At 42.7% G+C, this 247960-nt stretch overlaps 6 protein-coding genes across 8 annotated transcripts; 2 read left to right on the top strand and 4 right to left on the bottom strand.

Moving 5' to 3' along the window:
* The first annotated feature begins 35331 nt into the window (after window positions 1-35331).
* On the top strand, window positions 35332-137200 carry dachd (dachshund d). Its single transcript, XM_053439356.1, has 12 exons — window positions 35332-36271; window positions 91627-91742; window positions 97957-98106; window positions 109951-110007; window positions 112469-112641; window positions 112761-112923; window positions 113043-113174; window positions 125374-125519; window positions 128534-128681; window positions 129338-129496; window positions 130589-130657; window positions 134599-137200. The coding sequence occupies exons 1-12, from the start codon at window positions 35706-35708 to the stop codon at window positions 134634-134636; spliced, it is 1917 nt and encodes a 638-aa protein (XP_053295331.1). The 5' UTR covers window positions 35332-35705; the 3' UTR covers window positions 134637-137200.
* On the bottom strand, window positions 72905-80944 carry LOC128455620 (uncharacterized). Of its 2 annotated transcripts, none has more exons than XR_008341750.1 (2): window positions 73246-80944; window positions 72905-72955 (listed from the first exon to the last, which is right to left on the bottom strand). XR_008341750.1 is itself a non-coding variant. In XM_053439323.1 (2 exons), the coding sequence occupies exon 2, from the start codon at window positions 79749-79751 to the stop codon at window positions 73641-73643; it is 6111 nt and encodes a 2036-aa protein (XP_053295298.1). In that variant the 5' UTR covers window positions 79752-80382; window positions 80673-80944; the 3' UTR covers window positions 72905-73640. The 2 variants fall into 2 exon arrangements, 1 of the variants encoding a protein (XP_053295298.1); XM_053439323.1 differs by having other exon boundaries at window positions 72905-80382; window positions 80673-80944.
* An 8994-nt stretch (window positions 137201-146194) lies between the features above and the next one.
* Window positions 146195-151269, bottom strand: gpr18 (G protein-coupled receptor 18). 2 transcript variants are annotated; one of them, XM_053440107.1, is made up of 3 exons: window positions 150821-151269; window positions 149969-150020; window positions 146195-149720 (listed from the first exon to the last, which is right to left on the bottom strand). In XM_053440107.1, the coding sequence occupies exon 3, from the start codon at window positions 149711-149713 to the stop codon at window positions 148715-148717; it is 999 nt and encodes a 332-aa protein (XP_053296082.1). In that variant the 5' UTR covers window positions 149714-149720; window positions 149969-150020; window positions 150821-151269; the 3' UTR covers window positions 146195-148714. The 2 variants fall into 2 exon arrangements, with proteins under 2 accessions (XP_053296082.1, XP_053296079.1); XM_053440104.1 differs by having other exon boundaries at window positions 146195-149714; window positions 150821-151268.
* A 1623-nt stretch (window positions 151270-152892) lies between these two features.
* On the bottom strand, window positions 152893-157792 carry gpr183a (G protein-coupled receptor 183a). Its single transcript, XM_053440393.1, has 2 exons — window positions 157540-157792; window positions 152893-155833 (listed from the first exon to the last, which is right to left on the bottom strand). Exon 2 carries the CDS (start codon window positions 155807-155809, stop codon window positions 154670-154672), a length of 1140 nt encoding a protein of 379 aa, XP_053296368.1. The 5' UTR covers window positions 155810-155833; window positions 157540-157792; the 3' UTR covers window positions 152893-154669.
* A 1340-nt stretch (window positions 157793-159132) lies between these two features.
* si:ch211-184m13.4 (uncharacterized protein LOC798560 homolog) lies at window positions 159133-165274 on the bottom strand. The gene is made up of 4 exons (XM_053440696.1): window positions 165136-165274; window positions 164683-165044; window positions 163779-164293; window positions 159133-163701 (listed from the first exon to the last, which is right to left on the bottom strand). Exons 2-4 carry the CDS (start codon window positions 165029-165031, stop codon window positions 163537-163539), a joined length of 1029 nt encoding a protein of 342 aa, XP_053296671.1. The 5' UTR covers window positions 165032-165044; window positions 165136-165274; the 3' UTR covers window positions 159133-163536.
* Window positions 165275-181203: 15929 nt separating this feature from the next.
* Window positions 181204-238373, top strand: clybl (citrate lyase beta like). The gene is made up of 8 exons (XM_053440528.1): window positions 181204-181291; window positions 209146-209359; window positions 222174-222362; window positions 226589-226690; window positions 228653-228746; window positions 229627-229794; window positions 234220-234344; window positions 235604-238373. Exons 1-8 carry the CDS (start codon window positions 181248-181250, stop codon window positions 235697-235699), a joined length of 1032 nt encoding a protein of 343 aa, XP_053296503.1. The 5' UTR covers window positions 181204-181247; the 3' UTR covers window positions 235700-238373.
* The last annotated feature ends 9587 nt before the right edge of the window (window positions 238374-247960 follow it).

Below are 247960 nucleotides of genomic sequence, written 5' to 3'. Positions count from 1 at the left end.
AACTTTTTATAAATGCAACCTCAAAACTAATTTTCATATGACGGTCTTCTCTGAGCCTGTGATGTAGTTTGTTATATTTATTCATCATGTCATTTAACTTGTTCCAATTTTAGTTTACTTTATTTTCTAATCTTATGTCGCTGTACTTTCCTTGTTTGAAAGACTGTTTTGTTTTGAAAACAGTTTAAAATCTAAAATTACCATCTCAATGATTTAGCTTTTTTTCGTAAATTTAATTTGATTGCACATTACAGTTATATTAGTATCATAACAATTGTTCTTATTATTTGTATTATTTCATTAAGGATACAACACCTTTAACATCCACTTACTTTGACTATCACAGTGACTCTGCACCAAGAAAATGTTAACATATTCATATTTTTTTTTCATTGATGTGATTAAAAAAAAATAATCTCAAACATATTCCAACGACTGCTGATCATCCAATTAGGAGCAGCCTGATTGCCTGTCATGTGCTGACCTTTCAAAGTGCAATTTAAATCCATGGATGTCTCAGCTCCAAGAGGAGCAACTGTCATTCTTGGCCGCGGCTCTTCCTGTACAGCGAATGTGAGCCGAGCCCTCCTCCATATCCCCCAGTATTAAAACCTCACAATATGCCCAACAACTGCACAGTGGAGGAGAGAGGGAATGTGTGGTATGTGCTTACTGCATCACAACTTCTCTCTCTGCTCTCACAGGGACTAATATGGCCAAGCCAGGGGGGACGACGACGACAATAAACACATGCAGCACGTTGACACTGCAAGCACCGTGGGGTTTTATTTTTGTATTTTTTTTTGAAAGGGTGACATAACTTTTCTAAGATCAGATCGAATCATTTTAGATATTTTGCCTGTGAAATGATTGTGACTAATTGTGTGTAATATTCGTGCACACGCTCTCCTGCTACTGCGAGTTAACCGGAATTCTGTGACAGTTTCCGTTACACAAGAAATACCAACAAATCTCTATATTTAGTTTGTCTTCCAGCAGGTGCTTGGCGCTCCCACCAGAGGGCAATGGTCAGCTGCAGTGGAACCTCACTTGTGCGTTTATGTACTGAGCCATCAAAGTGAGACAGTTATGCATTCCAGTTTTATATTGTGTATAATTACCTTCTATAGCCAGTGAGCAGCAACAGCAAGGGGATGTTTTCACGCAATAAACTGGCACTTTGATTTAGCGGTATTCATTTGCAAATTAAAGTGTTGGTAGTCTGAACGTGTCCTTAAAGACTCATACAAGTCGATATTAAAAACACATAACATGTTTGTTATAGATTGAAATCTTTATACGCGTGTATTTTTATACAAAGGTGATTATTTAAAAAACCCTGTTTAATACATATTTAGTTTGACTTTCTTTTATTTTCTTTAAAAGCTCAGGCAGCCTCTCAGAATTATAATGTATATGATGTCAGCTTTAAAGCCTGCCCTTGAGAAAATACAATCAATAATTCTCTTCTTTGGCTTTATTATTGTGTCTCAAGTTTGGCTGAGTTACAAGCCGGGATTGTTGACTCTGTGCAGCATTTATCTGATCTGACACAGTTTCATTAGGCATTAGTAATCATTTCCATAGCACACAACATTAGAGTACTCCTATTTGTAAAACAGCAGATGAGGCTAATGCCGTTCTCTGGGGAGAAATTCAATATAATTCGTTAATTAAATGGAATAATTTAATTACAGTAACTAAGAAGGCATTCATCAATATAATTGTTTCTGGAGCCACCATTATAATTGAGGTTTAAGTGAAAACAAGTCCGTTTCTAATGTTGGTAATGTGCTGACATAGTTCTCCCACCCTCCATTTGTTCCTCTCTCTGATCTTCCACCATGCCATTTCTCCACAGTGTTTTCGTTTGATAGCCGGCCATACCACATCAGCAAGACCAAAACATTTATTACAGCCATTTAATTTAACCTCTCTACAGGCACGGACAAGAAGACAGAGATGATAGCACAGCCGCACTGAAAGACTCTCGCTGTTCGCCTTCTAATCTGATCCTCTCTGCTGCCCTTTCATAAAGACACCAGAGTATTACCCTGACTCCAAACATACCTCTGCCATTTAAACTGTCTTGGATTTCACCACAAAGACCACCAAATAGAGTCCGATTCATTCTTCGGGGCCCAAAATAATAAAACATAATTTTAGTCTAATCTGCTTGAAGAATGTCGCCCGTTTGAAGTTGACAGTGCTCTATCTTCTGGAAGGAATAATTGCCTTTTGAGTACAGCAGGAGAGGCCACTGAGGTAAGCCTGTCGAGGGTCTGCACCTTACAGGTGTGCCCTTGGACAGACAACCTGCTCGTTGTTCTGGAGAGAGAGAGAGAGAGGGAGGGAGGGAGGGAGAGAGAGAGAGAGAGAGAGAGAAGGCGAGAGAGATGAGGGGGGGGGGGGGGAGCAGACTAAAAGAATTCATCTGCCAGTTGAAACTTTCCAAGGCTCCAGCAAAGCAGCACCGCTCCTCATCCTCATGTCACTGTGTGGCCGACGTGGGGTGAACAAAGAGACACTTGATCCCCGGTAATTCCTCCTGTCTGATAGAGCTGACAAATTCTTGTCACCAAAGTTTTATCATTTGAATGGCCAGGTTGGTGAAATTGACCCGCTTGTAATCCGTTTGATTTGTACAAACCGCATTCGGGACCAAGCCACTGACAGTTATTGTCCAGAGATGTAAACGACAGTGCTCATATAGTGGCGGCTTTGTGTGCCTCCAAGAGTAAATTCAATACATCAGCCCCCCTTGGCCCACACGGCCACATTGAAATCCTGTGCGGCTATAGATTATGAAGTTAAACAGTAATTTCCCAATCATTTCGGTTAAAGTGTAGCTATTTATCAGCCGTGTAAGATATTATTTTGCCTTCTTCCTATGACAAACCTAGTGTGTGCTTCATTTGTCGAACTTCCCCCTGATTTTTAATGGGGCCTATTAATTTAGCAGGGAAATCTGTCCTTTTCTGAACACGGCATTGAAAGCTGCCGAGCAGCTGTCCCGGCTCTGGAGAATCATATGGAAGAATGCATTATCGGCCTTGTTTGAATATTCCCTCAGATTTGGAATAATCAGGCAGCTATTCAGCAGTGAGATGGCCACGCACAGATGCCAAAGCACAGCTGAGAGGAGCACGCCGGTGTAATGCCGCTGAAACACACACAGAACCAGCGGCATGAGAAGCGTGAATAATGCAGGTGTACCTTCTTCCTGTATGCCGTGTTTATCATACATAATAGCCACGACACTTTCTTTCAGCCCTTTTATCTCCTTTTTAGCCCCCCCCCCCCCCCCTCTTCTTGCCTTGTTCAAGGTGATCCGAGCTTTGCATATGGCTGATTAATCTTATTGCACAGTGGCTAACATTGATCACAGAAATGATTAGAAATGCATTAGTCAGCAGACTGTTTGGAGTGGTCGGGTGTAAGTGCTCGTGCCAAGCCGTTTTCCATAGGTGTCCATGTTTTTAATTTTGTTATATAGAATTTTTTTGCAAATGGATGCATGCACGCCGCCCAAACACGGCATCAAAGCTTTAATGCTTACGGACATAATTTAATCTCCAAGATGGCAGGCCTGATGGACTGTGCAGAGAAGGCATCCCCGCTAAATTCATTATGCTGAAAGTTGCTAGATCTCACCAGCTGATGAGAGGGAGACAGTGGAGCAGGATGTGTGTTTGTACTCTGTGCTGCAGGAGAAGCTCTGCATGGCCACGTTGATGAAAGCAGGCCCTCACATGAAGCTGTAACTCGATACTTATTCCTTATTCTCAAGGTCTCGTTGATTTTCTTTTTGTCTCGTCATGAACAATAAGCAAATTATTCCTGCGCTCACTGACCACATGTGCTAATGTGATTTACAAAGTGACGCTGCCACCTAGTGAATCATCTTAAGATGACCTGTTGTTGCACAACCTGATGTGAACGTTCAGGAGTACAAGCAGTCAGGAGGAGCATCCACTTTCTTTTGAGAACAGTGAAGCTACTTAATCGCCCCAAAATGAAAATTAAACACAGAACATCCTGCGTTCATCTTCGTTTTTGAAGCCTCTCTTTATTTTCCCTGACCTCACTGAGTGCAGCCCCTCCTCCTCGCACGTGACACAGATGCCTCGTTTATTGACCGAACAAAGTCTTTATTTGTTTTCTTCTTTTAATTTCAAAGAAGTTCACGACTGCCTTTTAGCTTCTATATTGTGCTGAACGGTTGTATATGTTTTAGTTTAAGAACACCAAAGCAACAGATCAGGAAGTTTGCAAAAATGCTAATAATAGAGGAAGTAGAAACTAATTGTTTTTGTGTCATTTCACGAGAGTTGCAAAACAGGAAATGGTGGTCTGTACCACCGTCGACTGACATACTACAGCCTGTTAAAGTTGTCAAAATTGTACTTTAAAAAGCGTCATCAGTAATGCTGCTCGTATAAATTGGTTTGTGCATTTTTTTTAACCAGACAATAAAAATGCACTTGATTCCTTAGCGGAGGGACACCTTTACGATTAAAAAGCATGGCATCCTTTCAACAGCAGAGGTGCAACTCATAAGGGTCCCACCAAGACAACTCCTGCCACATGTTCAACACTCCCCATTAAAAACCTGGGGAAATTAATGAGCTTCCATTGGCACCCTCACAACAAAGGGATCTATAAAGCAGCCTTAATGTTCTCGGGGAAACTTTACTCTTCAGTAGTTCCCAATCAACCGGTAGCAGCAGATTTTGTTTTATTTCCCTTGTAACCTACAACAGGAGCTAAAAATGCAACTCGCTGCAACTTTACATAAATGTTATCCTTGATTGAAACTGCTTTGAGCTCATTTTAATCAAAGATTTGTCGATAATTAACTATGTCGGGTTGTCAAAATCTAATTACGTGTAAATATACGGTATACCTTTAAATAACAGCTGAGCGGTTTGCTTGCCGAAAAATCTATAAACCTGCAAATTACTGCTGAACAACATTTTATTTGTTATTTATTCATAGATCTAAAAGAGAAAAAATTGCCAATTTGTGAACACAGAGAACAAAACTCTCTCATGTTGCGCGCATCGAACACTTAGGAATCAAAGAGCGCAGAGGTTTGCAGAAAGGTATTAATTAGAACTTTATTTATGCAGATGCTTTGTAAATTTGCATAAAAAGCAATTCCACAGATGGGTTTATGGCAGTAATGACTGTTCCAGTCTGCAATAAAACATCTGCTTAATCACAACAGAGACAGTCAATGGCTGCTGTGAAAACAAGCTGTCCAAGTTACACCTCAAAGAAAAGTACCGGGGTGAAGAGGCGGTCTGGACAGGTTAGGAAAAAAATAGTTTTAGGGGAAAAAACCTGTTCAAAAGCAGACTTAGTTAAAAGAGGCACACTTCTCCCAAACATTTGCTGGTGCTACTTTGAGCGCTCTGATGTTGAGAAAAATACCCTCATCGTGTTGGCAGAACAATCCACTTACTGTGTCTAAGAGAAGAGAGCATTCTGTTCCAAGTCGAGCCAAGTCTTTGTCTCTGTGTGCCAACTATTTTGAAAATATTCTACTTTGTGTCTTTGTAATCCACGAGAGCCACACACGGACACCGAGTGGGTGCACAAGCAGCCGAACGCGCGCCCGTGCTCACACATACACATACGTGCACGCACAAGTGTGGCTGCAAGGTCACTCCAAGTATTGATAAATCACCCAGCTGTGATTCCCTCCTGACAGCTCAAACTAACATCAAGCTGGATGGGGGAGAACAAAAGACCATCAAGCGGCCCTTTTCCTGACACTTTTATTCAATCACGGCCAGATTGCTTACGACAGCACCAGCAGCTGTTTCGTCTTCATCTTTCCCCATTTGATAAAGCGTGTCAAGTCATATTTCTGTAAGTACTTCACCTCACCCCATGCTGTGCAGATCCGCAGCGATTCGGCATATGCACATTCCACATGAGGGGATCGTCAAATGGGTCAGGGAGTAATGACACCCCTCTGAAGGTCGCAGCACACACTGGCGTGAGGGTGGGAGCAGGTAGGTGGGTGGGGGGGATTTGGCGGGGGGGGGGGGGCGAGGGGCTGACGACAAAGCAACAAGCTGAAGGTCAAAGATAAGAACAGCCGCAGAGATATCTAAGATAGCCAGGAGAAATTAAACAATGAGGGAACGGCAGCACGGCTTTGATTGTGCGATTGTGTTGTTTAAGGGAGGAGCGGGGGGTGGGGGGGGGGGGTTGTTGGTGCTCGGGATTGGTTATTTTGGGATCGCCATCCCATTCGGAGCTCTTCTGTTGACCTTGCTCCTGGTGGGATGGAGGTCGGTGACAGGACGGAGAAATATTGCAGATGTCTATTGTTTGTTGGTGATCAGACGTCGGCCCCGGAAGCAGAAATGAGATTTCCATTTCGCAATTGCCTTTTTTAATGTTAACATTTAGATTACCTTAACAGGCCCCGTCTTCCTGTGCAAGTGTCTGATAACAATTCCTGGGGTTTCAGTTTATTGTAGAGAGGATGAGTGCTATATTTGAAAATACTAATTTCAAGGATGCAGTACTGTGTGTTGCTGAGCTCTGATTGTTTCCATGCAACACGCTCGGGTCATTAAATCATGTATCACAGCAAAGACACTGTGCTTTTCACCTGCTTTATTTAGTAAGAACCTGCACAAGTGTTCCCTCGCTGCCTTTAAATGTAGCCAGACATTGTCATAGAAATTAAACAACCAACTTTGTGTATAATGATATTAAAGATGTTTCTGAAACATGTCGGTCTTTTAGTCGCACCACTACTTTGGATGAACTTTTGAATTTTTGTACAAGCTTGTGTGGACCCCAGATGTGTCCTGTCGACTTTGCGATACCCTGACTATTTAAGTTGACAGTTTCTGATGATTATAACTCTATATATCAATAAAACATATTATTATCACTGTCCTATATGTATTCCTACTGTAATATATGTTCCCTTAACTATAATTGTGTCCTTCTAAAGTAAAATCAGCCTATAGTAATATCGTAACACTTTGTAAAGTTGGCCCGGGAATAGAATTGGAATTTAATTACCGGAAAAGGTGTTTGCACTAGTATACTATCAAGTATCTGACAATAAAAACCTTGAAACATTGAGATTAGTGGTTTTTAATTACTATTTAAAAGTACTGCACCGATTAACATGAAATCTAATAGAGACAATAATTTCCATCAAGGAAATGTGCAGTTATCTTTGCCTTGAAGTTTGTATCTTATCTGACAAAATTAACAAATGAGATTGCATCAGCCTGAGAAGCCTTGATGTTAATTTGCCAGTGTTGGCATTATGTATCAAACTAAGATGGTGAACATGGTTAAGAGCATATTTGCTAAATATACACACATTAGCATAGTGCACAGCATTAGCATGTTGATATTGAATGTTAGGTTCAGCAGCTGCAAGCATGACGGGAAGGTAAAAGAACAGAGTCATGTTTGTTCCATTTTTATTTCTCTTTTTGATAATCAGTTGTAAATTTGAAAATTAGATCAAAAATAAAATTTGATAAAAATATTCATTATTAAAATAGTAACTAGAGCTATTTCTGTCATCTCATTGAATGAATACCACTGACTGGACAATTTAGCATGGATCAAACTTCCATCATAAACCATTAGAGCGCGAGTCACACCACTGGAACCTGTAATGCAGCTCCTGTAAACTGTGTCACTGGGGGAGACAGTTACACAGCTGCTCAGGTCGCACGGCGAATGGCACTTAATCTAAAACACGTCTCCGGATCACCTCTTCAGCATCAACGCTGTAAGAGAAATGTGATCTTATAAGTTAGGTTCTGTTTCGGCCTGTGGGTATGGCTGCCGGTACGGTGGAAATAGAGACATGTAAATCAGGTGGAATGCAGGAGACGCTTGTATCCCAAAAATGGGGCAGCTCACTCCACTCAGACTTGGCCTGGCTCCCAGGAATGCAGTTAGCTAGCATACAATCACTGCCTATTCACGATGGCACAGCTGCTGTGGACATATGTTCCCCAACAAAGGAGGAGGACATCAACCAGGCACACCTTGAACAGGTTAGCAGATGAATGGCGTTCAGCCCTTTGACAGTCTGCCCTCGTCTCGCTGTATTTTCCCTTGCTCAACAAATAAGTTCCTCACCAGCGTGGCTTAAACTTTTTCCATCTCCTCATCTGTGACGACCCACAGCAATAAAACGTGATGGTGACAATATTGACTTTTGATCGGTGTATGCTGGATGGCGAGAATCCCTGAAAACTTGTCTTTCTGCAAATAAATATCTGAAATCAATGACATTGCTCAATTATTTGGGTGTTTTAGGAGGACAATGAATCTCAAGGAACAGTAATAAGGAATATTAATAGCAAAAGCGCACACAAAGACTTTTTTTCCTAGCCCTCAGCAAATGACCAAATTTGAGAGAAAAGATTACATTTATTCATAGCTGTCTTTCATCAAGAAGCTTAAAACCCAAACTTTGAATGTAACCCCAAATTATATGCATATTGAGCTGACCTCTTTCACCCTTTTTCTTAAAGCCGTGGAGGAGGCGTGATATGCAAAAACCCACAGATCCTCCAGCTCATCATTTAGACGATTTCAGCACTTTTGGTTTTCCTGCCGTCCAAGGGTGATCACGTTAGTTTCTAATAGATAAAGAAAGAAGCTCCTCTGTTGGCACGGAGGTCATATGTGTAATGTGTAAAAAAAGAAAATCAAATATCCCTAAAGCTGCTGTCGTTGCAGTCGGAGAAAAAAAACAACGTGACTTCAATTCACTGGATGCGATGTCAAACACTTGAAATCAGGCGGCAGAGAAAGCTCCTGATAACTGCAATCCATTCACACATTATCCATTGTTAACACTCGTGCTTCTGTCACCCGTCTCCGCAGCCGTGACCTATTAGCTCTAGTGAAGTGCTTCCGAGGCCACGGAGCCACGCGAAGGTTGTTCACCCATCCAACGGGGCCATTTACAGGAGAGGGGCCCCAGAGCCGAGCCCCGGCAGCTCTCTAATGACTCCATCAGCCGCACTGATGGGAGCAAATGGCACCCAGAGATTTCAACTCGTTCCCTGAGCATGCATTACATTTCCCCTCAATATTTCCGTTATTGTGTCGTAATGGTAATGCACAAGTATGCATGTAAGGACATTGTAAAGCACTTGACACCATATACCACAGCAATATCTGATTTCTTTTTCAAATATTCATCGCCCACCAGTTAACACACACTCACTCTATACTTTTCCTGTTAGATAAATATTATATGATGCCTGCCTCCTTTTAAGTTGCAAACACATTTTCAAATGATCCGTTGGCTCTTTAACCTAAATACAAGCTCGGTATAATTATTGTGATTTCCGAGGGAAGCAGGGTTGATCTTGCGCCTCAATCCAACAATTACAGGAAACTATGTGTAAGATAAAAACAGAGCGTGTGCCTCCCTTTGTGAGGGATGGTGCGAAGTCACAAGAGTATTCATTAAGGCCTTTGTGTCCTGTTTGAAATAGTGCTGTTAGAGGCTTTAGCTGTGGGCATCTCTCTGGAAGAGATATAATGATCCTCCAATTAGAGACGGAATCATGAGACCTGTTTATTAGTCCTAATTCATCTCCTCATTGTGCTGAGCATATCAAATACCACAGAGGAAGAGAAAAAACCAACAATTTGCCCACCGTAATTACAGATCTATTAATAGTTTCACAACAATGACAAGCAAAGCCATTCACATCATTTTCGACTGTCAAGAACAATGCCGTGGCTCCGTCCATGTATCCATTAAAGCTTACATTTATACCAGCTCAGTGACATCTTGCATTTCAAAGATGACTCAGAGCCTCTTCAGATAAATTACACTTTTTCATTAACAAGGCTGGTTTGGGTATTATTAATTCTAAATGGGTTTTTAGAGGCTGCGCTACGTTTGTACGCTTATCGTTCAATAGCAGGCTTTCATGGTAGTGAAGGTATTTCCCATTAGGGCTTGGGGAAAAAATGCAATACATTGTTGAGGTTTCTATTTGAGGAGTGTACCACATAGCAACATGATGAAGGAGAAATCTGTACAACTATAGTGTGAAACACACAACTTCGCAAATGCTGATGTTTTTAAGAAAGGATCACTCTAAACGTAGAGAGAAATTAAAAATGTTTTTCTTTGTGTGATTTATTAATTGTAAAGGACGAACATAAAAATCTCATCATCATGATGAACTAAGCCATAAATGTTACGGAAGCACAGTTCACCCAGTCCTCCCACACACATTTCCCCAGTCCAGCGAACTGAAGCAGCAACCTTACAGTAACAAGCCACTAACCTCCAGAGTCATGTGGCTCTAGACTTACTGCAGACTGAGGAAAGCTCAAATGTTTCCTCCTGATTATCAGTGAGTCTCTACCTAAACAAAGGATGTGAGAGGAACTGTGACATGTTATGGTTTTGTTTTGGACTATTCAAGCATTAGGTCAAAGTGATATTTGTAGTCATATCCTCAATGACTTGATGTGAGCTCTAGTTCAACGTGAGGTCTGTTGTTTGTCTTGGGGAAATAACAGATTAAAAAATGTGAACTCTTTTGCCAAAAATACTAATTTGTAGTTATTATTACTCTTACTGTCAATATGAAGCCAGTTTACAACAGTGTTTCATCTGAAATCATTGTACAGTTTAAGTAACTGTACCATATTACTGTCCATAATTGAGCACATTAGGCAGCTGGTGGTGTATTGATTACTATTTGTGTTCATATGAAGTGATATTTCGTTGTATTGATCATTGCATCAACTTTCCATGGTGGTTTTGTGTTTAAATAATACAATATTTGAGGTTTTATAATAATGTTAGGAATATTATTTATTAAGACATTTTAATGGGTTAATTTGTAACTGTTGGGAGCTGACCACAGCTGCCTTTAAAACCTGTAGGAGGCAAAGTTAGTGTCCAGGTATTAAACATGTATTTATTGTGCAGAAAAGTGATCCCATGGGTATATAAAATATATACAAAGAAAATATCAACAATAAGAGTTATCTCATCTTAACTGAACAAAACTCAACCCAACAAAATTAGGGTTAGGGTTAAGCTGACCTACACTGAACCAACCTTGGTAGCCACGCCTCTGCTGGAAACTGTCAGGGGAACGTTACCTGTTTTAACCAAATTTAAAAAATGCCTCTGCTGACACCCCCAGCTTACATTCTGCAACTCATTGAGAAACCCTATGCCCTGAAATAAAGCAAATAATAATTATTAAAAAAAAAAACTCCCCTAATTTCTCCCGGTGACATCACTGCTGATGTGGTCTTAAGGTATAGATACAGGAAGTGTTCCACCACTTCCTGCATTTGCTCCTGCAACATATGGTGGGAAAGGTGAGTAACAAAGAAACTTAACTAATGAAAGCTGAATCTTTAAACACTAACTAGACATATTGTCTTTTATTTATTAATTATGATGGTATGTGGACCAGCCCCTAAAATACTGCAAAACACAAACAAACCCAGGATACTATTTGTTTGTCACCTGTAAATAAGGCTGATATGTCTGAAACAAACCCTGAACAAACAAAGTTAAATTCTTAATTCTCCTGTTTGCTAACTTCTAATAAGCTTTAAAGTTGTTGTTCTTTTCTTTTCTTTTCACCACTGTGGTGATTGACATCCTGCTAACAAGCAGACCTCTCATTGAGGAACCAGCTGGCTCTGAGCAGTTCCAGCTGCACGCAAATACACAGTAAGAAAATCTCTGTTTCATTAATTAAAACAAACCATCCGTACTCTGATAGTGGCCATTAACTGTTAGTGTACAGATCTCAGCTCATGTTCATGCAAAGAGTAATGCCTTTCATTTAAAAGCTTGGTCACCGCAGCTGCCATCAAAACGCGGAGATGGCATAAAAATCAGTTCTCGCCAAAGCAGCTCAAAATGTTAGTTTAATGTTGACAAAAGGCTCAAGTTAGCTGCTAGCTTACTCTGAGACAAAAGATAATGTGTTGCAAATGTATGTTGGTGGGTGAAGCTAATCTAATCTGTTGTGACAGGGCTAATACTCCTAATACTTTATTAGGCAAGGGCACCCACACGTCTTAAAGTTCATTAAGTTGTCAAACTTGAGTAATTGAGATTATGTCAGCGAGGTGTTGATTCACCTTTATGGCTCATGATACTTTATTGGGTGATTCACCCCAATTTCCACTGCATGAGGAAACACGACTTCGCCGTCATCTTCAAAACATCCCAGGTGGGAAGTGACGGATTTCATTGTTTGGATGAACTTTGTCCACAGGAAGGTTATTGAGAGCGACAATAATCTCCATAATGTTGGTAAATTGTAATTTCATAAACAATATGAGGGTATTGTTGTATTTGGTCGTGCACTATAATGTTTCTGATACATTAACCGTCAGGGTATTTACCAAATCACCAGAGCTGCTTCTACACAATACTGTTCCGTAGCCCAGCGACAGCAGCCCTAAAAAACACAGTTAAACTGCTTCCAGAGATGAGCTGAATTCCATTTGTTTTCCAGAATTTTTCCAGGGGTATGTGAGAATGCCTAAAATGCCTGAACGATCCCATTTGAGAATACAGCAGGAGACTTTCTGTAGAATTCATGGCAAGTGAGTTGACGTGTTGAGGTTTTAACTCGTCATAGAAGCAAAACTGGAAGATATCCACCGTTGAGGTTCCGTTGCATTTGGCGAAGCCTTGGAATTGGGACAGTTTAGTCTTGCCGCTGTAACGTGATTGGTCTATAAATGCTTCAGTCTCTGGATGTGGCCCCGAAATTGAGACCCAGCGAGGGTTTATGTTTTTACAGCACTGTGGACCAAAACAGACTAACTTTATCTCAATTTCACTATGACTGTATCTTTACATAGAAAGTAGTAGTATTAATATTAAAAGTCTATTATAAAGTATATAACTTTTTACATTAGAAAGCAGATTTGATACTGTATTTAGTACAGCTATTTCACCCCTGCTCTAACTGTCATACACATTTAATGTTTCCTGAAGAATCTTTGCCACCTCTCTGAGAAATGACAGAGACCGCTGCCGGGCTTTAGGAGAGAGATGTGTGGACTGCATCAGCGCATCAGTTTCACATGGAGCTGGCTTCCTCCTGAACTCCATCATACCAGCAGCCAGAATGAGGCCACAGTGTTGGCACAGCGGAGAGAAAACCTGAGGCTGTGCTAACAGTAAAAGTGAACCTGGCCCGGCTCGTACTACAACACACTCATTTGAACAGGGGTTATTCTAAGGTTTACTCTGGGATCAAGTAGTTAAATCCATTCACACAGTATTATAAACCACTGCAGTGTTTTGGCATCTGATAAGCCTTCCAACTCATCGATCTACTGTAATACTCCAACCGGGCCTCGTGGATTGTATTTCCTGTCCCCTGGCATATTTTTTTCCGACAGTGCGGTTTACTGTCTGGACACACATCTACTCTGACACCAGATTATATTTCACAATATAGGAATAAAAAAAAACCCCACAACAACCAGGAATATTCCAGTTCATTTTGGTTCAATTATTTATTTTTATAAGTTTATATTTTCCTACAATTCGGCCCAGCCACAATCCTGGGTCTTGAGTTAGTTGATAATGTCGGATGTTTTTCTTGTCCGACCGATTATAGACACACTGACCCATAAAGATCATGGTGATAGCTCTATAACTTTTCCACAAGGCAGTGGGAACTGCATCAGCTATTGATCACGTCACCTGTAAGAACACTATGCATATAGTGTCAGCAGGAGCACATTAAACTAAAACCGCTTTATTCTAATCTTGTCAGGTTTTCATGGCATTCTACTATAGCAGAATAAATGACATATTAATATAGATAGTATAAAGTAATATATAAAATATCCAGCAATGGCCTCGTGGATTAGTTAAAGATAAGGTTTTACGAGATGCCTTAATTTCATTTTACAAAACACATTAACTTATATTTATTATTGCAGTGGTGTTTTTATACATTCATAGCATGGTTTGGCAGTAAAAGTTAATTATTAATTGTAAAGGTTGATTATCCTCACTTACTCTCACAATGTGCCCACTATAAATGTCTTCGGGTAAATAAGTCAAAATGAATGGCGCTGCGGACACACCGTGTGGTGAGCAGGCGTCTAAGTGAGACAGACTGAAGCCCGGCGCTGCGTCGGGACAGGGCAGCTCCACTCCGGACAGATTAATCTCCAGCAAAGATGACTTAGATCAACTTTGAAAAACACTAAGATGAAAACCCATAAAATGATTACGAACGGCGGCCAGAATGACAAGTATTATCAACAAAAATTAATCAGGTGCATCTTTTCATGAACTCAATTAATAATGTGCAACAACGGGGTCTTTTTTCCCTGGAATGAAAATTAATTAGCAGGGGAAGGTCACTCGGAGATGCTGACATCACTCATCAGGCCGCTGTGGCAGTTCTAATTATTTGTCTTCCAGGCTTGACTGATCAAAAATTATTGCCATACCTGAGCAACATTTAGAAAAAAAGCTTTGTTTAAAGCGCTTTTAATTAGACCTGCTATTTGATTAATGCCGTGTAAGCGCTCAGGATCGGCCCTCTTATCAGCCTTTCTGACAAGTTTGCTGGGTATTGTTGTGTGAAAGACGTTTTACTGACGCTAACCGACTGTTTAGTATCTAATTCGCTCATTTTAGTTGCAATTAAAAATCCATTTACCGGGGGGGCACTTGTTGATATTAATATAGATGTTGTAAACTTTGACAAAGCACTCTGCATCGATACTTGAAATAAACGTGTCATTAGGTGATAATAAGTAACTTGCATTATATGGATTAGAGCTAATAAATAGTCACTAACAACCTGCAGTATATCGCACACAGGCGCGGTGTTGTTGTGGATTGTGCAATGATCCCTCAAGTTGCTCCCTGCACATTCTTGGAGAGAGCGAGCGTGGCTCTAAGGTCCCACAATTTATTGCGTTTTGTCAGCCGTAATTAATTACAAAAGACAAAGGTCACAGTCAGCGACATTATTACCTAACCCCGGCCTGATAACATATCTAGCCACTACTGGGCCTCTTGGTCATATTGAGAGAAGACTTGTCACAGAGCCGTGTTATGATCAAGGCTTTATCAAGCTCTAGCAGGTTTTTCTTTTTTTTTTTCCTCCACAGAATTATTATGTTGACTTGTTGCCTGAACTATCCCCAACCCGTACTACATCAATTCATATTACCTGCAAATTAGCAAAGTTCTACTTTCAAGCTCGCAGTACGTTTGATCCAAATAGACTCTAAATGCCATTTCTGTTCCTATTAACCTACGGATCGGTGTGGCAGATATTTTCATGAGGTTGCTGGGGAAAAAACACGGGGCTAATGGCTTGGTTGTGACAGCGCTATTCATGATGATTTATGATTCTGTGTTTAAGTTGATTACTCCACTGCTGACTCGGAATACTATTTCAATTAGTGCACTGAAGGTCACTCCACGAAATCCCTCCATAATCTATTCCTATTAACACTAATGCGCGGAGTATCCATATCTGTTCACCCTTGTTGATTCAAATCATCCCCACTCCTAACGGCCGGCTTGTTTACTAGTTTACTGGTTCGGACGTATCCTAGATGGTAATTTTCTTCTCCTCCGTGTATCATTAATGTCTTCAGTCTTGACACATAGCTGGGAGGGACATCTCAATAGAGCATGGGTGCATTTATATGGCTTTTATTATTTCTAATTTGTTTTCACAGATCAAGTGATATTTATGCTGAATGAAATTGATCCTGAAAGCCCTATAGGCAAACACGGTAATATTGTGAGGTTAGAAAGCAACAACGTCCTATTACTTGTCATCATGAGAACCAAAATAGCCTAGGCGTGATAAAAATTTTAGAGGTTTAAATTAATTTTACATCCCTTTCATTCATACTCCCACTCACCCATGCAGAGGAGGAAATTAGCTACCTGTATTTAATCTAATATGTTCCCACTGTAAGCGCTGGTGGACATGATAGACTTAATCAGTTCACGCTGAATCAAAAAGCTCACCAGACAGTGCTTAGTGAGGAACAATGTATTAAGTTTCAAAGACAGGAGCTGCTACGTCGAAAGGAGACCTACTTTATCTTCCAGGATACATAACGCCCATAATATAAAAGTAGCTAAGGACGTTAATCAGAAATCGGCCACAAAAAAAAAAAGGTAGCAAAAGTTTGTTGCATATTTGCCCATTTAACCTAAAAGTTTCTAGTTTTTTGGGTTTGTGATAGTAAATTTCAAACAAGCAGACAAAAATCTGTAACGAAAAAGGTCAACACTTTAACAGCTCTTATCAGAAACAACAGGCCCGTAGGCCTGAGGACAGGGAGCATCCTGTTTTGAGTGAAGGGTAAAAGTGCTGACATTGTCACCAGTTGATGAGACTCTATCCAAGGGATAGGTGAAAACACTTGGGCACAGTGACATCAATTTTCAAGATGATTTAACTCCAATGCTCCTGTGTTGGAGGGAAGAAACTTCAGACCCCTGATTTACCTCCGATGACAGCCGCGCGGCCCCCGAAACAATGTTTCCAAGGCTACTAGCGAATGACGAGTGGTCACGTCTGTACAGCCGTCCCCATTGGTTTGATTTATGTGACCGGGATCCAATAAAAATGGCAATCAAATCAACCCAGCCACTTTACAGGTAGAGGGCTGTCTGATTGAGTTGTCGAAGGCATGGCTGAGGCTCAGAATGATTATGCCAGGAAACGGAGAAGGGTCCATCTCTCCGCACCCAACAAGGACACCATACATCTCCCCATGCAGCTTTCCCACTCCACTGTGAAATGTATCCAAAATAACTGCACACCTACTGCTTGCCTGCCTCCCCTCTCTGAAGGTTGTTTGTCGTCTGAAGGACTCTCGCTGTCAGAGTATGATGAATACCATGTACACAGACAAGAGCAGCGTCAGGTCCAGGATTAGCCGGAAAACTCACTGATCTGTGAATAACCTAAAAAAGAGGAGCCGAAGATTAGCAATGAGGCTTCTAAGAATGATCCATCAAACTCAACTACCCCAGTCACTCAAATGAATCATCTCACTTGATTCTTTAACCCGGGAGAAGTGCGAGTGACTGCCGCGCTACCCGCAGGTCACCGGGAGCATTTTGAGGATGTTTATTAAATCAGTGCTATCAATTTTCTTACTGATCATCTTTTATCTGTCCCGTCCTTGGGGACGAGTCAAGCACACAATAATGTTAAAGGTTGCGCTGTTCAACTTATGGCTTCCCCATTCAGCCCCCGTGGCTCCGCTGGCAGTATTGAATTACAGCCATTGCCAGAACATACAAATTGATACCTGTAATATACGCCCCCATATCGAGGAGGCCTGTCACTTAAGTTAACCCACTTCTGTTAACAGAGTTACAGAACAAAGCAGAAGGCAAAAAAACTATGCAAACAATAATCATGTGAACTATTTGCCTGGGCTTTGAACTAATGACAGTTTAGGCAGGCCTGTTTACTGTGCATGAGGAAGCACACATTCAGGAAGTAAATTGGATCAAAGTACAAGCAGCTGCTTAAGTACTTACTCGCTTCGATAAGCAGAGTGAAATCACCATCATTGTTGCATTAGAGTGACTTGCTTCAGTCACCGCCAGGAAAGGAGACAGGAAGAGGAGAGGGGAGCTGATAGTGCACCAGCTCCATGTGTCATGAAGGAGCCACTGGCTAACAGCCAGCCCCGAGGAGAACAATTGAACATCACTGTTGAGTCTTTTTTTGTGTTGGGAACACAATCACCTCTTTGGAGAACAGAATGCATAGGACAACAGGTACAGACACATCCTCTGAAGTCAAGCACATTAGGCTTCGCCAAATGAGTCCACACATTTCAACTGATTTCCACATTGCAAACATTAGAATTTGGCATAGAGCCATATCAGGGTGCGGATCCATGATTTATTTTCTCTTTCTCAACATTGCGAGATAAAGCGTTTGTGAACATGTTCACCTTCATCCGAGGGAATAATTAATTTTTTATTTTTTTTTTTTAAGATATAAAATCTGACTTATTTCACTGGCTGTTATTTATGACTTTGTGCAATTTGGTGTGGTTCCACTAAGTGCCATTCAGGTTTATTCTAGTCTGTTTCTTTTAATTGTAAAGTTGGCTCTTGCAAAAGTCAGAGTGTCAGACTACAAATTTCAATTAAATTCAGAACAGTGAATACCCTTGCCATTTAAATTAGATATGTAAGTAAATGTTAACACCAATGTGAAAACCAAGGTCCCTTCAACATTTTCTTTTTCAGTGTCAAGGCAGATAAAACGTCTCCGATGGGGAGAATCTGACATGATCATAAGTTTCCGCTGAACTCTCGAGACCTTTCCTCTCAAGCACCGAGGACACATGGGAAGTTCAAGGATTGAGCACGCAGTTGGACTAACATGCCATGGAACAGGAAATAGCCATTCATTGATTTTGTGTGTGTCCAGAAAAGATCAATTTTATTCTTCCTTTGTTTTCAGACTACAATGCACTAAAGCTCTTGCAGCGAGCAGGATGTGTTTCGTACAAGCACGGTGCAAATGAAGCTATAAATCACGTGTTGGAGCAGAAACACACAATGTCATCCTCCATAGACCACGTATGCTGCTCAGCGCTGCACCTCAAACTCCTGCGCTCGGCTTTCATTCTGTCTGTGCAAACAGTCTGACAATGTCCGACAAACTAATTAGTATGACTGTCAAAATAGCAAAACAAGGTCTATTGAAAAGTGCAGGGAGGATTTAGATTAACTTGATGTTGGAAAAAACGCTGTGCTCTTATTCTAAACTCTTCTAAGGGAAGTTGGTCCTGCTCAGATTACAGCGTTGCACTCACTCCTTTATGATCTTTCTGTTATGCAGTTTGCTGATTAAGTGTGCGCGCGTGCACGTGCACATTTGCGCGTGCGTGTGCATGAGCTGACACTTCTTTAATTGTATTGCTCTTGTGCTATCTGGTGCCGGAGTTAACTCGTAAAAGTGAAGTCTCAAGCAGATTCCCAGCGTCTGCCTATTTAAGATTCATAGAAAAGACCATCCACCCCAATCAATATCTACTTGAGATTTAAGTTGCATTATGTGTCCCCTTCACAGGCATGATTTAAAACATCAGCACAAAGTATTCTTAATTTTATTGCCTGCCGTAAATTAAAATTAATGATGCTGACATCCACAATTAACAATGAAAAATGCAGATTCTTATAATTACTTTAGCAGTAATATTGTTTTCAGCCCCGGCTCAAGGTGCTCCTCATGTGCTCCTCAACATTCAGTAAAACACAAAAAGACAGCTTCATTACATTTTATTTGCTATAGGAAACAAAAAAGGGGTCTAACCAAAATCCACAGCTCATTTGGGAATATCTCGCCATGCATAATTAAGCAAATTTGATTGGAATTAAGCATGACTTCTTTTGGTTGGGTTTTAATGAATGCAAATCAGGCATCTACATCCCTAAGATTAATTTCAGCCAATTAAAAAACAAAGCTTGTTGGAAAGTGTAAAAGTGTTCAAAGCAGGGCAGCAAAGCAGTTTCTCTCTCTTATCGCCTCTCTCTCTCTCTCTCTCTCTCTCTCTCTCTCTCTCTCTCTCTCTCTCTCTCTCTCTCTCTCTTTCTCTCTCCTCATCTCATCTTCATAACTTAAACTCAGGAGAATCTTTGATCATTAGCATGGAGTTACAGGCAAACTGTATGGATTCAAATGTGGCAGATATGCAGGGCCAAGATCCTTGCACCTTTTTTTTTTCTATCTCCAAGTTGTACGTCTTAATAGTTTCTTTACACAATTACTGTTTGACTTCTTCCAACAGGACAGTTTGGATATGCTTTCGTCACGAAGCGCACTCCAACACAAATCGAAATGTATTCAAATATTGACGGAGAGGGCCACTCTCCCACTTGCGATGCAGAGGCAAACTTTCGAGCGTTAAATATGTCATTGTTCTGCGTTTTGACAGGACAAACCCACGACAATTATTCTGCATTAGTTTGCCCACAGTAATGTTAGCACAACCTGAAATCAACCTTTATCAGTGTTCAAGAGCATTCCATCCATCTGACTTAAGCACTCAGGAGATCTCATCGTGGTATTTTCCATGTGAAGGCACCGTTGCACACCCGGCCAGTGACAAATAACATAGCTCACACCAATAACAAATGTCAGTGTCAGCCAGTGTCTGTGGCTTATGTAGGTGTTAGTCTCATTATGACAGACCCGCATTACCCTCCATCTTAAATGTTACGCCGCTTTTGCACCTATCAATACGGCGCAACAACAGCGCTGAGTAAATCCTGATTATTTCGAGAGTCGGACGTAAACGCTAATGATTGAGGGCGAGCAGGCACCTTCGGGCTAATGCTAATCTGCCTGCACATTGCTCGGAGAGCGCTGTGCACATCGATTTGATCTCTCACATCAAAAGACAAACAGTGGTGCAAGTCAGCACTTCCCCAGTCAATGTCATTCCTTGAAGTGATTCCCCCCGCACGTGCATCTTCACGGGCACGGGGAGGGGAGGGGCCGGGGAGGGAATAGAGAATTAGGCAATCAGATCTATTGGCATTTCTTTAAAGGAGATTCATGGGGGGAGGAATGAGGAAAAGTGAGGAAAAGTGTTCCCCCCATTGCTGCTAGCCAGAGCCAGCTCTCTGCTTCTCTTTTTTTTCTGTGTTTAGATTGCATTAATCCCTCTGTCTCTACCTGTTACTGAGCTTTCATTAATGTTGTCTTTTAACATCAAGTCTCCTGCAGAGTGGGGAATACGTTGAGGGGACTCAGAACTCTGCAGAAAGTTCAAAGCACCACAAGGAACCCTTTATGTGTTCCCTTAATCATTCAAAAGCCCATCCTAGTATGCCACTTGCGTAGCCCCTCCATATGACGGGAAGAATTAATATTTGGCCTCTGATGCATTCTTTTTGAAAGAATAAAGGAATGTGAAGGAAAAGCATTATCTATTCACGGAGCACAGGGAATACTCTGACTGTGTCTCAGTTCTGTTGTAGCTGCTGCGTCTCATTTTGTCTATCACAGATCACAGGGATGCCGACTGGTACGTTTCCGAGGGAGAACGGAGAGTGGGAAATTGTACTGTTTTATTAGAGCCCTGTGGGAGAGTTTTGTAGAGGCAAGCATGCCATTGAGCCTATTTGCATCATGCTAGTAGTGAACAGATATGATAATATTGTGGTACTTTGGAATCACAGAAGTGGTTTATTTGATGGTTTTTCTGTTGGCGAGAGCCTCTGGACCCCCTCGTGATATCAGAGATAAGCCCACGCTGCCTTTTTAAATTAATTCTTTTTTTTTCTCCCTAAAAACAGAGCTTTCACCTTTTAGACTTGAACCGACGATCGCTGCTTCACTGAGAGACTTGTCACAGGACAAACCGGAATAATCCTCATTTCACTGCTGTTCTCTATCGTTTGTTCTAGTTCCCGTCTTAGTATTTCTTGTCTGTCGGCTCTACGGTCTTAATGTATTAACTCCGACGCCTTAGGCTTTTTCATTTCATTCAGTAAAGCCCCATTGCTATAGAGTTGGCCTTATGCTTACTTTATGCACCAAGGACCACACATTCAAGTTCACTAGAGCAGACCTATGCGCCTTTTGAAACATTTGGACCGCGTTATTATGAAAGTGTAGTGTTCGTACATTTGTAGCTGCAATTGCGACTCAGCCATCGGTGTAAAATCTGCTATTCTAGGTCTCCTGAATGCAGCCAGACAGAGAGAGGGAGAGAAATGTGTGTACCCTTTATTTTCACACATAATAACACAACAGAGATTATTATTCAGGGGAGGTGAAACCACTGAAAGGCTATTCAGTACAATTGTTTCAGAGTGTCATTGTAAAAAAAAAAAAAAAACACACTGAGAACTCGGGAAATTTTGCACAAAGCCTTTAACCATCCTGTGCGTTTAGAGGTGGCTGTTAAAAAGCATTTTAATTAATTTTCATTAAATTACTTTGAACCGTTTAAAAAAGAGGTGCTGTCGAATAAGAAAAAAAGAGTGTGTCTGCTAGGTGTCGGGCTAAATCGTGTGGAGTGAAGAGATGTTACTGAGAGATGGGAAGCCCAAGGGACAAGCAGGAGGACAATGCTGTCTCTTGGGAGGATTTTGTGCTGCTGAAGTGAATTTGAAAGAAGAACTCCGGTAAAAAGAAGCGAGGGGGGCAACAGCGTAGCCTGTGTTCTCCTGGTCTCTTGTGTGAAGAAATAGGCTGACTGCTCTATGTTTTTTAGCCCTATTCTTAATCACTAATTTTGCACGTTAAGGTCTATAATTGTGCCGTGAGGACATTCACAAATTGTTTTTATATTTTACCACAACTTTAAAGTGTCAATTGTGCTGCTCCTCAATGGTAGATCATTTATTTCTCAGACAAGTCTCTGATACCACCACCTTTTAGGACTTAAAAAATATTAAATATGTTAAAATACTACGTACTAGGTGTTTAATATGATAAAAAGGTCTTGATTATGTTAACATTGATTTGATTCCTCTTCGTCATACTTGCAGAATCCATAGTTTAATATGTCTGTATTGGCAAGCTGTAATAAAACTACAAACAAGAGCAGCTTAGAACTGACAACTGATGGTGAACAAACACCCTGGTCACAATTTATCAGGTATACTGTGAGAGAGTCGATGATACCTTGTGTCTCTGCTTGTAGTTTGCGCAATAACTTGTTGTGTCAAAGGTTATTCTGTCCTCGGCTACTTCACTTCAAATTTGATTTGTAATTCCGGGACCCCGATATTCCATCATATCTGTCACACTTGACATATAGGTCTCAAATTCTATTCCTTATGGTCTTAAAAAGTATTAAATTAAACTCATTGAAACCTGCAGAAACCCAGGTTACGGATAGATTGCATTGCAGTCAATTTCTAGGATTTGTGTACAATGTCACGAGTAATTTGATGAAGGGTTAGAGGTTAGTTATCCCCTGACGTATGTCTAATAAAACTGGAATGCTTTCTGTGATTGCTTCACAACAACAAAAAAGAAAACCAACATATTTGTATCGGCACATTTTCCTGCTCAGGCAGGCAACGCCCCACACATTCTCCCTTCTTAGTTTTCCTGTTTGGTCTGCCCTCTTTACTTTGTCCCTTATCTGAGCATCATTCATTCCTCCTCTGTGATCCTGCACTTGGCTGTGGTCTGCGTGGCTTGGCACCCTCCCATTCCTCCTCTATAACACTAAAGACACTGCTCGGCACTGTTCTTTGTCTCCAGCTAAAAGCAGACAGGCTGGGATGTGTGACGGCAGTACTTTTTTTTTTTTTTTTAATATGCAGCAGCATTCACCTGTTTGCCTTACACCTTTTAATAATGTCTGTCGGCCTCTTGATCTTTTGCTATGTGCAGCTTATAGTAAAACTGTCATCTACGACATGATACTTTAATGTAAAGACATTCTGTAAAGCAATATTTAGATCATTCAATTATTGTATATTGGTCTAAACATAAACTGTTTGGACCTTTTTTTGTATTTATTGTGCAACCATTGGTGTTTTGAATGACATCCAAGGAACTCAAAATAACAATTACAATGATTGTTATTTCAAAGCATTTAAAATAAAAATAAAAATAAATAATTGAATGAATAAATACTATAAATAAATACAGATATGAGAACGACCTCCATGCTTCTGGTTGCGTGAAAACATAATAATTAAAACAAAACTCTATAATGCATAGACTAAAAGATTTTTTCCTAATTTTATAGACCAAAAATCCTGAGTGTTTCAGCAGCAGTTGATGTGTAGGGCTGTTCCTGTAGAGGTCACTGTTGTGTGCTACCTCTCTGTCTCATCAGGATACTATGAGCAGCCCTGATGCCTCCACTCATGCCGCCTGTGCTGTGACATTGAAATGGACTGAGCGAATGTGGCTAAGAGACGGATTACAAAGTTAATTTTGTTTGCCAAAGCCACGACGTCTAGTACAAACAACATCGCTTTAAAAGGGAAAAGTTGGTTGGTGCTTAATCTGCACAACGATGTGTGGTAATTATTTATTTAAGCTAGTTTTAATCATGCTGTACCAGTAGTAAGTTAATTTGGACCAAATAAAGAATCTTATGTACATATGTCTGAAGGCATCTTAGAATTGTAGGATTATTTTCCCTGTGGAAGAAACACATTATGTTAATCACCAAATCCTCATATTTGTGTATCTTGGAGATGATTGTAGTGAGCAATCATGAGCGGGCTTTATTACCGAGAACACAAATTAGCTACTCTGAATGTGTTCATCCCGAGCATTTGTATGTGCCATTTAACTCTGAAATCCTTGTTTATTAAACTCCAGTTGCACATATGAATCAACTCCTCGGCATTAATCATGAAGTACAAGGGCCCAGATGGTACATTCTTAGCCAAGCTTGAATTAATACGAAAGGTTGAATCGCTGCTGCATCGAGATCCTCTCAAGGATGTTTGAAGAATGACATGAATAATCATTGTTGTTGGATGCATAGTTTATGAAGTCACCAGAGCATAGTGACCTACTGCAAACTGTGAGATATGATGGCACGTGGCGCTGCCCTGCCAGGACTTTTTGATGTATTGCGGCTTTGATACTAAAATGAAGAATGGCTTCTTATACCAACTCCTAATATAAATTTTTACTATCATATCATGCATCATGATATCAGCATCATATGGTGATCATAATAAATAAACATTAACATGACCATGTGACACAGTATGGAATCGGTGATGTGGCGTCACACATCACTGGTCCCTTTCATTTTAACAGCCTGTTGAACTGGTGAGCAGCTTGTGTTGAGCTTGGTTTGTCTAACGGGGGAGAATTATATGAAGTTTCTTCCATGTTAATGATGCAATGATCTTATGTGCATGATGGGTAGGACCTTAACTAGACCTTAACAACCCATATTAAAGTGCTAGTGAAAAGCTGGCGAATATAGCACAAGGTATTTAGCAACTCCCTATAGATCCTAAAATATATGATATATTTCCTTCTCATTCAGGACATTTCTTTGTGTTATGGTTTTTGTGACATTTCTGCCTTAAGTTACCTTAAGTGACCTTTGTAGGGTACTGTCAGTTAGGGTTAGTGTTAGATATCAAATGGTATGACCACAGGAAAACATTAATCATTCCTAATAATTACAAAAATGACTAGTCACTTAATAAGTGACGTGATTACACAAGTGTCCATGATAATGCCTCTCAAATCTGATTTTAATTTGAAATGTCAAATGGTGTCAGGGTACAACGTTCGCCTCTATTAGGAGCCTTTTTGTCAAATATCATTAGTTCATGATGCTCATTAAAGATGATATATAAGCTAATTTATTATGTAGAACTATTAAAATGTGCATTAAATTTATTTGAATTGGTGACTAAAGATAGGACGAGATCAGGTTGCATGACTTTTGTGTTGTTGATGATTCAGCTTTAATATGATGTGTGATTCGATATATGTATGAAATGAAGTAGGAGAATGAAGTTGAACTGTTGAATCTGAACAGTGGCAACAATAAATAATAATAAATACATCAAACAGTCACTGAAAGATTCAAAAATGTCATCTGTAAAATACAATGTACTACATTTCTGCAATTATATAATTATTGTTCAAAACTGCAGATCTCCTTTTATCGAGTTAATATCTCCCTCAAAACAGTACGGAAAATGTTTACACAACCTACGTAATGTTCAGCAATAGTTAAGAAATAAATGACAACCTTGTGTTATCTTAGACACATAAGAATATTTTCAATCATTCTGTCCCACACAGAAAGGCAGCGGTGGGGGAACCTCTCCTATCAAGAGCCATTTCAATTTTTACAACATTTGTGGTCCATAGTAAATTATTGAACACATATAATACTCTACCCTCCCTAATACACCAGCTGGAGCTGTGTCTCTTTGACGAGGCGTCTGATGTCAGGTGATAATGATGCTGCTCACAGTTGCTTTTTCGCCAAAACAACTTGCTCATACTAATCCTCACCTCTGGTCATGCCTCGCATGGCTTGCAAAGACAGGAAATCCTCCCTGGTACCAAACGTGGCAGTTATCACACAGACGAAGATGGCTAGATTGTTATTTGTTATGTCTGTTGTTTTATTGCAGGCCAGGGAGAAAAAAGTGGACATTTCTTCTGGTGTTCTTTTGTGTCTTCAATATTTTGTGCAAATATGTCGAGTGTGTTCTTTCAAAGTAACACATTCACTTTGTCTGTTTATAGGTTTCCTCAGGATAACTCCTTTTTAATGAAGTTTCATCTTCTTATCTTTTAGCCAAGTCAGTGAAGACTGTCCCCACATAACATTGTCTCTATAAGAATGTCTCTATTATCCAAGTCCAAGCCTTCTGAACAACAAGTCTTTCAACCTTCACTACTAATAGGTTGTTTGTCACCTAATTTCCACCTTTGCTCCTGTCAAATCACCAGGTTGCATGAAAGAAACCTGCATGGATAGATCCGTATAAAGCACAAACAACATGTGAGCTGGATTTTTATAACGTGACAGCCTTGTTTTGAAATGTCTCATGTGTAACGTTGCCATGACCAAGTCCAAGTATGTTATACCAATATAATTCAGTCATGAGAAGAGGAAAAGGGAAATGAAGAGAACTAGTCCAAACTAACAAAAGGGTCAAATGGCAAAAAACTGATGTTTTTATTACTTAACTGTCATTACATTGCACATGGCCCAATAGAAAACTGCAGGATTCCTATTTATTACACAAATATATACTCCCAGGTAAAACTAATCCACTCTAATACAACAGGTCTGCAATAGATCCCTCCTTCATAAAGGTTTCAATGTTCAGTTTTTGTGGGTATGTGCATGTATATCCTGTCACTGCTCGTTATAAAACAATATATAATCTGTTTTATTTTGTTCTGTACCAGTAACAGTCCTCCTCCACTTGGCTTTGGCCTCACATTTAATGTATTCCAGTTTAGCAGATCTCTCGATTCCAAAGGACATTGCATCTAATTTCATGTCACTAAATTCCTAAAGGTACAATTAGCATTTTGTTTGACAAAACCCTGAAAGGTTCACAGATTGATATTTGCAAAAAAATGTAGTGGGGGGGTATTTTTGTCCAAATGCAAATTCTGACATTTATTAACTTTTATTACAGATACTCTGTTTATGGATTGTAAAGCCCTGCAAGGATTTAATGGGAATAAAAGTAAAATTACAATCTTTAAACACAATCAGTATGGCAAACCAGCGAGTGTGTAATTTAGTGTTGTGTGGCAATGAAATGTTTTACGGGCCTTGATTTATGTCCTGTGCATGGCATTTCTAATGAGAGAGACCAACATTGCAGTGCGCCTGTGTTCCAGGAAACTACATTTACAGCAGATCTTTTTTCTCAAGAGTGTTTTTCCCCTGTGAAATAATGTCAGCACTTTCCCACCTTCAAAGTCCTTTTGTTTCCAGATCTATTAAGAATTCTAATTGTACAGGAACACTTGTTAAGTCAGGCTGGTAAATAAAGCAGGAAACGCATTATTTCCTTTTAGTGCAGATTAAAGGTACAGCTATGCTGGGTTGAAACACATTAATGAGGTTTTAAATAAAAATGCTGGCAGGGAATTTACACCGCTGACTGGTTTAACTGCAGTAAGCAGTGGATTTTCCTTGATGTTAAAGGGGAACATTATTTCACCCTCTAATGAAAAATACATCTTTCCACCCTCCTATCTGTTAATTAACGTGTTTGTGTTCGGGGATTTTCAAAAAGGAATACAATCGCTTTCAATCTGATTAAAGTAAGTGATACATAATAGGGAGGTTGTTTTTCTTGGGTCCTTCTGTTAATTGAATAGCTTTGTATGACTTGGAATGTTTTTCCTAGTCACAACAATCCTCCTGGACCTCACTGCCCGGGATGCCCCTATCTTAATTGCGGATCGTTTTCCAAATGTGGTTCAATTTCCTCAGCAGGACAGTTTCTGTTAACTGCTATTTTTAAGGCCAATAACAACGTCAAAGCTTGGGATGATTAAAGCAATTAAAGTTTCCCTTTGTTTTCTAAGCACAGCGAGATAGGCCTGCCTGTTTGTACAGCATTTATTAAACATTTACCAAATGGAATTGAATCTGTCATCGATGAAGTTTTCCGAGACAATTACCTTTTAGCACGGCAAACACTGTTTCCCTCAGCTAACGTCTCGCAGCTTATGGCTGTGATTAGCCATTTGATTTCATCAAGCCAAACTGAAATCCTCCAGCAGAGAGGGCGGCTGAGTGAGTGAGAGAGAGAGAGGGGTTTAAATATAATTTTACCATCGGAATTTCTCAATTAGCATACCACATTTTCTCCATTAGATAAACTGCCTTTAGAGAGCTGCCTGGTTTAATCTGTTTAATGTCCGTGTAAACTATAATCTCCCGATTCTAAAAAGAAATCCCTTAAGGACATCATTCGCATACACTCTTCATAAGACAGTTTTTGAAAGACACCATCGAGTGCAGCTTTTAAAATGGCACTGAATGGGGATGGGTTGTTATGCCTATCATGCTTTATTCTCCTTTACTCTGGCGCATGGATCGTGTAAGTTGCGGTTTCACTCGCCCGAGTTTGGCTAATCATTAGTAATTACGGTTTTACAAGCTTGTCCTTCCCTGACTGTCACGAGAACGTACAGTATCGCCGCGTTAAAGATTGAGCAGTGTGTAGGTTTATGTGGGTTCTCTGTCTTCTGCTTAGTGATTCTACAAGTGTCGCGATAACGGTCTGTTGTCCCTGAAGTCACATGATGTTACATTAAGTCGCGTCCCTTGAAAGATGGCAGTCGGCGTTTTCTCGGAGATAACGCGCGGCATGATACGCGAATGAAACTCCGATCTCAGATTGAATCCGAAGTGTACCGGGCTGTTTGCGCACGTACATCACTGCCAATCACGGCGGAGTGCACGGGGCAGCCACGCGGACGCAGAAATGAGCAATTGTTGTTATCCTATCGAACGATGAGCAGAGAGAAATCAGAGTGTTTACATGCATATCATTGCCTTCCATCATACACTGCAGGCTGTATGAATTAGGCCTTCTGAACACAGCCTCATTCTCCTTGCATCACGCCAAGAGTCACTCCATTGATTACCCTTCCCCGCTCCCAGGAAATGGCTCATGCATCTCATGTACATTATAACAAATGTTCTCTTTGCATTACAATTGAATTGTGATTGTTATGTTCAATCAATGGGGAAAGGTCACGGGATCGCTCCTGCCAGCGCTTTAATGGAGAAGTCGATGAGGATTCATTTTAATCACTGCGGCTGTGGCAGAATGAGCACAACACTGAGAGACTGTCAATGGCCCGGTAATTACCGCTGTTTATACAGGTTTCTGCTTTTGCAATTTAGATATCCACAAATCTCTCTGTTTCGTGCTCCCCAGTTATATTGGAAGCTGCGTGGCATCAAATGAAGTACCGCAGGATGTGGGCCGTGACTGCTGTAATTGTGGGACTATCGGTGATGGGGGCTCTTTGAAAAGGGAGTGAACTCCATTTTCTCCTCTTTTGAGCAGTTATATTACCATAAAGCTGTTATTTGACAAACTCTGTGTGAAGGAGCATTTCATTAGCTGATCTGAATCCAAGTCCTTTTGCATTTGTATCAAGAGGCAGAAGATTGTTCACGTGCTTTACCCATGTTTACAGTGCACTGCCTGTAAGTTAACTTTGAGTAACTGTAAAGTGTAGAAACAAGGGTTTGTTTAAAATGAACTTATTCTATCACGGCCTTGCACTGGAAGAAATGTAGATCCATCACAAAGAATTCGATACAGCTTATGTAGATTTCCTGTCGGACAATTTCAACAACTTTTGTAAAGTTGCTTTTTGTTTTCCATTGTTAAATATGGCAATGACTTTAGGTTTTCCCCCCCTTTCAATTTGTTTGTTGGTTGGTTTGTTTGTCAGCAGTATCAAACACAAAAACTACAGAACAGACTTCCATGAAACTTAGTGGAGGGATTGGACATGGGCCAAGATAGAAGCCATTGATAGTTGGCATGGATCTGGACAAAGGGATGGACACAGGATTTTTTTGAATCACGCTCTTTAACATTGAGAGATGGGGCTTTTTTGACATTTCCACCGATCTCAAAGGGAGATATTTGTGGATCTTGATGAAAATAATTTGATATATTTAGATGACTGATATTTACGAGATCTTTTTTGACCATTCTTTTTGTATCTTTGGTTACATGATTACCTTGTTCAATATGCTTCACAGGCTTTAAGTGACTCTCCCTTTATATTGACTAGAGCTGAAACTAAAGATTATTATTATCTCTACCAAGGTGGTCACGTTTTTTTACTGGGATTTGCGACCTATTAGGATAAGACATGAACTACTGAACAGATTTCTACGAATTTTTTTGTGGAAGTGTATGGCGATAGCAAATCCATTGAAGTTTTTTTCACATGTCGAGCAAGAGCATTAGCCTTGACGCAGGTAGTTGCTCTCTGACACTGTTCTCATCGTCTTATTTGTTTGAAGGATTACACGCCTGGGTTGGGGAAGTACCATTCATATTTTGTGTGGATGCGGCTTAATGCGGAGCCAGCAATCTATTTTTAATAGTTTTTTTTAACGATATTTTTGGACATTCGTTCTTTGACAGGACATTTCAAGCGTGAAATGGGGAGAGCGGCTGAAGACGCGCAGCGAAGGGCCTGGTCGGAACCGAACCTGAACCCACTGCTCAAGGACCTTCCATATGTGGGGAGCCTGCGCTACAGGGTGAGTCTTTAACTATGTTTAAAGACAAATAAATATCTTAAGGATTTCGAATTACCAGCTTTTTCCTTCTATATTTCTACTATAAGAATGAAACAACCTTGTGTATGACTGTTTGGCTCCTACTTAGTGTCGTAGCATTCATTGTTGACTTATCTACTTGTGTTTGAATCATCGGCTGTATATTGTATCAGAAAATGATCAAAGACACCCATCAAACTTTTTCAGATTACAGGGTGGTCATTCAGATGCCTGGTTTGGCACCAAAAGTCCAAATCTATAACTATATCCGAAATATTCAATTTACAGTAAAAAAAACAGTGACTCGTCGTTTCAACTGCTAATGTGGACTGTCACAGGATCCCATTCTGACTTAAAAATCGGTAGCTCTGATAGAAAGATTACAGAAATTCATCACTGAAGTCTCGGTAAGTGAACAGCAAGAGCGCGCCTGCACTTTAATTCACAATGTGGCCGGTGCAGAATATCATCACACCCCCTCCACCGTCAGTGTGAGTGCTCCCTGACACAACCCCGTTACCCCAAGTGGCATGTTTGTGTTGGACGGTGTCTAAGGATAGATGGGGTCAAAGCAGTGTAACCTTCGAGAAGCAAATATTCATGATCAATAAGTGCTTAATTCCGAGCATCTAAATTATTCCTATGTCTGAGGCGGCCGCTCCTTCCCCCCCCCTTATTTGCCGATGCAGGGGAAAAAAATCAGTTTGAAGATTTATGCAGACTAGGTAAGAGGACATTTTTAAAAGACTACACGGTATCACTGCTTTCAAATGTCATGTAATCATAGGTTAGAGGAGAGTGCTGGGCACACGGAGCTAAGTGATGTTACAGATAATGAATTGCCTCTGAAATATAATACATCGTGAGTATGATTCTTTGTTCCCAGCTCTGTACACCAAGTCTGTACAATTAAAGTTATTTATCTCTCTCGTTTTTTAAGTTCATCAATTATATTGTGATACACTTAATGTCCATAAGAGGATGATGTATGATTGGTCTAATTATTTCTTATTCACCATGCTTTCTAAAGCATATCAATTTTGTTAATACCATGTAATTAAAACACGTCAGCGCGCTACAAGTTGCTGGCTGTATTAATGACTATGAAAATTATTTTAATTAAATAGCCAATTATAGAAAAATCCTAACCATGAGAATTGACATTTAAATGAATTCAATTTAAATTGCTTTTCAACATTGTTTTATCAAGGCTTTATGGGGTGAATAAATTATTACATCAAACAATATACTGTGTCATTGATCATACACAAGTCTTGTCCCATATCTGTACGTTTTCAAACACTTTCCTGATGCCATACATCATCCTGGGTGATTACATTTTGACATAGTCATTTGTTTACCGCAATCTTGCCGGCGTGTACTGTACTTCTGTGTACTTTGAGGGAAAATTCCTAATTGTTCGGCGACTTAGTTCAGTCACGCTGCAAACTTCATTCACGCTGCTAATTTCCAACTATTGCAAAGGACATTTTTAACTTTGTTCCACTTTGCCCGAAGGAAAGATGTGACACATTTTTCTCGCAAGTCCAGTTTTCCGAGTAAACTATTTCCTTTTCAGATAGGTTCCCATACATGACTTTTACATGTACTGCTTTTTTTTGTTGAATTATATCAACACGTATTCTTGTGTAAATTACTGCACCAATATACAGACTTACATTTTTGTGTGGTACCATGTTTTCATAACCGGGGTCAAACACATGCAGCCCACCCAGTCTGTTGAAAGGCCTTTGTATCTAAAACATCATACATATCCTGTGGTGCCTTTTAATACCTATTAGGCTCCTAATGCTCATGTATTTCCCTCTTTTCCCTTTTTCCCCCAACGTAACCTTAATGAAAATCATCTCTCAGACATTACAAGCACAATGATTTGCAGTTAACCCATGCAAACAAGACAAATAGTGGGCAAACTGTTGTGACATTCATTGTATATAATGAAATCTTAATATGGTGCATATTTAAGTGAAAGGTTAGCAACATAAAGGGCAAATGGATTGCCTGGCAATGAATTTTAAGCAGCTATTGATTTTACACTACAAGCTACCTCTTTCCCTGAATGATAATTTTGAAATGGCACACTGCTTATCTTAAAGCTGATCTGACACAACAGGACAACATAAAAGAGACAGAGAATATGAGGGAGAAGGCGACACTGCTTCATATAGGTGTCTCCAGATCGACCGGCTGATTGGACATATGAGGAAACGCAGGCGCTACAAAGTCGATGAACGGAAAGTTCAAACATTTACAATTGTGCCGACTCATGAAACATTGCTTTAATTTCTGCAAATTGTGACACAAACTCCCTGCGAATCAGAGTTGTGTAAGTGCACTTGTGGTTTTCTGCCACATCTTGAATAACTCACAAAAAACAGAAACTTAAGCCCTGATTTAAATAGGATGCATTGCTTTTACGACCTGTAGTGTTACATCAACTGTTGGATCTGGAAGAAAATGCACGGTGATGCAGCACAGGGGTTAGAGACATGTGCGAAGCTGCTGTTATACTGTACATGAACTTGACCCTTCGGCTCACTGGTGCGTTTCCTCCCTCTCCGCCTTCATCCCCCATCCCCGTACTGTCCGAAGATTGAGATTGATGGAAAGTTGGAGAGTTCACGTTCCAGCTGGGCTGAGCCTGGTTCAGTCCTCAGCGTCGTAAAACGGTACAACCCTTAAACAAGCTGCTGTTCGGAAGTATGTGAACCATGTTTAAAGTTGACAGTAGCATCTTTATTGTCTGTGTCTAAAAGTGGATTTTTTTTAGGTATTTGCCAGTTTTCTCACAACATCTCAAATTCTTAAATGTTATTGGCTCTGGCTAAATGAACGTTTTATTTTTTTTCTCTTTAACAACAGCTAATTTTTTTATTCAAGAAGAATATTGAGGACAAAGTGTTTGACATGTTCACCTGCTCATTTGCTATTATACTTATTGATACTTAAATTATCAATAATAGTTCAATCTGGATTTATTTGTTTGTTATTTAGCAGCATTAAACAAAACCACTGAATGGATGACCACACAACTTGGTGGAAGGATGTTTTATGGATCAGGGAAGAACCAATTCTTTAAACTGTGACACTGGGTGTTTTTGACATTCTCACCAATGTCCCAGGGAATACTTCATGGATCTAGATAAAAAGAATAGGCATATTTAGGGGACTTGTATATCCATTTATTTATTTTTTCATTTGGTGCGGCTTGATTGAATTTAAGGAGACTGTGAGGACTGTGAGATTTGTGCTCTTCCGAGTGCTTTTATAGTTTGAGTATTGCATTTGAAACCGAAAGTAAGAAGACAACTGCTGAGATGAAGCACTGCACATGTAGTACAATATAACTGATATGAAGATATCACTATTTCTGCTGGAGATCAGCGATTGCAGTTGTCACAGCCCGGCTCAAGGCTCCACAAAGAGGGAAGGACCACACATGAGTTTTAACTAAAAATAGGTTTATTCAAAGAAATGAAGAGGAAATTTAAATGCAGGAATCAAATTACAACTTCACTCAAATACCGTGGAAGAGTAAGGGAGAAGAAAGACGGGCTGAATCCTACAAGCTCATACAGATCAGCCAGACCAGGTGAGGTGAGTCACACTCCTCCTATCAGGCTGCTGCAGGGACAGGTCTGCTCAGGAAGGGCCGTCACACTCTCAAACTTTCATTTGTCCTCATGTGCAATATACGCTGCAATCTAAACCATTGCCTCGTGTTGTGTTATGCTTGTTACACAACATATGAACAGTCACCCTGAGGAGATGCATCCGGCAAACTCCTTATCCTCTCTCAAATCTCTCTTAAAGACACATGTTTTCAGGTGAGCTTTCTCCTAGTTCTGAGCTCACCGTCTATTTTAATCATTTTATAATGTTTTATTTAATCTTATTTTTAACTCTTTTTCTCACTTTTGACATTTGTCATTTCTCCATCTGTGCTCTATTGCTGTGTGATCCTCAGATTGCTTTTAACTTGTGTCTTATTGTTTCCAACTGATGTTTCCTTTAAATGTTTTTATTTTTAATCCGTAAAGCAACCTGCATCTTTTTTGAAAGGTGCTAAACGTTTTTTATTATTATTATTACTATTATCATTATTATTATTATTATTATTATTATTATAACAACCTTCTATGGACACTCTGTTTGTGCAAATACAAGCACCGGAGAGAGGACTAATTGAATGAGGCACATTTCCCCTCTCCCAGATACGGTGCACCTTGGACAGTGACTCATAATAACAATCAGAATCAGAAAATAGAAAAGTGTAAGTTATACAAATCTTGATGCCTGAATGAAAAGTGCAAAAAGATTCCTCTAAACACGATGGTGCTTGGAGGAACAGTGTTTGTGGAGGTGTTTGGATACTGTTGGACAGCAGGTGTATGGAGCAGGAACTGGAATTACAGGTGCGGGGGGGGGGGCATGCAGAATTTGCTTTTGCCCGGTTCTGATCCGATCCAACCGGATCCCTGACGTGTGGAATCAACGATGCCACATCTCGAGCAGACCTGGAACATTTCAGCCAGTGATCTGCTCTTCAAAGGCTCCCACTGTCCCCTAGCTCCTCCCTCTCTATACCGTGTGACAACAACAACTCATCCACAGAGCGGAGCTGCACTTTTCAGCTCATTTTCCTCCTGTCATTCCTCCTCCTATCTTTGATCATTGTCCCGCCGCTCGGCCCCCCCAAAGCCCCTCACTCAGCACGCCTTTTTCTGCGCAGCTCTTTTTCTACTTTCCCCCCCTAACTTATCCGAGGAGCGTAACTCTCGTGGATTCTTTCATTTCGGGGTGTCTCGGCAGGCTGGGTTTTTATACTTTGAACTTCGGCTACTCTCTTCCCCCTCCTGTAGGTGACCATGGCCGTACCGGCTGCTCTGATCCCACCAACTCCTCTGGTGCCGCCGCCTCCGATCTCGACTCCCTCCACCACCGGGTCCCCGCCGTCGACAACTTCATCGCCGTCTCCATCCCTGGCACCTCCGTCCGGACCCGGGCAGAACCTGTTCAGGTCGGAGCTGCTCGCCACCGGCAGCCCGGGCATCCCGGGCATCCCGAACCCGAACGCGGCGCTCCCCCCCGGCAAGCCCGTGTACTCGACCCCGTCGCCCGTTGAGAACATACCGCAAAACAACGAGTGCAAGATGGTCGAGCTGCGCGGTGCCAAGGTGGCCTCGTTCACCGTGGACGGCTGCGAGCTCATCTGCCTTCCGCAGGCGTTCGACCTGTTCCTGAAGCACCTGGTCGGGGGACTGCACACCGTCTACACCAAGCTGAAGCGGCTGGAGATCACGCCGGTGGTGTGCAATGTGGAGCAGGTCCGCATCCTCCGAGGGCTCGGCGCCATCCAGCCAGGGGTGAACCGCTGCAAACTCATCTCCAGGAAGGACTTCGAGACCCTGTACAACGACTGCACCAACGCGAGGTGAGTGCGAGAGCCGCGCGCGGCGGTTTCATTTCGGGTTGGGGTTGCGTGTCTTTCGCGGAGAGCCGTGCGTAAAGGCGCAGCAGCCAGAGAGGGGGAGACATTTTTCTCCCTGCTTTAAAACAAGTGGTTCCAGCGGCACCATGAACTTATCAATCGATCGGTTCAGTGGGTGCACGTGCGGATGTGTCAGACTGCATCCGAGCATTAAGGGAACGAGCGGGTTCGGTTCTCTGCTGGAGGAGAAGCAGGAGCCAGCGCGCGGCACCAGGGGGAAAAGTTTAGCGAAAGTTTTTTTAAACACGTGCGGTGCAGAGCTGTGCCATGATGGATAGCCTGCCTGCCTGCGAACAAATGAATCGATAATGTAGGCTACACCTCTGCTGAGTTTCACAATGCTGTGGAATAAAGTTCAGGTGTAGAGCTGCCACCGCGAAGACACTCTGAGGAACGGGGAGCCTTGTCGTGTTTTTAACGAGCCACACTTTACTGCAATTACTCTTTTATTTAAGGCAGCACCTGAAATTTAGTTAAAAATAACTGAAATAAAAGGTTTCTATCTCTCTTTGGCACCGAGTCGATATGATTTCACTTGAAGTAAGTTACATTTTTTCTTTGAGAGAGGAAACCAACTCAGATTATTTTAAATAGAATTAGATGACACCTTATATTTGTGTACTAATCATTGCCACGATAGCTACATGTCTTAAATAAGTTATAACACACTCAGACAAAAGAAAGAACATGTGCAGCAAGAAAAGGATAATATGCCTCGATATCTATAACACAAATGAATTCACAGTAATTGAGATAAACATCTACACACAAACACAAATTATTGTATAACCTCATGTTGCCAGAGAGAAATATTTTTCACTTCATATGCTTTATTATGGAGTGATTTAAGTGGGGATCAATAATTGATTAAAAGCTATTTTTACTGTTCTGCTGCTGCTGGATCTGTGATGTATCGCCTAGTCTCACAGGATGGTTCAGCCTGGTCAAATTTACCATCTTACCTGTCACCATGATTGATTCCATATTGATCTACCCACCCAGAAATGAGCTGGAAATGCAAATCTGATGAAAAAAAAGGCTCCACATCAGTTTGGAATAACAATAAACACTTTGAGACACTAATCAGTCTCATTTTTTTTTTTTTTTTTTTTTTAGTTGAAAGCACACACACACTCTTGGAAAATGATTTAAACTTTTAGATGCACATTCAAGTATCACAAGGGGAACACATTAAAGCATTAATACAGAAACACTCTGAAATTGATTCGCAAACCGAAATTCAATTTTAGTTCCATTAATATTCGTATATATGATGAGGTTGGACACACTCCCATCCTCCAGAATCACATGGTCCAAAAAATGCTAGATCAAGTAATCAAACATCGAGAGAGATGTCATCAGAATGGGACATTTAAATCAATTTATGTGTGGTATTTTTTTTCTCATGTATTTCCTGTATTTTAAATTGAATTATCCTGTAGTGCTTGCTGTCAGTAAACACACTCCCTCTTGTCTGCACTCGTTATCCTTTATGCTCCATATTTCCACTCCAGTGGCATCCATCGTCTCAACAGCTCACCTGTGCACTTAGTTGCCGGAGCAGCATTTACATAAAGCATCGAGGTGGATAGATAGAAACGTATTGTGAGGTGATCCTCCGCGAGAGCCCGGCGTGGGGGCTTCAGGTGACAAAGTATGTGGTTGAACTCTCCGGGTTGTCAATGGGGGGATGGCCGGCGATGGGGGTTAAAGGATAATGCAGTGCCTCGCGTCGCTTTAATGACGCTAAAGTGCTGGGCTATTACGGGCACATGGACAGGACTGTAATTGTCTCTGAAAGCAGCCAGGTTCTCCTGGTGCTGGGCTGAAATCAATCACTCAGACCTGGCCTGCTCGCCTGCCTGCCCCATTTGGAGAATTACATCATGGAACAGTGAGGCATCCGCTGGATAAAAGGCTTCTGTTACTTAGAATAAGTTGATTTTATTTGCTGGCGTGTGTGTCTGTGTGTGTGTGTGTGTGTGCGTGTGCGTGCGTGTGCCTCACTCTGTCTTGTCATTGAATTGCTGCTGACAGAACGATCAGCTCTGAGCAAACAGGGCCCGGTTGTACCCTGCAGGTGAAAACAAGTCGCCTCTCCAGGGTCGGTGTTCCGTTTGGTGCCGACGACTTACTGTAAAGATAACAAGCGTCCGAGCTCGCCCGGCTAGACCCGCTCTGGTTACACAACAACAGCCTGCTGCCTGAGATACTTTAGCTTTTCATCTCGCTCTGTTACCACAGTGTCAGTGCTCTCTTTGCACCGGGGCAGAGTGGTAACAATGAGGTGGATAATACTCCTGTACAATGGGTCTTACTATTTCACACGCTGTTTTCTACCCTCCCACCATCTATTGTGCTAAAACAACACAACTCTCATTTTGCAGACAGTGGGAATGTGAAAGGCATCACAGAGCAACGCTGCATCTCTTACCCTGAGTTGTTGGTCAATAAGAATTCATGATTTGAACAATTACTTTTCCACACTTTTATATTGGGTGTTTGAACAGTTTGCATTTTACCGTGACAACAGAAGCATATTTTTGCAATTACCGATAATTTTAAAATTAAAAGTAACAATCAACTCAAATTGCTTGACCCCTTCATTTTCATAAGGACTCTTGTGCCAGATTAGCAGTGTTCGCTCCTGCTCCCACACTGATCCAGGCTCAGTAATCTCCCCTACATTATGACTCTGGCCCTCCAGGAGCCCTCTGTTCCAGCTACTTGTTTTCCTTTTCATTTTCCCTGCGGTGGGATGGAAAAGGTTCTTATTGCTGTGTGACACTTGAACTCTCTGAAAGGTTATTATAACACGGGAGGGGGGGGCGGCGCAGAGATATCGCATATCTCTCATTGGTCCGCTTTGTGGAGGCAGGCTATCCGATGCTGGGGCGCAGAAATGCAGCAGTTAATTGACAATCATTGTCTACCCCTGAAGGTTAACCACACGCCCCAGACAATGTCCCACCACTGGGAATGGGACGGCTTTTCACTTACATGCCCTTCTTAAATAGATTTTCCCCGGCTCGGTTCAGTCAAACAGATCTGACTCTGAAACGTTACGAGTGACAGGTCACAGCCGAAAAGGACTTTTTCCTCCTCTTTTAATAAATATATCTAATTGATGCTGATATGACAGCGAGTGTTACGAGAGCTATCACCTCTCTTGTTCTTACTTCAAGAGTGTTTATGCCTAAACACACATATTTGCAAATGACGGTAATTGTTTTGTTTAGCGCTCAGTGTGAGCTGCCACCGAGGGTGCCAGCTTGTCTCTCTCTCTCTCCCTCCTCTCCTCCGCTGAGCTCCCTTATAATATATTTGTTTTCTACAAGGCACGGATGTGTTTACAGGTACTCAGGGGAGATTTCTGGATTCCATTCAAATCATTCCCAGTCAGAGTGGGTGCTACGATACCCGTCACCCAGCAACCACATCCAAGAGGGAGCTGGGGCGATAATAACTTCAAAAACAGAGTGACAGATGCCTGATTAGAGAGGGAGAGGGAGAGGAGGAGAGAGAGATAATGGTATACAAAGCTGTTTAAAATCCAAATCTATTCAAGTAGTTCTTCTTGAAAGTCAAATTGGCCCCTCATATTGTGTGTTGTTTCTTTATTGAAGTGAAAAAACAAACATTTAAAGTTCTCTCGCTTTTTCTTTTTTTTTCCCACATTTTTAATCCGTCAGTGGGGCTCTGCTAAATTTGATTAGGTACAGTACATGTGCTCAAGTCAACTGTGCAGTTGGCAGATGGCGGCAAAGTGTTTTTTTTTTTTTCTTCTTCTTTTTTTTTGCAAACAAATAGTCTCCTTGAAAATCAGAATTGCTTTATTGACTTGACATTCACTCGGCTGGAACGGGTGCAAATTAAAACATTTTTTAAATAAAAGAAAACAAAATCCACACACCAGCTCGACTGGCAAACCTTACATAAATTTTCCCTAAGACCTTTAAGATCGTATTTTCCTGTAGCTTATGATAAAGTACAGATTTCACTTGTTTAAAGAGGCTTTGTCTGACACTGTCTAATGCCATTTGTGGATTTAGAGGCTATTTGCATGGCCTGTATTGTTAATTTGCCTGTCGGATGCATTAGTTGTCCGAGCCCCTGTCTTATTTGCATGCCTTTACTGGATCGACAGCAGCAGCTTGAATCACCAATTAAACCCTGCACCAAAATGAAATGGTTGAAAATCGACGTCAGGTCTTTTCCTCACTGATCAGTGAATTAAAATGACCTATTTCCCCCCCCCCCCATGCTGGATAATTAGCTTTGATTTTTTTTATAGACAACAGACTTAAGCTGTTTAAAATACATCCGTCAATAGGACTTATCCCGTGTATTAAACCACATTTGTTAACAGTGATTTTTACCTTATGATTTCACCCTGGACGCTGATTGCCTGGCAGGGCAGCGATGGATTGTGGGTCACTCTGATTTCCGCTCCCCAGCCACCGCTCCACAGCTTGTCTCTACTCACGGGCTCCTTCACATTACAGCACATTTAGGGAGCGTAGCAAAAGTCAGTGACGCTCGTACCAGGATGTTAAATGCTACTGACAGAAGTTAGAGGGAGCAGATGAGATTTCCTGATTGTGGAAGGAATGCAGGATCCTTGCCTGGCTCTGTCTAATATGGTCACATAGAGAAATTGATTTTCTTCAGAAATTAATTAATTTTTCATATAGCCCAAAGCTGGAGTTTAAAAAAGAGTGCACACTTGCTAGTTTCCTATTTCCCCCCTTTTTTTAAAGAATTATTGCCTAATCATATTAATACTTTTGCCCCAAGGATGAAAAGATAATTGTACAAATGCATTTGGAAATATGTATCACTGAGTATTTATGATTAAATTATGCAAATAACTCCGCTCCCATCCTTCGTGGGCCCAGATTGTCTAATTAGGATTGATATGGCGAATAGATGTTGGGGAATCTGAATACAAGCATGTCCAAAGAGCAGAAAATTGAAAATGACAAGGCTGGAATCCTTAAAAAGTCTGAAGGTTTTTTTTTTCTCCCCTCACCCCCCTCTTCCCTCTCTGTCTAATTCAGCGTGGCTGTATCAGGAGTTAATTTTCCCTGCCTTCATTTCTCGTCTGAGCTGACAGGAAAAGGAATCCATCAGGGAAGCAATCTCAGATGGGATTCCACAAATTTCCTCCACTTGTTTTTTGTCTGCCTCTTCATTTTCACGGGGGCTATCGGGGATGAATCTTCTCCTGAGTAAACATGCAGATGTTATTTCTCCAGCGTCGATGTTTTTGGAGCTCCCCACTCAATACGCAGGACTCCTCCTTAATAATTGAAGTATATTAAGAAAGGAATGTCATCCAACAGAAAGTCCTTTGTACTTTTGGAATTTCAGCGAGGCAGCCCACCACATACATAGTATAACCTTTTTTTTTTATGTACCCAACGTTACTGTATGTGGTTACACCTGAGAATTTAAAAACGGTTCAAAAGACTTCTTGTGTCAAGTGTAATAGGACAATGTTTGGAATTAGTGGTTGTAAATGGCAGTGTGGTAAAATAAAAAACTTAAAATATTCAAATTTAGCCTATCCAATTAATTTCAAATGTCTCCAATCGATTGCGTTATATTCGTATTTAGTTACAAATCACAGCTGGACCTCCTCGCACACAGACACAGGCAGACGCGGCGCTGTACATCGTCTCCATTGAGTCAATAGTTACATGTGATTTAACAACAGCCCCGGCTCAGCGGTACATCACAGAGAAGAAAACCAGGGAGGAAATGACATCGGTTTCCACTCGTCTCTTCTTCTGTTGTTAGCTTCAGATGAATGGCACAGCACAGGAACGGCTCCAGTGCCTCCAACAGTATCTATTAAAGGGGCTGATTGTTATCTAATCTTTACCTGACGCTAGCTGGAAAAGCCCTGAAGCTAATGACACTTGAGACTAGCAGCATATTCTGTGGTGGTACAAAGCAGCCGTTCAGTCAATACCTGAACCTCTGATGGAGGGGGGGGGGAAAGAAGAAAACTAAGAAAACGGCCCCACAGCTATTTATGTGAAGTCTGAATTCACCGAGAAGCCAGAAACACTTTTTTCGCAGTCGGTTTGTTGTGTTGAATTAAAAACCAACACTGTGCGTAAAGTGAGCTCCTGCAGAGGAGATGTGGATGTTATCTCTAATGTCTGTTTTCCGTGTTTCAGACGGTCAGGTGTACAAATCCGGCAATTAAAATATAAAAATATATTCAAAATAAAATCTGAATGAGTGAATAATCACCGATGCCAAAGTTAATAGTTTTTCCCCCTCCTGGCAAATTTGTTGTAAGCTCTGTACCTTCTAACCCCACTTCCAGCCAAATTAACCCAGCCACACTCTTCTCTTATTACATTTATAGGTCATATCTTGATGACGAGTTCTGGCAACACAGCGTTTGACACTGATCGGCAGATTGTTCCAGATCTGTCGTTCAAACGCTGGTTAAAAAAAAAAAATCACTATAACCTTGCTAAACCTGCTCAATCAAAACCCACTCGTTATCCTGAGGTGATTGTCAGATGGCTGTTTCTAAAATTAGAAAATCAAGAAATGCGTTATCTCCACGGTCAATATTTTAAATATAGGGGTATATATATATATATTTTATTTGATCTCCTGTGCTGTGTGTGACTATATTTTTTGTACAGTAGCTTGATTTGTCAGAGTAATTCCGGTTGTCAGCAGTTCTAAGAGGAGCAGGCGGCTCATTCGTTGTACTGTAAAATGATAAGGTCTGCAATTCTGGCTTTTATCCATGGAGATAGTCGCCACACCCAGGGCTGCTTCCTGACGGCACCGCACACCTGTAGAGGTTATGAGTGGGGTATCAATATCACCAGGTCAACACATTTTCATCTAACACTGACATCTCTCTTTGCCTTCCGTGCTGTCTCTCTGCCTCTGTCTCTCCATCTCTAAGCCTAGTGAGAATATCAGTGGGAGGCTTTATTGGTTGCAGCGCTTGGGTTTCTCTCCTCGTAGACTCAAATGTCACCGTCTCCCTGATGTTTCTTTAAATTCGCCTGTGCCACCACTTGCTGTGGCGCCCGGCTATTATTACCCTCCTCTTAAAGAGTGACAGTTGGGTCCTCGGAGACGTGACACAAACCTCTGGTGGATGGAGCTGTATAGTGCTGTGTCAAGTCAATGCTCGCGGCCAATCGGACGGCTCGGAGCATACCTCTGTGCACCTGGTTCGCTGGTGGGTGAGCGGAGCGGTCAGGAGTCAGTGCGGTTCAGTTCAGAAACCAAACGCCGGTTTCTTCCACTTAAAGAAACCGTAGATCGTGTTGGTGGATGCAGAAAAAAAAAGAAAAACCCGTCAAACTGCGATCTCCAGTTGTCGGACTCTGACCATGCATGTGCTAATGCCTTGAAAGCAATGTGTTGTAAAAGCGACTTGTGTATGTCCCTAGCAAATCCACACTAGTGCAGAGAATACACTGAGACATGTTCTCTATGGAAATAAACATGGTTATGATAATAAACTAGCCCTTGGCTGAAATGTTCTGTCCACATACATTAATCCTGTGTAACTTTCACATTAAGAGTGTGTGAGTCTCTGCTTGTATGCAAGCGTGAGTTTGATGCTCAGTGAGAGAGGGAAAGAGAGCGAGTGAGAGAGAGAGAGAGAGAGTGCGTTTGTGAGTGTGAGAGAGAGAGAAGGAGAGGGAGAGTGTGAAAGAGAGAGAGACCCTTGCACAACTTCACATATGAATGGTCCTGTGTGAAAAGAGGGATGAATTGAGTCAAGCTGACATAGCATGCCAATAAGCTTTGTCTCATTTCCAATGCCGTATTCATTTGTGCCACAGAGAGATTTATTGCATGATTGACAATTATGAGAGGGTGACCTAGTTCTTTGTGACGGAACAAAAATGGTTTTCATCAGTTGCCTTTGCTGTCTGTTGCATTGTGTGTGTGTATGTGATGGTCCGTGCTAAAGAATAGGGATACCCTCCCTGCAATGAGATACTTTTTTTTCTTCTTCTTTTCTCCCCCCCCCCCCCCCCCTCCAACTATTGAAACTCATGCATTTTTCTAGTAATGGCTTCATATATTTTGCATAGAATCACATCATCCACTATGTCTGTTCCACAGCAGAAAAAATGAATTTCCTACCCCATTAAGCAATGTGAGCTGTCCAAATGGATCATGTTAAAGTGACATTTTTACGAATACTCTTCAATCTCTAACTGTAAAAAGAAAAGGAGGTAATTTTGCTATTTGTGAATACACGTATATATTATCTTTTTTCTGTTTTATTTTACTGTACTTCCTCAGCTCTATTATTGTTGTTACTTGATCAGCCAAATCCCACTGACTGTTAGTAAAGAGCTTCCTGTGCAACGTACATTTCCTGATACCTCTATTCCTTTATGGTTCACTCTACCTGTCTATTAGCTGTGTGTGTGTGTGTGTCTGTGTGTGCGTGTGTGTGTGTGTGTGAGAGAGAGAGAGACAGTCTGCGTGCGCTCCAGTCAAGCTTAGATTACTACGACTGTGAGGGGAAAGTCTCCGCTCCTCCTGGGACTCCTGCTTGACTGGCCCCACAAATGATACAAGCCAGGGTTTAGTTGGGAGTTAATATCCTGCAAAATTGTCCTGCACAGCCTCGGCAGAATGTGGATGATTAAATGACACAAGCATATCAAAAACATTTTTCTCAGACTAGTGGCTGTTAAGTGTCGCACTGGTGCAGCCCGTCTCCCAAGGTTACCATTAAAAAGAAAGCAATATTCAGTGGGAAGTGGGTGTCATTGAGCTTTGATTGTGTGTGTGTGTGTGTGTGCGTGCGCATGTGTGTGCGTGTCTGCTTTGGATGTTTTGTGTAATGCCCCGTTTGAGTGGTAATAATATCTCAATAGGATTTCAGGGTCTCATTGAGAGGTTTGGTAGAAGGTTGAGAGGACATATGCTAATTGTGCTTGAGAAGACTCGTCGCTCTCAGAAACATATCCCACTAGACTTTTCCTTGTACACTGGATGCCAGACTTCCCCCAGTGACAAAAAGGCTTGAGGCTCCAAAGCGATCTATTTTATCCTCTCCTTTTCAAAGGATGCGATGCTTTGTTTTAACCTCCGCAGGAAAGGAGATGAAAGGCAGTGTAATAAAGCCAAAAGGTCTTTCTGTAGTTATCAAATGGCCTTTCACTCCTGACCTTTAAGATGCCACGGTAGGAACTGGAGACAATGCTAGAAATACAGATCGGATTTCAGAGATCAAACGCGTCTTTGTGTAGTTTGCATGCATCGGAGAAGACAAAACAACCTTGTACAGCCCAACATTTGAATGTAGGGAAATAAAACCAAACATGTTTGAGGAAAGAATGAACTGCCTTGTACGCACCTGCATACATCCAACACTTAACAAAGTTAAAGTCTGGCAGTGTCGGGTGCAGCAGGATCCTGAGGCATTGCTTGATTTCTAACATATAATCTCACAGCTGTGTGTGTGTGTGTGTGTTTCCTTCAAACCCCAAGAACCAAGACATTTCAAGATATAATATGTAACAGTTCTTCATTAAAATTTCTAATAATAACTACACCAAAAACGTTTCCAACAACGTTCAAACCCAGAGAAATTCCCAATTTTATTCAAGGTAACGGGATGTTTCATTTTTCTTGTCTTATTAATGTGTCCTATCCGCTTAAGGCTACATTAAAAAAAGGCGCTCAACACATGCAATTTTAATTGAGTGTCCATGTTGCGTTCTACATCAGCAGCTGAGGCTAATGCTGGTTGATTTCTCCCGGAGCGGGGTCAGCGAAGGCTACATGATTTACGCCTGATTTGCTCCAGGTAGATTTTTTATCAGCAATGGTGGTAAATACAAAAACTCCCATGATCCCACACTGCTTCACGATGTCATTAAACTACGTCTTTTGATTGAGACCCCTAGTGGCCGAATCTACCTACGGCACGTTTGATAGAAACCTCTTTACAAACCTGTGCTATTTGCTTTTCCTGTTGCTACACGTTATGTAGATTCATATTATTTCAGCTGCTCTCTCAAAAGCCTGTCATGGTGCATAATTATAGAGAGCAAACCAAAGACTCTCAGAGCCTTAGATGAAGTGGGCCTTTGGCTATAAGGTCACAAGTCTGCTGTGCTTCTATTAGTAGCACTCGGTGAACCCATTAAGACTCAGGCACCCTTTAAAAATCCTCCCAAGACCTAAAGATTGTTTAAAGACAGCCTCAAAGGGTTTTTGGAAAACCTTCATGTTCACTTTGTTGTCTGAAACAGATAAAAACATGCATTTAAAAAATGATAAAAACAGAGACTGAACCTTTTCTTTCATTATTTTAAACTATTGATTAACATTAGTGCAAATTACATTATAAGCCAAAAGTGTAAGCTCTCAAATAGTTTTTATTTCATGTTTCTATCTGCCTCAGAGGCTGAGGAAATAAAGGGTTTAGTGACCCTGTAACTGCTGCATTGTCAAGCAGGTCAATCTTTACCTCTGGCTTGTAGTAACACTGGCTCTTACTCGCTAAAATCCTCCTCCTCCTCCCTCTACTCCTCGCCTCTCATCCACTGAACCAGCAGTCAAGGTCTGCGTCTTATAAGTCGTCCTCATTGTTGTTGTCATCCAAGTCACTTTTGAAGTCACTCGCTCAGGGTGTCAGCCCCTGTCTGAACTGCATCTTAAAAAACGGTTGTTTGTGGGATAAAAGTGCCAAAAAACGAACTAAAATGCATTTTCCATAGATTTGGGGCAGCACCATGTGTGTTGAACCCAATCACATTATATAAAACTCTACATCACATCTGACTCTGCATGGTTAATGGACTTTATTTACTGTATATGGTGTTTTCCCAGACTTATAGACAACCCAAAGGACTTTGCAGTGTACGTCACATTCACCCATTCATTCATAAAGCTCTTCCATATAGATGTGCTCCTATTATGTCACACCATTCATACGCTGTCGGTAAATTGTTGGAGCAATTTTGGCAAAAGGGCACTTTGAAATGCAGCCTGGAAGAGCCGGAAGGTGGTGGTTCGGATCCCCGGCTCCTCCAGGCTGACCTAACCTCTGAGGACGTTGCATATGACCATTGTTGTACAAGTTGTAGTTAATAGTTGAGTTATGTGAGAGGTTCGGGATCAGATTATTCAAAATGACAAACTGCTGCGCTGTAATGACAGGCCTCCAACGCCCAGCAGCCCGTTTTATCAATCACATCCATAGACGGGCTGAATAAAGACGGCTCATCATGCTCTTAGATGTAGAACGTTATCAGGGTGCATGATGGCACCAAGCATTCCTGTCATTCTCCAGATTCTGCAGAGCAGCACTTACACTTGCTGGAGCTGAGTGTTGGTGCCTGGGGACCCCGAAGGGCTCAGTGTGAGAGGCCCAGTCGAGGCCCCCGCTGGGCCGGGCCTGTTGACAGTTCCCTGGCACTGTTGTCTCAGCAGGAAGACATCAGTTGGAGCAACAGCGAGTCTCTGGATGAAGGCCGTCTGGTCAGCAGCGAGAATGGAGTTGGAGAAGATTAGGCTTCACCCGCAGGTCATTGTGTTCCCAGAGCAGGCCCGAGCCCGTCGGCCTCAGTATTGTTAAAGGGAAAGGTCAGGTCCGACAACCAGGCTAAGCCTATTAAACAACCCGCACAGCTTCTTCCTTAGAACCTGACTGTGCTTTCTCTTAACTACCGAGCAGGGGAAAAACTCTGCTTTGAACAGCTGAGGTCGGCCATATCCTGATGTGAATTGGAGACCGCAACTAATTGAAAATAATATTACTGTATGCTGGTATGAAAGCATTTGCAATCAGCCGTTCCTTATAACGCCAGGCAGCGATTTTATAATGCGCACTTCATTCTTTAAAGTGCTTCTAATTGTTTCACAGAGCCCTCCAGTTGGTATGCTGCGCAGTGTGTGTGTGTGTGTGTGCCAGGCTGCCGGAGGTTTGCTCTGACAGATCCTACCAGTGTCGAACAAATCCTCACATTTATATCCTCTCGGTACTAAATGCTTATGCGGCGCATTCATAAGGTCGTCTGAGCCCCAACACACTCCCATAAGTCTCCTTTAGCTGTAGTGATGGCTGGTGTCAGGGATGTCTGCTGAGTGAAAGGAAACACAGGAAGATAGCGTTTGATCCGTGATGGAGATGAGTCCACACAGGAGTAGAGCTAGTGATTAATAATGGTGCATCTGGGTAAAAAGGATGTCATCCGCTGGACGTCTAATGAAAGCTCTTGAACGTATCTGGGTGAGGCGATATGTTGACAGTGGATGATGCAAATGAGGCTAAATGTGAGAGGAAACCTGAAATGAATCACCCCACTGTCTCTGTGGCGTTTGCATGTGCGAGTGTGTGCACACGCCCTGTGTGTGTGTGTGTGTGTGTGTGTGTGTGTGTGCCCCGACCAGCAGCCATTTACGCTGTACAAAGCTCGGTGTGACACTCTCCCTCCTTTGTCTCAAACTGCTAACTGTATTTAATTTCACATCTTATCGGGCCGGGCTTTGTCTGTCTGTGAGTCTCAGCACAGTGGAGGCGACCCCCGGAGATAAACTCTGTCAGGCTCTGGGGTGATTTATTAAATTCTGATTTCTGTGAAGGACTTTAATGTCGAGGGGGTGGGAGTAGCGGGAGGGTGGACGGGGTGTTGGCGGCAGGGAGGGGGCGGCGGGAGAAAAATATGTCGCAGGTGTCTCTGCCAGCTCCGGGCACTGTTCTCTCTCCATTACCAGCATTGTTAGGTATAGAGAGGCAGGAGAAAAGAGAGAAGTAGGAATCTATGCTGAATTTCCTGTCTTTGTTGTGGCAGTGGGCTTGTTTTTTCCCTCTGTTCCAGGCCAGACCAGCGGTATCAAATCTCACTTGTTTGGACTGGAGATAGCGAGAGCGGAGTGCGGAACGCGGGTCAGTTTCGCCGAGGGCTCCGCCAGGCTCGGGTGAACGGTTATATTTCCACGCTAATCTTCCCTCACGACACCTGAATGTGGCTCTGACCCTCTACCCAAATCTATTAGGTAAATCCTCTGACCCCATCGGCCTCCTTATCCCCCCTCCATATTCGAATAAAGCCCGATGTCGAGACTTGTGTGACATGTTTTTTGACGGGTTCAGCAGATTTTCCGGGCAGCTATTACAGCCTACCTGGACCCGCTGCTCGGTTCTTTAAGCCACCCTCTTAAGCACATGTCAGTTGTGACTGTGCCAGAGCTCCACATGTTCAATTTAACATCATTTTATTCATCTCGAATGCATCAGTTCCACCCACCTGAAGTCTATTTTACATTTCTCTTTCATATCCCTTTTAATCTAAAATGATGCGTTATCGTGAGTGGAAATCGGAGGAGGGGATCAAATAATGACTGGTGCGTGGTGAACTGTATTTGAATGTACAGTAATTCGGTCCCATACATTATGAAACACACTGTAACGGTAAGTCACAAGGTGTTTTGCATTCGACCCTTCCCTTTTCAAGGATTATGTTTTTTTTTCACGCAGAGCTGTAGAGGTGATGCGTCGCTTCCTGTGAAGCAGTCGGATCAAAGTAAATATTGGTGAGGGGGGGGCCTCGCCGGTTCTCGTCTCCCACCCGTTACGCCGCCAAAGGAGACTTTTCTCTCTCTCCGACACCTCAATTCTGATAAAGAGTTGTGGATTCCATATATTTATTTATTGCTCATATTGAAGAAGTTAATAGACGGCCGTGGTCTGCGAAGCGTGAAGGGCTGCATGGGACGGGACTTCTTGTCTTAGATGCAGAAGTATAGAGCGCATACATCAAACCACACAGGTGTACGGCTCGCACAACTTCCCACACACAAACACACACCGACGCTCTATATCAAATAGTTTACCCCCCTGTCTTTCTCTCGCCTCCCATTTTTCTTTTCAAAACATGGCGTCTCCCACTCTCGGAGTAAATCAAACCGAGACGGCGACTTTACAATCTCTCAACATTCCAACTTTTTACAGAATTAAACACTCGGAGCCCGACCACATCATTTTAAATACACTTTCTGTCTTGCAGAGGCAGAGTTTGTTTGACCTAGTATGCAAACCCTGGTTAGCAGGTTTGATTGAGTGGGGCCACGGATCTTAGGGCCGGCTCCTCTGATACCTACGTCTCCCTGTCTCTATTGTTCTCTGCAAGTCAGCATCTTTTGTCTTTGCCACTGATTTGTCTTTTGATCTGTGCGAGTGATTTATCTGCATGGAATCGTTTTTCTCTCCGTTCCCCCTCAGGAAATTTGGAATGAGGCTGGCCTAACCTTGCCAGGGCCCAACACAAAGCCCGAGGACTGATCTCATGTATTTTGATGCTTTTTGTGAAAACGACACACAAGCTCACAGCTCAGTCTTGTATAGCTCAGAGAGGTATGATAAAAAGAGAGAGAGAGAGAGATAGGAGCATAAAAAAACACCAATTGTGTCCCTTGTTTTGTGTTTCTCTCCAACCGATGCAAGTAATTCGAGCACTATTTGCATGTGGAAGTGACATGTTTTTCAAACTCAAAATTATTAAATGGAGCAAGTGGATAGCAAGTGGATACTTTCCATGCAGGGTTATAGCCCGCTGCTTACCAAGGCCCCAGGGAGTGTTAACCCTGCTCGGTGCGGCTGAGGTCTCCAGGTAGGGCCCGACGGAACGGGGACCCTGGTGTCGTCCGACTGCAACAGTTTTTCCTCTGTTTGCCTGGTAAAAAAAAAAACGCCAGAGGTTGGGGGGATCGGAGTTGACAACCCTGAGGGGATTGGAGCTGTTTGCCTTGTGTGCGTTTTTTTCTTCTCCTCCCGCCCTCATGTGCAGCTGTTATATCCTCCTCCCTCCTCCTACCAGCTGCCAGGGAGAGAGAGACACAAACAGAAAGAAAGAAAGAGGGAAGAGGTGAGAGGGAATGGTGAGAGGGAGGTGGGGGGGGGGGGGGGGAATAAACACAACCACTCAACACCTGCTGGCCGGTGAAGAGAAAAGGTGTGTGCGAGGTAGAGGAGGGGAGGCGCAGAGATAGGTGGTTAGGGAGACAGGCGACCTGAGTACAAAAGCCTGAGAATGTGTTAATGTGGGAGTGGGGATATTGAAAAAACAAAAGATTACAGCAGACGCAGGTGTGTGTGGGGGGGGGGGGGGGTATGCAGGTAGGCCACAGTATCACACTCCACAAACCTTGGGCACTCTAAATGTTCCCTCATGCACAGAGTCCGCCTATCTGCCCTCGCAATCTTTGAGAAAACATAAATAGGCATCTTTGTTTCAAAGGCAGACGTCTCATTGCTCCAGATGTTTACATGCTTTCATCAACATTGTTTTGGGGTCGAGGCCCGGCGTGTTTGTCTGAGATCTCTGCGAGAGGAAACTTTTTTTTTTTTTTTTCTTTCTCTTTTTCCTCGGCGACGCTAATTATTTTTCCATCACCGCTCCGTCACCGGCGAGAACTCTTTATGTCCACTTTGCCTCTCAGGCAGCAAACAGAGCACGTAACACTAGGAAAAGCGTGAAGCCGTTGTGAGAGTGTTTGCACAATTAATGTTGTCGGAGATAGCTTTCTCCCTCCGACAATCTGCCCCGTGAATTTAACAAATACTGAAGCGCGATACCGTTTGAGACGCTCCCGCGATAAGATCGGCACTGAAAGTTTTTTGTTGCACGCCAAGGTATTTGATTCCTGTCCAGAATATGCATATGTATTTAAATCAAACCAAGTGAGCAATCTCTTTAATCAGCCATTTCCTCTGTATCAGAGAAGTGCAGAGTTCCCCTCCTGTTCCGTTTGGGACCGAATTGTCAATTGGCTGACATTATCTAAACAAGAAATATTAAAACTAATTAAAGAAATGTCTCTGTAAAATCTTGATAAGGCTGTGGTTATTTTTTTTCTCTCTCTCTCTCTCTCTCTCTCTCTCTCTCTCTCTCTCTCTCTGTCTGACTGCTGCTCTGTTAGGAGACTTGCCACAGGCCTGTCTGAGCACAGGAAGTTATGAAACTCCTGCTGCCATATCATTTGCACAAGGAAGTTTCAGCCTGTTCCTCTGGCTCTGTTGACTGGAGTCCATAAAACCGCTTTATTAAAAATGACACCATTCCCTGTATTTGCTCAGTGGCTGCTCATCTAGATTAGGTCACATGTTGCTGTGTAGTGCAGCCAACAATAGCCAGGGTTTTATGACAGATAGCAGCTGTCTGCGCTGACTGCGTGGTGATAATATATTGCATATTGTACATCTCTAAATCTGCAGCCGTCCCAATGAGATAATCTGCTTCTGTTTTCGGCAGAAAACTGTCTCGACCACAATTCAGAAAGCAAGTCAGCGCTGTTCCAATTTCCTGTAACCAACTGCACATGATAGTAAATCATGAAGCCGAAGTGACACGGGGAGCGCCGCACTCAAACAGCATTTGAGGCTTGTTCTGCAGAATTCGATGTAACACGGTTTACTTTGCATTGCACAAGCTGGACGCTCGAGTCGAACGCTCCGATGAGGAAACAACCCCTCGTTTCTCAACCAAAGCGCAGTTTCATCTTGATTAAAAAGGCCCAAAAATCTGTACCACCGAGATAACGCAACGCACATCGAGTGTCTGCAACGTATGTTTGCGGGCGCTTAGCGGAGTGCTTGTGTGTGCATGCCCATGGATGTATAACACAACACCACAGAGGGACACGCAGAAAGGGAGGGCTGAGCGTTCAGAATTGTGTTGCCTCCTGTTTAGCTTTTCCCAGAGCCCCAGGCGCCTGGAAAGCATCAAGGACACCTGGGTGCGACTTTATTAAAGTATGAAATGAGAGGTCAGTGACGCGGCGGTCCCACACATGACATCCTGCTGCTGGCCCTTTCTTCCCTGCCTCCTCCCCTCAACCCAGGGCTGTGATGACTCCTCTGTGAAAGCCTGTTTCATTAATCCCCCTGAGGGACCCCTCCACTGCTCTTTCTGCCGCTGATACAAATTTCATTCCTGATAGGTCTGTTAGATGGAAGCCGCGTCTATCAAGGCTTTTAATTAATGTGGCACTACTCTCGGTGTATCGCAGTGTTTATCTGAAATTCATGACCAGGGCGAGGACGGACGGGATTGTTCGAAGATGGCTTGTTTTCCATTTTTGGTTGAAATGTGAATTTTAATTAGACACGGTTGTTACTCTGAAGGGTTGTAAAAGGGGGCTCTGTGCTTGTTACAGGGAGGCGCGTGTGTGTGTGTGTGTGTCTGTTTGTGCGTGCGCCTTGCATGTGTGCAGGCTTTATCTATTCACACACTGTCACACCCTGCCCAGGTGTTTATTTTTCCTTATTAATCCTCCAGTATTTTGAAGGAAAACAATGTCGCCGGAAAGGTTCAGGAAACTACCTACCAGTGCAGGTGACTTCATTCTGTGGGCTTCACCGTAAATCCACAGGCTGACAACGTGCCTGCCCCCCGACAACTGTTTGGATTGGCCGGCTATTTCCAGCCCTTCATAGCTGTACAGTATCGTCGTCAGCCTCTTATCATGGCAGCCACAGCCCTTTGTGACACGCTGACACCTCAATGCTGCCGGTGCCTGTGTAGCCGCGGTGCATCTGTTTGCATGCTCACATCCATGTTGGCAAATCAGATTAATGCATATGCATAGTTTTTCATACATGCTTGTTTTTATGTCGAGCTGTTTATCTAAGGAAAGTGACAACGCTCATAAACCCCCTTTATTTAGTTTGCCCCTCGTTTGCAGGCTTGTACCTCAGCATGTGGGAAGTGTCACCGAGAAAGTGGAGATCGTGAAAAAAAAGCCCGTTTCCAGCCTCACTCTAATAGCGAGGACGGTGCCTTGAGATGCTTCCTGATGCAAGATTATCATTTGCCCTGCACACTTGTTAGTGCCGTCCTCATCCCCGCGAATTTCACCCGGGCCGGGGCTAATTTGTATGCTGTCCTTAATGGTTGTGTTTGGGTTGGTTCTGAGTAGCACAAAGCCTTTTAATTGTGAGGTTTAACATTTTGCAATTAAAATCTCCCCTCATTGCTCTGAGGAATGAATGCGCCGCCTTTGATGTGCTTTAATCAGCCAAGATGTATTGTAGTTCAAGATGCATAAAGATGCCAGATACATTTCTGATTTTAAATTGACACACTCCTCCACCTTTGAAGATGGTAGTTTTCTTTTTTTTCTCTCCCTCTCCCCCCGCTGGCTTAAAGCAGCGAAAGCTCAGTCCCTTGAACCCCACTGTCACATTCTGGGGCGCAGATCTCTATCTACCATTCTAAAGTGGCCAAACAGGATTAGGAAGAGGAGCGCTTCTATTTTACCAAGACCAAGGAAGCATACACAATGAATCAACAGAGCCTGACTAAAGATCTTAGGTGCTCACTGTGACTGTATCGCCTGTTATTTTCCTCACCTGTTCGAGGAGCTTTAAGAGATTCCCTCTGTAAGACATGCTGATGCGATCAAAAGAGCATTTTTATAAAAGCACGGGACCAGCGCAAATTCTTATTCAGAGGTTTCGATTTTCCACGTGTGTTTTATTTGTTTTCTTTGGTACCATTAGCAAAAGCTCCAGATAATTATGTCTCTCTCTCTCTCTCTCTCTCTCTCTCTCTCTCTCTCCAGAGGTGTCCTTGTTTTGCTCTATTGTTGCTGAACAAAAAAAACCTCATTAGGATCAGAGGGGGGAAAAAAGACAGAAAAATATATTCTTATTAGAGGAAAAGAGGTGGCAGTTTGATGAGGGCTGATTGGGAGCATCTGGAGGCTGTTTCCAGAGGACGGACCCTGAGTGAGCAACCCTGGCATTTAAGTGCGGCCCGCGCTCCTAGAAACCCAAAAATCTCCCAGCAAGCAAATTAACGGGAGCAGGGATTTGGTAATAATGGAGCTTCTCGGCTTTTGTTTCACCGTGACAGCTGGACAGTGTGTGCTCAAATTGAATTTGGCTTTAATTGCATTGTGGCGTTCATAATTTATCTGCTCCACGGATTTTGTTTACAGGTTTATGGGGGTCTTGAAATGCGTGTTTGTTCTCTTTCCCTCTCTTCCACTTTCCCCCCTCGTTTTTTCGCTGTCCTCGTTCTGTGTGCGTGCGTTCGTGTGTGTGTATGTGTGTGTGTGTGTGTGTACGGCGTCGGCCAGATCCTTTTTCATCCTCCACTACAGCAGGATAAAGGACACTGTAATTCTCTGAGAGTGTGGTGTTCATTACCGTAGCAGTTTGCCCTCCAGGGTGAATGTGTTCAATAAGCGAGATTGTCTTTTTTCCAATATACACTTAAACGGTATAAGATTGCAAATGTAAGCTCCGTAGTGCCCGTCTGCTCCAATGCTCGATGTTCAAATCACTTGGATCACTTGGATAGGTGAACACAACATAATCCAATATTTCTCCTTTTGAATAACTCCCGCACAAGCACACAAGGACACTCTGCTGGTGGCAGACGAGGGGGCACACTGGCACGCAGACTGTACATGCACACTGAAGGATCCATTTAGATGCCATGTACGGGAGAGAAGAGCCCACTTGACTAATCCATGGGTTCCTGTGTCATTCTACATATACTGTATGTTGAAGTGCTCCCATGTTCAGGTGCATGACTGGTTGCTTCCATCCTTTTAATGCACACGGAGGCAAATCCTTAAGGAGCGGACAAAAGCTTATTTGTATTTCTTCAGAGAAAAAGGACGATGTGTAATATATCCGGTCTGACATGCCAAGCTTGACATGCAACAGAGCGATTACACAAATCTCATTCTGGACACGTATAGAAAGGCAGTGCGTTGTCTCATTAATTTGTGCAGTATTTTAGCTTTCTCTCTCTCCCTCTCTCTCTTCTCCTGTGCACAGACCTCGTGCAGCATCTCGCAGTGGCGATAAAGATTATATGCTTGTCTCCTGCTCCATCTAGCTCTCCTCTCCTCTCCTTATCCTAGCCTCTGCCACCCTCTAATTGATGCACCCCTGCCAATTTACACTTCAGCCCTGGCGCTGACCCCTATTAACTACCTGGCCTCACTCTCCCAGGGAGAAGCAATGTGTTCAGGGAGAATCCTCCACCCCCAATCAACTTCTCTTAAGACCGCCGCTAAACACATTTTCGTACTCAGCCAGCGAGAGAGAAACTCCACTTCACACCCTCGCCCAACTTTTATCTGCATGAGTGAAGAGGATAAGCCGGGCCGCGCCGCTTCCCTAAACAGCGCCGCGTCCCGAACCGGGGCAGTTTATCACGGGCGAGCCTCAGGGTCGTTTGACAAAGGTTATTTATTTATTTATATATTTATTTCTCCTGTCCTCAGATTACTGTCCTAGTAACACCGCGCCAGCCACTTGTCACTGTCTGTTTTTCGCTTGTCCTAGATCGTGGGGTATTTTGAGGAATGTCCGCTGTGTTCTCTGTACCTGTCCCAGAAGTGGGCGCCACGTGGGCTGTGGGAGAAAGTGATCCAAGCGCTTCACCAGCAGTCGAGCTGAGTGTCTCCATCAGCCGTGGCTTATTTGTGGTGGGCTCAGGCTGCCATTCCTACTCCGGCTTTCACTTGACCTGATGTTATGTCATCATGAGCGTTCTCCGGGGGGGTTCCAGCCTCTGTGCTGATTAAAGGGCAACAGATAATCAAGTGTGTGTATGTGTGTGTGTGTCTGCTGATCATCTATGTTTGTGTTTAGATAACGTGGCCCAACTGGAGCGGACATATTTAGAATGGGAATGGCTGGGACGGGGGGGGGGACACTTCAGAGGGTTCAGTCACGTAGTCGCATTTTTTGCAGCAGAGCTGGTGTGTGTACACGGTAATGGAGTAGGGAATCGTTCTGTGTTCTTTATTAACAGTAATCACAAAGCAATTGAAGCGTGAAAAATGAATTTGTTTCTCGCAATGCAAAACAGTTTCAGAACACACGCAGCAAACTTGTTAATTATGCGACGCCGTTGAGCAAGCGGGGTAATATTTTTAAATGCAGCCGTGTTTTGTCTGCTTAATTGTAATATGTTGCACTCGGTTTCCTCCCCTTGAAGTTGAAAAAGAGGAAGAAAAACTCTGCTGTTGGTTTGTGCTTCCCCCCCGCCCCCCCCCACAGCTCCACTGAGTAGCATTGTGGCTGTTTAGCCACTTTTCTCTGGGCAAATTGTTTTTGTGACCCATGGAATGTTAGAGGAAATGCTTCTTTCTCATTGGCGGTCCCCCGGGTGTGGAGGCCATGGCCCCTGTCATCGGCCCCAGTGCACACGCAGACACACATATAGCACACACAGACACACACACACACACAAACACACACATACACACACACACAAGCAGGATCACTCTTTGATGGAGGAAAGCAATCCACCGCAGGAGAGGGACCTCCAGGTCTTTTTATAGCACCAATACCCCCCCCCCCACACACCTCAACTCCCAGACGTGACATCACAACAATCAGAGATAATTTTCAGTGGTATCATCATACCGACACAGTCAGAAAGACGCTCACACTCTCTCTCTCTCTCTCTCTCTCTTTCCGCTCTCCGTTAAGCTCTCACTTTGCGTTTGGAGTATCATTAATTTATCCTGGCTTTGCGGGAGTAAACAGACACCAGATCGAGTTATTTTTTACCCCCAACTCCCTAAAAGAGAAGTTAAAACGTAATCATGAACAGTCCCAATTCGAAAACGATTTCCCTAGAATGCGCAGTGAAATATGCTCCTCAGATCAATTAAGTGTTTACAGCCTGTAAGAATAAGCAACACAATAGAGAAGCTGTCTCTCCTGGACCCCGGAGCCCACCGTAGCAATGTTTCATTAAGTGCACTCACTCCTGTGGCCTCCTATAAACACACATTAATTAAGGCACACAGAAACACAGCCTCTGAGCTTGCACTATGGTAATGATGATATGACCCCAAAAGGAGAGGTGTACCAGGGGTCAGGGAATAAAAGCAGGGAGCGTTTAATGCCAGAGCTTGGCTGATCCGCAGAAACACGGTCTTAACTGGTCCAATTCAAATTAGGCCAAGATTTGCTTAATTGGCTAATTTAGATGTGCATGAATATAGATTCATTTCCAGCAGTGAGTGTGGCTCGGGTGTGTTTTTTCCTCTCCCATAAAAATAATGATGAGGGTCAAGATGACAATTTCCTCTATGTCAGCAGTCAACGCCTCATATAATAATTTATATATACTGACAAAACCACCTTATAATAGTAATAATAATACTAGAAATGTGATCACCTATGTTGTATTTTTATACAAACTAGCAGATTATTACAGATTGTTTGATTGCCACACAGAATTAATAATCCCATTTGCCAGACTCTTATGGAAACAAATGAGATTGAAGAGATTTTAAACCCTGTAGACGACTGACATCAGGTCAGCCCTCGCTCATCCCTCAATTCCAGTTTCAATAGCAGTCGCCAACATTGGCACTCTAGGTAGATTTGTCAGTGGCAAATGGGTGTCATCAATATGATTCCAAACATTGACATTTTCTTTGGTGGGCTAAGTGGAAAATCCCGTCCCATCCTCTCAAGATCTGCAGCGAGAGGCCAGGGGGCTGGTATCCATCTTCGTAACAGTGACTATGTCGGAGGAGGAGAAGAAGGAAGAGGAGGCGAGGAGACGGAGGGAGGGAGGGAGGAAGGCAGCATGTCAATGAGCCTGCCCAGTGTCACTGAGCACCACACAGAACAGCCATCTGGAGAATCAAAGACTCCTACCATCTGGCTGCCTCACCCACTCTCTACCCCCACAGAATAAGAATCAAGCAGATAGCACTTTGCCGTAACACTCGTTGGCCTCATGCGCACAGAAAAGTCAGGTAAAAGTACATTCAAGTAAAAAAAACATGTAACTTCTGACATTCATTAATGTGGTTAAAAAAATTGGCTTTTTAATTTTGGAAGTGAGAGGATAGAACTAAATATTTAGGACTTTTTAATGAACATGTTCTCGTTTCACTGCTTAACCTGATATTTAATAATATTTACTTGATAAACACATCTTCTTGAAAAACACATATTTACTTTTCAAATCTACAATATATCTTTGAATTAGGTTACCATTAATAGTTAAGCTCGTCACTAGGCTTCATAACAAATAATGACTTCAAACAATCTTAAGTTTTCATATTAAATACTAATATGCTGATGATTCACTGAATTATTTCAGTGGGGCAACACTTTCCAGATGTGCACAATTGACATGATAGAAACTTGTAAACAACTCCCAATTTATGTCGTCCAAGGATCTTTTGATTATAGATATTTTCGAGGATGCTTTTGTCCTCGATTTATTTGATGACATTTCGCTTAAGGAGCTAGAAATTGTAACAAAGAGCTCTAACCTTAGAGGAGTGCCATAACACTGAACCGTTGTTGCTGAGTTGGCCCTCAGAGTCAAGATTTAAATTATGTATGCCCTGTAAGTATGTATTTGGCAGGAAAGAGAGGCGTAAGGAGGAAGGATGAACCCTGAGAAGTCGTCAGCCATATTCCAAAATGCCATTTTTTCCCCCCGTGTTGCTGAGGTACCATTGTTTACGGGGGTTTGATGGAGAGGTGCCCTGATCGCCACTAGCTGTTTCTCTCCCGCTCTCTTTTTCTTCCCCACTCTTAGTTTGAGAGAAATCTCCTGACGCTGTAAAATGGGCAATGATGACATATGTGGATGCAGGCCTGTTCATATCTTTGTGGGGCCTTTAGGGAAATAAATATCTGAGAACATTCAGTGAAATGAAGCTCACTCAATAAATCACCATGACACAATAAACACTTCTGGCACATGAGCACCCCCCTACCCACCATCCCCTGGTGCCCAGCCCCCTCACACACACACACACTCACACACGCACACACTCACACACGCACACACACTCACACACACCACACACTCTCGTCTCAGACACCACCTACCTCTCCCCGCCTCTTCTTGTGCTACCAAATGGTGCCTCCCCACAGGCCAGTAAATCAAATCCCAGCACAAATACAGTGGGAATTTATTTGGAATGGGCTTTTGTTCTCTTTAACGCCTGATTGTTAGGCTGACTAGGTCGCATGATAAATTCTGAGCAGGTTGTTTCTGTGCAATGGCGGCGTGTTTGTTGCCCCTTGTACCTAACATGAATCATGCTGCCTTTTAAACTCCACTCCTTTGACCATTTACACCCGCTGGAGATAATAGCTATTTAACTGGAGAAACGAAAAGGAAATCCATTTTTCTTTCTCACCATTGTCAATCTGTTCATCCAGAGATAACCTAGTTTGTGCAGAGCATAAGTCATCAGGTGTCTTCATACACCTGTTTTCACATTAAGAAAATTGGGGGGAATATGCTTGAAAAAATCAAAGTTTTTGGTTTGGGGTGATTTTGTGTTTTGATAAACGCAAAAAATGCGACGGAGTGAAGTTGAAAAAGACTCACAATGTGCATGTGAGCAAAAATAGGATATTTGTATATTGTTTTCTTTTGTTAAAGTCACCGGATAAAATATATAGCGGCACCAGCTAATATCTCCTAATATTTAGATAACAGTGGATGGAAATGCATACTAAATTGATAAAAGCTAAAAGAACATTATAATACAGTACATAATGTATTGATTATATATTAGGAAAATGAGTGAATTGAAAACAGAAAAAGATTCTGCAGGTGTTGTAGTGTTAGCGAAGAGACCTGACACCTCCTGAGTCACACTGAGGGAAGGATGGAGGTCTCAGCTCTTCCCTTGGCTCATAGGCTCCCAGTCAGTCTTCCTGCCAGTCGCTGTTTATGCAGAGGTAATATAAGCAGTAATATAACGGACTAATTGGTTTATCAGTGTTTGCTATGGTAACGCGCATGGAAACACTCCCTTAAACAATTATATTTTTAAACTGCCGGCCAGGATATATTTTGCTTTATCTGTGGGCACCCTGGATACGATTGCGCACTGTTATAAATGGCACATAGTTAGTACACGGAGGGAAAGACATTGTTTACACTGGGCCTCATGCGGTGAATCTGTCCAGTGTAAGGTAATCTGCAGTAATAAGCTCCATTTGTTTTGTTTAGCTTTTAAGCTGAGGGAGGAGAGGAAGGGAGAGGGGAGAGCGCAAAAAAAAAAATCTCATTTCAAATCCTACCCACCTTCTTATCTCTATTTGTTCAGTTGTTTTTAATGCCACATACTGAAAGAATTTCAATGGCTGTTTTGCCATGAAGTCATTTGTTATCCTTCAGCGGGCTTTCGTCTCCCTATTGTGTGACAGCCCCCGAGTGCTCGAATCCTCCAGATGGAGCAGGTCAGACACACACAGGCTCGCTCACTTACATACAGAAGGACACAGACACACACACAAGGACGTGCATATGCGAGCACATACACGCACATACACACACACACACACAGACATTCACAAACAGGTTCACACACTTTCTTCTCGGTGCTTTGACATAGATCTACTTGCCTTGTGACATATACGGAAATGATAATGTCAGTTTTGGCAATTTGTCTTTCCCCCCCACTTTTCTGTTAGTGGGAAACGCGGCTGTTAAGAGCTGCCTGGCAGCCGCGCAGCTCGTGTCATGTTTACAAACAGTCCAAATGAAAATGTTTCACAACACTATTCTCATTTTACACATATTGTCAGTTGGCCTGTTATTCACTTACAGATTCTCTCTCCAAAAAATTTGGTGGACGCCTCGCGGAACAGATGCATCTGCTTTGTCTTACTTGGCAATTACGCTCGTCTTAGGAGTTATGCCCAAAAAGCGAGCCGCAAAGTGAAAGTGTTTATTCTGGAGATGAAACGCATTATGGCTGCTCTCGTTCACTTAGTAACTAAAGTTAATAAAGTTAAACTCTTTACTCTTAGAAATAGGATTTTTTTCATTGTTATTCTGACTTTTACACTTTTGTCTTCTCTCTCTTCCATGTGGCGTCCTGCTCCTCTCCTGTGTGGATCTTCTGATGTACAGGTTAGTTGTCTTGTCTGTTACCAAAATGCACCCACACTTAATTCTCTGATCTAAAAGAATCCATGTTTTTATTTTTTATGTTTTTTAGCAATTCTAATTAGTATTTTTACTTCCTCAAACATATCAATCCAATGTTTTTTTCTTATATTTATTAATCAATATGTTCCAATTCTTCATAAACTAAAGAAAACTCACATTGTAATGTAATACGTAATATTCCTGCACAAAGAATACATGGAATACATCTTAAATCCGGTATCCAGGACATTTTTCAAATTCTTACTTAAACAACAGGTGCATTCCAGTGATCATTCACTTGACAGCGATGGCTCTAAAGGTAAGAGCAGGTTCCATAACAAGTGGTCCATAATAACCCTCACAGCCATCCTTAAATGATCTGATTGACTCATGCTAGACCTCATCGCTCTATTTTAAACCTAATGGAGTCTGGCTATAATTTGACCAAGCCTTGATTGACAGCCCCTTTCTCTATCTCAACAGTAACCCCTGACTATGTACATTAGAGTCGGATTAAAGCAAGGTGCTAACGCATATTAAAAAATTAAGCCAAGCCAGTGGACTGGCAAAGCTCCCTTTTTTTCCTCTCCTCCTTTTTTTTCCTCCCCCCTGTTCCATCTAACTCCTTTCGGGTGGTCTCGTATTAAGAATTCAATGCCATCAAGTAGTGATAGGGACTTGTTAATACAGCTGCAACTTGCCCTTGTGGAGGAAATCAAATGACACAGTGCAAGCGGGGCACAGTGGAAAGACTGATAGGACATTATACTGCTTACACAGAGCCTTGCAGAAAAGGGAGGCAAGGATACAACATCAAATACAATGATGTAGCCTTCATAACTAGGTGCTTAATTTGTCAAAATGCCTCACTTTTGTCTGGGGCATATTTTACAGAGCCCCGAGCCCTTGGCATATTTAAGAGGACGCTGGTAGTTTTTCCTGCGGCAGGATACCGGGCTTATTGTACTGCTTCAGCTGCTGTAAATAGTAATAAATCTTTAGTGTTGCATTTATTCTAGCATGACACCAAAGCCTCCCACTCGGAATGATTTAACGCAACTTATTTGATTCTGCTTCCCTTCATTTGGGGATTTTGCGAAGAGCCTGGTTCCAAGACAATGTCCTCACAAAAGATTGTTTTAACAGCTGCGTGTCTTTGATTACACGCCCCTTTGAAGTATCACTTTAACTTAGCCCCTTGAACTTGGAGAGAGATCATAAATGAATCGAGCTCCTTTTTGATGTCGGAGGAGGGGATTTGATTGTTGAAATGTTCATAAACCGCTTCCAACCGTTTAGAGAACAAGCTCAGTTGTTGATTTTTAAATTGAGGCAGGAGAGAGAGAGAGAGAGAGAGGGGAGGGAAGGCGGCTCGGGACTCGAGGAGAGGAAAGGCGGGAGGTGCTGGTTCTTGTGTTTGTGTGTGCACCCAGCGACGAGGAAAAGGAAAACAAAGCCTTTATTCCCCCCCCCCTCCAGAGAGAGAGGAGCGTTCTTGGATGCTGTCCTCAAGTTGCAGCAAAGTCTCAAGCCCTGCATATGCTTGTGTGGCTCATTAGGACAATGGGCCCTCCATGTATTTTCACTAAATGGTTGTTATATCAGATCTCCCACATGTGAAAAGCATCGTACGTGCACCGAATCCGATCAACACCCCCCCCCCCCCCCCCCGTTACATTCGTACTGTACTTAATCTGCTTGATGCTTTTGACGGCAGTGATGATGTGCATTTGAGGTACTTTGTTGTTTTGCACAAAACTCAAATTGTATTAAAGGATTAAGTAATTGAACACTAATCTAAAAGACTTGAGGTTTCTGTTCTTGGGTAATGCCTTTAATCTTGGCACAGTTTTAGAAAAGGCGGCGAAGTACCGAGTCACCGAGGGAAAAGCAGATTAGTTCAATTTCATGTATTTTAGGGGAGAACTACACTAGCTTAGATGGATTACTGTCGAATCAGTGAAATGAAATGTAGTGACGCAAAAAATGTTTATTTGCATTCACACGCAGCTCTATCAACCTTGTATTTGTGTGTTACCAGGAAATTATATCGGGTGTGTGCACCGTGTCACATAAATAGTTTTATAACATGGTAATATAATGCATAATGTTTTTAAAAAAACAAATGATCTTGGATCGTGAATTCCCCAAACTCCAAATTTCACACACCACATTTAGAAGTGTAACACACCATCAGCTGTAGGCCATTGTATCATTTTTTTTCCATAATTTCCAAATTAATCATGCTCCAGATCCACTCCCATTGTTCAGTTTGACTGTTACCAGTAACAATAAAGAAACAAAAGTTGAAGGAATTGCTTGCCCTACATCTGTCATTGTCATTGAGAGACTGGTCGTAATACTTTATTCATAATCTGCTCTGGAGATATGTGGTTTCTCTTGTATAAATGCTCATTGATTCAAGGGCAGACAAATATACCCCCAGTACCCTACATGACCCACATAGAGCAGTTCACCATTCAGTAAAATAACAGAATAGACACAAATAAACTGTACTTTTACCCTTGCATGGAAATTCAAATTACATTTTGAATGTCGTCCCTTCAATCTCCTCTTGTCTTTTGTGCCTTCTTTGATATAAATAGACGGACATTCAGGGGTCTGAGGAGTGGAAGTTAGGAGAATAAAAAAAAGGAAGAGGAAATTTAGATATTTTTAAATGATGTCCTACATTTTGTCAGCTAAAATCAGGATATTGCCTGAGCGGGGAGAAGCCATGTTCTTCAGTTGTCAAAAGGCAGTAAGTAATGATTAAAATAGCAGTGTGAAACGCGGGGAGATTAAAGTGATGCTAATGATAAGTGAGAGAAGAAAAGGGCAAGCTATATTTTAATTCCTGGGAGAATGGTTAATGACTTCTATTGCCTGAGATTAAACTAAACCTGTCTCATCAGCTTTTTCTGCTCGCTGAGAAAAAAAAAAAAGCCCCCTGCACTTTAATTTATTAAACTCTTTTAAGGAAGCACATTGATCTACATAGGTTAAACTTTCAAAATTTGGGCAAAAAGACGCCCCATAAAGCTGTCATGAGGGGCAAAGCTGTTGAGTTGCTCAAGGCACACTATAAAGAATTCATTATCTCCAAACTGCCACATTTAATCAGAAAATATCAATTATTTAAGAGGGGAGGTTTGCTCCTGTTTAGAACATCAGGTTTTACTGACACACTGGATTATACTGACACACTGAATATATTCTTCTGCTGTCACCATGGTGGTGTGGTGGACTTTTTTTTCTTCTCCATTTGCCACACTTTCTTTTATATCTCTGGCTGAGTAGAGGTGCATTTGGCTACTGTCAATGGGTGCATATAATCACATCAAGAGTATAATATCGTCCAACAAGTCAAATATTTATCTCCTGTTTTCAGCCTGCTGGAACGGCCGAGACTTGTGCCGTGAACCTTTCTTTTTTTCTCGCATGGCATTAACACGAGGGCCCCGGTGACCTCTGTAATGAAATGTATGGTACTGTTGACATGGCATTACAGCGATTCAACACTCTTCATTAATCTTTGTTTTGCCGGAGCTCCGTCTGGCATGTCCTTCGCCAAGGTGCGGAGCAATGCCAGAAATTGTAAGGCTCACCACATATTTCTGATGGCAATTAGCATGCATTCCGATCCACTGAGCCCCTCGCACAACAGCCCGGTCCTCACAGCAGCCAGAGTCTTTATCAGCACCCGGGTGATAGGAGTCATTGAACATTCTGCTGACAGCAGATTATTTTTTGTTTTTATACAGATGTCAGGCTTGAGTTGGTGGTGGTTTCCACTCTTACTGTGGGACCGTGGGCCTCTTGTGACTCTGTTCATCCATAGGAGGACGGAGCAAGTGTTTTTTTCCACTTTTTCTCTCTCTTAGTCCCCCTTTACTCCCCCCCACCCCCCGCCATTCTGTATCTCCCCGTTATCTTAACCTCTGTCATTTCAGGTCTGGAAATAGTTCTGATATTTAAAGCCCTGGTAAAGAGTAAGTGTCGTCCCTTAGAGGACAAATAACAACACTCCACCAGCGCTGAGTCCTGCTTTCCTCTAAATTCTCAGTGGATCTGTCGGCAGGAAGCAGGAGTACAATTAAGAAGGCTTTTACTTCTAATACCACATTTCTGCCAAGGGGGGGGTGGGGGGAAAGTCGTACAGATGTAAAGGCAAATCCCTGCAAATGTCTGTGAGGAGAAGGAGACCGTTTTCAAAGAGTCAACTGATGCTAATACCCACGGTGTTTTCATAGTAGCCACAGCTCTGATCGATATCATCAATGGCTACTGCTGCCGTGCAGAATTTGATCCAGGAGGCTCATGCTAATGTTCACGCATATGTCAGCCACAATGTTATCTCCTCCTTTTGAATCAATGGGATTTTTTTAATGGTCTCATCGCTTTTCTACTCTAGGTGGTAACACTATTACCGAATCAAATATTCTCCTTTAGCCCTAAAAAGGGCTTTAAACGCATTGGCAGCTGAGTTAACACTTAAACGTTGATGAAGACCAGTTTTTTCAACTGTCTCTATGCATTTTAGAGCAGATCTGTGTCTCTACCCTACTCTCTGTTCGTCTCAAAGTGCATAACTGAAGCACTGGGAAAAAAACTGTATAAGTAATTATCACATTATCATTGTTATTAATAGAAAAAGTAAAATTTATCAACATGATCTTTATACATTGTGTATTCACAGTAAAGAGGTTTAACACACAGTTTTGCTGTTCATCAAGTGCTTTTTTTTATTCTCTGCACAAATCTGATTTAGATTTCAAAGAAATAATAATGTGACATTTATCGTGATTATCGATACGGACCGAACATTTTTATCTCGATATACCTGTTAGCCATATATCGCCCAGCCCTTTATGGAGCCATCAACTTTTCTTTCGCCAAATTCGAATATCTCTTTGCGATCTTAACGACTTCAATCTCCAGTTTTGCCCGGAGTCAGTTGACATTTTCGGGATGAGATGATTTTTTTTTCTTCTCCCGCACCCTTTGCTGCTTCGAGTTATATCTCCGTGTTTCTGGGGACACATTACAATAATGCATTAAGAAATCACATTAATAATGCACATATTTTGTCACATATTTATAACTATCCCCCAGACATCAACATGTCACAGTTGTTGTTAGATCCCTTTTGGTTTCAATTAAAATCTCACTGAGGCAATAAAAATAGCCAATTAAACTGGAGCAGGCTCTTCAGAGGTACAATTGGTCTGATTAGATTAACCTTGAACATCAATTAGGGTTAAAAATAAGCTTAAATGTATATTAATAACTGCTCACCATATTTGATGCTAAACTATGCTACAGTTGTATCACTCATTTTCCGTATTGTTCCGTAAGTGGCATTACTTTCCCTTGATTAGCCCGTGTTATCATTTATTTTCTCTCACAGCTTAATTATTTAGAGTATTTTTTTTTATAGCGCTCTCGTTGTGAAACATTGAGACTTCATTATCTAATTACAGGAGTGTGTTTCCGAGTTACAATCAACAATAGAGATATAATGATGTACAACAGGCATCGTTTAACATATCAATCAGCACGGGGCTCCACAGCGGGGTCACCACCCAGCTTCTACAGGTGGACCCCTTCTCTCTCTCCCTCACTCGTTCTCCTCTCTTCTCACTCTCCACACGTGCTGACACGCACTTTCTCCTCGATAGCTGTGGTGTGTCGAGCTTTTATCACCACCGCTGCCTGGCTGCCTTCACTTACAATATCCCACCTGGTAACCGAGCGCTGAAGGAGCCAGACGCTAAAAATACGCCTGACACTAATGTCACACCCCCTCGCCATTTCCAGCACCCGGCTCCCAAAGCCCAGGCTGGGTGTGAAGGGAGGGAGCAGAGCAGACATCTTTGTAATTCTTTTAATAACATGTGTAAATGGGCAAGGGGCCTATCGGTCTTTATCAGGCCTGGTGAGCGGAGCAGAGCAGCTGATACCACCTAGGGGCTGGGAAACGCCTGATTCATCTAACAACCCGTGAAGCTGATTAATTTCACTCTTCATTAAGAATGTGTTGTGGCATCTACTTCTGGACTTGAGCGTATCTCTGCAGCACCGCGACGTCTCCTGGTCGCGTTTTTACTTCTTCAGCCTCTTTCTCTCCGCTCACCAGCTCACCTTCCCTCATTCCCGGCGTTAGCAGCAGCAGCAGCAGCAGCAGCAGCAGCGGCGACAGCGTTGGCCACCCTCCTCCTCCTCTCTTTGCGCCCTTGGCAAATGAAAGGTCAAAGACGCTGCAGTGATTAATGAGCAGTAGACTCTGGGATCTCTCTGTCAACCCCCCGCCAGTCCCCCCCCCCCCACCCCCCCACCCCTCCTGCCCTGGCCCCTTCTCGCATTATTTCATCTACTAATCTCACACAACACTACTTAGTTTGTATGTTGCTGGGAGGGCGGTGTCTCGGTCGCCTTCGAGTCTGGCAGACACACACTCTCTTGGACGGAGAGGAGCAGAAGGGGGGGGGGGGGTAGCACACACAGAATGTTTCTGGGCCAAATAAAAGGTGCCGTTGTGTAAATGCTGGGCTCTCAACTCAGCTTTTCATCTCAAGATGTTGCGACCAAATCTAATGATTTTCGTAGTGTGCTCTCAGCACAAAAACTCCACTTCAGGAGCCAGGGCTGGGTTTTTTTCAGGAGCGTAATTCAATGTGAACGTCACCGCTCCTTTCACAGCATAGATGACACTTCACAGGGCTCAGACCAACTGTTTATTTGGAAAAGTAATGAAATATTTACTCTCCATTGCCGTACAGATTAACATCAGTAATTGACTGCGACAGAGGCCTGTGCACAAGTATGTGCAAGTTTTATGGCTGGAGAGAGAGAGAGAGAGAGGGAGGGCGGGAGGGAGAGAGAGAGAGAAAGAGTTTGAGGGCCCCTCGTGTTTGAATGCAGATCTTCAGCACACAATAGGCCTGTTAGCGAGGCCGAGTTTCTGCCTGTCACTTTCTCTCCACATGTTGCTTTTTCTTTCAGCGATAAGTGGGCCTAATGCTGAACAAATAGTGGAAATCAGAAGCCACTGAGAATCATTTGCCTCTCCTTTTCCCATGGCTCCCAAATAGACACCCATACTCACAGAGCGAGGGAGAGGGAAGGGAGGGAGGAGGGGTGGGAGGAGAAGAAGAAGAAGAAGAAAAAAACTCAATGAGCAAAACAATTTTGTCACCACAAGCAGATCCAATTGAAAAGTCTCCTGGACAGGGAAGAGCTGGAGTTGTCAGATCAGGCCACGGCACTGAATAGATCCAAGCAGGCTATATTGGCATCAGGTGTGGGCTTCCCCTGGCCGGTGATAGGCTCTCACATTGTGCTGGCTAGACGTTTGGCCATTTTCAAATATAATGGGAGAAATGAATGCAAATGAGTGAGTGGACTGAAATGTATTTAAATGCAGATTGAATGGGGGGCTCTGCGTAGCGCCTGATAACAAGTTGCTTTAGGAGAAGGGCCACATTGTGTTGGATCATCCCTCCAGCCCCCGCCACTCTGATCCCCTGCACCAGTGTTCCCGTTCTCTCTCTCTCTCTCTCTCTCCCTCTGTCACACTTGTGTCTCATAAGGGGCCATTGTTCCCTGGGTAAACTCTCTCAAAAAACTATTTACATTACTCATTTATTTGAATTTCAAATGTTTCGGGTTCGTTCACTTTCCCATATATAGCCGAGACACATGCAGCCCCGCCGCCCTGGGCCATCCAGTAAAACAATAATTGCAAAAGGACAGGGGGCTGGGGCAGAAAAAAAAAAGACGAGGGGGGCCGAGAACACAGAGAAAGAGCAGGAGAAGGGGGGGGGGGGGGGTTCAATCATTAATGATAATGCTGCGTATGTCCACAGCCTCATTAGGAGCGGTATAGCAGCTCGTCGCATGTGTTCCACAAACAGGTTCCCCCTGCCCACTACCGGTCGGCCGCTAGCCCACGGCGATCCATCTTCTCAAACGTCTCCTTCCCATATTTAAGGAGCTCTCGTTACAGCCTTTCCCAGACCTGTGAATTTATGGTGCACTCCAAGTGGTTAGCATAATCGCCGGGAATGCAGTCATTTCAGCGAGAATGTGGGAATTAGGGCAGGAGAGACAACGAAAGCTGTCGGCGTGTTAATTGAATTTCATAAGAATCCTTCGCGGCGGCGTCGCCTCGCTCACAGGGCGCCGTGGACGTGCAGGACTGGGAATGTAGCAGGAATTCTCTCTCTTTTTTTTATATCCCTGCTTTTCAGAGATGCGGTATAATAAAAAAAACAATAATCTCATTAAAGAAATGTTAAACAGCAGCTAGAGATAAAACTTCCTTTTTGCAACCTCAATCTTTCTTCTTTGAAAAAGTAAGCGATGAGAAACAAGGGGCTGCCTCCTCCTTCTTAAAAACTGCTTTTTATTTTTTCCCTAATCTGCACAATTTACATGCAATTAAAAGCGATTAATTAAAGACGCTAACCTCTGCCCGTCCTGTGTGCACAACAAAACGCACCGTGCATTTCAATGTCATCCAATGTTTACATCAACTTTGTGCTTATCCAGAACTTTCATTCTCTTTGTTTTACTCAGATTTATATTTCCAGACAGATTTCTAGTAGACATGTTGAACTATTTTTCCGACGTGAACAAACAAGTGGCTCGTAACTTAAAGAAATTTCCGAGATCATTTCCAGAATGCCAGTTATTTAAAGTTGGCCCCTGTTATCAGGCGGGGGCAGCGGGGGCAGCGACTGCAGAGATGTTTCAGTGTCCAGAAGTTTCCATGCAGTGATTAATAGGAGGGGTAATGTAGTGGGGAAATGAGTAAACACTCCCTTGCTCCTGGCTTTGTGCTTCAGCGGCTTGATGACAAGGGCAGAGCAAGGTGAGAATTAAACAGACCCGCAGAAGAAGAGGAAAAAGAAAGAGAGAGGGGGGAAAAAAGAGAAGTGAGCAGCGGACTGGGGGGAGGAGTGAAGCGCATGACAGACCTGGGCAGTGAGTGGGAGTGAGGAAAAGGGCGACTGGGAAGAGAGAGAGGGCCGCTCTGACAAAAGTGTAAGTGGAAGTTTCTCCTCAAGAAGAATAATTAAAAGCGCTCAAGGGAGGGCAGTTTTAATTTCACATGTAAGGGGCTAAAGATTTCATTTAAAGGCGCGGCGAGTGGAGAGGAGGTTAATAAGATGAACAAAGCAGGGAATGTGAGAACATACAGTGTGAGGAAACGCGTTGGACTCTCACCTGACACGTTTTTAATTATTGAACCTCTGATATTTCTCCGTTGAAAAGAAGGGGGTAAAAAAGGGAAGATTAACTGATTAATGGTCATGGTAACCAATTACTCACTCATGGGGAAATAGATGTGACTCCGCCGCGGCCGCGCTCCTCTTTCCGGCGCTGAACTTCAGAGTGCAGCGTCTCCTCCAACACCAAAGCTAAAAAGCGAGGGACTCTTTGGTTTTGCTGGCGGTCTCAGCAGCTGCCTACTGGGAACACAACCAGAGCGTTGCATAATGCCTCCTTCTGAAAAGTGAACTTGCTTCCACAGTTGAATATGTGCTCTTGATCACTGAAATCTCACTCCATTAGCGCCATCTGAAGTTGATGTATTCCAATTATCATAATAAGATCAGCCTGGTTCCGTACTCCGTGGGACTCCAAACTCTCTCACTGCCACGGAAATGATCAAAAGGACTTTGTGAACTAGACCCAGAGTCCCAGCTGTGGGCTGATTTGTTCAGTAGCGGCGGGGAGAAAAAAAGAACTTTAATTGAATATGATGTATTTCTTTTTCTTGTACTTTTGGGCCCGAGCTGCTTAAAGAGAACAACAGCTATATGCCCGGCTGCTTCATCGGGGCTGGATATCGACCCAAGAATACTTTCCTTTACTTAAGTCGCCATTTGAGAGGACGAGACGGTTCAGCGTTTTCTGTTCTTCCTGCCACGACGCGTCCCCCCCCCCTGCTCCTCCCTCGTCCCGGAATCATTAATATTGTCACTGCAGAGCATGGGAATGACTGTTGCACCGCAATCCCCAAATCCTCCCCCCCCCCCCCCCTCCCGCCGCGCTGCACCGCTCAGACACTGTACACACACTGTGTTTGACACTTATGTATTATATGTTTATCACTCTCTAATGAAACACTGACAAGTTCCCTGCACAAGGGATACTGTGTTCCATTAATAGCCCTTAACGAACCTTGGGCACTCACAAAAAGGCTGGTCCTATTGCAGCTGACAGCAGAGGGGCCCTCAGTCGCGGCCCCCTGGAGAGGGAAGATATTAAGCATTAGCAACGTCTGCACTCCCTCCCTCAGTCTCTCTGTCATTCCTCCTCTCTCTCTCTCTCTCCCTCGCCCTCTCCCCCCCCTCTCTCCCCCCCTCTCTCTTTCTCTCTTCTTATATTCATCCGTCTCCCTCGGAAGTAAAAGGTGTCTCATTCCATTTCTTCTGGCACACATTACTTGACCACAGTGTTTAGCGCCGGGCCTGACAAACAGAAGAGTGTCAGTTAATTTATCAGAGAATGTTTGTGATTGATTTATTCATCTGGGGCTCAACAAATGTTTGCACTGTGATGAATCCCCCGAACCGCACTTCACCAGATTAAACCTCCAGTGACTCATGTAGCTCCCAAGTAGTTCACACGAGGCCAGAGGTCTTTGTTAGAAAACGGGGTTTTATTTCCAGGTCGAACCAACCCGTGAGAACTGGGTTTAGAGAGAAAAATAAATGAAAATAAATACAAATTCACAATATGCAAATGTCCGTTTTTACAGCAGCACAACAGGTGTTACATTACACCAAAAAACACTTCACACACACCTCACATACAGCCCGCAGCTCAATATTAACTTGCACATTTACAAACTTAACTTACATAAACATATTCACAACTTTACATAGTATGCAAATCACTATCACGCACAACCATGCAATTGAAAGCAACACAATAAAATCGTTCACATTCTTCTTAGATATAAATAAATGATAAACATACCTCGTCCACTGCTTACTACTTGAGGGAATCTTATCTTATTGCTTGTCCTTTATAGTTTTTTCTTCTTCTTCTTATGTGCTTTTACTTTTAACTTTAATTTATAGCTTATTGATTGTGCTGCTTCTTTCGCGCTGTTTGGCTAGGTACGTCGCTTAAAGGTGTGGTGTAGGAAACATATGACGGCGGCAATTAGTTCCGCCCCAGTGCCATTATAACCAGTAGGAACCAAAAACGGGAGGTTAACCAACTAAACAAACTGCCAATGTGCGGCAGTTACACTCCCACCAATCACCTGTGATTACTTAAACATCTTAAGGACATATACTGCATATAAAACATCAAATAAAGTAAATTTGGTCACTAATAAACAGAGTAGGCTTAAAACCCTGTGGTCTTCAGTCTGCTTCCAACAGTGTGACTGTTTTATGAATGGGTCTCTCGAGGTGAACCGGCTTGGAGGTGCGCCTTCCCATTACATCCAGAGTTGAGTCGCCGATGAGCAGCTTGAGCTTCCTTACTCTCTCATCCTTCCCGGGATAGACTTCGATAATCTTAGCTAACTTCCACTGGTTTCTCGGCGTCAGCTCATCCTTTAGTAGAACGATGTCATCAACCTTCGCGTTTCTGCAGTCTTTGACCCACTTCTGTCTGTGCTGGAGATTTAAGAGGTACTCCTTCTTCCATCGTGACCAGAAGTTGTTGGCTAGGAGTTGAACCCGACGCCATCTCTTGCGGATGTAAATATCTTCCTTAACGAACTTTCCAGGAGGAGGGGATATAATCGTAGACTTCATGGTCAGTATGTGGTTCGGTGTCAAAGGCTCTGGACTAGATGAATCATTCAGGTTATCAGTAGTCAGAGGTCGACTATTCACGATCGCCATGACTTCGTATAAGAATGTTCGTAGAGAGGAACAGTCAAGTTGTTTGGCTGACTGTTCTAGAATAGACGTCAAAACACTCCTGATGGTGCGGATTTGTCTTTCCCAGACACCACCCATGTGACTTGAAGCTGGGGTGTTCATGATGAACTCACATCCCAGTTCCTTGAGCTCCTCTTGATCCATCTCTCTCAATGCCTCATCAAACTCACGCCTTGCACCAGCGAAGTTTGTCCCTCTATCACATCTTATCTGCCGTACCATTCCCCGAATAGCGATGAAGGAGCGCAGAGCGTTAATGAAGGCATCGGTGGTCATGCTATCAAGCATCTCTATGTGTACTGCTCTAGAACACATGCAGGTAAGTAATAGCCCGTAACGCTTTAGCTCTTTCCTTCCTTCTTTGATGTGGAATGGTCCAAAGCAGTCCATCCCGCAGTAAGTGAACGGAGGAGTAGTGTCCATCCTATCTTCCGGGAGGTCTGCCATCTTTTGTTGTTCAGTGCCTCTTCTGAACTTCCTGCACTTAGTGCACTTGTAAATATGGGATGACACTGTCTTGCTGCATCCAAGGATCCATATGCCATTCGAGCGGAGCTCGTTCATAGTCATTCCTCGGCCCTGATGGTGCACTCTCTCGTGATAGTGCTTGACCAACAATGCTGACACATGACTGTCCTTTGTAAGAACTGCTGGATGCTTCACATGTGGATGTAGGGCAGCATGAGTTAAGCGGCCTCCCACTCTGATGATTCCTTTGTTATCCAGGAATGGACTTAGCTTGTTCAACTTGGACTTGCGACCTATCTCCTTGTGATGCTGGAGGCACTGGACTTCTTGAGATAGGGTTGCATGTTGAACCATCTTGATTATGGTCATCTCTGCTTCTCTTCTTTCCTCTAGACTGCTGGCTTCACAGGACTTCGGCTTGAGACCTTTGACCTCCTTTGCACGGCGCTGGAGCCTGGCAATAGCTTTTACCACTCTTAACCAGTCTGAGAACTTGTGTAGGCGATCTAAAAGCGACCTCACCTCCTTTGCCTGAGTATCATGAACCTGGGCCTTCTTGAGCTCTGGGTCACTAATTGAGATATCTCCCACCTTTACATCTCCACTTGGTAGCTCTTTCTGCCACAGAAAGGCTGGGCCTGTGAACCAGTTAGAGGCTACAAGCTGTTCTGCCGTGAGACCTCTTGAGGCGTGATCTGCTGGGTTCTCCTCAGTAGTCACATACCTCCACTGCGCTGACTCTGTGCTTCGCTTGATGCGTTCTACACGGTTTGCTACGAACACATGAAATCTTCTGGCTTCATTACTGATGTATCCAAGTACAACCATAGAATCAGTCCAAAATACTTCTTGTAGGCATTCTACTTCGAGCTCTTTCTTGAGCAGGTCACTGATGCGGACAGCTACCACTGCTGCTGACAGCTCTAGTCTTGGTATGGTCGTGACCTTAGAAGGGGTGACTCTTGACTTTCCCATGACTAAGGTACAGTGGACTTCACCTGATGTACTAACCGCTCTGAGGTATGAGCACTCTCCGTAGCCTGACACACTGGCGTCCGAAAAATGGTGGAGCTCATAGTGCTGGACGTTGAAGCTTGGTGGAGTGTAGCATCTCTGGATCTTCACACCAGCCAGGTTTTTCAGGTCTTTGAGCCAATATTCCCACAAGGGTCGAAGGTCATCAGGCAAGGGGTCATCCCAACTGAGCTTGTCACGACACATCTGCTGCAGTATCTGCTTTCCAACCAGGATGAAGGGTGCCACGAACCCAAGCGGGTCATATACTGAGGCAACCGTGGACAAGACTCCTCTTCGGGTAAATGGATTTTCTTTGACAAGCACTCTGAACTGGAACTGGTCAGAAGACACGCACCACTGAACACCGAGTGCTCTATCCATGTGTTGCTCTCCGAGTGCCATGTCCAAGTCCTTGGCAACTTTAGCACATTCCTCTTTAGGGATTGTGGCTAGGACTTCCTTGCTGGTAGAGATGAACTTATGCAGCCGGAGTTTGCCTGTGCTACATAGTTCTCTTGCCTCTTTCACTAGTTGGATCGCTTGCCTTTCAGATGTTACACTTGCCAACCCATCATCAACATAGAAATTATTCTGGATGAAGCGGATGGTGTCTTCACTGAAGCGTCCACGTCCTTCAGCAGCGAGGTGTTTGAGTCCAAAGTTGGCGCAGCCAGGTGAGGAGGCTGCACCAAACAGGTGGACTTTCATCCGGTAGATGGAGGGTTCTGCTTCGAGATTTCCATTCTCCCACCATAGGAAACGTAGGTAATCTTGATCTTCTGCATTCACGTGGAACTGGTGAAACATGCGCTCAATATCGCACATGATTGCCACAGGACCTCGACGAAACCGACAGAGGACTCCGATCAAGGTGTTTGTCAACTCTGGGCCTGTCAGGAGATGATCATTCAGGCATGTCTCTTTAAATCTTGCAGAGCAGTCAAAGACGACTCGAATTTTCCCAGGCTTTTGCGGATGATACACCCCGTGGTGGGGAATGTACCATGCTGGGGCTTTGCTGATATCTTCTTGTGGGACCTTTTCTGCATCTCCACGGGTTATGGTCTCGTCCATGAAGGTCTTGTAGTCTTGGTAGTACTGCTTGTTTCTCTTCAGCTTCCTTTCTAGGCATCTGAGACGGTGGATAGCACATATCTTGTTATCTGGTAAGTTAGGTCTGTCTTTCTTGAATGGCAGTGGCATTTCGTAATGACCATCCTCCTTGAGCCTGATGCCTTTTTCCATCCTTGACAGGAATCTGAGGTCTTCTTGAGATATGTTGCCGTCCTCTGAAGCTTTTTCCACAAAGTCAGATTCCAGCACCTTGATGACAGCTGAAGGCGAGACAACTTCCTGGATTTGTGTTCTACAGACGTAGTGCACTTCGCTTGTGAGGTTTGAAAAGGATGGATTACCTGGTATCACTTGCTTAACGATGACCTGGTGACTCACTCCAATCGCGTCTCCATAGTCGAGTGATAGGTTGCCGTAGCCAACTACACTCCAGCCCAAGTCAGTTCTCAGTGCAAAGGGCTGATTTTCTTCCCCAGAAACCACTTGTCTTGGGACGAGTGCTTGAGTACAGTTGTAGCCAATTAGCAAGCCTACGTCGCAGCTTTGGTGCGGAGCTATCTCATCTGCGATGTGTTCGAGATGTGGCCATGCTTTCGCCGTCTCTGGTGTGGGAATATGATCTCTGTTTGCAGGTATGAATTCTCTTGTATAGGTCACTGGCAGGGGAATTATCTTGTCCGAATGCATTCCTCTTACTTGCAGACCAGTCAGTTTCCTACAGGACACAACAGTGTTTCTTGAAGCCATTGTTGAGAGTTTTAGCTGAACTGGTTCGTTCTTCGCATGTAGAGCCTTTGCAGTGTCGTCCAGGAGAAAGGTTGTGTCACTCTGTGTATCAAGAAGTGCATACACAAGAACTTCACGATCAGGCTCACTTGAGGCCGACACCCACACTGGGATGATGGTGGATGTATGAGTGCCTTTGACATGCTGGAGGACTCTATTGGATGTTGCTTCAAGTGAGGTTCTTGTTGCCCTATCCTGTGACCGTTCAATTTTGCGTCCATTTGACATGTCTCTTGCTGCATCAGGCATTGTTGACCTCCTTCCTTCCTTGGTGCGATTATCATGGAGGCAAGTCGGGTGTTTTTTCTCACACGTTTTGCAGATCATTCTGTTTTCGCAGTCCTTTGAGCGGTGGCCAGACTTCAGACAGCCAAAGCACAACTTATTTTCTTGCACAAACTTGACCCGGTCAGAGACGGTTTCATCTTTGAATTTATAACACTGGTGAAGACTGTGCCCTGTCCTTTCACAGAACACACAGCTTGTGGCGGCAGCCTTTTCGTCTGAATTTGTCGCCAATCCCTTTGCTCCAGGACCTCTGTTCCTTGGATCCTTGCTCTTCTCACATTCAACTGGTTTTAGAGCGTGGAGGGATGATATCGGGTTGCAAGCGATTTTTGCTTCACGTGTAACGAACATGACAAACTGACTGAAGCTTGGGTACCTGCGACTATGTTCTTCCTCTTCCATAACCTTCCTATTCCATCTTGAGCTCAGCCAGTCTGGAAGTTTAGCAAGCATTTTCTGATTTTCATTGCAGTCATTGAGTATCTCAAGACCCTCAATCTGAGACATGGCGGCTTCACAGCCACGGAGGAAGTCAGCAAGTTCTCGGAGTTCTGAGCTTCCTTTGGAGCTTATCTTGGGCCATGAATCAAGCTTGTCTCTGAAGGCTTTGGCTATGAGGAATGGATTGCCATATCTCTCTTCTAAGATGGTCCACGCTGCGCAATAGGCGGACTCTGTGCCTAGAAGGAAATTACTCTCTATGGCCCTTTTTGCAACTCCACCCACATACCTTCGCAAGTAATATATCTTCTCGTCACCTGGTATGTTTTTCCGGTCAATAAGTGTCTTAAATGAAACCTTCCAGTCGTTGAATCTGAGTGGATCGCCGTTGAACATTGATGGTTCAGGTATGGGAAGACGACTCGCGCTGATGGAGTCTGCAAACACTTTCACGAGGGCTGCAGTGGTATCTTCTTTGTTCAGAAGTGGCATAGCTTGTGGTTGAGGGTGATGCTTTGACAGGTTACGTTCCTGTTTGACCTCCTTCCTTTCCTCCTTCAAGGGGACATGTTGATGGAGCAGCGGTTCCACTTCTTCATCTGAGCCTTCATTCTGCTCATATACTTGCAGTCGGGCCTTGGCAGCCTTTAGATTCTTTAATGTATCCATTCGCTCTATTTGCCTGCGCTTGGCCTCTAGAACCCTCTTCCTTTCTGATTCTTCGGCTTCAAGAACCCTCTTCCTCTCTGATTCTTCAGCTTCAAGTTTTTCAAGTTCTTCGATATGTCGTTCCTTTTCGAGCAGAACTTGAAATTCGGCTTCATTGGCAGCAGCTTCGGCAGCGGCGTATTGCCTGTGTGAAGAAGACTGACTTGAACGTCTGGATGTGATTTTTGAGCTGCTTCGAGAGCTTTGGGCAGAGAACTTGGAGGACTTGGTGTGTTGAGACTTAATGCTTATATTATCTGAGACTACAGACTTGCTCACAGATCCTGTTTCTTCAACACCTTGTTTATCATCCACTTGACATTCACCCCTTTCAGTTTTTAGATAACCTCTTGCAGTTTTGATTATCTTCTTTGTTACTGCTTCACAGGTGTCTACTCTGCGACGTGTGTCTTGGTCTGGAATTTTGATGTGTCTTAGCTCTTCATAAACATCATTTAGATTATTTGAGGCATTGCTGACCTTGGTAATGTGTTCATGCAGCAGGTTGTTTGAGCATTGACCACTCAGCGTACCTTTGGCGTCCTTAATGATAGTCTTCCACTTCTCGTAGCTCACGCTGAAACGGTGTGCAACCTTTCTTACTTGCTCATCGTGCAGTTCTTGGCCCTTCTCCGTCAATTTACGAACTCTTTGGCCTCTTTGTGGCTCTTGTGAGGTAGTGGGGTTATCAGCTTCAGTGCCTTCGGTCGTTTGTGGTTGTGCTTCTGTGCAGTGCTGCTTCATGTCATCATCACTGACACGTTCTTCGTCACTCTCAGGGGCTAGCTCAAACTCTGACATTTTACTTGGGTTACTTTAGTTTGGTTTAAATCGAAAATTATCTTTAGCTTAGTAATTAACTCAGTAGTAAAGTTGGGTTCAGGGTAGCTTACAATATTTTTTAGGTATTAGACATATTAAACACTTGCTAAGTAACAGCAATACACTTTTAAATTCACAGTAATACAGTTGTCTCTTAATTTAGTGTCATTGGTTTAACAGAAATTTTACAGTGTAACCACCAATATACACAATCTCAATATCAACACAATGTGAGTATCAATGCGCTTCAAATAATCAATTAAAAGGTAGGTAAACATCAACTTGTTATATGAAAATGAAAATAAAGTTTCAGTCTCTTGTGCACTTAAAGTCAATGGTTTAAATAAACTGTACTGAAAAATGCACAAATGATCTCAGTCTCTCAGTGCAAAACACTTAAGTCTTTTATTTGCAGCCATGTTCACGCCGTCCTGGTGGTAAAGGATACACACGCGGCATGGAGATGGCCGCTGCTGTCTGGTTGCGTCTTCCTCGGCTACTCATGCAGAGCAGTCGAGTTCTCACTGTAGCTCCCAAGTAGTTCACACGAGGCCAGAGGTCTTTGTTAGAAAACGGGGTTTTATTTCCAGGTCGAACCAACCCGTGAGAACTGGGTTTAGAGAGAAAAATAAATGAAAATAAATACAAATTCACAATATGCAAATGTCCGTTTTTACAGCAGCACAACAGGTGTTACATTACACCAAAAAACACTTCACACACACCTCACATACAGCCCGCAGCTCAATATTAACTTGCACATTTACAAACTTAACTTACATAAACATATTCACAACTTTACATAGTATGCAAATCACTATCACGCACAACCATGCAATTGAAAGCAACACAATAAAATCGTTCACATTCTTCTTAGATATAAATAAATGATAAACATACCTCGTCCACTGCTTACTACTTGAGGGAATCTTATCTTATTGCTTGTCCTTTATAGTTTTTTCTTCTTCTTCTTATGTGCTTTTACTTTTAACTTTAATTTATAGCTTATTGATTGTGCTGCTTCTTTCGCGCTGTTTGGCTAGGTACGTCGCTTAAAGGTGTGGTGTAGGAAACATATGACGGCGGCAATTAGTTCCGCCCCAGTGCCATTATAACCAGTAGGAACCAAAAACGGGAGGTTAACCAACTAAACAAACTGCCAATGTGCGGCAGTTACAACTCATCTGCATGGATTTGTCTATGCGCAGTATTTATATCAGGCATTTGAACATATCTAAGAGTTATCAAGTGCAAAAAGTTGTAAAACCATATAGGAAATATTTAGGAATGCGTTATGAGGTATTTTCTTAATATTTTTATTTATTTGAAAGAGACAGTTTTCATTAATCAGCAGGTAGCAATTAAATACACATGCACTTATATAATTGTAAAATATCTATGTATTACTCAAGTGTATCATAACATCCAAAGTAACTGTACAACAGCCTATGATTCAAACACTAGACCTAATTTAATCAATCATATTACCTATGATTAAAATACATTATAATAATCCAATAATAACACAAAGCCACAGATTTGAGCTTAATCACATATTACAAAGTGGAATGATCACACATGATTACAAGTTTGGTTTGATTCCAGTCAAATCTTTACTCACTATTCAAAGGTTAGATGATGATGTTGTTTCTTATGTGAACATGTCAAATATTACAATGACTGTTTCTTTGTTTAATAATTTTAACCCCACTAGACCCTGTGGTCTCAAAACGTTCCTGTCTGTCATAATTGACTTACATTAATATTAAACTATAAAGGAAACAGTTACTTAAAGATGAAATACTCTAATATTCTTACTTACTGCACAATTCGGCTCCATGACATTTTACTGTCTGTGTACTTCTTGATTTATAAACACGAGAAACCTGTTTTTTGCCTTCGGAGAGTCGCATCTCCCACATGAGACCCGATGTCTCTCTATTACGATGTGACAAAACATTTGTTCTCACCAGAAATAATGGTCTGTAACATCCTCTAATGTGATTCACAGTTTATTTGCAAGTCCATCGCCGTGTTGAGCGAGGGGGCCACGGATGCGTCACACATATGGATAATTTTAAGCAGATGCATCTGGCGTGGCTACCACGCTATGATTAGTTTCCAGAGCGTTTGTGAGTGTGTAAACCATTGCCGACAAGGATGAAATATAGCCTAGGTTCACTGGGAGTGCAGAGTGAAGAAATGTACCCCATCTGTAATACACTGTGTAGACTAATATCAGCTCCTTTTCTCTGATATTGCAGTGAGATATTGATCTGGTAAAATTGTCCCATATTGGAGCTGTCTGTTGTGATATTCATCATGCTGTCACCTCTCCCCAGCACCTACGCGTTATTAGAAACCCGGGTTTGAAGAGGTTGAAGGGTTTTAGTCTCCGAGATGTAGCAAACAATTCATCATGGGGGGGAGAGAGAGGAGGAGAGGGAGAAAAGGGATTCAGGTGAGGTGATGCTTGGGTAAGATTTATGTCTAGTCAGGCTGTACATTAAGAATTATATCATCAAGCGAGAAGACACCAGCAGCCTCACCGCTATCTGCTGAGTAGGCCTATTTGCTCTCCTGCCAGACTTAAATGGAGTTTTTTTTCTATCTCTTATGAAGCATTTAAGAGAAATCTGAAGTCTCGGGAACGTCGCATCTTCGCCCCAAAGAGAATTGTTTGTGAAACACCTGGCATGCCTGTCGAAAGCAGTCGTCTCCTTTGTGTGTGTGTGTGTGTGTGTGTGTGTTTGTGTGTGTGTGTGTGGGGGGAAGGGGGGGGGGTTCCAGAAAGCCTGACGTTTATATTTCTTTCTATTCTTTGCCAGTCACTCGTCAGGAATAAAGGCTGTAACTGCTACGTGCCACCTTCAATTTGGCCCACTTCAGTTTGGGACTCTAGTTTTGAGTTCTTGTAAGGCCCCCCCCTCCCCTCCCTTCCCTCTCTTTGCTTGCAGCAGCCAGAGATTCTTCCGGAAGGATCACAGAGATGTACACAGACAGAATCCAATTCTTCCGTCTCTTGCAGAGCAGTCGGGCTTTGATTCGTCTTTAACTCAGTACAAATGCCCGTCTGGGAATGTGCAGACCGGGGGCTCCCTCTGAAGTTCTCTCTCTCTCTCTCTCTCTCTCTCTCTCTCTTCCTCTCGCTCCATGGGAAGTGAGTCTGTGTGTGTGTACACTCTCGCACGCTAAACCCTGCTCTGCGTTTGCCGCAATGTTATTGTTGTAAACAGCATTTAAAGCACAGCTGGCCAAATTGATCAGGGCCCGCATCGGAGTGAACTTGAGCGGCCAAGAGTGGGGCTGCATAAACAGGGCTGCTTGTGTCTGAATATGCAAACACTCTCGGCAGCAGTCGACACTCGAGGGAACAGACCCTGTTACTTCTGATGGGGGAACAGTGAGGAACATGCAGGCTCCAGCCCTAACCTCTCCGTGTATACACTCCCAGACAGAGAGAGAGGGAGAGAGAGAGAGAGGGAGAGAGAGAGAGAGGGAGAGACAGGAACACTATTCCTGATTATGTAAACATTTCTATTCCTCCCCAGATCATTTTCGGACTCCAAGTATTTACTTTTCATTAATTATTTTAGAAAAAAAAAGAGAGAAGAGAATCGGGAGGAGAAAAAAAGCGAATAAACATCAGATAATTTTTGTTTAATGTTTCACACAGGATTCCAATCCTCAGTGCAATTAATGCTAATCACCACGGTCTTCCTGTTTAGCTTGAACTGAGAGTATGTTTGTGAGAGTCGCTCTCTGTGTCTCTTTCTCCATCTTCTGCTTCTCTCTCTCTCTCTCTCTCTCTCTCTCTCTCCCTGCTCTCCCTTCCTCCTCCGTCTCTGCCGTTAGTCACCGTGTCTCATCGTGTTATGATTACATCACCCCTTTTCTGTCTGTTGTGTCCATTTAGACCTGAAATTAATCACATCCGACAATCTGGTGGTGCTATTCCCTAAGTTCAAAAGCTTTAGTGGTGAGAGAGTGATATATGGAGAGAGAGAGAGAGAGAGAGAGAGAGGTAGAGGGAGAGACGGAGATGGAGCGTGTTGGAGGTACTTACCATTTGTAGAGTACAGTATATTAATTGCTTATCGGTTTTTGATTTCGGAGTCATTTAGAGTCAATCGAACGCATCATTTTCACAGCTATTGTTCTTTGGGGTTTGTTAATTGTCACCCCACTGGTGGAATTAAAAGCAAATTAAAAGCCTTAACTATTGACTCTATCTGAAGTCACTCTCCACAACAATTTCACAAAACAATGGGGAGGATTAATGAAAATGCAGCTTGATTTCTGTTCTCCAAAGCTTTTGCTATGGGGAACCAATTAACTACCCTTCAGGATGACTTTCACTTCTAACTGCCGGTCTGTTCCACTGCCAGAAACTGGGATTAATTCTCAATTAATCCCTCCACCAGAACAACTCTGCCTTTGTCTGCTGGGGAGGACATGGGCATACAACACCGAGGTTACCCCGAGTCTGTGCGCTGGAGGAACTCCACCCCTCCTCAGATTGATACACCCTGTAGACCGGCTCTTCTCAAGCTGAAAATAAGAGCCATTAAAAGGGAATGGTTGACAATGATTTTTGTTTTAGGATTTTGAGCTTTATTAGCCATGCATATTAATGAGTCAATTAATTCCGTTCGTCCTGACGAGTGGTCTGTTTGTTTTTGCCTGACCTTTTATCTTAGATGCGTTCACGCTCCGCTTGCTTTAAGCACTTACTCCATACTGTGTTTCCCATAGCCTCACGTCCAGAAAGGGAGTTTTTTCTTTTTTTTTATGTGTTTAGCACTATGATTGTCCACATATCTTTTGTTTTCTCTCTGCCACTCTTCTCCTCCTCTCTCTCTCTCTCTCTCTCTCTCTTTCTCCCTCCCTCTCATCCGTCCCCCTCCCCCTCTATCATCTCCCCCCTCTGTCAGAATGCCTGCTGGATGTATTCCTCTCTAAATGTGACAGGAAATATGCTATTATAGCATGCAGAATATTTGCCTGATGGGATTTGCAGTAAAATTACTACATTTCCTTTCCATTAGGATCACTAAAACCCCTCTCTCTAATTTATGATTATCCCGGCAAAAAGACATGTTATATACATAAAGACTAAAGTAGCCCCCAGTCCACATTTAGCCCGTCCTGCTTCCAAAGTTACTTGAGAGGACAGGAGAAATAATTGAAAAGTGCAGCTGGACTGTGTACAATCTTGTAAGGGATGCCTAGAAAATGAGATTAATCAGTGCACAGACATTGTGGGGAAAAGTTTGCAGTGAATGCCTGACAGTCGTGCTCTTTCTCTCATTTCAAATGTTGGCAGGCTAGCAGGCAGCTCCAAGGGAAATGCGCTCCTTTCATACTTGAGTAATTGATGAATTGTATGCAATATGCAAATGAGAATCCATAAATCTTATGAATGACAGCTTAATTTATGTGAGCCTTAATGAATGCAGGATTAGATTTTAATTAAATATCCTCAAAGGCACCCTGACTGGGTAAGTTTTTAAAGCCTTGTTTTGAAGACTTGTTTCATATGCATCGCAGTTCATGAAAAAGAGAGATCAGTGAGAGCGGTTAGATGAAATTTCCTCGCAGTTTGAAGATAAGACCTGTTCTGTTTTCACTAACCAAAGGCACTCGCAATTAATAAATATTGGAGCAAAATCATATCTACCAATCTCATTTAGGCTTTCCTGGAACTGCTCGTTCTCATACATTTGATTAACTGCATTTACTTTAAGCGCTATCTGATTCCTAACATTTGGTACAGTATCTTTTTAATTAAGAGAATCATCCATTAGGCATGGAAAAGTCAACCAATTAGGCTTTCCTCATCAGTTCCCGCGATGTAGAAAGTCTGCTTACTCATTATCAGAGGCTGTTGATGTGATACTAAACAATCGGAGACTCTGTAGTTATGGGACGTACAATTATGAAATCAGCTTTTAACATTAATGATGCATGGGAATAATCAGCGATTTATCGTGTTTTAGATCTTTTTAAGATTCTATTTCACAGCTGAGGGGCTTCAAATGGCTCTAATAGAGTGTGATTACGAGACTAAGCTCTTTGGAGCTACTGTAACAGTGGTTTTGTCTTTAAAGAGCGGCTGTGGTTGGATGACACATGCAGGCTTTTGGGGGCAGCAGGAAGGAGCGGGGAAGTTCCTCAGTGCCACGAGGCGCCGCGCTGGTCTCGCCCAGCGTGGCTCTAATCAGGCCGGAGCCCAGACGAAGACACCGGGGGAAGGCACCCACTCTCCCAACTCCACTACTGATCTCCACCCTGCACATTAGTCCACACAGGGATCAGAGCACAGACAGCACTTTAAAAGGGGTTTTAGTGGGATTGATGCTAACTCTCTCCCGGCTTTGATTTCACACCATTTGATCTGTGATATATTGTTCCGTAACAAAGGTTCACAGTTTGCGGGCGGATGCAGCTGTTCCTAGCCCTAATAAATAAAAGTGCATGCGTGTGTACGTGTGTGTTTTTGTTACTCCCCTCACACTCACAAACTCGCTGTAATCCAGCTATCTAGATCAGATAAGTGCGATATGGCTACCTGTGTTTGACAGGTGCAAGGGGAAGCTGATTGAGATAATCCAAGAATAGGTTCAATGCAAATACAGATACGAGATGAGGGCGAGGATAGATGGATGCATGTGGAAGATGGATGAGCGAATACATTCCCATGTATCACAGTGTGACTCCCAGATCATGATCATCACAACCAATAGACTGTCAAGGTCAGCAGGGAAAATAAATCATCTTTTTTCCTTCTTTTTCGTTGAAGGAAATGTATATACCTGTCACTTTCAGGGATTTAGTTTTGCCAAATTATGATTATTACCGTTTTTACGATGTGGGGTTCCATTTTGGGATTATTTCAATATAAATTAACTAAACAGTTATTTTTTTTAAATAATTAAGCAATTGTTTGGTCTATAAGATGTCAGAAAAAAGTTAAATAATAACAGATTTTGAAGTTTATTTATGTTGTAACCTCCGATTTGACTTCTCCAGATGTCCGACCTGATAAAAAACCAAAGACAAATACGCGCATTTAAAAGAAGCTGGAACAAGAGAATAGCTCATGTTTTTCATTAAAAGATACTTAAACGATTCATGTATTATTGGCATAGTTTTCTTAAATATTGTGAAAGGTTGGGAAAGATAAATTGAAAATGAAAGATGTGAATAATTAATAAAACATACTTTGCATTGACATTGAGTGGTGAGACAGACGTAGGGAGACACGGGACTGTGATTCCATTCAAATCAGCTGTGGATGTTATCAGCACTATTCCAATATAGTGAACCTATTATGGATGTCAGTTGTCCTCAGTTTTTAACCTCGAGGCAAAGAAAACAAACATTGTCAAGAAAGTTTTAAATTTCACGTTTGTCTCTCAAACCAATCTGTTATCTAATCTGCAGGGATTTAAACAGGTAGGAAAGCACTGTATTAAACCCTGTCCTGCAACAGACATAGTTAACCTCTCAGGGGGATTTGTGTGCATATTGTTAAACCGTTTGATTAAACCAAAATAAAAATAAGCTATAAACTCAGCATATAGTGAAGCCCCTCATGGTCTGAGGCCTCTGAATTTCTGCCTGACCTGGCACTTAAAAGGTAAGGAGCTGCTTTGTTTTATCAATAAGACCTTGTTTTCATGGCTGGTCACCACCCCAGCAAACCAATCAATGGGGCATGCTCCGCTATCGCTGTGAGAGAAATGAAAAATAAACCCCAGATAATCCTTCAGTTAAAAGGTTACTCAGGGCGATAAAAGCTATTTTGTTAATTTATTTACTCTCTGCAGTGGAGAGATAAAGAAAAGGAACAATTAGGGAATTCTAGGTGAGAGATTCTAAAAGGGCAATGACATTGGGTTAATATTTTATAAGGCCTGATTGGCAGAGACCTGGAGAGGCCTTTTGTTTACAGAAGCCCCAGACGGAATGATTCACTCGCTTGTTTTGGCCGACTGGGCGGAAATGGAATAAATATCTTCATCCTTACCTTTTAGAGACGTCAAACAAAAGCCAGAGATAAAAGGTTAATGGCTCAATCACAAGCAGCAGGAAATAATATTAGGCTCTTTTTTTTCTTCTTTCCTCCCTCCTGCAAACTGGAATCAGCGTTGATGCAATCGGGTTGAATTCCTAAAGATATCCGAAGATGGGAGGGGCGGATGATTTTTTTTTGTGTGTAACTAAATCCACTAAGGGAGTGCGCTCGCCGGGGCTAAACATTACATTTGTGGCTTCAATTGATTTATAACAGATCATAATCACTGCATTAACTCCGCTCTGGGTAATAAGATCTCAGTCACTGCTTCCGTCGACAGAAAAGAGCGTGATAGTGAGATGTCAGAATTTCGCAGCGGGATCTGAAAGCTCCCTGAGATCTCCTGCGATATTATACCTCGTCTACCTATCGCCTCGTGTCGGCTTCCTGTAAACGGGGGTGAGAACGTGAATTTAATTATTGGGCTTTTATTGCGTTGTAGCACTGAAACTGGACTCGTGTGTAGTGTATTGTTGGGCCCCGTGTAATCTGATTGCCTGTGTAGCGTAGTGTGTTGGATAGTATCAGGTTCCAGCCGACTCTGCTGGGTCAACACACGGCCGGGGCCATTAAAGGAAGTCTGGTTCAGGGAAAGTTCACCACTATTTTCTTTTCACCATGGCAGCAAAACAAGAAAGACAGAATAGATGTGTAACATATTTGTGGCCCCCAGCCCAAAGCTGCTGGGCCCTGTTTTGTTTCCTTAATTGAAGCCAGAGATATCAGGGCCCTGAATATCTGTTGGACAAATATAAATAAAGCGGGGGAATAAGAGTCTTTCATGATTGACCTCCAATGCAGAAATAATATTGTCCAAATAAGTCTGATTTAAAAACCTCGAAGCCTCTTATTTTTGGAGACATTTGAAACACAGAGGAGAGAAAACGAGGGAGGAAATTAAGAAAAAACAAACTCCGGATGAGAAATGAAAAGAACAAGAAATTCCAATCATAAATCCAGTTGTGCGATCTTTCTTCTTTCCTTTTTTCTTTTCTTGCAATAATGGCCTAGTTTGGAGCAGTTTCTGTGCCAGGCTATTTAGGGAATCAGCATCTGCTGCTTGATAAATAGCCTGGCTCTTTTGTTTGAGGCCAGGTTGAGTTCCTCTCTGGACCCAGCTTATTAGCCCGGATGGCTCTGACCATCGCGGAGCTGTTTGGGGGCGTTAGCATCGTGCCTCAGCTGTGGCGTTGCAAGGAAGTAAATTACACATGGTTTGGGTGGATCCTGCCAAAGTGCATGAATTACACAGCTTTGAAAAATGATGATGATCACCTGGGCAAGTCCTCTACGCCATATCATAAATTTAAAAACACCTCAGTTATAAGAAAGAAGAAACAACATTCATTTCTGAGAGGCTTTCCTGTTGCTTGGAGGCTCCTCACTCCAAAGCTGTTTTTCCGGCCGTCTGACTTTTCATGGCTGCAGCGTTATTTGTGTGCAGAGAGTAGCAGAAACACGATCCCCTTTAAACACACAGACACTTTCCCCTGCAGCCCACGTGAACTTCGCCCTCTGGGTCTTTGCACCTGGGTTCACATCATCTGACATGATCTGATCCTTTTTTTGCGCTTTTAGCATTGTTGGTAAAAAAAACCTTTTTACCCATCACATACCCTCCATTGAGGTCTTTCATAAATAATTCAGCCGGAGTACAAGTGAAAGTGATGACAGCAAAACTGTCTGCGATCTCTCCCTCATAAGATCAAAGAGGTGCTTCTATAGAAATAGGAATTACATTTCAAGAGGTTTGTGGGTTGAGCGGGCAGTCATTTCTCTTTCTGCCCCTCTCTCTCTCTCTCTCCCTCTTTCTCTCCCTCTCTCCCCTCATCTCAATCTCGCTGCTCTCCTCCTTCCCTCTGTCCCCCCCCCCACCCCGCATTACCTCTTTCTATCACTTGTGTGTTTTCCCCTCATCCGAAGGGACACAGCTGAGTGAAGGTTTGCTTTTAGTCCTAAAACCTCCAGAGCTGGTACATATGAGGGAGTCAGCACATTCAGACAGATAGAGCGGCTGCACTCTATTAGCAGAACTGAGGTAAATAAACCTCACAAGACACGGCTGAATAAATTCCGCTACTAAGGCGGTTCGGTATCCGAGCTAAAACACTGCCTCGCCCCCTGTAGATACCGCCTTTGGGAAATGTAGGGAAATGTAGTGTAACACAAACAGTCTCATGCACTGTACTGCTTGATAAGGTCCAGAATGAGTAATTATTGTTTAAGAGAATCAGCTTATTTAGTAGGTTACATTTATTGATGTAATTGCAAAAAAAATGCTGGATATGAGCTTGTTTTAGAACTAATCAGTGTGTGATCATGTTAAAAATTAGTTGACAAATTAAATGTTCATATAGTGAGAACCTATCTGTTATTTACTTTTATCTTTTATCTTTCCTGGCAAAAGCTTTAAAAACATCCAGTAACAGATATTTTTTCAGACAGAATTTGTCCGAGACCAAAATAAAAATCGCACCTTATAACAAACTTGACAGTGACATTAATGTGCGATAATGTTCACACACCCTTTCAAGCTGTAAATGAATAATAAGTAACTTGAATGCAATCCTCTTAGAGCGGAAAAAATATCTGATTTTTGATTTCCGGCCCCCGTCCTTTTCTCTTTCTTTTTTTTTAACGTAAAACGTATTTGTTCGTGTTTCCTCCCATAATTACAGCACGGAAACCCTTTGGTGTTTTAAAGATGGATGGAGCCTCACGACTTGAAGTTCACATCGGAGGGAACTTAGTGTCCTGGTTAAGCTTGAAATGGACTATTGTATGCGAAATAATGTATGAAGCCAATATGTCACCTGTGTCAAGTCACCATAATTCATCTTCAGCTGCGACATCCAGCTCCTTGTTCATAAAGAATGTACCTCCGAAGGATCGTGGCCCCCTCATTACATGCTCATTGCATTTCTTCTCTTTTTTTTCCCTTCACCCCGTGGGCTTTTCGTTGTAACTATAAGCCAGCAAAGTAGGTATTGATTGCAACTCGAAGCTGTATTAATAAGTGTAGGAGTAAGATGTGTGGAAAGTCAGGGGTGTATCTGCTTCGGAGGCCTTTTCTCCTCCACACTGAGGTGGCACAGTCATTTATCACGCTGGGATCTGTGCCCCTCGTTTGGTGTAATAAAACTCCCCCATCAGAACCGTCCAACAGGTCTGAATCACTCTGTCACACCACCTTCCAGCTAAGGCACGCATTAAATCAAGCAAGCAGAACATTTCCTAAGGCGGCCATTGCCTTTTAATTTCCTGAAGAACCTTAAAATATCATTCATTACCAGAACTACACATATTTGGTTTTTAAAAGTCTCATAAATCAATAGTGGCCTGACTGCAATAATTATAACAAGTTAACATGTAATTTCCAGGCCGAGGGCCGCGCTCTGGATTTTAGCATATGCAAACGAGGCAATTCAAATAGTGTGGGGATATTAATACGGAGGAACAGGTAACGAGGTACAGGTTATGAATTATGCATCAAAAAGTGGTTGATCTTCAATAAAGGAAATGAATTCACCGTGTAATCTAATTAGTTGTGGAAGTCTATTATGTTGAGCTGCAGAAAGCAACTGTCCTTGAAAAGAAATTTATTTACAGTACATGTTAGCTCTTTGGAATGGAATTGCATTCTGGAGTGCTCCAAATGTTAACACCCCCCCACCCCTACCCCACCACCGCCGCAGACACCACCCCACATCCCCTCCTCCCTCTGCCAGTCTCTCACCCGCGTTCTCCTTCTTTCTCCTCCTCTCTCTCTTTTAGCTCCAGACCTGGCCGGCCTCCGAAGAGGACCCAGAGTTTGACATCGTCAGAGAACCCCCACATCATGCCCCACTCGGTCCCCGGCCTCATGTCCCCCGGCATGATGCCACCCACAGGTGCGGTTTAGTGTTAAGTCTGTGGAGCGCCCTGTCGCTCTGATTCACTCTGATTCCCTCTGATTCCCTCTGTCTGAGTCTTCTACCTCCTTCTTTCTGTCTGTATCACACACACACACACACACACACACACACACACACACACACACACACCCAAAACCTCCCTACGAGTAGTGGCCTCCCCGCAGCTTATCCTCGAAATGGCAACCAGTGCAAAGTGACACATGCACCCAACCACCAGACACCAGCAGCTCACTCGTTTACCAAAAGCAGATCCTCCGCTCCCCCCCCCGCAGACCAAACGAGGGAGAATAAATTGGAGTGGAGATCTTTTCTCTCAGATTATTCCAGTAGATGTTGCAGATTGCCTTAAGTGCATTCTAATTAGTGCGATTAAATCCACTCCACTGGTATTTGTACATAGGCAGTGGTGATGCTAAAGCAGGCTTATCGCCACAAGAATCAACAACAACCAGTCGTGCCCTAACTTAGCCTCGGGCCGAGTCTTATTGCAACTAAGGCTTTTGTTCTATTTGTGGCTGGCTTCATTGTGACTGCTTTGATGTTGGTGGCTGTAAGTGCTCTCATTTGCATCTTTTGCTCTCCTTTTTGATATGTACTTAATGATATTGGACTGTCAAACAGAACCTCTTTGAATGCTCGCTCGCTCTACACCGCGCATTGTATTAAACAAACTCTTAAAGGTTTCACTTTTATTTCTACAAAGAGATAAAAAACACCGCAGCTGATTTTTCCACGGTGATCTCTGGTGTGTTTTAACAGACGAGTCATTATCTCGCCTCCATCGTTATTTTTTCTATCACTTGGCAAAGCAGCGCTTGGCGAAGTGTTTGAAAAATTCAATTTTAAACCCGGAATCGGTCCGTCCCTGTGATTCAGTACAATGGAGGTTCACAGGCTGGAGCTTTGAACTCTGGGAATAGGGTGAGGTCACTGGGAATCCGTGCCGCAGCACAGGAGGCGAACTTAAAGGCCTGAGTGAAACACAGAGGAGGACAGAGTTGAGAAGGAGCCAGTGTTATTTAGTGGAACATAAAGCAACAGAAAAGCCCTTTGATATCATCCCCTTTAAGCCCAGAGGGACTCTATGATCTTGACATTTAGTCAGGGTATTCAGGGGGCAGAGATAAAGTAATTGAGTTTTTTTTTTTTTAGGTCTTCCCATAACTGCCTTAAGCCCCCGAACTGTGCAGAGATAGAATTTATCCATCAATTTCCCGTGTTATAATTAAACCATTTATTGTTTTGATGATGGCATTAAGCATTAAACGTCAAGGAAGTTACCGATTTTGACAGATTCATAATTAAGTATGAATGACCACACAGGAGTTATGGCACGGAAGTGGGCAAACTAATTGATCGCCCTGTCATGTCCAAATGTGCTGATTGATGATAAAAATCCCAACATTGAGAAACTGTCTTAAACAGTTATCATGTCATGTCGTGTTAGTTCATTTTTCACACAGGCGGGAATGTGGGTGCGACGGTTTAGGAGAGACTCAGAGACACCCGGCCCCCCCCCAAAATATCACGGCACAGTTTAATATGGGCTGCAGAGACAAGTCTATTCTCCCCTAACCTCTTATCACTCAGGATTGGTTGACTCTAGCTCCAAATTGCAAAAAAGTAAAAACTAAATTAGTATCTGATCACCTGAAGACCCTGGGATTTTTTCTTTTGGTGATTTCACACTGAAAAACCACGAGCAAATATTCCTTTAGATATAACACAAGGACATAAACCAGATTTAAGTCAATGACCATATTCAACACAGTGTGAGGACGTGTTCCTCCTCACACTGCTCTAACAGGACCAGAGGAGCCTATGTGAAACACATTGTTAACATATGTATCTTTGCCCTTGACACCGGTTCCACTTAGGGGAGGACATCTTAATATGCTCAGGCTTCCATTTAAGGAAATACCCTCACACGCGTGCACATGTGCGAGTGTCTGAATGCAGCGCGCATGCTTTGCGTTCATGCCTTGGGGTGGGTGGTGGGGTGGGGGGGGGGGGGGGGGGGGGGGGGGCGGTGGGCTGAGCTGGAGCCTTTCCAGTTGCTGATGCATTACAGGCAGATTGGCCCTCAAATCGGATTATTTGCTGTGGACTGACACCACAGCGAGATGACATCTACTTTAAAGTGGAGAGGGGCCTCCACTCACACTCTGGCCACTACTTAAGCAGCAGCTTCAATATAATTCATTTATGTCCTGGATATGGCTTCAACCTTTTGAATAACGCAGGAGTACTGCATTTACCATTAGAGAAATGAATGTCACCTACATCCTACCGGGGAGCATCCTGTACTTTACTGATCAAAACAATATTTTCTCCTCTGCTTTACTGTACATGCATGTGTGTGTGGGGATAGCGGTCCCTGCTGCTTTATAGTAGGCGGAGACATATTGTAATATTTATGTTCTTTTAATGCACAATTAGCACGTCAGCTCCCGGAGTGGATCATCTAATCTGGTGCCACTTCAATCTGCTTTAAAATAGATCCAGTATGCACCTGGTAATTTAGCGCCCTGTTCTTTGTGCCTTCACCCCTCCTCTATCAGTCGGGCCGCTTGTCATAAGGTTAGCGCGCTCTGTAATTGATACTAAATTTGTCATGATGTGGCTGGCACAGTTCAAGTGGTGCAGCGTACCTAAGAGTCACGTTGTCCCCCAACCCCGGTTTGTCATCTCTGCGCCGCCACCGGCCCATGCAGTAAACGAGGGCGGCCATGCTCATTGACATGGAGTGTCTCCTCCCTGCTTATCCTGCCCGCCTGATAAATAAAGTGTGTTTTCATTGTTGCCCGTAGTGCGAGTCCCAAACAGAGACACGGAGCAGAAACACAACAGATAAGCTCCGGTTCTTCTTTTTTTTTTTCATCGCCGCAAGAGAAAGTCATAAAAGTCAGTCTTTTGTGTACTGATGTGAAGTTAATCTGATTTTAATTTAATTATACGAGTTAGTTGCGGAGGGCACAGGCATTGGGCTGTTTTGTTGTAAGAATGTTCTGACATTGGCGCAGGTATGGGGCAGCTAGCATGTTAATTAATGATGAAGATCCTGACAATATGCAGAGGCATGACAGCGTTAAGCCAGTCGGCTGCTGCTTCCTTTGCATATTAATAGATCCTTCATTATTATTTAATATGACAGCTGCTCCAAGGGCTACCATCAGACCTTGTCTCTGTTATTTGCTGTTTTGTGCTCCCCATGTGACAGTGCCATGCTATTCTCTGTTTGTCGAAATGTTCCCTGGTTTTCTCCTCTGACTGGCGTCGGCTCTCTACACGCGGCCGCGATGCGCTGTTTGTTTTGTGCTCAGGAGGATTCCAGGCTCCATACGAGAAAAGTGTTGGAATCCAAAGGTGACTTTGAAAGAATATATGAGGCTGGATTGTTTTGTTTGCATAGTAATGAATGCAGATTAGCGCTGAGCGGGATTGGGCTTGTTGACGTTCAGCCTTCTTGTGGCTTAATAGACTTGTTGCCGGGCGCCAACATCTCCCAGGCTTTCTCATTAGGGTCCACTGTATCGAGGTGTGTGTTATGCGGATATGACAATTGATCCGGACGAAATGAAATAATTATCAGAACAAAGATATCAATTTGTGCGTGTCTCACTTCGTCAAGCGCCGGGTTGAGATGGTTTAATCGGTTTCACTATCACATTTGAAAAAAAAAATTGGGGGGGATTTTTTTACTTCTTTTTTTAATCAGTCCAGTTCGAGAAGGAAAAAAACAAACGTTGTGGGCAGACAGGCTGCAGTGCAATAAACAACAGGGCTCTCACAGCCGAAGTTAGAGAGCGTCGGGGGGGAGCACCACTGCAGCACTTTGAGCGGCACCTGATTTGTGGGGGGAATTTATCACACAAACAGCCCAGAGGTGATTTCAATATTTACTCGGCAGTCTGTTCTGCATACGTCTCATTTGGAAAACAGTTGACTCTTGCCCATTATACACAAATGAAGGCTGACCTTCAGACTGGGCAGAGGCCACATTCATTATGTGGAAAAGTAGCACCTTCTTATGAGGCAATGCTTCTTTTCTTTTTTTCTCTCCCCCTGCTCGGGCCTATGCATATGGAACAGCAGCCAGGGCCCATTGCAAACGAGAGGCCCCTCGTTGACATGATGTATACTGTACGTCAATATGGTACTGATGTATTTTAAGATGCAAACAAGGCTTTAAATTATATGCACCTCCATGTCAGTGGCTCGGAGTGACTCTCGCCATCTGCCTATCAGCTGGGAAATGAGAGGAGAGGGTGCCCAGGCCGGTGTGTTCCTGTGTGTGTGCGTGTGAGTGTTGTCAGCGCGGGCTCGTGCTCGTGCGCGCATGTATCTATTAAAGCCACATGTTTGATTTCTACCTCTCCTTGTACTTGTGTCTCCCCACAACTGCATGGCTAATAGCTGCTCTTGAGTCCCATCACGAAGACGTGACAGCTTAGTGATGATAAACGCAGACGTTGCCTTGTTCCGCATCAAACGTAAGGCAAACCTGCATATCAAGTGTGAGCAGCCTCTGTAAAAGGGCAGGTGATACTGTATACTGTGTGTTGTGGATACGAGTGATTCCACTAATAGGTACATCTCTTCTTTTTTTTCTTTCTTTATGCATCTTTGATTTTTGTTGCGGGGATTGGCACGCCGAGTCGCGGCGCTCTCCTGAGACACAGCGAGCCTACAGGAGCTTTAAGCGCTATCTGTCCCTGCTGTTTGAGACCAGCCTCATGAATAAAGATTTCAGTCACGTTCGATACACCAGAACCCCGGAACTAGCACAATGACAAACCAATGGTTTATGATCTCTGCAGTGTGCTCAGCATATGTATGTCTATAATCTCGGACTTACTATATCAATCATGTGGAGTCCATGTTGATCAAGGTGGACAACCATGCAAAATATAGCTACTGCAGCGTATATTCAGGGGCGGCAGTGGAAAGTGAATGATTATTTTAAATGGGATGTCAATAGTCATTGAAAAAAAAACTGATTGTGATTTAAACTCAACAATATTCGACTTGTTGATAGGAAGTCAGAAAGTGATATCAATAATTTCATTTTTTTTATGTTCCAAACATTTGTTTGGGTTAATCCAAGAATACAGAAATAAGACGTTCAGGAGAAATATCTTTAATATTTTTGGTTTTGAGGATTTTTAATCAGGTTTTATAATCAGTTAAAAAAACTCTAAAACTATTAAAGTCCTGAAAACCCAATATGGTATGTTATTTATTAGAGGTTTTGTTGTTGGCCCATATGTCCAATTTTGCCACCACAGCACAGTTCCTCATTAATATCCTCCTTCAGATGTCCTAAATGTGTTTTGGATAATGCACTGGGATGATACATAATTTCAAACATCCATCTTTTATTTCCCTTTTGAACATGAATCATATTCCTCAGTTCATTTTACACACACGCTCTCTAAGTAGTGAATAAACTCAAATCCCCTTACAAGTTTGAAAGAATAAAATACTTGAATCTATGCATCATAGTTTATCCATTCTGCGTGGCCTCACAAGAGGCCTCTTATTATGAAGCACTTCAGAATATAGCTGTGAAGAAATGGAACCGGCATTATTTCAGGGTGATTTGATCCGATGAATATGTTTGAATGTATCACTGAAACCCACTTTGCTGAGAAGCTTTTTTTTAAAGATGCGGGTCTCGCTGTGAATTTGTTTCACGTGTCGAACTTCTCTCGCCTCCTGGTTTGATTTTATCGCCCTTGAACCCTGCCGTGTCACATCCTATCACTACGCCTCTATTTTATACCGCTGTTTATATTAGGCTGTACACACAAAATGCTTACATCATGCACTATTATCTTGACTGCATCTATTCCAATCAAGTTACAAATACATCAAAACAGAGGAAAAGGGTGAAACATTTATAAAAATCATGTTTCCACACACACACACACACACACACACACACACACACACACGGGTGATAACCTGCTGTGAAGATCACCCCTGTCAGAGGATGAAAAACCAAGCCGTGATCTCACCGCCGCTCACTCTGCATACTTTATCAAATTATTCATTTTTTTTTATTATTCTCTCGAAGCTCTTTTTTTTTTTCCATTTAGTTTTTTTATTTGCCAGGTGGCAGTGGCTCGGCCCCAGTAGACATGTAGCGTTCTGTAAGCGCTCCGTCTCCTCTCCTCTCTCTCTCCAGGCCTGACAGCGGCGGCGGCAGCAGCTGCCAACGCAGCCATCGCCGAGGCCATGAAGGTCAAGAAGATCAAGCTGGAGGCGATGAGTGGCTACCACGGCAACGCCAACCACCACGGGGCCGACGAGAATGGAGACCTCAGCTCCGGCGTCGGTGAGGACGCCCTTCACAGACACACTGTCACAGACAGAAAGCACACATATATTCACGTTAACGTAAGACAAACGCACGCTGTGTGAGCGTCCACAGGCAAAGACACAAACACACTCACACATTAAGACTCACATTCTTATCATCATTTGGACACAGTAAGAGACTAAAGGCTTTTCCGTTGTCACACAATCATGGATGTACTATTTTATATTAGAATTATAGATATTTACACTATGATTGATTATTGTCCAAATGCATATTTAGATGACTGATAACTGACAGGATTTAAAAAAAATCCCCAATCTGTATTTAGACGAATGCGTTTCGAGTGAGTCTCATGATCTCTGAGTTATGACCAATTAAATTCATCATGTTTCGTTAAGGGCAGAATAACATCACGTTACGCAGGATGGCTTGGACTTGTCAAACTAGCTTTAGCTTCAGCGGCAGTCCGTGATTTAAGGCGTTGTGACAGTTTATGTGCTCAGACCACGCCTCCACGAAACTGACCTATGAATACATTTTTCAGGGCTCCTGCACATATTAAATGACTAACTTTAAATATGCATCTCGTTCTGCACATACATCATCAGTATGTACATTAAAAATCAGATTGGCTGATCCCATCCTGGATTCTTCAAGAAATCGTACATCTTGTCCAAAAAATGTGCAGATGACCGAATTTCCAGTGAGTCAGACTTTTGCGTTATGACCATTTAAATAAAAATAAAAGAAATAAAAAAAATAAAAAAATATATTTCAGCGATATTTGAACAGAATAATATTTTCCACTTTTTTCTTTTTAAAGAATAAACGTGTGCTCAAGGGGAGTGAGTCTGATCCCTTGCAAATATCTTTTCACTAATAAACGGTATGACCCCACTCATGCATCAAACCATTCCCTGACAATGTATTCAGGTTTTGTCCTTTCTCACCCTTCTCTGTATAAATATATATAAAGTTTATAAACCTACATAGTTTCGACAGTCATGTGACAAACAGTGTTTTACAAGCGGACAGATATTTACCTCAGATTAAAACCAAAAGCTTTTACACTCGCTGCCCAACTTTGTACCAGATTTAATTGAAACCTGCAGGAAGTTGTTGCGATGATGCTTTGTTAACAGACACACAAATATACAGAACCAAAAACCAATTTGCCACGGGTCATAACTGATCCTATACACACAATATAGCTCGTCCTAAATCAAATATTTTCCCGACACCGTGTCCTCTCTGCTGCTGTTTTCTTTCCAACGGAGAAATATTGTTTTTTGTTGAGTTTACATTCACTGTCAATATTAACTTTGGTAAGGTAAGTCCTGCTTCCTCTAGTTACGTTACACGTTTGTGTTGAAAGGACGAAAAAAAAGAGAGAGAAAACATTCTAAATAGCAAAGTGAAACTGTGAGCACAGTTTCCCAAAGCTATCAGCTTTTAACAAGGCCTAATTGAATTGCTGTGAGAGCCCTGGTTTTTCAGTATGTGCCATTTCAATTAATTATTAGCCCTAAAATGCAGAAGGATTTTCGTAATATCACACAGAACCACTTAGTGTATTAAAGAGAATGATAATGTATGTTGGTGCAGATTCATGAGCCCATTCCAAATTATAGACCCGAATGTAATCCCCGTAGCTTTGGTTGCTAAATGGAGGTTTTGATTCACTTACAGTAATAAATGGCTCGACGGCTGAATACATTTCAACAGCAATACTTGACACCGCGGCGCTCCTGGCGAGCGGGATGAAAACAGGATGTGTTTCTAAGCAGATTTAACAATGCAAAATGCATAAAGTGTGAGGTCATCACTCTGAGAGAATGGAGTGTGTAAAAAAGAGAATATGAGCGTGCGAGGTCACGGAAATAAAGATAAATGTGAGCACCAACTGCAAGGCTATGGCAATGGAGCTAATAAGAATCTGTTTTATCTTTTTACAATTTAAATTGTAACCTTGAGCCCACAGCCAGCCACACAGGCTCCCAGTAGAATCATAATTCTGGCGAGGGGGAGCAGCTCTAGGTATGGGTGCACGGGCCACAGCATTAGCTCTCTGAGTGAAATATATGGCAGTGACGCCTCTCGGCCCCATCCACAATCAATTGGATTCTTTTCCTTTAATATTTACTCGCAGCGATGAGATGCTCGTCTGCATGGTGATGAACAGTCTGCCACTGGCGTTTGAAGGTGACCTGTCAGTGAGTATGGACAAATCTCTCGCTCGCAGAAATGTAGAAAATAAATCATTAGGGGCAGGCAGTCCGACAGGGGCCTCTCTCTCTCCCTCACTCTCCTCGGATTTAAATCAGCCCAGATTTATGATTTGAATTAATGCTTCGTTTGGTCAAAGGAATGGGTCGCCGAGACAAATGATGTTTGGTACTGAAACCATCCTAATATTGATTACTGGTTGTCGCAGCAATCTCTTGTTTATATCAAGCACTCTCCTGTGACAGGGTGGCCACCAGGAGTCATCCTGATAATACGCCGAAGAAATATGGGCCCGCTCTGCACTGCAGGGGCCATGAAACACGGCTCGCAGCGTGCCGTCTTCTTCATCCGGCCCCGGGCTTCCACCCGCGTGTTTATTTTTAATGGAAGTGTTTTTGCAATTTCGCTGACTGACTTAAAAGAAAAAAAAAGCATGATTACATTCCAGAAGTGTCTCACTCTGGCTTGTTTGCCCAAACTATTTTGGACTGTGAATGCCTAATATGCCCAGCTCTCGGGCTTATTATCCAGCAGCAATCTGAACTTATAAATCGCTGGACTGATATAGCTCAGAGTGGGCAGAAAGAAGAGGCCTGTATTTGGCTGTGGCCTCGTTGGGATGTTGTCGGTACTGACTGTTCAGAGCTGGGGTATGACTTCATGCTGTTTTTTTTTTTTAACACACTCAGGCCCCAGCTGCTCTCAGGAAATGGACTGGACTTTTATAATCGTCCAGCTTCAGCCACGACTCACAGCAAACGGATGTGTTTACTCCCACACGATAGAAATTGATGTGATCATGTGTGTATCTCTGATAACACCACAAAGGACATAGATCCGTTTAATCAGAAGGAACAGCTACATAATAAACTCATCGGTAAAAAAAGAAGTAAGATCCTCCTCGGGCTCAAACACAGGTGCTTCGTCTCAGTGTTTGTCTGAAGAATATCTTGTTTTGCAAAGAGCTTAAAGCGAGACAGCCAGTGAAGGACACTCTGTTCTGTTTGTAGAGTTGGATTTGCCCGTCACTGTCTTTGTGTTGATGTGAACCGAACGGGGCTAATGTTTCTCCCCCGCATTAAATATTCATCACAATTAGACCTTCCTGTTTGCATCAATGTTATTAATTATACGAGGGGGGGGGGGGAAAACAAAAAGCCGTTTTCCACCCTCAGCCAAATAATCAAACATGCTGTGTGAGAGGAGAGGAGGGAAACCGGTATACTGAGACACAGATACAAAAGGATGAAGACGTGGTGACATACATATTTAAAAAGAGACAGAGTGAGAGTTGTGTGTGTTTCTTTGATTCTCTCCCTGACGCTCTTTAGTCGGGCAGACAGAGCCCTCTCAAAGCACAATGTGGATTGTTCCCTCGTCTCTCAGGAAATGCCACAATTACAGATCACAGACCAAGCAAAACACGTGTGGCGCAGGGCCTTGAGGGGGATAAACAGCCCCGCCATTCCCTCCCAGTGCACTGACCCCAGCCACAACCTTCATTACTGGGAAAGAAAATATTGTCAGCTGCCCACTAACAAACACCTGCCAATTTCAAGAGAAGGAATTGCTTTTTTCAGCTGCGGAGGGAAAATAAAGTGTTTCTCCGACCCTCAGAAGAAGGAGTGGGAAGAAAGGATAATGCAACATTCACCCTTGTGCTCGTTTCCTCCGACTCTGTCTCACTTACTTCTCCGTGTTTCACCCTCTGCCTCTCTTTGGCCACTGGGTGCTGCCCTGCCACTCATCTGACTCCTCGCCACACACGTCTAATGGAGCTGAAATCTCGTTTGTAATTAGATATGGGAATTCCATTGTCTGCAGCCAGATGATGCCATGACATGCCAGCCAAACAACGCGCCGACTGACAGCACGGCAGGAAAAGAGGACAGAACACTGACTGCAAACTTTTCAAATATTTGCTCAACCTGTAACGAAGCCGTATAAGCAGTTACACTCTGCAGCACTATTTCACAACCTGAAAGCCCTTTGTCTCGCATCCGTGGCTTCAGTCCAGGCTGCCTGGGCCCGACAGGGAGCGGGGGAGCCACATGCTCGGCTGAAGCTGGACGGGTGGTGACAGGTACCTGGAGTGTTGCCTGACTGAGAGTTGAGAGGAAGAGGTTCTGGGTGAGATGATGGGGAAGCATCATGCTCCCTTCCCAGGGTCATCAGGCTAATTTCTGCAGGCCCCACCCTCATGCTTGCATCTTTGCCTGTGCGTGGGTGTGTGTGTGTTTGCATGCGTGCTCGCGTGAGAGCGAGAAAGAGGGGGCCCTGGCCCCTGAGAGTGCTCTGTGAGGAGACCACAGCTGTACACTCCCAGCAGCTAATTGGTCCTTATCTAGCTGTCCCATTCATCTTCATTTTTTACCAATTACTGAGCATTATCTGTGTTCTCAGTTGGGTATGGGACTTAATCCTTTTTGGTTAAGCTGGTGCTACAGCTTGCAAATTTCAAATAGAGGAAGGAGGGGTGGTGTTTATGCGTGTGTGTGTGTGTGTGTTTGTGTGTGTGTGTGTGTGTGTTTGAGTGTCGGGGGGGGGGGGGATAGTTGGGGAGGGTTTGAGAAAGCGGGGAAAGGTGGAGGGGAGGCGGAGAGGGGTGGGGGGGTGGGGGGGTAAAAGTCATAGCAGAAACAAACTCTGAAACTTCCCATCATCCCTCACGGGCAGGATGCAATCAATGAACAATGACATCACACAAAGGAGAGAAGGGGAAAATGGAGGGGATCAATTATTGGCGTTATAATTCAAGTCCTTGTTTGCAAACGTTGCAGCCTCATTGATTAGGCCGCTCGTGTTGCACTCACCATTATTGACTTGTTAAAACCATATTTTCTCATCATCAGTGGTTTTGCATTGGCGGTCACACAGATAACAACGCTTTAAGAGGCGCCATTAATTATTCACAATGTATTCATTTTAAAGCACAGGGAGTCCAAATCATCCTGTTTACCCTACAAACAATACAAGTAGAGTACATTGCTCATCCAGAAGGTACATCAAGACGCCGCAATCTGGGACAGTTAGCCTTAATTTTCTGAGATCAATGCAGAACTAGGCTCCTCTCTATATGGGGTCCGCACTTGGCCATGCTGCAGAGCTGAGTGGAGTCAGCCTGGAGACCATGCACTAATTACTGGAGTGTTTACCGCTCTGCTGGATAGCATTTGTACCATTTTGGATCATATCTGTGAGTAAATGTGCTTTGCGCTAGACCGATAAATATGATATTAAGACGACAGTGTTTTTGTATGAAATAACTGTGGAGGGGGAAAAAAAGATAGTCATCAATTATAGAATAAACACAGGACTTAAAATGGGTGAAATTAACAGGCCTGCACGTATGTATACTTCCAGGACATGGAGGGACGCATGTCAGCAGACGCAGACAGTAACAAGCACAAAAGCAGGACACATATAGAGCGACTGCTTCTGCACTTTGATAGGGATCTGTTTGGTCACACTCTCTGCGCCAGCTGTCAGCCCAGCTCCACTGCTGCGATTTAATTAGTCTGTTTATGTCCTTTCTAATAATAAAGCTCTCTGGGTGGAAGGACACATCCAACTGGCTGTAGCTGCACTCTCCAACCTGCTAGCTGCACTAGTGCTGGTGGCCCAGCGCAACTAAATGTGGGCCATGATGGAGGATGGTGGCTACTTCCTGCTCCTCTAGACAGAACAATGGCCCTCGGGCTCAGATCTAGTATCACCCCCTACTCAATCCTAACCTTAACCATTAGGGGATAAAGCACATACTGACCTGATATGAGTGTCTAGGGGCAACTTCATCCATCTTCCTCTCTAGCTCTCTTGTGGGAGCCTTTGTCAGACGGTGCTCTTGAGAGAGACTAGATTGTAGCCATAGGCTGAATGGAATTCGTTTCACGAACATATCATAACACCTCTGTCGCTGTAACAGATTATTGTCTCGTCTGATTTACGCCGTTTCAGTGTGCTTTGTTTTGATTTCTCGTTTATTCCGAACTGGACCAAATCGCGGTGTCAGACACCCCGAGCTAGACAGAGAGCGGCCGAGCAGACAGACAGCCTTCCAGCCTGACTGAAGAGCTTGATGGGTCTCTGGCTCTCTCTTGGGATTTAGCCCCTCACCATCTCTCTATTAGCCTGCCAGGCTCTTGGGAGCCAGGTGACAGATAAAGTGAAGAAGGACACACACATTTTAATAGACATTTCAAAAGATAAACCTGATAATGATTTCTCTTGTTAATGAAGTCTAATGTCCTCGTTCTAATTCCGGTAGCGTCGGCTGTTAAGCATCAGCGTAACACTTGAATATGCATGATTGGTAAAATGCGAAGGCGCGCCGATGTAGCCAAAAAACACACAAACGCAGACAACTGCAGAAATAGATTACAATAACTGGGGGAATTGTTAAACATCATCTCCGTAATGATCCGAATCAAGTTCTCTCATGTTTGAGTGGCAGCACAGTTTCCAGATCAGATGGAGGAGGACACACGAGCAGGAGGTGACTCACGAGACGACACCCTGTGTCACAGAAATATTTGTTTGATTGTCTCGAGTGGTTAGTCGCAGGAGCTATAAAAAAACAACTGACCAGTCGAGTTGTCATCCCTCATCAACATTAGGCCTCATTCTTCATTAATTGGATGGATTAATTTGGAGCGCTTTGATGCCGGGGTGATGCATGCGTTGGGCTGTCCCCTCCTCACTATTCTCTGTCAGGTTGAATTTAGCCAGGGAAGGGGCTGACCTTTGAAAGAGAAGAGATCAACACAATTTGAAAAGACAATGTCACTTGGTGTAAATGTGATACGTGTAATGAATGACATTCAACCTTTCAGTGATGATGAGCTTTCGCAGGTTTGCAGTAATGTGAAAAATATACACACGGTGTAATTGCATAGATTGTGGTGCAGTTTACGCATATGCAGCTGAGGTGGTGCGACATTAGAGTCTCGGTATCATGTGCTCTCATTTGACTGTGATTATGTCTAAAGAGGACGCATTAGCATAGAGCAACAATATTACTGTGTAGACAATAACAGTAATGACAATATACAGTGATGACAACAGCAAAATGGCAATCTCTTTGACTGTGATTACGCTGTGAAAATGTCCCGTATTGGTGTGATAGAATTATCTGGTTCTGTTCCACGGCAGCACTCTGTCTGTTACCTGAAACGAAGAGAAAGGTTGTTTCCTCTCTATTATGACCTGGGTTCCCTTATCCAAATAGAGCCATCAGCCGTGTGCTGGGCCCAGACATCTTCGTCATCACGCCGCCGCTCCTCTGGGACCAAGATAAAGACGGAGAGAGCGAGCAAGTTCAAACAAATGTTGAGGAATTTCACAATCTGCCCGGTGCTGACAAACAGAGGAAAAAGACTTTCTGGTTAAACGGTGTAAACTTAAGAAATTAGTTCAAATTCATAAAAAAAAGATCAATTTAAGAATTGTAATTGTTACACTGCAATTTTCGAAAACACGCAAATGGAGGAAACATCCTGATCAATTGGACAACACACCCACTGCAAAAAGAAAACATGCCACAAATACTCACAACTTAACAAAATACTCAAAACAGGGTTTAATTGTGAATATTGGTTATGATGTGAGTATTTCATTATTTTATGAGTATTGGCTATGTTGTGAGTATTTAATTGTGTTGTGAGTATTTCCAGGGCTGTTTCAATTTGCACGTATTTTCTGAGATTGTGGTGCGTTCAGGGCCACCGTAGTAATTAGATCCAAACTAACGACCTCTTCCTGGGCCACTGTGATGTAGAATTCACTTTACAGTCAGATACATCACACACCTTGAACTCATTATCACTGCAACCATGAACCATACACTGCATTACCGATTTCCTCTCACAGAGGGGATTGTAACGGAGGAAGTGAGAGCGCAGGAGCTAGTGATGCTAATTTTTGTAATTAAAACGGATGATCTGATGACCACATGCAAACTGATCTCCCCCCCAACCCCCCCAACCCCCCTTACCGTCACCGTCCACCAAAGTGATATGACGACTGAGTGGGCCGTGATTGATAACGCTCGTCAATATATTTCATTCCAGGAGCCTTAGTCAAATGACAACTGGTTGTCATTGACTGAAAGCAATCTTTTTAAAAGGGGAGCCTTTGCTAAGTATCAGATGAAAATGATTCCTCTGTCTGCTTGGGTGTCACTGTCTGCAGGAGCTTTATTGATTGGGCTTGAATATATTGCACCCGCAGTAGTAACAGCTGCTAGTAATATCTCTTCTCTCCTCCTGCTCCCCTCCTCTGTTTCGCGGCGCTTTTCTCCGCCACAGCTCATTTTCTCGGCAGATCGGATGTTGCCGCTCCCTCGTGCCGATGTTGTGTATTTATCAAGAGTGATGTGTGACAAATGTAAAGTGAGCCTGGTTCTGGCCCAAATTACAGGAGCGAAGGCCGTTTGGTTAATGTGTCCTGAAGGCCTGGCTGCACTGGCCACCCCCAGCCATGTGCATGATTGCATTAACTAAAACCCGCCATTGTCTCTCCCCCGCTCTGTACGCTCACTGTTATCAAGCACAAGGATGTTGGCATTGGTTGGTAAAGGTCATTTACTGTAATGAGATTTGCCACATGCAAGCATATGGCTTGATTATTGCCCTGTTCGTTAACATTTTCAGCAAAGAGACAAATAGACAGCTAAAAGTAGGGCCGGTGCGGGCGGGGGGGGTGCTGGCGAAAACGTGTTTAGCATTTTCTCCTCAGAGATAGAAAGAACTTCCTTTTTTTTTTCCCTTTTTTTTTTTTTACAACAGATCTGTCACCGAGATGATTGATCTTTCAATTTCATAAGGAATGCGTGCCATTAGAGCCGAGGATTTAAATTATCCCATAAAAGTTGCCTGCCTTACATTTTACACACTTAAAGGACAAACACCTCTGTCTGCCTGCTTGATAATTTCTGCCACATGTTACACTCCAGTGGTTTGGGGTAGGAAAGCAATTATGTTACCTCATCAAACCAGAAATGTTTTCTTATCATGGTTTCTCTTACATTACGTGAAATTAGGCATCTTGGCAGGAAATCTTTTTGCCCACCTGAATCCCTGAGAAGTCTATCTCTGCATCCTGGCACGCTAAAAACGCATTTTGTTTGTTGATGTGCGCGAGCTTGAAATGCATCCAATCATTGCGGCTGTAGCGATGCAACGCATATTGTTTGCATGTGTGTTCTACGTCTGGCCGGCTCCATGTGGCATGTGAGTACGTACCTATGCACAATTATCTATACTGCATCACTGTCTGAGCGTGCGTCCATATGTTCTCACGTTTACTTCACCCTGGTGCGACGTGATGTATCCTTTTTATGTGCCTGCGTGTGCACGTGAGTGTTCAGCAGGTATTTAACAAAGGCAAGATGTTTGCTTTATTATCAACATTAACTGCGTAAACACAAAAGGCTTCAAAGTTGCATTCAATGACACTGAGGGGCTGTGGGTGGCTACATCAAAGCTCAATACCTTCCTCTCCCCCCCCCCCCCCCCATTTTAATGAGAAACAGGACTCTCCAGCCTTGACTGAACCTGCCATCTGTGTGTGTGTGTTTTTTTTCCCCTTGTTTGTGTGTGTATGAATGTGAGACCAGTTGTGTTTTTGTGTATATGTAAGCCTGCACTTGTGTTGCATAAAGTGGCACCACGATGCCAGACAGCCATATTTATGGAGGCTGGGTCTCGTGTTTGATCTAACGGCTAGAAGGCTCCCCCCAGCTCGCACAGGCAGGGCTTCTGATTTTGGAGATTAACAGTTATGGTAAAGATGAATAGCTGATTAGTGCCGAGGAGAGACCTCTAAATGTCTTGCCGCATGACACTTTTTCACGAGCCATTCATTTCCTTCTGGGACCGGTGTGCAAACCCTTGATACGACCACAACAAAGACTCCATGTGTGCGCGCGCCGCCGCCTCACCTTTGTCGGAGAAATACATACACGACATGGGGGCATTTTTACAAGCGCAATTAGGAGGTAAACTGAGATTGTTTTGCAGCCGCCGTCTCCCTATGCATTGTGCTGTGAGTCGGCCCATTTTAGCTGCTCGGCTGGAAAGGCCCTGTTCAGTTTGACAGATCAGAAGAGGAAACAAAAATGATCTCGACACCATGAAAACCAAAAGGCTTAAGCACTGAGCAAATCAGCCTTTTGTCTTGTTCAATTCAAATCAAAGGATAACCAGGAATGTTTGTTTGACAACAGCATTTACAATGCATTGTTCTGAAGCCCAGAGCCTCCCAAACAAAGACAGATAGGCTTTAAACAAGTCATTTAATTAGCACTGGATCCACGGCTTTGCCTGCGCCAGCCAATTATACATTCCTGAGGCATGTGCAGGTCCTATTTCACGGCAGCGAGAGGCAGATCCTCTCCAGCCCTGTCTCTTACAGTGCATCTCTCCTTTTCCATTTAAGAGAAGGTAAATAGCCCAGACAGACAGCTTCATTAGCCAGCATCTGAAGAGCGTGGGGCCGATTGTCGCTTAAATAGTGCGCTTTTACTGCAGGCCCAGGCGGCGACCTCCGATCAATTACAGCTGACATTATTGTTTGTCGGGAGCTTTTTTTCCTGGACAGAGGGAGTAAAAAACGAGATCAGGCCTGAGCTTTGGCTGGAAATGTAATCTTCCTCCTCTCTTTGGTTCTTTCGCTCCACAAACAATAAATCATTCAGTTGAGGAGATAATAAAGTGCCAAGTAGGAGCTAGTTTAATTTTTGTCAGGGGAAATCTGTCCACAACAGAGTTAAGGGTAAGGGGGCTGGCTGCTGCCTCCATAGCATTTGCAGTGACAATGGCTTACTTCCTTTTATTCCCTTATTTTCCTCTGTAGGGTTAGATGGCCACAAAAGGCTGAAATCCTGTTTAGATGAAGATTAACTGCAGCACAAATCACTGCAGGTTATCATTTCTGTCATCAAAATAAATGACTGCCCTCTCTTTAATCATTTTAAAACATTCAACGCTCAATCTTTTCTCTTTTTTTCCCGGTGTGATTCTTTTAAGTGTTGGACCTATCGTCAGCCGACGCAGTCTGGTCCTGATGTAACAGCTTTTTAATCATCTTGTTACCAAGGGCTGTTTTAATTCATTCAATTCATCCTCCGCGATCCAGATCTTTGCTTATCCATGCGCGAACTCCCGAGCACTGCACAACATAATAGCTGAGCTGTTTATATTGGTATTAAGTGATTTGTAGTTTTAATGATGGTAAATAGGAGTTCACCTTTGCAGGTCCCTCAGGCTTACTTCAGGTAAATTACTCTGAATGTATTGTTTATGCCCTTCAGGAGCGGAGGGTGGGCGGGGGGGGGAGGGAGGCGCTTGTGGGAATTCACCTCTCATCAGGTCTGAACTTCTGTGTCGGAGATAAACAGAAACTGACAAATATGTTTCTGACTGTTTGCCCGCTGGAATATCTGCACAATATCCAAGTGATTAATGAGTTTGACGAATGTTTGTTTGATGTGAATTTGCAAAAGTAACAGGGAAACTTTGACGGCGCAGGAGACTCAATAGTTTGTTTGTGAAAAATCGCATTTGTATTTCATCGATCCAGATTCCCATTACATTGCATGTCACCTTAATATTTTGATTTCTTTCTTTCATCAAGATCCTAAAAGATTCCTGGATCTGCCCCCTGATCCGTATCTGCACCATAATTTAACAGGTTTGTTTCTGACCCACACCACATCCTTTCACCAAGTTCCATGGTAATCCATCCTGTAGTTTTTGTGTATTACTGCTTCCTGACTATCTAACCAACCAATTAACCGACTGTGGTGAAAACATGACCTTCTTGTTCTTGAGTATTATTGTCAAGTTTAAATTCTTCAGGAATGTTTACTGCAGCTATTCTTAATCCCTTCATTTAACAAGAACAAATCCAGCAAACGGCAGGAACTTGCATATGAATGAAACTAAAAACACTTGATTGTCTTGCAAAAAATGCCAGGTCGGATGAATAAACCAATATCCTTCTCACCTGGGCTCTTTCAGCGACAAATAAAGGGATTTGCTGGACCCTCGTCGGTCTGTGGCACGTTACCCTACAGCGGCCTGAATGGGCCTTTATGGGAGAAACAGCGCTTTAGGATGGGGCGACATGAAAGGGGCTGGACAGGCAGTGAAAGCGAGACTAATACCCACTGGAGGGAACAGAGGTCCAGTGTTTCCCCCCCACCGGGCCGCCTTTCAGGTGGCGACACATCGCTGAAATCCACGTGGCCACGAGCACAAGCTACGGCGAGGAGAACCCGAACAGTAGAGGAATGTCATTTACCCCGAGTAGATATTTTTTTAGGGGATTCTCCAACTCTTTTCATACTTTATGGATTTGGAGAACATTTGGCCAATGAGGTGCATGCGTCTTTATGCGAGGCGCTGTATTTGATTGAATGGGCATAATGTATCCATCTCAAAGAGAGAGTAAGTCTCTTCACTCGGGCCCTTGAGTGGCCTTGAAGGCTGATAGGTACCCTAGACCTCTTCATGTTGTCCTATAGTAAATACCCCCACAATCAGGCCCTCTGTGGTGTTTTTTAATTGAGCTTAGCCTGCTGAGCAGTAATTGATTCAGTCTGAGCTACGGCAGAGGCGCTGATACAAGGTGCTGCTTGGCTTCCGCCTTTCTTTAATCTCCCCTTGCTTTATATTGTTTGGGTATACTCGCCGCTGAGAAACTGCAGGCCATCTTTCTTATGGAAATCCATGCTTCTTTTGGAAGGAGGGGAATGACGGAGAGGAGTACTTCTCATGTCCTTTCATTTTCAACCGGTGTCCTTCTCTTTAGAGGCTTCGCCATGCCGATCTCCTTGCCCTTTGGCTACTGATGTTTTGTCGGAAAAGAAGAGTGGAGTTGTTTTGTGGATCAGCTTTCTGTAGTGCAGCGTCCCCCCCCCCCCCCCTCTTCTTTCTTTCATGCAGCTTTTTACCTTGAATCCTGCTGCCAAGAAAAAGAAAGAAAAAATGGAGTGAAAAATCAACAGAGGCTCAATCAGATCCAATAGTGTCTATGAGGTTTTCTTTAAAGCGTTTGAGGGAAGCGTTTGAGCGGTGGAGGAATGAGACCAAACTGTTCCCAGTCACTTTTGATCCTGCCAGTTCAAAGTCCCCATAGAGCGGAGGGTGGAAGGAGCACGGTTGCCTCCGTTGTGGTGGTGGTGGGGGAGGGGGGGGGGGGGGGGGGAACAGACACCTAGCTTTGACCTTCTGTCTGCGCCCGTGTCCTTTGAAAGTTGGCTTGTTTTCATTAAGCCATTCAGAAGCACAGTGCAGGGCCACAGTCTGACTAACTGCGAACCCCCCCGACGGTATCTTTATTAGACATTCTTTACATTTTCAGACTGCTAATGTCTACAGTTTTCCCAATTAGGCGTCCCATTGCCAGACAGCAATTGAATAATTTAAAACATTTGTACGATATGTCTGATGTTGTAATGGAATAATTTGTGTGCATATGAAAAGGGGAGAGAGAAATGAAAATCCCGTAATTGTGAGCGAGCTAAAAGTGACTCTCTCTGGTCTCGCTCACGCCTTCTATCTCTCCGGTCTGGAATACAGACCGCTATAATTAGCCTAAAGTCATTGCCACAGTGTAGTCTGACGGTACTTGTTTGTCATTAGCACATTTAACCAGTCATTTGGGTAATGGCTTTCAAGATTGCCTTTGTTTTTACGGTGATATTTTTTATATGTAAATATTGAGACAATTTCCATAATGTGCCCTTTTTATTCATCATGGAATAATTGATGCAACTTTACTGCTGTGTAAACTTTGGTCTTTGAATGACTGTGGGTATACTGTGGTTACCATCCCCATTCTTTCTTTATTATTATTGCACTAGAATCTATTATTAACATAAATTGTAAAACATTTATGTGTATTATGTTAACATGGAAGGATACCCAAGAAGCAATTAATTTAGATCATTCAATTTTTGTTCCTGATGGACCGCTGGTGTGAAGATTTAGTGTTATTGGAGGCCAATTTTAAAGGGATATCTCAGTGGAAGGAAATGTCTGATTACTGGATTAACAGTTTTCCGACAGAGCCGCTGAAGTTTCCCCTGTGAATATCTCACTCATGACACGCATCATTGAGTAACCAACAGCCTTTTCATGTGTCTCAGGCCTGGAACTCCCCTTCATGATGATGCCACACCCCCTGATCCCAGTCAGCCTGCCCCCAGCCTCTGTCACCATGGCGATGAGCCAGATGAACCACCTCAGCACCATCGCAAACATGGCGGCTGCAGCACAGGGCCAGAGCCTGCCCTCCAGAATGGTCACCTCTGTTATAAAGGTAAATTTTAAAACAGTACTCAGCGATGTTTCATAGATAGTTCAGACGTCTCCTGCTTCTGATTCAGCCTATACCTGCATATTTATCTTGGGTGTTTCTGGTGTTTTCTGTGGATGCAGGGGCTGCAAGAACGTGTGCCGGACAGTCCCTCCCCTGCTCCCTCCTTAGAAGACAACAGGAGGCCGGGCAGTCACCCATCGTCCCACCGCAGCAGCAGTGTGTCCAGCTCCCCAGCCCACACAGAGAGCTCCTCAGATAGGATACGTGCGTCTTCATACTACAGTTAGTGACGCCGGCAAACCTCCAAAAAATACTTTGCACACGTTGTTGTTTTGTCTAATTTACAAAAAGAGAGAATAAAAGCACCTTCAACATGAATTCATTGTGTCTCATCACTCCAGCTGCACACCACAATGGCCTGTCCATGAACCAAGCCCTGCTCGGCCTGTCCCCCAACATGCCACCTGGACCGAAAGAGGGAGACCTGGCCCACGACATGAGCCACGAAGCAAAGAGGATGCATGCTGACAAAGGTGAGTTAACTTGAATTAAAAAATATATATAGTATATAAGGTATAGACAACTAATTTGGAGCTTTATTTCATTCTGTTAAATGTTTCCAAATCAAGTCCGATCCAAGCGACTGCATTCTTCATCTATTCTAACAGCTGATAATATCAGATGTAATTCTGGGAATAGGTTCAGAAAACAATGGTTGAAGTCTAAGTCTAAATGCAAGCGGAAAAGGTTTGTCAAACCTAGACCAGTTAATATTACAAAATCAAGACAGGCAGGAGGAGATATTTAGTTTAGGTGTCACCAATGGAAGAGTCCATTGGTTGTGATGAGTACAGCTAGTTCTTCTTTCTGTATGTAGCTTGCTATTTTAGTTTTTTTTCCCAATGAGTATTCAATTAAGAAGGGAAAACCTTATAACTGTTATATGGTATATTTACAGCATAGGTCTGTTCTACATTACATCTGCTATGATCACATTTCATCACCATCGAATCTAAAGATAAAGAGCAGTGCTTTGAACAAGTCTCCATGTTGCCTGCACCACTTTCAATAAACTGTCACTCAGATGTTATGTTCTCATGCACCCATGAGCCCTGCTGTTCACAGCAGTCACACTAAACAGATGTAGATCTCCTGAAATGTTCTCACGTTTAAAAAACAAACAGGGGCAAAGAGAAAGTATAAGAGCTGCTGTTCAGTCTCTATGTTCAGTCATTAATTACACAGAGCTACTGACTATAAGAACCAGAAAAAAGTGTCATGTGTTTTGACATCGCTTTTTTTTATATGCATTTCGGATTAATTTGTATTTGACCTGTTTTGAATGTACAACAAAAACATTCTTATTTACATAGATGTGGTAAATAATGAGCCGTCACATGTGGTGCTCACATGTGCAACTCCCCACCAACTGTGATCTGGAGGTTAGAATCCCAATGTTCTCATTGTCCCGAGTAAATGTTTTTTATTATTAATTGCCGGGCTTATTTAATTATAGTTTTGCTTGGCGAAGAAGAAGAAGAAAAAAAGAAAAGGAAAATGAAAGAAACTGATAGAAATCTACTAAGCGTGGCGGATTAAATACAAAATGAAGCAAATAATAGAATTTAGTATTCTCTGTTGGTTTTAGCAGAGCTGTACTGGGTGATGCAGGGTGGGGTGAGGCTGATAATGATATTAAAACCACTATGGAAATCATTGGGCTGTATGTTCCCTGTTGGCACGGCTGACGTGGAGATCAGTGTTAGACCTTCACTCAAAGGGTGTGAAGCAGTGAATAGTAATAATTAGCAGGATCATGAGCTGAATTTATGGGTCACAAACTGTCTCTCTATGTGCATGTGTGTGCGTGCGTGTGCGTGTGCGTGCGGGTAAGTATGTTTGGATGTGTGTGTGGGGGGGGGGGGGGGGGGATTGAGGCAAACACAAGCAGAGAGAAAGAAGATTTAACCAAGTATCCACACACTAAATCAACTGAATGTTTCCTCGGCAGCGGAGATCTTACATCTTAACTGAAGTGCCTCCTCTAAACTCACATAATCAACACAAATGGACTGTAATTCCTGCGCAATATTAGAGGGGAAAGCAAATGACCAGGCAATCCACACCAATTCTCGACGGTTGACCCGCACGCGCCTCCTGACAAACACACACTGTATTATCTCTGAGATTGTCAATTCCTAATATGTCACCGGACTTGATTAGGATTCCGAGCTCTCCAGCGTGTGCACCAGAGGTCTCAGGCTGTGGAAAACATTTTTATAAAATAACCCATTAATGCAGAGGAGTGCAACTAAATTAGTTACCAATTTGCTGAGCATGAATTAATGAAGAGAGCTTCTCCCGGCTCCCACAGTTGTAATTTTCATAATAACCCCAGACCTTTATTTGGCAGGTTGTTTAGTTTTTTCGTTTGAAGGTTTTCATTAGTCTAATGAGGACTGTGCAAGGGCGAGCAGTCAGCACAATTTACATGAGGAAGCTATCATAATAAATGAGGCAATTTGAATAACATGCACAGGTTTATGCAGCGAGATAAGAGAGATTGTAGCAGCCAGATTCAGAGGTAACCAATACATTAGAACCAACTAATAACCAAAGTAATTCCAATAAAAGCTTTAAGTGAAGGGAATAAAATTAATGATAGATATATTGAACTGTAATGATATGATACATGATGCATTAGATTAATATAATAAATGTGTTCCATTGTTAAAAGAGGGGAGAGGCCTCACCATCCGCAGCTTTGTTTATGGTGAGTTTTTTAATTAGGCTTGTTCATCGCATCAGTTTGTTTGGATAAATGAGATAACATTCCAATGGTTTAATGATATCTCTCCACTTGTTTGATCTTTATGATCTTGGCAGAGCATTAAATTAATCTCTCGCAATGCAAGAGGGGAGTGAGCACGCTAGGTGCAGAGGAAGGATTTTTACAGTGCCCCCCCGCTCGTATGGTGGCGATTTGAAATGGCCAGACGCCTCCGAGACAGCCACTATAATGTCACATCACTCACATCCTACCAACACGTCTCATCTTTTTCATGTAATCTCTTGTGATGAAGGACAAAGGCTGTTTGTTGTTGTCTTAAAAAAGACCGTTTCCAAAGTTGTGTCACCCAGTGCAGAGAAAAACCAGATGGTAGGTTTTTCTTTTTTGGGCTGTTGTTTGAACTTGATTATTTTTTGTCCAAATTTTGGCCTGAGAAAAAAAAGGGAGATTAGACGATGTGTGAGCAGGAAGAAGAAAAGAAAGCTTAGTAGAAAGCTAAGTGTTATCTCACATGTGACTAATTGAATTGCTTCAAACAGAAAGTCTGTGGCGATAGCTTCCGACAAGCCTCTGTCTCGTGAAACAGCAGGTAGCTGACAAACAAGGGGAAATTTGAAATGTACGGAAGCCTTTGGCTGTAAACTCACTTTGGACATCAAACACTTTGACATCATTTTTTTCCCCTCCTTGGGGAAAAGGTGTTTGTAACGCAAGCCATATGCATGTACGTTGAAGTGTACGAGTTTTTCTTTAAATACCATGTGGCAGTTGAAGCATTTTGCCAATAACAAATTTCCCCACTTCCCAATGCAGTTAAACACGCCACATCTCTTTTACACTGAGCTGAAACGCCTGACCGGAGAGTCGGAGGCATCTACAGCGTGTAAACTGATTCTGTAAACCATATTTTAAAAGCGGGGTGAATCACCGGTAATATGATATTGGCACTTCCCCGGTAAACGTTATATATCCTTGTTGACACAACAGGAGATGCACTCGTAATGTCCTCCCCAGCACAAATGGAAGCCTGCGGTGTATTATGTCACCAAGAGTTGCATCCTTTCATACCTGCTATCGTCTGAGCGATCGCTGATGCACCGAGCAGCCGGCGTGACCACAATGGACAAAGCCGATTTGCCACGCCTTTTCTTTGTCAGGATGCTGCCTCCGTGTCCGGCTGATGTGCTCACAGAGCTGCCGCGCTGTGCAGCGTCTGTAGTCCCGGTTTACAGTCTGATGATGAAGTGGAGCAGGTACCGGTGTCACACTCAATTACCATAAAGCGGCTTTGGGCAGGGGCCCGTGCACGCTGCTGGTCTCATGCAGACAGAGGGGCTATAGTTAAAAAAAAAAAGATGAAAAAGTGATTTCTAGCCTTTGAGGTCTTTGTTCTTTTTCCTTTTTGTGCATAAGCATTTGCAACGATAAAAAGGAAGTCAGGGGGACTTTGGGTCAGGCGAAACTTTCCGCTGCAGCCCTGTGCTCTTCCTCGCGTTGTAAATATTTCCCTGACATTGATGGTATCTCTGCACAGTATCATTAAAAGTTCGATACGTTCCGTGTAAGCGCACCTCTCTTCATCTTTCTGACTTTAATGCATAGTGTTTTGCTCGGTCCTCGCGACGTCCTTGGCGTTGCGAGCTTCAAACACATGCTGACTACCTGACTTTTCCCCAAGTCAGGAGGCAAGATCATTAGCCATCACAACCCTGAAATGTGACTTGGCAGACAATAATGCTTTGTGATCAAACAACTTGTCAGTGCGTCCTGTTGAAATGAAAGAGTGCAAAAAAATAATTCAATAGAGGATCAATCAAATTTCTCCCCCCCCCCCCCACCAGGCCCATGTGAGCGAGATTGCTGATGGTGCAGAGAGGGGCTATTCCTCGAGGACACGGGAGTTCATTTGGATATTTGTTCTCCCCCTCATGAATGTTCCATTGCGTGACACCATCTCCTGCTAATCACATTTCACTGAGGCAAAGGGGGGGATGCTTTTAGGGACGTTGAAAAGAGAGAGGTTCTTTTTAATCTTTGAAATGCCTCAAAAGTGACAGAATGCTTTCTCCTGCCAAGACGTGAGCCTCGGATGGGGAGATAAATATGCTGTGGTCAGCTAAGTGTATCTAGTGAGCAGAGAGGCAAATTTAATAATGCATTATCATTCACTGGCGAAGGTGAAATCTCCCTGTCCATCAGAAGAGCTGAGGCCTGTTTCATGTTACCCTTCACTGCGAATGAACAAGTGCTTTACTCAGCCATACCAGAGATGCACAGTAGGCACCGGCGCTCTGCTGTATCTGCTGCTGTGGCCGCTGAGGAAACAGGTCTGTAATCAAAGCAGTCATCTATTGGTTCTGACGACGGTGGTCTTAATGATCACAGCCCCGTGCTCCTGATAAAACTGTTTGGAACAATAACCTTCTTTCTTCTTTTTTTTCTCTCTCCTTCTCTCTCGCTCTCCCCGAGAACACAAGGTGCACTTTACATATCTGAGCATCTGCTATTATGCAGATTCCCGGGGCATATTTACCCAAACGCCCTTGGACAACAGCATTTAACAATTATGAAGATTATGTACAATGCGGGAAATTTGCGATTCAAAACAATTCACATCTTCGCAGTGGCAACTGTTGCGGACAGATAAGGTTGACCCTGGCTGTGTGTAGTTCTGTACTCGTTTTTTTTTTTTTTTGGAGACATTCTGTGGGGTTGTTTGTATAATTTAATATTTACATGTAAACAGTAATTAAGTGATGCTACCGACATGCCAGGGCCAGGCTCTGCCAAGGTAAACACCAGCCCTGGTAGTTTGCCACAGTCCATCATGTTTACAGACTTGCGGAGCCGAGTGCTGTTTGTGTGCTCTTCCTTGGCAAAGCCCATAAAACACAACCAATTGGATGCCGAGTGTCGAACACAGTCACTCTTATCATCTGGCAGTCTGCTCGCTGACTTGAGGACATTGTGAGTCAAACCTTTAAATTTTCACTCTGCGATAATTACGCCGCTATACTTGAGCTTTTATATCCTTTCACTGCGAAAGTAAATCATTCCTAATAAAGAGAGGAAGAATAGGGGCGGAGGGAAAAGTGCTTGAGGACTAATTCTCTTCACTCCCTCCCTCTCCGCTCGCTCTATTCTGCGTTCTGAAAGCCTTTCTCTGAGTCTTCCAGTCACCTTGACTTTGCAGCTGCAGCCGTACAGTCTGTTGCTTATCCTGCCTAACCCCTGCTTGTCAATTAGGTGTTTAAAAATTAATCTCTTTAACTGGAAATACCATGCCAGCTTTCTTCCGTCTGTAAATGAAGTGTTATTAATTCACACAGCGCAAAGGCAGCGTTATGAATAATGTTATCAAAACAGATTTCCACACGTTTAACACGTTGCTCCTATTAAAACCCCTTAAGTATTTTTATAACTGTGAAACCGGGTCCGCTAATGGATTTGCATCCATTTTGGAGCGTCTGCACCAGGCAGCCACGCAGTGAGTGCTCCTAAGCCAGGCCTTTTAAAGTTTACATTTCCCGTTTCCTCTTTTGTTCTTTCATCTCCGTTTAAAAGCAGCTCAGTATATCCAGCCTGGATTAGCGCCAGGCTGCGTCGACGCCCGTTCAGCAGTTAGCAGAACGGCACAGCGTCTCCCCGTAGGATTGCAATGCCAGGCAATGACACCGATGCACGTCCCCGTCCCTCCCCTCGCAAAACGCCGGGGAAGCTATGATCTAACAGCAGGGCTATCTGGCCACAACCACACCGAGCTAATGCTTGTTCCATTAAAACCTGGTGATTACGAGGGGATTTCCTCTCTGTTTGTTTGTTCGAATGCTTAATTATCAATATGTAATTGGCGTGTGCATTGTGATGTCGGGCGCACATTCGGCGGCACGTTTTGCGGGAATGCACGCTGCTATCGGGCGGAAACAGGGCTCCCCAGTCACTGTCTAAGTTAAGCTGCATGAGAAGTTGCTCTAATGAATTAATAAATGCTAAACAAAGGAGAACTAAACAAAGAGTGAGAAATAAATGGCTGGATGATTAGTGGGTCAGAGAGATTAGCGGGGTATACAGTACAAATGATCCCCCTCTGAAATGGGAATGATTCAGCCAAAACAGCCCATCAATAGTTGAGTCCAATTTAATCTCTGGGATTCGTCTGTCAATAGATGGACCTGGTCGACGAGTCAATATGCAAAGACAATCCAAACACCTTCAAAGTGACTCGCTAGAATGTCCTTCCCCGAGAATTATCCTCCCGACACGTTGGGCTCATCGTCAATAGATGAATTAGAGAAATCTATTGAAGTCTCCCCGGCTGTCACTCCCTCTGTGTTTTACCCTCCATCCTGAACCTTACCCTCCTCGTTAATCTGGAAAAAACTAAGGTCGCGGATTTAGCGCCGTGATCTCTCACCTCCGCCCGCCTCGTGCCGCTCTGTTTGGAGTGCCCCGACTGCGACCGGCTCTCTACAAAATGCCATTTTGTCTCCGCCACTGTTCACTTTAAGAGCTCATTTGAAGGTGCGCTGGCAGAAACAAAAGTCCTGTGTGCTTTTATGCAGTCATCACAGTCAGCCAAGCCTGTAATCCTCAGAGGTCCGATAATGACATAGCCCCTGCATTTATTACATGGAGGAGAGGAGAGAGGGAAAACGCTGACTTTGAACAAATGAACACTCTGACCTTTATGCAATAAATATGACATGGGCCGCATAAAAAGACAAGATATCTTCCTCCTGAATGGAAGTCAACATGGATTCGGGTCCCAAGCCTCCTGCTCTCTCTGCTTCCATCTCTCTCGCTCTCTCTCTCGCTTGCTTCGGTTTTTTGTCCATTTAAAAAATGTCATCTATTTTCAACCGTTTGAACCATAATATCATAATCTGTGCACAAGAAGGAGCCATTTGTACTCGATCATTTTCTTTACAGTTGGTGGTGTTATATATATATAATGTAGAAAGGAGAATACAATGGGCAAGCAGGTGTCAGTATTTTAATCTAGAAGCATGATTAGATTCTTCACTTTAATCATTAGCCGGCTTTTATTCTCTTAACAGAGAGAATCAGCCTTTTCACTGTGTCTTCTCTTAACTCAGCCAGATCCCAATTGAGCATTGTGATTGTCTTTTGTCACCTCAGTCTGCCGTTCTGACAGTAAAGGATTTATGGTTATTTCCTTCCACGCAGCCTGTCCATCTGTGGCTCTGTCTTCATACGGCCTTGAGAATACGATTCAATTTATTAAGGCAAAGCAATGGACTCATTACTTTAAAAAGGTGGCGAGAGAGGGAGTGTGCGCCAGAGTGGGAGAAGTGACACCCTGAATTGGTTATTAATGGAAAGGCACAGCCATAGGGCAGTTGAAATTTAATGATATCCTACAAGAAAATATGAGGGTGTCACTCTCCAAAAAGTCATGCTAAATGTCAACATTTTAAGGTCCCGCCGCTAATTTTATGCCTGTGCACAGTAATGTTTTGGAGAGCATTTAGGAAACACGGCCCAGTGGCCAGCCTGATTATCCCGCTCACCTTCTCTCCTCTCTCCAAATGGGTTTGTGCATCAAGCGATTTCATCTCTAAGTGAAGGGAACATTAGTGAGGGGAGAAAGAAGAGAGCGATAGAGGAAAACATGCGGTTTGATTTTCATGCTGTGATAAGAGAGTGGGAGCCAAATGTTACCTGTTAATCTAGCCCAAACCGACCGGGGCTCTTGACTTTGTCCCCCAGCAGGGATGGGGCAAACACTCATTTTCCTCTCTCCGTGATGAAAAGGAAATTAGCTTAAATGTGATGAGGGCACATTAGTGCGTGCGCCATCCATGTGTGTGTAATGGGCGTGCGTGTGTTCGAAGGTTTTCTTTTGTTTGCATACATCTGCTTGCTTGTGTGTTTCCTCTGTCTGCAGCGTGTGTACAGAACATTACCCACACATACACACAACATATGCAAGCGATAGTCACTCCAAAGGAATTCGTCTTGTATGGATCATCACACACGTTCCCCTCGGTGTTTCCACTAGGTTTTTCCGCACTTTGAGGGAAAGTGTGCCTGCAAGTCAATCTTACCCTCCAGTAGTTTGATTATATACTATCGTGTACAATTTTCTCGTCCAGGTATCGTGAATAATTTTCTTATCACATGGACAGCCGCTGTCACAACGGGGCAGTGATTTTAATTTAAAAACAAGAAATATACAATATATCCATTTATTAAAGTAAGCCCCTGACATCCTGTTTAAAAGTATCAGACGGTTTAAGCAGAATGTATTCGCCTCAAACACCCCTCAGAGTGCAGACATCATTTGGAAGATAAGCCAGACTGCCTCATGTTTTTTTAAAGTGCTCAAATTGCATGCAACTACTTTTTTTTTTTTTTTTGCCCAGCTCTGCATCGCTGCGTTTGTACCAGAAGACAGATATTTCCCTTGACAAGATTTTTCCAAATCCGGTGCTTTTAAGTGCAGGTGGAATAATGCTGCGTCGGCTGCTAATGGCCGTCCGAGAGGTCATAACTACTCCATTTGAAGGAGGCTGGTTTCTCCGCAGCCCTGGCAGGTCAAATCAAATGTAATTGTGCAGCGAGAAGCAGTGCATTGCTTTGTGTTGGCGGCGCTGACAACCGCCCAGGTTTAGCATTCAGTGCTCCTGCTGGGAGGAACACAGGTTTGCAAGGACAAAGGCTTCACCTGTCAATATATCACACTGACTGGCTGGCCAAATGTACCTCTGCACTCCCTCCCTCTCTCTTTCCCTCTCTCCTATCTCTCTTCCTCCCTGTCGCCCCTTCATTCTCCACACACCCATTTTTTTCCCGGCCTCCTCTTTCCTCAGACTCTGCCTCACCTATCTATCCATCCATCTTCTGTCTTCAGCCATCTATCTCTCCGTCCCGGCATCCACCTCGTCCCCTTCTCCCTCTCTCCTTTTTGGTGTGTGTCTGTCTGTATCTTCCTCTCCTCCCGCTCACGCCGCCTTCGTGTGAGGACTCTGCTGAAATGTCCTGAGGGACCCAGTTTCAAACACAGGAACCAGAAACATATGGCACATTTTCAACTCCCAAGGTCAATTACAGCTATTTATCCCGAGATTGCAGCTAAATTTCCCAAGGTTTCTTCTAGATTTACCACAGATTGCAATGTGTGTCTGTCACATTTTAAATCAGGCCAGTTTCCTCCGCTCCTCTCTCCCCACTCCCCGCGACTTTCCATCAAATATTTCAAAGGCTTTCAAGTGGGTTTTAGACATGTTTTATCTCTGCTTATCATGTGCCCCATCTTTTTTGCCTCAGCTTTGCCAGGTCCAAGTGCCGCTCGCAACACAAATCTAATAACATGTAAATTGGAGATAAGCCCAGATCCCTCCAAGTGATATTTTTTACATTCATAGTTTGTCAAGTCAATTCCTGGGCCCCTGTTTTAGCAGCACAACACATGAGGAGTGAGAAAATTAACTGGATAGGTGATTCATCATCGCTAGCACACTGTCAAGGACTCCCTCTGCAGCTATTGAGAGCAGGGTGGAGGAGGAGGACGGAGGGAGGAGGGGGACTTTGTTTTAAATTATGGCATTTCATTCAGAATGCATTGTATTTACAGCGTCCCATTTTTATTTGTGGCTCCTATTATCCGCCGAAACAGTTGTGCATGAAATGTTATTTGTGACAGGGGTGACCTGCGAGTGTTTTTCCACGCAGTATTTCATAGTCAGGGCCTTAACTGTACCTTTACCGTACGGTAAGCACAAGAGGCTGTCACAGCTGCGGCTGGCAGCCCTGCTAGTGGAGAAATATCACCTGGAAACAGAGTACTCCATTCCACTGGCCCCCATCACTCCAACGCCTGTCGCTGTAATTAAGTTGAAGTCAATGATTCTGGAGCGATGGTGAGAAATAAACATGCAAACACATGCCAGGATTTGCAGCCAGGCACCGGGAGAACTAGCAGGAGGGGGATAACATTAGAAGCACAGAAACCACAGATCTGCGTCGTGTTTGCTACAATTTGCGCTTGAGTTTCATTAAGCCAGCTTTGATTATATTGATTGAATTAGTCACTTATTAGCTTCCCATTGCTTTTTTCTTTTTTTTCTCCCCCATGAAAGTGCCACTTTTTACGCACAGCTCCTGGTGGAAATGTTATCTGACAAGTGGTGCTGTACGGTAGTTGGAGTCTGTCGAACAAAACACGCTGTTTGCTTTTCCCAGAGCATGACAGGTTGTTTCCCCTGCAACAAAGCCATCAAATATTCTGTGTGATCCAACATTGTGTTGCAGGGGAGGCCTGCTGAGTGGGAAGCCGGAGTTTGTTAAAGCAATGATTTATGATTAATGCCAACACTAAATAAGGGACAAAGTGCCTACAGTACAAATCAATTACAAAGCTACAACAGCAGACCTTTCCCAGAGGTCTACTAACGTCTCTAGTTGTTATGGTGATTTTATTGGAGGTGGGTGATGCATGCATATAATGCACGCAATACGTCTATATCAGCCTGAGCTGGAGCCAACTGTAATGCTTTTGATCTTTGATTAGTTATGTTATTGAGATAAAATGGGACTTTCATGCTTTGCCACTGTGTGAGGAGAGTGCGCTTCACATCTCCACCCAGACGCCCACCTCAGAACGCCGACAGGACTGCACCAAACAAAACAAATTACCACCGGAGTGGCTTCTTAAAAGTAGGCAATTCATTATTTTTATGAAGTCAAATTATAAACAAATTTTAATCCATTAGGCAACCATCCATTCTAATTAATCAACAGGAGTGAACTCCATCTGAAAGAGGAGAAAGGTTGTTTACGCTCTCCACGGACCAGCGGTGCATATTTCACCGTCTTCCCCTCGCAGAGAGAGAGAGAGGGGGAAAAAAAACATTCTCCAAATTACTAAACTAAACTGTGAATCCTAACACTCGACTTTTGGCGCAGAGATGTTTCCAGGGCATTTGCAGATGCTTGAAATAATCTCCAATGTTTTTGCTCAATCTGCTCCGAGGATGGGTGAAATAAATACTTTAAACTAATTAATGTAAGACCAGCTGTTCCCAGCACTTGGCTGGCGTCGGTGAATATTGATGGGAGGGAGAGGCAGGGCTGCTCAGCTCCACTCGCTGTATGTACAAGACGCAGCCTGCCACATAAACAGAAATGAATAGTGGATGAGAGCAGAGAGGGGATGTGCACAACACAGTCAGGGTTCCACATTACAAATAAAACTTTCCCCTACTTTCATTAAATTAACAATTAAGCAGCTGATGGTGCAGACTTCCTACCGAGACCTTTTTTACACTGGATGTGTTTAATAAACCGTCTCGGCGCAAGATGGTAGCACTTACCAAATTGTTGGCCTGATAAACGCTCACTGGACAGAAACATGTGTCGGATCTGATGGCACAACAAACGCCAGAGTCTGACACACTGTTTTAGTTTGACCAGGCTGGATCTGCGTCTGCCGGGCTCGCCTCCTGCTTTCCCTCCCTCCCTCTCCTGCTCCTCTTCCCTCCTCTGAGGCCCGGAGAGGAGGCTGGACAGCAGATGGCAGGGCCCTACCCCTCTGCCGGTGATGAATGGAGTATGATGTCATCTAAGGTTTGACAGGCACTCGTGCGTGCGTACACAAAGGAAGCCCGAGCCTCTGGGGTCCAAACTGCAGGCCTGCTTCTGATTTTGGAGTCCACATGACATCTCTTAAATGAAGCTGGATTTATCTCCTGGTTGATATTGTTTAACCCCACATTTTGACCCTGCTTGTGCACCATGTTTAAAACTTAAAGGGAGGGCAGGGATTGGCTGTTGGAGAGCAATACATACCCAGTGTGTGCCACTGGGTCAATATGTGTCAGCATGACAGAAAACTGCTCACATATTCTACTTTGCTCATTTATATTTGCATAAATACAATTCTTTTGAGTAATTGTCAATGCTTCCTCTTTTCTCTGCAGAGGACAACCTGTTGTGCACCCCGACAGCGAGAGACAGCTACGAGAGGTTGTCGTTGGCTGGACAGGCTCTACCTCCCGGCTTCCCCTCACCATTCCTCTTCCCAGATGGCTTGTCATCAATAGAGACCCTACTCACAAACATACAGGTATTGTCAAGTGAATGAGTCGCCGAGTTCACACATAAAGACACAACCTCCTTCGAAATACACTGCATCAACTTCTGGTGGAGCAGACAGTTGAACAGATTCCCCTTCAACCTCATGTATTCAGGTTTCCATCCACCTCAAGGAGGTCTGGACAAATTCAGATATATTGTAAGATGTGTATGTTTTGCCTCCAACCAAAAGTCAAGATTGATTTTCTTAAACCATAATGGTGAAATTTTCATTTGTGTGCCAGTCATCGCTGTTTCCAAGCATTACTCAAAAACTGACATTTTTGACCTCAGAAATAGAAATCTCAATGTAAAGTCTACGTTTTACCCATTTGTCTCCTTAATTCTATCTACTGAAACTTTCTTTTGATTGTGATTGAAAGCTCCAGAAATAGCTAGATTAACTTTTTGGTCAAACTTTAAAAACCTTAACCACACCGTCATCATAGATGTGCCAGAGCCAGACATACACTCATTTGTGTCATTTTGTAATCCATAGATAATTTTGAATTCAGTAAATAAGGAGCAAATTAAAAATATATAAGTTACCACGGTTTTGTATATGCAATGACCACCACCATAGTTTGTCTCCAGTTTTAAACTTTAATTGTGTAGGTTATAGTCATTGCTATGATGGTCTATAAGAGCTTTTTAACTTCAGAAAAAATGGCAATTGTACAAATATTAAGATACTAAACAAGCATGTGAGGAGATTCACTGGTGGTAACAGCACATGCAGATCACTACTACAGCTCACATCATTCTGAGGACAGTAAAACAAATTAATGTCATTTTGATAAAGAAGTCGAGCAATAATTGGCTTTTTCCATCATTCTGTGAGCAACTGTGATTTGATTTTCTGGGAACAGCAGGACACAGTTAGAGGAGGCGCTTTCCTCGCTGAGATGCTGGAGGTGTGCAGCCTGTCGCCTGCAGCTCGTCCTCTAACGTCTCACTGTGGCTGCTCCTTCTTGTTCCATTACTCCCCTGCAAATATATAACTGTTGCAGTATTTTCATCAGCGAGCCATAGGCTCAATCACCACTGTGTTACCTCATTCAGCGACAGATAGCGACTTAACAGATATTTATTCAAGTGAAATATATCAAGATTGCCACTTAAAGGCTCCATCACAAACGCCCTCTGTCAGAAAGATGAATGTATTTGCCTTCTGTCTGAGTGTAATGATGTGTGTACACTGCTGCCCTTCTCATTGCACTTGGACCGTTGGCGTCGGGGTCCTGCTTTTCCTTTGGCTCCGTGTGGTAATTAGAAAGTCACAAGTAAACCAGTCACGAGCTCCCACTCCTCCAACGAGTCATTTCTGATAATGATCTTTGCCTCGAATATTTATATAGAAATCAACAAAATGAAACCAAGCAGAAAATTAAGATAAAGCAACTTAGAATAAATTGGGGTCAAAAGAATCAACAATTAGTAAGATATAGCCCGGCGCATTTGATGTGATTGCGTGTGGATGGGGAATAATTGCGATGAAAACGGCCGTGGTACTGTAAAGCTCACACATCCTTCAGGACAGTGTGAGCTTGTTTAGGACTGTCAGGAGGGTATTTGGTATGGCAGTGATGTAATTGATACATGATGAGATACTTGTCATTCATATTATTCATTCCTGCCTCTGTGAGGAGCATGAAAAATGCCACAGAGACAGATACTGTGTTTTTATACTCATCCGGTTACAGTTGTCAGCAGTGAAGGAGATCAGTGAGACATATAAGGAGCTACAATGGAGTGTGAAGAAGCTGACTTAGCCCATATAAACATTTTACACTGTACCTAACAGACTGGAGCTTTGTCCGAACGCTATTTCATCTATTTAACGTTTTAATTTGAAGGTGCTGAACTGTGTTTCCTTTTACTTCCCAAGAAAAATTGGTCTTAGCAGAACACATACCTCAACAGTCCCCTTATTGAACAGCATGGAAACCCGTTAGAACCAGTTTTTTACTTGGATGTGCACCACATTCCAAAAAGGCAATGATATCATTCCCCTAATTATGTTTAGATGTAGAGTATTAATCACTAAAGTCAATAAATTACACATCAAAGTGCTCTAACCAGCAGTGTTGAAGAAAGAGATACATTTTGCCCCTTTGTCCAGATCTGTGCCAACATTCAAACGGGTTCTTTCTTGGCCCATCCCCTGTCCTTTCACCAACCTTCGCTGAAATCCGTTTTGTGTAATCCAGGAGACAAACAAGCAAACACACCAACCAACAAACCAGAAATGGCGCTCAGCAGAACACACACCTCTGCCAAGGCCCAACGGTCCCCTTAAATTCAATCAATCATGCATCAACTTCACACACTCCCTACGGGTGATTCCCTTCATCAAGATCCATGGAATATTCTCTGAGAAATCAAGGCAAATGTCAAAATGTTAAAGAAAGTGGAAATAAATTCACCTGCGATCCAGATCTGAGCTAAAATCGAATGGGCTCTTATGTGACCCAAACACCATCCTTCCACCAAGTGTCCTCCAAATCCACTGAGTCGTTTTTGTGTCTTCTTGTGCACAAACAAACCAACTGACATAGAAACGTAACCTCCTTGGCGGAGGTAACAAAGCAAAGCGGTGACCACAAGGTTCCAAACATTTCCAGCACTCCTATATCAATGCTTTAATTTCTCATTATTTAAGAAGTTATTATCACAAAGAACCTGACTGATGAACGTGCATATGGTCCTGAACCTTGTGCGAGCTAAAAGACATGTTCACTGGTAAAACCGGTAATAAAGGAAGATGAAAGGAGCCATGCAGCAGTGGTCAGCTCAGCCTCCTGTCCTGCTCCACCACCGGGGACAGTAGAACCGCTGTGATTCTCCCTCACTGTGGTTTGCTGTCACTTCATCGTTCATGCCCTTAAATAGCCCACATCACCCTCTCTTACCCTGCACTCCCATCTCCTCTGCATCACTTTGAGTGTGTGTGTATATATTCATGTGTGTGTGTGTATCTGTGTGTGTGTTCATGTGTGTGCACAGGGCTTGCTCAAAGTGGCAATTGACAACGCACGGGCTCAGGAGAAGCAGGTGCAGCTGGAGAAGACGGAGCTGAAGATGGAGCTGTTCAGAGAGCGGGAGCTCAGGGAGACTCTGGAGAAGCAGCTCGCCATGGAGCAGAAGAACAGAGGTACCGCCTGGCGCTGAATCCAACCTGCCAGCAGCCGTGTGTGTGTGTGTGTGTGTGTGTGTGTGTGTGTGTGTGTGTGTGGGCAGGCGTTAACTCGTGTGTATTTTTCGCAGACTTCATAGGCCTTTGCACACGCAGACGTGATAGTTGTTGAGTGCACGCACACGGCCCTGCATGTTTAATGTTGACTTTATTGAAACTGTGACACGAGTCGTCGTCTATTTCTTCGGTTGCACGTAATCTGCTTAGCGCCGGGTTTGCTTTCTAATAGTCAGTTAACATAATTGGAAATACACATCACACTTAAAGAAACTCACTCCGGCTCTCATGTTAAATGCATCAGATTCATACGCTAACTGTGCCGTTTATGTTTAATGAGAAAAATTCATGAAAAATATCCCAATAAATTTTTCAATTTGCTTTAATTCCCTCCAGCGGTTTGCGAAGCCGCAGCCAGTATTTGCTCTGATTCTCCGTTAAGGGGAAGATCTTTATATATGATAAAATATTAAGCATTTTTTTATATATCAGTATGAGACTTTCTTATTTTTTAATGAGGTGATTATATCTGAAATAATCAGATTTCAGTCAAAAGAAGTGTCCTCGAATCTGCCCCAGACTTCATTTATCACAACCGTGGTCTTTTCTCATGTCAGCGATCATCCAGAAGCGTCTCAAGAAGGAGAAGAAGGCCAAGAGGAAACTCCATGAAGCCCTGGAGTACGAGTCCAAGAGGAGAGAGGTGGCCGAGCAGACCCTGAAGCAGCCGTCGCCCTCTGACAGCATGCGTTCACTCAACGGTCAGACGCTCCACAGTGAGACACTTGCTATTTCTTCCCCATCTAAAACGTCTTGTGGGTTTTCAGTGTGACAGATGAGGACAAAGAGCAAAATGGGTTCAACTAGTATGATTGTTCAGGAGATCAACGTTACCTGATGGAACTATTTGGATTCCTCAGAGGACTTTATCCTTAGAAACAGAATCATTTTACGAATGGTGTCAATAAATTAGCTCACATCTTTATCCATATCTTATCTACTTCATATTTATGGCAGAGGTAAGTAGATTAATGCTGATTTATGCATGTCTAAAATGCTCAGCCTGTGTTCAAAGGCTGCAACTAATAACAATGTTTTATAATCAATTCATCTGCTGAATATGTTCTCGATTAATTCACTTATCAGTTAGTCTGTGTCTTCAATTAGTGAAAAGAACGTGACATCTTGTTTTGTCCCACTGAAAAAATCTGGAGATATTTTGTTGCAAATTACTTTAAAAAAAGCAAAAAAAAGGAAACCTTTACATTTTAAAAGCACAAACCAGAGGTTGTTTGACATGTAAACAATTAATTCATGTTCAATAAAGCTGCTACCTAAGTCATTTGACTTATAATCGATTAGCTGATTCTTGTTTCCAGCTGTAATCTGCACATATTACCATCTACTTCATAGAAAACACGTTTTTCAAACTAAATGTCCTGCCATCAAATTGTTTTATTTTCAACATATTGGTTGGTTGTGCATATATGTTTATTCTAAATGTATTTTTTACTGTAGTTCATCAACATTATACAGAACAGTGTGGACTAATCAGGCCAGTTACAAAATCCCAATATGACGAATATCGAAACAGTTTTGCTATCGACTCATTTAACCACCAACACATCTGTACTTTTATTTAATCAAACAACAGAATGCACGGTTCACTGCTTTTAAGAGATAATTATCCCGAAGTCTGTACAGATACGAGGGTTGTTTTTATCACCACTGGTAATAATGTCGCTCTCCGTCCAACACACACGTGGGAAGGAGACGTAGCTCGGAGCGTCTTGTTTTTGAATGAACGATGCGTTGTGATAGGTGGATGTCAGGGATGTTTAACGGCGGTGATCCCTCTCTTCTCTCAGACTCTCTGACCCCTGAGATGGAGAGTGACCGCAGCAGTGGAAGAACAGATGCTGAAAGGACAATACAAGGTACAGGGGCTCAGATGAGACAATAAATCTCTCTCTCTTTCTCTGGCTCTCGCTCTCGCTCTTGCTTGCTCTCTCTCTCTCTCTCTCTCACACACAGACGCACACTCACATGGACACACAGACACACACACACACTGCTTCAGTTTATGAACATTAGTGTTTCTGTGCCTGCTGTTCAGGCACACAGCTCACCATCTGGGCCACAGCACTGGGTCAAGATCATTGGTTTTCTGTATAAATAATATTATTCTTTTACTTGACTTCTCAGAGGCGGAGATTCCTTCAGGAAACAGATATACTTTTATTCACAAAAAAAGGAAAAACGATGCACAATGCAGTGAGTAAAACAGGGAAACAACTAGAGGAAGAAGGATGCAGAGAAAGAAAGAATGAAAGAAGTGGTTTGTTTACAGCCCGGGAAGCATTAATGAGTCATAAAACCACAAAAAGCAGTGGAATCCCCCCTTTGATAGTAATAAACGGGGCAAATCAATCCATTTTATGAATAAGCCTTGTACATTTTTAATGGTTTGTTTGTTTGTTAGCCTTGGGGGTGCAGTATGTGTTTGGGGAAGGGCGCTGTAGTGATAACCTCGGTAGACTGTCTGCTATCTGTGTTTACCCAGATCCACGACACCTCGCAGAGGTTGAATATCCTCATTATTGCTCCAACGTCTTCCTTTAATACGCCTCGGCCGCGTCCGCTCACCACCGTCTCTTATCGGCGAGAGAGGTCCCAATTTATCTTGGTGGAAAATGCTCCATGTAAATTGCTGCTTAAAAAGTGGGAGAGAAAAAAAATATTCGTCTTTTTATGCAAGAATAAGTTGGGTCCCTTGAATTCTTTAATGTTTGATTAGTCTACTTGAACTGGGGTTTTTTGTGTGTGTGTGCGTAAAAAAAGAAAGAAAAACCTACTTAGTGAAATGATGACTCCTCCCTAATTAAATGTCATTCAGTCACTGCGGGGATCTGAGAGGAGTTTGATGTCCAAAAAAAGGAAATCCATATGTCATCATTTAAACACAAAGATAACTTCTAGATACAGCGTAATTATAGCCCCTTATTTCATACCAAATTAGTATATTTAACCAGAGCGTTTTACACTTAGATGATGAAGAGCCGGCTCTTTGTACTCTAATTGTATCAAGTTGAATGCGTTAACGCTTTACACTCCGGATACACTGCAGCCATTGTCCCGTTTGAATGTAAAGTTTGGGTTGAAATGGAGCAGAATTGGTGTTTCTCTTTTTATGTTTGATCCCTGGTTGCACCAGTGAGCCCCGGAGCAGATCATTTATTTTCGGGGGTCTCTCAGTCCCTGTGATCACTGCATGGAATAGCAGAATGAAGGAGGAAACTGAACAACACGCTGCACTTTGTGTTTTTCTTCAATTAGAGAAGCATTTGTCTGCCACCCATGTCTCCTCTGCTCTACTCCGCAAGCCTCACTGTATAATTAACCTCGAATGGCAAAAAATGATGTTGATGAATTACACGAGCAGGAGGAGAAAAAAAAAAAAACAAGCCTATCACTCGCATGAAAGCCGAGAGAAATGTGTGGGTATATTCTCAACTCCAGACTCAGGGAGGCGAACGGCGAGAGAGAGTGTGGGGGGGGGGGGGGAAATAATAATGAGGGCATAATTTTAGAGAACTAATTATTTCTATTTGTCTTTTGTCACACTTCTCTAATTCTGCGATATTAACACAGTCTGTGTTTATTAATTGCTTTTGCAGTGTTTTGAATCGGGTCCAAGTGGGAACGTGGCTCTTTTCACAGGCAGGCGAGCTACTGGGACTGTACCTCGCCAGTACTGCCTGGCAACGGTGCACATGCCAGTATCTTCCCCCGGTATCTCCGCCGGTTCCCTGCCGCTTCCCACTCGATGTGTTCGGCAAGTTTACACGACCCTGTGCACAGAGATAAAGTTCTTTGTTGCAAGATTAAACATCAAAACAGTTAAAGTGAAATTAAAATTAAATGAATGAATGTCACTGAAGCAAAAAAGGCTGTAATTAATGGATCCCTTAATTGTCTTCATAAAATATTTGCATGGGCATAATTTGCATAATTTCCATGTATTAATTAATCTTTCAAAGGAATTTTATGCTGAGAGAAGCCAAAAATTCCCTTTGTTTTATTTAGCACCTAATGAAATATTTATTCTCTTTAATGAACTTTTCATCTCGATTTGAATATAAAAATACTAAAGTTTGAGCGTATTATAACGAGACGTTCTTTCGTAAAACGGCGCAGATCAAGATGTCACCGTTTTGCTATTTGTGTGCAGACGTGTCAACATTTGTTCAAATGTGAAAATGGATCGAGAATCGCTCATCAGACCCTCGTCACTTATCCCCCGCCCTTCGTGATGATTTCATCTATCAGAAGGGAAACGCCGCAAATATCCAGCGTCCTCTCGACAACGCATTAGCTGTCATCAGCCCTCAAATAATCAGACAGTCTTTGTTTTCATTAACACCCCCTATAGCTGTGAGGATGGGCAGGCAGACAGGGTGTGAGGTGAGCGTGTGATGTTTCTTCTGCTCGTGCCCAGAGAGGCGCGCACGCTTGTGTGTGTGTGTGCGTGCGCGCGCGTGTGTGTGTGTCAGGTTGTGTATCCCGGCTCTGCGCTATAGCACCGTGCGTTCACGCCGTAATGACTTTTACACAGAGCTCAGTGGTTGCTGCTTGAATAGAGGCAGCCAGAGTGCAATGCCTCCGAGACCCACGGCAGTGCTGGGTAATTAGCCTGTGTGTTTGTGCAGCCCCCTCCACCCCCCTCAACCCCCCACCCCCCTCCTCGCACACACATAACATGACCAAGCCTTTGTTGTCTCCACTCTCTGTGCACAAAGCATAAAACACAGGCTAAGGAGGAGAAAAGGACTAATTGATAAGATAGTGATAAAACAAAGTAATAATCAACAAAAAGAAAGTTGATAGACTAGGAATCCTGTCGCTCCTGTGTGTATCGGCCTCGGAGTGAAAACCAGGTGTGTTCTCCAGCATCTCTGCAGAACAGGACTCCAGCGTGTCCTCCTCGATGTCCTGCGCGGCCCGTGTCATGTCCGACAACTTCCTCGCCTGCTAAATGTCTTTGTGCGTCCGTGTGTTTCTCTTTAACGTTGAATTATTTAGGCGCGCTGCCACAGAGAGGTGCGCTTCTTCGGAAGGCTTTAACTGTAGCGTTCTCCGGCAGAGGAAACGTGAAGGTAATAAACGTCAAACATGCTCCTGAGCTGTGCCTAACAGATGCTTTTACCAGCTCAGCGTCGGAGCAGCGCTGCTCGCTCAGGCGAACACTCAGACACGAGCGTTTCGCTGCAAATGGACAAAGCTCGTTAGGTTGGAGGTGTCTGGAGATAACGCGGCGGAGGAATGTCTGCTGTTTTCAATAAACACTATTTCCATGCAGGAAATGTCACTTAGAGAGCGCTTTACATCGTCAGCGCGGTAATATGTTCGAACAAGCGTATCAGTAGAGATGTCTTAAACACGTGCAGCACACGGAGCTGATACCTATCATGGCTGCTTTTACACTGTGTGTTTTGTGGGTCATGAAATATGCATGTTACACTGTAATTATATGTGTATGTCCTGCCTAATGCACTGAGTATGATCTTAAGTACAATGGTGAAGCAACTTTGAATTACAATATTAAATAACGCACAATTTTTTTTTTCTTCTAATCTGTGTATCTTGTAAGTAAGAAAATGGGCGTACGTGATATTTAATCGTATTTGTCACGGCCTCTAACTTTATCTCATCCTTAAATTGGTTTATGAAGCCGCGGTAACGCTGCTGAAATAGAAAGACTGGAGGGCAACATTTCAAAGTTACGTTTCATCAACAATCACATCCTGAATGCTGCGTTCTCGTCAGCAGGATGTTCGCTGTTGGCTAATCCCTGGCTCCTGTGTGTCCTCTGTTGCAGATGGAAGGCTGTTCCTGAAAACCACCGTGATGTACTGATAAGGCCGCGAGGAGCTGGAGGAAACAAAAAAAAGATTTCATGAAAAAAAAAATGAGAGAGAGAGAAAGAAAGAAAAGAAAAACCCATGAAGATTCTCGACGGCCCTTATCCAGGCTGATTTAATAGTGGAAAGAAGTCAAGCTGCTTGTAGGAGTTCAGTGGAAATGCTGTGTTCACCCGAATGCTGGAGGAGGTTGTGTCTGAATGTAGAATAAGAAGTCTTTTATTCCACCACCAGAGGCCGAAGCAAAATAGTTTGATAAAGCAGGTTTTGACGGGTTGGCCTAACGTGAAGGATAACATATATATTGAGCACAGTAAAAAATGTACCCATGGTACACTGTTGGTTATAACTCGTAAATTCACAGCACTGAAGATTTTTATACTGTATCTCAGCCAGCGGGAAAGCTTCGAAACCGAAAATTCGACTGAAGGTTTGTTTTGTATTTCAAATTGAATTTTGAGAAGCCCACCGCGTGGAGATGAACCTCGCGGAGAGGGCGAAAAAAAAAAAAAGAAGAAGTGTGAATCTGTCCACGTGTTCATCAAAAGAGAAGACTGATGTTTTGATTTCAATGTTTTCTAAATTAGATGACAATACAATCAAGTTTCCTTTTTACCATTGTTGTATATACATGATCGGATGATAATGATAGGAACAACTCACTCTATCGAGCCCCAGCGGATTGATGAGGTATGTGTATATAACGTTAAGAGGTATTGTGTATGCAGTAGAGCTATTAGGCAAACAATACCACCATTTATATAAACCTACAGTTTTGTTTTGTTCTATTTCTGAGCCATCATTCTTTCCTATAGCTGCCATTTTGGTGAGAAAGCATGCAGGCATGTAAATGTTTGTCCTGGAATTATGATATTTAATAAATCCTATATTGTGCTGAACAAATACTAGGGTTGACTCACTCGAGCCCACAGGATTTTGAAAAACATAACTATCCGACATTTCACTTTCCAAAAGACTTTTGCTGTGGATAGTACTGTAATCTTTGTAACAGAGGTAATATTTCTTGGAATTTACTGTACATTTGTCATGAGACTCACTCAAACGTCGGCGCCTCTCGATACTTTTACAGAAAAAAAGAAGAAAAAAAAGATCCAGACTAATTATGACCTTGTGTCGGCTTCAGCAACAAACGGTCACGACACAAATGTTTCCAATCTCGACGCCATTTAGTGACCACACTGCTCAGATCCCCGGTGAGCCGACACAAACGCACTCTTCTTTTTTTAGAGTGCGCGGCGACATCCTGACGAGAAGAAGAACTCGTGATAAGTTTTGATTTTTCTCGTTACTTTCCCTGAAGACTTCTGAATTTCCGTGCTGAACCACCTGTGTATATTCTCTAGACATGAGCTGATGTCAGTCGTTTAACTGCAAACCAGTTTAGACCTTATGTGTTACAATCAGGAGAGGAAGAGGAGGATGAGGAGGAGGAGTGTCCCATGTTCACAATGTGTTTGTTCTTTTTGTTCTCAATGGAGTGTCTAGGTCTGTTGTCACTGATAACTTATATAGCTTCTCGAATCATCTCTTCATTGTATTTCAAATTCAAATAAAAGTTAACATGTTGATGATAAACTGTGAGTTAATGTTGCCTGAGGTCTTGAATACACTTCTATGTCGATGACACTGTGGTTTGAAGGTGGACGTCCCATATGACACTGGATTAATTGTAACATTTCACGCACAGCCACTGACTCCAGATCGTGTATAAAGATGGACGACATGACAGCTCCCCAAAACTGAAGCCCCCTGGTGGCTGGCTGGAGTATTAGTCATTAAACCCCGCCTCCACTCTAGCTCGATGCAAATTTCCCTGTAACTTCAGTTATTTGATGCCATAAAAGTAAGTGGCAGCAAGATGACTCCTGATTGGCTCAGCGCATGCATTTGCAGGAACTCAACACCACGGCTCCGCCCCCTCGATTTTTACTTCGCGGACTAGCTGCAAATAACTTCCTTCATATTCTACATGAATGTTGGATATTTTAGCTTTATTTCATGATAGTGGGAGGCGTCGTCCATCTTTGTATTTATTCTGATGCCACTGACACGTAGGCATCAGTTGAAGATGAAAATGTAGGCGAGTGATGGAAACAACTGCTTTTCTTTGCAACTCAAAATAATTGTTGTGTTTTCAGCGTGTGCGTTTTTTTGACACCTTTAATATCAGCCCTCAGTCTTTTAACAAATTTCTGTGTTTTATATATGGCTTAAAAAATTTAAACATTACAGGTATATTGTACTGTAGAAAAACAAATGAGCATATTGTTCTTCCATTTATATTGAAGTTTAAAAAAAAATTGTATGTGTCTTGAAAGGAGAACGTCTTCTTTGAGTTTTTTCCTTCAGTGCGTGAGTGTGTGTGTGTGTCACGTTTAAATGCATTGGCTAATCCTGGTGGGGGGGGGAATGTGTAAATGAGCGGGTGACCAAGCTCAATGTAAATGAATAATTTCATGTGTACTTTCAAGTGTGTGACACTAATTCACAATATATCACCATAAAATAAACACTTGCAGTTTAACCAGTTGTGCACAATGTAGGGTGATGCATCATACTGTTTACTTTAAAAGAAAATACACCCAGGCATTGAGGGAGTTGCTTTTTTTCATTTTCTTCTTTTTCAAAATGTGACATTGTCTTTTATTGTGGAGCTTACAAATACAAACTTCTTCTTTTCTCATAACGATTATTAATAATGGCTGTTGAGTAACATTATTTATTTCTGCTCTCAATACACAATAGGCATGTGCAGGGATCATTTCAGAGCAGTAACAGGTACAGCTCTGGAAACACATATAAAATATGAAATGGACATTGAGAGACAAATTTCTCTAGTAAGCAATTCTGAGGGAAATGTGTTGACACAGCATGCTTGGCCCATTCCCATTTTGCTTGCTTTTTAAAGCACGGCCACAACACAGCCACCCAGATGAATAATTGACTGATTGCTGCATAATTCAATGCTGCATTGTAAAAACCCAAGGCCTGAAATATTTCAAGCTTTTTTCTTCTTCTTCGTATTAAGGAAATTAGGTTAAAGTTTCAATCAACCTTGAAAGAACAATATGACACACTGGGCGATCAATCACCGAGCCACGCTGCCCGTCGGGTTCACGCTCACTCCGACTGCTGCTGCTCCTCCTTGAAATCCAACTCTGACATCTCGTCCACTTTATCTGTTTAATGACTCAAGCGTTCCTCCTCTTTCACCGCAGTGAAAGACTCACTCTGCTCGCCGCCAATGAGCTCGTGAGACGTGAGCTGTTCACAGCCATTACTCCGATATTCTGTTTATTTCTCTATCTGATGCCTTTTTCTGCGCCCGGCATCCGAGAGCAGAGGCCCCGCAGCTACATGTTTCATATCACTGCACATTTTGTAATAAATTCAATTCAGTACAAATATGACCATGAGGCACAAAGACTTTAAATACCAAATGTGCATTATAGCTGTGTTGCTGCATTTGCTGTGGTGTGGAAAGTGCAGCCCTGATTGCATATTCAAAGCGTCAGCAGCCGTGTGCTTTATTTACTTGGCATGACGCGGAGATGTGCTCATGAAGACATCATCCAGATGTGATTATTCTGCCTGATCCCGTCTCTCCTCTCTTTCTTTGCCTAATGTCACATTGCTCACTTTGTTGCTGTTTAGCGTTTGCTTGACCAGCTGAAGAAAACTGCTCCCGACACTGTCTGCAGATTTTTTCTTCTTTTTTTTTTACACTTTAAGGGTAAAAAAGTTTCACAAGAGAGAAGAGAAGTTGTATTTATACGCCAGCATCGCACCGACTGCAGTGTTAACCCCGACCCTGCTAATTCTCTGCTCATCATCACGACCAGGCAACGGCCATTTAGTGCAAAGCAGTAATTCTGCATGTCTTGATAAGTCCGTGGTGCCCCGAGTCTGCAGAGAGACATTAGGAAGGTGCCGGCTGATAGTCTGAAAGATAGGACTAATGTCACCTAATCAGATAGACCATTATGTATTAGCGAAACTACAAAACAGTTTTATCTGACAAGGGCCAGGCCACATTACCTAAATTAACATTTTGCAAGCGTGAACATGGAAGACCACAGAGGCGAGGGGAGGGCTATAGGACTGCGGCCTGCGCTTAGACATTCGGCAGTAATTATTAATTTATGATTGTCTCTGGTCTTAATGAAAATGAAAGCCAGGAAAGAGAACAGGGAGGGATAATGTGGCGTGAAATTGAGTTTCATTTGTACAGGGGCCACCTTTTAACTTTGCGCTTCTTAGGCGGAAATGGAGCTGAGCGATTCCCCCCTCTCTCTCGCTCCCTCTTTCTCTCCAGAGAATGTATCTCAGTGTTTTCTCTTTTTTTTCCCCATCATGTTCTCTCTTTCAGTGTCTCAGTCAAAGCGTGTTCATATCCTCTCATCCTTTTGTGATATTTGGGGCCAACACGCCCTTTAACATCTCCATTACTCGTGCGAGGCCTTTTCAAAATGACACAAGGCTCTTTGATGTCTGATAACTATGTCAACAAGTTTCTTGAATGGAAATGTCTCTGCACAGTGTTGCTTTAATGTCAACCGGGCAGCACAGAAAGGTCTGCCATCAGGTTGGAATGAGAGCGGCCCGAAGAAAGGTAGATTGATTGTGTTGACTGTAATACACCGTTGATGTGATACAAGAAATAAGTTTAAAGTGATTATAATTTTTTATTTAATGGAGGTATATGCTGGTAACGCTGATCCCTGTGGGAGGGGACATGCCAATTCAAAGCTTACACTCAACACTGAGGTGATAATGGTGTAGCAGCAGGGAAGATGGAGGTGATAAGGGTCTGTGCAGAAATATATGCACACACGCTGGGCATTAGGTCATTCATATATATGTAAAAATATAGATTTATGTATTATTTAAGTATTGTATTCTGGCAACTATATTTTTGGTTTATTTTTTGGCTTATATCAATGCACATGACATGGAAGACATCGATTTTGGGTTGGGCGGGATATGGCCACATGGGGGCAGTTGGATAATTAAATGTCTGATGGAAAAATGGCAACATCTACTAGAGTTGTGTTTTTGGACATCTGATGAATCAAAACATCCAACATTAATTGTATTTTAGCTTCTAGTTTGGTCTCCACCACCTCCTGAGGGAAATGTCTGGTTCTTAAGCTGCTAAATGTCCCACTCTGTTCACCACCAGCTGCACTCAAGTGGATTTCTACAGGTTTATTCTTTTCTGGAGACATTTTTATTTATGGTGTTGATGGAGGGGGCAGTTGGATATTTACATGTTCAGGGCCACATTGATTACAGTTGTGTTTCTGGTCACCTGATGAATCAGAGTCCAGTATTCACTGTCTTTTTGCTCTGGTTTTGGCCTTCACCACCTCCCGAGGGACATTCTTTTCAATATTTTACGATAATTTTAAAACACCAGAATAATAACTCCTAAAATAATTGTACTGCAATTTTTTTTTATTTGCTGCCCCCTCACAGCTCACTTCAAGCGTGATACACCAGTGCAACATTCGACTTTGAAGCTGCTTCACATCTGAGGTGGCGTCTGTAAGCTCTCGCAAAATTACTCACAGCCGGAGTATCCAAATCACCAGGGTTGGTTATATTAAGTCAATTACATTTTTACAATTGTGAGCGAGGGATGGTTAATTTAGTTTGACCCGGGAGCCCCCCCGACACTCCCCCAGATAGCAGATGGATGAGACGAGTGACCACAGGCGTGAGGGAGTGTGTGTCTGAGTGTGTGTGAGCCCATTGGATTAGTCTTCATTTGGCGCCTCTGTCATGAGGGAGGGGAGGAACGAGCACAGTGTGGCAGAGCAAAGCAAACACACAGGGTCAGACAAACACACACAAACACAAGCGTGCGCTATTACCCCCCCCCCCCCCCCTCCCTCACTTCAGCTCATCAACTTTATTTTGCAATCTTCCCTCAGAACCATTAGAATACCCTGAAGAAATGACTTTCCAATTAAAGCGGATCTAGAAGAAGAAGAAGGTTTTTTTCTTTTTTTTTTATCTCTGGCTCCTGGAGTTCTTTATTCCAATAATTTAAATTGGAATTGATTTTTCAATTTACCCGCTGACTGCTATGGACACAGAGCAGGGGCCAAATGGAGCCACGTCCCCGGAATATTTGTCACCATGGCGCGCCCCATGTAAATTTGCACAAGCTCCCTAAATAGCAATAGATTTCATCCTGTGAGAACAATCAGGCAGGACTTCAAGTGATGATTCAGCAGCATCAGGTATTTATCTCTGACTTTATCTCATGTCACTGGTCTTCCCTTAATTCCCTTAGTTCACTAATTACGACTTAATTCAATCTTGAGAACAAACAATCACAAATCTGTTCAATTACAAAATACTTATAAGAATCTTAGGCTTCGTCCGCACCATTACGTTTTCATTTGAAAGGTCATCAACTGTGGCACAGATACCTTTGGCGTCCACACTACTCGAGACATAGAAAAACACTGCTGGACTCGTTTTAGTATGAAAACTCCAGTGCTGTGTTATTGTCGGGGTGGGCAGAAACAGAAGACATAGACACTCACTACCGCTCACTGATTGGGTCTTTTCTGTCCCGGTGTAGCCTTCATTGGATTCGTCAGGCATTAGCCTCGGTTGCCAGTGTAGAGCGCTACATGAACAATGAGTTGTTTTCAGACATCCGAAGAATCGGCTACGGAGTTAACCTAAGAATTTTCCTTTTCACACCTGCACAACACAACAAGAGATATTCTGCACAGACACATTCGCAACAGCATCAATTCCTCCACGTTAATCAGGCGAGAGGTAGAGCAGCCGAGTGCAGCAGGAAGTGACGTGTTAACTCCGCTGCGTAGTTCACGCAATTTTGAAAGAAAATGTTTTTTGCGTCGGTCACACCCCTGCTGTGTTCACTGCGCGAGTTCAGTGCATGCGTGAAAACAGATTCAATCACGAGCATTGTTGCCCCATGTAGTCTTCGCTTACCGCTGTTTTTACAATGATACAACAATTTACGCCGGTAGGAGACGTGCTATTATTCAAGCAATCTTCAACAATTCTGCAACTTACGAGCAAATGCTTCCTGTTTACACCAGGCCACGCATGCCCAGTGTACGCGAGTGGTCACTTGATAAGTGTTTTCAGGCTGGTGAGTATGGCCGGGCATTCAAACTAATACGTAACCGAAACGCATGTGTGGACAGAGAGAGTTTTAGTTTGAATTCACTGTTTTCCAATGAACATATAGTCGTAAGGCTTTAGCAGCTTTAGCAGCTTATTTGACAAATTGTTCGTGGGTTTATTTTATATGAGGTTGTTTGCGCTCAAAGCGTCGCTCAGGCCAGACCGTTCTATTACACAGCGTCCCCACATGTTCTGAGGAAACAGTAGTCTGGCCAGGGATCCAGAGCCTCACATGTTTGACAAACTGTACCTATGAACTCTGCAGCAGCAGCAGTTCCAGCTGCGTCCTAATGAGCATTTATTGCGTCTCCACTGCAGCGAGCGCTTTGCCGAGCCTACGCTTCAAAGCCGAGCGGCTCCTTCTCGGGCTGCTTTACAGATGCGTCGCGAAAAGCCGAGGCTGTTCCACCGTGGACGAATGGCTCTGTCTTTGGCTCCTGACAGCTGCGCAGGCTTGTTGTTCGCTCTCTCCTGAGTTGTTTTAATAAAGTTGTGCTGCAGGAGTAGTGAGAGAAGATTAATGGACGCACAGGAAGTGTGGCAGTTGTGAGAGGATGCAGGACAGAGCGGGCCAGCAGCCATCTGTTCCCTCTCCTTTACAGCTCTCTTAATGGAGAAGCAAACCAAACAACATGGATCTGAGCCCTGCAGACAGACACTCACACGCACACACACACACACACACACAGGCACACTAACAACCACACACAGCCACACACACACAAACACACACCCACACCCACACACTCACACCTCAGTTGCACACACCTAAACACAAAACATCACTTTATGTGACAGAGATGAGAGCTAGGCTTTTGTCATTGTATTCCCTTGTTGGATATGTGTGTGTGCTGGTTTGTGTGTGTGTGTGTGTGTGTGTGTGTGTGTGTGTTGCTGCCTGTGTGTTCCGATGCCTGTGTGTGCTTGTTTTTTTTTCTACCTTTCAGCGAAATAAAGTTGGGTGTGAGCCATGGCTGTGAGATTTAGATGAAAGACACAGCCTGGATGGAACGTGATTAAGAGATATGTTCTTGAGGCAAAACAGGACTTGGCATTTGCTGAGACAAAACCTAATGAAATTAAAGCAAAACATGGCCATTGTTGTGGAGTGTGTTCTCTGCCTGTGTCACGTTTGAAATGAAACCCTGTCGAAGAGATACGGGGCCGGTGTCTGCCCAGCATCTCCAGCGCACTGCTTTTATTCAGATTTACACACAGGCACTGACTAATGACGGTTGTGCCCAATGATGCCTAAAGCACTTTATGGAGCTGTCTGGGTTATAAAAGATGTTTACTGTGATGGAGCTGAACGGCTCACTGAAACAGTATTATTGTTTACAAGTTATTGTTTCAGATTAATTCACTCAGCAGAATTGTTAAAATTCGGCGTCCAGCGGGCGTGACCACCTCCGGCCCTTCCCTCTGTGGGGGGGGGAGGGATTTCGCGGTGGACTCCACGTTGATCAGCGGGCCCTAATGAAATCCAAAGTCGGACTGTTCCTCATTTTGTTTATTTTGAATGAACGCAGACCGTGTCACGTTAAATGACAGGACGGCTCGTCTCCCTCTTCCTCCCAGTGAAGACATCTGTACGACATGATGAAGTTTCCTCTCCGAGTATCAATCCTGTAATTGAGCTCAGGGAGAGGAGACGTGATGTGCACACAGAGGAAGTGGAAGCCCCCGCTCGCTCTTCCCTCTGTCCCTCCTTCTCTCTCTCTCTCTCTCTTTCCCTCCCTGTCTCGCATCCAGACACGGGCTAACTCTGTGTCTTCACTCTTAATACCCGCTTTTACATTCGATTTGTCAGTCACCTCTCTGCAGACGCTGCTTTAGCATCAGCCGCCGCAAAGTCTCTCATTGTCCGGGGCGCACTGGGCCTTGGCAGAGAGAGGACAGGCACAAGTGGAATCTCAGGAGAGCATCTCCTCGCAGCGCCACATCCTGAGCGAGACAGAGGCCTGGAGCTACCATGTCTTCACTCGTGTCTCTTTATCTGTCTCGTAACGTTGCTTTTCCTAACGTCGCCTCTTCGGATCCCGTGGATCATGAGGAAGCTGAAGTGAGAGCGGATTAAATATTAACACAACCTGACACAGTCCCCAGCGGAGCTCCTTGGCCACTTCACATGATACAATTAAAAACATCCCCGCATGCATCGAGTGGGAACACTTATCAACAACGCGCTTGCTTCACAGAGTCAAAAAATAAATCTTATATTAATCTATGGAGAACCCCCTACAAGGAGGAGGCCAAGGTTTCCATGCAGCCACTTAGCTGAGTAAGAGAGCTGGAAATAAAAACACAGAGAGGGAGATGAGGGTCTTACATTATTTATACGAGCTAATGGCGGTTGACTGTGCGCGCCAATCGGCAACAGAACAATCTGCTGAAATAGACACACAGCTGTAATCAAGGCCATACATTCCCTCTTCCTCTCCTGTTCTCTGCTAACGGCTCGGTCAATTGGAGTCAGTTTAGCAGCATTTGAATCTCTCGCAGTAGATTATCTCCTTTTAATGGAGACAAAGGACAACGCGGGAGTAGATGGCCACTAACAGAGGAGCAGATTATACCTCTGTGAAGCTATCCCGGACAAAACTGTGTACAGGGGGGATCCCGCACACAGCCCGCGACATGTAAGATATCACCGTGCATCTACCGCAGATAAGAACAATAGCACATGTGCTCTACCTCGTTCTGTCCGCAAAAGGAACCCATTAGTCTCGTTGTGCAGCCCTAAAGCTCAGCATCGCAGGGGGGGGGGAGCCCGCCGCTACATGCACACACATGTGCCTCTCATTTCCTATGGCAGTCCAGGAGTATCCCTCAACATCCTATTGTAAAGTTTACCAGGGGAGTGATTCGGCGCGTTTAAAAGTGCCCAGAGAGAAACGCCAAATGATGTAAACGCAGGCAGCTGCTCGCCGCTAATGCCGTACAGTAGACAAAGAGGCCCAGGCGAGGCTGGTTGTGTACAGTATCTATATAACATTATGGGCTCTCTTTCATCTCCTCGTGCGCTCTAATTGGAACAACATGAAGACTCAAGGTGTAGTAGAAGTGCAGGGAACCGAGCCTCCAACCGAACGGAGACCTATTTCTGTTTCTGCCGTCGCTCCCAACGCAAACACCGATTTGAGCGGCAGGTGTGTGTGTTTTTGAGATTTTAGCATGTGTGCTAAATTAGGTTACATCCAAAATATTAGCGTGACTTAAACCATTATTTACATTCAGTAGTTGTAGTAACAGATTACTTCTGGCCTTGTGGACTTTAGACAGAGCTCATGGTCTGACAACTTAACTGGTATCCCTCCATTGACCCAACACTAATTATGTTAATGTCATTAAATATCAAGCTGGATTAATTTCAATAAATCAATAAATTTGATCTGTTAAGCCCATATTCACAATTTGCCTTATAGATTATATTGTTATAAACAGTAGAGTGAGGAAACTTAAAATCCTTTTAACAGGGAAATAATCCAGAAACCTAAGAGAGTCTCAAGTGAGGGATCCTTCTCTCAGGACCTTCATTGGCCCTGGGAAAAACCAGTCCATACCAGTCTCCTTAAATTCAAACTGCATTTAACTCCAAACCTTAATAAATATCAGTTCCCTAAATACGCCTCATCCATTTCATCAAAAGCTCTGTATCGTTTCTTTAGAAATTCACACAAATAACAAAGAAAGTGAGTTTCTGTTTCCTGGATGTGGATCGGCACTTGTCCTTCCCTGACTCAAATCACATCGTTCCACATCAGCGTGATAATCTGTCCAGGAGTTTTTGCGTAATCCTGTCGACAAACAAACTGAGTAGAAAACATATCATCCTTTGCCGAAGCAACTATAAATTATATGATTAATAATGTCACTTTCTTTTTCTTGATACATCTTTTTTATACAATGTTGATCCGTCAGTGTTTAGCACCCCCCCCCCCCCCCCCCCCCCCCCCCGATGTGGCATAGGCAGGACATTTCATTCAACTGTTCATTTGTTTTTTTAATACCATTAGCCTTCAACCATTAATCCTTAATCACTTTTAATTAACTGTTTCAGCCATTCATTCACTGGGTAACGATTTCAAACCATTTATCTAAAACTTTTACCTTTTCCGTCATTTGGCCTGTACTTATAACTATTGATTTTAACTATTTATATATTACTTGTGGCTATGCACTATAAAAATGAGTCTAAAACCTTTACCATTGTAGTATTTGATCAATGATGCACACAGTCATTCACTTTTGCCAAACTACAAACACACGCACACACACACACACACACACACACACATATCATATAGTGTGTATACATACATATATTTGCATTACATGAACAGAGAAGAAACAAACTCTTTAGAATCGCGTTTAATAGGAAAGTAATAGTCCAACAAATCAGAAAAGCAAATGCAGCGACACACTGTCATCATTATTTGATAGTGTACTGACATGCAAACTCTATTAAGCTGTCTTCAAATATGCAAAAATGATATGATTTTACAATGATTACATATTCACTTCCCCAGCTGGCTGGCTCCGAGCGTCTCCATTTGTCATCGACTATTGTGTCCAATTATATGATTAGCTTTGAACACTCCAGCACTTCGAGAGCTCTCGTGTGTTCTGCCGCGCAGAGTGATTCACAAACAAAGTCATTACAACATGTATTCACACATATCAAATAACAAAACAGATGGCCACTGTGCTCGCCGCCTGATTTGTTTTCCACACGAGTGGTAGGGGAGAAAAAAGAAAAAAAGTATTTTGTCTGAGCTGTGCTTAATGCTGACTGTTTTTTATTCCCAAAGAAGAGCAGCTGGCTGCCGCGCTGTTAGATCAGCTCCTATGAAAGACAATCTTGTTTTCATTAATTTCTCTACAACAAAGGCACTTGTTGGGAAGATTTAGAATTACAGCTGGTAAAGCTTCCGGATAATTCATCACAGGGACTTGACAGGAAACTTAATTGTTTTAAATGCCAGTTGCTGTGAGCGGCGCGGCTGGTTTTTCTTTGATGTCTAACAGGTGGGACAGATAGATGACCCTCTGATGTTTCATTTGACCTTTGACCCCCCGGTCATCAATCCACTCGCAGTCCGCCGGCCAATAAAGCTATCATCGCGTGATGAACTGCACTTCCCAGAATTCCGTGTGAGATGGAAACATCGGAGTCTGCCTCGTCCCAGTTAAACGCGATGTAAATCTACTTCCTCTGTGTGCCCTGGTCATTTCTTGCATATGAACATTGGGTGAACCAATCAGGAAACATATGGACTCTCAGTGCAGTTTGTCCCTTTACCGCTGCGGCACACTGACTTATCTCTGTGGGAATTTAACTGCTTGTAAAGACGTGAGAGTTTAACACGAATAAAACCAGACTCACTTTAAGAAACACCACCGACACGGCGGCTTCCTAATTGTCTGAGACACTACGCAGTTACTCAGCTCCACTGACTCACTGTCTAATCCAGTTAGGACTGTGTTGCTCAGACACACTAAGTTGATTATTTTAGAAATTGGAAACACCAAATCAATTCTTAGCTCCTGAGATGTTGGTGCGTGACACGTATCAGAGCCGTCACATTCAAACATGAGTGTTTTTTTTACAAAGAAAAAACGTCACCCATTCAGTACATGTTAGCTCTTCTGTCATTTGAGGAACGCTGGTCAGCTGTTTATCCTTTTCTTTATTAATATTGAACAAATCACAGGTCCAAATGGCACCAAATTCAGAACTGCACAAGGGACATTATCAATACACAAATCAAGGGCGAGATGCACATTCCTCATTCATAAACCTGATTGTACATTAGTAGCTAGATAAACTGATATTTCAGAATCTTGCTTCTAACTCCTGAGACCCGACATGAAAGCATCCCGGTGCAGGAAAGAGTTTTCTCTCTTAAGGTGGAGGTTGCTCTAAATCTAGCAGATAACCTCACTGACATCTCTTGAGGATGTTACTGTAAATGCACTTCAAGTGACTGAATCATTTAGCATCTAATCAATATGATTCGCAGTGCACCATAAACACACTTCAGTCCTGGTTGAGGGAGCCGTTACGGATGTAGTTAACTTCTCTTTTAGGCGTCGACGGCATCGAGAGAGAAACGAAAGATTTGCTCTCGTGAAGACGTTTGAGATGTAACAACATGCAGAAACCAAAACGGGAGAAGTAACTCTGCACAAGACACAGAAGGATCCAGCCCTCTCCTCGTCAATCCTGCTCTGGCAGAGAGATGGGATCTCGCTGTGCCATGCTGCCATCACCTGGTCAATAAATTCAGCAACTCTAAATATGTATGTGCAATTATAGATTTGATAGGGTTATATTTACTCCACGGCCATGATGCAACACTGAAGATAAAACAAAAAACATGGTGTACAGACCAAGCAGGAAGAGATCAAACAAGAACCCACCATTGTTTCCTGTAGGCTGCTGTGGAGGCTGTCAGACCCTCTTTGGTTGTCAGGTGACATAGTGAAGAGGCTGAGGAGGGTTTCAGTATCTATTCACAGAGTCAGACCAAACACTGAGATACTGTGTGGGGGGGCTTTTATCTAAACCATCACCGGCTTTATTTCCGCTTGCATTTGTTACACCTGAGCCACTCACTCCGACGCTGTGTCTGCCAGAGCAGAGCTGCACAAAAAAAACATCTCAAGTCTCATGGGTGAGTCAATCAGCTCCGAACACAGATGTTTTTGCCACAACAGCAGCACTCCCATACTGTGAGTGTAAATCACACCTCGGAAATTAATTGCAAGTTTTGATCCTTTGGATAATGAACTATACTGGGGCGATACATGCAGTGTTACATTTGGCTGAGGGAATCCACAGAACACATACATGTGCGGTGTTCGACGGCCGCTTCATGTCATGGCACTGGTCATGTTGCTCATCGTGTGCCGGCTCTTCCGTCTCACACTGCGCAGATAGTTCCTGTACAGGATCACACTGATCACTCGGTCCTGGAACTGTTTGGAGACGATGTAATACAGAATAATGTCCAGCACGGTGCTCATGTTCATCAGGAATGTGGTGAACACCGCCCACGTGCTGAACCCGCCATCTTGGCCCTTCCCCATGAAACGGAGCAGCAAACACACGTGGAAAGGCACGAAACACACCAGCACCTGGATGATGAGCGTGATGATGATCCGGATGGACTTCTGCTTCACTTTAGGTTTGAGTTTCGAGGTGCGGCCGTGGATCAGATTGTCCACGATGACGACGTAGCAGCCTATCATTATACAGATGGGAACCAGGAAGAAGAAGATGAGTCGCACAAAGTTGACAGCATTGTCGTGGCGTAAGTAGACGATGTCCTGCATCTTCACGCAGGTGGTGAAGTTGGAGATTTGATCGGGGTCGTGGTCGGAGAAGAGCAGGGGGACAGTGCAGCCCAAAGTCATGAGCCACACCCCCAAACACGCCACCACGGCCTTGGGGACGTTCCTCAGCTCCTTGCCATGCCTTGGCTGCACGATAGCCATGTAGCGGTCGGCGCTGATCAGAGCAAACAGCCAAAGAGCGATGCAGGGGTAGAAGATGGTGAGAGCGGACATGACCCGGCAGAAGATATCTCCGAAGGGCCAGTAGTCCTGGTGGTGGTAGACCATCCTGAAGGGAAGCAGCAGGATGAAGGTGAGGTCCACCATCGCCACGTTTATCATGTAGACAGTGACCGAGTTCCTCCTCTTGGTGGTAAGAGAGAAGACCCACAGGGCAGTGATATTGACGATGACTCCGACGATGAAGATGAAGCAGTAGAAGATGAGACCGGCCAGGCGGTACTCCACCGGCCCCTGCTCTGGCCTCTCAGCACTGGAGCCCACAGACATGTTGGAGCTGTTTAGATCCAGCTTCATACTGAAACTTACATAAGTCAGCAGGAAGAAAATGTTTTTTTTAATAGTAGAATATCACTGTTTCTACTTAAAAGTTTTTTATTTGATGTTTTAAACAAACAATCAAGTCTGTAATTAGTAATTCTATAACTTAACATCTGCTCTGAAAATTGCATTTAAAAGTTAAAGATGTCTTCATTGAATAAATCTTTTGACTGAAATGTTAATATCAAATTACAAAATATCTGAAGAGAAAAAGTTGATATTGCAACTTACTTTTGAACATGATGTGGAAATATTCACTCAAGTGTCCATACGCGACTGAAATCTTGAAAAAAACAAAAACATTAAAAAAGTACTTAATATTTGGATTTATTTTCACAGTTCTTGTATTTGAAAGAAACTGATTTGAGAATAATTGGGTTTCAAGAAGGAACAGTGTGGTTGAAATAACCAGAAGATGCGTATCTGTGTTTTAAAGCTTAAAACAGAACTTTGAAAACATATATCTTTAAAAGTGAAAAACAGGTAGACTAGGACAAATAAATTATTCTCAAAAAAGAAATAGAACAAATAAATATATGTAATTGTATGTATTACATGCATATAAAAAAAATCTGAGTTACTGGTATAGATGTGGAAGTGAGATCCTTACATGCAAGAAACTTTCTCTGCGCTTGATGAGAAATCATGTGACTTCTGTGGTTCACATTTAAAAATACATGTCCTTGCCTCTGGTACTGTACTTTCTGTCTTTCACTTTTGTATAAGATCACCATCACGGCGATCATTATCGTATTCATATTTTAATTATTTTGAGTTTTTTGCTTTGCCAATCAAAGTCTTGTGAAAGATTATACAAGATTATTCTTCTATCTGCTCCTTTTCATTCAAGATTTGAGATTTTGTGTTTGCATTTAAAACACTTTGTTTCATCGATAAATTAAATCAACGTATATGTGTGAATGTGAATATGATTGTGAGAATAAAACAACGAGGTGATTTACATCAGTTTGTACAAAAACCCAGCATCGATACACACAGATAGTAAATAGCTTTAAAACATCCCCCTTTCCCCTCCATGTTTAAGGCCACACTGATCCCTGAACAATAAAAGACTGAACTTACCACAGAAATCACACAAACATCTTATCAGACTTGCACCAACAGGTTCACGAAGCGGCGCCGCGATTTATCTGAGCACTTTGCTCTAACTGCACAAAACAGGGAAGTGAATGCTCCTTTCTCAAAAGGAGATGTGATGGAAACCGTGGTGAGACCGAGCACGGTGTGAAAGCCCCCATCACTTCCTGTGTCGGCCGTGGGCTGCAGTGGCGTCTGTACTTCAGATTCCTTTACAGTAGCGACGTAGCTGGAACACAAAGGGCTACAGCTTTCCACAGTCTGCAATTACACCCCCTTAAAGAAAATGATGTGCCATTAGAAGTGGGAGTGTGTTTGGCAGGCAGAGAGATGGCAGATTTAGGGCGAGTTATTGATTGGAAAAGTGGGGTCTGTCACAGCACATTAGTTCTCAGGGGAGTAATCCACAGCAGGTTGCTGTGAGAAGCATCTGCTGCTGGAGAGAAGTAATTAAAAACAGGATGTTGAGGCAGTTGCCATATAAACAGGAAATAAGATGGTGGTAATAGACACTTCACGCTGATGCTGTGAGATGGTTTTACACCACGTCGACTTAATGGATGCAAAGCGCATACCTCAGGTGAAACGCTCAAGGTCAGCCCGGACCTGGAGTGAATACAGATGAACGTGTGTGATTAATGTGTGTGTGCGAGCTGGTTAGAGCCGTGAATTAGGACGTTTGGCTCAGAGAACATTGTGCAATCAAAACTTCTTCGCCCTGATCGCCCAACTGCTTGTTCTCATTCCGATTATAGATCATTCCAAACAGGAAGTAAATCATACTTTGCCACGACTTGTGTAATTTCCTGCCCGTGCCTTCAGACGGCTCGCCACTGTCTGATTGACCTCTTTAAGAGGTGACGTCTGTTTTGTACAGTTGATTCAGATTTGCCATTCTCTCTGACACCTCTACGTGATTGCTATATGATTTGTACCCCCCCGATTGTCACAACAGTGTTCATACGGAAGCTGCTCATCCAGTTGGATTCTTATTGCCGGGAAATAATTATCTATCGGCTCATCCTCTCGATGTGTCTTAAAAATCTCACAGCAGATGGTACTTTGTGCTCATTGCAAGATGTTGTTATGACAACAGTCTGTGATGTTTCATCTCCTTGTTACTTGTCATGTGGTTGCCTCAGTGAGTTCACCACTCCCTGATAAACAATAGCCTGTATAAAATGATTACAATATATAATATATATGCGTGTTAAGAACATTATATCAAGACATTGGGTGAAATTAAGACTTTTGTTATCTTCGACTGGATTTTTAGAGTATTTACATTTTGTCTGATGTCCAACAGACAAATAACATTTTAAGGAAAAGAAGAAGCTGCTCCTGTTTTGTTACGTCTGTCATTTTTTAGATTAGGTGCTTGATGTCTGTCAAAGACGTTTTTACTTCCTTAACCATTACCTCATTCTCCTGCTTTACACTGTCCTCTAGAGGTTGATGGTGGATACTACGCAACTGACTAAGTGCCAAATGTCTATTCTTATTCATGGATCAATCGATTTCACTGCATTTAATTCTATGAAATTTTAATCCATTGTAAAAACATTTGCTCAAACCTCACATTCTTCTTAGTTGTTAAGTAAAAAGTCTTAATGATTCAGTTCACACATTTATAGGATACACTGTTATAGAATATGATATCAAATGATTATATCCTGCTATTAAATTCAAAGTTAAAGATCTAGTCTACACATGCTTCAAGGTATAAAATATAATGTGCTTTTTGCTCATTTCAAAAGTTCCAGATGAATTCAGAATGGAGATCTCCAGCTTAGGGGTCTTAGTCACTTTCCATTGCTCGGCTTTAAGTCTATTCTGTCCCAAATTTTCAACTGGTAAAAAAAAAATAAAGCCAGCATTTATAAAGTAGGTAAAATCACATGAACTTGCCTAACTTAAATAAATATGTGTATTAGTTGTGTAGCTATAGCTTTGGTTGCTTACATTTCTTCAGTTTTTTTTTAATCACAATAAAATAATTTGAAAAATAAAAATAAAATTGCACAATGACACACATATACTCCGCCCATAACACTCACTCATTTTTAAATATTATTTTATTTCAGATGTTATTTTAATAGGCTCAAACATTTGAACAAATTCAGAAAAAAAACAGTTATTAACAGTTTCACTTACAATGAGTTTATAATTATCTGTGTTGAGGAGGAGGAGGAGGAGGCCTTCATGGCCATTCATAGTCTAGACTATATACTGTATATATATATGTCAGGTTCTTTGGGGGGTTTGCCGTCACAGTTGCCTCTTTGATAAGCAGTTTGTCGTTGAAGCGCAATGAATCCCGGGAAGGATCCACAAGTTGGACCATTCGCTTCTGTTGGACGCTGTATTTGTCAGCCGCATTTGAAGGAGCCGTTGGAATGGGACAGCCCTGTCGCACCACAGTGAATATCTTAAAATAAATGTGGGCCTTTTTTCGCAAGGGTGTTTCATAAAACAAGCATAAAACAAAATCCGGTCCACCTTTGGCACCTTTGGTTGAAACAGTATGTGGGTCAAATGAAAATGTGGTAATCTGACAGTGTGGGCCGAGACTGGGCCGAAACAAGGCTGCTATGTGGGATGCATGGGAGTGAAAGGTCCCATTACAACAACAGTAAAGCTTCTAAACAAGCCACCTTTGCATTTCCGCATCTTAATCAGGGTCATGTACCTAAAGTCAACACAGACGACACATCCATTTGACATGATGTGTGTGGCCCTCACCTCTCACCACGTTGTTCAGGTGAGTGAGCTACACAATCCTCACCAGAACAGGAACACTTGGACATACATCAGTGTGATAAGAGCTACCGTGACAAATGATGGAAACCATCTTTGAGAACAATTTATTTTACATCTACTTTAACATTGTAACTTGGTCCAGTCACATTTGTTAAAATGGAGGAGGCAGGGTTAATGGCCTATACTGCATATAGCCACCAGGGGGCAATCAAGACCCTATGACAAGATCTCGAGAGAACTGCAAAAGTAATCAGAAGGATATCAAAGGATATCCTTCATATATGTAAATGACGCCGTTTCGCCATACTTTGAACGACGCAGCTTACTTGGATGACACCACAGGAGGAGTATGGAGGCATTTTTGTTTTTTTCTGTATTTCTTTACGTTTGAAGAAGTACTCGCAAGTTACCTCAGTTGTATTGATTCGGCTGCAAGGCTGTTTACCCCTGAAACTGAAGTGTTTTGTGGACTTAAACACTTCACCCACCCCTAATTCACTATCTACTATAGTTAACTCTGCCGAGGGCTGAGTAGATAATGAGTGAATTTTTCATTTCTGGGTGAACCATCGTGTTTGTGTTCACGTCCATTTTAGCATCAGCAAACTAATTCTAAAGCAGCTGAAATGATGATGTGACTCTGCCGATAGTGAGATGATGAACCTGAGAAGTGAGAATTTACAACTGAACTGAATCTCAATGTGTGTGAATGTGATTTCACTTCCATCTTTACAACTCACTTCCTGAAAAAATAAAATAACAGATGAGGATGGATCCGTTGTGAGGTCTGACCGCAAATATTAAATCCTAGATTTAAAAAAGAAAATGTTGCACATGTTCATCAACGTCTCTTTCAGCTCCTTCTCACTTCAGTGTTCACTTTCAACATGCTCGACAGGACGCCTTATTTTATTTTTCAAAAACAATTTTCTTTTCCTTGAGATGTTGATGGAACTGATTTCCCCGGTTGCTTAGAGTCTATGATGACATGGTTGAGTTCATATAAATGTTCAGATCAGTTTGTGTGAGACCTGATTGGAACAGTCCCACTGAGAGGCAAACGTTTCTCACATCTTATTCGTCGTTTTGCTCGCTAACGTATATCCTCCTCTCTGTGAGCCTGTCGCTAGCTGCACCCGTTGTGGAGCAGTTGAGTTGGATCTTGTTGCCATCGATAATATCCTTGGAGGAGCCCTCGGGTGACGTCCTCACCACGCTGGAGAAGGACCTGCTGACCTGCAGCCTCAGCAGCTTCCTCAGTTTCCTCTTGTAGCCCTTGCAGGCGAAGAAGTAGATAAATGGATCCAAGCAGGAGTTGAGGTTCATCAGACACACGGTGATGTGCAGCGACACCTGGAAGGCTGTGAGATCGGCGCAGTCGGTGCCCGACACCAGCTTGCGGATCATGTACTGCAGGATGTTGATGTGATAGGGGCTGAAGCAGACGACAAACACCAGAGACACGCAGCAGATCACGCCGATGACCTTGCGACTTCGGCCCGACCTTTCTGTCAAGTAGTTGTTCTTGGCTGTTAGGTGGAGTTTGGAACATAAGACGGCGTAACACATAAGGATGGTGATCACAGGGATGACGTAACCCAGGAAGACAGCACCAATCAGTATAGTGGCAATGTGGTCGACCTTCTCAAAGTTGGGGTATTCCATGCAGGTGATGTGGCCGTCGGCTTCTTCGTTGGTCATGGGCATTCCGAGGAGGGGGAGGGTCTGCGCCAGGACCAGCAGCCAAACGCCAACACAAATGTAGCGCACGTTGCTGACTTTCCTGAGCCGGGCGAAGCGCAGAGGCAGGACCACGGCGATGAAACGATCCACGCTGAGGCAGGTCATGAAGTTGACCCCCGCGTAGGTGTTGATGTAGAAGATGAAGCCCGAGATCTTGCACAGAGACTCGCCCATGGGCCAGTGGAAGCCCAGAGCATAGTAGACGATCCTGAAGGGCAGCGACAGGGTGAAGATGATGTCGGACATGACCAGGTTAAGGGAGTATAAGGTGGTGGAGTTCATTTTCTTCATGTTGGGACGGATGACGTGAAGGGCGAGGCAGTTCCCGAGCAGGCCCACGATGAACACAGTACAATACAGAATGGGTATGAAGACCCTGGCGTAGTCCCGGTGGTCGTACAGGGTGTTGCAGGTGGAGCTGTTGTTGGCGGGCGAGGAGGTCAAGGTCACAGGTGCAGCGGTGGAACCCATTTTGGATATTGTAGGAACCAGCAGCTGCAAAAGTGAAAATAAAATGAGTTGATGCTTTGGTGAAACTCAGGGATTTTACATGGGATTTCTGTTTCATTTTAAGCATCAAGTTAAAGGAAACTCAGACGTGTAAAACCCCATTAAACTCCCAGTCAATGCTTAAATGAAACTCTTTTCTTCAACCCAGATCACAAGAGCAGGTTCAAGACTCGCTTTCAATAAGGAAGTTACTGTATTTTGCATCACTACGCACGACTTAAACAGCTATTGCCTCAAAAATAAGTCCTTTAGTGTGCTTGTTTTACTAAAGCAAGCTTTGATAGTTTCTATAAAATAGAGGTATATGATAGTATCAATGTGACCTATAATAATAGAAATTAATTTTGACAAATAACATATACTTTTCATTTAGTTCTAGTATTGAATAAACACCGTTTATTTGTATTATTATTTTTATTATCATTATTGTTATTATTATTATGTTATTATCATTATTAACATTATTATCATTTAGGTAACACGTATGTGTGCTGTAGACACAGAAGTTGTTTTTGTGGTGTGTAGTGCCGCCTTGTGGATATTTGTAGCAAAGCCTGACAGGGAACAAACTCCACTTGCATGCTTTTCACTAATTAAGATTTGCTGTCAGTAATGACATTGTTAAAATGAATAATAAATAAATTTCAGTTTAACAACAGCTTTAAAGCTTCTCTTTTTCCACTCGTCTTATTAAGCTTTTTTTTATTATGTAACTTGACGTAAAGAGAACAATAATATTCTAAATATATTTAGATTAAAGACGATACAAGAAGATGACAGGGAAGAAGAGTTGTTGTTTGAATGGAAATGCAACCGTCCCCTAAACTACTAACACGTTGTCCACTGATGCACCCCCACAGGAAAGAAATGTGTTTGTGAACCTAAAAGTGAGATGAAGGAAGTCTGTGAACAATAACACGCAGCTTTACTGTGATTCTGAATGCAGCTGCAACATGCACTCTCACATTTAAACTGTGAAAAAAACATGCGGTGTTGAAAGATGGCCTTGCAAATGAGGAAGTCTGCTTCCCAAGGGTGCCCTGCTTCAGAATGGCTGGCAGTCGGAAAGTCACATTGTTTGAGCCAAAAGTAAAACCCGCTCCCCCTGTGGCTATCTCCTTATGCAGCAGAGAAAACCCAGTTCCGGGCAAATTCAGGGCAAACATGCAACATCGCAATAATTTTTTTTTATATACATACATTTAGCAGGTTGAAATTTATAAGGTTTGAATCTCAATAACATTTTACTTTTCTTATGGGACTCATACATTATCAGGTGGTTTGCCTCAAACTGTGGGTTTCATTTCGGTGTGTTGCTTTCACTCTGTCATAAATAAGTATTTTAGCACAGAAATTGCCTGATAATTATTCCTTCTTTATTAATTTCAAACTACAGTAGATACAGTTTGTAAAGGTGCGATGATGAGATCAGATGCAGTTTTATTTCCCACTCTTTTTGCAAATTAGATTTCAAGAATTTCGCAGAGTACAGCGGATCAACCCATCACCAGCTAATTGACAAAACTAAAAAGTTGTCTTCTTGTAACAGGTCAGAGACAAAACACACACACACACACACACACACACACACACACACACACACACACACACACACACACACACACACACACACCCACACACACACACACACACTCACACGTTCCTTTCCCCAAATACTTTTACAAACTCACCTCTTGGATGGACTCTGCTCAAACGGATCCAGACAACATGGAACAAAGTTTGTCTCAACTGTTAGAGCTGCCCTGACACTCACCCCCAGCACGCCACACGGAGTGAGGACATGACACACAGAAATCAAGATCCGTATGTGCTGCCAGTAACCATAGTGACAAAATATCCTGTTGTAGCTCTCTCTCCCTCTCTTTCTCTCTCTCTCTCTCTCTCTTCACATACGCATGCTTGTGTCTCTACCTCCCCGCCCTCTGGTTTAACCTTTACAACTCTCTATCTCTCGGCAAATCACAATCTGGAGGGTGTCCAACACATTTTCATTAGTAATATTGGCCTTTTGAGGCATGTGCGACCTATAACGGGGGAAGAATATGCAACGGGCTGTGCCATGTGTTTACCCCCGGCAGGATGTGGCTGCAACTTGTTTTTCTTTATAAAGAGACTTATTTTGACTATAAGGCCTCCGTATCTATTTTTTGCATAATTTGACATGACTCAAATTCAAAACTAATCGGGAAATCTCCCTCCAGACAAAGACAAATGAGTGACGGCCAAAACTCGGAACTTCCCCTTTACTCCAGAAACACCTTTGTTTTGACATTTCAAGCTGAAGAATGACGTTCTGAAAGACGAGGGCAGCAGTAGTGACAGATTTTACTGAAAACAAAGATCTCGCTTGAGTTTGTGATGAATGTCACGTGTGTGGCAGCTGTTGCCCTGGTGAAGAAAGTATGATTTTTATGATATTTTTGACCAAAATAACCGGTAATTCTTTGATTGGGTGTCAAAAAACATCAGAGATAAAATAGAGGTCATGGTTTGAGATGTGGTTTCAGTTCAGACCCTAAAGAAACAAATTTGCTTTGGAGTGAGACATCAGAGACAAGTTTAAATGTAGCATGTCAAGCTTTGATTCTACATGAAAGGAAAAAGAAACAACTCGTTTATGTTTTCTTATATTAACTTAAAGAAATAGATCAATATTATCAATACTCAAATCAGGGTTTGCTATACAACTGGTGTTTTCCGTACCAACTCTGTGGTTTTCACACCTATGAATCTCTCCAGCTGCAGTACTCACTCTGTGTCAACACAAGCATGATGATATTTATTAAAATGTATCTGGACATTATTAGATTTCAATACTATTTTGATTGATCCATATGCTCAGTATTGACTATATTTCCCTCTCAAGGGGCCAGACAGCGGAAAAGAGCCGGAAAAATATTTCTGTTTAAAATATGTGGAATCTTGTGTTTGTAATTTTATTTGCTGCCAAATACAAATAAATTCATAGTCTGTTTTTGTGTTTTTTTATAACCACAACCTTCCTTTGTTGAAAACAAGCAGAGGAAGCAGTGTAACTTCCTCATGCCCTGGCCTTGTGGGTCTGACTCACCGGGCCTCAGACGGCCAGATCACACCCATCGCTGACAGACAGCAGCATGGTATTCTGCAACGGCTATTCATAGCACACAATGGGGCTGAATACCCCCCGAAAATGCTTGAAAACAAGTGGCACCTATAATACCTTTACACTCTGTTGTTAGATATGTGGGTCTCAATTCAACAGAGAAGAAATTATAACAGTATTAATAATGTCAATTTTATTTATATAGCACATTTAGAACAACTAAGAGGAACAACAAGAAAACAGCCCCGCGCAATACATCAAAATACCGATGGTCAAAATAAAAGGAAAATGAATCAAATGTAATAAACTCTGCAGGGAAAAAAAAGTTTCCAACTCGAATAGAAGGCCAAAGAAAATAGATTTTTATCAATGATGTGTGATAGAGTGGGGGCAGATGGAAAATGGAGTGGTGAGCTGTTCCACTCGTCTTCTCTGGTTATGAGCCTCATTTTAGGCGAGTCCAGGGGCAGCTGACTGGTCTGATCTCATATGGAGACATTGAGCTAGTTAAGGCGGTACCAGTCCATTAAGAGATTAAAAAAGTGAACCAAAAGCCAGTTGAGGGTCCAGCAGTTCAGGGTGTCCAAACACAATGACCCCAGTCTCGATAATGATAATAATACAGGAACTAAAGACTGAAGGTTGGTTTTTTGAAAAAAAAACTGTCATTTCTCAGAAAAAAAAACGTTTGACACCAATGTTGGTACATCCTGTTCAGAGAAGGCTTTGAGATCAAATCTTCAGAAAGGAAATTACCTGATTAAACATCAACTGCTCTATTGTGGGGTATGTTATCATATCACTGATCTCACTTGTTTTTTATCTGGGAGGTGGATGAATGTAAAATATTCTGAAGTAGTGTTATGATGATGCCCCCAATGCATTTAGGCTAAAAGTTCTCTTTCATGACTTTGAGCTGAGGTGAGGTGGTTCGGGCATCTGGTAAGGATGCCCACTGGGCGCCTCCCTTGGGAGGTTTTTCAGGCACGTCCAGTGGGGAGGAGACCTCGGGGAAGACCCAGGACTAGGTGGAGAGATTATATCTCAACACTGGCCTGGGAACGCCTCGGGATCCCCCCGTCAGAGCTGGTCAATGTGGCCCGGGAAAGGGAAGTCTGGGGCCCCCTGCTTGAGCTGCTCCCCCCGCGACCCGACCCCGGATAAGCGGATGACGATGAGTGATGAGTGAGTGAGTGACTTTGAGTTTACATTTAATATCTATTTCCCAATTAGGTTAGCCATGTTGCAACAATAACAAAACATGTAAAATGAAGTTGATATTTCAAACGTCAGATTCCGGGACAAAGAGAAAAAACAATAACATGATGTAGTCTACAGGACTTCAAGTCAAAGACACACTTCAAGACTTTACCCTGTACTGTATGTCAGCTGTATATCTAGTTTCATATTATAAGTGATCCAACTGCTGCTAAACATGGTACAAGTATAAGTTTGCTACAAGATTGCTGCCCTCTCTGTTTTTTTTCAATAAGCTGTTCGGATTAGATTGCATAAGAGGTACAGGAAACTTCTGCGGCTGCTTTTTATCTCTAGAAAAAACATGTTGTGTCAGAAAAATTTACATCTTACGGCTAACTTTAATTTCTACTGCAAGTTTTTTTATGACACAGAAGATCCAATTACAGACTAAATCAAACATCACTTTAAACAACCATAAATTATATGAACAACCTTTTTATAATAATTAATAAAATAATCCGTTTATATTTAACTTCATCTTTTACTTGAAGTCTTGTTAAGCTCTAGGTATTTGGCTTTGTTGGTTGAACTTTGCCTTGTGCTAAACAGATGTGAGGCCCTGTAGATGTCAGCACTTTAAAATCATGATCATGCTTTGATTACAACATCCATTGTGTTGGTGTGTGAACCCCAAACAGTTGCAGTGTAACTGTTTGAGTTCAAGTGACTGCAGTGACCTCTCACAGCGGGTCAGTGGGAACTGGCTGCACGTACAGCAGTGGGTGTGTTGTAATCACTGGCATGTGGCCGTTATTCCATTTAGTGCTGCTGTTGCCACTTCATAAGAAGTTCATAGATTTAAGCCAAATGAGTTCTAAATTGTTCTTTAGCCCTAAAGTAAAATTAAAGGTTTATTAGTGAGTGAATTTGAAATACCATACATCGTCTTTCCTCAATAACTTTTTTAATGATTATCATATAAAACCACCTCCTCCCAGACGAACAGTTCTCTCTTCTGGTCAGAGAGGTGTACTGCAGCTGTTCGAGGATCACCCAGAGAGGGGTAAACAGAGGAGGGGACGAGGTCAAAGGTTTGTATTTGACACCTGTTTAGTGAACATGAAGACTTGTGCTGCAATCAGTCAGTCACTTAATGGCAGCAAATTCTCTTTTAAATCAAGACATTTCTGAAGACAAACTCTAAAGCCTCAGCGATTATCTGTCTTTTTGACCTGCGGCTACACCTTCAACCGACCACAATGTAACTCTATCAGATACAATAGCTAAAGGAGAAGTGCATTTTTATCATCTGAATCTAAATTTTGTGTTATTTTAAATATGCTAAAGAGTCAAATCTAATATTTAAAATGTATATAATTAGATATAAAAAAACGAACAGTTTATTGCACATACAGTAGAAGTAGTGGCTAGAGGTGTTGTGATAACAAGTGATTATTATCAGATAGATTGGTTTACCGAAGGTAAAAGTAGCAACACCACAAGAAGCGCTCTTTACTCTTATATGACAGATCTTTGATACTTATATTGCATCAAATTGCATCACTCGTAAATATCAGTACATAAATGTGCTTGATTCTTTTCATAAAGATCCTTGAATTGAGAAATTGAGGAAATGCAACATTCAGTCTGCAGGATTTAGTGACATCCGGTGTGGGAGTTGCCTGTTGCAGCTGAATACCCCTCACCTCACCCTTCCCTTCCAAACATCAGAGAGAACCTGTGACAGCCTAAAATTGTCATAAAAACTGAAAAAGGTTTTTAGTTTGTCCAGTCTGGGCTGCTGTAAAAAACATGGCGGCCTCCGTAGAGAGGACCCGCTTCTGATGTAAATATTAAGAGTTGATTTTAGAGTTAAGAAAACAATTGAGATGATCACACACTAGTAAAAACATCCCTAGGATTATTTTATGTTTGTATTTCTGGCAGTACATCCCTTTCACCTAAATCGTACACGTCCCTCCACCAAGTAACGTTGTAATCCGTCCAGTAACTTTTGCGTAATCTTCATCAGCTCCATATTTACAAATTAAACATGCAAACCAATCAATGTACAAACAGACTGGGTTGAAAATGTAACCTCCTTGGCGGAGACCAAAATCCATACTTTCTCTACCTGCAGCCACGAAGACACAATTTAACGCAGAATTGAATTTGACAGAAGAAAAAATACAGAACATCTCTAAACTAAATTAGATTCAATAAACTATCAAGCAGATCTTTTTTTAAGATGAAACTTATAATCGAAGTTAATCAGGGGTCCTTTACAGCTAGTAGTAGTAGTATTAGTAGATTTCATCCGCTCTCCTATAGTATTATCTCTTATTGACTTAATAAGTGACATTTAAGGACCTTGGGTTCACTCGTCTTTGTGATCAGGCTCTTGACAAATGAATTGCCCAATGGCGTCAACACACACCAGTTATCACTCAAACCAGTTTAACACGACTTCATGACGCTCTATTTATGCACAATCCTTTCTGCTTCTGCAAGATCATAGGGAGTATTTCCAGAAACTCAGGAAACGATAGAAGTTAAATTTAAATGCTGAAATCTGCACTATAAACAGACAACCTGCACCTGCACCTGCTCAACCACACACACACACGCACCCACACACACACACACTTTAAGCAACAGCTCTACCACAAGGCGCGGGAGCCAGGAGGAGTGAGGCCTATGAGAGGGAGCAGGAAAGGTGGGTGAGGAAGTGGTGTTGGTATTTATCGACACACTCCCACACACACATCAGATGTGGCTGTAGAAAGAGAGATGTGTTCTCATTCTGGCAAACTTCTCGCAGAATGTAAACAGTTCAAATCTTGTTCTTATAAAATTCTTGATTGTAGGAGAGCAGATTACGTTCATAAGTGTGCAGTTTATAAAGTAAATTTATATTCAATTACACACTCCACTTCACGTATTCGTTTTTCTTCATGAAGGAAGTGAAAGCAGCTGCTGTGCATTAATGACCACAACGTTTTTATAAAGAGAAAAAAAGTAAACGTATTAATCATGGTTTGGAAAACACACGCACAAGAAAAGAGGTCTTTATCACACAAACTTTGCTTATCAAAACTTTTTTTTGCTGCCCTATATTACCACTGAGTAAGAAAAACAAGAATAAGATCATATGAAAAGGAAAAAGCAATCGATAAACGATACATTTCTTACAGAATTCTCAAACAAACATCATTTGGCTCATACGTTTTTTTTTTGTCTCTTCTGTTTTTTTCTACTACACATATTTACATGCGCAACTGTTATTTCCAAAGTGTGAAAACGAGAGTAGCAGAGTAAACGAGAATCTTCTCTGTGACACTGTTTGTTGGCACATCTCTATAGCACCCGGCTGTGGTTTCGTTCAGGTGTTGCTGCTGCTGTTTTCAGCAGTCATTTTTGTGGAGGCACCGGAAGTATAAAGATAGTCCTTAAAGAGACTCATCACCCGCTTCTTGTAGGTCTTGATGGCAAAGAAGTAGATGACTGGATCCAAGCAGCAGTTGAGATTCATCAGTGAAACCGTCATCTAAAGGGAGAGGACGGATTGTGAGGAAGAAAACTGATGAAGGATGTGTAAAGTCAAATAAAAACTATTTTTCCTACCTGTAAGGAGATCTTAAAGGCCCTCAGTTCCTCACAGCTCGGCTGGTGGTTGATCGTTCTGGACATGAACTGCATGACGTTGAGGTGGTACGGGCTGAAGCACGTGATGAAGGTGAGGAGGATGACGAGGATGATGGTGTTGGCCCTGTGGTTCCTCCTTGATCGGCCGGTCACCGTGCTCTGCCTGGCCGCCGCTCGAAGCTTCAGGTTGATCTTGGCGTAGCAGCCCAGGATGATGGCGAGGGGGCAGCAGAAGGAGACGGCGCAGGCCAGGAGCAGGAGATAAGGAGTGGAGCTGGAGCCTTCGAAGGTGAAGTACTCCATGCAGGTTCGTCTCCCCTGGTGCTCGCGCAGCAGGCTGCGGAACATCAGGGGAGCTGTCTGCAGAGAGACCAGAGCCCAGACCAGGCAGCAGACCCTGCGGACCACCCTCGCGCTGCGTAAACACTGCAGCTGGTGAGGATGCACCATGGCCAGATACCTGTCCAAGCTGATGCAGGTCATGAAACCAATACCTGGAAGAAGAATAATGGATGTAGGCGTGTCATATACAGAACATTCTGACAAAGCAAATTATTGATTTCACAGATAGAGACCAAAGATTATTGAAGCCAAATCAGAATCAGAATCAGAATGTATTTTGTGCCAAGTAGGTTTACACCTACGAGGAATTTGCTCTGGTTATTGGTGCATACAATGAAAATAGAACATAAAACATACAAACACAAATAAATACAACACACATAAGAAAAGCAAATGGGCTCAAAGAAGGTGAGGGTCCCATTCAGATAACTTTTTTATTTTTGCTTTACATCCGTAGCCTCTATGCTCGTCTATCCTGCTGCTCAGAATGGAAAAATAAAAGTCTAAACATGATTTAAAGACGTGGTTGCATTGATATTACCTGCATAGGTGTTTGCGAAGAAGAGAAGCGTGGTCAGTCGGCAGAGAAAGTCCCCGAAGGGCCAGTCAAAGTGACGGATGTAGTAAGTGATCCTGCCTGGCAGCGCCAGTGTGAAGAGGGTGTCGGAGAGCGCGAGGTTGACCAGGTAGATGGAGGTGGAGTTGAACTTGTGCTTCCTCTGGCAGATCACATAGAGAACCAGGCTGTTGCCGCACACGCTGATCAGGAAAACCACAGAATAGAAAATGGGGAAAAGGACCACCGCTGCTCTCTGGTACACAAACACGTCGCAGCCGCTCCGGTTCAGGGAGTTGGAGGCAGAGATCTGGGTGATGTTATCAGCAGCCATCCCACCTGTCAGCCTGGGGAGAGGACCACAGAGTAACTCAATCATTTCAAGCAGGACAGTGTGTATAGTGTGTGTACACAAAGGAGTAAGAGCATCATACTTACAGGAAGAGATGCGTTTACTGTGAGTGCTGCAGTGTCTTCTGGTTTTAAAGTGAACAGTGAGACTTTAAATCCCTCTGAAGAAGTTGTGTGAAGTGTTCAAATCCCACCTCTCCTTTCTGACATCATACCTCTGTCAAAGGTTGTCCTACCCTAACCCCTGCAGTCAATTCATGCACTGAGCTTAACAGGAAGCTTTAGGGATTGTTGTGCATTGACACTAATGCACAAAGAACCCCCATACATTTAACATATTTAAAAAAATACAGAAAATATAAAAAAGACAGTGTATGTGTTTTATAAACAATATTCTGGATTGTTTTATTGTCTTTTTCCTACTCTACATTTGTATTGTTTCACCCTTATTTGGTAACATTTGGATCTTACGTCTCATATCTCTTTGCACTGCCTCATCATTACCTTGTCGAAGGACGTTAAAGAGCACTTTATATAAAGATGGACTACATAGCAGCTCCCTAAAAGTGGAGCCAAAGTATCTTGATCGCCACCTGCTGGCTTGATGCAATAATGATTATAAAACCCAGGCTCCCCTATGTTAGTAGATGGTACATCGACCGAACAAATAACATTCAGTACACGTCAAATACATGTATCTGCAAATTGGTCAGTTAAGATGGTTTGTGTATTTCCAGTAAGTTTGTAAGATTACAAAAACTGGGGGGAACATCATGATTGGCAGCTGAGACTAACGTGTTATTGGTGGAGTGCATGTATCCTTGATACTGAGGCTCCACACCATGAAGGTGACTGCAATCAGACTCTGGCTCCAAATGCGCAACATGACACCCTTACACACACAAACACACACACACACACACACACACACACACACACACACACACACCAGCTAACAGCCACATGCTTCTTTCTTTACAATACAATATCTTAAGCAGAAACCATATCTGCACTTTAAATATGAATCTTTAACCTTGTGGGGCCACCAGTGATGAAACTGTAAGTGCAAACCTTACAACAACGGTCTACATGACTTGCTAATAGAAGATTCACTTCTGCATGTCACAGAGCATTGTGACGTCAAACAGTTGCGACATCAACGTCTTGTGTTGATGTCGAAAAATCCTACAAAAACTCAGAAAGTATGTAAAAATGCGATTATGACTAAGATACGACTACTCCAGGTTTTAAGTCAATTATTATTACTACCTACAATTGTGATGATCTGACATATAAGTGTGCTGGTGGTTTCACACTATATTTATACTAGTTGCTTTCGTGTCATTAATGTACGGACGCCTATTGCATTCACTTGAAAAAGAAAATGCCCTGTTTTTCAGAGATAATTATTTCAGAAATTCAGACCATAACTATATAATAACATTTTAAAATACTGCACAACATAATTATGTATAGTACATACCATGAATTTTATGAAGTTTGTTAGTCTTTTGTAGTTCACTGTTATTTATACAGAAGGAGAGTCTGGCAGTTTTAAGCGTCTCTTTACGTCATGGCGCTAATAAAAGAAACGTTGCCAAACAAAAGATTGTCTAAGAGTGCAACAGTAACATGTAGCCCGCTGAACAAGGGCTCTATCCGAAACGTCCATGTAAAATGTAACTTTCATCGAAATACTAGATATCCATTATCTCAGAAAAACAGAGCTTTTTTTTCTTCAAGTGAATGCAATACGCTTCCGTAATAATGTAATGTCAGAGCAGCAACAGTCTAATAAAACAGAACATGCAGTTGCACAACTTGGTGTCTGCAGCGTGTTCTGGAGATGGTGATACGTTGAGGTTTGATATTACGCTCCTGCCTCTGAGGTTTCTCAAGTTTGTGCTCTGTGTAGCTGAGGTGAACTCAGGCAGGCCTGAGGTGGAGCTGATGATGGAAGATACAGGAGGAAGCTGGCTCTTGATATAAAAAAAAAGCTCTCAAAATGCTATGATGTGTGAATGAATCACAATCAACAGTTTGTCACATCTCCATACACTGTATCTCAAGCATCAAAGAAACATGAACGATCGCAACTGAAAAATATATAAACGTTGCGTTAGATTCTGAGAAAAGTCCCGGTGGTTAAAGTGTGGCAATACGAGTGTGCTTCAGGCGAGGGAAAATGCTGCAGGTTCACTTCAGAAAACAAAACACAACTCGACTTGATTTGCATGTTACAAACTTGAACTGCAGCCTGAGTATTTTCTGTAAATACAAGGTACTAACTGGATTTTGACATTTGCTACAGACAGGGACAGAAGAGAGGAGAATCAGGGGGTAACTAGTATGTGTGTTTAAGGGAAACTAACAAAAGACACTAAATAAAATGCTCTGCTGAGAGCTCTCTCACCCTCCTTGTTGGCCCACATGTTTCTTATCACAGTGTACAAACAGGATGCTTTCATAATAGATATGACAAAATAAAAGGAACTAAACTGCAAAAGTGTGGCAGATTCAGTTAACACAAGAAGAAACACAAAGATAAACAGGAGGTTATGTTGACTCCCAGTGTGCACAGACACAAACAGTGACAACTACAGCAGCTACAGAAATCTTGTCAATAATAATAATGATAATAAGTAATGATAATAATAATAAAACACTTAAAACACTGCCAGGCATTGTACAAACTAAATGGTCTGTTGCATTGATAAGAGTTTGGCTTTTTACATCTGAGGGTTCTATGTAACTGTGTTGTTAGTGAATGTCTGCCATGGAATTACATTGTATGTTTGGATTAAGAGTTTCAGCACTGATGTATATATACAGCTCCATAGGATTCAACATTGTTTATTTGAGTTCATCCAGAGGATTTCTTCTTAGATCCATGGATTTTCAAACGAACCTATTTACTCTTCGACATACACCTTGATTTTGACATAATTGCGATTTGTTCTGTTTAAAGATTCAATGTGTACAATTTAGTGACATCTAGTGGTTAAGCTACACATTGCAGCTGAACACCCCTCACCCCACATCCCCTTCCAAACATGAACAAGAACCTCTGGAAACCTTCAGTTGTCAGTCAAAAGAGGTTTAGTTTGTCTGGGCTACTGTAAAAAACATGGCGGCCTCCGTAGAGGGGACCTGGTCCTGAAGTAAATATAAAGTATTTAAATATAAAGGTTGTATACTTGGGTAAAGAAAACAACAATTTATATATTTTAGATGAAACACACTAGTGAAAACATCGCTAGTATTATTGTATATTAAATATTTGCCAATAGATCCCTTTCACCTAAGTCTTACACACTGAGCATTTAATAGTGTTTTAAGTGGTGATAAACTTACTGTGTACTAACACAGGAAAAAAACGTAAATTACAAATATTATGGCCCCGTGAACCCACATGTGGGCGGCCGTGGCTCAGGACGCAAAGTGGGTCGGTGGTCTGATCCCCAGGTCCTACAGTCGGCATCAAACTGAATCCTAAGTTGATCCTAATGGCTGTTCCATCAGACAGAGTGTGAATGTATGATAGAAAAGAGGAGCAGTGTGAATGGGTGAATGGGACCGGTATAAACAGTATAGTCCACTTTCTGTTATAATTTATCTCTACGTCCCTTGTAAACAGATATATGTAGCTGCTCTATCTCCTGACATCTTGTCTTTTTTCCTTCTTCGTATACATTTATCGAGTGATTACTTTGCCTTACATATAAATATTTATTTACCAATGCATTTATACTTTTTCAGGTTCTCATCTAGAGCATGTTCACAACTTATTGACAATTTTAGTGCAAGCTATTATGGACAAAGAAAGCATTCGTGGTTTCCTTCAAAGATGATAAATGAAATAAGAGCTATGTGCTGTTTTCTGTTAATTATTATCACTCAAAAATGATCTCAAAATGTGAAATGAAAAAAGGTATGAGAGCAGCGCTACAGTTTGTTTTGCCAGGCTAACAGTGAAGGTATAGAAGAAGCCGACTGGCCTCAGTGTCTCATCAGGATTGCCCACCAAAGCCTTCCAGTTTGGTGTAATTGAAATGGATGGCTGCTGGATAGTCAAAAGGTCACTAATTGTCACCAGTCAAATGTGGTTATAATACAGCTCGCCCGGGTCACAATAAGTCCTTCATGGAGACAGTGTCACCTGCAGGTTAGGAGCCTGCTGCACTTCAGGCCTGCATTTCATGCTCCATTAATTTTGTGCACAGAGTTAAACATCTCGTACCATCCGAGCAGTGCGCTGGAAAAGGAAAAGACAGTTGTTTGTTGAGCGCTCACTGGGTGTCCTGGGGGGGTCTGTCGGCGTCAAATACTGCAGGAGTGCGGGGGGACGTGAAAAGAAGGAGATGATCACTTCTGCTCATGCATACCCTCCTCTGCCCCCCCCCCCCTACAAATGCAGTGGTGTAGTGATTTAATCTGTGGGTACTATTCTGTTGTAAAAGTCAAAACATTAAGAAAACATATTTTTTCTTTATCACACTGCATGTCACACCAGCAACGTTGGAATGGTGCACATGGGTTTGTGCAATAGTGTGTTTGTAGTTTTCTGGGTTGATGGGTGTGTGACATGAAAGGTCTTAGGAAATTGAAAGTGACGACCCAGCATGGAACATGCATGGAAGTCACTTCTCAGAAATGTGACCTTTTTCTGGTTGTTGAGGCAGGGGTGGGCGGGCGGGGGGGTTGTGAGCAGGGAGGGGGGGGACAAACTGATTTGAAGAGAATTATACCATCTTCAATGGTGGAACAGCAAGCCCATAAAATAACACCCCAGAAGGCATATCGTTTTAAAGGCACCCTCGTGGCGCAGGGGGGCTGACCAGCGGTGTGTTGGTGAGGCAAACTGAGAATGACTTCTGGTGTCCACAACATGTGTGGACGAGCCAGCGTGGCTCCACAAATAGTGCCTCACCAAATTTGAGATGTTGTTTGCTGCCAACATGAATTGTGTATGAAACTTCCCCCACACCGTTTAGATCTAAGTCGAGTTCATGAAGCCAGCTCCACTGTGCTGGTGTCGACCCATTCCGCAGCTAAATAAGAGAACTGATGGATATGAGTTTTTAGAAGTAATATTTTGTGTCTTTTTTTTCTCCATTTGATTGTTTGTTAGGAGGATAATGCAAAAGTTCCTGGACTCCAAAGTCCTTTTTGTCTCCTAAATGTTTATTAGAACATGTTGTGGAAGGATGCAAGGAAGAACTCAATAAAGTGTGGTGCAAAGATAAGATAAGATAAGATAAGATACGATAAGATAAGATAAGATTTGTGCCAGTTTGCTCTAAGATTGCAGTAAGGGTACAATATACAATACAAGAAAAATAGACGATAACAAAAGAGTGTTAAGTACAAGAAATGTGTGAACATTGAAATATAAAGTGTATACAGAGTAAATGCAGAACTGCAAACTTCAGTGGTAATAGAAAATAGCACTGACAATGTTAATAGGCATAAGTAATATGGGAGTAATATTGTAGGTGATATTGAACATAATATGATGATAAATATAGTAATATACACATTAAGGAGACTGTTGGGCCTTGGTTGAGGAATGAATTCTACTGAGTGTTATATATTATATTCGTAATTCATATATATATGCATGTAAATCATCATTTATATGTACAGTTGCAAGGCTCTTGGAGTAAAATATTATAACACATAACACCACTAGAGGGTGTGCAATGACTACAAATCATAAACAGAAAATAATCCAGCAATGATAAAGAAATTAATTAGCCCAAAATATTTGTGTTCATGGAACATTTTACATTTCATGTTCCATTTTTAGTTTGCAATTTTTTTATGATACAAAAATCAGTGTAGTAAGAATGAAATAGTCTGCATGCATGCATCTTTGTGTGTGTGTGTGTGTGTGCGTGTGCATAAATACACTGCTGGAGATACCGCGGGGGGACTCCTGCATTGTCAGGGGGCCTCATGTGGCTCGTGTCTGTTCTCATCATCACCATCTCCCCCCACCATGCATCAGCCGCTGCCTGCCCCTGCTCACGGCCTGTCCCCGGCTCCACCAGGCTCGCGTGAAGACTCTCCGTTCACACTTTGCTTCACGCTTGTCACCTTTATTAGTGATGAGCTACTTGTTGTTTTTCAGCCAACACCTTTAAACCCCCTTGCTCCACCGAGGCAAGTGCACGGGCTCCACCCTGCGTGCCTCATCTGGTTGGTATGGGAGTATGAGACCCGAGCAGTGACACGAGGAGAGGATGTGGTGTTTCGCTGGCCGAGGCTGGTGTGAAGACACATCGCTATCTGCTGTCACAGGAGCCTTAAAGCACATCTACACTCTCCGTCTTTTCATTATGGTCTCATTATCCTCCCTGTCTGCAGGGGCTGGTTGTGAAATACACACACCGGCTCACTGGGCCCGGTGTCCTTTTGAACCCTTCATGACTTCACACCCATCACCATGCCGTGACTCCCATCCCTCTCCTGCATCTAAGAAACCCTCATGGTACATAAACTCATCAGCGTAATGAGCTCATCACACACACACACACACACAGATGGTGAGCTCTGATTGGTTGATAAGAGAGTTCAGGGAGTTTGAGTGGTTTGATCGTTGGCGTCGGGAGCATCATTTTTCAAACTGGACAGAAAAATCTGTAACTTCAGACAAAAGCAGCACAGTGACAGGATTTGATTCACTCAGTTCTGGACAGAGAGCATTTAAGGCTGCTCTAACGTAAGGGTAAAACTCTATACTGTATTTTAATGGTAGTGTACGAATATGAAAAGCCGTCTTTTGACAAAATATCTCATTTATAAGTGTTATGACTTAAAAAGTAATTTAGCTTTTCCTTAAGAAGAGGTATGAGAAGGAAAAGACAAATTCAGAGTTTAGCATCAAGACAGCAACTAAACCATTTAAATCACATTTTCTTCTGAGACAATATTTAGAAATTCTTATCATTCTTATAGTGAAGCTATCTTACTTGATTTACAAAACATCCAAACAGGAATAGTGGCTGCGAATCTTTTATGTGAAACAAAAACGTTCATACTGCAACTATGTGTGCAGTTTACTACATAAATGAACAAATATGAATCCATGCTTATTCAGTTGTTGACAACAGAATAATGGACACAGGGCTGATTACCAAACTCATACTGAGAAGAAATCCCATGTTGCAGATTCATTACGTTTATCAGGTTTAGATTGTGTTCCTATTGAAAATAACATGATAATTCATCAATGGTCCGGTCAACCTGCCCCCCCCCCCCCCCCCCCGCTCCCCTCCACAGGTGAATCAGAGGTCAGACGTCAGCCACAGCGCCCCTGTGGCTGCCGGGCATTTAGTCTGGTTCAGGAACTTTAAAGCAGCGTGAATATTTTTGCTGTTACAGGTTCTGAGACCAGTCGACGGGAGGGAAACTGTCCTTTCGTCGTCATGTGGTGTGTCGCTTTCCTGCTGGAATGAATCACGTTCACAGTCCTTCAAAAAAAAAAAAATGCAGATTTACAATAAAGTAGTCCTTTATTCTCCGAGGTCTGACCTTTGACCTCTGACACTCATCTTGTGGCTTTTGTTTCCCTTTTTGTTTTGTCCCTTGGCCTTTTGTTAATGTTTCACTGTATGTGCAGGACTCAGGTTTCTCTTTCCGCTGTTTTGAACATACGTCTTAGGGAAGGTGTATATTTAAAAAGAGAATATAGTAAACGTAAAACTCTGTTCTCAGATTTAAAGGGCATTAAATTGTTACCCTGTCCTTTCATGACAACAGCGTGCAAAGATCAAAACTAATGGACATGAGGTCCAACAAAAGAGGTCCCTTAAACCGCCGAGTTTGCCCCCTGTTCCTCTTTGTCGATGTTTCCCTGATGTGTACATACTGCACTTAAACAAAGCCTGTATTCATCTATGGCCACTGACTCAGGCTGCGTTTGAAGACGTGGCCTCGTTCGGCGCTCCGTGCCGTGGCCGGTTTTCAGGTCATCTGAGGCGACGTGCATATTTTGAATGTCATCTCGGCTGTTGCATTATTGTTTTATTCACAGGGCATGGACTAATTATTTCAGCAGCTCTCTTCATTGGGGAGCAGACTGACAGTTGCCGTCATTGGAGTGATCAGTCTGTTTCTTGGACTCGGCCGCGGCTATTTGATGTATATTAACAATAATTGGTGCCACCGCCACAATGATGTTTAGTAAACCTTTGTGCTATTTTCCAGAAGGGTGCCCACGAGGAATTTATGTGTAGCTGCTCGGGTCCACACAGACGCCCTCAAGAGTCAGGACAGATGGGAGCACTGCTGTCCTCTGCGGATCAGAGACACCACGAGCTAATCGCCATTATCACCTTAAAGGACATACAGCCTTTCTCAATGTCTTCTTGTCTCTTCTGATCTCATATCCACCTCATACACTCCGGTTTCATTACTGTAACAGAGCATGTATTGAATTATATGGAGTGAGTCAAAAACAATGAGGCATCTGTGATTACAAAAGATGATAAGAAGCTATGGGCTGTTATTTGAGTTAGAAATGACCCATCAGATGTAAGACTCATAATTATCCACACATTTAAGAAATCACTTGGATGGGTATGAAGTGATAATGAATTAAAACACAATATGTGTTTAATTAAATATTAAATATTTGTATGTATATTTGTATATGTCAGTAAATGTAAAATACTTTAGAAAGTCTAAAACCGTTTTAAACACATTATTCACAGCAGTTTGAGAAGACCTTTCCTGGGACAAACATTGTTTTGTTATCTATTACAAATATTTTTTAAATGAAGATTCCTGTTGTGCCTCAGTCATTCAAACTCTCCTTCCTCCTCGTCAACCAAAGCAGTTCTGGTCAGGCTTTGTCGCTCTAAGTGGACGACAAGTCATGACTCACAATGTGCTTGTTTGTTGTTGTGTTTGTTTCTGTGATTCTAGAACAAGTTAGTTCGTTAAGTTCCTCTTAAGTGTCCTGCCAACCGCGGCTGACGCAGTGAGGCGGCGGTGTCTGGAGTTCCAGCATCTTGCAGTGACTCCAGCAGGTTCTGAGTCTGCCAGATTCTACAAGTGAATGAGAGGCAGATGTGTGGTGACAGCGCAACGCTCATTAGGCCGAATCAGTGTCACACTGTGACAACTGGCCAAGTTGAGGCTTCTCTCGTCACTCAGTGCTCAACTCCATTCAGCCAAGACCGGCTCGGACTCTCCGAGACCTCATTTAAAACTATTAACTGTTCTGGCTTTCTTTCTTTTGCCAAAAACAGGACCTTTTAAGCGAGGTTAGGTGTCCGCTACACTGATAAACTCCTTTTTCATGTTCCCCTTGAATGAATCCAGCCACAACATTCCTCCAAGGCTTCAGCCAACTCTTTCACATATCTCTGATCCCGGTGGTATCCCTGACTGACCACTGGTCAACCCCTGCTCCTCAATCTCAGCTGTGTGGTCAGCTCCGGCCCCTCAGGGCCCGCGTCCCTTGGCTGAAGTTGTTATATCTATTTCAGTCCACTAGAGACCAGACAGCCGCCACAGTGGCTCCAGAGAATTCCCCGTCCAGTGATTAGGGATGGTAGCACTCCGCTCATATGCTTTAGCATCTCCTGTGTCCAAACTGCTTAGCATCTGACGGGTCGCTCTAAGCCATTAAGGCCAGTTCGCAATTATAGATGTGTGGCTGCTGGACACAGAAACAGATGTGCTTTGATCTATTTACGGTACGGTGGATGGGGCGGGGGGGCTCATAACAGCTTACTTCCATGCGTGGGTCAAATCACGCACCTCTGACATCTCTTGTCTCTCAGTTCACTTGACATGCACTTGTGTTTTTCAGTCAGGAAAAATAGTTTGGTGATGAATGGGCATGAAGGAAGAACAGCGATAGCAGCTGCTCTGTGTACGTGTCAGCACGCATATCTGATCAAGCCCGTGTGAACCTGCCACGTGTGCGTTTATGCCTTTAATATGCATGTGCCAACAACAACCAAGCATGTGCGGAGGTGAGAGCTTGTTGAATGGAAATTTCGGGGCAATCCTGTTGCAATAAATAAAAGTCGAACCGATTCAGGCCCCATCTGTTTAATCACCCAAATTCACCAAGGGGCAAAATAGTTAGTGTTGCAGTGCCTTCTTAACGCCTTGTCTCCCTATTTCCCCCCGTCAGCTCAAAGTGCTTTGGGTGGTGAAAAATGGAAAACAAATGTTCTGTTGACAGCTTTCTTATGCCCAGGGTGTGTGAGTATTTATATCATAAAGGTGCCAACACATCCTGGATTTACAGGCTGACCATCGCTGGGGGGAGAAAAAAGAGGGGGACGAAGGGCGAGATCGGTTATGAATACGCCGCGATACGCCTGTGAGAAATTAGCTCACCGCTAAGTCCGCTGTGGTGTGAAATTCACATGTTCACTGCAAAAGAATTAAAGTAGGACATCTGCAAGTGGAACCGGCTGATCACCAGTTGGGTGTCAACGTAACAACCGCACACTTTGTACCTGGACTGCATTAAGGCCGAGGTCTTGGCTGCTGCTCTGGGACTCCACTCGAAGTCTTTAAGCAGAACAGGCCTCAGTACTGTTCAGTTCCTCAGTCATTTTCCTTCCTCGTCACTTGTCGTATTGTCGCCACTTTGCTTGTATTAAAAATGAACGGGTCACTTATCTAACTGGTCCAATGTGACCACTCTTCACAGCGGCGGCCGCGGGTGAACTGTGATTTCCTAATGTTTATGGTGTCAGTGGCCAGGCCTGATGGGGATATGGTAATAACTCCACAACCGATATGAATAATGAATGAACCCACATAATTTCATAAATCCGACGGGATGGGCAACATAAGGAAATAAGATTCTCGCCACTGAGCTTCGGTGTTAGAACGAGACGGCTCGATTTTTAAAACAGCTGTTACTGCTGTGATACTGTATCCTATACGATAGCCTGCAGCGTGCTATGAGAACACTGTCTGCTGTACCATCACAGAGGTGCATTCGACAGAGTGCACAGAGGGAGCTCGCCATTGACACGGGGCTGTAAGCAGGTCTGTCCTGAGGTGAACCATGTGTACACAGCTTTAGGTCCTCTCTGATGTAGGTGTTCCTCCGTCCGCCAGCGTGGTGCTACGAGGCCACCATCCCACTGTGCTTGTTCCAGCGTCAGTGTGCCGAGAGGAGCACTGCGGGGACGTTCATTCATAAACTCGCATGCAGCAAACCACTCACATCGGATTCATAGATTACATTTTTCCATCCTAAACTTTGGGCTTATGTTTCATTCATTCTCCATTTAAATGTCACCGAAATGTTTATTTATCGTAAAAAAAAAGTTCCCCCAAAATCACTGAACAACAAAAGCTCAGTCCCTCAACAGAATAACAGACGTTAATATTCTGAGGTCAGGCTGGACCTGCTCATTAATTCAGTTAAATGAAGTGAGAGAGGGGGAATCAGAGTGAACCGAACAGGAAAAAAGCCCTTAAAACCATTTCCTGTGATTTGGGTAACATGCAGAAATCTCAGATGCTCAGACTTCCCTTCTTTTGCTCCCTGCTTTCCTCACGTTGTAAATTCATGTTCATCTTATTTTTCTCACTTTCTAGCTCAGCTCCTTTCCATTACTCTCATGATTGCTGGGTCAGTAACCGGGTGGTGGACTGGGTCAGGGGGCACAGTCAGGTTTTGTCCACCAGCTTCGGGCTGCAAAGGTTAATGCCTCCTGACACTCTCGGCTCCATCAGTCCCGGCCGCATCATTCTAGTAATGCAGAAGTCATCGGGGCCCAGGATTGCGTGAGGGCTCTCATCTGGAAACCCAAACAACCTTCACCTCATTGAATTCCTCTTGAAGAATGCAAAAAATTAATTATTGGATTAAGCTTCTTTGTCTTATTGGATTACACTTTATCGTCCGGGACTGATGTGTTTTCGAAGAAACTGTTTCCAGATCAGATCAGATATTGTATAAGAGATAAAGAATATTCTAATAAATGTGCTCATGTTAAAGTCTGTAAACATACACCGGTGAGTCAGTTAAAGTGATTTTGTAATTTCCGAGGCCAAAGTTTAATCTGGATTGTGTGGCCTCTTTAGCTGGTGTGCTGGTCGTTTCCAACCATACTCTACTTCCTTTACAGGCACTCAACTGAATTGTTGCTTAACCTGCGCAGTGACCCTGCCACATGCTATCTCCATCCCTCCACCCCAGATCCACCGCCGCACTACTGCCCTTGCAGGCGAGGGTTTCGCTCTGCGTCAACCGGAGACACAGGCTTGCGAAGTGAAATCCATAAACCTTGTGTTGGGGCGGAGAAAAAAAGTCAGCACCAGTGCTTACTCATCTGTTAAAAACGGAGTGATCTGCAAAGTTTGTATGAGAGGGTTTTTGACGGTGCCCTGCTGCTTTGTCAGTGCAGCACATGCTGCAGGCACTGGCATCCCCTATTGCCTTCCAGGTCATTGGCCAGGCCCAGCAGGCGGTGGGCTTCTAGCCCCATGACACGTCCCTGATTCACAGCTGGATCCGAAACAAGGTATCATAGCAAATGAGTCGGTAAAACATCACTGGTTTGAAGAGCGTGAAAAATTGTCATGATATCATTTGTAATTCCTGGTCTGGACTGCCGTTGTGGTTGGGAGAAAGTGCAGTAGAGAGTGAGAGTGAGAGAGAGAGATCTGATAATGAAGGGGCTTTATTCCTCTTCGCCATCTCCACCAGTCACAGAGCCCCCCTCCTCCCCAGCGCCCCACAGCCTCAGCCCCAAAACTGATGCCCGAGGGGGAAAATCCAAGCTAATGTAAGGAGGCAATAATTAAACATCTCGTGATCCTCAGCCAAGTGGCTCATAGGTGTTGCACCCTTAACATGAGGGCTTCGTGACACATTGTCCCATTCCTGAATGTGGATTTTGCTCTTCATTGCACACGACTCGTGAGCGGTGGGGAAGTGTCAGATTGGGCCTGTCCTGGTGCGTTGGGGTGATAGTGGTGATGTTTGGGGAGGTAATACAGGGGAAGTAAGGAGTTAGTCAGATGTTGTCAGCGTTCAGCAGCATCACATTAGAGGTTGTGCAGCCCCCCCCCCCCGTAAAAGAATAAAACACAGGATTCTCTCTTTTTACAAAATGAAATAGTAAAATATCATTATAAAATAAGCTTTATTAATTATAATTTCTTCATTATGAATCTTTTTTTTCAAGAAATTAAAAAAAGATTTGTTACATCTGGCCAGAATCTTTAACTATGTTCAATAGTTCGGGAAAAAAAACAATAATATTTTAGAATATTAATTATTCTTTCGCTAAATTAAAAACAGATTGTTTTTATAAACAGAAGTACAACAATGTCATTATATTTTCGACTGAGGGCATTATTCATATCTCATAAATTGTGTGATGTTTATGAGATATTAATAACCTAAAAAAAATGTTGTACATATAATGTATTATGCAACAAAATTAGATAGATAAACCCTTATGATCTTTAACCTTTCTATGCTGAGAGTACAGTTGCCTGTGTGCAAGTTTGATGGATGCAAAGAATGGACAAACATCAGCTCCCTCTAAAACCACAATGGAGACCTTGGATCTAAATGTCATGGTTTCATAACGGATACACTGACATTTGTGTGATGGGATTTAGCCATGGGTTAATATAGCCATTGCTGGCACACTGCATTGATGTCCATCTCGCTCGGGCTGTGAAGTCTATCTCACCAGTTTCTTTTTTTTTGGGGGGGGGGGGGGGGGGGGGGTTGCCCTCACAGAAGTTTCTTTCAAAGGGATGAATTGGATTCTATGCTGGTTAAAGCCAATTATTTTATCAGAATGAAAATGTTTGATATATAGGTTTGTTTTATATGATGTTAATGTGCCTCAGGAGCCGTTCAGATCATTCTTCTTTTTTTGGTGAGTGTCAGGCTGTGGGTGGGGGCTGTTCAGGAAGGCAGGCGATCAGCATTAAAAATCAGAGCCATGTAAATCTAATCAATTATACAGTTTTTCAGATAAAATGTTGGTAAATCAAAACACATTTTCCAAAAGTCACAGTATAATGAGAAATTTAAATTGGAAACAGAAACCATTTGTTTATTATAAATGCCAGGGTGAGGTGGTGACTTGCCATCCATAAATTTCGTTATCCTTTCATATTCCTTTTATCTACGACTACAGCTTTGGCACTCGTTCAAGATTTTAATGAACCCAGACTTCTGAGGCATCAAGGCCTAGTGATGCATTGTCCATTTGGATCAGGCAGTACAGAGGGGGGGACAAAGGCAAAAAGCGTTTGCCTTTGACATAATATTTTATATTCTATTGCCTTACAGGGGGGTCATTAGGTGACTGCAACATTTAACAACATAACAGATTGACAAGAATAAACACATATTCAGCATATCTGGAATTAACTACCAGACTGATGATCTTGTGCGTTTGTGTGTATCTGTGTGTGTGCATGTGGCAGGGGGCGACTTGAATCAAAAATAATTTTCTGTGCTTTATGAGGACACAGAGAACCCCCCTGCTCTGGCGCGACCTGGTGTCGGCTGCTTTCTCGGGCTCAGAGGTTCCTAGGGGAGACCAGAATGGAAGTGGAGCATCTTGCTGTGATCCAAAGAAAGTGTGCCAAATGCTATCAAAACTGGATTAGTAGACAACAATCGTGTTCGATGAACGGAAGGGGGAGGGAACAAAGTAGTTTCCAAGTAACCCGTGGATGGAATTTCTCGACTTCATTGCATTTTTATCCCATGTAGAAAGGGATGTGCACATAAGCCCCTTTTGTTCAGGGGTAAAGTCTATATTTAAAAAATTCCAAGTTTTCTAACCTGACCATCGATGAAGTGTAGAATCATCAACCACACTGTCTCCGTCCCTTCTGTCTCGTGTATTTATTGTCTTCAAACCGGTGAACTGTTTATATGTCTAGGTCATTTCATATGTTGTGCACTAAAAGGATCAGTCATGTCTCTCTTACTTATGATGATATATGCTTTTTTGTGTTTAGCCTTTGAAAGAGAGGGAAACACATCTTTTAAGAATATCAGTTGTCCAATAAAAAAGACCTGGACAGTAAATAATACCAAATAGGTACGTCTGTGGTGCCAGCCTTTGTGGCCTGTGGCCCTTAAAAGTTATGTTATAGGTTGCATATGTCAAGGAGATGTGAACAGTTTCCTTCTCAGATAGGTTAAATTTAATATTGTTTAAAAAATATTTATCCGTTATCCAAAAAATTACAAATATAAGTCATTATGTGACTTATTTTGTAATCCCAAGGTTGGGATACTTTACATAATTTGCCATGAACAAGCACTAACTGTTCTAAGAAGAAGTGGGAAAAATTACTGAATTATGAATTACTTATTCATTAAAAACATCCTCTGTTTGATTTGCTTTACTGTGGTTCAAATGTCAATGTCAAGACAGGAAATGTCCCACTGCTGCAGTAACAACACATGATCATCATGGACTTTTCCTCTTCTTTACCTCAAGGCCATCCAGCAAACACCTTTGATTCCACAACACCTCATAAAGTACAGTCAGGTCCAGCAGCACATGCACATTTAAATACACCCGCACCCCGATGGCTGTCCTCTGAATGCTGACATTTGGAGCAAATCCCCTGCTGACTTAATCACGGCAAATATTGCGTGTCATTTGTGCACCACACTTGGACCTGGCTGATGGTAGTGGTAGTAATTCACCACTGCTGTGAGAGGGAGCCCCTGGGGTGACGTGCCTGGTGCTCAAATCTCTCTTCTCTCTTTCCTTTAGATTCCCCCCGTTGCTCGTCCGTCGCGAGCCTCAGCCTGTCTCCGTCCCTTCTGTCTCATGGAGCAGAAGGACACCAGAGTGGTTGTAGAGGGACACCATCTGTGACACAACAAATACAAATCTAAGCCTGTCAAGGATGTAAACAACAGCGCAGAATGTCTATGATTAACCCTTGTGCTGAATTTTATATCATTTGAATTACTTATTTTAAATTATGTTTTACAGTGAATTCCACTGTATTATAAATTAAAGTGGTTAGATTCTCTCTTCTCCATCCTCTCCTCATCACCCTCTTCTTCTGTTTACTTTCCCATGTGCTCGTCCTGCCCCGCAGAGCCCGCCCCCTTTCCGCGCGGCGGCCAATCGCACGACTCGCCCTACAACGGGAGAACCACTCACACAACCAATCAGCTGCTCGCTCCTCTGGCGCGTCACCGATCAAACATGGCGGCGCACTTGAGCAGAGCTGTGAAGCGACTTCTCCCGAGGTAAGTTTGGGTTTCTGTCGCTTCTCCTTCTCCCAACGTGCTGCGTCGTTGGCAGTAAAGCTGCCGACGTGAAGCCTCGCGATGTTATACGTCCGTCCGTTGATTAAATGTCGCTACTACAGCTGCTGTCTTTTGTTTGTGTGTTGTGTGTGTTGTGTTTGCCTGAAGGTGACAGACAGACTGTGGTTGTGTGTTGAATGACTTTATGAACAGTAAATGTGTTTGTACACATTGAATCGCTGCTGTGGCTCTGACCCAGATTCAGCCCCTTGTGATGCTGTCATGCTAATATCTCCCTAACGTTTCATCTGGATACACTGTCACCTGTTTGAAAACACACAACCTGACATGTTGAGAGGAAGAGACACAGTCATGGTTGTGTTTACTGTGTTTAAGACCAGAGGACATGGTTTACTGGGATCAAATACTTCCAGGGCTTCAGGCCTATTATAATGTAGCCCTGTGAGTCAAACTAAAGGCAGCATCACATCTCAACAACACTGCTCCTAGGAAATGTTCCCATTCTTTTGTTTTTAAATTGTTTATTTAGCAGAAGGTTTATTGCCAAAAACGAATTATCAAGTTACTTTATATATAGAACATATTTTAAAGCAGCAATCACTGAGCCACCATAGAGAATCATTAGATTATTGGATATGCATATAGGCTCCAAGGCCCTCTTTACATTAAAAAGAACAAACTGCAACAGAATAGAACATATTTATGTAGCACCTTTCAACCCTAAGGAAATCAGACAGATTCCCCTTATTCGGGGTTGTTGATAATGGCAGCATATACATTTATATATATTTATATTTATCAAACAGCACTGAGTCCATACATCGTTTAATAGATGTACAGGCATAATATTGTTAAGAATAAAATACAAAATAGCACAGAATGTTTTATCTCGGCAGGTCATTATTCTAATAATGAATAAAGTTATTAATATTTGTTATACTTTTTTGTATACTATCAAACTCAGTATAACCCAGTATAAAGTGGGTAACATACTAAAGTATGAAAACTGTTCAATCCTCATTGCAGTTTGTGGTTTTGGGGGTTTTATGACCTGTTACTATTTTCTTTCCATCCGCTCAGTACTTCTGTGTAGTAGAGCATCTCCTGTTGTAGTTCTGGTTGCCTGGCAACGCCAATGTGATGCAGAGAGTCCATGAAGACTCTGCACCAGGCTGTGCTTTATTTTTACTTTCTGACAGCATGATCTTGATAGTACTGACGAAACTCATGACACCGTATGGCGGACGGTTTACTCAATACAAGCATTTTCATAGGTTTTTAGTATCCAATAAAAAAATGTGTGGTCTTCTTCAAGAATTTTTTTTTTTGTATTTGCTTGTTTTGTCAGTATTCGTAGTGGACATGATTAAAATTATCTTTATTTCTTATTCACCTCTAGAGTCATTTTGCAGTTTGTTGTTGGTGCTTGAAATCGTTTTGCTTCATTTTGGATCCATCTCTGGAGTAGAAATTGACTTAACTAAGCAAAGTAGTTATTGTAAATAATTGCCCATTATATCCTTGTTATTTATAAGTGTAGCAACTTAAAATGTAAGTTTTATATATTTTTTATTTTATTTTACAATCATTGTCTTTTCATTTTTTTTTACTACAATCATATTTTTAAAAGTAGTGGCATTCTCTCATGTTGGCCACTCACTCCTTGTCACTCTGCACATGTCATCTAAACTTGGAATACAGTATTTTAGACACAATCTTTCCTATCAACGGTGTCTGTTTATGGACTGCAGCCCCTATGCATCAATATATATGCATATAATTTGTGTGAACAGTTTATAAGTAATAATACAGAACAGAGGATATTGGTGCGGCTTATTTGGCTTTGGATTTAGACCAAAGCCAAAATTCAATAAAACGTTACAAGTAAAACAAACATATCAACATTACATAAGAGACTTGAGGCAAAGGTCAGATTGACTCACTAAGGACCAACAGTCAGGATGTAGCTTTTGATGTTACGATTTAAACCATTAAAATAAAAAATAAAAAATCCCCTTACAGGATGTGATTACAATACTGAATTGTTGGTTTTACCCTTTTAAGAACAGTATAACATGTTAATACTTGCATGCGTATTAGCCTTGTGTGCATTTCTGCAGGTTTAGGTCATGAAATTCAATGACAGATGGTTCGCAGTCAAGTTGCCTCATGCTCTTCTACCTTTTCAGTTAATTGTCACGCAAGTCTCAGAGGAAGTATAATTAGAAACTTCAAACAGTCCGAATGCTATAACTTAATATTCAAGTTATGTGTCTGTACTGGTCAACAACACTGTGACATGTGGCACTAATTCAAGGCACATGAATTTCCAGAGGCACAAAGCTGACGATCCTGCCAAATTAGAGTGTGAAGTGACTGTCACGCCAGTGTGGGTGTGTTTGAGTGTGTCTGTTTGTGCTTGTGGTGATATCGTGAATAGTTTAGAAACAAACCATTCTCTCATCCTCAGTAATCCCTCTTTCAACTTAACATCTCACTCTTTTCTTTTTGTATTTTGCGGTAAACTTATTAAGTGAAATCCCCAATATTTTGAAAAATAATTGAATTAAATGTAATGTGTGAACTTGTTTACAGCATAATCATATAAAAATCTGCCATTAAAATGAGATTCTTATTCACTTTTGGCCGGTGTTTCGGGGAGGCAGTGCCTTCGTGGTTAAATGCAGCGCTCTCAGATGGCTGGAGCTCTGAGAGGAATGTGTGTGCTAGTTTTATGGACAGCCTAGAGCCCTCGCCCTGGCATTGGCGGCAGACTGCTCTTTGTCACAAACACCCCCGTGTCAAAGATGCAACAGCATCCTGGAGGAAGCATTGACTGCCGCTATGAAGTCGACAAGTGATGAAAGTAGCCTAGAGGTTGTCAATTAAGAGAGCCAAGGCCTGGACCTTATAAGTTAATGGGCAGTTTCCCCTCTCCGGGCCTGCTAGGGCTTTATAGCACAGCTTATAAAGCCCCCGAGTGTAATGCACCCCTATAACGCTTTCAATTAAGAGAAGGGGCATAAAGCAGTGCAGACACTTGGCAGTCAAGCTAGAATGTTTATAAAGTGGCATTTGGCATACATTGGGAGGGGGGCTTTTCAATTGCTCCAGTTGTTTTAAAGCAGCAGCCACTGTGCAGAATTTTATTTTGATGGCACTTCATGCTGACTTGAAGCATTACAGACGTCCTGGTGTCTTCCCATTACTAGTTCCTTTAGCTTGGTCATATGGACGCACAGCCTGACATTTTAAAAGCCCTCTCTTCTCAGTTGTAAAAGAGATTAGAGCCAAGACAATGCAGACTTTTAATATACAGTTTTAATTTTAAACACTCTTAATATTAGTATAAAGTGTCATTAAAAGTGCATTAGATATTTCACAGTGAATTGCTTAATTTGCATTTAAAACTGCCCTATAATACACATTTGCTTGTAATGCACTTAAATTAAATGAAACAGAGGAGACAAATGTAATTAGCTCTTGCACACACCACATTTCTTGATTGTAATTCTGTTAGAAAGAAGCAGTGTTTTTAAAGAGAATCCCTTCACTCATCTGGTGTCATCTGTCCTCAAACTGGCTTCGGCTACTGTTAGAAAAATAAATGAGTGTTGAATAAACACAAGTGTGTTGACACCTCATTTCCTTGTTGATTGGTGGTGGAAGCCGAGCTTGAGGTGTGTGGCCATAATCCAATCAAGCAAGAAAACAACCATTCGGACTCTGTAACCAAATTCTGCAGCTATGGGAGGTTGAGCCGGCTTGTAACCACAGACCTTAAGCTCAAGATGCCTTCCTTGAGCTTTTGAATGATTTATCTTGTCTTATTGTGGACATGTTATTGACCATTCTGTCTTGGTAGCAAAGATTTTGGTGCTTTAAAACACACATGTGAGCCACTTTTAACAGTGTGTCTTCCTCTTTTTCCCTGTTGGGACATCACACTCAAACGGCATCTAATTGGTCAAGGTATTTGCTGGTGTCAAACAACACCAGCAAATGGGGTGGGTGTTATACTGGTTTTCTCACCTTCGTTGTCATGTTCTACCACAGCATGGATTTGGCTATATCGTCATTATAAACACACACTGGCATAGGTTCTGGATTTAACACACACACACACACACACACACACACACACACACACACACACACACACACACACACACACACACACACACACACACACACACACACACACATACACACTCACACACACACACACACACACACACACACACACACACACACACACAAGGAGGAGTTATATTGTGTCTGTTTGCTGTCACTGCAGAACCAGAGCATCACCATGTCACTAATTCACTTGTAGTTTGGATGCTGCAGTTACTCTCCTCCACTTGCACCAACTAGGGACCACCTATGAGATAATTAAATATTTTTATATTATAATTTTTTTATTCTTAGAACTTTATATATCTTATGGTTATCTTCTCCAAACGGTTACGTTTACATTTGGGCACCAACACTAGTTTTACTTTTCCTGCAGGAGAGCTGTTATTGTATTATACAGATTGAATTGATACTTTTTCTGCTTTCTCAAGATCGTTTATGTTTTTCAACTCTATGTTAACGCTTAAGGTTTTCAAATTGCATGAGTGTTTTGTTAAGGGACATTTTAAGTAATTTTCTTCTTGGGGGGGTAAGAAGTTGAAGGTTGTTTCTTTAAATGTGTAAAAGCTTAGGTGTAATGCAATTCCCGGGTTGACTGGTATTTACGTGGTATGTCAAATTACAGATGATGTTGCATCTTTTATTTTACAGGGAGAAAAAAATTAAATATTAAAACGATAAATGTGAAAAACAGCATTTTTTCCCCCCAAATATTGTTTATTGCTGAGAACTAGGTTGTTGAGCAAGTTCACTCGGCTCAAAACAACAGCACGGCACTTACTAATGAATCGCATTAATTAGTAATTAGCCTAGATTATGGGGCAAGGTTACTCCGCTCAAATCACATGTAAGCCTATAACTTATTTTCATTCCTGTTTTTTGAGCCAACAAACACCTCAGATTCTTTAAATAATTATGTTTTTCTTTTTTAATATGTTTTCAGTTTCTTTGCTAACAGAGTGTAAAGAAGAAGAATCATGTTCTGCGTGAAGCATCCACATGCCTGTGGATGTCTCTACCAGTGCCAACAGAGCACATTGCCTTTTTTTAGATCCAATGAATCAATAAATCGCTCCGTTACCTGTTGTTGACCCAGCTAATCCTGACTTTGAAATCTGTTACAGAGCATTAAGTTAACACATGTTGCTGTGTGAAAACAAAACTCCGCTAACTGGCGTGGGGACCAGCTGAGTAAACGTGGCTGAGGGAGCAGTGTGGGGTGGTGCAGAGAGAGAGAGACAGAGAGAGAGAGAGAGAGAGGCCTACACTTGTTTCAGTGCCGACCAAGGTGAATCCATACGGCCAACAGATGGTTATGTTACCCAGTATCCCCATAGAAGAAAAAAAACAAAAAAACACAAGTGTCTGAGCTCTAGTTCTGAAGCCTTTGATCAACAACACATCTTCGACTTCAGAGTGGGAATTCTTAGGACCCCTGAGCGCACATGGAATCGCATCTGTATAAACACGGCCATGGGAGGAATGTGTGAACAATGCAACCAAAGAATTTTGTTCTAGAAATGCGGGGTGGACTCGGCCAACGGGTGGTTTGTGTGGTTTAGAGTTTGAGCGCGGTGGTCGGATCGAATGAGGACCTTGGGAAATATCCTCTGTTTTTAATGATAACAAAAGTGGGAAACTTGTGTTTTCGGCTTTTGCACAGGGCTGCGGTGAAATGATCCTTTTGAAGATTAATACATGTTGTGCCATTCTTGATGTGGTCGTGAGTTTCGGCAGCGTTATTGTCCAATACTCCTCCTCAAATTTACACATGGTAATCATAATGTGTTTATTCAGTGAAAATCTGTCAAGAAAAGTTAAAATATTTCGCAAAGACCTCCCTGGAGAGACACCCAATGTTACCGTGATAGTCGTGACGCGTTACAGCACACATTGATCTATTTATTGAACCGTATTGGAGCACCTACTGTGTATGAATAACTTACAATTTCTAATAAATAAAGAGCATGTTGGTCTGGTACAGTTTAGCCTATGTAGCATTAATTAACTTGCAGTCAGTTGTGTGTGTATGTGTGTTGGGGGCAGGGCAGGATATTGCTTCCAGGTTTGGAGTCAGCACCTCAAAAGGCCAAAGGGGCTCTCTACCTTTTTAAATAGATAAAGATAAAGATTTAGGATCAGTTGGCTCCTCAGAAACCTGCAGGAGTGTCGTTGGTCATTCGAGGATTTTCATCAGTCACTACGGTAAAGTATGCGTTGTCCTGCTCCCTTTTCCTCGGCTGCTCCGGTGGCGTATTGGTCTTCTCACGGCACCGAGGTTGGCTCATTGCCATGGTGATGGTCGGCTAGTTCCAGGGCGATGAGGTGTAATTTACCCAGCATTTCCTGTCTGATACACAGCATCCTAATGAGTAAGAGTCCTGCTTTTATAGCAGAGTGTTTGTTAACCAGGCGCAGCAGGGGGGGTTGTGTGTGGGTGGGTGGGTGGGTTGTGTGTGTGTCTGTGTATGTGTGTTTTCTATATGCCTGTGTGTGTATATGCCACCCTTTGCTTTTCTGTGTATGTACAGCTATAGGTTGGACTTTCTATAATAGTACACAGGTCCATGCTGAGGCCACGTGGCTGCAGTTCTTTGTCGAACCCCTCGGTGTCAGTGTTGACAGTGTGCCTTGTGATGAGGTCTTTGAGTACAGCTCGAGATGCTTGTTCTACAACCAACTGAAGCTTCATCTCAAGCATCTTCCTCATGAGATGGTTCCAACTATCAACTGTGTACCCTTAGCCAATTTGTGCTGCATTTTGTCATTGAGGAAAGTATGCAGTATTAATAATACATGATTTTTGTATAAGTAGTAAAACTAAGCATTATTCGGGGCAAAATGTAGTTTTGTTGAAACAGTAAACATAAATTAACATATCTTGAGTCAGTCTGCTTGTCTTCTGTTACATTTAATGCTTATAGATGAGTCAAGTTATTTAAATATATTGAATATGTGTTGTTAAACGGTGCTCAGATATCGATTTATCATCTTCATATCACTGTAAACTAAATGTCTGAGGTTTTTGAGCAAGGTAAAAGGGTAAACATGTACATCTTGTAAATCATAATGCGAAATATCCCATAATCTTGAAATGTTTCTCCACGGACACCAGTGTTTTGCAGCTTCTGTACATAAAAGAGAACTTGTCACTGACTAGGCCATATTGGGCCACCATTTGATAATTAACACACACAACCCTGGGCTGCGAAACAGAACAACTGTGATGTGATCTCTCTCTAAAAATTGACGACAAATCCCATTCATGCTTCGTCTGGGCTTGCAGAGAACAGTTGGCTCGGCTGCTTCTGGTGTTTTGCCATATTCGGAAGTGGCATATAACTTCTCATCCCGTCACTGGCACAAGTTGCTAGACAGGCAGCCTCCTGTTAGCACTACACTTCATTAGAACCAGGTTTCAGTGGTACCACACACGTTCAAAAGCAGGGCCCATCTCCCCGAGCATCAAAGGAGGATTTTATAGAAAGGGTTGTCTCTGTGTCTGTCTCCCCATCAGTACCTGCTAATGATGCATGCTGCACACGTTTGTAACATTGACACCCTCCTCTCCCTATCACTCATTCACACTCTCAATCACTGCTTCCATTTCTCTCTTCTCTTTCTCTCTCTCTCTCTCTCTCCCTCTCTCCCTCTCTCCCTCTCTCCCTCTCTCTCCTTCTGCCTATCGTGGTGTTTGTTTGGCTGCTGGGTTTTGTTTGTTTATTGTTTCCAGATGGCAGATGCAGACTTCATTTGTGTGGCTTTCAAGTTCCCAGAGAGCTTTTTACTGCCTTGGCTCAAGCGCTTATCCTGTTTCCTCTAGCCAGGCTTTATGATGGGCCCTTTTATATGTAGCAACTGGAAACAACTGTCACTACCAGTCTGTGTCAGGGAGAAAAGGAGGAAAACCTAGAGAAAGTGTCTATTTTTTTGGAACATCTTCGCTAGTGGCAGATCTGTTAAACCACAGATAAAGACAATGTTATTTTTTTTTGTTATTTTTTACCAAGAGGGAACTTTACTGGCCCCATAGAATAAGAGAGAACTCTTGATCCTGTTTACTACTCTTCATCATTAGCAACCCAACCGAGAAATGGGATGAAATGTGCAAAACGTTTTTTTTTTGTTGGCTTGCATGCTCAGAAGTGATGAAGCTGGTACTCTGTTGATTTTAGGGCCTTGCTTGCGTCTAGTCTGGGCATCATTAAGCGCTGTGACGTCACTTATTTACAGGAACCCAGGAGGGCGACTCACCCAGTAAATGTGGGGGAGGACCAGTGCATGTCTTTACTCATCGGATGCGGTTTTAAGATGGAGCAGTAATCAAAGCTCTCAGCTACATAAAACCCACCCCTTTTCCTTAAGGAGGCCTTTTCCCCTGGCTGCCGCTGAATGAGTGATTACCCTGGCATTCAATACTGCCTAATCCCATTTCTAGCAGTGATTTAACACAAATGGCAGTGGCCGAGGCACTGCATTCGCTGACTTGCCCCAAAAACTAGCCACTGGAAGGAAACCTCAACCTGTTTAGTGTCACATCTCGGTCACGTCAACAATGAATGAGCCAAGCGGACACATTCTCTCAGTTGAAAGCTGTTTGGAGGATTGCAGGATGACAGCTGTATCGCTGTCCCATTCACTCATAGCGCGCGCCTCAGATGACGTCAGCTCCAATCACAGTGATACTTGTGTGTTTGTTTACTATCTGTCCGGGTTCGCGGCGTGTGCCAGGATAGAGGTAGTACTGCCGTATAAGTCGGGAGCTGCAGCGCAGTCATTACACTAACCCGCTTGTGACCCTGCACAAGGGAATCCGAGCTGAAGTGTGAGGGGATCTGACTTTAATGTTCACGTAATCAGTGGTGTTTGTGTTTTGCCACCACTGAGCGCCTGGCTGGCCGGCTAATCTCATCAGGTTTTGGGCTCTGGCGATGGGGTGAGCGAGAGGACAGCCTAGACTGACCCATATCTCTGTGCCAGGACGGCTGCAACGCTGCGACTATGCTGTGCTGCTCCATCAGAGTTTACTACGAGAGCCTTTGCCAGGGTGCTTACTACTGAACTGTCTGGCACAACAAGATAAAGCCTGCACTAATGCCCTCTAAGGACACAGCAACTCTCACTACAGACAAGTCTGCCTTTTGCAACTATGTAATAACATTGTGGAGAAAAATGGGAACATAAACTGGGTTGCTTTGTCCCAGCTGTCCATAGTGTTAATTGAGAGTAATTTATGCTCCTACTGTAGCTACATGAGTTGGGTAAAATTAAGTGTTTTTAATAAACTTTATTTATGTTGTCAAGTCCTTTTACAGGAAGAAGAAAATGGAAAGGGTGAGAAAGAAGCAGGGGAGGAACATCTGGTCGCTTGTGAACAGATCAGATAAAATATTTTGGTTTTCTCAAGTTTCATTGAGAAAATGGTGTCTTGGTTACATAACATTACACAGTCCATTAGAAAGACTTGCAGTGTGTTGCATCTTATCTCAAGAGCTCAGTGGTCATAAGACCGCTGCTTGAGGTCTGTTTATTTAATCACTATAGCATTTAAGAATTTTACCCTTTACCTCCGTCAAGAAGATTATGTTTGCATGTTTGTTGATTGCTGATTGTTGTTAGCAAAACCTACTCAACTGATTTTAATGTAGGACTTGGTCAAGAATCTATTATCTGTTGCAGGGAACTTTTATTACATTTGATAATACAAGTGTACCTAATAAACTGGTAACTTAAAGTTTATAATCGGAAGCTAGTGACCAGTCAGTCACCTAGTAATCTCAACCAATTGGCTTTAATCTTCACTAGCACGGCGACATTATAAAGGCTATATTCAGACGGACTGAGCCCCTCATTTTTTTCCCTCTGATAATTATTTACCTTGTGATGCAGATAAAATGATGCTCCCGGGACACATTCCATGTTTATTATTGTAACTATAGTCCAAATTCAACCACGGGAATTTAGATTCATCTGAATAATTTAATGTTATTTTATCATGTTGTTTTAAAAGGCCTTTTTGCAGTTCTCAGTTGTGAAATACCCACTGTTACACACTTTTCTTTTATTGTTGACACTGTTCTACTCACTCACACGCACACACACACACACACACACACACACACACACACACACACACACACACACACACACACTCACACACATACACAGGTCCATTTTAAGCCTCTGGATATTTTTGAGCCATTTCAATCCCCTGACGTCTATGCATGTGTGTATTTGTCTGTTAGGACACAGGGGCGTAATAAAGGAAGTTCCATTATGCGAGGCACGGATAGTTTTCCTATTTTGCTATCAGGATGTAATTGTAAATATTTAGTTTTCCACATTATAACAAGGATAGTCATTGATATGGATGCCAGGGATCGGCTGCACCACCCTTTTGTGAGTGTGAAGTTCACATTTTCTCATTTTTCATGAGTCTCTCTGGGCTCCAAGTAAAGCACATGGTGAATATGTATTCACATGAATACTCCGATCCACCAGAGTCATGAAAAAAAATTGTGAGCATCAGCCATGATCTTTTTATTATTCAATATCTTATGTCTAGAATATATTATTCCATGAGATAATCTGCATTCGGATGTACAATATTAAGCGCACAATCAAAGCGGTATTTGTGTTCAGTCACTGGTGCAGGGGAACTGTGTATTGACAGAACGGATCCAGTTCTGCAGAGTTTTGATTGGACTTTAATATTAAGCAATAATTAATGCCGGATTCATCTACGTGGGAACATGTGTTCAGATCAAAGAAAGCTTATAAAACTGTTAATATTCTCACCTAGGCCAAATTATCACCTAACAGCTGATGTGGCAACAAACAAGTCATTATTATCTTCTTTGCTTCCATTAGCCCAGCCCATGAATGGAGGCGCCTCTGAGTATGTTAATAAAGGGTTTGTGTTGATGAAAATTGACCCTGGGTGCTAAATGGTTTCAGATTGAATTTATATTTTAACTTAATCCTCTCCTAACCTGACAATTTTGTCACTTGCTGTTGCTGTATTTTCTAGTATGCTCCCCAGATGTCTGTGCCTCTGTGTCTTTATGCAATATAGACCAATAATTTGTGCTTTTGGAAACTGCGTCAGCTGTATTAAAAGATGCTTTTCCCAGAAATGTAGACCATCCTCTTAGCTATTCATCACAAACATTCGTTTTTTGGACTGGAGGTGTGTCACCTACTTATAACTGGAACATTGCATTTATCCCACAGCCTGCTACCAAAGCTTATTAAATCAATAGATTCAAATCATGCCTTACTGGGACGTTAAAGACTGGAATACAGACACGCACACATACACACACAAACACAAGCAGCATGATAAGTTGGCTTATCTTTGATGTACACCGATTGACAAAGAGACTCCCACCTATCAAAGGATTACAAATAAACTCCATTGAAAAGACTACAGCACAAAAGGTGGCCAATGTTCTCTCTGTTTTTTGTTTGTTTAAAATTAAGACTGTTATGAATTCGTAGTTTATGTTTCTGCTTTTGATCTCGATGTACCACATGTCCTCTATAGTGGAATTTGTTTCCAGATTTCCTCCCCGTTTAAGCTTGTGTTTGCTATCGGGCTACATCCTCCGTGAAAAGGGGACCATGCACTGAGTCAGATGGCAGTATAGGCCGGACCACAAGCAAACTGCCATGCCTTTTAGTCCCGTCTTCGATGATGCGGTACTTCCTCCAGCTTTTGTCTCCAGTTCGGGGCACAGCTGTCAGGCTAGGTGCTATCGATGCTCCCCTCCCAGAAACCTCAGGCCACGCGCCGCTGCACCCCAAACACTAAATAGGAGCATTAGACACACCATGTTAGGGGCTGCTGGTGTTTGAGCTGTGGCTGTGGGTGCGTGTCTTGTCCCTTGGCCATAGACATGCGCATTATCACACACACACACACACACACACACACACACACACACACACACACACACACACACACACACACACACAGCTGCACGACACACTGCAAAAGGTATCCTCTTCCCTGTGCTCTTCTAGAAGACAACCGATTTATTCTTTTGTGTTAAATGTCCCATTGTCCTATTGCTGACTTCGGTTTTCTCTGCTGGCCGTTGACCCCTCTCTCTGCTTTTAATTTCCCCCCGCCCAGCTACAGATCTGCACTGTGAAAATACCCACAAGGCCGATCTACCCATATGTAGTGTTGCAGATTTTGATTATGCCCCACCGCCATCACACCTCAGCAGGGTATATCCAAACATGAAAATTAATTCACAGCTAAATGCTGCTATATGCAGGCCGAGAGGGAGAGGAGGGGAGAAATCAAACACAGGTTTACACTAGTGAACAGCTCCAGCATTAAGAAGGAGAGCCTAAAGGCAGGCAGAGAGCCAGTGCTCATTAATGTGCAAAGTAAATGGAACAGTTACACCACCCCACCCAACCCCAAACGACACGCACACACATGCACACACACACACATGTATGCAATGGTCAATTCAATGCTCTGTGATTTTGGGGAATTTCAATGGGCAAACAAAATTGACCTAAACGAAATAGATGTAATATATTCCTGGAGCTGCTTAAAAATCAAGTTAATGAAAAGGAAGAATAAAATCTGCATAATGAGCTGAAACTGTAAACAGAACGAGCACTCAAAGGACGGTCACATCGATCAGTCTCAAATGAGAAAGTCTAGCAAACTACTTGCCATGTCGATAAAACAAACTTCTTCCCTTAAAGCTCGGGAATGTTCTCCGTCAACTTACCGTAAAAACAACCTGGTTGTCTTTTATACATTTGTAAAAAAAAATCTATTTGATATAATTCTTCAGGCTAAGGTATATAGTTGGGTCTTTTTAGATTTAGCTATAGCGTCATTTTAGACTTGTCTGCTATGAACTTTAGCATGAAAGCACTTGGGCATGACTTTGTCTCAGAGCAATGCAAATGGTATTGCCCCCTGATGGTTTGGTATGCACCCAGCTGGCCTTTAAAAGGTGATAATTGGAAAATACAGGATGAAGCCACAGTCAAAGTTGGGACCTTGTGTTAGTCTGAGTTAGCCATACCAAAGATGGAGGATAGAGAACAGTAGAGTTGTGTAAAAAGACATTGGAGGAAGAATTGATTATATAAATGTCTTATTTAATGGTAATGTTTTCAAGGTCTGCAAATATTAACCTAGTTAAAAATGACCAATCTAGCTGGCTGTTGTTCTTAATTCGTTTTATCAGTTTTTATCACAGACAAATTTCGAGAAATTATGACTGAAAATGCACGTTCCTTTATAAATCCTGACACAGCATTCCTTAACTTCTTGGGGAAGGAAGTGGAGTGGGAAGGTCAGGAGGCCTACAGGAGCTCTTCCCTTTACAAGGCAACATTCAAAGCATTTCTTCACTCGTCTCCTTGTGTTAGTCTAACCTAGTGTAAGCCTGTGCATCCGTTCTCCATTACTGCGTCCTCTTCTGAGAAAACGTGACAGTGATAAGGAGTCTTTTGAAGCTTTACTACAGGCCCTCCACAGAGAGACAAAGCAAGTGGCCAGCAGCTTAAGTATAGAGAAAACTCAGCCATTTGAGTCCTAAATATCTATTCAAAAGGTTCTGGAGATCTTTACCTATTGATTCAGGATCAAGGATTGTATGGTTTAATAAAAATGTCCATATGAACATTTTGAAAACATCAGAAATTAGGCTTTGCAGTTCAAACGGTCTGTAGAATGTCAACCATTATGCCCTGTGTCAATCAGCAGACATTTCCACCAGCAATTCGCCAACACCCAATCGTGCATTCTGTTCAGGAAACCTTTTTCTAACTCCAAATGGAAACTTCCTAATGACTTCCTGTAGCCGTTGCCCACTGGTGTTGTCTGCATTTCAGCAATGGGCCAGTTTACGACTGTACTTCTGACTTTTGACCTTGACATTGCAATTCTGTTGTGTTCATGACCACTGAGAATAGTGTAAATGCTACTGCTCAGGTCAGTGGGTGAGTATACCCCCCCCCCCCCCCCCATTCAACTCGCATCTGACTCTGCACACACACACACTTCACACAAATTGCAGAGGTGATGCGATGACATCTTCTTGATCTAGTGTTGGCAAAATCCATGCTGGCATTTATTTGTGAAGAGATACAAAACAAGTCAAACCTGAGCTTTAAAACACCTGGCTTAAAATGGACTTTACGTACACCTTCTGTAGCATCTTCTGTAACGTTCAGATGTTTGTTGTTGAGAAGGTAAGAATTGCTTGCTCTCAAACATCTCGACTGACCGGCAAGTATATTGATGTTTTTTTTATTATTTCAGGCTGGTCCTGAAATGAGTTTGTGCCAGACAAGTTGAAAATGTGACTATGAGTTTAATTTCCATGATCCTCCCAGAAAAGGAAGGAAGGGGCACTCGTTGCCCGCCCCACCTCAACCACACCCATTATAGGCCAATGTAGGGTCTTGCACTTTCCCTGTCACTTTCCACCACGTGTCTATGTCTGTGTTTATATTTCTGGATTTTTCATCTACCAAAAACACCACCATTAGTTTTGCTGCATCAGCTGCTTGTGTAGAGAAATAGAAGAGTTGATAGTTTCTATGATTGTATTTTTTAATGTGCAAGTTTGTATAATCAGAAATTATATCAGGGTGGAGACTGCTAAAAACATACACAATTTTCATAATCTAAGAGTTGTAAAATTACTGTTAATTGCTTTCCTGTAAACATCACAGTTATCCCTGGTTAGGTGAAGGGTCATTAACCTACTGACATCAGTGGTGAACAGGTTTTATTTTCCTAGGGGGAAATTGTGTGCTCTGTTGATATGACTAGATGGAGATATTAGAAATAGTCAGAGCGATATTATTATTGTTATTTATTATTTTCCAACAGAGTTTGAATGATGCCCCTCGATTTGCAACGTCCCTTTATCTGAAAGAGTATTTGAACTTGAACTCCAACAAGACACGCTATCTGGCCCATGGGTCAGTACACCGACACTGCATGGTTTCAATAAATTTGTAAAACGTAAAAATGTTGCATTTTTATTTAGTCCACACCTGCAGTTAACGCTTGGCTGGTCGGCAGGATTTCTCCTCCAGCGGGTCAGGGTATTAAACTACTCTCCTCTCTGCTTCAGAAAATCATTTCTTTCCTTGGACATGTTCAAAGCCTTCAGGTTGTCATGTTGAACCTCTGTTTTGCAGTGGAGAGTCTAAGATTTGTATTCATTTGACATTTCTTTGCAATTTACTGAAATCAGATGTTGAAAAAGAGGCAACTGCCAATCTAGTTTACGATTTTATGCCTTTTCTTTTTAATCTAAACATTAGGCCTTACATTGATTTATACGTTGCTTGCTGTATGTTTAACATTGTGTAGCATTATCAAACAATTGTGGTCCCGATTAATCACAAAACACCACAAAGCGAGGAGTGGCTTTGTTTGCGGTGAAAGCCAATACAAGAATTCTCTCCATGTGGTGCAGAACACCTGCAGCACAGAGCTCTGACAATCCAAACATCCTATCTTTTTTTTTACATCACTACTTTTGTTGCAGGTGACGTGTTGTTGATTTAAAGTACACATATCATGCGTTTTGGTTTCTCCTTTCCTTTAGTGTGTCATATACCTTTTATGCAAATTTTCAGGTTCTGCTACACAAAGGTTAATGTGTGCAACAAAGGGAGACTTCTCCTACAGAAAACTAAAAAGTGCCTGAAACAACTTGTGTGACGCTATGCAGTAAAGCATCGACATCCTCAAATAACATACAGTTTTAATGTAATGCAACTATCATATGAAATGTTAGAACTACCATCTTTTGCATAGGTGGTTTTATCAATAAGTTGCTAAGTCCTGAGATTCAATGACTCTTTTTTTGGCATTTTTCATGTCATGTAGCTTTTAACAGTGCAACAACAAAGTTTGATGTGAGGTTTGAAACTTGGACACAACCAACTACATGACTAGTACGTTAAAAGTAAGGGAAAACATACAGTATAGACTTTACATCTTATTAATATTTATAGTTATTTAAAAAAAAACTCTTCTCCTCTGTGGACAAGATGAAAACCCAGAATGTGCTAAATGTTTAGGTATAGCTAAATGTTTAGGTATAACTCAATCATACAAGGTCCCATGGGCTTTCAGCTTACAAACCTTTTTATGTGGCATGTGGGAAGGAGCTGTTGGCTGCTATGGGGGTTGTGGCCTATATAATACTTCCATGGTCAGATATTCAAGAAACTTCCTAGTGTGTCAGGATCAATCGGGCTTAAGCCAGTCTTAATTAAAGGCTTGGGGCTGGGCAGAAGTCGAGGGCAAAAGGCATCCCTGTTGGTTAAAAGAATGAAGCGTCTGTCATTAAAACACTACAGGGTGCATCAGCTTTATTATTTAAAATTCCTCTTTAAATACTCTAACTGTTCTCTTCTAAATCAGACAAATTGTGGTTTAACTATATCTTTGTTCTTCGATTGTTAAGATGGTATTTACAACCAACAATTGCAAGAAAAGTGATTATTAGCCTACTTGTGAATTATTTTGCCATCTTGCAACTCACTACAATCAATACAGTTGATCGTCTTGCATTCAGGTGCTCCTCCATTTACAATAGGGTTGGGTGCAATTCAGGTTTGTGCTGATATGGTACCAGGTACCAGATAATGGCACCCAACATGACCTTATTGGTACTCTAGTCCTTCTACAATAACAGAAATGTAATTTTAGTTGTGTAAAAATATTTATTGGTTTGATTTTGAGCAATCAACCGTAAGAGTATTCACTTCTTTTGTGAGAACATTTCTTTCACTTCTACGTGTTTTTTTAACTAAACTTAAGTTTGATCCTTATATATATATATATATATATATATATAAGGATTTTGTTGTACACCATCATGAAGCCCCCTTCATTTACAATAACTTCCTCTCAGAATTTTTGTTAATCACATTATGGTACAAAAGGTTAGAGGCTCGAGTTTAAAAGTAAATTTGACAGTAAATGAGTTTCCAATGGCCTTGTCTACTGAGGCATAGTTGTTTCACAAGTTTTAAACAGATACATTTGTAAAGCAGATGCAGTTATGATATTCAACCACTTGGGGGCACAGACAACTTACAGGGATGAGAGGAGGAGGCATGGGCTGGAGTGTGAATGTTGTTTGTGTGTGGGGTTCATTAATTAAATGGAATATGATCCAAAAGACTCTGCTCGCTCGTGACACATCATGTCCCACAAGAGAGGAAATAAGACAAATGTCACAGATGTCCCTTTTTTCTCCGTCCTGTTTTGCTCTTGTTGTAGTTTTCTTCCAAATCCAAACAGTGGACAGACAGTGCCTTAGTATGCTTTCGTCTCCCGAGTGGATCTTTCTAGTACACCCATCTGTCAGACTTTTTTCTGAGGTCCGAGGAGGGGCACGGGGGCATGTTTGTGTCTGGGCTCGGATGGGTGTGTGAGTGGGGGCAACAGACCAGACACAGCACATATCACACCGTTCGCCAAATTTCCTAATAGTCTGATCTAACTGACTGATCTAATGTCCCAGTCTTATTCATATCCAGGGGGCTTCTAGGCACACCCCATCAGATTGTCCCACGTATGTTATGTGACCATTTGTTGGTGCTTTAACCATGCATTTCTATTCTCACTTGTTTCCCCTCAAACTTAACCAGGGCACTATCCTTTCACAGCTCGACCCCTTTCATTACTCTCCACCTCTTCTGTCCAGTTTCTTCCCCCATGAGATGACCCTTGACACCTGTGGGGTCAACTAAATGTCATCTCCTCTGCTTCAACTCCAGATCTTAGCAGAGTGGATGAATGCAAAAATGAAAGCATGCTTTTTTAATTTGTGTTAATGTTGACAGTCCTGCTTTGCCTGTGTATCTGCAGTTGTTTTTTCTTTTTTGCTGCAGGATGGGTTTGACATCCTGCAGCATCACTATCTATTAAATAAACGTGAGGTGGTTTCATTCATAAGCAGTGAGGAGAAGTGTTCTCACCTGCAGAACTAAATCTGTTAATGAATTCATATCATGGAGGGTTATGTAACTGTGCTAGCTGAGATGGAAAGTGCTGCCACCTTGCTCGTCTTAATGCATTCAAGGCTCCACAGTGTCAGATGGCCCCCGGTGATCCAGAGGGCTCAAGATGGCAATGCTGTTTTACAGTCTTGATGTGTGCGTCTGTGTGCAGGCCAGAATATGTATGTGTGCGTGCTGGAGTGTTTGTTAGATTAGGCGGGGATGTGTTATTCCATATGGTTTGGCGGCGACACATTTAAATCCTTTTGGCCTTTTGCCAAATGTGTGTAGTATATATTATGTGTGTGTCAGTGTCTTTGCACTGAACCCTTCCCAACCTTTTGTCTTATTTGATGTGAAGTTTATATCCAAAAAGGCTTACATAAGTGCTAAGTGCGACTATATGGTCAGAGTGCGTATCAACAGCCATAATCGGTGTGGGTTGTTCAGTTGGCCCTTGACATACTGTGAAAGGAGCATAGTCCCAGTGAATGCAGGTCTCTTTGCGCTGTCATTGGTTGAGAGACTGCTTGAAAAAAGTAAACACCCATCAATCCTCCCTGGCACCCTGTCTCTATTCCTTCTCTTTTTCTCCCTTTGCTGCCATTACAGAGAGACCCGGTGACATGAGTTGTAGGGAATACTCCCCACCTCCCCTCCGCCTCCTTTCTCCCGTGCACTGTAATCCTGACACCGAATACCGCCCCTCAGAGAACAAGTGTCAGCTTCAGAATAGAGCGTGCAGTCAGTTCCCCCCCTTTACCCCCTCTGGTAAGCATGTTAGAGAGTGCTAATGTTGATGGAGGTGACAATTAACTATACAATGATCACAGCGATGGCGCTTGTACCGCTGCCTCACAGCCTTGCTAAAGAGATAAGTGACTGATCTCGACACAACTGGGACTGGGCACATGGCAGATAAGCACATAAAGGGACAGTTACTTTGGTGAACATAGTGTAAACTTGCCTACCAGATGTTCTGCGAGCATCATGCTGCATATTTGACTTGCTAATATCGGCAGCCTATTTATAGTTCTTGTTGAAGCTTTGAACCTTAATGGAGCCTTAGTAATTTTCTATACATGATAATAATCACACATCATATATGTATGTGCACTGATGTTGCTCTTTGAAAACGACATCCAAGGTGTTACCCTGGGAAAAAAACAGCATTTCCTTTTCAAACACGTGTGTGGGGAAATGCCATGAGTTGCATTGAAAGAAAAGGCTGCTGCTTCTGCTGCGGCTCCTACGGACGTCTTTGCCAGAAACCCGTGGCTGACTCTGAAAAACAGGGGAAATGTTTTGGAGACACAATCTGAGGTAATGGCCACCTTGCAACCCCCACTGTCAGGTTGTGAAATGGCCCAAAGATATTTGCATGAAATAAATGAGAATCTTTCTCACGTCCGGCGCTGCCACGGCCAAAGGTTTACTATCGCAGATGTATGCTCCATCTGGCCCTGTTCCTCCTATTTTTTTTTTTTAACCATTCAGATACACCATCGTGGTTTGTTCTTTACGGATGATATTCGTAAGAGGCCTCAAATTAAAATGTTTGAAGTCTAACATCTTGTTAAGTATTAAAGCGCATAAAAAAATGTAATCTTTAGAAGTGTGTGGCAGGACACCATAGTTAATGAAGTCTCATCAGACTTAACTGTGACGAAATCTCCAAAGTGAGTCGTACTTTGTTTGTCCTGCTTGGGATTTCGGCGAATACAGAGTTGATGGGGGTCAAGTGGTCCTCTATCCTGAGCAAACATGAACATGGTGACAGCCGCCGGGACAACAAACCATCACGAGAACCAGGCTGTCCTGCCAACATTCTCCCCACTTCTCCGCTACCAGCAAGACCCCCCTCACCCCCCAGCCTAGAGCTGTGATCCTGCATAGCCGGTATAATGAAGCCATATAAGCCTGTTATTTGCTGCTTTACGGCTTGTTTTATGAAGGTGAGCTGACAAGCAGCTCCCAGAATGGTTCCTGTCACTTTAACAGACAGCATTACCAAGAGAAAAGGAGCATTGGGGAGGGAGGGCAGGGCGAGCAAGAGAATGGGCTGGGGCCTTTATGTAAGTCCTGCCAAGGCTTTGATGGGTAGAGGTCTGGCTGGAGGCTATCACTGGTAAATTTTACGTCTTCCACCTTTTGTCGCGGGGACATTATTGACGTTTGACCTATGTTCTCATTCCCACCTCCTCTTCACTAATCAATTACCACATCGATCCATTAATCAGACAGGGTGATGGCCAGTTAAAGGGCCTGTGGGTATGTGTGAAGAATTGTGGGATAGGCCTCAGGCTATCGAGGAGGAGGCCCTTTACCTGTGGAGTGCACAGTTGAGCCTGTGACTTATCAACTAGTCCAGGCCCTTACTTTAAATATATGTGTAGGTCCTTATTCACAAGAAAGGACAACTTTCTCCTTATACAGTGCGTGACTTATTTGTGTGGGATAATTATCTATTCACTTAAGCAGAATAAATCTGATTTCTTAAATTGCTGCCTTTTTACACCAATTTGTCCTCTGGATGCATGGATGAATAGATTTGACATTAAAACTAACCATGGATTAAATGTATTACAGACATGCGAACACGCAACTATAGCTCTGTATGTTTTGACTCATATCTACAACAGGAAATCAGAATCACACAACCGTTCCCAGCCTAGAAGCCAACAGGGTGAAAATCGGCAGGAAGTGTTCTTGTTAACAAAATGTTATACTGTAAGACTTTTGAAACATTGGCTCAAATATCAGCATTCACTGTGTCACTGAAAACAAAGATGCTTTTTTGAATGAGAGAAAACATGTTTTTGTTCGTCTGACTGTTTCCATGGAGGTTATGCACTAGCATAATTGTGCTTAGGCCATAAACAGAAACAGATCAGACACGCAGACAGCCAACAGATCAAAACGGAAGCTGCGGGAGCGGAACCCACCATGCTTTGATTTGGTTTGGTGTGTGCGGACTAAAGCCATCACCCCAGTCCATCTTTGCCCTTGCCAAGTTGTTTGCCAAAACAGAGAACGATTTAGGAATGAAAGTTAAGAGAGAGAGAAAAGCTGTGGGCTGTTATTGTCGGACCCCCCTCAGGCTGAGCAGGGTCCAGCCGACAGTCACCCAGCTCTTGTAGGTTTAGTGAATTGAGAAGACACTTCTAGTGTGGATTTTTCAATTCTTCAACATGTCATTTGGCCGGGAGTGCTATTGTCTCCTGCCCTTTTTCTCCCTGCTCCTTCTGCCAAGACGAGTCGTGTCATCCCCTCGTGATCAGCACTTTTGTTGCCTTTGTTTTTGGCCCTACCTCAGAAGTCCATCTTGTCTTTTATGTCCCTGCCTTTCATGCATAAGGGAACAGTTGTGGCCTGTTGTGGGGCTGTTCCACTGCATTTCCACCAGTGGGGTTTCCTTTCATTCTCTTCAAAGTACTACAATGGGGCTCTGAAGCCCTGAATGGCCAATGCAGAGTGCACAATCCTACAGAGCCCGCTCATTTTGTTTTGCCAGAGTCAATAAAAATGCTAAGTTAAAAGCTAACCCCCTTATGCCCTCCTCGAATGGAGCGACTTGTTTGACCTTTTTAAGTTCCCTTCTCAATTAACTTTAAAGATAAATTCATTGTTTTAGAGAGCTCATGTAAACTATAATTTTTTACACATTTGATTGTGAAATCTATGATTTATCTACGTATTTCCAATTAATTAAAGAATTTTTTTTAATGAATTGATAGGATTTATTGAGTTGTCCTTGTCAAACGCAGAGAGCAAGCCGGAGTGACAACTTCCCATCAGCAACCTCAGCTTATACACTCTTATGTCCTTTTGCAATCTGACGTTGCCCTGTCCTGAGACCGGGATAAAGACATCTCTGTTCTTCTAAAGAAGAGTGGGATTTAAATAGTTTTAATGCGGAGGCATGAGGGCAGAAAAAAAAATAAAGAAAAGAAGTCTGCAGTCATCAATGGGCATTACGGCAGATGCCTTGCATAAAGGCATTGTGTGCCGATTTGTGAGCCGTGGACTTTGGGGAGGATTACAGGTAGAAAGACATTGGCTGCTGAAGATAACCGCCATGACTTCATCCTCATTGTGTAGATTAAGGCATAAAAGCCAAACTAATGAGAACAGAAAAGAGGGGAAGACATGGATAGGAGGATGAGTAAGGGGTTTTGTTGATAGGGAGAGACACACGATCACTGGAATCGGCTTTTTAAAGCAAGAGAGAGGATGTTGGGCCAGTGGTGATGAAATCCTAGGAAGTAAGGATGAGAAAACATCCGTGCTCTAAACATGAAATGCTAAATTTAGTGAAATGGCTCAAGACTAAGGTTAAAAGAGCGTAAATCATGATCTCTTATTGCATTTTTATGATGACGAAGGAGCGCATGAAGAGCAGTGTTCCTGTTGCTACTGTTTGAGCGGCTGGTTTGGGGTCTTTATATCAGTTGTTTGATTGGTGCCTTAGTACAGTCATCATCAACAAAATATTAGCAAGTCCAGTATGCTTTTGTCTGTCCTGTGCCTCCCTAAAAGAGAGACCAGCAAACCAGTATAATCTGCAGCCCCCTCCTGATCTTATCTACAGGGGAATGGATTGCGCATCCCAACCTCTAGTTTGCTGGAGGGCATGCAAAGAAAGCAGGGGGCAGAGAAGAAAAAAAAGTAGAAGACAAGTGTTTGATTCTTTCCTTTCGCTGTCTCAGGTGTCTCTGCTTAATTTTTCAGGATTTTTCTGCCATCCAATTGTGTCCTCAGACCTGAGGCAGTGAGGGGAAAAAGAAGCAAAACATACACATACAGCATCATGCTGCGAGGAAGACGATGTGTGGGGAATGCTTCAGCTCTCTTTCATTGGGAGAAACAAAAAGATGTGTCAGACAGGCAGGTGGACATGAGGCTAGGTAAATATTAATGACTGCTTGACCGTTTTATTTCCCACCCGCGGACAGCTTTCTGCAGACAAAGAGCCTGTCAGTGCTTCAACAATATTGATTTCCCAACTACTCTCTATTCATCTTTATTTTCACCAGATTTAATCTCGAATCTTGAGCACCGCAGACCTCAGAATGTAGTTTGCATATTTAGAAGTAGCTGATTATCACAGGGCAGAAACACAGATCTTTAATTTTGTGCATTTTAGACACAGCTTGTGCCTGCACCACCATGTTGGAGATAATTGTGGAAATCTACATATTGAGAGGGAGGTTGTCGTCGGAGCCTGTTTTCGAGTGGCTCTGTGGATATCTGCTGTAATTCATGTGGTAGGATGAATATTACCACCTGAATTAGGCTATTTTGCTGCCAGGTGGAGGCCAGTGGAGTCACAGGAAATAGTGATCATCACTTCATGATAATGAAGCAATTATTACAGGCTATTTGTTATACAGTATTTACTCCCAGTCCACAATAAGTCACCTTATTTCAAATGAATTATTTATTAAAACATAATATTGTATGCAGCTGCTGCAGAAGCATAGTCTGTGGCATTTAGTTTGCCCGGCCCACAGGGACACTACTAAACATATAGTGGCAAGAACATATCATTACACCAATTCGCAATTTGACAAAAGAAATCCACCTCAAAAAGGTGCCTTTGGAAAACATGAGTCACGTTTGCCTCAACCTTTAGAAGGTTACGCTTTAACCCCTTTTCGTTTGTTTGTTAGCGGGGGAAAAACGACACAACAGTTTTCCATGAAACTTACTGAAAGGATTGTACATATAGGCCCAGAATGAACCTATTCAATTGTGTCACTTATCTGGACAAATGGGCAGATAAGTAACAAAATCTCATTCATTAAACATTTTGAGTCGTTTTAGTTTTTCTTTTTGACATTTTCACGAATTTTCCTGAGAATAATTCATGGATCTTGATGAAAAAAAATCAAGCATTTTTAAGTTTGTGCAATTCGGAGGAAGATTTATATGACAATTATTATCCTCTGATTTATATCTGATGTTCCGAAGCTCCCACCCTTTATCACCACTTATAGCCAATAGCAAATTCCCAGTAAACCTTTATCGCTTATCTCCGGGATAAACCTCAAATGTGAGTAGTGCTATTTAAAAGAGGACACACTCAAGACTTAAGATTTGTGTGTTTTTGTGAAATCCAATAACCTTTCCATAGTTTGGCATTTATTGGTGACATGCTATCACCAGTAACCTGGAGAATTATCTGTAATCCTGTGTGGATTACATGACAGGGGATTTCGGAGATAGGGAGGTCGACATTGTGAAAAAGAAGAAGCTGAATATAGCGAACATGCACATCAGTCATAGTTGTGGTGGAGATTAGATGTGAAGTTCAAGGAAATGTGGTTCAAGGTAGATTTATTGTAGTTAAGCACTACAGACACTGACTGTGAACGTCAGATCGTCAGCGGCTATCCTGTTGAATTGAAGATCAGCTTATTCCAACACACTGCTTTGTCCCACTCTCTCTGGTGTTAAAGGGAAATGGACAATCATTTGCATTGAAAAGAATAGAGAACTGTGATACATATTCATGAGAACAGAGTTTTTTGGCTGTTAACGATAACATCACTGTTGGATCTGAATTGACACTGAGAAAGTCCATGTCTCGTCTAACGTAAAGCTCACCACCCTCTTATCACATTCCACTCACCTACCCTCATCCTCTCCCTCTCAGTGCCAATTCGGCCTGGGTCTGCTGCCTCGCCTACACTAATGAGAACCATCCCCGTCCACCACCATATAAACCCACTAAAACACACTTCCCTCTGATCTCAGACCAGTAAACGTTGTCACTGTGGCTAGGTCCCACCACTTTATAGCTGCCAATATACCCACACATCCCCATGTTATCATAACCTTTCATGTAAAGAAAAATAAAATAAAAAGAGGCAAAGAAATTTGTAACATTTGTAATTATGGTACTTTAGGGACTGTTAATTACATAGAACACGATTAGGATGTATTATTGGGGAAATGTCAACCAGACAGGGTGGCGTAAATACAAATTCCCCAAATGCAGGATTCTAGTATGTGGAAGTGATGCATCTGATGATCTGGGAACACTTCTGGCCCCGTTTTAGTTTTAAAACTCCGGGGCTACATCGTAATAGGCGGCCAAATCAGAGACGTTTGGAAACAAGATGACGCAGTCAACTGAAGCCAATTTTTTATGAAAGAAAGACATTGTTAACACCTAAAGTTCCAACTTGTTTTAGGTCCAACAAAACAAATCCCCAGTTTTCACCATTGTTGTTTCTGGTTCATAGTATTTCTTTCTAACTAAGCAACCAACTGCAGGATACACAATCTGCTTCCTGTTTACATTCACTACACCACACATATAACCAATGTATGTTAATGGTCTCATGCCATGCGTTTGTAGGTATGTTAGTGTTGATGGGGAATATTACTTCTGCCAACATCAAGGCTCCACTCCCTGTAAAATGCGATTGTGGCTATGGTTTACTTTAACAATGTAATTTTCTAGATGTATTCATATTGATTTAGCCTCAGCGAATCATGTATCTGCCATAGGGCCTCAGTAAGACAGCAAGTCTTAAAATGAAATTATTGAGATATAATTTCATTTTAGAGTGTGTGACCCAGTTGACCTGCCTCATTTCTTCTTTACGGCTCAGTTTACTTTTAGATCAGGCCTTTTAAAATGATGAGGTAGAATGGTGGAATTAAAGGGAATAAATGCTGATTTTGGCCTCTGTGGTTGACCTCTGCTTCTAGTGTACAGTCTATAGCCAACATCAAGGTATTACTCCCTCTCCCCGTTTCAGTTTTTTTTCCTTCTTAATGAAACCTTCTCTTAAATTACTGTCACCATCTTTTTGTACTTCAGCTATATTATAATTTGTTCCTTTTAAGTAGGCACTTAATGTGGCTTTTCAACATCCCCCCTGAGCAGTATGCACAGAATAGACTGATTTCATTTAGATCTCAACAGCCCCCTCTTGCCCCCGACCACTCAGCATCTTCCTACCTACTATTTTCCTTTCTTGTTTTTAGTTTTTATTTCTTGTCTATCAACTTGGACCCTGCACATTATAGACCCTTAAGTGATCGTGAGCTCTGCATTTTTTCAGTTTAGTCCACAAATTGCATGGTGGTGCGCCATAGTTATCCCTCCCACCTTTGCCATATTTCTATCCAAGCCTTTTGTGATTGAGGTCCCTGGCTCAGACAGACTCCCATGTACCTGGTAGCCCTGAATTGCTCGAAGCAACCTGAATTGGTTTGAACTGCCTGCTCGCAACCGCAGCTTCTCAGTTTAGATAGGTCTTAGACCGGAGGGCTTGTAGAAGCGTAGTTGACAGGATTAAGTGGCCATTGAAGTGACTTCAGCTCCTTTTTAAAGAGCAAAAGACAAGAAGAGAAAATAATTTGCCCCCCCCCTCTTGTAATAGAAGAAATAATCCCCCTTCCCCTTCTCTCTTTTGGGTTAATATGGTCCCTTGAAGGGCTTCTGATGCCCTGCAAGAGTTGGTGGTAAGATATGTTGTTTCTCGCTGTAATTACGTAAACCTGATCCCTGAACATGTGACAGTTGTTTCAGAAGCCAGATTGATGGAACAAATAATTGAGATGTGCGTGCAATGATTGTGATTGTTGGTGTGCACGTGTGTGGATGGTTTAGGGTACACAATCCGACTTTGCTGTGTGTTTTGCGATGTTGTGTGAGCACCGTACAGGTGGGAGATGTGATGAAGAGCAGTTTTGCCTGCATTTTTCTGGAGGACCTCGAGTGTTGCTTGAAAAATGAAGCGGCATTTGTTGCATGTTATTTTCAGAACTTTTACGAAGCATGGTCTGAAGAGCAGAAACAGCGTCCTCTTAGGTTCTATCGAGATTTTAGTTCATAGGCGAATGTTTTTAACACAATCAAGGTTGTACTGATTTAATCATTATTTAACTATTTCAATAATATATGCTGTACATCACTTCTTAAAAACTGCATTGACAAGGCTTTACTGTATGCAATTTATTTTAATGTGTGACTGGAGGACATATTGTTTATTAATATAATTCAATAAAAGAGCTCTGACTATTTGAATCCTGAAGACGATGTCCATCTTTTATGGATGCATTAAATCCATCTTGTAAATTTCTAAAAGTAAAGAATTTTCTACCACATATGTTTGCATATAGTTCCACCTCCTAGTAGTAGTATCAATAGGAAATAAATGAATACAGGTATGTAATCTGGCATTAAATTAAAAACAAACTTATTATTATTTATTTTTTACGATGAGTCGGCCTCAGCCACCACCGACACCCTCCTCATTCACTTTCTGCCCTGCCTAGATATTCAGCAGTGTGGCTGCATTAGCATATGAGTGGCTCAGTGTTTGGGTGAGTTTGTTCTCAAAGCACAGGTCAACGTCTCTCATACACTTCAATGAATAGCTGAAGGGCAAACAGAGCTACCAAAATGAAACGTTTCCAGACTTTCACTCAAGTCTGGAGGATGTGGCCTCCAATGCTGGATCTTCATAGACACTGTGGAATATTATGAAGATGAATACAGCAACCACCTTTAATTATTCTTTGCCCTTAATGTTGATACTGAGACTACTCATGACCTGCGTATGCACTTAAATATGTACTTCATATTTACCCCTGCCTAAGTGTTGTGTATATTTGTGTGGTCAGACAAGCACGTGTGTTTATATGTGTATATGTGTTTTAAGGGAGCGTGGTTGGCTCCTGCCTGCAGGCTGGCAGTTCTATCCTGAATCATGGCGTCATCAGCATCACTCTGCAGGCTCCTCGCTGCGCTACATACCCCGCAGGGCCGTTCTCTACTGCCCTGGCAATGATGAGCGAAAATTGAGGAAGCTGGCCTCGTTGGATGTCGACTGTGTCGTCCTGGACTGTGAGGATGGTGTAGCCCTCAGCAAAAAGGTACACAAACACACAGATGCACATTTATCAGCGAAAAGCAGCTTAGTTTGACCAGGGGCGCTGACAAACACACGGACAGCTGTGCGATCCTGAATGAATATAATTCAATCTCCCTCCTTCAGACAGGTGCTTGGTCTTAATCACTGAAAGGAAAACTACCTAAGTGACATGTTTAAAACAAGCACATTTCACCCCATTATGATGGCACAAAGGCAGTGGTTCCCCCTATCAGGGTTCTTTAAAACAAGGTGACCATGTCCCACTGGGCGAGCAGCGGGAAAGCACCAGATGCAGCAGGTTAAAAGCATTCTCCTCCCGCCCACACGACCTCCCCATTGGCCCTCCTGAACTGCCCATGAAATTGTGATTGGTGAGTGGGATAAAGGCCTGGGTAAAAAGTTAACTAACAAAGGTTTTTAAGTCATGATAATAAAGATGATTGAAATGGCTGGAGGCTGTTCCTGTAGTGGACAAAGACAATACCATGATGCCCTGGGTGACTGACAGGCTAAAAACTGTGACCCCGTGATGGAGTTGGTGGAAGTCAGAGCTTCCGTCTTTATTGCGTTTTTAGAGGGGGAATGTGGAGAGGAATGCAGCACTGAAGCAGCCATTCAGGCTCCAGGAGAATTCAGACGCTAGACTCCTTAGCTGTCAGCCTTTGACAGGATCATATCTTACTTTCAGCAAAAGTTGCCTCCTCCAATCCACTATTGTTCACTAATTTCCCAGGGGCTAAAACTATTTCTCTTTGCAAGAAACAATTGTCTTTTAGTAATTATTAACAAAGGTGGAAAAGTTCTGGTTCCCTTAACATGCTAAATAATTTCCCTTAGTTGGCTATTCCCTTTTCCACTCAATTACACAAGTAATCAAAATACTTATACCTACAAAAATACCAAATATTAGGTTTTTGTAAAGAATATTAATTTCCTGTGGTATAATAACATTACTTCTCCCATTACTCTCATTAATGCTCTGAGCCAGCTGCATTTTTACTACATGGTGCAAACCATGGCATCAGAACAGATTTAAGCCACTCATTCACACCATAGTCAACCCAATGTGCCAAAATCCTGTAACCCAATATGTGTTTGCTTGGTCGTACTGTGTAATATCAAAATTTGTTATTTTCTCAATAACAAAATGCACCTTTCCTACTGGTATCCTTTCTTCACTTCCCGCACTCTCAGCTTCTTCCTCCACTGTGGCAAATAGAAATCCGTGGGGGTTGTTGTGTAGTTATACCTTCCCTTAAGATGAAAATTCTTCCTGTTGGATAAACAGTGTGTGATCGTCTGTTTTTGAGAGGGAAGGTTGCCAGGAAAACCATTAAGCATCCACCATTTTGGATACTGATTGTTGGGATTTGAAAGTAATTCTGCACAATAACTTATATTATTAGATTTGTTTGTCCTATTTATTACATTTGGAATGTATTTAGTATTAATTTCTGCAATTGTTATGTTCCATACGAAAGCACAGCATAAACAAAGTATTTGGTTGTTTCTTCTGCACATTTATTAAAAAGGAAAGTATTTTGACCCTTTTATTCAGTACTTGGTTGAAGCACTTTTGACAGAGATTACAGCCTCAGATCTTCTTGTATATTTAGCAAAAAGCCTTGCAGACCTGATTATGGGGGTTTTCTACAATTTGTCCCTCCAACTCATTTCACGCTCTTTCGTTGGACAGCCATTCTCAGGGTCGTCTGAGATGTTTGATTGGGTTCGAGTGGATGGCCCGCAAAGACTGCTGCATTGATTTGTTTGTCACCTTTGGGTCGTTTTACTATTTAGAGGAAACCTTTGGCCCAGTCTGAGATCCTGAGTGCTTTGGACCAGGTTATCATTAAGCATATCTCCGTCGTACTCATCTTTCCCTCAATACTCAGCAGTTTCCCTGTCCCCCCTGAAACAACACCCCACAGCATGATGCTGCCAACTCCATGCTTCAAAGTTGGAATGGTATTGAGTGGTGCCTGTCTACCTCCAGATATCATGAGGCTAAACTCTTCAATCTTGATTTCATCTGACCAGATTTGTTCAGTGCTGCAGTGACTGTTGTTCCAATGGGGGTTTCCACCATCTGCACACAGAAGTTTGGAGCTCAACCACTGTGGTCACCTCTCTTACCAAGGCCCTTTTCCCCCAATGGTTTTCTGAATGCACATAAGAGAAATTCATTAAAGAATTGTGAACGCTCTTGGCATTAAATGGTCAAGTTTAACTTGTCCATATTAACTAAGAGGTTATATTTAGGAAATATTTTGTATTTGTAGTCATGCAGCATGAATTTTTGTGTCCCTGGTAGGAGACCTTTAATGTGGACTAAGGGAATGGAAATTTAAATAGCAAGACTCAACACTTGTTTATCAACTCAAATTTTAATGTTGTTTAAAGGAGAGGAAAGGCTTGTTTAAAGCGGCATCAGCTGTGCATTTGCTTTCTCCGTTTTATGGCTTACCTTGACCGAAATCATATTTTTATGCTTTATTTATTTTGTTTGTTTGTTTTTTCATGCAGTTTTTGTGTATTTGGCTTTTCACAGTGGTGGCAGACAGTGGAGGATACCGAAGCTGCACTGCTAATGGACAACTTTTACTACCCAGCCTGTGTAGACATGGTGTAAAATGTGCAGACAGAGTTTTATTGGGCAGTGGGAGAAAGACATGGGGACTATCATTTTGCTAAAACGATGAATGTGTTGAGACAGTTTTAGTCCTTCTTCAGTTAGAGTTCAGATCTTAAAATCCCTGAAGTGATGCCAGTTAAGAATATAGCACCAATTAAATAGACCCATAGGAGGTCACAGAAGATTCCATTGAGTGCCACAACACGGGACTGAAAAGGAAACAAAGTAAAAAATCTTAGAAATGTTCTAATCTTCGCCTCTCCATGTTTGCTTTTAGCCTGCCTCCTATTTCTGTGTTTACTCTTCCTTAATGTTATTAAAGTAGTCAGTTAAATCGTTAAGAAAGAGCAACTTAACACTAACTAGAAATCGTTATTTTCTTTCCCCCGTTTTTCCAATCTTGGCCACCCAGGGTCCAGTGCTTTTTTACATTCAGGTTAATGATTATACAGTACTTACATTTTGTATTAAACTTTCTTTGGTTTAGTAAAAAAGCAAGAGCAAGACTATCAAAATAAATACAGATATTCAAACAATCTAAGAACAAATAAGTCAGTATTTAAACATGTCAGAAGTCCATCCCATATATGTTCATCAGTTTATTATTAAGCTTGATTGAACTTGATAAACAGAAATATTATAGTTGAACAATGAAAACAGAAGTTTTCCCAAAGCAGAACCTTGAGGCACACATTTTCCCAAACCATAATACACCAGCATTCATTTCAAGATACAGACTAAACCACAATCCATTTTGCAAGGCTAACAGCATGATGTTTTTCTGAAAGGAAGTGGTGATCCACATGGTCAAAGGCATTAGTGAGATCAATACATATTGCTCCTGTAAGATTACCACCATCAGATACAGAGAAAACATCGAATTTTGAGAGAATGGTAATGGTGGGAAACGTATAGATTACAATGTGTTTGCTCAGACCATTTCTATAATGTATACAGAAGCTGCAATTATATTCACTATGACAACCACACTTCTGGCACTGTGTGTTTATCAAGACAGGCCAGACCTCAGTAAAGAACCCTTAATTCATGTCTCATGCATGGTAAGAGAATGGCAGTAGACATAGCTAACTAAATAATATCCTGAACCACTGTTTTGGTTAAGGTAACAATGTGTTAGGCCTTAAGTAGGGCTACTGCCCCAAACCACCCTCCTGTAATGTGTTCATTAATGTATTCTTTTCATTATCTCTCACCTTCACCTTAGAACAGGGAAGGATATTCATGACAAAAAGGTACGCAATGAAGGTCAGTCCACCCCCTCCTGTTGAAAATTGAAATCTGGTAGTGCCCGCTTTAATTGCCTGCCGCTTTGACTCGAAAAATGTCTACGTTCAATCTTGGCAGTAATGCTGGCTGCTTTAGAGGCAGAGAGATAAGAAAAGGAGTAAAGGGTAGGAGCCACCCAGAGCTCGCTAACTGTCACCATGGACCCAGAGGGGAGAGAAGGGGGAGGAGAGGAGGGGAGGGAAGACAAGGCTGACTGCTCTAACACTTTTACACATATCATCATATCTGTATGATCAGTGGGGTGGAGGAGGAGGGAGGGCAGGTTGAAACCCCGGAGCGGAACTGACGGCTACACCTGTCCTCTCTCTCCTACTCTCTCTCTTGCCGCCCTGTTCTTTCATTGTCCCTCTCTCTCACCCGCTCCCCTCTCCGGGGTCTTCAGGGTTAAGATTGTTTATCTCTCTCTCTCATGTACTCTCTCTGTCTCTTAGTGCCCTATGGTCCAGTATTCCTCCTGGTGTCTCTGTCTCTCTTGCTCTCTCTTTTCCCCACATGGGTCCCTCCATCCTCCCTGACTCCCCCCTGCCTCCCTGCCATAGAGATTCTCTTCTAATCCCTGGAACTTTGGAACTAATGAACTAACTGCTGAGCCACTGCCACAGAGCTTGGTCCCAAACTATACTGTACTTCACACTCGATTTCCTCTCCAGATGGCATGGTGGAGCGGCAGACACGACGGGGAGCACCTTTCGCACACCAGCACGCGCCTGCAAATGCACACAAGCACACAAGATATGTAGAACACAACATGCACACACACTCAAACGTGCACATGTAGACACATACCCAGGCGAGGCATTCACACACAAACGTACGCAAGTAAGACGGCGTGCACATACACAACTTGTTTCAGTCAGCCCACTGTGCATCACTCAAGTATGACACACCAGTTTCCTGGGTTCACTATCCGTACATTACAGATCCAGAGAACTTTATACATCTAAGATAGCCTGTCTTTAACTGATCAACACCCCCAGTAGCTCTTATAGGTCATGTGGAATCCAGAAACCAGTCACTCTGTATTTAATACAGGTTTATGAGCACATTGGTGTGATTACAACCATTGAAATACTTGATTTGACAATGTTTTTGTTGATGCAATTTGTGGGAAATTACTTTCTAGGATAGTTTGTCTCAGAAAATATTACAGAAATATGGGGAGAGATCGGAGATTGATTTCTAGACAGTGCACAGCAATACACCTGCCAAGTTTGATGTCAATCGGGTGAGCGGTTGTTGAGAAAACCGAAATTCAGCCAGACACAGATTCCTCCACTTTTAGATAAACAAGACAGTTGCGTAGCTGGTACCTACATCAAAACAAAATAAACCTTCAAAATGTCACAAAGGTGGTTATCATTAAAGGGATATTGCAGTGGATTATAAGGTACAGGTACCACGTATCTCATGCAATAGTAACCTTAACTTCTTATGAAAAGGTGATTCCCCACTATCATCTGGTCAATTTAGCTGCATTTCACATTAATATATTTGTTTTTAGTTGTATCATCAAAAAATGTATTGTGACTTGTATAAGTAGTTTTGGTTAATTCATTATTTCACCCTAAACTTTTACCTTTTCATTTGTGCCCTGATAAAAGTGCCCTCGTTTTTTGCTGCCCCCCCCCCCCCCCCCCCCTTCCTTGGTGGCACTTTTTTTACCAAAGGTCCCCAGATACACCTGTCTGGTTGCAGCGAGAGCAACTGAGGGAAGAATAGAGAACCTATTGTAGAGTGGATTACATTATTACGGTCTATTAACTTTAGGATGTAGCGTAGTCAATGTATGAGCTGTGGTCCATGCATGAACTATGTCTGACACCGGAGATTTTCAACTTAACATAAATTATGCAGCCAACTGTCAACTGATACATGACCTCAGTTCAGTGTTCACTGTGTTATTTCAGAGGACACTGAAAGATCTGCTCTACATTTAACAGGATTCAAATGACTAAACTCTTGACAGAATGAACTCTTGGGAAATAATGATAGCCAGTTGAATTATGAATACTGAACATTTGTATTTAGTGTGTGTCAGTGTGTACATGTATTTACAGCCCTATATATGTGAGTGTGTGTGTGCGTGCGTGTGGACTTGTGCTCAACACCTCAGTGGACCCCAGAGACTTGAGAGAAACTCCCAGTTGGGCTGCCAAGACTCACAAATGGGATGTGAGCTGCTCAGCCAGAAAATAGACCCTGTTCCAGGCAGATCAGAAAGACCTTCCATTCCAAACTTAGCTGTCTGTCACAGTGGATGTGTGTGGGTGTGTTTAAAGCACAATTCTGTGTAACTTTTTTCTTGTACTAGCAGCGGTGGCCTTTGCAGCCATATGTTATTACTGGGGGCTGGCGTCGTAAATTCGTTAAATAGTTAAGGGTCATGGAAGCAGTGTACCAACAGAAACAAATAGTGCATGTACAGTTAACGAAGCCAATCAATTAGGCAACAAAGTCGAAATAAGCATCTCAGAACAAACCAGCATTCATGCTGTCCACTCATGTCAGCGTTCCATTAATCTGGTTGAACGAAAACATCTAAATCCACAGCAGATGTCTGTACTGAGAATACAAATCTAGCGTCTTCGTATGGCTAGACCCTTGGTTGGTGGTGTGCAACATATTCCTGTAAACCGCTCTCGGAGATGGCATCCGCTAAACCTAGATTGCCAGAAGATGCCTCAACGTGGGAATGAAAAAGGGGCTATTCACCCAATAGGTCAAGTCGGTGTAAGAGCATGATGAATTTAAAAATGTTATTTGGAGGTAGTTGCATACTTTTGCTTTAAGTGTCAGGTATGGAATGGAGCTCTTTTGGAGGAGACCATAGGCAATTGAGATATCACGGCGCACAGGAGAATGATGAAAGGCCTGCGATTAGCATTCACTGCTACCGAAGGGAGAGCTCTTGTGTTGGAGCACATGGAGAGTGCAGGGATTCAAAGCAGTGAAAGTTTAAGAATTATGTATCCTGTGTGTCTTTTTAGATTGAATATAAATCTCAGATTTCACAGACTATATTTTCTGCCTTCTCTGGTCTTCTGATTGCCTTTTTGAAACACACATTTTCGCAGCAGCTCCAGATACCGTAGGTTAAGGGTGAGGACTGTGGCCAAGCGAGGGATCCGAAAATGCTGAGACATAGAGAACAGAGAGGTCCTCTCTCCAGCTCTCATTATCCAGTTACACTCTTGTGTTTTTACTGGCATAGCAGCAGCCCGCACTGCTCTGTGCTACGTGGGCTGTGCAACACACCCGACACTTGGATACGAACCCTAGGAAGAGAAGTGATGATGGAGAAGCTGACGAGGAGAGGAAAACATGAAAGAATGGGAGGAGGAAGAGAGGAAAGGAGCAGATGTTGGCGCATGAGGGGGAAAAAGCAGCAAAAGCCTTATCTTTTGTTCATCAAGAGATTAATTAATTTCTAATTTAACTGATGATAAAAAAGACCCATTGTATTATTGTTTTTCAAGCAGTGATTAAAAAAGCGTGCGCAGGCCTCCACTCACAGTGTCCAGTTTTGCATCTTTCCAATGCACTGTCAAGGCAATTGCCCCTTTCCCCCCCCACAAACAAAGTCATTTTATTAGCACCTTGGTCACAAGAGTTACTTTCCCAACTTTTTTTCTCATCTTCGGTTTCATTGGCACTACTTCAACAATACTGCACTCGTCTTGTCACTCTACTTATAGTATTTGAGCTTTTTCTAACAAGAAAATACTTTATGCACATTTGTGTTTAGGTACACACTAGACATTACTTCATAACATTTCTTTACAAACCAGTTAAGGTGTATATGATATGCATACTCAGTATTTTTTATTACATTTTTATTCTGTTGCCTTTTTACAATCATTTTTTTCTTCTGTCTACCTCATTCTGACCTGCCTGCTGCTGTAACAACTGAATTTCCCCCGGCGTGTGGATTAATATAGTTTTATTTCATCTTAAAAATGCCGAACGATGAGCATTATCTCCTCCATTTTCCCTATGAAATGGGAGAGGACGTGGCAATACAGCTTGTGATGGACTGAAACTAAAGAGCTCTAATGAGATTGTTTCATGGCTAATTAAGTGTAATAGCTAGCTGTCTTCTAGCTCAGCAATCGGTTCTGAAAGTTTGACAAATTCCTCCTCCTCCATCCTGCTAGTTATGTCTTGTTGTCTGGCTTGACAGGATAGTGGATAACACCGAGTGCTACCAACTGACGGAGGGAAACGCCTGAATCTCCTTCTGTTACATCTCAGTTATCAACATAGCCTGAATTAGTCAGTCATCTCACTCCAGCTTTCTGGAGTGCAGCATATCTCTTGTCAAAATCCATCCACAAAGACTTGAGGGTTGCAAACGCACACACACTCACACACGTACACCCACCCTGACACACATACTGACAAAGACAAATGAACAAATACTCAGTCACACTTCAGACAGGCAGCCTTCGCCTGCGACAGTCATTGGCTCATTGGCACGGCAAGTTGCACAGCAGGGTGCAAAACGCCAGCTCTCAAAAGGTAAAAGAGAAAAAAAAAAGAAGAAAAAAAATGCTCATTGTCACGTATGATTTTTCCACACTTTGCTCTACTATATATATATATATAATACCATGAGAATGAAACATACAGCATTAGCCTACTCACTGAGTTGTTATTCTTATAAATTAAACTAGAAAAAATAATCTATGCCCTCTTGTGCCTTTTCTAAAACATGTAACAGGTCTTTTTGCCCTCATTAGTATAAAACTGTGGATACTAAATAGAGGATATTCTCATTATGCTTTTATCATGGCAGTGAGGGTCGACACATCCAAATTAATTTCAATCTAAAGAGAGGGTCAGAACAATGGGACAGACCCAGCTGCTGCCGTGACACACCTCACTCTGATTCCATCACACAGGCATGCTGTCTAAAATCACACATGGGGTGACGAAATTCCAGCTTATTCAGTACAGTGTAGGCTAGAAGAAGTGCATACTGTATACCTGTGACACAACAGTCTCCTCAAAATCCATCACGCTGCTCCAAATTGTAAACATTCAGAGATATCAGTCCCCTTGAAATGTTAGATATTTCTTCATTAAGATCCATGAATTATTCCCTGGCAAAACCAGTGGAAAATGAATGAAATGCCCTAACTTTTGCAATGTTAAACAAAATGATGAAAAATTCCTGGATCACCAAAATTGAATGTGTTATTTCTTGGCCCATGTTCTGTCTCTCCAACAACTTTTGTGGAAGTCCGTTGTAGTTTTTTTGCTGTGTCCTGCTGTTAAACCAACCAACCAACAAACAAACCAAGGGACAGGGGTGAAATCTTGGCAGAGGTAACAAGCAAAGGCAGCTTGACGAGGGGTCTTCTTATTGGCAATATACTGGGGTTTTCTGTATAAAATGAGCTATAACTGCTGCTGGACTGAGGTCTAATCTAAATTGGATGAAGGGACAGAGTGTGCGTCTCCACTCAGTCGGTCCAGAGGCGATGTTTGGCGTGGCCTGTTTCAAGCAGCACGTCGGCGGGGCTGGGCTTTCGTGATCCGATGCTGCAGAGGAAGGTGATACCTCTGTGGCCTGTACACACATTTGGAAGCTCCAGTCTGATGTGGTGTCTACAAGCCAGCAGCCATGCTGGGTCACGCATACACAGCACTCTGTAGGATCCTGAGCGTCCAGACTCAGGCTGTGTGTTAAGGAGCTGCCCTCGCTCTCCTGGAAGGTCAGCCTCTCTACACTTGAAAAGCTTCATGTGTGCATCTATGCGTTCAACAGCCGTGCGTGCCTGGCCCACTGCTCGCCCACCTGCCTGCCTGTGTGTCAGCTTCTAATGATGAGGATGATGGAGGAAATCAAAGAGGAGATGGAGCTGACGTCGGGGCGAGCTCTCCGTGGGACACCGTGTGATTGGGGAGGGAGCTTTGAAGCAACTTGTTGGATGGCTGTCCATTAATGTAAAATATCGTTTTTTCAAAGGGCTTTATTCAAGCTCGGAGTGGCGGAGCCCATAGGGGTCAAGGTGTCTTGAATAATGTCTCTCACTTTAGATGGATGGAGAGATAAAAGAAGGAATAGTGCACAGTGACCTGGCCATCTCCACAGCCATTCCTGGTGTCTTGGTTTCAGAAATGCAGTAGTAGAATAAGAAAAGCACGGGAGACGATACTTGCAATCACAGTGTCTGGTTACATTAAAATATTTTGTAAATGCACGTTGCCTATCACGTTGCTATCAGGCTGAGGTTGGAGCCAGAGACTCCAGGATCTCCAGACTATGTGATCTGTGAATTTGATAAACCTGAAATTTCTGATAATTTGGCTCACTGTTTTTTTAGTTTGGTCAGGGATCAATGTGACTCCTGCTACACGAAGGAGCCTCATATCAATTTTCTCCGCTCACCATGAACTGCAGAGGGACAGACAGAATATTATCCGCCAAGTAGCAGGTTTATGAATAGTGAATTATGGCCGCGTAAATCGCTCCCTCCGTTTTAGGTTACCGAGATACAGTCACGGGTCTGTCTCGGCTTATGAGAGCGACAGTAATAGAGAGCAACAGAGAGGTTTCAGGAAAAACTTGAGTACGAGTCAAAGATCACAGTGCACTCATCATATGCTGTGACAATCCCTCTTGTCTGAGTCGAGGAGGGAAGAGGGAGACGCAGATGACACACGGCAGCCCAGCCCGCTCGTGACCCCTATTAAATCCCAGCAAATCTTTGATATGTACTCTGATACCATATTTTATTGATACTGAAGGGGTGTTCGTAATATGAAGTACAGTTCTGCATACCAGGAGATCAGAGCAAGGGCTGGTTTGTCTCAGAAGCTGTTCTGTGACCCTCGCACGGGTCCTCATAAGATCTAATACAACTGAACCCGGGTCGGTTTCAGGATTTACAAGATATTGTGATGTATGGGCTGTCCATGTAATATCTGTCTACAGTTTCCCTCTCATGCACACACACACACACACACACACACACACACACACACACACACGGTACTCCACTGATCGGTCTACTAATGATAAGTCAGTAGGGACTTTCCTCTCAGATGCTGTTTCACCAGGTTGCATGATGCTCCATTTGTTTCAAAGAAACATTGCAAAAACATCCACCCCTGATCCAGAGCAGGGGTCTTGTCCTGGATTTCTTTTTTTTCAATTTCTTTAACATTGTAATAAGGTCGGTTTCTTAAAATCTTTAACGGTTTTCCCAAAGAGTAATTCATCAGGCATATTTAGGGGACTGGAGTCTATGAGTCTATAAGAGGACTATTGGCGGTGGTATGCACACTGCTATCCACATTTCATTTTATGGTGCATACAGTAACCTAGTCACTTTGAGACTATTTTTCTTTCAATATATTTTCTTTTCTTTCTGTAGCATGAAGGAGAAATAAAATCTGAGCATCTCTAAACACACACCAACTCAAAGGCTCCAGCCTCTGATCAGACCTGACAACTCATAAGCTACCATTTCCTCATGCTGCTTAACTCAGACCACATTTTTTCCTGAGCACCTCTCTCTTCTCACCAGCTAAACCTCTCCACCCATTTCATCCGTCTTTCTCTTCACTCCTGTTGCTCAGCATCTGGTTTGAATATAGAGGCGTGTGCTACTGTGTTACTGACAGAAGTTGGGACTATAGGCTTCTCTTTGATATTTTTTTTCCCATCACTTTGCCTGTTCATCTCATACGATGCCTGGGTTGAGAGTGTGCAGCCTCTGTTTTGTTGATTTGTGCCATATTGTGTGTGGATGGACTGATGTCTGATTCCAGATTGATACAAATTTTCTCAGTATCCACTTTAATCATATCGTTTTTGTGCAGTGTTTATTTTTATGATGTGATTGTTTTAACGGAAAGTGACACGTTCTTAAAGAGTAAAGGCCCAAAGCAATGTGTAAAAAAAGAAATAAAAAGAAAATCATGTGGAATTAAATTTAACTAGAAAGGTGCTCAGGAAGCAACTATCTCGCCTGGTTCCCCCCCCCCCCCCCCCCCCCCCGTTCATCCTGATAGACTTCAACATGTTATGGATTCTTCTTAGGTCATGCCTAACCCCTGCAGAACAGTTTATGGAATTAGTTCAGTTTTCTTAGCTTAATCCTGTTGGCAGACCAAAAGAAAGAGGTGAAGGTAAAAGCTTATCATCCACAACTTAATCACAGAATTTAAAAGCTGATACATGAATGTTTTTCTGTTTTATAGTCTCAGTCAGAACTAAGTGTCAGATCCCTTGTGTTGTGTTTTGTTGGATCATCCACTTTAGGTCTTTGGCATTTAACTGGGATGATATCCATGTAAGACAACAGAGTGATATCCTGTTTTACTTCATCAGTTGTGGAATAAAGCCCTTGGTTTATCTTGGTTAACTCCTCTGTATATGATTACTGATTCCTTTTTTCTGAGTTGTGTTTTCAGGGAACTTTTCCTTGACCACTATAACATGCTCTTTCCGTTATGTTATGTCAGCTTTCCTCTTCTTTCCAATCTGGTCAAAAGCATCCATCTTTAAAGCTTGAATTATGTTGAAATTCCCTTTCAAAAAAGCACATCTCTGGCTGAGCAGACTTACATGTGTTCATCTCAATGCTAAGCTCAACATTGTGATGACTGTTGGACTTCAGCAAGGCCTAATCAGCAGTTTTCACCCCCTCATGATAATACCTTTGTCCTTATCAAGCATTTTATATTATATTTTGCTGATCACCCCCTGGACGAAACCTACACTTGCTTTCAAAGTGTATTTTAAATCTTACGACGTCACACAATTTAAATGAACGATCATCGGTATTAGTTGCTCCAAACTGCAATCTGACGAAATGCATCTCATTCAATCATCACAATTTCTGTTGGTGTTTTATTGCAGACAGAGGCCAGAGAGACCATCCCCAGGATGTTGGTGGAACTGGATCTGGGGCGGACGGAGAAATGTGTGAGGGTGAACTCGGTGTCCAGTGGCTTAGCTGAAGATGACCTGCGTGTCATTCTGCAGGGTGAGGTTCTCCCTCCTGCCATCATGTTACCAAAAGTGGAGGACACACAGGAGGTGCAGTGGGTAAGTAACACATTTTGACCAATTCCTGGAGTCATTTCAATGCACCACACAAACCAACAACAACAGAAAACAAACAATATACATGAGAACAGAAAACTTAACTAAAAAAATACCCAAGTCTCTTTGGCCTCTGGATGTCTTTTAAAGCAACACAGTGGTGCTCTTACACAAACTCGTGGAGTAAGAGGACACCACAGGAATCTTCAAAGCAATCATAACAAGCTTTTCCATTTCCCAGTAAAAGTGGGAATCGATCCCTGTGGCAGGACTCGGGGACGGACAGAGTGTTTTTCTTGGCTGCAGCTCAAGAAAACGGATGACATTTCTTCAGATTAGCCTCAGAAGCCCGATAGCTTTCTGTAACAACACAAAGGTGCCCTCTGCCACTGCTGAACCTACTTGAGACCGGCGTGTACAGTGTGGCATATTTGTGAAAGAATTGTTTGGAAAAAAAAGTCAAAGTAGGGTTAATCAATGTAAATATGCTCCAAGCTTGCATTACATCAAATGTATTTCAACTCCTATCACATTTTGCAAAGTGTGACAAATTAAGTCCATCTTCCCGTTTACTGAGGATCTAGTGTATGAGAATGATCAGCTATCACAAACGGAAGTTTTTGCAACTTTTGCAACGGTTATTATGAGTTCCCTCTGATACTCTTCCCATTTTCTTGTTCTTGTTAATTAATATTGCAATTTGTCCATACTGAACTGGGCCTGTGCCCTAGTTAAGAGGTATTTGTCTGGGCTCGGCCATCCCTCTGGCTTCCTATAAAGGGGCGCTGTACGGATGTCAAGTCCCGAAAGGTCAGGAGACAGTGACATCATTAATACAGGCCTTTCTGATCAGCTCCATATGGGTCACTCACCAGGAGGAACCAGGTTGTTGTCTGCCTTCTTTTACTGTTTCTCTCTGAATACATTATATTATATAATTTGCTGATTCAAAAAGGATTACAGAATTATATATATATATATATATATATGTATAGCAACAAAGACAGAAAATAACAGTATAAATATAGAATTTGAATGAGATGTGGTCTCAGACTTTTGGTCCCCACTCTATATTTGAATTGTATGTAGTCAAACATGGTATTGGCTAGAGATGCAGGAAGTTTTTAACTAGTGGTTTTAATTAGAACACGTCTATTTCCTGCTGCCCTTTCTTTCTTCCACTTGTAATTGCTGACAGGTGTTCGCTGATTCTTCCCCTGAGCTCCGTCGTTTTTCCTCTTCCTCACTTGAAAAAAAGCCACATTTTGTTCTGAATATTATATTTAAAAAGAAAAGTAATTAACTATTGGGGAAATGAATACCAATGCTTTGTACTGAGAAACAGTACAAAGCATTGGTATTAGCAGGTGCATGTGTTCCCCTGAAACAAAGTCAAGTTTGCAGCTCTGGACTGGACCTCGATTCTTTCATGTCGCTCATTTAATCGTATCATTGCCCCCCCTCTACTACCAGGCTTTTGCTGTTTCTGCTTTGCATATGCTTTACCGTGTGTCTATTTGTGTCAGCGTTGTAAACATGTGTCTGATTTTTTTCCCTAACTCTTGTAAGGCAGTGCAGTAAATCCCTCACTTGTTTATTTTTCTCTCTTTTTATTGATATTAGCACAGGAACCTCCAGACTGATTTGTCGCTGAAAGATGGACTTGCTTGTTTCCCTTTGTGTGGAAATCTTTAGCTCTGCCTTCCGCCTCTCCCCCAGCCCTTGTGTGACTGACAGGCCTTATTGGGCTATAACAGGCGTAACTCCCTCCTTTGTCTGGGGACAATTCTCACACAGATTCGGAGCCATGTGCATTCTTCGCCCACCACACTATTTGGTGTGCACTGGGACCAAAAAGAATCGCACCCTGTCCTGCTCCTCCTCCTCTACTCCTCCTCCTGTCCCCTCCCCTCATCCCTTTCTCCACTTCCCCTCTGTGAAATGAACACTTCAGCAGGCCGGAAACATTTAATCTGGCCCCCTTTTGAAGAAAATTAATTGAAACTTGTCCCACTATAGCCTCCTTTCTCCGGCTCCATCTCTCCCTCCTTCTCTTTTCATGATTGGGTGGTGAAAATTGTCAGAGGGCTTGTTTGTAGCGTGGCTTTGAATGGCAAGAAGAGGTGTTATTTCTCCTTTTTTTTTTCTCTTTTCTTTTTCCAATTCACCAGTGAATAACAAATTAAAGGGTCCTAGATGTGAGAGCCATTGGCAGCTAATGGTTGCTGTATGCTCCGGAACAACAATGATGGAGGACTGTAGTAGCTCTTATGCAGCGTAAATCAGGCCCTCAAAGTGTATAATAGCTGAATAGGAGAATACAGCAGAGGGACAGAAACATGTAATCAAAGGGGCTCGGAGGATCTCTCGTCGGTGGTGCCGCATTGAGCTGTCATTTGTTTTCCTTCAGCCCAGTCCAAACAGCCCACTCGGCTCGCTGCAGCCTGGTTGGGGCTTGTGACTTTGCGCGGCGCGGCGTCTATAGCGCTGGTAATCTCTGTGTGTAATAGCAGCTAGGTCTCCCCCACAATGGGCCATATCTACCTAGTTTCCTCTGTCGCAGAAATAGGTTTATCTACACTCTCTTTTCACACTCCTTCTCGGACCCCCGCTCCCACCCTTTCCCGTGTTTGCGAAGAAGAGAAGGGGGGGGGGGGGGGGGGGGGGACGGTATTATGCTAAGCCCCCAGCGTTAGTTTTTATGTTGCCATAGCAGCCTTGCTCCCACAGGGTTGTGACCTCAGATGATTACAGTACAAAGCCTATTGGGTCTTGAAAACCTCTTTGAAGATGAAAAGTCTTTGATGGTTTGTATTTATGCAAATCTCCCAGATATGATTTATCCAACTGAGATTGAATGGAGAGATGATTAAAATTGCCCCTATTTTTTTGAAATCCTTCAATGGAGGCCCACTCTTTCAGTTTCGAGAACAAGAGTGGTGAGTGCGAGCACGGGGGTTATTTTGCTCCTCGTTTAGGAAAATAGCCGAGCTGTACCTGAGGTTATTTATATCTGTCTTTTTCCTTGACTGTCAAAGAGGGAGCGAGAGAAAGGAGAGGAAGCGGGCACATGGAGTTAGACATTTCTACTCTGAGCTTTTTTATAAGTCCTCTTTTCTTTTTTTTTCTTTTTTTGACTGGCTTTGAAAGGAAATATCTGACGGAGGGGGCTTTTGTGTGTTTCCAGATGATAGATTTAGGAATTTGGGCTACCCCACTGGCAGTCCAGGGCTAGCTGTGAACTGGTCTGTTGGAAAAAATTGGAATGCTTTGGTCTTCAAAGAATCGAACTTGGTTTTAAAGGCCTACTTAGGTGCGCTTGCATATTAGCAGGAGTCGTGCAGAATAAAGGCCTCAGCAAAGTGTCACATCACACACTGATTGTTGCTCCAGTCTCGCTCTTCCCTGCCATGGAGGGGGGACGTAAAACAGAATAATGTGGGAGTACAACACACTCACAGACATCCCAAATCTTGTTTCTTCTCCCCCCCACCCTTTTTTTTTTGTTTCTTCTTCACTTTGCTGTGTGTATGCATGCGCCCGTTTGTGCATGTGCACATTTACATGTGTGCACACTCTCTCGGGGGAACACGCGCTGTAGTCGAGCGGAGCCTCTGAAAGAAGGTAGAGCAGAAGACTTCAGACGACAGGGGAAACCCTGGTGATAATGTAAAATATTTCATTTCACTGGCTTTTGTTGCCGCTCTCCTCTGCTTGCTTTTTCTGCCATTTGAACCCTCGTGGATATGTCTCTGAATAAGGACTGCGATGGGAACAGTGTAGGTAATAAAGGTGTCAAGATTCGTATCAAAAGGAAGTTTTTGGAACGATAAGATTTCCTTTTTTTACTCCCTCCGTCTGTCTTACCCCACGGTGGATTTTGAAGACTCTGTCACATCATTTACAATCGTTATGGCTGAATATATTTTCTTTTAGTTTTGAATTCATCTTGACACAGTCTCTCAGTTTCTAGTGCGACACACCATGCTGTCCTGAAGAACAATGTCAACATCCTCACAAATGGATCCAAACTGGTCACACATTTTTCTGAGTGTCACAGATAATGTGCTCCAACAAAACATCTGATGAACGTGATGACTATAATTTCAAAAAGTCCAGAGAGCAAATTAATTCATTGTGATTATTTGGGGGGGCTTTATTGTTTTCCATTCGCAGAAACAGTGGGTGTTGTTAATGAGCTGTGCGTGAGACTCTCCTTGTGTGTTAAGTTTGTTGACAGGTTTCAGCACAACTTGAAAGGACACGCACTGACAGAACCCATTCGCCTGGTCACCTTTGTGGAAACCGCTGTGGGCCTGCTCAATTTTAAGGTAAATTACAAACAACTCTCCCCTGAAAAACTGCCTGCATAAGATGTTTTGCATGTTCCTCCATTGTTCACTTTAGATTAAAGACGGCGCCGGTGAGCGGAGCCCTCCACGTGTCCAATATGAAAGGCATTCAAAGCTTTCGGACAGTCCCTCAAAATGAGCCTTTTTTTGTTTCCTCTCTGTCTGCGTATGTGTGTGTGTGTGTGTGTGTGTGTGTCTGTGTGTGTGTGTCTGTGTGTGTGTCTGTCTCCATCCCTTTCCAGACATGCTGACATTTTTTAATTAGAGCTGTTTTAATATCATCATGTGGAAAAGTTCTTAATGATATTTTGGCAAGCATCAAAGCAGCTCCTGTTATAGTGCAGCACGACCTTCAGCTACATGGGGGAAAAGGGCATGGTTTTGGGCATTTGGGGAGAAACAAGCTGTCTGTCCTTCTTTTGATTTGTCTTTTAGCTCCCCACTCTAATTCGGTGGCTGTGTTTGTGCTTGTGAGTGTGTGCCTGTGTGTTGTGATGACAGGGGGTGACTCTGTGTGCTTTCTTGAGAACACCCTGTATCTTTGCCCAGACTGAACCCCAGGTTACAAGCATGAAGCAGAAAAAAAAACGCCGTGGCACAGCTAGTGGCAAAACTAATTTGGAGTCCAGCAAAAGCAGGAGACGTGTTCTTATTGTTTCACACTCTTCACCAAAGACGGTTGCATTCCAAATTTTATTTATTTATTGAGGTTACGCTCATTATTTATTAGTAATTGTGGTCATTAGTTTATCTTTGCAATGGAGCTTGTTTTTCACCACAGATTTTTTTCAGCGTCTCCCTTTTGAAAAACATAAAAAACATTCTAGCAAAGTCTTGTTTTTTTCCATGTAGAAAGAAAAGCCTGCATTTATATTCATGTTTTTACACAAAATGTTATGAAATAATTAAATGATCTCTAATACAGCCACTGACTTGATGGTACTCTGCTGAGCAAATACGTCCTCCCAGGCCAAATGGTCCCTTTACAATCTGCACCAATTTGTGGACTTATTTGGACATAGTTCTAAAACGATTACAGATACAGATATGTAACAATATGTATAGTGGCTAAAAAACATACCTCCTCAAGAAACCACATTTAAACCCACTTAACCTGAACTTTTATTGGGATTTGTTCTTAATGGCAAACACTCATAGATATCAGTGTTCTAAATATTCATTTTTTAACAGCAAGATCAGTAAATTAGTGTCTGGGAAATCTCGAAAAAAACGCCCCCTTCTCAAAGAAATTCATCGGTTTGCTAGTCTGAATGTCTCTTTTCTTGGTCCATATCATATCCTTCCACCAAGTTTCGTGGAAATGCTTTCTGTTGACAATCAAACCAGCCAACCGACTGACAGGGGTGAAAACATGACATCCTTGGCGGAGGTAATAAGCCCAAATAACATTTACATCAGTAAATACATGGTAGTAGAATGTGAACGGTCTGATCAAACTGACATGCTTTCAGTACATGACTGCTAAAGCAACTAAAAAGTACAGAGTTTTCATTTCCAACCCTTCATAGCAGTGTCTTGGGCCAGCTAAGGGGACAGAGGCATCTCCGGCTCCTCATTGTGTACGTTTGCTTTGATGTATGTATAATGTATGTGCCTGCAGGTGGTATATTTAGTGGACTTGTACATTGGTAATCAGTCTCCATGGAGAGGAAGCTGGTGAAGGTTATGGATTTGACAGATATGTACTTATTGGCGTATTTGTTAGAGAGAATTGAGTGTGATGATGTGCATGTTGGAAGCTTCTGTGCCTGCAAAGGAAACACGGAAACCAGGCTGTTTGAACCACGGTTGGAATATTGGAGCATAATTAGATTCCCTCCACAGTATTTATGCCAAGATGTCCAACATTTCTCCCCCCCCTTTGCATCTGTGTCACTTTAGTCGGCCTGTATTATGCTAATATTCGTATGCTCTCTCCAGGCGGTGTGTGAGGAAATCCGACGACTTGCTCCCAGGGCTGGTCTCCACCATGACGGCGTGGTGTTTGGCTCTGATGACTTCTGTGCCAGCATAGGTAGCTGTTACACCTCCAGATTAACATTTCCTCTGTTAGAACTCAGTTGTGCTATTCTCCCACATTCAGCACTATATAATAAAACAGTCCAAAGTGTAAAATCCAAATGTTTAGTGGTAAAGGATTTTACGACTGCAGGTAAAGTGGTTAAAATTATGGTATTTAGATATGGGATGATTTGTGGGTGTAGTATATGTGAGAATCTTGACAGATAAATATGATAAATGAGAGGAAAGTGTGAAATTTCCTTTACCAGCTCAATTATTTAATAAATCCGCACACTTTAGAGGTTTTGATTTCATGTAGCCTGTGACTATTTAGCGGAAGTAAAGCGGTTGGTTGTGTTTATATCATTATCTATCTTTACGTTAATTCAGGCAGTTTAACCCATTAGGTCTGTTTTAAAAATGAAACAAATAAAAGTGGTGAAAGTGAAAAAGAGGATCCACGCTTCTTTTGATGGATCTTGTCATTGAGAGTTACTGGACGTCAGGCAAAGTAACTAAGTACATTTGCTCAAGTACTCTTTGCTAAGTAAATCATTGAGGTACTTACGTGCTTCTATTTGTACTTCCAGCCCCCAGCTTGTGCTTTCTACTCCTTAACATTAACTTGAGGACTTTAGTTATTTTTAATATCGAGATTTTTACACAATTGACAGTAAAACAAACGTGTTAAAGATTAAACGAGTGGTTTCAAACTTTTTTTTAGCTTCTGAAATTCCACAAAAAAACGTGTGCATTTAGGGTCTCATTTCAGATGATTGAGTCAAGTCTTTATTTAGTGACACTATTAGCAATTAAACTTTTCACGTAAGACTTTTGCAATAAATGTTGACATTCGGTATTTCACCCCTAATAACTCCATACTTTTCCTTGAGGTGCCACACGGACTAAGGATGCCAGGGAGCTCCTTTACGCCCGACAGAAGGTGGTGGTGACCACCAAAGCGTTTGGGCTACAGGCCATCGATCTGGTCTACATCGACTACAAAGATGTGGAGGGGCTGAGGCAGCAGGCCAGAGAGGGCGCTCTCATGGGCTTCACAGGTGAAGCTTCCACTATCTAATCTAATCAAAGGGAAATCTGCCGTTGCTTCACATCGTTCTTATTTGTTCTTTATTTCTATGCTGCATCTTCTTCACTCTCTCCTTTGGCACAATGACAACTTTCTGTTGCAATCAACATACAGGAACGTTTTTACTTCTCTTTCCCCTGGCTACTGTGTCTTGCTTTCCTCTTCGGGAATAAGAAAGTAGTTTTTATGTTTCCTAAAATATGTGAGGATGGTAAAAAATGTTTGGCTGTTCACATCGTAATGAAAATCTGACCTTGAAATGATTATTGTGTTTGTGGTTTTAAAAGCGGTTGTCTGTCTTTATCTTTTTCATGCTTTTGTTGGTGCTGAAGTAATTTGCTTGTCTGACATTTACCTAGTTTCTTGTTATGAGTTGTTTTGTGTCTGTTTTGTGAACTCAGGTGCTTACCTTCTTTTGTGTACGTGCATGATTACAGGGAGTCATTAGCAGAATGCGGTAGCGCTCTGTGTCTCTGTTGCCATGCAACGCTTTAAGAATGTGTGTATGCGTGCACGTGGATCTGCCCTGCAGACTGCGTGGAGCTGACCACAGAGGGCAGGACAGCTGTTCCAAGTGGATATCCCAAAAATCCATTCAGTAAATGAGATGTATTTGTTCTGATATTTTCATCCCTTGAAAACTGATTAATTCAGAAATTCCAGGGGATGTGTAACCAGAAAAATAACTACACTTCACTAAATATTGTTGTGTTTATTGTGCTGAAACGTTACCAAAAAAAATTCTTTCATTAAGCATTAGTCAGGTTTCACACTGAGATGAAGTAAAAGAAGTTGTTGGCTTAAAGTCAAGTAGAAACTCTATATGTGGCACTGCTCTAGAAACAGACATGTACAAACCTGCACTTAATATCATCACATCATCTCAGCTTCTCGTCATCTCACACACAAGCTGATTTTCAACATGACCTCATATGCCATTTTACACTCTGGTGCTGCAGGCTTGCTTGACTGTGTGTTTACATCAGAATGACTCAGCACTTGTCATGCAGTTTAACATGTGTCTTTTCTCCAGTTCTTTAATGAAATAATTACCCAATGAAATTCAAGATTCTTCACCATCTAAGCAATATGTCAACCTCAACCCAAAATCTATGCAAATATTTTACATATATTCTTCACTTCTGTTTAAACTAGTGTGAATCAGAATGATTTGTGTAAACAGAAATTCACTGAAGAAAGCCCAAGGTGATGTTCACAAGTGGTAACGGGTATAAAAGAGGATGGACGCTGACGGCCGCTCGATGAAATGAGTGGTCAGATTTGATATGGAAAGTGCCATTCAAAGCTCTGGATTAGTGGTTTACAAGCCATGGGCACTCTGTACAGAATAATCTTGGTAGCTATTACTGGCCTGAGTGTTCTTAAGCAATAATAAGGTGCTGCCCAAAGCTTCTACCTGTGCAGTAATTGACCTTGTCTCGGCCTAAGCTGCATACAGGACCCATTAGCACAGAGTACAGAGCACACAAAAAGCTGGGGTTTCCTACTGGTTCACAGGATAGTGTGAAGGCGCCCAGAGATAACCTTGAAATCGAATCTGTCTCGGAGGATTGTAATTTTTGGATATTTTATAGTGCTGCAACCTTTATAATTACCTTGCACTATGCACTTAAGGATCCTAGTAAATATATTTTGCCTTCCGCAAAATTTAAGATAGTTTGACAATATCCTCTGCTTTCAGGGAGTGCATTTCACTTACCATCCCCGGGACCCTGCCTATCATTCGCCTGAGAGCACTTTGCTAAATAGCAATCCTCCAATGAGATGCCAGCACCACATGGCAGGCCAGGATTGGCTGGACGGCACGAGTGATGCATTTTAAGAGAACCAATGGGTTGTGACTGAGGGCACCTGAATCACCCTGTCTGTTTCTCTTCACTCAGTCATTCTCCTGTCCTCCCACACACACACACACACACACACACACACACACAAACAAAGACTGGGTAAAACAGGTGACAGAGAAAAAATCTCGTTGCTTCATTCATCTCAGGATGCAACAAACACACTGCATTGAAACAGATTCACAACATTCACATAGAAAAAGTTGGAGAAATACTCCAATATCGATATAATTTCAATGCTGCAAACAAGAGAATGCACATACACAAAAATAAACAGACTCACACACACACACACTGTGGCTCTAGGGAGTCCTCAGGCTATTTGTTCAACAGAAAATGTGCAGTAACAGCAGGGGGCCAACCTTTTTCCCTATCAAGGGCCGTTTCAGGTTTAATAACATCCTTCGTGGGCCATACGAAATTATTGAACAAGTATATCACACTAACCTCCCTGCTGCCACGGCTGGAGCTGCTTCTCTGTTTGACAAGGCGACTGGTGTCAGGTGATGATGATGCTGTTCACGGCTGGTTTTAGCCAAATATCTTGCTCAAACAAATCCTCACCTTTGGTTACTGCCTCATATGATTCGCAAAGAATTCCTCCCTGGAATCAAACTTGGCAGTAATCGCACGCACCGAAATGACTAGCTGTGCAGCGTTTGTCATGTTGTTTAATCACAGGCCAATTGCCGTCTCCTTCAGTGTCTTTCTATATCTTGTGCTGCATCAGTAACCCACTCTGGGATGTTGTTTTGAGACATTGGATTAATTTCACTTTGTCTGGATCCAACATTCACAAACTCCCCATCTGAACCTTTTAGCTTGCTCACTACAGAATGTGGCTCTATAACATTGTCTTTGTCAGAATATGGTCTTCTGAAAGCTCCTTACTTCACTGAAGGTTAACTTTATGTAAGTGCATTCGTCCATCCACTTTAGATTCAGGTCTATAGCTGTAATGACCCTCATAATTGTTTTTTCATTACTGTGAAATTATCCAAACAGACAAAGAATTGCTCGTGCTTCTCCTTTTTCTGATGCTCAGCGATGACATGTCACGGCTACGTCTCTTTCATTCACCTTGACTGTGACCTGACAGGAATAGATCGTTTTGGGAGATTTTTTTTTTACCTCTGTGTCAAATTGTCTTGTGACCCGTGGTCCGAACGATCCAAACCTGAGTTACACTCTATCACAAACACACATCATCAATGGTGCACCCACAAACACAAAGTGGCTTTTGAACCCATTTTGTCTGATGCAAACATCCCTCAAAGGTATCTATTTGTTATGAAGTGCATTTAATTCAATAAACCCTCTCACCCGTTATTGTTCGAGCATTCACCTGCAGCGTGTTGATTGTGTAACTGTGGTGTGTGTTTTTCTGAGGTTAACTGGGGTGAACGGAGCTGGATGGAGGGAGTGGATTCTCTCCTCCCCTTTCCTCTCCTGTCTTGCCTCCCCTCATCTTCCCCTCCTCCTCTCCCCTCCTCACCTATCCTCTTCTCCTCCCCTCTCCCTGGCAACATTCTTTTTTTCCTTTCTGCCCGTGCTGCCCGCCTGCTTAGCCACCTTGAAGGATTTGTTGTCGGCGACAGTGCTAAGCCCTAAAGTGTTGAGTTCCTGCTGGCTGCCGCTGAGCCGTCGTTCTCACCAGACATTTCATAACCTTAACTTATCACTACAAGTTTGATCTGCAAATGTACACGGGATTATGTCTGTGGCGTTCGCCCACATTTAACTGAGAGGGAACGGGAGCAGAGGGGTGGGAGGGGGTTGAAGATTGTGTCAGAGCCTTAACTCCGTGTTGGCCTTCAGTTTCAGACTAGGTGTAATTTCTGTAAAGAAATGTGTGCAACTGCTGAAACATATCTATATTGTCAATATATGGCAATTATGTACAGTATAAAAGTTCAATTACAGAGAAGACAACGAATTTTCTTCATATTTCTCTACTTTAAATGAGCTTTATTATTTACATGAGCATGATATGAATGTTTTTGTTTTACCTCCTTGTCCTTGTCTCTATGATTTACCTGACTTGTGTTACATTGTGTGCGTCTTGTTTATTTGTGTGTGTCTGCTTTCGTGCGTCCAGACACATTAGGCTGTTCTCTTCTCCATCAGTGTGCTGCTCGGTCACATATTAAAGTCTAACTAGGCATTCAGCAGATTCTCTCCTCGTCAGCAGGGCTGAGACCAGAGAGGAGACACTTGATATCCTTCATGATGTCTCTGATTCACTTCACTGAACAGACTCACACATATTCACAAATATACAGTTTGGTCTTCTTGAATTTCCCCTTTCCTCTGTCTTCCTCCTCTATGTATGGTCACCGCCCTCTTGGCAGAAATCCATCCCCAATCTCAGACTTTTTATTTTTTCCATTCACTTCTAAACGGCTCTTTGTTGCAGCAGTTTACAATGGTGCAAACTGTGTTATTAATTCATCCCTGGCAGCAAGTAAAAGTTCAAGTGTCTCCTGTATTTAATAGAATCTAAATTCACCTTTCAGTGTTTCTGTGTGCAGGTAAGCAGGTGATCCACCCAGGGCAGATCCAGGCTGTACAGGAAGAGTTCTCCCCCAGTAAGGAGAGGGTCCAATGGGCCAAAGAGCTCATTGCTGCTTTTGACCAACATCAAAAGGAGGGCAAGGTAAAATTAACATATTCGCCAAAAGAGTGAAAATCTGAGAATTTTGGAAATAAAAAATGCATTTATTCTCTTTTATATTCGTATTTTGATCCTAAGTAGCCAGGAGAAGGAAAAAGTCATCCAGGTCTTGAAAGGTTTTTTTATTATTTGCCTTAAATGTCATTTTGCCACTGCAAAATGTACAGACAAGTCCAAAAGTCATTATTCTTCAACCTAATTTATATGTTTCTGTAATTAAAACAGTGCATTTCTCAGAAATCTGTTAAAAGATAAACAGTCCATTCACATATAAAGAATATCCAGGGGATTTTCTTAAATGTGCATCTCCAGCATTATACTGTATTTGTGCTGGTTGTGTCTTCTGATGCCGGGGGTCCTCTCTGTCTCTCTGTCTCCGTTCTGGGACTCAGCCTGATCCTTTGTGTGTCCTCACACACCTCTGTAGTTCCAGAGAATACATACTGTACACCCCTGGGTGACTCTCAGACACATCACAGGGGATAAGGGAGGGGGGGGGGGTTGAGCAAATTAAGTGTACAATATTATTGTTCCTAATTTAGTGCATGGTTGGATCCTATGTGTTGAGCTCTGTGGGCTATCTGCTGAGGTAATACACAATCTGCCCACACCTCTCCCTGCCAGGGCTGCTCCAACTAAGCATCGCCCGAGGGATTCATATCCTACCCATCCCATGGTGTGTGTGTGTGTGTGTGTGTGTGTGTGTGTGTGTGTGTGTGTGTGTGTGTGTGTGTGTGTGTGTGTGTGTGTGTGTGTGTGTGTGTGTGTGTGTGTGTGTGTGTGTGTGTGTGTGTGTGTGTGTGTGTGTGTGTGTGTGTAATGGTTTGAGCATGTGTAATGGTTTGAGCATTGAGCAGGGTCAGTCTCTTTGTCTAACAACACGACAGGTGCTTGCTTTTCATAATTCCCACCTCCAGCCATAGACTGTATTTCCGAGTTTAGGATTCTGGATATTATGTTTTACGAAAAAATGTCTCAAAATAGTAATTTATTCCAAAAGATGTTATAAATCTAAAATGTTCTTCTCCTGCATCCTTTTTTTGTAATCCTTGTTTCATAGTTTATTACATCTTGAAACCATTAACGTCTCAATTTCAAAAACATGATAAATCCTCATACTCACTCAAAATGTGAATTGTAATTTCCATTATCCTTAATCAGCGAATATTTACAAGTGCATTAACCCTGAGTGTCTCTAACATGTCTCCCTCTGCTCTCGGCCCTGTTCCCGACCTGTTCAGGGTGCGTTCACCTTCCGCGGCAGCATGATTGACATGCCCTCACTGAAGCAGGCGCAGAACATCATAACCCTCTCCAGCGCGGTGCCGGAGCAATAACACCAAATTGGGATGGGACCAAAAACGGGAGGAACCACACACCACTAAACCGTGGGCCGCAGAGGTCAAGGCGGACTGAAAAACATGTTACGACAAAAAGTAGCGCTTCACAAACAACTTGACTTTGTCGCCTGACATAAAAGGACAGTGGGGATGTTTGGTGTTGATTTTTAATAATTGTCCACGTATGTCCCATTCAATTCATTGGTGTGCTTTGGCAGTTGCAGTGAAGTTTCACTTTTACTGCAGAGGTCCATTTACTTTATGACTATAAACTGAAATGTATTCCTGAATATAAGTAGTAGTAGTAGATTTTATTTGGACATGGACATGACAATGTCATTGGACGAACCAGATGCATTGTTTACAGTGTATTAGCATAAATGCTAGTTTACAACACCTGTCCACAGGAGGCTTTTTGAAAACAACAAAAGAAACTGAACAAGACAGAAACAAGATCAAATACTGATAAAAAACTGATAGTGATAATTAAAAAGAGTAAAAATGCAGTATACAATAGAGTACAGAGCAGCAATATAATGAGTTGAATATATATATATAGGCTACGTAGAGAACAAAGGCAGCATGATCAAACAATAACCAGTTGTAAATTATTTGTGTGAGCACTGTTGATTTGATTTGAGCCGTTGTTTTAGTTCTCTGTTAAAAGTGTTGCTGTTAGTCTCTAGTTTTAGACTAGTGGGCAAGAGGTTCCATAGTTTTGCCCCCTTTGCAGAGAAGACAGACTGACCAAAAGATGTCCTGTGCATGGGAACAAGACAATCACCATTGATGGAGGCTCGTGTATTTGCCCGACGAGAGCTCTGACGTCTGATGGCCAATTCAGACAACAGTGGTGACACATGGTTATTTACACACTTGAAAAACAATTGAAGATGACTAAAATTAATAAAGTTATCAAAGGTGAAAAGGTTGTGTTTTTTTAGAATGCCGCAGTGATGCCATCTCATGGGTTTCCGGTCCATGACTTTTATTGTCTGTTTGTATATTGAGAAGATAGGTTTTAATGCAGTAGAAGAAGCTTGTGACCATGATGTGATACAGTATGACAAATGAGAAAATATCATAGCGTGCATAAATAATTTGGCCGTTTGACATGACAAGTCCCTTCTTATGAAACGGAAACAGTTTAGATTTAGTTTTGCCTTTTTTGCAACATACTTAATATAAACTCTGCATGTAGGGAGCACCAACCAGAAAACCTTTGGAAACCAAGCGTTGAAGATTATTGCCCATGTGCGGGGCACTTTCTTGGCAGTGTGTGCACCATCAAGACGATCGCCTGTGTATTTGTGTGTGTGTGTGTGTGTGAGTCATGATGAATGCTCTTGCATCTCCATGGTCCGGGCAGCTGGGCGAAAGGGTAAACAAACACAACAAGCCACTGTTGTTGATCTATTCATCGGGCCCCAGTCTTCCAGTCAGGCCTCAGCCCCCCCGCCCAGGGCCTAACTCACAAACATCAAAGTCCTGCTCGCTGGAAAAAAAAACACCCTAAAAAAGAGCCACAGATGCAAGTGTGTTAACTCACGATTTAGCTTTTTTCTGTCAGTCTCCTTAGTAAAGACATGCAGCTCGCTCTGTGGAAGCAGCGAGCCTGTGGTCTTGATGGAGAAGGCGTGCGGTGTCAGACACACCATGACCTGCACGGAAAATAAACACTGCATACATACACACGCTGCGGCGGTGTTCTTCACCCGGCCTCTCATTTAACACACACCAACAAAAACAAAAAGTTGAACTAGGATTTGCAGCTATTGCTTCTCAGCGAATTCCACTGTTTATCGGCATTTGCTTCATTTTAATCGGCGTTGATCATAAAAAATAAATGAACCGGTTTGTTGTTCTGTCATCGAATGAAAGTGCGACGTGGCTCCGTGCGGTCGGGCCCATGTGACCTTCCAGAGACAGAGAGGTGGGTGTGATGTTGGAGTGAGACAGATTAGTGGCCATGTTGCTCCAGCAGACCAGGACCGGGGCTTTGTCTCTCTTGACTGTGGATGGGAGGATAATTGGGGGGGTGTTGAATGGTTAATAGTGCCATTGGTGACCATGGTAATGAAAGGCACCATACCTCCCCTACCCACCTCATCCACTCATCTCTCTCTCTCTCTCCCTGTGTCTATCCCTCACTCTCTCTCCCCTACTGTATCATCTATTGTGTCTGGGGCAGGACTGTGATCTGTGCCAGGCCAGGCCAGACACACACAAAAAAGAAGAAGACAGAAACCACTCCTGCAACCGTCCAAACCCCAGACCAGTAAGCTGTCTCTTTGGCATTAGGCCACATATGTCTCTCACGGGCAGCTCACTTTTCCTTTTTTTTCTGTCACGATTTCGCCTTTTGTTTGATTTTCACCAAATCGACACACTGAGGTCGGTGGAGAAAAAAACCCTGTCAGACGTGTGTGGCGTTATTTTGGGTGGAGCCACTTTGTGAGCCACTGCAGCACAGACGTCGGACATCGTGTTATATTCCTGAATTTGTCGGACTCGAATGGTAAAACGATTTGAAAAGGATTGTTTCTTTCACTTGTCACATACACAGACTGTGAGTAGCCTGTGCTGGATGTTTAAATTGTAACGTGTAAATCCTCATATCTACTGTTTTTGGTTGTTTTCCCATTAAATGAAAGTGTGGATTTTGATTGAACTTAAATGTGGGTGTTTTATTTAATTCATTTATCATTTGTTGTAGCTTCATCATGGTGCAATCTGTAATTTCAAATGCCTGGATGAGTAATTTAAAGTACTGGCTGGTTTGTATTGTTTTTGCAAAAACAAATAAACATGGGTACGATTCTGAATGGAATATATTTTATAATTAAAGCTATTGATTGTATTTTTTGTTCTGACAGCAGCATTTGTTTCTGAGGCATCGAGATGATTGTAGTTACAAAACATTTGACCTCCTCACATGTTTATCAAATCCCCTCCAATGAGTCAGAGCACATGAAAGGCTGCAGGAAATCAGTCCAAGACCCCATGTTCCCTCCGAATCCAGCTCAGAGCTGAACACAGGCTCACCGGGTGACTGCACCGGGGACAGAGACGAGTCTGATGGGAACAACTTGGCTTTTCCAAGCTGCTCTGCACCAACAGGTGTCCCCCCACAGACAGGAAGGAAGATCTCAAAGCCGAGGAAGCAGCTCGGGGCGTCCTGCAGAGGCAGAGAGAGAGAAATCAGGATGATTGGGAAATCAGTTGGCCCGTTTGGATTTTAGACAGAACACAACAATCCTGTATAGGTGTTCAAATGAGCCACGTGGATTATTTTTATTTTTTATAGTTCAAACCAATAATCTTGCTGCTGTTTGATATTTCCACTCACATCCACGCCTCTCTCTCTCTCTCCCTCCTTCCCTCCTTCCCTCCTCCTCCTCTTTGGATAAAGGTGAAACAAACTCTGGTCTTCACGGAGCTGGTTTCTTTCTCCTCTTTCTTTGCAGCTCGACCACTTTGCACTTCAGAAACATGTTTAAAGGGAGAGAGAGAGAAACGAGAGGAAGATTTCGATGACATCTCTGTAGATTAGAGGAATGCATCCCTGTCTGCCTCCGCTGTGTAATTCTACATGACATTTCTATTATGTGTGGAACTGATATAATCTCCCCAGTCCGCCCGGCGCCTTTATTTAAACACATCTCTCCGGTTTTATTCCCTGAGAGAGTAAATTACAATTAACACGATTATAACCTCACGAAAATTGTGACGGGAATCAATTAGGCTGCGAGCAGTTACTTCATAGCCCGCTAATGTGCTGGTCGAGATTGCTTTCATAAATTATGAGGGACCCGCGCAGGCGGAGAAAATGCATGTATGCAAAACACCGTCAGAGGAAAATTAAAACGAAATGTTTTACATATTTTTCCATTAATCTAAATGGGACCCGCGTGGCAGAGATGGTTTTATTCTAATTCCACCCGCCCGGGGATTCCCCCCCCAAATAATGACTTGATGTTTTAATAGACTTCTAATGACAATATATGACAAACTAATTGCAGCAAAGGAGGAAAAAAAAAAAAGATTATTCCGGAGCAATAATGCACGTCGTTATTGGAGCTTCGGCACAGTTTGAGGAGTGTAGAGCTATTAGCTAAAAGTGCTGCAGAAGCTGATCAACATAAAACATTTAGTTGAAGCTAATTAACTCTGTTTCAATATTTAGGAATGCAGTCGAAATAAACGAGGACGTTTTCAGGGAGGCCACAATATGGCGATACCCCTGAGAGAGTGTAAAGAAAACTTTAATTCCTTGATTTAGAATAAAAAACATCGGATATATCCTGCTCATTCCTTTTAAATTATTTCTCTTAAATTAACAATATAAATAATTCAAATTAAAGCGAAATTAATATTATTTGTTTATTTGTGATTTAAGCATGCAGCAATTTATAATTTAACAATAAATATTGGAGTTATTCGGAAAGCAATTTTAGAACGTTTGATTAAATACAAACATCAAATTTGGATTGAATTTAAAATCAAAATCTGCACAAAACTGGAACTGAATTTACTTTCAGCGATTGTAGCCCATTATTCATCCAATTTTATTCCTCTGAAATTCCAGCGACTCGTTTTCAACCCACATCCTTTTTTATTCCCTCTCCTCTGACAGACGCATGTCCGACCTCCTCGTCTCCTTTATTCTTCTCTCTCTCTCTCTCTCTCTCTCTCTCTCTCTCTCTCTCTCTCTCTCTCTCTGATCGTTTGCATGATATGAAATTCAGCGCGGCCTGTCTGTGCTGCATGAGTGATCTGGCACATGTGGACCATTACTAACTTCATTTGGGGAGACCTTTTGTCTGCAGTGTCTCCGTCTGCAAAAAAAAAAAGGCAGACTGAGGGGGACAGAGTTGAGTGGCATGAATCAGGATCTTTTTTTTTCCTCCCACCTTTATCATGACATAAGTATTTTTATATATACTTTGCATGTTAACACTTTTGTTGGTTTAAAGCTGGTTTAAATGCTTTTTTTGTTTTTGTTTACCACTGCAGCACAAATGTGGATATTACCTCCACAACACCATACAGGCAGATATACTTTATGTTGTGTGTTTTACAGCTGCAGCCCACCTGGCACACGGGCCTGTCCTGCAGGTGGTGGAGAAGGAGGCGTCTTTGTGAGTTTATCATTTATTTGAGCCCAAGCACCAAAGTTACGCAGGCCTCCATATGAGCTCTCCGAGGTTCGTTTTTCCCCTCGACCGTCTGGGTGTTTTTCACCTGGAGGGTAAATATGAGAAAACAACAATTACGCATAAATGAAACGGACTAAAGACTTGACGCACGTCTCCTTCAGATGTGCTGAGTGTTATGTCTCAACAAACAGGGTGAGTTTATGTTAGCAAACTACCTTCCCTCCTGACTCCCACCTCCCCTCCCCAGACTGTCCTCTCCTTAACGGGCCCAGATCAAAAGACCCACCGGCCCCGGCAGAGACCACTAAAAAACCCGGCCGCTTTGTCTGCGCGTTGGCAGGACTGAGGGACGGAAGGGTGTCGGTGGGGAGGAGGAGGAGGAGGGTGACGTGGTAATGAGACTCGTTACGCAGCGACAAAAAAGTCTGCAACTTTTCTTCTATTTTTTTACTCCAAGTGTCCATCTGTCCTCAGATCTGGCACCTTTTCAACTTGACTGCAGATAAAGTTTTTATTTATTTCCCACAGACTCAACTCGTGAATGTTTTATTTGCATGTTCAGATTAGTGCGCAAAACACAATCATGTGGTGCACAGAGTGTGTTTGTTTAATTGTCCCCATCTTCAAGTGTAAATATCTCTCACATATTCGTTAACGTCCCACTTCGATTAAATGTATAGGCGAGGCTGAGAGGCTGGAGCCGGGTCCCTGTGTGTGTTGTCCCTGGACGCAGCAGACACGACCGACCGGTGGGAAGTTTACGGGACTGACACAGACGGTGTGAGGGCGGGGAGAGAATAGGGAACAGCAGCCCATAAAACGAGCAGGTCAGCGGCCAAACAGGCGATGGATGAGATCAGAACTCCCCTGACAATGACCGGGCGTGCGTCTCCGTCGAAGGGGAATTCTCATGCAATCCACTGTGGAAGATTGCACGAGCAAATACATTGAAATATATGCGTATTTGTGTGCGCGCGCGTCCGTGCCACTGTTATCCCTGTTCTCTCGTTTTTTTCTTTAACAAAATCACAGTGTGCGCGTCAACGTCTTTAACATTTTATTTGTGTATTTATCCACGAGGTTTTCGAGCAAAATTACGCAAAATCCAACTTTAACTCTTTGGGGCGTTCATATTTTTTTTGCTGCAGCCCTTTTCTAATGGATAACAGCTTCAGGTTTGACAGCTTCAGTTCAAAGTTCAAATATTTCCAAACCTTATATATAATGCTCTCAGAGTGGAAACTTCTATCTGTGTTTGACGTGGGATTTATCGTTAATATCCTTCGTCTTCTTTTGCGCATTGGTTCAAACCTGAGCGACACACCGATGCTGATAATTTCCCATTTGACTGCACAATCGAAAGCTGCAGCTTTTGATCTGCGCCAGCCTCCCTCCCTCTCTCCCTCCCTCCATCCCTCTCTCTCCCTCTCTTACCTCCCCCCCCCTCTCTGTGCCGTTGAGCAGGTGGAGGCCGCGCACCTGCACACACAGCTGCGCGCACCTTGTTATTGCTGCCGCTGCGTGACGCACAGATGAGCGCAGCACACAGCCAACAACACAATCCCGACAATACAAACCTCTGAAGTACCACAGCTCTCCCCCCCTCACACTGCTACAATTCATTTTTATGGAGGGGCAACCAGACAGGAACTATTTTCTGATCACAATCATACACACATATGGATCTTTAATCTAAATTCAAAATGAAATGTAACAGTTTTGAATAATGGCGCTTCTTTGATGAGGTGTCGGATTTGGATAAGGCTGCAGCCTATTTATCCTCCGTCGTCTCGCCGTCTCTATCTCTTGTTTGTCATGCTCTGGACTTCAACGCGACACCATCTAATCCAATTAAACACGATAACCCTGGACTCACGTATTATTCTCTTCCTTTTCTCCTTCGAGTTGCTGACAAGCACTCTTGGTTTTGTGTGAAAGAGAGAGTCAAGAGCCCTCTCCTAATCCCGGGCACGACTAAAAGTGATTGAAAAGTGAAAGAAACCCCCTCATTGGTCCTCGAGCTATAGTGTTTTTCTTTGTCCGGTGCACTTGTGCTGTTTTGTTTTTTTGGTTGCGCCCATCGTGCGTAAATATAGCACTCCATTAATTTAGGCCTTTTCATGAGAGGGAGCGCCTTTACTGGGCTGGTGACAGATATTGGCTCGTATCAGAGATGAGTGCCTTATTGAGACAAAATATATAAATGACGTGTGGTGACATTTTGTTAGTTAAAAGTTGAATTTAAACAGGATTCAAGAAACAATTATACTCAATTTTGAACGTACTTAAATACTCTTTAGTTTAAAGGGTTGAAGCAGATCAGATCTGTGCTTTTTTATATACAATGACCGATAACACACACACACACACACACACACACACACACACACACACACACACACACACACACACACACACACACACACACCAGCATCTTAGAACAAACTAACAAACCAAACTACCATCGACAAATCGACACATTTCAATTAACTAATTAGAATAATTACGATATTCAAATATTCCCGATAAACTCATTGAACCCCGAGCGCACGCAACATATTGTAGGTGTTGCAAAATGACAGGTAATTGACATTAATCCGCTCTCTCTGAGACTCAGGGGGGATCTGCAGTAAATGGGGATACGGTTAATGAAGCACCACTTGCCCTTTGAATCTCTGTCACAGTGTGCAGCTTGGAACTTTCCCGAAACTTCCTTCGTTAGCTCCCAGGAAATGCATCATGAAACATGCAATGGGATGCGATGGCGCGGGCTGGACCTATAAAGGATTTCAAGCGTAAAACTTGTGGTTTTTAAACTTGTCGGGCGCGGTTTTGTTGGAATAAGAAGAGAAAAGAAAAGTCCTATTAAAGTGATGACTCAGTTCATTGCTCTCGGTTTATTTGACATCTCAGACGCGTTGTGAAATTGATTCTCTAATAATGCGTCATTACCCAAAACCCTCTCTGTTCTTCAGCAGCTGCGGTCTTCTTATTATGCTTATTATAATTCATATTGGGAATCTTCCCTATAGGAGCTGTGACAGACAGACAGAGGCCAGGAGGGAGAGGCAGACTTTGCGCGCAAGGAGTCGCACCTCTCCGCTCCATGCACTCGCCGCTCGGTGCTCCAGGGGCCCGCGTAATGAGGGCACCTATGGGGCCCTCCTGGATGGAGAAGTGGCCTAACCTTGCCATGGCCGGTCAGAATTGAAGCACCGGCACCAGGCGTCACCCCTCTTCCCCGGCTCCCCCTTGGGCAGCGCCTGCCACAGCCCCCCCCATCACCGAGAGTTCATAAACCCCGCGCCACAACTTTTGACAACGATAATGATGTGCATGGTGATGCTGGAAGTCTGAAGGAGGGCCTGGGGTAGGGAAATAAGGAGTTTCTGATCCGGAGGTAGGGCCCCTTGTATCTCTCCTCAGGACCAATTCCCTCCTGATAGAGAAGCACTACTGTGCATCCATGAATACTCATCTTCTGGCTCCTCTTCTCACAATCCAAGTGGAAACTGCAGACGCCTGCTATAAAATGTAAAATCATACCCTCAAAAATAAGTAATGCTATCATTGGAGTGGAGGGGATCTTTGTAATCACCATACGCGTCTCCTGAGAGTTACCGCTTATGCTTTCAATCTTGTGGTGAACTATCAGTCATGTTAATAAAATGCTGCCATCTCTCAAGGTTTAGTGTCACTGAGATGGATAAGCTTTGATAGTTTGTGAGATCTACTGTCATTTACCATGGCAAGTGTCTGCAAAGGGCCAAAAGGTGCCCGTCCCCGACGGAGCTGGCCTAATTATACAATTAGTCTTGTGATTGGGAAAGTCCAGAGCTAAGTGTCCTGTGGGACAAGCAGACACATTATGGCTGTCATCAGCATCTTCGCCGCAAGTGAGAGAGCTCGGCCTAATAGGTGTGCTGCTGGACAGTGCCGGGTGGACATTTCTTTCCTTCAACATCAACGTTTCGGTTTCTTAATCAATGCTAATTGATGCAAAACCTCTATTCTATGGTACAGAACGTAAGGAATGGAGAGGTGGATGTAGAGGTGCATCCCGGTCGCTATTAATAGCATAGGTCATCTTGGTATTCAATCATTTATGTCTTAAACCTCATCCTGGGCCCAAGCAGACCTAAACCAGAGCTCTTTGAAGCCATCGGTCAGATGGAGACCCCATATCTCACTCTTATTGCCTATCCAGCCATATTTCCTTTCGGGCTTATCCCTGGTCAGTTGGAAACATCAAGACACCCCATTTTCTTCGGCTCGTCCAGAGCCATATCTGTCACGGCCAAACCCCACATCTGTTTAAGAGAATGGGCGTGAGGCTTATGATGTTTGGGTTTCACGGCAGGCACCTCCATGAAACCAGAGGGAGGTCTGCGCTCCACATGGTTGAGGAGGCAGCGTTGCCTCCACACTGGATACTTTACTGCTATAGTGCACTGGTTTATCACATTGGATTAGAGCTCCTACTGGGAGACTGGAAGCTGAAGATGATTGGTAACCAACTTCACCAGTTTGCCCGTGATGAACATACAGTGGCTCAGCTACGTGAGGACAGTCAGGAGGCAGGAGGCCGAGCAGGAGTAGATCCCTTATCTGCTTTTGGCACAAATGGAATCTTGTCTTTCTTTTAGAGGGATTCTCCAGTTCACTCCACTCGTGCCTCCTCTCTCCTTATGGTCACAACCCTATTCCTCTTCTTCCAGTGCCTGGCTGTGATAGAACGATTTAGCCCTCACACTTAAAGCTGACCTTTTCCACAATAAAACCAGATGCATTCAGGGTCAAACCCTCTGATGTTGCAGATGTGATAGTTCTGCACAAATCTGGCACTGATGCCAATCTGATGGCCACAATGGAGGGAGTTATGGTAAGAGAGAAGAAGCAGAGTTGTGGTAGATTAAATGGTGGACTGGCACTATGCTGTTTAAATCATTTTTGATCAATCATATATAGTAAAAAAAAGATGTAAAGGGAAGCAGATCCATTGATTTGTATTTAATCCTGGATTATGTTGGTGATAGTAATCTGTTATATATAAATAAACCAACAAAGGCCTTCATTTGGTATTTTGTCCTTGGTTAGTTTTATAACCAGTATAGGTCTTATTGAATATATACTACATTGTGAAGCTAGTCGTTTTGGGAGCTCTAAAACAGCCCTTGACATTAAGGTACTTATCTGAAACTTAACTGAAACTGATTCAGTCTCAACCAGGATGCTCTTCATGTGCCAGAGGTGAAGCTGTTTCTTTTAGTTCAGTCTAAAGTATCCTGTAAGCAGTATCATCCCTGGGCACACATCAAAATCTCCTACACTACAAAGTCCATCTGCTTCTCTCTGATAGAGCATATACTTCCCCATCTCCCTCCACCTGCTCAACTCCACTTTCCAAGTACGCTGAAGCCTACATCCTGCATTTAGAGGCTTTTAGGAAAAGCCCTGTCATTCAGTAAGAGACTACTGGGGCAGCATGCTCTCGCTTATCTGCACTTTAGTTCCTACTTTCTGGCCGGTGGGCGTTATAAGGGCCAGGTATAGCAGGGCCTGGCTCATGCGGTTGTCCGTGGACGACCTTGCTCTCCTCACCTACAGCCTTGGAGTGGCTCCCAGTCCCGGGATGGGGCTTTTGGACCGGCACCAAGTCTCTACCCCCACAGATGTTACCGAGCCACCAGATATTATGTCAGTTTCTGAGTGATGTATCATGCTTCTCTGAGAAGCAGTGCATGACTATAAAGTAGCAGGGACACATGACAACATAAAACCAGTTAAATAACCAGATCCCTTAACGAGTTAGTTTGGATTTTACAATTATTATTCTCTGTGTTACACAACCTGTCATGTCAGGGATCCTTTTGTTGTTATACGGGCAAAGTAGAATAAAGGGCTTTTTAATATATAGACCAATATAAAATAATTTTGCAGACAAAATGTTTCTACTCTTAATAACAGATTGCATTTGTGAAAATTGATAATATATATTTTAGGTTGGGACCTCTGTTGTGTTTAACAGAGGCCTACCTGTTGGCACCTGTTTGTCCTGTGTAACCTTTTCTTTCCCATATTTCGTTTAGATGTTATTTCACTTTTTATTTTATATTTTACATAAACACAAATTGAATGGATAAAGGGTAATATTTGAGTCATGCCTTGACTCATTTTTGATTAAACGTAGTAAAGTTAATAAATTAAAGCAAAACATTTAGACACTTCCTCCATGAGGACAGTGGTGAGCTGTTGTGACTGATGGAACTCATATCCTATACAGCCACTTCACCTGGAATGTAAGAGACGACACAGTCTAAAAGTTGAACCGTTTTCCTCCACGACGCACGGTGCTCTGCAGGTTATAATTACATTTAATTGCAGAAGCGCCACAACCTGCAAGACACCATCGGGTCTAAGTGTCGCAGGGACGAGAGGGAAAGCATGTTTGAGTTATGAAGAAAAATAAATATAATCATGTGCTCGCTGGGTAATTGATTTAATGAAGACTCCTATGAAACTAAAACCAAGTACAGGTCAGTCGAGTGACCCCCCCGGCGTGCGCATTGTCAGATGTTTAACTCCCTCACTCCTCTGGGAAAGACATCGGGGCTAATAGGTGAAACCACAGCTGCTGAAGTGGGGCTGCAGAGGAGCGACATTCCCACCGCGCACGTTCCCACTGCTCGTGCGTAAAAGCGGACTGAGATTTTCCACAGTCCCCCTCACTAGCCTCATCAGTCCACGAATCAGGAGGGGATCGATGTTTTCTTCTCCAAAAATACACAAGTTTAGAGTCGCTCCTTTAACTTACTTGTCCCCTGCAGGCTGCACTGCACTGCCTGTGTGCAGAGTAGAAATAAGCTGAGTCCAAGCGCTTTGCTGCCACTGGAAGAAAAAACAGCAGTTCCGAGTGGAGGCAGTCTTGGAGAGTCTCGGGAAAGCTGCAGCAGCAGCAGCAGCTGAACCGCGTGTGTTTTCTGACTTGATCGTGAAACTTGAGTTTGTAGCTGCAGGTACATGGGGCTCTGAGGAAAGTGGGCAAAGTGCCTGGATGGCACAGGGGCTTCGTGGCTGTAAAAACCGGTGTGTTTGTGAG

This window comes from Pleuronectes platessa, chromosome 14 (assembly GCF_947347685.1).
Source record: "Pleuronectes platessa chromosome 14, fPlePla1.1, whole genome shotgun sequence".
NCBI lineage: Eukaryota > Metazoa > Chordata > Actinopteri > Pleuronectiformes > Pleuronectidae > Pleuronectes > Pleuronectes platessa.
The sequence above is the reverse complement of the archived record's forward strand: the minus strand, read 5'-3'. Positions and strand labels throughout refer to the sequence as shown.

Bases quoted from the DNA above. Each gene is read 5' to 3' on its own strand.
- si:ch211-184m13.4 (XM_053440696.1), bottom strand. From the start codon at position 165,031: ATGGCTGCTGATAACATCACCCAGATCTCTGCCTCCAACTCCCTGAAC. The intron at 164,294-164,682 runs GTAATATCAATG...TTCTTCTTCCAG, and splicing joins CTTCGCAAACACCTATGCAG to GTATTGGTTTCATGACCTGC. The intron at 163,702-163,778 runs GTAGGAAAAATA...CTCTCCCTTTAG, and splicing joins CCTTTAAGATCTCCTTACAG to ATGACGGTTTCACTGATGAA.
- gpr183a (XM_053440393.1), bottom strand. From the start codon at position 155,809: ATGGGTTCCACCGCTGCACCTGTGACCTTGACCTCCTCGCCCGCCAAC.
- LOC128455620 (XM_053439323.1), bottom strand. From the start codon at position 79,751: ATGTCAGAGTTTGAGCTAGCCCCTGAGAGTGACGAAGAACGTGTCAGT.
- gpr18 (XM_053440107.1), bottom strand. From the start codon at position 149,713: ATGAAGCTGGATCTAAACAGCTCCAACATGTCTGTGGGCTCCAGTGCT.
- dachd (XM_053439356.1), top strand. From the start codon at position 35,706: ATGGCCGTACCGGCTGCTCTGATCCCACCAACTCCTCTGGTGCCGCCG. The intron at 98,107-109,950 runs GTGAGGACGCCC...TCTTTCATCAAG, and splicing joins AGACCTCAGCTCCGGCGTCG to ATCCTAAAAGATTCCTGGAT. The intron at 129,497-130,588 runs GTGAGACACTTG...CTCTTCTCTCAG, and splicing joins CAACGGTCAGACGCTCCACA to ACTCTCTGACCCCTGAGATG.
- clybl (XM_053440528.1), top strand. From the start codon at position 181,248: ATGGCGGCGCACTTGAGCAGAGCTGTGAAGCGACTTCTCCCGAG. The intron at 229,795-234,219 runs GTGAAGCTTCCA...TTCTGTGTGCAG, and splicing joins CGCTCTCATGGGCTTCACAG to GTAAGCAGGTGATCCACCCA. The intron at 234,345-235,603 runs GTAAAATTAACA...CGACCTGTTCAG, and splicing joins AACATCAAAAGGAGGGCAAG to GGTGCGTTCACCTTCCGCGG.